At 46.2% G+C, this 235,874-nt stretch overlaps 1 protein-coding gene across 1 annotated transcript; it reads left to right on the top strand.

The window, feature by feature from the left end:
• The first annotated feature begins 13,596 nt into the window (after positions 1 to 13,596).
• Positions 13,597 to 220,165, top strand: DENND5B (DENN domain containing 5B). The gene is made up of 21 exons (XM_062195035.1): positions 13,597 to 13,723; positions 109,300 to 109,409; positions 120,638 to 121,304; positions 137,724 to 137,911; positions 145,542 to 146,075; positions 151,411 to 151,642; positions 155,458 to 155,608; positions 164,052 to 164,145; positions 170,408 to 170,539; positions 171,750 to 171,902; positions 172,712 to 172,790; positions 180,951 to 181,032; positions 197,213 to 197,341; positions 198,896 to 199,017; positions 203,849 to 203,994; positions 206,319 to 206,437; positions 207,981 to 208,168; positions 210,735 to 210,817; positions 211,026 to 211,152; positions 213,021 to 213,195; positions 215,730 to 220,165. Exons 1-21 carry the CDS (start codon positions 13,597 to 13,599, stop codon positions 215,911 to 215,913), a joined length of 3,822 nt encoding a protein of 1,273 aa, XP_062051019.1. The 3' UTR covers positions 215,914 to 220,165.
• The last annotated feature ends 15,709 nt before the right edge of the window (positions 220,166 to 235,874 follow it).

Below are 235,874 nucleotides of genomic sequence, written 5' to 3'. Positions count from 1 at the left end.
CATTATTTATTTATTTTTTTACAAAAGACATATTTAAAAATTTTGTATTTTATTTATTTGAAAGGCAGAGGGACAGGGAGACAGAGATCTCTCCCATCTGCTGGTTCAATCCACAAGTGCCCGAACTAGCTGGGGCTAGGCTGGGCTGAAGCTTGGAGCTGGGAATTCCATCTGGGTTCCCGACATGGGTGACAGGAACCTAGCCATCATCTGCTGCCTCCCAGGGTGCACAGCAGCAGGAAGCTGGAATTGGGAGAGGATGACACTTGACCCCAGGCACTGTGATGAGGGAGGGATGTTGGTGTCCCAGGTGGTATCTGGACCACTGCACCAGATGCTGCCCCCTCACTGTACCAGAGAGAGAGAGAGAGAGAGAGAGAGAGAGAGAGAGAGCGCTCCCATCCACTGGCTTATTCCCCAAATGGCCTAACGGTCAGGGCTGGGCCAGGCTGAAGCCAGGTCCCCTGAACTCTATCAGAGAGAAAACACTTGGGCTTCTTCTGCTACATTCCCAGGTGCATTCGCAGGGAGCTGGATTGGAAGAGGATCAGCCAGGACACAAACCGACACTTACAAGGGATGTGGCATAGGCAGCTGGCAGTTTAAGCTGATGTGCTACAATGCTGCCCCCTGCTCCCCTCCTCTGCTTCTTGGCTTCTTGAGTTCTTAACTCAGCTGGAGAACCTATGACTCCTTGTTAGCATTCCTGACGCTGACCGCCTGGCCAGGCGTGTGGATGTCATGCGCTTTGGATCTTTCCCGCTGTCACCTTCTGCAGCAACCACATCTTAACGACCTCCTCTGCTGACTGTGTGGACAGCATCTTTACATATGTGTAGACACCTGTGGATGCCCATTTTGACTGCCACACTCAACCTCTGTGGTCTGCACCAGCAGGGGCTCAGTGCCCCCTGTCCCACTGACTAACTAGGGCTCGGGGATGGTGTACCAATTGGACCTTTCTCCTTACAGTTGGTCGTGCCCTGCTCTGTTCTTGCTGCTCTTGTTCCTTGGTGCTACCTAAGGAACACTGGACCCCTGGTAGGACCATTCATTAGGAATTTCAAACATTCTTCACATCCAACCCCTGATGTTAGAGCCTGTCCTTTCTGTTACAAGTGAGATAATGAGATATTGTATATTAAAATACTTAGCTCCTTGCCTGCTACAAAGAAACAATGCCATGTGCCCACTGAATAGTTGCTGTGTGCCAGGACTCTGCTCAGCACCCTGTGTGGTGAGTGTTACCTCCTGTAGCTTCACAACAACTCTATCTCCATTGTACAAATAAGGAAATCAAGCTTGAGTAATGGTCAACAGGTTGCCTAGTAGGTACTGAGAAGGAGGAAGTGAGATGTGAGGCCAGGCCGTGTGACCCTGAAGCCGTTTCCTTCCCAGGGACCCAAGCTGCCTGACACAGGTTGCCTGCAAACATGAAAACTGACGAGCTTTTTGTCAGAATTTGAATCAGTTCTTGTCATCAACTAAAGTGAATAGAACCTAGAAAGTGTAAAATTTTGAAATGAGATTCAGTTAGAAATTGACCTACATTGCCACTGGTGTTGTGGCCTGGCAGGTTAAGCCACTGCTTCCAATCTTGGCATTCCATATGAGTTCTGGTTCGAGTCTGGCTGCTCCACTTGGAACCCAGCTCCCTGCTAATGTGTCTGGGAAAGTAGCAGAAGATGGCCCAAGTCCTTGGGCCCCTGCCCATGGGGGAGACCTAGATGGAGTTCCAGGCTCCCGGCTTTGGGTTGCAGCCATTTCAGAAGTGAACCAGCAGATGGAAGTGAACCAGCAGATGGAAGCTCTCCTCCTTCTTTTTCCTTGTGCCTCTCCTTCTCTCTCTATAACAGTGCCTTTTAGATAAAATAAATAAATCTTCTTTAAAAAATTGACTAACATCTTTAAACTTTCTCTTTTTAAACAGATCATATATATGTGTGTGTATATATGTATATACATATACATATATATGTATACATATATATGCATATACATACATACATATATATGTATATACATATATATACACACAATTTATGTAGATTAAAATGCACTCATTTTAAGAGCACAGCTCAGTGGGTTCTGACAAATATATGCAACTGTGCAATTGTGGTAGGCAGATGGGTAGTTAAGGAGAGGTGTGAGGTCTCTAAGCTCCAGCCAATTGCACCTGCACACCACCATTGGTGGATGTCTCCTCACAGGTGTGGATCTGTGATTGACAGCTCCAGGAGACTTATGGACTGACAGCTGTGGTGGCCACATGACAAGTCTGCTGCTGTGCACCACCCAGACTCCCTTCCCTCTCTGTGCACAACCCAAATCTCCCTTCCTGTGTACCATGCCAGCCTGCCAAGTCCCCTTTCTAAGTACTGGTAACCACAAACTCCACAGTGTTGCTCACCTGGAAGCAACACTAGCTGGAAATACCCAGCATGGTTGCAGGGTGTGGTTTCCCCTCCACCCCCATGACCTTTAGCTCATTTTAATGTCATTATAATAAAATTACCATGGCTGCACTCCCACTCCTATCATGCACCTGATATCATGACACAAAATTTTCTAAAAAGGGCATGGGAGTGGGCAGTGGCCAAGCCCTACCCCAACTCCACCCCTTTTGAATATTCAGTTGGGCTCCACCCAGGACTTTACCCCCTGTGCCTCTGCAGTGTGTCATGAGAAGGCCTGATACTGTTGAGGGGGCTTTTCCTTTGCTGACTGTTGGATGTTTTTCCTTGGCCAGGGGTTTTTCTTTGGGGCAGTTTGGGCTTTTTTCACTGTTCAGGCACTTCTTGGTTCTTAAGTTTTGCACTTTTGCTCTCAGTAAATCCTGCTTTCTTATGAATCTTTGTGCCTCCACCTTTGAATTCTTTCAGGCGTGCAGGGAACAACCTGCAAGAAGCCCACTGGGAACCCCACAGCCTACAACAGCATCACCACTACAGTCAAGAAATGGAGTGTTTTCATCCTCTAGAAATTCCCTGGTGTTGTTTGCAGTTAATCCCTGACCCTTGGCCCCAGGCAACCATTGATCTGCTTCCTGTCCATTCTAGAATTTCCTGTAAGTAGAATAATGCACCACAGACTCTTTTGTATGGGCATGTTTTGCTCAGCATATTTTTGGCAAGCTCCCTGGCTATGTGTCCCAGAAGCTCATTCCTCTTTACTGCTGAGTAGTATTCCACGGAACAAGTACTTGCACTTACGCCTGCATTCACTGATGATGGATATTTGGTTTATATCTCAGGAGAAAGAGACCAGTAATTTAAAAGTCTATATTATTTTTTGAAAGGCAGACACACACACACACACACACACAGAGATAGAGATAGAGATAGAGATAGAGAGATAGAGAGAGAGAGAAGAGATCGATCTTCCATCTACTTGTTCATTTTCCTAATGCCCTCAACAGCTAGGGCTGGGTCCAGGCTGAATCCAGGAGCCCAGAACTCCATCTGGGTCTCCCACAGGGGTGGTAGGGACCTATATTCTTGAACCCATCACCTGTTGCCTTCCAGGATTCACATTAACAGTGAAGCTAGAATTGGAAGCTGAGTGAGGCCTTGAACCCAGGCCCTCAGCTATAGGATGTGACCATCCAGGGGACATTTTAGCTGCTTGACCAAACAGCTGCCCCCAGACCAGTAATTTTAACAGAAGATTTAATATAATTGTTAGTAGAAGGTGGTTACAGACATCAAGGGGTAAAAAGGGCACTGTATGGAGCCTAGAAGTTGTAAGCAGGTTCCTGAAGGGATCAAGCATTTGGGTCCCTCACAAGGTTTTGGCTGTGACCTCCTTGAAAAGGGTGTGGTTCCCACAGGAAGGCACAGCCTGCTCACTGGTCATGGAGAAACTTTAAAAAAAAAAATTATTTATTTATTTATTTATTTATTTCCAAGTCAGAGTTACAGAGAGGCAGAGGCAGAGGCAGAGAGAGAGAGGTCTTCCATCCACTGGTTCACTCCCCAAAAGGCTGCAATGGTTGGAGCTGGGCTGACACAAAGCCAGGAGCCAGGAGCATCTTTCCTGCCTCCCACGTGTGTACAAAGGCACAAGGACTTCAGACATCTTCCACTGCTTTCCCTGGCATATTAGCAGGGAGCTAGATTGGAAGTAGAGTGGCAAGGACTAGAACTGGCGCCCATGTGGGATGCCATCACGTAGGGAGCAGCTTGACCCTCCACGCCACAGTGCCAGCCCCAGTCATGAAGGAACTGCCAGAGAACACAGGCTGGAGCTGGTCCACAGGGGATATAGGTGGCATGGAGCTGGCTTGTAGTAGCAGCCCCAGAGTGGGAAAGGCATGGTTGATATTCTTTTGTTACTATAGTTCAACACCTGGAGCACACTAACTTTATGCAGAAAAGAAGTTTGTTGAGCTCACAGTTTTAGAGGCTGAATGTTTAAGATTAGGCAATGCCACTGATCTGACTCTGGTGAGGACCCAATAGAGGACAGTGTCACCACAGGAGCTTGTGCTGGAGGATGAGGTCACATCTGGAGAAAGGAAGCCAGGGTGTGAGCCAAAGACCAGGATCAACATCATAATAACTTGCTCTTAGGAGAACTAACCAGGATCATCATCATGATAGCTTGCTCTTGGGAGAACTAACTTGGGGGCTCATAGATCTACCTTAGTCCCTTCCAAGGGCAGCGTCCCCAGGGACCTTAAGACCCCCCACCCCCACCCCAGTAGACTTCCTTCCTAAAGGTGTTACCGGCCCTTCTACTGCCACACTGGGGACAAGCCTCCAACACACAGACTCTTGAGGGGGAAACTACATCTACATCCTAGCAGGGGACTGTAGACCAGAGGGGACTGCAGAGGTGAGTGCTACTGATGCTGGCTCCCATGGCAGAAGGACTGGCGCCCAGAAGAGGGCTGTCTGCCTGCATCCGTTATCTGGCAGTGTTCCTCCAGCACCCTCCATGTGACAAAGCCGAACACTGTGCCCACAGGCAAGGGAGAGATGGGTGCGGGGTCTCGTTCTGTTGTGAGAAAGCAGGACAAGAAATCCCGAGAGAAAATAAATTCGTAATCAGCATAGATTATTCCATTTTGGGATTATTCTGAATAAAGCTGCTGTGGACATTCATGAAAGCAAGACTTTTTGTCATCACATTTTCACTTCTGCCAGAAAACAGATAGGAGTAGAATGTGTGAGAACAGGTGTTGCGTGTATGTTTCACTTTGCAGGAAATTGCCAAATTGCTTTCCAAGTTGTATCATTTTGCATCCCCACCAGCAGTACTCATGTATGTACATTTCTGCAATTGTCATTCTTTATCATTTTAGCCATTCCAATGTATACAAAGTGCTGCCTTAACCATCCCTGATTGTTTCTACATGTGCCTGTTAAAGTAGTGCTATGGACATCTTTTCTTCATTGGCCATTTGTATATTTGCTTTTTTTTAAAAAATATTTATTCATTTATTTGAAAGTCAGAGTTACAGAGAGGGAGAGGCAGAGAGATAAAGAGAGATCTTTGATCTGCTGGTTCACTCCCCACATGGCTGCAATGGCTGAAGCTGGGCTGATCTGAAGCCAGGAGCTTCTTCCTGGTCTCCCACATGGGTGCGGGGGCCCAAGCACTTGGGCCCTCTTCTACTGTTTCCCAGGCCATAGTAGAGAGAGCTGGATCAGAAGTGGAGAAGACAGGACTCAAACCAGCACCCATATGGGATGCCGGCACTGCAGACTGGTGTTTTATCCGCTGCGCCACAGCGCCAGCCCCTATATTCACTTTTATGGAGTGTTTGTTCAAATATTTGTTTCCATTTAAAGAAAATGGGTTATTTGTCATATAATTCAGTTGTTATGAGCTCTTTAAATAGTCTGAATAAAAACCTTTTGTCAGATATGTATTGAAAACAGTTTAAGATTTTGTATACAATATATAATCAACAAGAGAATAAATAAGTTTATGATATTTTAATGTAGCTTTGATATTATTTCAGTAAGTACACATGTAAGGTACAATTCTTTTGTTTTTAAGGTTTATTTATTTGAAAGTCAGAATCACAGGGAGAGAAAGAGAGTGAGGAAGAGAGATCTTCCATTCACTGGTTCACTCCCGAAATGCCCACAACAGCCAGGGTTAGGCTAAACTGAAGCCAGGAGCCAGGAGCCAAGAACTCCATCTGCATCTCCCACATGGTTGGCAAGAGCCCAAGTACTGTGTCCATCACCTGCTGCCTCCCGGGCATATTAGCAGGAAGCTGGATTGGCAGTGGAACAGTGGGGACTCAAATTGGTGTTCTGTTATGGGATGCAGGTGGCTTAACTCCCTGCACCACGACGCTACCCTGGTAGTTTATTTAAAAGTTAGTGTTCTTATATGGAGACTGTAAACACATATACAGAGTTATAATGCCTTTTGAACTCAACACTGTGTGGATATTTAGAGGTAAACTTCCTTTCAGCCAGGAGTAACCTGAGGGTTTGGCCCAGTTCTTCCTGTTGGCATCCTCCATCCTGGCCAGGGCATACCTCATACGTGGTCTTTTGGCCACAAGATCCAGAATCCCAATGTAAAGTCATTTATGCCAAAAAGCCGCATACTGTGAATGAGGAGGACACTTGCCCCTCTCTGTTCCCTGCTCTGAGCCTATTTTTCCTCTCGTGCTGACTATCTTTCTTCACATGCTAGAAACAAGACAACTGGTATTTCCTGAGTTTTCTGTTTACAGCCTGGGCCACCCGCAGAGACACTGCCTGACCCTCAGGGCCAAAAGCCACAAACCCAAAAGCCACAGAGAAGTGGCTCCTTTGCCCAGCGAGGGCACAAGCCTTTTCCAACAGTCGAACAATCAGCTTGGCTGGAGATGGGGTGTGAGAGGACAGCTGCAGGGAACGAGAGAAAGGAGGTTCCAGGAAGAAGCAGAAGGGAGCAATTAGGTGAGAGTGCACTACGGTGTTCCTGGGAACCCCAGTGTGAGGGAACAGTGCTTGAGGGTGCATAGGAGCTCCTGGTGGACATTTTAGGTCAGGTTAGCAAAGAAAAGCAGGTCTGGAAAGTTCGCTAGAGGGTGAGGGAATATTCAGATGAAACATGATAAAACAAACAGAGATGAAACAAAAATGTTGACAAACATCATAAAATGTCATGCCTAGGTGACTCCAGGATGAAAAACAAATATGGAAACACACATGGCAAAATGTTAATATAAAGTTCAGTGATATGCATGTGGGTATTTAAACACTTGTTCTATTATTTCTGTACAACTGAAAATTTTATATCACAAGAGAATAAATAGGGGCCGGTGTGGTGGGGTAGTGGGTTAAGTCACCACCTGTGATGCTAGCATCCCTGCTGTTGCTGGTTTGAGTCCCAGCTGCTCCACTTCCAAACCAGCTCTCTGCTAATACACCTTGGAAAGCAGTGGAAGATGCCCAAGTGCTTGAATCCCTGCCACCCACATGGGAGACCTGGAAGAAGCTCCTGGCTTCTGCCTGGCCCAATGCTGGCCATTGTGGCCATCTGGAGAGTAAACCAGTAGATGGAGTATCTCTCTCTCTCTCTCTCTCTCTCTCTCTATATATATATATATATATATCTGACTTTCAAAATAAATAAATTGTTTTTTAAAAGAGAAAAAACAGGGGCCAGTGTTTTGGCATAGCAGTTAACGCCGCTGCCTGCTGTGCCAGTATCCTAGATGGGTGCCCGTTAGAGTCCCGGATGCTCCACTTCCGATCCAGCTCTCTGCTATGGCCTGGGAAAGCAGTAGAAGATGGCCCAAATGCTTGGGCTCTTGTACCTGTATGGCAGACCTGGAAGAAGTTCCTGGCTCCTGGCTTCGGATTGGCCCAGCTCTGGCCATTGCGGCCATTTGGGCAGTGAACCAGGAAGACCTCTCTCTCTCTCTCTTTCTGGCTCTGCCTCTCTGTAACTCTGACTTTCAAATAAATAAATGAATCAGAGAGAGAGAGAGAGAGAGAGAGAGAGAGAGAGAGAGAGAAACAGATAATAATCAAATTCCAAAGAGGATCTAGGAAAAGAAGTCATGAAAGAGGGCTTTAAGATATTGTGGCGAGTGTTGTGGCACAGTGGGTAGGGCCACCACTTGGTATACACACATCCCACACTGGGGTGCTGCTCCATGCTTCTGACCAGCTTCCTGCTAATGTACGTAGGAGGCAGCCCATGATGGCCCAAGTACTTGGGCTCCTGCCATCCATGTGGGAGACCCAGGTGGAGTTCCTGGTTTCAGCCTGACCCATCCCTGGCTTTGTGGACATTTGGAGAGTGAACTAGAGGATGGAGGTTCTCTTTCTGTCTCTCTCCCTTTCAAATAAATATATAAATAAAACGTTTTTTTTTTTTAAAACCCTCTCCTTTTAAAAAAATAAAATAATAAAAATATAAAGTCTTTATTTAAAAACAAAGCCCATCATTCAATCATTTCCAAGGAATTATAAGAAAGTGAGTCCAACTCCCCTTGGCTGTCCTGCAAGGGTCTTCAGGCTCTGGCCCTGCATGGGACTACTGCCCAGCATGCACTGTCCAGCCATGCCCTCTCCCCTGTGTTTGGGACGTCTTCCTTCCCATCTCTGCCCTGTGCAGCTGTGGGCCTCTTGCACGACCTATCCCAAATCTCTGTTCTTTCATGCTGTATTATCTTACTGAATTCCTTAGCAAGAACGTTCTCCCTGCTCTCTGCACATCATAGCCCTGCTGGAATTTGTCATGTGGGATACACCAATCTTTACTTTTCATTCTCTTGTGGATATTTTAATTAATTTTGAGAGGTATGTTCCTTCCTACTAGACTATAAACTTATTTGGCTTCATAGTCACAAAGCATTAGCACAATGACTTATAAAGAGGAGATTATTGATAATATTGCACTTGGTATAAGGTAGCAAGAGATTTATACAAAACTATGAGGCAGTTGATTTGCTGCCGAATTTCTTTTTTTTTTTGATTCCTTTATTTATTTGAAAGTCAGAGTTACACAGAGAGAGGGAGAGACCGAGACAGGGAGAGGTCTTCCATCTGCTGGTTCACTTTCCAGTTGCTTGCAACAGCTGGGGCTGGGCCAGGCTGAAGCCAGGAGCATAGAACTGCATCCAGGTGTCCCATGTGGGTGACAGGGGCCCAAGGACTTGGACTATCTTCTGCTGCTTTCCCAGGCACATTAGTGGGGAGCTAGATTCGAAGCGGAACAGCTGGGAATCCAATGAGCACGCTGATGTGGGATGCCAGCATGATAGGCAGCAGCTTACCATGTTTTTCCACCTTGCCAGCACCAGTACCAAACTCTTACTGCCATAAACGAATGCTTTTTTTTCTGAAATTTTGATGAAGGAATAAGATGACTGATTTTCCAAACAAATAGTTGTTGTAAGATGTTCCCAGAATACTAAAACTGTGACAGAAGAATATGTCTCCCAGGATTTCCTTTTGTTGGCAGTGTGATAATAAGGGACTTGAAAATGCTCATGGGAAGTTGAAATTAAAAGGTAAATTTAGGGAGAGGCATTTGGTGGAGCAGTGACGTCGCTACTTGGGATGTTGCATCCCATATTGGAACACCTGGTTGAGTTCCAGCACCACTTCCGATTTTAGCTTCTAATAGGCATCCCAGGAGGCAGCGGATGATGAGACTCAGGTACTTTCGTACCTGAAATCCGTGTGGGAGCCCTGGGTTTGAGTACTGGGCTTCTAGTACTTTTCCAGTACTTGTACCTAGCCCACCCCTGGCTCTTGTGGGCATTTGGGGAGTGAGCTGGTGGATGTAAGATCTCCCTGGTAAAACCTCAGATGAAACACCTGGTATGCTTGGAGTAGCTGCGCCCTGCAGAGAAGTGAGGGGTTGACTGGGTCCCTTCTCTCTCCGTTGTATGTGTGGATAGTGTGGTGGTGATGCAGAAGTTGTGGACAGGGTTTTAATTTTTGAAGAGGGTGTGTTTTCTCTCCTGCTCAACAATATTTATTTATCTATGTTTTAAGATTTATTTATTTATTTGAGAGACAGAGTTGCAGACAGAGAGAGGGAGAGGCAGAGAGAGAGAGGTTTTCCATCTGCTGATTCACTCCAGATGGCTACAGTGGCCAGAGCTGGGCCTATTTGGAGCCAGGAGCCAGGAGCTTCTTCTGGGTTTCCCAAGTGAGTGCAGGGGCCTAAGCACGTAGGCCATCTTCCACTGCTTTCTCAAGCCATAGCAGAGAGCTGGATCTGAAGAGAAGCAGCTGGGACTCGAACCAGTGCTCATACGGGATGCCATCACCACAGGCAGAAGCACAAATCGCCATGCCACAGCTCTGGCCCCAACACAATTTAAATATTTTGGAAGATTTCAGTCATTTCTGTTCACATAACTTATTTATTTCCTTTGCTTTAAATTTTTTACTTTTTATTTGAGAGAGAAACAGAGAGGGAGAGACAGACAGAGCTTTGTTCCACTGATTCACCCTTCCCCTCCTAGGAAAAGGCTGAAGCTGGGAGCTGGGAACACAATCCAGATAGCCTATATTGACAGCAGGAACCCAATCACTTGGGCCAACACTGACACCTCCCAGGGTCTGCATTAGCTGGAGTCAGGAGCTAGGGCCAGGAATCAAACTCAAGTACTCCAATATGGGACAAAGGTATTTCAACTGCTAGGCTAGATACCTACCCTACTAGTTTATTTCTATGTTATTATTTTAGAGGAAAATATGTATGCACTTATACATAGCTAATTCTTGACTTTTCTTTGAAAATTATTTCATTGCAGCTTAACTTACACAGTGTCATCTGAAGTAATAATTAGGAAAGTTCTCATGTATTGTCAACTTTGATCTTGTAATGTGTGGCTTGTGTGACCTTGTTGGCTTTAGGAAAGATCTTAGAGGTTTTATATATTTTCATGAGATTTACACATTGTAATGGAATGTGCTATTTGTTGGGATTCTGTCTTTTCATCTTAAAAACATTAATACAAAGGCTACAGTTTCATAAATTACTGTTCAGATGAACCATTAGTGACATATCTCTCGGCTAGTGCAAACAATAAATTAGTTTTCTAATGTGTTTTGTTTGATTAGCCCAGAACCTAACAAACATTTTCCAAGAAGCTACCACCAAAGATGGAACACATATGTCCACACCCAGCCTGTACGTCCCTCATTTTGCACATTTCAGTACTGTCCATGCGTGGAAAAGGAAAACATTGTGTAACTGTACATTAACGGGGTTGGCGCTGTGGCTCAGAGGGTTAAAGCCCCAGCCTGCAGCACCAGCATCCCATGCGAGCATTGGTTCAAGTCCCGATTGCTCCATTTCTGATCTAGCTCCCTGCTAATGTGCCTGTGTAAAGCAGCAGAGGATGGTCCAAGTGCTTGGGCCCCTATACCCACATGGGGAACCCTGAAGAAGCTCCTGGCTTCTGGCTTCAGCCTGGCTCATTCCTGGCTGTTGCGACTGTTTGTGGTATAAACCAATGGATGGAAGCTCTCTCCTTGGTCTCTCCCCCTCTCTCTGTAACTTGGCCTTTCAAATAAATAAATCTTAAAAAATAACATGTGATAATATGTCACAGATAATTAAACTTTACTTGCTAGTAATATCAACAATCTGCTACTACCTAGCTAACTACCCTGTTTTCATTCGCTCAAATACAAACAAAAGGATCACATGGGACCAAAGTTCTGTTGGATGCTGGGAATATGAAGTCTTCAAAAAGTTCATGGAAAATGTGTATTTTGAGAAAAAAAAACATGCATTTTTTTGCAGCAAAATAAGCTTATATATATAAATATATACACATATATATAGACACACATTATGTATATATTTTTCACGAGTATTTCGGTTTATTTATTTGAGAGTGGCAGAGATATCTTTTATCTGCTGGTTCACTCCCCAAATGCCAGTAACAGCCAGGAATAGGTCAGGCACCAAGGTGGAGCCAACAACTCCATCTTTGTCATGCATGTGGGTGCAGAGACCCAAGTACTACCAGGTTAATAGGGAGCTCCGGAGGGGAGGAGCTGGACTGAAATTTACACTGATTTGGGAACCGGGCATCCCAAGCAAGGGCTTAACCTGCTTCACCACACCATCTCTGGCAACTTCTTGATGTCCCCTAGTGTAATATAATAAACCAGTTTATCTCCTGCTCTGGGATTTTACAACCCAGCTAAGACGCGATGACAGAAAAGCCATGGCCAGTGTTTTGAAGGAAAAGCGCAGGGTGCAGAGTTAATGGTCAATTACCTAGGTTCACCCTGTTTGTTTGTTTCTTTGTTTGGTCTAAAGATTGATTTATTTGAAAGGCAGAGCATCAGAAAGTGCAAAAGACACAGAGGCAGTTATTCCATTTGCTCGTTAAGCAGACAAATGCCCACAAACCGCCGGAGCCAGGAATCGAACAGGATCTCCCACGTGGGCCCAAGCATTTGGGCTATCATCTGCTGCCTCCCAGGAGGCACTGGCAAGAAGCCGGATGGGAAGCAGAGCACATGGGACTTGAACTCACACAGCTGTCCCAAGTCCACACCACCATGCCCCCACCCCGCCCCTGCTTTTAAATTTTTTTAATCACTTGAGCGAGCCAGCGAGAGAATGAATGATCTTCATTCCGGCAGGTTCACTTCCCCAATGCCCACGAAGGCCTGGCAGCCAAGAACTCCCCCCGGGCGTCCCCCAGACTCCGCCATCTTCGCGGCCGCACTCGCAGGAAGGGAGGCGGAAGCGGAGCCACAAGGACTCCAGTCCCGAGGAAGCCGAACCCCCTGCCCACGGCCAGGAGGAGCCGCAAACAGCCAAACGAGCGGGGTTCTCCGCGTCCGTCCGCGGGGACCCTCGGCCCAGCAGAGGGGGGCAGCGGCGCGGGCCGTGCGCGCAGGGCCGGGGTGGCGGCGCCCACCTCCCCAGAGAACAGAAAGGCGGGAAGGCGCGCGGAGCCGAGGTCGGGGCCGAGTGCGGCTCCCTGCGGGCCAGGCACTGGGGGGTCGGACGCCTCAGCGCGCGGCGGGCACGGAGCCGTCTCCTCAGCGCCCGGCCGTCACGTCCGGGGAGCCAGGGCGAGGGCTGACAGAACCCAACGGCTAGGGTCTTACAGCACTCGGGCGCCTCACGCGCGACGCTCCACACGGCTTCGCAGTGGCCGTCCACCTTCGCGCACGCAGCATTTCGGTACTCTCATCATTGTCGGCCACGGAGGCTGGGCAGCACCTCCCCGTCAGGAGCCAGAGCCGAGCGCGACGCCCGCCGGCGCCCGGCTCGCGCGCTCCCGGCCCGCGCGCGCGCCCCGGTGCCCCTCCGCGCGCGCGCGCCCGCCCCCGCCCCCCGCGGCCCGCGCGCCGCTCAGCTGACCCCGGGCGCCAGACGCCGCGGCTCCCGGCCCGCGAGCGCAGCTGCGGCGGCGGCGGCGGCGCGGGCCTCGCTCGGCCGAGCCCGCGGCGCCCCTCCCCCTCCGCGCCGGGATCCCGACGCGAGCGCGCGGGCCCGCGGCCGCTCCCCGGCGCCGAGCCAGGGGCCAGGCGGCGGCGGCGGCGAGGGGCGGCCGCGCGGCCATGGGCGCGCCGGCGCGGCCCTAGGGCGGGCGCGGAGAGCGCAGCCGGCGCGGCGGCCCCACAGCGAGCTGCGGCGGCCGGGATGAGCGGCGGCGGCGGCGGCGCGGCGCCCGGCCCGGGCTCCTCCCCGGCCGCCTGCCGCTTCGCGCACTACTTCGTGCTGTGTGGGATCGACGCGGACAGCGGGCTGGAGCCGGACGAGCTGGCGGGTAAGGCCGGGGCCGCGCGGGAGGCGGGGTGCGGACTGCAGACAAAGTCAGCGCCGCGGCGGCCGGCCGGGCGCTCGCTCGCTCGGCGGCGACTTAATGACATTGTTCGGTATTCCGCGTGCGGGGTGCGCGGCGGCGCCTCCCCGGCGCGGGGCCGTCAGTAACGGGCGGCCGGAGGGCATGGCCCGGCCTGGCCACGGTGCCCCGGACCCCCCGCCCGCCGCCCGGCCTTGTCCGGGGAGGGGGCGTCCGCAGGCGCTCGACCGCCCGCTGGGTGCGCGGGCGCGCGGGGGCGGCCGGCGGCTTGGACTTGGCCGTGCACCGGCCCCGGGTCACCTCTTGGCACCGCGGCGACCTGGCCGGGTCGCAGCCGCTGGCGGGGACCTTTGGACGCTCGGGACCCGGCTCGTCGCTTTGTTGGCTCTGCCGCCCGCGTCCCGGAGTCGGAGCGCTCGGAGCTGCGCGCCGCGTTGCTGCCGGGGTCTCCTGGAGGGGCTGGGGTCTCCCTCGGTGGCGTAGCGTGGGGCTGGCCGGGGGCCGGGGGATGCTGGAGGGCGAGGAGAGGCTCGGTGCGTTTCCCGTGCCTGTCTGCGGACCTACGTGGGGTCTGAGCTGGGTGTTTTCGGGAGGGTTAAATGGGTGAGACAGGTGACATCTAGCGCCTGAACTTTATCTGTGTCAGAAACACTTAGGTCATCGCCTTGCAGACCGGCTTCCTTTGGAGACAGCATTCCCTGCTGATTGCACCAATATGCATTTTTCGCTTTCTCTTTCTGGGGATTGAGGAAAATGTATTAAACACTAAACAATAGTAAATGCGACGGGTCAGCCCTCGGATACAGTACCCACCAATCCATGTCTTAGCCACGTGAATATCTTTATTAAGTTATCTTCGCAGCAAAACATATTCGACAAAAGCCGTAAATCTAGTTTTAGTCAAAATGTGGGTTTTTTGTTTTGTTTTGTTTTTGGAAAAGAGGGATAATGGAGTACCAGGATTTTCCTGTGTGCGTAATTATGTAATCATACTGTTTCCACTGAGATTTCATGTACATGTTAAGAATTTTTTTCTTTTTTTAGAAAAAATATGTGCAGAGGATTTAAAGAGATTGGTCTTGGTTTTGGTGAAGGTATTATTCTCCTAGGAGTCCTTTCTTCCTTACACATCCTGAGCGTGTGTGGTGCTGGGGTCACTTGGAAGCCTACTGTCAGTGGTGACGGGTAAAAGGAAGAAGCCTGGAGATTTTTTTCCCCCTTTTTGCCTACAGAAGCTAAAACAGCATTTTGTAAAATTGTTGACTGGGACTCTGGGCACATGCAGATGAGTTTAGCAAAACTGATTAGTAAAAAATTAAATGTTGATGCATTTTTAGAAGCAAACTATGGCTTCTCTTTTTTGCAACACTGTATAGAAGTGTGGACTGTTGGGATGTTGCTCCTCATTATACTTGGTGTTTTTAAGTAATAATGCGTTTTGCTTGATAATTTATCAGTATCGTTCTTTCCTTGGAGAGTTTTGAAAGCCTCTGTGTGTACACTGTGTTCTAGACATTGGGGCAGCTGTGAACAGAGCATCATGGAGCTTACATTTTAGTGTAAACAGACACTGGAAATGTACATTTTGCCAGATGTTAACAACTTCTATGAGAAAAAATAAAGCAGGGGAATGCCAGCAGCCTGGTGGGATGCTGGGGCTGTCATTTTAAATATCATACTAGGAGAAGGCCTTATGGAGAAGGAGACGTTTGAATCGAGCCCTGAAGCAGGCAGGGAAGATCACTGAGCGGATCCCCCTGAGGGACCAGCGCTGCAGGCAGGGCAAACAGCAGGTGCAGAGACCCTGAGCTGGGAGAGCACCTGGCACCAGCAAGGAGGCTGATGTGGCTGCAGCTGAGGGAAGGGGAGGGTAGAAGGTCGCGTCACAGAGAAAGGGTAGGTGGGAAGGCTTTTACTCTGAAATGGGAAGCAGCTGGCTGGTTTTGACGAGATCTGATGTATCTTCTAAAAAGACCCTTGGGCTGCCATGCTGCTCAGCCTACGTCAGAGGTGCGGGGAGAGCAGGCCGTTTGGAAGGCTATACATATTTGAGTGAGTCGTTGAAGGCTTGGTGAAGGCAGGAAGGAGGCAGAGGCTGCATCAATATTGCAGGTAGGTCTAATAAGACTTGCTGATGAATTGTGCGGATGTCAGTGTTGTTAACGTGGTGGCAGGCACTCAGAGAACATGACCAAAGGTGACTGCAGGATTTTGGACTTGAACAATTAATTATAAGCTCCTCTGTTTCCTGAAATAGGAGTTCAGTTTTGCTAGACTTCAAAATGGAAATGTCAGATAGTCAAGACATCGCTCGAGGGAGAAGTCCAGGCTGTACATGCAGATTTAAAGCCATGAAATTGGTGACTAAATGTAGCAGGAAAGAGAGGAGGCTCAAAGGTTGAGTTCTGGGGTGAGAGTGATGTGATCCTCATGCGAGAGGTGGAGAGATGAGGGGGACACAACCAGAGAGAGAAAGGAGTGTAGACATTGAGGAGAATATTCTCAGCGGTCTTCTTCAATGTTTCTGTGGAACTACATCTGGGGTCAGTATGCATTTGTGCCCATGTATTAGATCAGTTTCTGATGCTGTGACAGAGTACCTGAAGCTTGGTATGTTACAAAGAAGAGAGGTTTATTGAGGGATAATTCACATCCAAGTTCAGGTGACCCCATCAGTTCAGCCTGTGGTGAAGGCCTTGTGGCAAGATGGCATCACAATGGCAGGAGTGCTCACAAAAGCACACACCTAGTAGAGAAAGCCAGAGGACTTCAGGAGCTAGGCTTGCTTTTATTATTACTATTCTTTTTTTTTTTTAACTATCTATTTGAAAGTCAGAGTTAAACAGAGAGAAGGAGAGGCAGAGAGAGAAAGAGGTCTTCTATCTGATGGTTCACTCCCCAGTTGGCCTCAACCGCCAGAGCTGCACCGATCTGAAGCCAGGAGCTTCTTCCAGGTCTCCCATGGGGGTGCAGTGGCTGTAGGACTTAGGCCATCTTCTATTGCTTTCCCAGGTCATAGCAGAGAGCTGGATCACAAGTGGAGCAGCTGGGTCTTGAACCGGCGCCCATATGGGATACTGGCACTGCAAGCGGCGACAGCCTGCTATGCCACAGTGCCAGCCCCATTATTACTATTTTTTAAAACACTTTGCTTACTCTGGAACTACCCAGGATCCTTTGAGAACTGTGCATCCCTTCTGCAGGTGGGTCACTCCAGTGACCTAAGGATCTCTCCCCAGCCCCACCTTTCAAAGCTTCTCCACCTCTCAATGTCACCACATGGGGGACCAAGCTTCCAACATATGAACTTCTTGGGAGCCATGCTCAAACCACAGCACTCAGGCCAATTTTTCAGAATGCTGTTTCTGTTTTGCTGCCTTATTTCAAAGTTAATTATAGTTTCTATTTTGCTTTTTCTGGAACTGATCTATTTTTAACTCATTTTTTTTTTTAACAAGTTGTTACTCTGCTTGTAGAAGGTCTTAATGGACTTTTTCTATACATAAATTCTATCAATTGCTTTATAGACTTTTTCTTAACATGTGCATGTTCCTACAATTCATAATCTGCAGGTGGTGGTGCACTGAAATCAAATTAAGGATGCATACTGTATGGCCAAATAATAGATGCAGATTATCAAGGCTTAAGATGGATTTTAATTATTTATTCATTTTTAAATTCAGGTAGTTTTTTTTTTTTTACATTTTATTTACTTGAAAGAATGACATGAAGAGAGAGAGAAAGAGAATATCTTCCATCCCTCTGCCTCCTGGTTCACTCTTCAAAAGGCTGCAACAGCCAGGACTGAGCCAAGCCAAGGTCAGGAGCTAGAAATTCCATCTGTGTCTCTCATGTGGGATTCCGGCATCAGAAGTTGCAGTGTAACTTGCTGCATCTTAAAGCTCTCCCCTGTTTGTTTATTTATTACTATTTGAGGAAGAGAGAGGCAGACAAAGAGAGCTCCTATCTGCTGGTTCACTCTCCGATTTCTTGTGACCACCAAGGCTGGGTGAGTCTGAAGGCAGAACCAGGAACACAGTCAGGGTCTGCCATGTGGGTGGCAGGGACCCAACTCCTTGAGCCATCGTGGCTGTTGCCCAGGGTCCACATTAACAGGAGGCTGGGCCGGCGCCGTGGCTCAACAGGCTAATCCTCCGCCTTGCGGCGCCGGCACACCGGGTTCTAGTCCCGGTCGGGGCACCGATCCTGTCCCGGTTGCCCCTCTTCCAGGCCAGCTCTCTGCTGTGGCCAGGGAGTGCAGTGGAGGATGGCCCAAGTGTTTGGGCTCTGCACCCCATGGGAGACCAGGATAAGCACCTGGCTCCTGCCATCGGAACGGCGCGGTGCGCCGGCCGCAGCGCGCCAGCCGCGGCGGCCATTGGAGGGTGAACCAACGGCAAAAGGAAGACCTTTCTCTCTGTCTCTCTCTCACTGTCCACTCTGCCTGTCAAAAATAAAAAAATAAATAAATAAATAAAAAATAAAATAAAACAGGAGGCTGGAATCAGACCCTAGGACTCCATCCATTATGCAACACCGTGTCTTAATTGGCATCTTAGCTGCTAGACCAAAGGCCGGTTCCTCAGATGGGTTTTTAGATGCTCTTCTCAGCAAAATCCAGCTGTAACAATAGTGGAAAAGACTGTTATGATATCTAGTGTACTTAAATGGATCCCATAATAGTTTAAAGTAATTCAGAAATGGATGAATGAAAATATATTTAGAAATGGAGAACCTAATAATTTTACCAGGGCATAGTGATATGTTGATGTTACCTTTTTTTTTAAAATTAATTTATTTATTTGAAAGAGTTAGAGGCAGGGAGAGAGAGAGAGATATCTTCCATCCGCTGGATCACTCCCCCAGGAACTTCTTCCAGGTCTCCCTTGTGAGTTGCAGGGGCCCAAGCTCTTGGGTCATCTTCCACTGCTTTTCCTAGGCCGTTAGTAGGGAGGAGGATTGGAAGTGGAGCAGCCAGTACTCGAAGCTATGTCGCAGATAGCAGTCGCTATACCATAATGCTGGCCTCCTCCCCATTGTCTTCTCTCTACCCATCTTGGCTGTTGTGTTTCTACTCACAGTGTATTTCCAAGATGCACTTTGCTTACAAAAATGTCCTTTAAAAGTTAAAGTGCAAATGTTTAAATTTCCTTTAAATGTAAGTGAAAAGAAATTTTCAAAATTAGTTTCCTTATTTGATATAAAAGAAAGGAGGTTTATGAAATGGAAGTTAATCATGCAGTTAGTTGATGAAAAGGAAGGCAGACATAATTTAAAATTTTCTTTTATGACTCTCATTTCCTTTAAGACGTAGCTCTAGGAATATGGCTTAATTTATAGCAGTTAATCTTTAGGGCAATGGAAAAAATAAAGGCTGTCATTAGGCCTTCGTTTAAGTCACACAAATGTGCAAGCTCCCTAAGAGGAAAGGCACTCTTTCGTAGTGCACAGAATTTAATAAATGAAGGAGTGTAAGTTTACAAATAAGTCTGTCAAATGTATGATGACCAGAATATTTTTTTTAAACATTTATTTTATTTATTTGAAAGAGTTACAGCCGGTGCCGCGGCTCACTAGGCTAATCCTCCGCCTTGTGGCGCCGGCACACCGGGTTCTAATCCCGGTCGGGGCACCGATCCTGTCCCGGTTGCCCCTCTTCTAGGCCAGCTCTCTGCTGTGGCCAGGGAGGGCAGTGGAGGATGGCCCAAGTGCTTGGGCCCTGCACCCCATGGGAGACCAGGAGAAGCACCTGGCTCTTGCCATCGGATCAGCGCAGTGCGCCAGCCGCAGCGCACCTACCGCGGCGGCCATTGGAGGGTGAACCAACAGCGAAAGGAAGACCTTTCTCTCTGTCTCTCTCTCACTGTCCACTCTGCCTGTCAAAAAAAGAAAAAAAGAAAGAGTTACAGAGAGAGGTAGAGACACAGAGAGAGAGGTTTTCCATCTGGTGGTTCACTCCCCAGATGGCTGCAACGGTCAGAGCTGTGCCGATCCAAAGCCAGGAGCCAGGAGCTTCTCGCGGGTCTCCCACGTGGGTGCAGGGGCCCAGGGACTTGGGCCATCTTCTACTGCTTTCCCAGGCCACAGCAGAGAGCAGGATCAGAAGAGGAATAGCTGGGACTAGAACCAGCGCCCATATGGGATGCTGGTGCTTTAGGCCGGAGCTTTAACCTGCTGTGCCACAGTGCCGGCCCCAACCAGACTATTTTTAAAGTCTTCCCCTGCTAGTGTGGTTTCAGTCCTGCTAATTGCTGTTAAAGTCTAATGACTGAGATCTCTGCCACACGCCTTTGCGTAGACTTCTTCCTTGATGTCTTTAGCCATTTTTAGCTTGGATTGTTGGGTGTGGTTTCTCGGAGAGCTTAGAGGCAGTGGGGACCATGGTTCACATTCACATAGAAAATGTAGTTGAGACTCTCAGGGTATCATGGCATGCTAGTTCTGGGTGAGGCCTTGGACACAACTGCAGTGTAGTGGCCGGTGCCGCGGCTCACTAGGCTAATCCTCTGCCTGTGGCGCTGGCACCCCGGGTTCTAGTCCCGGTCGGGGTGCTGGATTCTGTCCTGATTGCTCCTCTTCCAGTCCAGCTCTCTGCTGGCCCCCCCGGGAAGGCAGTGGAGGATGGCCCAAGTGTTTGGGCCCTGCACTGCATGGGAGACCAGGAAGAAGCACCTGGCTCCTGGCTTCGGATTGGTGCAGCGCGCTGGCAGTAGCGGCCATTTGGGGGGTGAACCAACGGAGGGAAGACCTCTCTCTCTCTCTAACTCTGCCTGTCAAAAAACAATAAATAAAAAATAACTGCAGTGTAGTAACCATGGCAGAGAGATAAAAGGCCCCATCAGACTGTGTTTCACCAGCAGTGTTCCTGACGAGTGCCTGGTTGTTCTGATGCACTGTACCCCAGATTTATTTAATTTAAACTCAGAAAAAAGAAGAGTTGGACTTGAATTCAGCAAGCATTTCAGGCTGGCACCTTTTCCATACTGAATGTCATAGTCAAGACTGCCATCAGATATCTTTTAAAACAGTGGCCAAGGTATATACGTTTGTACATCTTGATCTGAACCACGGATGGCAGAGCCTTAGTTGGTAGCTGGTTGAACCCTTTGGCCCACGACCAGATCTGCAGAAGGAGTGTTACAAATTCAGCCTCCATTCTAATAAGGGCAGAGAAGATACGGGGTCCATTTGCTGTGGTAGAGTGACAACTGGACTTAAAAATCTACTGGAGGGGCAGGTGTTTGGTCGGCCCATTAAGGTGCCAGTTGGGATGTTTGAATTCCACATCAGTGTGTGTGGGTGTGATATCCAGCTCTGCTCCTGTTTCCAGCTAGTGCAGACCCTGAGTGACAGTTGGTGATTCCTCAAGTAGTTGGGTTCCTGGTTCCCACCTCTCATTTTGGGCCCAGTCCAGCTCCAGCTGTTGTGGCCATTTATGGAGTAAACCAGAGGGGCCGGTGCTGTGGCGTAGTGGGTAAAGCCACCATCTGCAGTGCCAGCATCCCATATGGGTGCCGATTCAAGTCCTGGCTGCTTCACTTCTGATCCAGCTCTCTGCTATGGCCTGGGAAAGCAATAGAAGATGGCCCAAGCCCTTGGGCCCCTGTACCCACGTGGGAGACCCAGAGGAGGCTCCTGGCTTTGGATCAGTGCAGTTCCAGCCATTGCAGCCAACTGGGTAGTGAACCAGCGGATGGAAGACCTCTCTCTCTCTCTGCCTCTGACTTTGAAATAAATAAATCTTTAAAAAAACAAACAAACAAACAAACAAACAAAACGGAATAAACCAGTACTGTGTTACTTGGCCTGCTAAATAAAGAAAAAAGTTTTTTTTTTTTTTTTTCAACATTTGTTATTTGAAAGGTAGAGTGACAGACATAGGGGGAAATAGACACAGGGTGCTTCCATCTGCTGGTTCATTCCCTGAATGACTGTGACACCCAGAGCGGGGCCAGGTCATAACCAGCAGCTTGGGACTTTATCTGCTTCTCCGACTTGGGTGGCAGGAGCCCAAGTACTTACCATCTTCTGTTGGCTCAGAAGCAAAGGTGCTGGGACTCCGACTGACCTGTGCTCTTATTTGTGATGCTGGCCTTGCAGGTAGTAGTTTAACTTACTGAGCTACAACACTGGCTGCAAAGAAAGATAAACTTTTAAAAATGTACTCAAAATACAGTGAAGTTGGCCCTAGTAGTGAATGCAACAAAATCCCGTGTGATAACCCCAGGCTCAGACATAGGCTGTACATTGTTAGCACAGGACACACCAGCATAGAGAACTAGACCAGAGCAGGAGGAGGTAGGCTCGTGTCTATGGGGGAGGATAAAAAGGTACGAAGAAGGGAAAGAAAAGGGAACCAGCAGAAAGAAAAAGACTGTAGGGGTGTGAGTTCTGTCTGCTACTGAGGTGGTAGACAAACTTCTGGAATTCACGAACACATCCTTTTGCTAGTGTTTCCACTGCCATCACAGTCTTCTTGAGATGAAAGTAAACATCTGAAAAAAAAAAATTTCGAACACAGTGCATTGTTTTAATTTCTGTGACCCTCCAGACAGAAGAAGACCTGCTCCTCTCCTGCAGTTTGCTGGAGGGTAGGGACAGTTTTTCTGCAAGGATCTTTAGGAAACACAGGCTATGCAGATCCTTACAGTTTTGTTTAATGATGACGTAACTTTTAGATTTGATATAGCCATAACTAACAGTAGCATTTTGGACGAATCATATTTAATGGTAAATGTTTTCCAGTGTGCTAGCTGGTGGAATGTATAGGTGACAGTATTGACAATGAAACTAATAACAAGCTAACACGTTTACACAGTGCTTTCCATTTGCGAGGCGCTATGATAAATGCTCTACAGTTATTCTTTCACTTAACCCTATCAGCAGTCTTGGGAGACAGGTTCTGTTTTCTCTGTTTCACAGATGAGGAAACAGACCAAAAGGCGTGGTACTTCAGTCGGGTTCATGTAGCGCGTGAGAGACCTGGGTTGCAGTCTGTCAGTCCTAATTCATCCATACCGACAACCACTACATTTGCTGCCCCTGAGTAGCATAAGCTGCTGTGAAATACCAGCGTGCAGTTCCCAGGGGGTAACCTGATGGTCAGATGAGATGATCTTTTAACGCCTCTCAGCTAAAGATGTTAAGAGGAATACTACTGGCCTCTTGAGTGCATGTATTCCTGTATTCCTTCCTTCCTTCATTGGAAAATTAGAAAAGAATTAGTAAAGTATGTATTTGGTCTTCCTTTCTTTTTCTCTTTCTCTCTCTCTCTCTTTCTTTCTTTCTTTTCTTATTTATTTATTTATGCAAGAGGTAGAGCTACAGAGAGAGAGAAAAGGTCTTCCATTCATTGGTTGACTCTCCAAATGGCCCTAACGGCAGGAGCCAGGCCAGTCTGAAGCCAGCAGCCTGGAGTTTCTTCCGGGTCTCCCATGTGGGTGCAGGGGCCCAAGCACATTGGTCATCTTCCACCATTTTTCCAGGCCATAAGCAGATAGCTGGATCAGAAGAGGAGCAGCTGGGGTACGAACCAGTGCCTGTATGGGATGCTGGTTCCACAGCAAAGGCTCAGCCTGCTACGCCACAGCGCCAGTTCCTCCTTCTGTTTTTTAATTAGTGGATGTTAATAAAGATGTTATTATATTCAGGGATTTGAAAAACTTCATGGAAAATGAGTATTGTGATAAAACTTTTTCAAGTGCTGTTTTAGAAATGAAAGGCTTTTATTATGCAAATAAAATATCACTTTGAACTTTAAAAATCTTTTTGCTTTTCTTACTGGGTTTTATTATTTATCATTTTTAGCATAAATTCTTGTCCTGTGCCCGTTTTTGGTTTTTAAAGGGAGTGTGGGATTGCTGTGAAGTTGCGGTGGGCAGGGCAGTAAGCGCAGGCAGGCAGGTTAGAAGCTAGTCTGTCCCTTAGGACAGTGGTAGGCATCATCGAAGTTCTTATCTGTCTTGAAAGGAGAAAAGTAAGATGAACCTCTGGGACTTGAAATTGGTGTTGAGTTTAAAAAAAACTAACAAAACCTCTAAATCGGCCTTGAAAAGAAATGACGTCTCAGTGCTGTAGGATGTGAGTACTGATACATCCTACATATTCCACAGGCAGTCTGGGTGAGTAGTCAAAATGTCAGCCACAGCAAAGGGGACGAATCTGTTATTCTGTGTAGTTCCCGTTACAGGCAAGCTACAATTTTTAATAAACTCCCTGAAATGTTAATATTGATCCATGGCCTCCTTCCCCCAAAATTATAACCTTCATGGACTCTTAGGGACCCAGGGACCCCGTGTCTGAAATCTCCAGATTATTGTTAGATTAGAAAATCTATATATAGTGTGAAAGGTACTGCCAGTTCTCCACAAAATAGGAAAGCATTCACGTAATTTTTTTCTACTTGAAGTGGCTTCCTTTGTGTTAGCTTAAGGTTCAAGCCCTTTACCCCGCTTTACAGAGCTCTTCGTGGTGGTTTCTGCTTCCCTTTCCAGTGTTCTGAGTGGACTGCCCTCTCCAGCTGTATGGATTTTCTTGCAGGTCCTTCTTGTGTCACAGCCTGTTAACTTCAGTTCTTTCCGTGCAGTCCTCTTCCCAAGGGCTGGCATTTTCCATCAGAAATACACTGTAGGACACATTTGGAATTTAAAAATTTTCCAGCAACTACGTTACAAGGTAAAAGGAAATGGATGATACTGATTTTAGTGATGCCTTTTATTTAACCGAACATATTTGGAATATTTCAACATATAATCAAAACCAATGAATTTTTAAAAAGATTTTATTTATTTATTTGAGAGGTAGGGTTACAGATAGAGAGGAGGAGGCAGAGAGAAAGGTCTCCTATCCACTAGTTCACTCCCCAAATAGCTACCACTGCCAGAGCTGTGCTGATCTGAAGCCGGGAGCCAGGAGCTTCTTCCTGGTCTCCCACGTGGGTGCAGGGGCCTAAGCACTTTGCCCATCCTTTACTGCTTTCCCAGGCCACAGCAGAGAGCTGGATCAGAAGAGGAACAGCTGGAACAGGAATTGGCACCTTCGTGGGATGCCAGCACCCAGGTGAAGGCTTAGCCTGCTATGCCACAGTGCTAGCCCACTAATGAATTTCTTATGTTTTTTTTTTTTTTCTTACTAAATCTTGAAAAATCTCCTGTGCATTTTACAGGTATAACTTGTGTCAGTTTAGACAAGGCACATTTCAAGTGTTCAGGGGCCATGTGTCAATAGGGCAGCCCTGTTGGACGGTATAGCCCTTAGTTGTTGCAGGAATGAGTTCCCTCCTTGTCCAGTCTCTGCACAAGTGCCACCTCCCCAGAGTGGCCTCTCTGGTTATACTCCACCCCTCCCCCCTTTTGCCTGTCACTTGTTAGTCACCCCACTTTGTTTCCCTTATAACACCTACTAGTACTTGGCAATATATTTTAAATCACTTGTTTACTTTTTAATGTTAGTTGTCTCCATTATATTGTTGGCTCCTAGAGAGTAGTACCATTGTCTTTCTTGTTTATCAGTATACACCCAGTGACTGAAATAGTGCCTGGCACAAAATAGGGACTCAAACAGATTGTTTGAATAAAGGAATAAAATGATTTGATCTGGACAGAAGTAAAACTTTTCCTTTTCATGCTAGCAATAAAAGCTGGTATATTTGATTCATATGTGGGTTTTTTTTTTTTTTTACTTTTTGACAGGCAGAGTGGACAGTGAGAGAGAGAGACAGAGAGAAAGGTCTTCCTTTTGCCGTTGGTTCACCCTCCAATGGCCGCCGCGGCTGGCGCGCTGCGGCCTGCGCACCACGCTGTTCCGATGGCAGGAGCCAGGCACTTATCCTGGTCTCCCATGGGGTGCAGAGCCCAAACACTTGGGCCATCCTCCACTGCACTCCCTGGCCACAGCAGAAAGCTGGCCTGGAAGAGGGGCAACCGGGACAGGATCGGTGCCCCGACCGGGACTAGAACCCGGTGTGCCGGCGCCGCAAGGCGGAGGATTAGCCTGTTGAGCCACGGCGCCGGCAATATGTGGGTTTTTTAAGCCCTAAATTGAGAGCTTTTCCTGTTTTTTTAAAGATTTTATTTATTTATTTGAGAGCTAGAATTAGGAAGAGAGATTTCACTCCCCAAATGGCTACAGTAGCCAGTGCTGGGCCAATCTGGAGCTTGGAGCCAGGAGCCAGGAGCTTCTTCCAGGTCTCCTATGTGGGTGCAGGGGCCAAGGACTTGGGCCATCTTTCACTGCTTTCCTAGGCCAAAACAGAGAGCTGGATCAGAAGAAGAGCAGCCGGGATAGGAACCGGCGCCTATATGGGATGTCAGCACTGTAGGCAGAGACTTAACCTACTATGCCACAGTGCCAGCCCCCTACTCTCTGCTTATATGAGATACATTTTTTATTGATTGTCTGGTTTAAGAGGCAGACAGACAAAGACAGACAACAAGAACCCCAGTCGGCTGACTCCCCAGATATGCAGAGTGGCTGGAACTGGGACAAGTTAAAGCCAAAAGCCAGGTGTAGGCTTAGCCTACTGTACCACAGTGCTGGCCCCAATAAATGAATCTTTAAAAAACAAATATTACCCTTTTCCTCTCCTCTTGAAATAAGTTATGACTAACCCTTTTTATCAGCTGTGTGCAAACCAGCATGCAGATACCAGCAAAGATTTTATTTTTTTAAATGAATTCTTTTTTTTTTTTTTTGACAGGCAGAGTGGACAGTGAGAGAGAGAGACAGAGAGGAAGGTCTTCCTTTTTGCCGTTGGTTTACCCTCCAATGGCCGCTGGGGCCGGCACATCGTGCTGATCCGAAGCCAGGAGCCAGGCGCTTCTCCCGGTCTCCCATGCGGGTGCAGGGCCCAAGGACTTGGGCCATCCTCCGCTGCCTTCCCGGGCCATAGCAGAGAGCTGGCCTGGAAGAGGGGCAACCGGGATAGAATCCAGCGCCCTGACCAGGACTAGAACCCGGTGTGCCGGCGCCGCAAGGTGGAGGATTAGCCTGTTAAGCCACGGGACCGGCCCACACCTCGTGTTTTTTTAAAAAGAAGATTATTTATTTGAAAGGCAGAGTTACATTGTGTGTGTGTGAGAGAGAATTCTCCCATCCACTGGTTCACTTCCCAAATGGCTGTAATAGACAGGAATGGACCAGGCGGAATCCAGGAGCCAGGAGCTCCATTCTGGTCTCCCACCTAGGTGCAGGGGCCAAGCACTTGGGCCATTTTCTGCTGCTTTCCCAGGCACACCAGTAGAGTGCTGGATTGGAAATGGAGCAGCCCGGACTCAAACCAGAGCCCACATGGAATGTGGCTGTTACAGGCGGCAGCTTAACCAGCTGTGCCACCACGCTGGCCCCCCCTCATTTTTTAAGCCAACAGTATGTCTTAATTGTTTATGAATGAGGACCACGTGATGAGCAGCAGGTAACTGGTGAGTGGTGTTCGTGGAACCTCAGTGAGTGGTTGTATTGAAGAGCAGCTTCAGTTGTGGTTTTAGAGGAATATCGTAGGAAATTCCTTCTTCACAGGCACCCACATCACCTTTGGACATGGTCAGGTAGAACCTTGCTTTTTGTTTCTATAAAGTTTAGCTCTTTATATTTTTCCCATTTATACTTTATTGTGCTTTGTAGTATGTTCTGTTCTGCCTAAGGCTTGACTTTTTAGGAGAGTGCCATATAACGTTTTCCTCCCCAGAGAATCCAGAAGTTTTCGGCACAAGACTAATTTCTGTTTGCTTTTCAAGCAAAGTGCTAGTCCTTACTCCTAGGTAAGGATTGAGAATTCCAGGCATGAAGAGTGGAAGTATCTGCCATGCTGCTTAGGTGACACATCATGAAGATAAAAGGGCACTTGGTCCTCTCTCAAAATCACATGACTTCTGCTGACTGTATTCTTGATTAACTATTGTGACTTCTTTTTTTAACCAACATGGGCTTTCTGAGTTATCTTTTACTTTTCTGGTATAAACTTGTGTACATTACCGATCACTGGTTCAAAATGCTAATTTTGAAATAATGCTTCCTTTAAATGAGTGCATTTATTAATTCAGAAGTAACCCCAGGAAATCTCCTGTACACCTTGAAGCTGTGAACACAGCTGACATTTAGTTATCAGGGATGAATTGTGCTTGGTGATTTGTAAATGTCATATTTAATTCTCACAGTAACTGGAAGGCATTACTTCTCTGGTTTTATGGATGAGGAGGCTGAGGTTCGGTGACTTGTTGCTCAAAGTCAGAGAGACAGAAAAGGCCAAGCTGGGCTTCCATCCCAAGGGCTGGCTCCCAAGTGGCTCTTTTCCACTAGGTCCTGCTGTCCTTAACTGCTGGGTGGTGGCACATTTATGGCCCTGCCATATATGAGCTGGACCACAGGTCATTATTACTAACAGTAGTAAACATACCAAGGCTGCAGATGATATCCATTTTAAAATAAGCACATTAGAGTCAAGGTCTTAGCTCTCATGATGTCATTTTCACTTGGTTCCTTTCATGTGTTATTGGATGGAACCAGCCTCATTTGCAGCATCACATTAACTGGGTATCAGTCATACATGGTGGGAACCACAGCCCCCTTTTTTGATGCTTCTACTCAGTTGCTGTTAATGAGCTGGGAATGGTTTCCACATATTTGTGAAGCCTTTTAGAAATGTCACTTCACTGCATGTGGCCAGCGCTGTGGTGCAGCAGGTTAAAGCCCTGGCCAGAAGTGCCAGCATCCCATATGGGTGCTGGTTCTAGTCCCCACTGCTCCTTTTCCGATCCAGCTCTCTTCTATGGCCTGGGATAGCAGCAGAAGATGGCCCAAAGTCCTTGGGCCCCTGCATCCACATGGGAGACCCAGAAGAAGCTCCTGGCTTCGGATTGGCGCAGCTCCAGCCATTGCTGCCATCTGGGGAGTGAACCAGCAGGTGGAAGACCTCTCTCTCTGTCTCTACCTCTCTGTAACTCTTTCAAATAAATAAAAAATCAATCTTTTAAAAAAAGAAATATCACTGCCAGAGTAGTCTGCTTCTCTGTTCTCTAGACTTTTCAGGTATTTTGTTCACTGTATGAAGAAACCCACAAGGAAGTATTTCTCAGTGCCTGCACTGATCTGGAGTTCTAGATGCCTCTCAGTTGTAAAACGTGACAGTGTTCACTGAGGGCTTTTAAGAGTTAAGGAATGTAGTAAAAAAGGAGATGGGTTCTAGTTTTTTAGGGTTGAAGAATCTTTTTTTTTTTTAAAGATTTCTTTATTTCTTATTTATTTGGAAGAGCTACTGAGAGAGAGGAGAGGCACAGAGAGATCTTCCATCTGCTGGTTCACTCCCCTAATGGCCACAACAGCTGGAGCTGATCCAGTCTGAAGCCGGGAGCCAGGAGTTTATTCTGGGTTTCTAATGTGGGTGCAGGGACCCAAGCACTTGGGCATCTTCTGCTGCTTTCCCAGGCACGTTGGCAGGGAGCTGGATTGGAAGTGGAGCAGCCGGGACGTGAACCTGCGCACAGATGGGATGCTGGCGCTGCAGATAGAGGCTTTACCCACTGTGGCGCCCTGATGGCCTCGGGTTGCGGAATCTTTTAAGTTTAATCCTGCTCTGAGGAGTATAGTGCTGGATCCTTAAATAGAGCTTTTGGGCCTTTGGATTTTTAAACTGTGAAGGTCATTTTAACAGATTGCTTTCCAGTAGTTTATTTTCTAAATACCAGAGGCCTTTTGGTGAAAATACACCTATTTTGCATTATTTTCTCCCGCCTATGCCTGGAGCATCCTGGTTTCTGCTCTAAATACCGTGCTGTCTCACCGCCCTCTTCTTCCTTCTTCTTGATACAGAACACAGGAAGGCACCCTCTGGTTTGGCGGCACACTGAGGCCCAAGGCGGAGCTATTCAGCGGGTTTCTGGTGTCTCAGCTCCTCAGCTCCTCAATGCAGCTTGGCACCAGATTGCCCATAGACCAGGCTTTTGCTCTTTCTTTTCCCAAATCCCTTCTTCAAAGGTCACTCTTACTTTTACCTTTGTCCTCATGAAGCCGCCTCCTGTTGCTATCTTATGTGTAGAAACCTGTAAAAGAAGAAGTCTCTAGGCATAAGTTTTCTGTGTTGTTAAAACCTCCTTGTGAAGACAGTCGCACATCTTTCTCGGTCCCCTTCATCGCCAGTAGAAATAGGGAGCTTCTTGGGCCCTAATTCTTTGTTTCTAGTATCACTTCAGTTTCTTTCCTTTTCTTTCTCTGTCTGAAGGGAAAATAGGCACCATCCACTAGACCAGCAGAGTTCTTCCTCTATGTTACATTCATGTCTATTTTATTTATTTATCTTTTTGTAATAGATTGAAAGAGCAAAGAGTGATTGTTTGCCCTAGGGGAGACAAATGCAGGCATCCTAGCCCCTGGTGTCATCACCGGAGCACGTGGAAGTCCTGCCTGTCATGAGAACTGGCACTGGCAGGTCAGCTGGAATTTCCTGGGAATGAGATAGAGGCTCGGGTAAGAAGAGCTGGGGCCTCTTGCAGTTTAAATTAGCTTGTGATTGGTTCACCTGGAGGACCACAGTGTTGTGTTTTATTTTCTCTACTAATTTGTCTTCATTGTAAGTTTAACCCTAACCTTTAAGGAAATTTAAATGGCTGGAGTAACAAGATAACAGAATGATTAAAAATGTTTCCCATTTCTTGTCTCAAGTATTCTATTTCTTAATAAATAAACTTTTGTGTGGGTTTCAAAATATTCTGGCTCAGCTCCAGGAAATGAGCTTTTGTACTCAACCTCGTTTGTCTTGTGCCACTGTTCGTTAGAACAATGACTCTGATTTCACAGTTTATTAAAACACAAGCATTGTTTGGTTGTTCTCACTCCTGTGGGGCAGTGCTTGTTTTTTCTCCGGCTGCACAAGCTACAAACTGAATTTAATTAAATATACGAAAGCGGTGTGTACCAGCATGTAAAATTGGCAGTGAGGCCTGCCGGTGGGTTACTGTTATCACTGGTCCCTGGAGGCAGGCCCTGGGGGAGAGAATGAAAGTAACTAGAAGGAGGTTGGGTGCTGGTAGAAACAAACAGTATACCTGTTATTCCAAAATCCTCGTTTTCTGGTCTTACTGCTATCTTGTTAACTTGTCTTCCACTGGAACACAGAATTCATGGTTAGAGTATAAGCAGTGCTACCAAGAAATCCTCACCAGTACCCAGGATCCCATAGCCCCCACAGGTTGAGCTGCCCACTGGAGAGCCATAGAGTCATTCTGTACAGTCTTCTGCACAAATGTTGGTCTTGCTTACTGAAATTGTAACAAAATTACATTCAGTCTTTCCTGCTGTGAAATCTCTAAGTAACAGTAAAAATTATGCTTTTTCTAGTGTGGACATAGGCCCCAAAGTAGACATGCCTTGTGAAGTCATTACAGGCAGGGTCTTGATGTTGACATGTGTGCACATCAGTATTTATTTCTGTATTGTATAGATCAGGTAATAGCTTTTATCTGAAAATCAGTCTCTGAGGGACAACTAAAGCACTGTCAGACTTGTGTGAGATTGCTGCTTTTCAAATGAAGGAAAAAGAACTTCTTACATTCCCTGCTCTTAAAAGTAAATTCTTTCGCCATATTCGGATTTGCCTGAGACTTACAGGATGTGTTAGTAAACACAGTTCAGTGTTTTTGAGGGTCTGTGGGATAATGAGATACAGTCTTCTCTCAGGTGTGGCAACTCTTTCGCACCCTGTTCCCTGAACTCTGCCTTTTGACCCTGCTGCTTTGTGATGAGATTATAGACTGAGCTTTTTTGGGGGTCTGCTCAGGTTTCCTTACACAGCAACATAAAGCTTTTAGCTCCTTAAAAGATACTCTTGGAATTGAACAGAACACTCCCATTTAATTTTGGACAAGAGTTTTACAAATTTTTTTCTTTGAAAAGTTTTTCCTTAATACTTTCCCGTCCAAAGTGTCTGTGTAATTATATATTCTAATAGTAACTAACTTATTTGGTATTTTTTTCTTTAGAGCAAAATGTTCGTGAAAGATTTCCTGAAGTGCAGTTGGTTGTTTAGGGAAAGGCTAGCGATTAGAGTCTTCCAGGAAAAGGGAGTCTAAGAGCGACTCTGCTGGTTGGTTGCTCACTGTTGTGTCTTTAGGTCTCAGAGGTTAAATCTGAATTCAGAGAGTACCACACATGAGCAGCAGATTGAACATTTATAAAGGCAGCTGGCACTTTAATTTTCTTACAGTAAATAAGATTGATACTTTTAGATGCCTTATCGGATTGCAAAAATAGAGAATGAGAAAAAGATGGAGTTTTTGTTAATATCTCACCTAGGAGTTTTTTGAAAGTAAAATTAGTAACAAAATAAGGATTTGTGGATTTTCTGTGTATTTAATTTTTGTTCTGCATCTTATCTTCCAAGTTTATCTGGAAAACCAGGTATTCGCTATTTCAGACAAATTTTTTTTTTAAGTTTTATTTTTATTTATTTGAAATGCAGAGGGACAGAGAAGGAGGGAGAAGAGACAGAGAGGGAAAGATATCCTCTGCCTGCTCATCAGCTTCAGGTGATTGCAGTCAGGGGCTGGACCAAGCTGATGTTGGGAGCCCAGGACTCCATCCAAGCCTCCCACATGTGTGATGGGGCCCAGGTACTGGGCCATCTTCTGCTGCTTTCCCAGGTGCATCAGCAGGGACCTGGATGAGAAGTGGACCAGCTGGGACTCAAACTCTCAGTTTTGATACGGAATGCCAGCGTTGTAGAAGCAACTTAATCCCCTTTACCACAGAGCTGGCCCGTTTCAGACATAGTTTTTTTTTTAAAGATTTATTTTATTTATTTGAAAAGTAGAATGACGGAGAGACAGAGAGCTCTTCTATCCACTGGTTCACTCCCAAAATGGCTGCAGCAGCTGGAACTCCATCCTGGTCTCCCATGTGGATAGGGCATTAGCGGGGAGCTGGATTGGAATCAGAGCAGCTGGGACCCAGCTGTTGTTACCAAATGGTGTGCCGGTGGTGGTTTTACCCACTGTGCCACATTGCCAGCCCCTGTTTCAGAAATTTTCATGACTTCCTGAGGGATGTCTGCTTCACGAAACATCAGAAAGATTTATAATAATGAAGCCTTAGAGTCCGATTTACATGGTGTTTTTTTCCTATTGAATATTTCACCAGGAATGAGGATAAATAAAATAATTGGTTTGAAATAATAGAGGCAGTGTTTGCTTTGTTTTTTAAAAAAATGGTACCTGGGATTGAGGCCCAGTTACACTTCCAGTCCAACTTCCTCCTGTGAATGTGTTTGGGAGCAGCAAATGATAACTCAAATACTGGGGTCCTCACCACCCAGATGGGAGATGGGGTTAAAGTTCCAGACAACTTGCTTCTGCCTAGCCCCCCCCGCGCGCGCAGCCCAGCTGTTGATAACATTTGGGGAATAAACCAGTGGATGGAAAACTTTTATCTGGTTCTCCCTCTCTGTCATTCTGCCTTTCAGATAAATCAATCTTTTAAAAGTAATGGTAGCTTTTATGTTATAAAAATAACATATGCTCAGTTTTAAAAACTGAAGGCTATGGAATTACATTAGAGAAAATAATGACAATTTATTCCACAGGAGCAGAGTGTAAAATAAAAATAGCAGTTCTGATTTCTGATTACTAACTAGAAGCCAGAGTGACTGTTCTATTGTGGTTAAGTAAGCTGAGCAATCGTATGAGAAACCCAGTAAGGTGTTTTTGTTTTTGTTTGGTCCAGGTCATTGGCATTAATTTAGTGTGTGTCCAGAGACCTCAGAAAGTAAGTGTTGATTGAGAGAGCAAATGGATAAATAAAAAGGGGTTGTTTGCAGGGTTTACTTTGATAGAAAATAAATCCTTAGTACTTGAAACACATTTTTTTTTAACTAAAATATTCTACACTATCAATAATTGAAGTGAAATGGGAAAATAGCTTTGACTCTCGGGAGCTAATGTTATAAGTAACCTACTTTCTAACCTTTTTCTGTTATGGAAGAGAAGAGAAAAACACTAGGGACAGATGACATGGGAAGACAGGAAGAGGCCAGGAAGCAGAATGAGCCCTTGATTCCCATCTTGCTAGAAATCCAGTTTACTTGTCACATGGCAGAAGGCAGTCTGTTTACGTGGTGTAAGAAACCTCTGATGGAAAATTGGGGTGTCTCCTGCAGGTGGCTGGGAGAGAATATTTTAGGGATGTTGGGTCCCGGAGCAGCAGCAGATCTGAGCTGTCTCTCACAGCTCCCTCCTGGCTGTCAGTCAGGGGAGTGTAAACATTTGTGATCACTGTTGACTGTGGCCCGAGAACAGGGGGAGTGCCTGCAGTTTGCCTTTCCGTGTAGCAGCATAATGAGTACAGGGACAATCTTCTGATTGTCTCGCTGTGTTGTGGCTGTGGGTGCTTTAAAAATTCCCAGGCCAGGTTGCTGAAAGGAAGTTAAGATTTTTTTTTTTTTTTTTTTTTTACAGGCAGAGTTAGTGAGAGAGAGAGAGACAGAGGGAAAGGTCTTCCTTCCGTTGGTTCACCCCCAAATGGCCACTATGGCTGGTGCGCTGCGCCGAGATCCAAAGCCAGGAGACAGGTGCTTCCCCCTGGTCTCCCATGCGGGTGCAGGGCCCAAGCACTTGGGCCATCCTCCACTGCACTCCCGGGCCACAGCAGAGAGCTGGCCTGGAAGAGGAGCAACTGGGACAGAATCTGGCGCCCCGACTGGGACTAGAACCCGGAGTGCCGGCGCCACAGGCGGAGGATTAGCCAGGTGAGCCGTGGCGCCGACCCCCCTTTTGATTTTTTTAATTCTATTTTAGGATGAGTTGAAGCAAGGTGAGTTTTTTTTTTTTTTTAACTTTTTTTTTTTTTTTTTAAATGGCAGAGTTATCGAGAGAGGGAGAGACAGAGAGAAAAGTATTTCATTCCCTGGTTCACTTTCCAAATAGCCGCTACAGACAGGCTGGGCCAAGCCAAAACCAGAACCCAGATGCTTCTTCCAGGTCTTCTTCCACATGGGTACAGGGGCCCAAGGACTTGGGCCATCCTCTGCTGCTTTTCCAGGCCGTTAGCAGGGAGCTGGATTGGAAATGGAGCAGCTGGGACTCAAATCCTGGCACCCATATGGTATGCCAGTGTCGTAGGTGGCGACTTTATCCACTGCGTCATGCCAGCTGCTCATGGTGCGTTTTGGTTGTTCCTAAGTACTGTGACCGGCAGTGGTTCTTTAAAAATCTATTGGATGATACAAAACAGTCAATAAAGACAAAATAGGAAGTAGGTGGCAGATGGAAGAGAAGAGGGGTCTGTGCATGCCCTAGTCTAAAGGCTCCCTGTTTTGTTCCCAGAGCCAGCTCTCCTCATGTATGCCACACATTTGAATGCCCTGTGTGACTAGCCTAATTCAAGCATTTGGTAAAATGGGAGATGATCTGGGAAGAAAGCTTGTGGGTCAGAGGGGACCTCGAAATAAAGGCATTTTCCTGGTTCATACAATTTAAAGTTTGGAGGGTGGTGTGGTGTGTTCAGGTGTAATTTTAAAATTTTTATTTCTTGTATTTCCTTGAGAGATCAGACAGAAAGAGTTCACATCTTCTGGTTCATTACCCAAATGTCTGCATCATTTGGGTTTGATTGGGTCAAAGCTTGGAACCAGGAACTTGATCTAGGTCTTCTTAATGTGGGTGGTAGGGACCCAACCACTTGAGCAATCACCTGTCACCTCCCAGCATGCAAATTAACAGTAAGTTGGAATCAGGAGCAAATCCAGGACTCAAACTCTGGGTGACGTGGATGTTCCAAGTGGTGTCTTAACTGCAGGGCCAGTGTCACTTCTAATGTGAACACAGCTGTGGCTTCACTTCACCACAACTCTTCATCTGTACCTTTATCAGAACTGGCTTCTTTTTCGGATGGTTTCCCTCATGGTGATAAAGAGGCTTCAGGATCTCAGGCTTCACATTTGTATCCTACTTTCCCTAGAAAAGGTTTTATTTTTATTCTCCATGTCCCGCTTCTGTAATGAAACAAAAACCTGAGTGTTTGCTGTGGTTAGACCACTTTGGGTCACACTTCCCTGAGGCCCATCATTCAAAGAATCAGTGAGGCAGATACTATGAGATTAAGCCAATTGCTTGGAGACTAGTTGGGGATGCAAACCACAGGACTGCTGCACAGTGCAGGAGAGGGACGTGGCTGCTGGGAAGCAGTCTCCGTGTTCGCTGCTGTGTTCGTGCTAGGCAGTCAGGAGGGCTGTTCTAGCCCCTGCGAGATTCTGAACAAGGGAAAGCATGGTCGGAATTGTTACAGGACTGTAACTTGGGATGCGAGAGATAAGCTAGACCATACATTGCGTTTGGGACCTGGCTTTATGTTGGGGAAAAGGGGAGATGGAAGAACATGCTGAGATGCGGCTGGGGTAGTAGGGGTGTGAGGATGGATTGTGGAGGCAGGGAGACGGTGTTGGGTGGTAAGGCCAGTTTTGATTTTGTGTTAGCGATGGTACTGGACAGCTTATTTTCTTTTATAACAGGGAGGATTAAAATCGCTTTTTCCATACTTGTTTTGATGGTAGTGGTTAAATGTGTCAGTATGCAGGAATGCAAGTGATGGAGCTAGAACTTGAATTCAAAGCTTCCAGTTCAGATTTCTGTTTTTCTGCAATGTCCACCTTCCTCCACTTTACAGATACAACCCATGTAATCTTTTTTTTTTTTTAATTTTGAGATTTTTTTTCACTTGAAGGTAACCTTGATGCTGTTAAATTCACAAATAAGCTAATTTAAATATCCAATCCCGTTTATCTAAAACACACATTGCAAACATAGAAATATCTTTTCTCTCTGCATGTCAGGGCTCATTCATATCATGGTTTGGAAATGGGGAGAGTAGATTCCTCTTAACCCACAAGTCAGTAAGTGTTTCTTTAGAGTAAACTTTAGCCAAATTCCTACAAAATAGTAATTAACAGTGATCTTCTCTACTTGTTAAGTCATAAGGAAACACCTCAAAGCTGCATTGTGTTATAGTTTCTGCACTAAAATGTAGAAAAACTGAGCTAGAAAAATATTGAAGTTAAAAATGCCCTAAATTTTTATTCCTGGTACCATTGTCACAATTTACAGGACAACATTCCTGATGTAATTAAAATAAAAAGAAAAGACAAAAAAAAAAAAAAAAAGGCCTCGAGGGTGTACATCTAATTGACACTGCATTTCATTAATCAATAGCTGTGCTTTTTGCAGACTGTGGCTATGACAGCCCTGAGCAGAAGGTTTCCTGTTATAGCTGCAGTCACTTTTCTGACTCTGGATCATTGTTCCTTCTGTGACATGTTTTTACAGTTCCTCTCATGCATTTGGGACGACTGTCTCAAAGTAGCCTGCAGCTTTCCTGACAACTCTTACTCTCCTGCTAAGAACTTCAGCCCTCTTCTGCTGTTTCTAGAACCTTCTTCTACCATATCCACCACTTCCACCTACAGATCCATAACCATCACCGTAGGGACTGCCCGAGCTGCTTCCTCCAAAGCTGCCCCCTCTCGTGGGTCCACCATTTGATTGCTGTTGTCCACTATAATTACCATATCATTGAAGTTCCTAACACCAGCATAGCTACCATCTCCAAAATTTCCTCCTTCATTGTAACCATCGTATCTTCCCGCACCATATCTGCCCCTTGGTTTCTGTATCTTGTTCCACCACCACCACAGCCTCCTCTGCTGCTGTAACCAAGGACCACCACCATGGTTGCCACCATCACCTCCTGCATAACTTGCTCTGCTGCCGCCACCTCCACCACCATAGCCTCCCCTTCCACCGAAGCTTCCGGGGTGGCCAGAGTTCCTCCAGCAATTCCAGCGTTTCCTCCGCAACCCATAAGTTGCCAGATCCCCCTCTATGGCTTCTTGGTGACCCAGCAGCAAACTGTAGTTCTTGTTTAGAAAGGGCCTTTTCTACTTCACAACTATGCGCATTAATAATCTGGTATTTCTGAACAATTTTACCAACTCTATCATGATCATCAAAAGTTAGAAAAGCAAATCGTGTTTGTTTCCCATTCTGCCTGTCTTCTATAACTTCTGTGGTTTCAGTCTTGCCATACTTTTCAAAGTAGTCTTTGATTATATTGCTCTGTATCTTCTTTAATACCATCAACAAAAATCTTCTTCACTGGTAGATGGGCACCGGCTCCACTGAATGCTAGAAGCAGTTCTTTGGTTCCACAGTGCGCCCATCAGCCTTGTGTGGTTGAACACACATTGTTGAGTCCACTTCTTCAGCACAAGAGGAAGTCAGAAAACTAAAGCCCCTGGAACGTTTTGTTTGAGGGTCTCTCATCACCACGCAGTCTGTGAGTGTGCCTCATCTCTCAGAATGTTCTCTCAGGCTGTCCTCGGTATTTGCAGAGCTCAGACCACCGATCAGCAGGTTCCTCAGCTGCTCTGGTTCCTTGGGATCATGGCCCTCCCCCTGGCAGCGGCCATGCAGCAGTTGTACTTAGATTTTGAGCAACCCATGTATTCTTTAGCCTGCCTTTCTGTCCCCCGTGCACTCCTCACTGTTTGTCTTCCTCCCACCCTCTCTTCCTTTCTTTTTTAAGGGGAATATGTGCGCATACTAATTTAAATCTGTGCTTTTCAAGATGAAATATAAAAGCATCATAATTAGAACCAGATAGCCTAGCAGCGGAGACAGATTAAATCACCTGCTTCCAGTGTTGGAGTACCTGGAGCCTGGAGACTAGTCTTTTTTTTTTTAAGATTTATTTATTTATTTATTTATTTGAAAGGCAGAGTCACAGAGAGGCAGAGAGAGAGAGAGAGAGAGAGTCAGTCTACCATCTGCTGGTTCACTCCCCAAAAGGCTGCAGTGGCTGGAGCTTGTCGATCAGAAGCCAGGAGCCTGGAGCTTCCTCTGGGTCTCCCACGTGGGTGCAGGGGCCCAAGGACTTGGGCCATTCTTCCCACCATACCTGCTCTCCCACTCCCAATCCAACCCCACCGCCTGTGCCCTCTCCCATTCCGAGTCCCATTCTCCATTAAGAAAAAACAAAAAATAAAAACTGTTACTCGACACTCAAGACAAGAGCTGTTAAATCATTGCTTCTCAAAGTGTTAATTTCGTTTCTACAGATTTCCTTTTAGGTGCTCTATTAGTTATCACAGATCAGGGAGAACGGATGGTATTTGTCCCTGGCTTATTTCACTATGTATGATGTTTTTCAGATTCATCCATTTTGTTGCAAATGACCGGATTTCATTTTTATTTTATGACTGTGTAGTATTCCACAGAGGCTATATCCCATAATTTCTTTATCCAGTCTTCAGTTGATGGGCATTTAGGTTGATTTCATGTCTTAGCTATCGTGAATTGTGTTACAGTAAACATGAGGGTGCAGACAGCTCTTTTATTTGCTGATTTCATTTCCCTTGGGTAAATTCCCCAGAGTGAGGTGGCTGGATCATATGGTGGGTCTGTATTCAGGATTCTCAGGTATCTCCAAACTCACTTCCACAGTGGCTGTGCCAGTTTACATTCCCACCAACAGTGGATTAGGGTACCTTTTATACCACATCCTTGCCAGCATTTGTTGTTTGTTGGTTTCTGTATGAAAGCCATTCTTACAGGTTGAGGTGGAACCTCATTGTGGTTTTGATTTGCATTTCTCTGACAGCTAGTGATCCTGAGCATTTTTTCATGTGTCTGTTGACCATTTGGATTTCCTGTTTTGAAAAATGTCTGTTTAAGTTCTTTTCCCATTTGTTCATTGGATTGTTTGTTTTGCTGTTGTGGAGTTTCTTGATCTCTTTATATATTGTTTTTGAATGTCTAAAGAATTCCAGGATGGACCGGCACTGTGGCATAGCGGGTTATAGCCCTGGTCTGTAGTGCCAGCATCCCATATGGGCTCTGGTTCTAGTCTTAGCTGCTCCACTTCCAGTCCAGCTCTCTGCCATGACCTGGGAAAGCAGTATTAGATGGCCCAAGTCCTTAGACCCCTACACTCAAGTGGGAGACCCAGAGGAAGCTCCAGGTTCCTGGCTTTGGATCAGCACAGCTCTGGCCATTGCGGCCGTTTGGGGAGTGAACCAGCAAGTGGAAGACCTCTCTCACTCTCTCTGTCTGCCTTTCAAATAAATAAATAAATCTTTAAAAAAAAATTCCTGGGATTATATTCTTTTTTTAAACTGACAGCTGAATAGCTGAATTTTTAAAATTACTTTTAAAGACAATAACACATTCATGTGATACCCTCATAGGATCTCAAAAGATTGTGAAAAGATTGTGTCAATGTATATCTCATCCCTCACCAGTCACTGAGTTCTTTTTTCCATACACAACTGTAGATACCACTTTCTTGTGTGGTTTTCAGAGGTATTCTCTGTTATGTGACATGGTTCTTATTAGAGGTTCTTATTAGCTTCTTCCAGGTCTCCCAAATGGGTGCAGGGGCCCAAGCACTTGGGCCATCTTCTACTGCTTTCGCAGACCATAGCAGAGAGTTGGATTGGAAGAGGAACAGCCGGGACTGGAATCGGTGCCCATATGGGATGCTGGCGCTCTAGGCCAGGGCATTAACCCACTGCGCCACAGTGGCGGCCCTGTTTTTAATGTTTCTAAAGTTAGGTTGGGGACTGGCGCTGTGGTGTGTCAGGTGGGGCACCGCCTGCAGTGCTGGCATCCCATGTGGGCACCAGTTCGAGTTCTGGCTGTTCCACTAATGATCCAGCTCTCTGCTGTGGCCTTGAAAGGCAGTGGAGGATGGCCAGGTCCTTGGACCCCTACACCCACGTGGGAGACCCTTAGGAGGCTCCTGGCTCCTGGCTTCGGATCAGCGTAGCTCTGGCCGTTTCGATCAACTGGGGAGTGGACCAGCGGATGGAGGACCTCTCTCTGCTTCTGCCTCTCCTTTCTCTGTGTAGCTCTGACTTTCAAGTAAATGAATAAATCTTTAAAAAAAAACACAACAGATTGACAGGATGGGTTTTGAGGAAGCAACCCATTACTGACTGTACTAATGTTATTCCTCTTTAATTTAGAAATATTAGGATGTAATTTATTTTAACACCTTTGTTATAAACTTGTCAATAAAGCTGCTTGATTATCGTAGTTGAATGTTGCATTAGAACAAATTACCATAAAAGTTAATGTTCATAAGAACCAGTATTTATTTTATTATTTTTTAAAGATTTATTTATTTATTTGAGAGGCAGAGTTACAGAGAAGCAGAGGCACAGAAAGAGCGAAGTCTTCCATCATTCCCCACATGGCTGCAACGGCCGGAGTGGTGCCGTTTTGAAGCCGGAGCCAGGAGCTTCTTCCAGGTCTCTCATGAGGTTGCAGGGGCCCACGCACTTAGACCATCTTCCACTGCTTTCCAAGGCTGTAAGCAGAGAGATGGGACTGGAAGGGGAGCAGTCGGGACACGAACTGATGCCCATATGGGATGCTGTTGCTGCAGGTGGATGCTTTACCTGCAGTGCCGTATTGCTGGCCCCATAACCAGCATTTATTATCTCACACAGTTCCTGAGGCTCAGGATTGGAGGATAGCTTGGCTTGGTGGTTCTGACTCATAGTCTCTCACGAGGCTCTCACCATCCCAGCTTACAGGCTTACTTGAGTCATTGTTCGGGGCCTCTGTCCTCACCACTTAGGCCTTAATAGGCTGCTTGCGTGGATAATGACAAGCTAGCTGCTGGCTTCCTCCAGAGCAGGTGAGTACCAGCCCAACTTCAGAGGCAGCATGCCTGCATTTATTCCATGTGGTGTTGGTCACTCAGACCACCCTGGCTCACTGTGAGAAGGCACTGGACAAGCAGTGGACACCAGGGAGCCAGAAGCACTGGAAGTCCTCTTGGATGCTGGCTACTGCACTGATTTTGACAGTGTTAGAGCTTTTCAACCTCTGTTTTAGTACTTAGAATATTCAGCACTGCTTTTAAGTAGAGGACACCAAACTATAGTAGTATACTGGATTTTGTGGTGATCCGTATTTGAAAGTAGCATTGTAACACAGTGGATTTTACAATGTGGGTTTTGGAACCAGGGCGCCCTGTGCAAGTAACTTAAAGTATTTACCTGGCATAGATGTTGTTATGCAGCAAGTTAAACTGCCACTTGGCATGCTTGCATCCCATATAAGACTCAGGATGGAGTCCTGCCTCCACCTCTGATACAGTTTTCTGCTAATGCTCACCCTGGAAGACAGCAGATCATGACCCAAGTACTTGGGTCCCTGCCAGCCACGTGGGAGACCCTAATGGGAGTTTCTGGCTCCTGGCTTCCACCTGACCTGGGGAATAAATCAGCTGATGGAATCAATCTGTCTCTCCCTTTATGCTCTTCTTTCTCCCCTCTTCCTCTGCTGCTCTGCCTTTCAAATAAATAAAAACAAGTTTAAAAAAGCTTCTTTGTCTAATGTATTTGTACCCTACCTCCTCTTAGAATTGTTGTTAAGCAGCAAACCTTGTCAGACATGTGTGCTAGGTGCAGTGCCTGGCACATAGGAAGTACTCAACTATTACTTGTTACTCTTTTTATTGTTGAGCACTGAAGAATGTTTTTCTCTCTGCTGTAGGGTCAACTATAGGCTGGAGAGGCAGGTAGGGACCACTGTTTTCTGGGAGGGTAAGCTGTCACCTCTGGATGCTGAGAAGACTTAATTTGTGTTCATACTGTGCTAACCCTTGGCAGTTAGTGTTTATTTTAAACTGCTTTGTTTAAAGAAGAAGGCTTAAGCCCTTGCAGCACTTCCTTTGTCTATTTTTGCTTCAGTTAACAACACCTGGATCTCGTGATGCACACTGAGCAGTGCCGGGCATACAGGTGTTTTTCTCTTTTCTTTTATAAGGGTCCCAGGTGAAAGAAGTGATGGTGACATTACTTTTTAGAAATGAAAAAAGAATGAAAAGAGAAGGGTGGTAGTTGAAGGGAACTGAAAAGTACATGATAAATAATGTAAGGAAGCGTTTGGGTTTGGTCAGAAATTTAGTTGTTAACCAACTGAATGTGAACCCATCTGGCACACTTTTCCATTCTTCTTCTGAAGTATTCATGGGCTCCAAAAGTACCTGCCTTGTTTCTATTGGATCCTCACATATTTTCTCTCGGGCCTATCTGGAGCTGTAGTGGGTTGCCCTTGCTGCGAGGGATGTAATCGATGAAGAGCAAGACATTCTGGGCAGAGTTTGTGCCTGGACAGATTCTCATGCAAAATAAGCTGTGTAGCAAATAAAATAATGTGGTGTTTTAGAAAGCACAATGGCTAAAATAATTAATAGAGTTTATTATGCTTTAATGTATCTCTAATGCTTGATACATTTGAATTATGACTTTCTGATCACTAGTTTGTTCACTTTTATTAAAGAAATTTTTTGGTATGTCATGATTAAAAGTAAACTTGAAGGTGCTGGCGCTCTGGCATCAGGTCAACCTGTGGCATCAGGTTAAGCCTCTGTATAGTGCCAACATCCCGTATAGGTGCCGGTTTGAGTCCCAGTTGCTCCACTTCTAATTCAGCTCCCTTCTAATTTACCTAGGAAAGCAGTGGAAGATGACCCAGGCGCTTGGGCCCCTCACCCACGAGGGAGACCTGGAAGAAGCTCCTGGCTTCTGCCTGGCTTAGCCCGGGCCATCTGTTGCAGCCATTTGGGGAGTGAACTAGTGGTAGAAAAAATTCTCTGTCTCTCTCTCTCTCTCTGTCTCTTCTCTGTAACTCTGGCTTTCAAATAAATAAATAAAATCTTTTAAAAAGTGAACTTGAAATTTGTTACTTACGACAGACCTTTGCATGATTCTTAATTTCTTAGAAATCTCTTGAAATTATGTAGGATGTAGATAAAGAGATCATAAATAATCCCTTTATTTTTTAAAGTTGACTTCTCTGGCTTCAGCCCAGTGATACTGGCTTATCTAGCATTCGGAAAATGTTTCGAGGATTCGTTTTACAGATGCCTTTCGAAGCTGTGAGACTGCTTTTTGTGCTGAATGGTAACTTGAGATTCACCTACTTAATCCTAATTCTGTTTTCAGAAGAAACTTTGCCACTCTGTCTTCAAAGTTAAAATATGATTTTCTTCCTGTTTCACATGGAAGGGAGCCTTCAGATGTAGTTTTGTTTTGTTTTGTTTTGTTTTTTCCCTTTAAGAGGGCTAGCAGTTGAGTTCATACTAACTGCTGAGATTTTACCTAGTTAATGATAAAGATTTTAGAAAAAGAGGGGGTCAGTCTTTTCATTTTTGTAGGTTAACAAAAATGGACTGTTTGTCACAATTGTGTGATGTGGATTTTGGTGTTTTAAGTCTAATCTTCTATGGCTTTTATTAGTTTAGCTTTGGCTCCTTTGTCTGTCCTGACCTTGTAAGATGCAGAAATGTTGTGGCTTTGTTGGGGTCAGTGCTTGCCCAAAATTTGGCTGACCGTGGCAGTCAGTAGGATCCTTTGGCACCTTTTAAAGAAAGGCTTTGAAGGTGCTGCAGACTGTTTTGCCAAACCTCCTGGTGCAGTTGAAGTGCAAGAAGTTTTATTAGGGGCAACAGGAAGCTTTTCTGCATAAGTGTTTGAAATCATTAAAATAAAGTTTCTAGATAAACAGTTAAAATCGGATTTCATTTTGTACTGTATTGCAAGTCATTTGATTTTGTTCCCATAGGTTAGGAAGAAACTAGTTGGACAGGATTAGAAGTCTTGTCACTGAAGTAATTAAATCAAAGTTACTACTTATTTAGAGTGTGAAGGAAGTAACCAAAAATTAAGACACTAGTTGGTTTCATTCTTTCTTTCTTTCTTTTTTTTTTTTTTTTTTTTTAAAGATTTGTTTATTTGAAAGAGTAACACAGAGAGAGAAAGAGGTCTTCCATCCATTGGTTTGCTCCCTAGTTGACTGCAACGGCTGGAGCTGGGCCGATCTGAAGCCGGGAGTTTCTAACAGGTCTCCCACATGGGTGCAGGGTTCCAAGGGCTTGGGCCATCTTCTGCTTTCTCGGAAGTGGAGCAGCCGGGATTTGAACTGGCGCCCATGTGGCTTTACCAGACGGTGGCTTTACCTACTACGTCACATTGCCGGCCACCTCTTGTTTTAATTTGTTTTATTTTTCTTTTGAGATTGCTGTCATTACACAGATCAGATAGAACTTTTTTTTTTCTTTAAAGATTTATTTATTTATTTGGAAGTCAGAGTTACACAGAGAGAGAGAGAGAGAGAGAGAGAGAGAGAGTCTTCCATCCACTGGTTCACTCCCCAGATGACCACAACAGCTGGAGCTGTGCTGATCCGAAGCCAGGAGCCAGGAGTTTCTTCTAGGTCTCCACGTGGGTGCAGGGGCCCAAGGACTTGGGCCATCTTCCACTGCTTTCCCAGGCCATAGCAGGAGCTGGAGCAGAAGTGGAGCAGCCGGGACTTGAACCGGCTTGCTGCAGGCAGCGGCTTTACACACTATGCCACAGCACTGGCCCCTATTTATTTAAAATAAAATTTACCCCTTAGGGAGCAATTCTGTAGTGTGTAATATATGTAGTATTTAATCTGTGGTCACTTACTTTGCAGTTATTATTTGTCAGGTAGACTTTGGGGCAATAATCAGGTAGGGTTGGCCATGTATATTAATCTTCTTTCTGAATATGTAATTTCTGCCTTCTGGATGTGAGGCACTGTGTAATATCTTAGTTAAGAGCATGGGTACTGGAGATAAAAATGCCAGAGATTAAATCCCTGTTCTGCCATCTGCTAGTTTTGTGTTCTAAATTTATGAAACCTTCGTTTATCATCTCTTCAAGAGGGAAACAAGCTGTGGTTGTGGTATTGCAGGGTTATCCACTGCTTATGACTCTGGCATCTCATGTTGGAGTGTCAGTTTAAGTCCCCGTTGCTCCACATCTGATCTGCCTCCCTTCTCATATTCCTTGGAAAGCAGCAGAAGATGGGTCAAGTCCTTGTGGCCCTGCCACCCACTTGAGAGATGTGGATAGACTTACAGGCTCCTTGCTTCTGTCTGATGCAGCCAAGCCTGCTTGTTGTGGCCCTGTGAGGAGTGAACCAGCAATTGAAGATAGGTCTCTTTGTCTTTTTGTCTCTGTCTCTCTCTCTTGTTCTGCCTTTCAGTTAATTAATTAATTAAAAAATAAAGCATGGAGACATTTAAATCATAACATTGTTGCATTGGGATTAGCATTGTAGCACAGTGGTTAACATGCCACTAAGCTAACTGAGTTGTATATCAGAGTGTCCAGGTTCAGATTCTTGCTCTGGTTCTGATTCCAGCTTCCTAGTAATGTTTACCCTAGAAGGCAGCAGGTGATTACTCAAGTGCATGGGAGATGTGGATCAAATTCTGGGCTCCTGGCTTTAGCCTGACCCAGTCCTTGCTGCTGTAGGCATTTGAGGAGTGAACCATCTGGTGGAAAATCTCTCTCTCTCTCTCTCTCTCTCTCCTCCCCCTCTTCTCTCCCCCCCCTTCCTTTCTGTGTCTTTCAAATAAATAAATACATAAAGCCTTAAAAAAGTTAAGTTGCTGGGTTGATGAACGAGATCATGCAGCTTCTGGGGTGCGTGGGAAGTACTTAGAGTAACTTGGAACTCATATTTGCAGCCCCTTAACACCTGCATCTAAACAGCACCACACATGTACTGCATATCTGTTTAGTAAATGATGTGGCTAAAACTTAATGGAGCATGCTTCTGAACACTTTGCCATTGTCAATATAATTGATAAATGTATTGCCAAGGGAGAAGATGCTCACGTGTTTGATAGTTGTACCTCCCTTGACTGTAGTCACTGCATGGTGCAGGTCAGATGGCTCTGGTAACAGCCTGGCAGAGAGCAGGCACTCAGTACATGTCGCGTTAAATGGTTGGTTTTACCTTCCTCCTTGAAATGGCACAGTTTTGTCACTTTCTGTCATACTGAACAGATTGTTTTAGGTGTCTTTTTTGAAAGCTGAAACTGAGTTCTGGTGGTTAGATATTGGCTAACAAAAATGCTTAGGGTTTCTTTTTTTAAAGTATAGCATCAAGTCTCAGGTAAGCCCCTTTTCTTAGCTTCAAACTGTTTAGAAGCATGAGAAGCAGAAATTATTATTTATTTGTACTGGATATATTTCCTTTGTTTCTTTTTTCTCGTATGTGAATAAGGAAATACCTTGCTTAGAATTGAAGTGTGCGTTTTTTCCTCATGATACTGTTGCATGACTGTGCCACAGCTGTGTAGCTATGACTCAGATACGGCCTTTCTGGCAACTGCTTTTCTTCATTCCTTGCATGTGTTTCCCTAAACAGAACTAGAGTCTTGACAGAAGGTTCTAGCTTATCTCCCATTCCATTTTCTCATGGCAATACTACTTCTGATTCTAGTAGCTTCTTCCATTGTCTTAGCTAGGTGAGATTAATTCACTAAGGGTGGTTTACTCCCCCCCCCCCCCCAAGGAAAGGGGACTGGTTGGGTGTTAAACAGGGTGGTTATCATAGGCCTTACCAAGAGGTTATCTTTTAACAAAGACTTGAAGGAAGAGAGGTAGTTAGCCATGTGATTTGGGGTAAGTATCCCACAGAGAACATTGAGAACAGAGGCCCTTGGGGCTGAGGGGGTGCTGTGGTGGCTTTTTGGTGAATTCAGAGGACCTGAAGGAGCCTGGAGGAGTAAGCAGTGGAAAAAAAATAATAGGGGAAATTGGAAGAATCATAGGAGGGCAGATCACGAGGGGCCTTGTATTGTGGAAAGTACTTTGGTTTTTACTTGAAGAAAGATGGGAACTGTTTCAGGCTTTGAACAGAGTAGAAACTTCTGAGTAAGGTTAAAAGGATCATTCTGGCAACTTCAGTAAGGCTAATTTGTAGGGATACAGGGTAAAATCAGGGAGATCTGCTAGGACGCTTTGGACAATACAGGTGATGGTGGCGGCTCAGACCATGTGGTCCGCATGAAAGTGGTGATATGTAGTTAGTTTCTATATGTAGTTGGAAGATTGAAGCAATAACCATTTCACTACTAAATGGTGGGGTGTAAGAGAAAGAGGAATCAAAGATGACTTCAAAGGTTTTGAACTTGACAAAGTTGAAATTTAGAATCGCCATCACCTTAATTAGGAAAGCCTGGCTTTGCGTGGCTTGGAGAAGAAGTACCACCGACTGTGAACTCATTCTCAAATATCCTGAGTTGAGTATGAGTCTGGAGGTAAGAGAAAAGACTGAGTTAAAATTATAAAATCTGGTATGTTTATTTATTTATTTATTTTAATTTGTATTGATTTATTTACTTTCACTCAAGAGACAGACACCGACAGACAGATCTTCCCTCTGCTGGTTCACTCTCCAAATGCCTGCAACAGTCAGAGCTGGGCCAGACTGAAGCCAGGAGCCTGGAACTCAATCCAGGTATCCCATGTGGGTGGGTGGCGGGGACCCAAGTACTTGAGCCATCACCTACCACCTACTGGAATGTATATCTGCAGGAAGATCTGAGACTCAACCCCAGGCACTCTGATACGGATGCAGGTCTTGCAGACGGCGTCCTAACTGCTGTGCCAATAGCCTGTCCATATGACGTATTCAGGAAATACAGGTGGGAATCACCAAGGGAGACTATAGGTTGAAAAGAGGAAGAGGGCTAATAATGATGGTTCATAGAAGTTTGTAGAAGATAACATTAAGACTGTGAGCAGTTAGTAGATTTAAAGCATTCTAGAAAAAAAGTATTTTTTTAAAGGAATGGAAAATAGAATGATAAGGAAACATGGCAGCAGCACTCACAGTATTTTATTTTTTTTCCGTTTTCCTCCTCCTTTATTTCTTAAACATTTTTATTGGCCAGTAAGCCTAAGGTTGCAGTGAACACACAACTGGCCCTTTTTTTCTGGTGTGTTACTGTCATGATTATGTTCCTTGCCCTATTTCATCAAGCTCAAATCCTTGATTAAACTTCAAATACAGTTGCCACACAGATATTAATAAATGCTGTCAGGTCCTTACTTATGCTTTTGTCGAACTGAACAGTAGACCTGATAGTGATAGAACTTAAGAGATAGTATCTTTCTTTCTTCTTCCATTCTGTGTTCCTAGTTATTACTGTCTTTGAATTTGATTTGTTAAAGAAAAATAACGTGTGGAGAGAGCTTGATTCACCATCATTTCATTTCTTCTACTAATGAAAGGCTTCAGCTAAAACAGAGGACTAGATTATTGTCTAGTACTCTTGTATTAAGGATTACCTGTCAATACTAGAATGGTAGCAAGTATGTTTTTCATTTTTCATCTGGGATTAAAACTTATGTTCCAAGTGACATATTTACCATTGGGTTAAGATACATTGGATTGCATTACCTATATTGGAGGGGACAATTTTTATATATATATATATATATATTCTTTATATGTTCTTTTTTTGTATTGAGTAGCTAGATGGCAGTTAGAAGGGTCTTCAATCACCCCTAACGAGGGAGGTGAAATGGTATTATTTCCTTCTGTTCATAAAAATCAGTATCTGGCTGTATTCATGAAGTTTCCAATTTAAAAAAACACAATTTAAAAAAACAATTTAAAAGTTTCAAATTTAAAAGTTTCCAATTTAAAAAAACACTTTCCGTTTCTTCATGGATACCTGGTCAGCTCTTATTCATATTGGCTGATGTTGTGGTTCTAGTGCCGTGTTTCAGCCATTCTTTCAGGAATTCCTTCTCCTCGTGGAATAATGGGTTCTTCCATAAAGGTGTTCTTGTACTACTCATGGAGTAATGGGTTCAGCAAAGTTTTTAATAAAATACCTAAGTTTATTTTCATAGATTAAAATAAACATTGTAGGTAAGTTTGTGATACTTGGACTCAAACTAAAAGACTAGGAATGGGAGTTATTTAGATCTTACATCTAGATGTTAGGAGTCCTAGATGTATTTTTTGTTGAACCTTGGAGGCGTGCAAATTTCTGTAGCTCAAGGAATCAGTTTCCTTATTTTACTGTTGTTTTGATTGCATTGCAGTAATCTTTGATGGGAAAACTGTGAACTCATGTCACTGTGTGGAGTCACCAGTGCAGCTGCTTCTTGTTCCAGACCCACAAAAAAGAGAAGGAGTAATCCATATTGGTGAATCACATGTAACAAAATTTAGATCTTCCCTCTGTGAGGAATTGATGAACAGAACAACAAAACTCTGGTTTGCAGGAGGAAGCACCTGGCTCCTGGTGTTGGATTGGCGCAGCGCGCCAGCCGCAACGCACTGGCCGTAGCGGCCATTTAGGGGGTGAACCAACGGATAGGAAGACCTTTCTTTGTCTCTCTCTCTCTCACTGTCTAACTCTTCCTGTAAAAAAAAATAAAAGAAAAGAACTCTGGTCTGTGATACTTCTGTACTGCTTTAGAATGGGCTCAGTGTCTATATAAGGCTAAAGCCAAGTTATCAGGAACAGGACTCTCCAAGGCTAGTCTTGGTGGTGGGTTTTGATTTGGGGGTTGGGAGACATAAGAGCGATTTCCCCCCCGCCCTGCTTTTCTTTTTCCTTTTTTTTTTAAAAAAAGATTTATTTATTTATTTATTTGAAAGTCAGAGTTACCCAGAGAGAAGGAAAGGCAGAGAAAGAGAGAGACAGAGAGGTCTTCCATCTGCAGGCTCACTCCCCAAATGGCTGCAATGACTGGAGCTGAGCCAATCTGAAGCCAGGAGCCAGGAGCTTCCTGTAGGTCACCCATGTGCATGCAGGGACCCAAGGACCTGGGCCGTCTTCTGCTCTCATAGCAGAGAGCTGGATCAGAAGAGCAGCAGCCGGGACTAGAACCGGTGCCCATTTGGAATGCTGGTGCTGCAGGCGGCGGCTTTACCCACTACACCACAGTGCTGACCCCCCTGCTTTTGATAAGGCTCAAGTAATGAACATTTATCTGATTTTAACAGGTTGTAGATTTTTCCTGTACTCTCAGCCTGTTCTTTCCGTCTGTTTTTTTTCTCTACTTGCCAAAAAACCTGCAGTGTAGTGGTTAAGTGTATATATATATATATGTATTTTATTGCTAAGGTTTTCTTTATTTACCCTGTGACTTGAATGTATTATTCTACTTTTTGCCTTTAAAAAAGGAATACAGGAGCCAGTGTTGTGCAGTAGCTTAAACTGCCACTTGCGACACCAACACTCCGTATCCAAGTGCCAGTATGAGTCCTGAGTGCTCTGCTTGCAGTCCAGCTCCCTGCTAATGTGCCAGGGAAAGCAGCAGAAGATATGAGTGCTTCGGTTCTGGCCACCTACATGGGAGACCAGAATGGAGTTCCTGCTTCTGGCTGTTGTAATAATTTGGGTAATGAACCAGCAGATGGAAGACCTCTTTCTCATTGTCTCCTCCTCTCTCTCTGTCATTCTTTCAAATAAATAAAATAAACCAATTAAAAAAATAAAAATGAATATATTTCAAAACTGTGAAAGATATCATATACATGATTTTGTAGAAAATTCAAGCAGTAAAGGGAAATATAAAGAAAAAAATGAACTGCAGCTCAACCATTTGGAGATAATTGCTGATACATTTTAGTGGACATCTGTCTCTACACATGAAGAAAAAAACAGCATTTTGTAAGTGATTTATAGGGGCCGACGCTGTGGCATAGCAAGTAAGACTACCGCCTGTAGTTCCAGCATCCCATATGGGCGCCAGTTCAAGCCCTGGCTCCTGCTCTTCTGATCTGGCTCTCTGCAAAGGCCTGGGGAAGCAATAGAAGATGTCCCAAGTGCTTGGGCTCCTGCAGCCATGTGGGAGGCCTGGAGGAGGCTCCTGGCTTCGGATTGGCGCAGCTCTGGCTGTTGCGGCCATCTGTGGAGTGAACCAGTGGATGGAAGACCTCTCTTTCTCTCTCTGCTTCTCCTTTGCTCTCCTGTAACTCTGACTTTCAAATAAATAAATAAATCTTTTTTAAAAAATGATTTATATTTAATATATGTGATTTTATATTCATATATTAAATATGATTTAAAGACTTATACTTAATGTATTGAAGTATTGTTTAAATAGTTATATATTTAAACATGTGATTTGCATATAAATATTTAAATATTTATATTTTTTAAAAAGATTTATTTATTTGAAAGGCACAAACAGAGAATTGGTGAGAGAGAGAAAGAGACAGAGACAGAGAAAGAGATTGGTTCTATCCACTAGTTTACTCCCCAAATGGCCACAATGGCCAGGGCTGGGCCATCCAAAGCCAGGAGCCAGGAGCTTTTTCCAGGTCTCCCAGAAGGATGTAGGGCCCCAAATATTTGGGCCATCTTCCACTGCTTTCCCAGATGCATTAGCAGGGAGCTGGAATGGAAGTGTAGCAGCTGGGACTTGAAACAGTGCCTATATGGGATGCCAGCACTGCAGGCAGAGGCTTAAACTTCTATGCCACAGTGCTGCTCCCAATATTTTTTTTTTTATAAGATTTATTTATTTGCTTGAAAGGCAGTTTACAGAGACAGATATAGAGAGAAAGAGAGATCTTCCATCTGCTGGTTCACTCCCCAAATGGCCGAAACAACTAGGGCTGGGGCCAGGCTGAAGCCAGGAGCCAGGAGCTTCTAGGTCTACCCCATGGGTGCAGGGGCCAAGGTAGTTGGGCCATCCTCTGTTGCTTTCCCAGGAACATTAGCAGGAAGCTGGAGTGGAACTAGAGCAGCCGGAATGCAGCTGGGATGCAAACCATTGCCCCTTGCAGTGCTCATGTAGGAGGGAGTGGCTTAACCTGCTACACCACAATTCCTGCCCCAGTATTTATGGTGTTTTTTTTTTTTAAGATTTATTTATTTATTTATTTATTTCAAAGTCAGAGTTACAGAGAAAGAGGAGAGGCAGAGAGAGAAAGAGGTCTTCCATCTGATGGTTCACTCCCCATTTGGCCACATCAGCTGGAATTGCACCAATCCCGGAACTGCGCCAATCCGAAGCCAGGAGCCAGGAGCTTCCTCCCGGTCTCCCACGTGGGTGCAGGAGCCCAGTGACTTGGGCCATCTTCTACTGCTTTCCCAGGCCAAAGCAGAGAGCTGGATTGGAAGTGGAGCAGCCGGGTCTTGAACCAGCGCTCATATGGGATGCCGGCGCTTCAGGCCAGGGCATTAACCTGCTGTGCCACAGCACTGGCCCCAGTATTTATGTTTTAATTTATGAAAACATATGGTTTAAATATTTGTATTTAATGTCTCAATGATTGTAGTGAAATTGTATTATAAATGGCATGTTAACTCTTTAAACCCAGTAAGGTAGTGTGCAAATGATTCCATTTTAGACCTACACTGTCCTTGTTAATGATAGACCCATAAACTTCATGGATGCATACACCCTTAATTCTAGGTTCTTTCACGTAAGGTTTTTAGGCTGTTTCACATTTCTTATTATTAGAGTATAATGAAGGAATTGTTAGTGGACAGTCTTTGTAGCTGTGTTGAGTGGTTTCTTTAGGTCACATTTCTGGGGGGACTGCTAGCATGCATAATCTGGTTTTTTTAAGATTTATTTTATTTATTTGAAAGAGTTATAGAGAGAGGTAGGGGTCTTCCATCTGATGATTCACTCCCCAGATGGCCACAACGGCCAGAGCTGTACCAATCTGAAGCCAGGAGCTTCTTCTGGGTCTCCCACTCAAGTGCAGGGGCCCAAGGACTTCGGCCATCTTCTACTGCTTTCCCAGGCCATCGCAGAGAGCTGGAACGGAAGTGGAGCAGCCGGGACAGGAACCGGTACCCATATGGGATGCTGGCACTTCAGGCCAGGGCTTTAACCTGTTGCGCCACAGCACTGGCCCCGCGTAGTCTGTTTTTTGATGCAGTTTGCCAGTTTACTCTTCTGATATTCTTAAAGGAATGATAATGGCTTTGACTTTTTTTGTTTTACTCCTCACTGTGTATTCTGTTAAGAAAACCCCCCAATGAAAGATGCAAATCTCCTTTTTGGATAAGCAGTATTTTGTTTGTTTGTTTGTTTGTTTGTTTTTGTATTTTTAAAAATTTTTATTTAACAAATATAAATTTCCATAGTACAGCTTATGGATTACAGTGGCTTTTTCCCCCGATAACTTCCCTCCCACCCACAACCCTCCCATCTCCCAATCACTCTCCCATTCCATTCACATCAAGATTCATTTTCAGTTATCTTTATATACAGAAGATCAATTTAGTATATATTATGTAAAGATTTCAACAGTTTGCATCCACACAGAAACACAAAGTGTAAAGTACTGTTTGAGTACTAGTTATAGCATGAATTCACATTGTACAACACATTAAAGACAGAGATCCTACATGAGGAGTAAGTGCACAGTGACTCCTGTTGTTGACTTAACAATTTGACACTCTTGTTTATGGCATCAGTAATCACCCTAGGCTCTTGTCATGAGTTGCCAAGGCTATCTATGTAGGCCTTTTGAGTTCGCGGACTCCTATCTTATTTAGACAAGGTCATAGTCGAAGTGGAAGTTCTCTCCTCCCTTCAGAGAAAGGTACCTCCTTCTTTGATAACCTGTTATTTCCACTGGGATATCACTCACAGAGATCTTTCATTTAGGTCTTTTTTTATTTTTTATTTTTAACTTTCATTTAGTAAATATAATTTTCCAAAGTACAGTTTATAGATTACAATGGCTTCCCCCCCATAACTTCCCTCCCACTCACACCCCTCCCATCTCCCGCTCCCTCTCCCATTCCATTCACATCAAGATTCATTTTCAGTATATCTTTATATATAGAAGATCAATTTAGTATATATTATGTAAAGATTTCATCAGTTTGCACCCACACGGAAACACAGAGTATAAAATACTGTTTCAGTACTAGTTATAGCATGAATTCACATTGGACAACACATTAAGGACAGATCCCACATGAGGAGTAAGTACACAGTGACTCCTGTTGTTGATTTAACAATTTGATACTCTTGTTTATGGCATCAGTAATCTCCCTAGGCTCCAGTCATGAGTTGCCAAGGCTATGGAAGCCTTTTGAGTTCGCCGACTTCGATCTTATTCCGACAGGGTCATAGTCAAAGTGGAAGTTCTTTCTTCCCTTCAGAGAAAGGTACCTCCTTCTTCGATGGCCACGTTCTTTCTACTGGGATCTCACTCGCAGAGATCTTTCATCTAGGTCTTCTTGTTCTTCTTCTTCTTCTTCTTGTTCTTCTTCTTGTTCTTCTTCTTCTTCTTCTTGTTCTTCTTCTTGTTCTTCTTCTTCTTCTTCTTGTTCTTCTTCTTGTTCTTCTTCTTCTTCTTCTTGTTCTTCTTCTTGTTCTTCTTCTTGTTCTTCTTCTTCTTCTTCTTCTTCTTCTTGTTCTTCTTCTTGTTCTTCTTCTTGTTCTTCTTCTTCTTCTTCTTCTTCTTCTTCTTCTTCTTCTTCTTCTTCTTCTTCTTCTTCTCCTTCTTCTCCTTCTTCTCCTTCTTCTCCTTCTTCTCCTTCTTCTCCTTCTTCTCCTTCTTCTCCTTCTCCTCCTTCTCCTCCTTCTCCTCCTTCTCCTTCTCCTCCTTCTCCTTCTCCTTCTCCTTCTCCTTCTCCTTCTCCTTCTCCTCCTTCTCCTCCTTCTCCTTCTCCTTCTCCTTCTCCTCCTTCTCCTCCTTCTCCTCCTTCTCCTCCTTCTCCTCCTTCTCCTCCTTCTCCTCCTTCTCCTCCTTCTCCTCCTCCTCCTCCTCCTCCTCCTCCTCCTCCTCCTCCTCCCTCCCTCCTCCTCCCTCCTCCTCCCTCCTCCTCCCTCCTCCTCCCTCCTCCTCCCTCCTCCTCCCTCCTCCTCCCTCCTCCTCCCTCCTCCTCCCTCCTCCTTCCTCCTCCTTCCTCCTTCTCTCAAATGGGCTCTTCAGCCAGATCCGAATGCCTTAAGGGCTGATTCTGAGGCCAGAGTGCTATTTAGGACATCTGCCATTCTATGAGTCTGCTGTGTATCCCACTTCCTATGTTGGATTGTTCTCTCCCTTTTTTATTCTATCAGTATTCACAGACACTAGTCTTGTTTGTGTGATCCCTTTGACTCTTAGGCCTATCAGTGTGATCAATTGTGAACTGAAATTGATCACTTGGACTAGTGAGATGGCATTGGTACATGCCACCTTGATGGGATTGTATTGGAATCCCCTGGCACATTTCTAACTCCACCATTTGGGGCAAGTCTGATTGAGCATGTCCCAAACTGTACATCTCCTCCCTCTCTTATTCCCACTCTTATATTTAACAGGGATCACTTTTGGATAAGCAGTATGTTTCTTAATATTGTTCAACAAAGCTTTTAGAATTCTCAAGCATCATAAAATTTTCTTTAGAAAATTAAGACTATCTTATGGAAATCTATATGATCAAAAGAAATAATTTTTTGAAGAATATATTTGCCTTTTAAAATAATTTTTAAAATTGTAGTCTGAAGTTTTATTCAGAAGTTTTCTTTAAGAAGTTGTGAATGGGCCGGCGCCATGGCTCAACAGGCTAATCCTCCGCCTAGGGGCGCCGGCACACCGGGTTCTAGTCCCGGTCGGGGCGTTGGATTTTGTCCCGGTTGCCCTTCTTCCAGGCCAGCTCTCTGCTATGGCCCGGGAGTGCAGTGGAGGATGGCCCAAGTGCTTGGGCCCTGCACCCCATGGGAGACCAGGAGAAGCCCCTGGGTCCTGCCATTGGATCAGCGCGGTGCGCCAGCTGCGGTGGCCGTTGGTTGGAGGGTGAACCAACGGCAAAGGAGGACCTTTCTCTCTGTCTCTCTCTCACTATCCACTCTGCCTGTCAAAAAAAAAAAAAAAAAGAAGAAGTTGTGAATGGGCCAGCACCACGGCTCACTAGGCTGATCCTCCGCCTGCGGCGCCGGCACCCCAGGTTCTAGTCCCGGTTGGGGCGCCGGATTCTGTCCCGGCTGCTGCTCTTCCAGTCCAGCTCTCTGCTGTGGCCCGGGAGTGCAGTGGAGGATGGCCCAAGTGCTTGGGCCCTGCACCCACATGGGAGACCAGGAGGAAGCACATGGCTCCTGGCTTCAGATCTGCACAGTGCACCAGCCGTAGCGGCCATTTGGGGGGTGAACCAACAGAAGGAAGACCTTTCTGTCTCTCTCACTGTCTAACTCTGCCTGCCAATAAAAAGAAAAAAAAAAGTTGTGGATCAGGAGCTGGAGTTGACACAGCAGGTTTAGCAGTCACCTGCATCCCATATCTGCACGGTATTGTGTCCCAGCTGCTCCACTTCCCATCCAGCTCCCTGATAATAGCCTGGGAGAATCTGTGGAAAATGGCTCAGATGTTTCAGGCCCTGTACTAATGGAAGACCCAGATGATGCTCCTGTCTCCTGGCTTTGGCCTGGTCCAGCCCTGGTCATTGTGGGGAGTAACTAGTGGATGGAGGAAGAGTCTCTCTCTCTCTCTCTCTCTCTCTGTCTCCCTTCTTTTTCTGTAACTGTTTCAAATAAATAACTCTTTAACAAAAAAATTATTAATCTTTTTCTTACAATTAGGATAACAGGAAGACTTATTAATGGGTTTATCATTGATGTTATCTTGTATATCCATATTTCAGAAGCATTATCTTTATGGAAGCAGTTGGTACTTTTTATATCTCATTTCTGAACTTTCTTACTGATGAAGTTAAACCAAAGTCGCAGGTAGAAAGTGAGCTTGGGGGCCGGCACTGTGGCATAGCGGGTAAAGCCGCCTCCTATAGTATGGGCATCCCATGTGGGCGCTGGTTTGAGTCTCAGCTGCTCCACTTCCAATCCAGCTCTCTGGTATGGCCTGGGAAAACAGTAGAAGATTGCCCAAGTGGTTGGGCCCCTGCACCTGTGTGGGCGACCTGGAAGAAGCTCCTGGCTCCTGGCTTCGGATCGGTTCAGCTCCAGCCATTGCAGCCATCTGGAGAGTGAACCAGTGGATGGAAGACCTCTCTCTGCCTCTGCCTCTGCCTCTGCCTGTAACTCTGCCTTTCAAGTAAATAAATAAATCTTTAAAAAAAAAAATCTTGATTTTCAGTAGTGTGCTTATTGGTACTATGCTAAAATGCCCAACTTTTAGGTTTCATCTGTTGTATTGTGTGCATCAGAACTGCAGCCTGGACCTTTGAAAACACACATAGCTATTAAATAAAGTGGCTCCTTTGTAGGCATGTTTGCTGAGAAGGTCTGTTTTCTACATAAAGAAGAGATTTGATCATCTGTGCGTTCTGTTCTAGCATATAATATAGTATTTGAGAAGATGTCAGGCTGTCAGGAGTTTAAGGAAGTTACTGTATGGGGAATTCATTTACTTGTTAATTGAACTAGTTTCCAAAAGGATGTGAAACTTCAGGAGGTCTTGTGATAAAGTTGAGGTTTTCACAGGGCAGTAGTGTGTCAGGTGAGGAAAAAATCCTATTTCAGAATCAGATACTTGGTTATGCTTTTGGTGAGAGGGTCACTTAACCTCTCAGTTGAGCTGAGTAGACTCAGTGGGAGATTTGCCATCTTCTCTGAGCCTTCCAGTCACTTCTGGGTCTTGTGAAGCTCTGGAGACTGGCTCAGAAGGGCTGAGCCTCAGATTCTCACCAGCTCCTGGGTGATGGCAGTGCTGCTGGTCCAAGTATCGCAGTTTGAATAGCAGTGAGTTAGATGTTGTCTGTGTTTGCTTCTAGCTCTAAAATCTGATTGTAACTTGAACTATGCTAGAAACTAAGTTTATTAACTGAAAAATTATAAATATTTTCAACATCTTATGTTTTTTAAAAAGATTTATTTATTTATTTGAAAGTCAGAGTTACATAGAGTAGAGAGAGAAGGAGAGGCAGAGAGAGAGAGAGGGAGTGGTCTTTTATCTGCTGGTTCACTCCCCAACTGGCTGTAATGGCTGGAGCTGATCTGATCTGAAGCCAGGAGCCTGGACCTTCATCTGGGTCTCCCACGTGGGTGCAGGGGCCCAAGGATTTGGGGCCATCTTCCGCTGCCTTACCAGGCCACAGCAGGGAGTTGGATCGGAAGTGGAGCAGCCAGGACTAGAACATCTTAAGTACTTTTTAAAGCTCATTTTATTTAAAAAAAAAAATGTTTATTTGAAGGGCAGAGAGAGAGGGAGGAGGCAGACGGAGATCTTCCATTCTTTTGTCGAGAGCCTGGAACTATATCTGTATCTCCCTTGTGAATGGAGGGACCCAAGTCATTTAGGGCATAATTCACATCCTGCCCAGGCGTTACTAGCAGGAAGCTGGATCAAAGTCAGAGCATCTGGGTCTTGCACTGACCCTCTGACGTGGAATACCTTTCTCCCCAGTGGCAGCTTACTGCTGTGGTACAGTGCCTGCCCCAATATCTTAAGTCTTATGTGAAAGAAAACAATTGTCTTCATAACTTTTTAGTTTACTAGTCAAAAAGTGTTATCTTGTCTAAGATTTGTTTTAAAATGCTTAAGTGCCTGCTTCCTCCCTTAAAAAGTTGGAAGGGCAGCCGGCGCAGCGGCTTAGTAGGCTAATCCTCCGCCTTGCGGCGCCGGCACACCGGGTTCTAGTCCCGGTCAGGGCACCGATCCTGTCCCGGTTGCCCCTCTTCCAGGCCAGCTCTCTGCTGTGGCCAGGGAGTGCAGTGGAGGATGGCCCAAGTTCTTGGGCCCTGCACCCCATGGGAGACCAGGAAAAGCACCTGGCCCCTGCCATCGGATCAGCGCGGTGCGCCAGCCGCAGCGCGCCTACCGCGGCGGCCATTGGAGGGTGAACCAACGGCAAAAAGGAAGACCTTTCTCTCTGTCTCTCTCTCTCTCTCTGTCCACTCTGCCTGTCAAAAAAAAAAAATAAATAAAAAAAAAAAAAGTTGGAAGGGCATAGATACAAGAATAGGAAAGTATTGTTAATTATTGAAGTGAATGACAGGTACAAAGGGGTTTAGTATGCTTGTCTTTTATTCTCTGTCCTTAGGTGTATGATTTAAATATACAATATACAACAAAAGTAAAACACAAACAAAAATGAATCATCCAGGGAGGTGCTGGAGGAAGAGGCCTAGTGGCCCGTGAAGCCATCCGCTGTGCAGGTCTGGGCTGCTTGTTTCAGTTAAACACTGAAAACTTGTCTGTGCCTACCAAGCCTGAATATTAATGCGCTATTTTTGGAACTGTACTTTGTAAATGATAAGCTTAACTTTGATTTTGGTTATTATTGTTGAATGTATCCAGCAAATATTACCATATTTTTATAGCTCAAGGATACTTAAAATAGTGCACAGCAAGTTACACATAAACAAATGTTTTTCACTATCCTATGGGTCTTTTAGATGTGAGGTTATACTATTGCTTTTAAATACAGAGTGATTTCATACTCTGAAATAAAAACTTGATTCCACTAAATATGCTTTTTGGGGGGAGGAGTTCAAAACTTGAGAAAGAATATAGCTGAGGAAGCTCGTTTGGGTAAGGATTTGGGAAAGTCACTAGAAAATGATTATAGAATGATATCCTGTTTGGGAAATAACATTTTTAAAAATTACTAATTTGAAAGAGCAGCAGAAAGAGTAAGAGATCCAGGGAAGAAACTTTGAATACACTAATTCATTCCCCAAATGGCCACAACAGCGGTGGCTGGGCCAGATGGAAGCCAGGACCTAGAAACTCCCATCCTGTTCTCCCACATGGGCCATCTTCTGTTGCATGAGCAAGAAAGTGGATCAGAAGCAGAGTAGCCAAGATTTGAACTAGCATTCTGATACAGGACGCCAAGGTTGCAGGCGCGGCTTCACTCATTTGCCACAATGCTGGCCACTTCCTTTCGATTTGTAATGTACTTTTGTGCAGTTTTCCTCTTACATGTCCTTTTATCCGGATTTTTTTTACGAAACATTGTAAAATATACATTCCATTATTACTATTCTTTTCATTATTCTAAGCATTTTAAAGGCTACTCTATAAGATTATGTTTTAATTTGCTCAATTATTCTTTTGTCACTTCTAGTTTATTGTTAAAAATTGTGTTGAAGTGAACATCTTTTTGTATGTCAATTTTTTAGTTACTGGGTCTGTTTTCATAGTTTAGAATTCTGGGGACATCAGACTGTGATAAAGGACTTTTTATTTTATTCTGAATGTACTGAGAAGCCTTTGTGTGTGTTGAGGGAGTGGAAGGGGGTTATCTCAGCACTGGCTGCTTATAGTTACTGACCTGATAAAGATCCAGACAGCTGTCCTCCCTCCTTTTATGCTTTTGTGTTTTTTAAAAAACCAGGTTATTTGCCATGGAGAATATTCCATATTTTGGATTTTCCTTTGTATTGTCTCTTGGTAATTAACAGACTTATCTCCTTAACTTGTTATCAGCTTTCCTCTATAGGCCTAATTACATTTGCATTCAGCATTTTTGGAAGGAGGCAGGAGTACTGAGTGAATGGCACTAGTGGAATGTGCGTCCTGGTGAGAAGTGTAGATACCCGACTGTCTCAGCTGCAGATACTCTCCCCAGGGTTTCCTCTGCCTTTCAGCTTTCCATCGTTTTCTTTTTGATGCACAGAAGGTTAAAATCTTTTTAATTGAATTAATATTTTTCTTTTTTTTTGACAGGCAGAGTGGATAGTGAGAGAGAGAGAGAGAGAGAGAGAGAGAGAGAGAGAAAGGTCTTCCTTTTTGCCATTGGTTCACCCTCCAATGGCCGCTGCGGCCAGCGCGTCGCGCTGATCCGAAGCCAGGAGCCAGGTGCTTCTCCTGATCTCCCATGCGGGTGCAGGGCCCAAGCACTTGGGCCATCCTCCACTGCCTTCCCCGGGCCATAGCAGAGAGCTGGCCTGGAAGAGGGGCAACCGGGATAGAATCCGGCGCCCGACCAGGACTAGAACCCGGTGTGCCAGCGCCGCAAGGCGGAGGATTAGCCTGTTAAGCCAAGGCGCCGGCCAATATTTTTCTTTTACTGCTGTTTCATTCACCAGCCTGCAAAGTTATTGGTAATACTTTTTAAAGTTCTTCGGTTTGACTTTTAAAATAGATTTTTATATATTAAAGCTACTTAAATGATAGATATTTATAGATTATTTTTATGCTACTTATATCTTACCTATAGAGAGTAGAGTTATGAGATACCTGGAATTTGTTTTGGTATAAAGTGAGCATCTGAGTAGATATTTTTTGTCAGACATCAGCTACAATCACTACTTCTACTGAACATTTTTCTCACTATTTTGTGATATTCCTTTTAGTACATGCTGACTGCTTACACATGCTAGTGTCTATCTGTGGGCCTTCTTTCCACCGATTTATTTCTGTGTTGGTTCCATATAGGACTTCTTTTTAATCATTGTAACTATAATACAGTATCTGATAGGATTAATTTCTTACTAGTTTTTCACCTTTTTAAAAATTGTCCGTTAGCACAGTGTTTTTGATCTTAAATTCCCTTAGGGATTTTTTTAGATAAAATTTTATAAACCACATACTTTGATGAACTTTGAACAGATCTCGATACCAGGGGCAGGCATTTACCTGCGTCCTCTGTCGAAGTGCCTGTTTTCAAGTCCAGGCTCTGTTCCTGGTTCCAGCTTCCTGCTAATGTGCGCCCTGAGGAGCAGTAGGTGATGGCTTAAATAGTTGGGTCCCTGCCACTCATGTGGGAGAACTGGACTAGGTTCCCAGTTCCTGACTTTGGCCTGGCCCAGGCCTGGCTAATTTCAGCCTTTGGGCTGTGAACCAGCAAATGGGAAATACCTTTCTGTGCCTTTCAAATAAGTAAAAATTTCAAAAAGAAAATATATCATTGCCAGAAGCAGAGGACATAAATTCTTTTATGTAGTGTTAGATCTTAGTTACAGCTATTGTGAAAGAAGCAAGCTAATGATCTGTCTAGGAAGTAATGCCTCCCACTTCATCATCTGACTCTTCTCTGTAGCATGTTTGGAAACTTTATCTAACAGTTTAACATCTTTATGAACTACAATTTGTGTTGAATCATTGAAGTGTTGTATACTAAAATATATTTTTGCCCACAGAAAATTTTTTTCATTCTTTTATTAAAAAATTTTATTTATTTGAAAGGCGGAGAGAGAGAAAAAGAGTATGTGTTAGAAGGAAAGAGATCTTTCATCTTCTGGTTTACTCCCAAATTCCCATAACAGCTGGGGCTGGGCCAGGCCAAAACCAGGTGGCTGGAATCTGTCCAGGTCTCCGCAGTAGGTGGTAGGCAGGGCCTCAGGTACTTGGGGCATCACCTTTGCCTCCCAGGCACATTAATAGGATGCTGAATCAGAAGTTGGTCCACCAACATAGAATGTTGGTGTTCTAAGTGGTGGCTCAGACTGCTATGCCGTAATACCTACCTGACCCTTAGTGCTTTTTGGACGTAGTCGTACCTATATCTAGAATGAATCTGGGTATCTTGTCAGAGAAAAGCAAAAGAAGGACAAATCCAAACATACATGTAATCACTTCTGTGAACTTACTTAGATGTCATTTCCTTACTCGGGTCATATGGTGATTTTCCAATAATTGGATGCCCCACAGCCCAGGGCCTTAGGAAAGAACTCTGGAGATGATGTGGCCAAGCCAGTAAATTAACCTCAGAAACCGGTTGCCCAAAGGCACAGTGACTTGTGACAGACATGAATGCCATTTGTACCTGCAGAGCCAGAGCTCAATCCCACAGCCTCTGGTCACACAGTAACCTTTTCTCTCCTTATGTAAAATAATTTTAATTGAGGGAAATTATTCTGAACATGTGTAAGATGGAATATGCTCTCTTTTTCCTTCAGACCAGATTCTCATTCAGTGTACTCTTAATAAATTAGTACCACAATCCTGCTAGTTGCTAACACCAGAAACCAGAAGTCAAAGTGAATACCTTATTCTTCCCCAACCCCCATATCTAATTTTATCCTCATTGTCCCCCAGTGCCCCCAACCCCATTTTATCTCCCATTTAGATCTCAATCCATCTACTTCCCTGTAGCATTTCCCTACCTCCTGACTTCAGTACTGTGTAACCCATCATTGCCTACCCATCTTCCCTGGCCAACTTCCAGTCTCTTTGCTACCATGCAGCCAGAAGAATCTTTCCAAAATTCAAACATTTTTGACTTTTTGCCTAGTGTCTTCTCCCCTTCTTAAAATCATCTCAGTGACTTCCCATTGTGGATTGAAATCTGTTGCCCCCAGTGTGGCTAGCAAGCCCGGGCCACCCTATGGGGGAATGCCAGAGAGAAGTGAGTGCTTTCATGGGGTGCTTGAAGTGCAGTCTTGGTTCTGCAGCTGAAGGATTCTGGACCTGCCGTTGGATTCACTGTGTATAAATTGAGGGGAAGCAGAAAATCGTCCAAGACCTGTCAGTATTTTGGGCTTCTTTCCATGGATATAGTTTGCTTGAAGAGATGCTGGGTCCATGAGTTTTAGGATGACTGGGATGTTAAGATTTTCTCTAGTCCCTGTCTGCCCTTGTGTCAGGCGTCTTGTGATTTTTATGGGTTGTTCTCATGATCTTCTCCTTGGTTATTTTACCCAGCATCGTGACTTCACAACTATCCAGTGTCAACACACTTGCGAGGAACCCTAAATCTGTGTCTCTAGCCCAGACTTTTCTTCTGAAATCCAGACTTAAATATCTGGCCTCCTGCACTCCCTCCTCCTCTCAAATGGCCGCAGTGGCCAGGGCTGAGGCAAGCGAAGTGGCAGGGCACCAAGCAGCTGGACCATCTTCTGCTACCATCTCAGGTACTAGATCCCCTTCTGTTTTTCCTTTTTAAGATTTATTTATTTACTTGAGAGGCAGAGTTTCAGATGGAGAGAGGGATGGACAGAGAGAGAAGTCTTTCATCTGCTGATTCACTCCCCAAATGGCCACAGTGCCTGGTCCTGGGCTGATCCGATCCCAGGAGTCTGGAGCCAGGAGCTTCTTTTGGATCTTCCCCTTGGATGCAGGAGCCCAGGCACTTGTTCCGTCTTCTATTGCTTTCCCAGGCTGTTAGCAGGGAGCTGTATCGGAAGTGGAGCAGCTGGGACTTGAACCGGTGCCCACAGCGCTGGTCCTCCAGTTCCCTTCCTAACATCTCCATCCTGGGCATGTACAAATGGCCAACAGACATATGAAAAGATGCTCAGGATCACTGGTCATCAGGGAAATGCAAATAAAACCACAATGAAGTATTACCTCGCCCCAGTTAGGGTAGCTGTCATCCAAAAAAATAAAAATAAAAAAATAACAAATTCTGTTGAGGATGTGGGGGGAAAGCTTCCCTAATACACTGTTGTGGGATGTAAACTAGTACAACTATTATGGAAGACAGGATGGAGATTCCTCAGAAATCTCAGAATTGTTCTGCTGTGTGACCCATCCATCCCGCTCCGGGGAATTCACCCAAAGAAAATTAAAGCAGCATTATGAAAGTTATCTGTACCCCCATGTTTGTAGTAACTCAATTCACAGTAGCTAAGATACAGAATCAACCCACATGTTCATCAGCTCATGACTAGATAAGGAAAATGTAGTAAATGTACATGATGGAATACTAATCAGCCATAAAAAGAATGAAATCCTGTCTTTGACAACAAAATGGATTCAACTGGAGATCATTATGCTTAGTGAAATAAGCAAGTCCCAAAAAGACAAGTGTCATATATTTTCTTTACTTTGTGGATAATACAGAGTACAAAAAAATGTAATATATGAGTGAAATTGTCATCTTGAGATTTGATTATTATTTATAGCCCTTGTCTTTACTCCTGTGGAACAGAGGTCTTTCTACTTTCTGCTTACTGAATTTTTTATTTAGTGGACAATTAAGCTTATGACTATACAGTGAATTGAAAGTATGTTATTGTAAAAATTAAAAGAAGAAAGAGGAGGAAGGAAAAGAATGGGAGAGGGAGAGAAGAGGAGGAGAAGGGGTAGGAAGAGGAGGTGGGTGAGAGGGGGAGGAGGGGGAGGAGGTGGAGGAAGTGGGTGCAGGAGCCCAAGGACTTGGGCCATCTTCTACTGCTTTCCCAGGCCATGGCAGAGGGCTGGATTGAAAGTGGAGCAGCTGTTAGTCGAACCAGAGCCCATATGGGATGCAGGCGCTGCAGGTGGTGGCTTTACTCGTTATACCACAGTGCTGGCTCCAGGACATCACAGTAATCTAGTGAACACCCAGCACTCCTCTGCCTCAGAGACCCTAAGCCATCACCACATGCCAGACTTCCACCTAAGACCCCTTGTGCTGCCTTCTGTGTTCCAAGCCCATGTCTCGAGGAAAACTTTCCCACTTACTACCATACTAGCGCTTGCTTCTGTGGAGGGACCTCTCCTTCCCCACCTGCTTCATGTACCATACTGCTGTTAAGATGTTAACAATAAGAAACACTGAGGGCTGGTTTCTCTCTCTCTCTCTCTCTCTCTCTCTCTCTCTCTATATATATATATATACATATATATACACATATATACATATATATATATTCTGTGTATATATATATGAAATGCATGAATGCTGTTCTCTATATAAATGCAATTTTTTTAAATGTCCACTTTTAAAAAAATGACTGGGGCTGGCACCATCATTTACTGCCTTCCCAGGCACATTAGCAGAAAATTGGATCAGAAGTGAGATATCCAAGACTGACCAAGGCACTCTTATATGGGATATGGACATCTCAAATAGCAGCTTACCTGCTGTAGTCTTCATTATTCCATGTTTAGCCTACCAGTAATTGTTGCCTCAACTTTCAAAATAATATCCATGATCCAGCTGTCTGTCTCTCCTGCTAACATGTTAGTCAAAGCTCTTACTTGTGTTATAAAATAGGAGGTCCCAATTTCTAGAGCTGTGTTACCTGCTTTGGAAAAAATATCCTGGCAGATAGGATTAGGTGAAAGATATTGATATGGGAGATTGTACTGGTTGGCTGTAAATGCTGTCACATGTTTCCTTGTAAAAAGGAGTCAGCTGGAGATGTTACATACACAGGAAGGAGGAGGGGATGTGCGGAGGCATAGAGAGAAATGATACAGCCACAAGCCAAGGCATGTCAGCAGCATTTATTTTTGCATGTATCAGTTAGTAAAGACGTCAGTTGTTTAAACTTTTTGGTTGTTATGAATAATGCTGCCATATACACTCATGTATGAGATTTTGCATGGGCAAGTTTTGAATAATCTTGGCTAATACCTAGGAATGGATTTTTATTAAAGGTTTATTTATTTGAACAGAGAGTAGTAGGAAACAGAGAAAGTTAGAGGAAAATCTTCTATCCCCTAGTTCATTCCCCAAACTGCTGCAGCAACTAGGGCTGTGCCAGGTATAAGCCTGAAGTCTGGGACTCTATCTGGGTCTCCCACATGGGTGGCAGTGGTCCAAGTACTTGGGCCATCTTTCACTGCTTTCCCAGGTGTATTATCAGGGAGCTGGATTGAAAGTGGAGTGGCTGGCCGGCGCTGTGGCTCAATAGGCTAATCCTCTGCCTTGCAGCGCCGGCACACTGGGTTCTAGTCCCGGTCGGGGCGCTGGATTCTGTCCCAGTTGCCCCTCTTCCAGGCCAGCTTTCTGCTGTGGCCAGGGAGTGCAGTGGAGGATGGCCCAAGTGCTTGGGCCCTGCACCCCATGGGAGACCAGGAGAAGCACCTGGCTCCTACCATCGTATCAGCGCAGTGCGCCGGCCGCAGCGGCCATTGGAGGGTGAACCAACAGAAAAGGAAGACCTTTCTGTCTGTCTGTCTCTCTCTCACTATCCATTCTGTCAAAAAAAAAAAAAAAAAAAAAAAGAAAGAAAGAAAAAAAAGAAAAAAAAAAAGAAAAGAAAGTGGAGTGGCTGGGACTTGAAGTGGGACTCATTTTAGATGCTGGCATTGTAGGCGGTAGCTTAACCCACTGTGCCACAATGCCGACCCCCTTAGAAGTGAAATTGTTCAATAATATGGTAGCTTCATGTTTAATCGTTTGCAGAATTATCAGACTATTTTCCTGGACAGCTGTACCATTTTACATTCCATCAGCAGCACATATGGATTCTAATTTCTCTACATCCTAGCCAACATGTGTTAATGTCTGTCTCTTGTTTTAGCAGAGCTAGTGGGTGTGGAGTGATCTGGATTTGCCTCGTGAGTGGTGATGCAGAGCGTTTTTCCATGGGCTTATTGACCATTTGTGTATCTGGAGGCAGAGAATTTTAGCTGATGGAGAAAGGGAAAGGGAAGGGAGCGAGGGAATGGGGAACAAGGTCAGAGGGATGGCAGAGAAATGGTACAGCTGGAGTTTGGGTTTTGAGAGGAAGGGCTAAGAGGACCACGTGAGTGTAGCTCTCGATGTGTCAGGTCATACTGTCCTCTGCTTGTCTTATCCTTAGCTCAGATTCCCAGGTACTCCTTCATTTGTAAATGGCAGGGTGTCATGGCCAGCTCTGTGGATCCACTCAACCTTAAATAATGATGGAGGACCTACTTCTCACTCGTTCTGGTGAGACAGAGGCTGTGTCTCTTTTATTCACTACTATGTTTTATTCACTACTTTATAGATAGAGTTTTATTCACTACTCTTATCTCCAGGACCTGCAATATAAAATATTAATGACTGGCAGACAGTAGGTGCTTAGTGATAATTTTTTTAAGTGAATGATTTTCAGGAATTAAAATAAGTTAGGGAAAGTTCTTTACAGTTTCTTGACAAACAGTAAGATGTATGTAATGTGCTTCCCTAGAAGCAGAAATTAGTGAATCTGTCAAGCAGTTTTGAAAATGTGAGGCATCGTCACTCTGTTCTGGTGAATGAACATACCACGGTTTGCCTGTTGATGGACATTTGGGATGTTTCCAGTGTTTCGCTTATTCAAAAATAAAGCTGTCCTTCCTGTACATATGCTTTGTGAATATATGCTTTTCTAGTAGTGGAATTTTAAAGTGTATGGGTAGACACATATTTAACTTTATTATTATTATTATTATTATTGGTGGTAGAGATTTATGTATTTGAAAGGTAAAGCAACCGGGAGGTCTTCTGTCTGCTGGTTTATTCTCCAAATGGCCACATCAGTAAGGGCTGAGCAGCCAGGCTGAAACCAGGAGCCAGAAACTTCCATCCTGATTTCTCCCACACTGGTGGCAGAGGCCCAAGTGCTTGGGCCATCATCTGCTGCCTTCCCAAGTTGTATTTGCAGGGAGCTGGATTGGAAGTAGAGCAGCCGGGACTTGAACTGGCTTCATGCACGGCAGTTTAACCTGCTGTGCCACAACAGCAGCCCCTACATGTTTAACTTACTGAGAAATTGCCCAGCAGGTTTCTAAAGTGCTTATACTATTTTATGCTTCTGTCAACAATGGAGGAGTTTTATTTGGCCCACATCCTCACCAACAATTGGTATTCTAAGTCTTCTTAATTTAAAGAAAAATTTGATTTATTTGAATGGCAGAGACAGACAGCTCTTCTGTCTGGTGTTTTATTTTCCATATGCCTACAACAGACAGAGCTGGGCCAGGCTGAAGCCAGGATCCTACAACTCAATTCAGATTACCCGTGTGGGTGACAGAGACACAAGTACTTGAGCCATCATCTGCTGCTTCCCAGGGTGCCCATTAGGAGTAAGCTGGAATAAAACATGAGGCCCGTATGCACACAGGCACTCTGATGTGGGCGTGGATGTCTCAGGCAGTGTCTTAATTCTGATGACAAACACCCGCCTCCTGTATTTTTGATTTTGACTGTTCTGGTGGGTATAATAAGGTGATTTCATTGTGGTTTTAATTTGTATTTTACCTGATGACTAAAATTTTTATTTGCTAATTGGCTGTTTGTGTGTGTGTGTTTGTTTGTGTGTGTGTGTGTATGCATATATATAAATTTTCTTGTTCTGATTTTTCACCCATTTTGCTTAAAGTGGATTGTCTTTTTTGTTAGTCACAGAAATTCTTCAAATATTCTGAAGACAAATGCTTTGTCATACATAAGAATCTTTGATTTTTAAAAGTTAGTAAAATGTTCAGTTTGAAGTTTTTAAGAAGTGTTTTGGAGACAAGAATGATCAGTTTATTACTGGCAGAAATATATTTCCAGTTTTCAATCTAGGGTTCCAGAAAAAAATTGGCTAGAATGTGGAGGGATGGATTTGTTACCTGTTGCTGTGTGACTGACCGCCCTGGACATCGTGGCCTAAATCTCCAGTAACAGAGATAGAGGCAGAGATCTTCCATCCACAATTCACTCCCCAAGTAATTGCAGCAGCTGGGACTGGTCTAGCGCAAAGCCAGGAGCCCAGGTCTCCGATGTGTGAGGCCAGGCCCAGGTGCTTGGACCATCTTCCACTGCCTTCCTGGCCGGTTTAGCAGGGAACTGAGTCAGAAGGAGAACAGCTGGGATTTGAATCGTGGCTCCCCTGTGGAATGCCAGCATCACAAGTGGCAGCTGCACCTGCTCTGCCACAGTGCTGGCCGTGAGGTGTTGTTTCTGAGCTCTGCATCGTCCAGGCAGTCTTCTGCACACAGGGCTGGCCGTGAGGTGTTGTTTCTGAGCTCTGTGTCGTCTAGGCAGTCTTCTGCTGCACACAGTGCTGACTGGGGTCCCTAGGATAGCTGGATGTTCAGAATGGCTTCTGGCACTTGCAGCAATGGCTGGGGCATCTGAGTCTTTTCTCATTCCCTGCGTTGTGTCTCATTATTCAGTGGTTTAACTCAAGTATCCCCTCCTACCCTCACTCCATTTTATTTGAAAGGCACAGAGAGATGGAGATAATTGGTCTGTTGGTTCTCTTCCCAAAAGCCCACAACCATCAGGGTTGGTCTAGGCCAAAGGGAGGAGCCTGTAACTCCATCCATGCCTCCGAAGTGAGTGGCTGGGACCCAGGTATTGAGTTTGCTGCCTCCCAGGTTTAGCACTGTCAGGAAACAGGGCTGGAAACAGAGGAACTGGAACTTGAACAGGGCACTTCAATCTAGAACATGGGTGTCCTCAGCAGCAACTTGACGGCTATGCCAAATGCCTGCTCCAGGCCAAACATCTTTACATGGTGGTGGATTCTAAGATGCAAACAGCAGGAGCTTCCAAAACTCAAGAGAATAGTTTGGTGCTGTGGTGCAGCGGGTTAAAGCCCCAGCCTGCCAGCATCCCATATGGGCACTGGTTCTAGTCACAGCTGCTCCACTTCCAGCCCAGCTCTCTGCTATGGCCTGGGATAGCAGTAGAAGAAGGCCCAAGTCGTTGGGCCCCTGTACCCACGTGGGAGACCCGGAAGAAGCTCCTGGCTTTGGATGGGCACAGCTCTGGCCATTGCAGCCATCTGTGGAGTGAGTCAACGGTTGGAAGACCTCTCTCTCTTTCTCTGCCCTCTCTCTCTAACTCTTCCAAATAAATAAAATAAATCTTAAAACAACAACCACAACAACAAAAATAACAACTAAAGAGAGCTGGGCCTAGGATTCTCCCAGGGACTTTTTTTTTGCCGCATTCTGCCGACTAAAGCAAGTCACAAGGCCAACCCAGATTCAGTGGGAGAGATGTAGATTCTTTGTCTTGATGGAGGACGTAGCATATAGGGAAGGGAAGAGTGGTGGTGGCTGTTTTTAAAGACATTTTACCTCAGGGGAATAGACTGTTAGGGTTGCCTAATGAAAGATAATTTCATTAAGAATATGATGGTTTGTAAATTATTCTTGTGTTTGCTGCAAGCATCCTTGCAGCTTATTTTTTAAATTCAGTGCATTAATTAATGCCTTACTGTAGATTTTGTTACCAGTATTTTAAGACATGAGCCACATTGTTCAGATTTTTAAAAATCTCAGTAGTTTTTTTATCTTTTTTTTTTTTTTTGACAGGCAGAGTGGATAGTGAGAGAGAGAGAGACAGAGAGAAAGGTCTTCCTTTTTGCCATTGGTTCACCCTCCAATGGCCGCTGCGGCCGGCGCATCGCGCTGATCCGAAGCCAGGAGCCAGGTGCTTCTCCTGATCTCCCATGCGGGTGCAGGGCCCAAGGACCTGGGCCATCCTCCACTGCCTTCCTGGGCCATAGCAGAGAGCTGGCCTGGAAGAGGGGAAACCGGGATAGAATCCGGCGCCCCAACCGGGACTAGAACCCGGTGTGCTGGCGCTGCAAGGCGGAGGATTAGCCTGTTAAGGCACGGCACCGGCCTAAAAAATCTCAGTAGTTTTCACTTAAAAGATGACAAGGAGACTCACTGAGTTACTACAGATATTAATTAGGATTCACTTCAATATGCTAGAAAAAATATTGTAATAGTGCTTCACTGGTTAACAGTGGGCTTAATCGTATCCTAGGAGTTGAGTTTTCTGACCTGTAATCTCTTCTATCAGAGCTTTCAAAGCAGCCTTAGGATTCAAGGTCTCATTGTGGATAGTGTCGTAGAACTGAGTGTGTTATGGCTACACAGATGAAGGAAAATGCAGTGACCTTGGCTGTCCTGCAATATTTCACTTGTCGAAGATTCCTAATTTTCATTTTTTTTTAAAGATATATGTATTTATTTAAAAGTCGGAGTTACACAGAAAAAGAAGGAGAGGCAGAGAGAGAGACAGAGAGACAGAGAGAGAGAGAGAGAGAGAGAGGTTTCACCTGCTGGTTTACTCCCCAATTGGCCGCAACAGCCAGAGCTGTGGTGATGGGAAGCCAGGAGCCAGGATCTTCTTCCTGGCCTCCCATGTGGGTGCTGGGGCCCAAGGACTTGGTGCATCTTCTACTGCTTTCCCAGGCCATAGCAGAGAGCTGGATTGTAAGTGGAGCAGCCGGGTCTTGAACCAGTGCCCATATGGGATGCCAGCACTGCAGGTGGCAGCTTTACCTGCCTTACCACAGCACTGACCCCCTTAATTTTCATTTTAAAAGACTGAGTCAAAATTCACATGACATAGCTCTTGTAAAATGTATAATTTAGTGGTAATTAGTGTATTCATTGTGTGTGCAACTGATTTTTTTTAATGGAAGGTTTGTTTTTAGGAAAATGAAGAACAATAAATGTATGACAAACAGACTAATCAGAGGGCTAAGCATTCTTAGTAGTAGCATTGTCACGTAAGTGCCAGTGTTGGGTGAGCAGGATGGCTTAAACAAACCCTTCTCTCTAAATCTTCCAAAATTGCAAAACAGATCAATTTTCTCTTATCTTCCTTCGTCTTTTAGGGGTGGGGGAGCATCCTCAAGTAATCTCTGACATTGATTCCCTAATTCAAGACCTGGGAGTTTCCTAGAAGGCCTCAAAGCAGAGAACAGCACTCAAGTCATCCTGAGGACCAACCTTTGTACAGGCAGATCTCAGCCTGCACGTGAGCGCTGGCCACTCTCCCAGGAAGGAAAGATGCTTCTTTTTAATTATTGATTTATTTTTCTAAAAGGCACAGAGACAGAGGTCTCTTGTTGTCAGGTTTGCTCCCCAAATGTTCATAAAGGCAGTGCTAGGCCAGGCCAAAACCTGGAGCCATGAACTCAGTGCAAGTGTCTCACATTCATGGCAGAGAACCGAGTGCTTAATCTGTCACCTGCTGCCTCCCAGAATGCCCATCATCAAGAGGAAGCTGGAATCAAGAGCGGAGGGGCTGGCACTGTGGCACAGCAGGTTAAAGCACTGGCCTGAAGCGCCAGCATCCCATATGTGCATTGGTTCCTATCCCGGCTGCTCCTCTTCCGATCCAGCTCTCTGCTATGGCCTGGGGAAACAGTAGAAGATGGCCCAAGTCCTTGGACCCTTGCACCTGCGTAGGAGAACCGGAAGAAGCTCCTGGCTTTGAACCAGCGCAGCTCCTGCCATCCTGGCCATCTGGGGGAGTGAACCAGCGGATGGAAGACCTCTCTTTCTGTCTCTCTCTCTCTCTCTGTAACTCTGTCTTTCAAATAAATAAAATAAATCTTAGGGGAAAAAAAGAGCAGAGCTGGGACTTGAACTCAGGCTTACCTATATGGCATGTAAGCTTTTCAAAAAGGATTGATTTGTCCTTCCTTTTATACCTGTACCTACACCATTCCAGAGTGAACTGCTGTCTCTTTTGTCCTGAAACAGGTGAAGAGGAAGAAGGAGGAGATATCTGTGAGAAGGAAGTGTCTGTTGGGAAGAACCGACTATCCTTCCAACACATGTCTTAGAGATGAGAGTAGGGTAGAATGGATAGAAGCTGGGAAGTTAAGGATAAAATAACTCTCTTAGGTAATAGTATCCTAGGGATTTTTTTCTGTAAACAAAATGGCAGAAAAACAGTTCTAGCGATTAAGGAATATAGCAGAAATGTTAGCTATCTTACCAGCTTTAACATTGAACTAGTGAGTCTCTATGATGTTTCCCTCATCCGTGAAATAAAAGCCTTCCCAGCTCCCAGAGGAAGGTGTGTGCACAGGACTGCACCATGCAGCAGGTTTCATTCTCTCGTGTGGCCATGCTTGGAACGAGATCTGCAGTGGATATAGTCACTGGGCCTCACACTTAGTGTCTCACTACAGGTTTCATACATTGATTACGTGTTGAAGCAGTTGTTTTGGGTACACTTAATTAAATAAAATATGCATAGAATTGTTCTTGTTTGTTTTTGCTGCTTTCAAAATGTAGCTACTGAGAGTTTTAAATTATATATATGGCCCACATTATATTTAGCTGGTTTTCTTTGCTGATTAAACTTATTTCAGCTCAATTATTGGCTAACTTTTATGCTAGCTGTTTGATTCACAGGTGTTTCATTTTTATTTAAGTGACTGGCCACTGCAATATGGAATTATTTGCTGTATTTTGGAAACAGGTTTAAAAGGTTCTGTAGATTCTTGCAGTTGATTTTATTGAGAACCTCAACATAGAATATTGCTGGATACTAGTTTTGTAGATGATGTTATAATTCACTTTGAAATCCATTAGTTGGATTATCTCTGTTTACTCCTTTACAAATAAATTATTTCTTCAATGCAAAGTTCCCAAACTGATATATGGATAAGATTAGACTGTAGAAAAAAAAAAAAACTGTGAAAAATACTTTTTTAGACTTTTTACAAGTTTTCTAAACATTATAGGGGGTGGCGCTGTGGCTCAGTGGGTTAATGCGCTGGCCTGAAGTGCCGGCATCCCACATGGGCACTGGCTCGAGACCTGGCTGCTCCACTGCCAATACAGCTCTCTGCTATGGCCTGGGAAAGCAGTGGAGGATGGCCTGAGTCTTTGGGCTCCTGCACCCATGTGGGAGACCTGGAAGAAGCTCCTGGCTTCGGGTTGGCTGTTGCAGCCATCTGGAGAGTGAACCAGTGGATGGAAGACCTCTCTCTCTTTCTCTGCCTCTCTTCTCTCTGTGTAACTTTGATTTCTGAATAAATAAATAAATCTTTAAAAATATCTATAAACATTATAAAATTTTTTTCCATGTTTCCATTGACAAAGGCTGGGAAAGGACTGGTGCTATGTAGTAGTAGGCTAAACCTCTGCGTATGGCACCGGCATATCCCACATGGTTGCCGGTTTGTGTCCCTGCTGCTCCCCTTCTGATCCAGCTCTTTGGTTATGGCCTGGAAAAGCAGTAGGATATGGCCAAAGTGCTTGGGCCCCTGTACCCACATGGGAGATCCGGAGGAAGCTCCTGGCTTCAGATTTTCCCAGCTTTGGCTGTTGCAGCCATTTAGGGAATGAACCAGTAGATGGAAGACCTTTCTCTCTGTCTCTGTCTGTAACTCTGCCTCTCAAATAAGTAAAATAATTATAATAAGTAAGAGGCCAGGAAATACATGTGCAGGTACTAAACATGCCTAGCACACAAGGATGGCTGCCATGTCAGACGTCTACTAATAGGTATGGAGTTTCTCTTGGAAGTGATGAAAATGTTGTTGTTGTTTTTAAGATTTATTCACTTACTTGAAAGTCAGAGTTACACAGAGGGAGAAGGAGAGGCAAAGAGAGAGGCCGGTGGCGCCGCAGCTCAATAGGCTAATCCTCCGCTTGCGGCGCCTGCACACTGGGTTCTAGTCATGGTTGGAACCCCGGATTCTGTCCCTGTTGCCCCTCTTCCAGGCCAGCTCTCTGCTATGGCCCTGGAGGGCAGTGGAGGATGGCCCAAGTGCTTGGGCCCTGCACCTGCATGGAAGACCAGGAGAAGCACCTGGCTCTTGGCTTGGGATCGGTGCAGCGTGCCGGCCCTGGCAGACATTTGAACCAACGGAAGGAAGACCTTTCTCTCTCTCTCTCTCTCACTCACTCACTTTCTAACTCTGCCTGTCAAAGCAAAGGAAAAAAAAAGAGAGAGAGAGAGATCTTCCTTCTGCTGGTTCATTCCCCAACTGGCTGCAGCAGTCGGAGCTGCGCGAATCCGGAGCCACAAGCTTCTTCCGAGCCTCCCACATGAGTGCAGGGGCCCAAGGACTTGGGCCATCTTCCACTGCTTTCCAGGCCATAGCAGGGAGCTGGATTGGAAGCAGAGCAGCCGGGTCTCGAACTGGCGTCCATATAGGATGCCAGCACTGCAGGCGACAGCTTTACCTGCTAAGCCACAGCATTGGCCCCAAAAGTGTTTTAAAATTAAACAGTGGTGATGATCATACAGCTCTGTGAGTATACTAAAAATCACTGAATTGTTTGTTTCCAAAGGGTGAGTGTTATGGTATGTAAAATGTATCTCAGTAAAGCTGTTACCAAAAAAAAAAAAAAAAAATCTATACATGCACATCTGTTGCAGTTTCTAACTTACTAGTTATTTAATGGAAATTGTATGAGCAGGCACACATAAAGCAGCCGTATGTTCAGGAATTGCTGGGCTTAGGCAAATATGGACTATCCCTTTTTTGGTTTCTGTCCCAGCTCCACAGAGCTGATGATATTTAGGGTAGCATAGTGGCCTTCTTTGGTGGGTACTTGGGAATATGAAACAGTATCCATCTAGCTAATGGTGTTGAAAGATTGAATGCTTCAGTTTCGTTCAAGTTCTAGTATAAGATGATTGTGATACACTGGAAAGTGTAGACTAAATCCAGCAGGTGAGTAAGAGAGAAACACTGCAGTATTGATTTCCTGATGTTAAGGAAGTAATCCTTTCAGTCAGTTTTTAGACAGCAGTTGATTCGATTTCTGGTCCCTCAAGTTCATCCTACAGAAACTCCAGCTAACAGGGAGACCCAGAGGAAAGTCAGGCAGTGTTTCAGCTTCTGAGAATACTGGTGCATGTAAACTTACTGCTTCCCGTTTGCTGCAGTCTGAAGTTAGTAACATTTCAGTCTCTGACCAGGCACTGATAAAGAAATAGATACAGCAAATCTGACACATCTCTTTTTTTCCCAGCATCCCCTCTCCAAGACATTTCCACAAGATCAGTGCCAAAGCACATTGGGCCCCCGTTCTGTCATGAGCTAAACGTCACATAATTTTTACACAGTTGCTGCATTTGTCTTCATCCCTTTCCTGAGCAGTAGTGTTGCCATGGCCTTACCCTGTGGCTGCTTTCAGCAGCCTTTGTGACACAGGTTTAGTGCTCATTGGTCTCCAGACAAGTCCAGGGCAGGGCCCCCTGCCAGGATAAAGAATGAACAAAATTGGTTTGCATACAGGCCAGCTTCAGGTACTGCAGCTAGAGTCTGTCAGATGAGGATCTTTTTCTTGTTTGCCAGGATGAGGTTAAATTAGCACAGCATGAAGCCATAAGGGTTTAAAAAGCAAACAAACATAACTAACCCTACTAGTTGAATATGATTCAGTGAGTGTGGAATTCAAGTGATTTTTAAGTTAGAAATGGGAAGGTACTATACTGTAGAGAAAGACTTGCTTGCTGGCAATCCTGATAAAAGTGATAAATTTGAATAGTGCTTCAAAGCTCACTGATGACATTTGAAAACCGTTTGTATTGTGCTCAGCCTTGGGCCTTGCTCAAGGATGCAGGGGTGGACGTTTGATTTAGGAGGACACTGCCTGTGGGGTTTCTGGCCATGACTCTGCAGTCAGTCCTGGCCTTAGGCAAACCATGTAGCTGAGCAGTCAGGCTTCCTAAGGAAGGGATACAATGCATACTCACTTTAAGATGATCCATGTTCGACATTTTGTGAACTGTTCATTTATGCAGTTATTTTCTGCAATGTTGTAATCAGATTTTATCTGTTGGTAGAGTGATCTCTGGAAGAGAAAGTAGGAAGAAGCATGGACTTGGAGAACTGGACAGTGTTTCTGGTGTACAAAGTTCCCTGCCTCTTTTCTGTCTGACCTTGAACCTTTCTTGGGAACACCTCCTCCCATCCTGTCTCCTGTTCCTCAGATCCACAGTCCCCCACATCCTGCAGTGCCTGGTGCTTCACCTCTCAGCCCTTCATCAACTTGGGATTCAAGGGCTTATGTGTGTGGGACTCTGCCTCTGTCTCTTCTCTGGTCTTCCAGTTCCCTGTCTTGGGTTGTTAAACAGCACCTCTACTAGGTTAGGCATCAAAAATGATTCTTCTACAGTCCAACCTCTCAATACAAGCATTAGTAGAACTAAGCCTGTGTGGTACAGAGATACTCCTTCTGTCACCTCCTGTTTCTGTGTGTGCTTCTTCAGGACTGTGCCGCACTTGTCTGAGCACTACCTGGGCTGCATGTAGGCACAGCCAACACAGAATAAGGACACAGAGCAGCATGGGCAGAGTGCGGTGAATCGTAGCCCACTTGAAGCCAGGCCGGACTAAATCATCTCAGAACTGAAGGTCTGCCTGTGTGAGGTGATCAGGTGTGTGGAGCTTAGGTAAAAGAGAAGTCTGCGCTGTAGTGCGACAGCTGGGAGTTACGCCAAGTCCTGAGATACCTATGGGCAGAGGGAAAGCAGGCTGGCGTTCGGAGCTCTAGGTTTACTGGATTCAGCAAGGTACACAAAAGGAACTTTGATTTTCTCTCTCAAGTTTTATTTCTACTTTTAAAAAGTATACCATGTGGCTGGCGCCATGGCTCAATAGGCTAATCCTCCACCTGCAGCGCCGGCACACCGGGTTCTAGTCACGGTCAGGGCGCTGGATTCTATCCCGGTTGCCCCTCTTCCAGGCCAGCTCTCTGCTGTGGCCCGGGAGTGCAGTGGAGGATGGCCCAAGTGCTTGGGCCCTGCACCTGCATGGGAGACCAGGAGAGGCACCTGGCTCCTGCCTTGGGAGCACCGGCCGCAGCGCACCGGCCGCGGCGGCCATTGGAGGGTGAACCAACGGCAAAAGGAAGACCTTTCTCTCTGACTCTCTCTCTGTCTCTCTCACTATCCACTCTGCCTGTCAAAAAATTTTAAAAAATAAATAAAAAGTATTCCGTGCACATTTGGTACAGCAGTTAAGACACCACTCGAGACTCCCACGTCCCTTATTAGAGTGCCTGGATTTGAGTCCTGGCTCTCTGCTTCTGATTTCAACTTACTGCTAATGTGCATCTAGAGAGGCAGCAGGTGATGGCTTAAGTACGTGGGTCCCTGCCACGCACGCAAGGGACCTACAGGGAGTTCATGGGTTTCCACTGAAGCCTGGCCCAGCCTCAGCTGTTGAGGGCATTTGGGAAGTGAACCAAAGGATGGAAGATCTTGATCTCCATCTCAATCCAACTCTGTCTCTCTACCTTTCAAATAAATAAAAATTAAATAAAAGTCTTAGAGTATGAAGGAAATAGAACAATATTTTTTCATTTATTGAATTTAGGCCATTGATATCTACAGTTAGGAATTCAAATGTTTCTGTTCTGCTTTTCTATATGTGTGAAACATTTTTTAGTTATAAAAAAGGAAAATAAATTACCTTAAAACTGAGCAGCTTAAGAGGCAAAGGAGGGGCCAGTGCTGTGACGCAGTAGGTAAATCCTCCACCTCCCCTCCCATATGGGCACCGGTTCTAGTCCCCGCTGCTGCTCTTCCAATCCAGCTCTCTGCTGTGGCCTGGGAGAGCAGTAGAAGGTGGCCCAAGTCCTTGGGCCCCTGCACCCGCGTGGGAGACTAAGAAGAAGCCCTTGGTTCCAGGCTTCGGATTGCAGCAGTTCCAGCCATTGCGGCCATTTGGGGAGTGAACCAACGGAAGGAAGACCTTTCTCTCTGCCTCTCCCTCTCACTGTCTGTAACTCTACCTCTCAAATAAAATAAATGAAATCTTTTAAAAACAGAGGCAAAGGAAAGAACTTAAATAATAACTGATAGACTAAAGCTTCTTTATGGTATGGACTTAGCTTCTTCTAGGCATGAGATATATGAACACAGAGAATATGCTGTACATCATAAGAGGAAATGGATATAAATAAATGACACAGTTCAGTTGCTGTCATCAAGAACAAGTTCAAGAATACTGTACAAGAAATAAGGGTAACCTATATGGGTGGTTTCCACACTGGTAAATCTACATCAAAAAAAGTATAAGTGTATTTTCTGAGAAAGGAGCTTTATTTGGATTCCTTAAAAATATACTGTGAAGTCTATTATTATGTAGTTGTCTGTTCAAAAGGTGAATTTTTCCCTACTCAAGAATTTCTTTTGCAAGCACTGAGGGAAGAGTCATTACTAACACGCTCGGTTAAGCTCACAGTAGGAAGTGAAGTATTCATTGGTTAGCAGTACAGAATTTTGAATATTTTTTCAGTACCAGAAATATTATGGTGCTAGTGAATATGCAAGAGTAATCTTAGTGCAGAAAGTATTTCTCTGTAACATAGTTTTATAAAATAACAGTCTACTGGGCACAGATATTTGGTGCTGTGACTAAGATGCCACTTGCGACTCATTTATCCCAGACTGGAGTGCCTGGTTTGAGTCTGGCTCCCTGCTGCCATCGAGCTTCTTGCTACCATGCACCCTGAGAGACAGGAGGTGCCACCCACATGGAACTCCTAGATTGGGTTCGGTGCTCCTGGCTTCAGCCTGACCAAACCTGGAATGTTGGAGGCATTTGGAAAATGAACCCATGGCTGGAAGATCTCTCTGTGTTTCAGATAGAATGAAAACAAGTAAAATAACAACCTAGTGATTACTTGTATGTAATTGAAGAAAGCTGAAATTTGTTTGGTTATTTTGCTCATTCATTCATATAAAATGGAAAGTTCTTTAGAACCTATTGTAAGTGAGTTTGACTTTCTGTATTCTCTATTTAATAAATAAATTGTGGCAATAAAGTTTATATATGTATGGCTACATGCTTACAGCTATCTGGAATGGTTTTCCAGGAGTACAAATCTGCAGTACAGATTGATTCCTTACCTATTTCTGTGTTATATCTTGAAAAAATATTACTATATTAGTAACTGATAATTTAAGTATAATTACAATCTCAATTCTGAAGTTCTTAATTAAGTGACTTTTCTGGTTTTACAAAACCGTTGTTATAGATTTTGTACAAACAAGATAAACATCTTTACACAAAATCTGTAGCAATCCCATATTCTTTCAGCTAGTCCAGGTCCAGTTGTTTATTTACTTAGTAACTGGTCCTTTAGTTCATACTACACGTGGCGTTCAGTAGTGAACAGGATAGAGTGTTTTCCAGATGAAATGACTGTAAGCCTACATCTGAAGAGTGGCCCGGATTCTTCATGTAAGATGGAGGGAGGGTACAGTACTAGAAGTAATACCTGTAGTAGGTAGAATAGCAAAAAGGCAGGTGTTTGTTGTACGACTTGAGTACAGATTCAGAAGAAGATGGAAAAGTCTGCAGGAAGAATCAAGTCAGAAGCATATCCAGATTATGAAAACTTTGGAAGCCACGTAAAGGAGTGTGAGACCCATTCTTATGGTAATTGAGCGCTTCTGTATTGGAGGAACATCGTATTTGTGTCTAGAGAGACTTGTTGGCTGCGTTACGGAGGAGGGACTCCTGGGGAGCAGGTCTCTGGACATGGACAGAACAGTGATGATGTGGTAACTCAGGAGAGGTGCTTGTGGTGGACTGGAGCAGTAGCAGTAGGAATGCAGAGTAGGGCAGTTTTAAGAAAAATGATGACTAGTTACATTAGTATGGTGAAGTAATTCATCAGATGCTTCCGAGTTTCTTGCAAGAGCCCCTCAGTGTGTGAATGGGCTGTGCAATTCCTTAAGCTGGGGCAGTTATCAGTTAGAGATTTGGAAGTAACTCCCTTTTTAATCATTAAGAATCTATATATTTATAAGCCCAAGATTTTGTGATTCTTGAGTAAGGAACCTCGTTCCGTATCTTGTAGACCATTGTATAGACTGTTGGTAACCGCTGCTGTGTCAAAGTGAAAAGTGTCTTTCCTGAGATGTCCCTATCCCTGGTTACTCACAGAATTTAATAGTTAAGATTCACTGTTAGAGCTCATTGGTTTATTTGCTAAAGTTGAGAGAATATTGTTATTTATAAGCAGTATATCATTTTTGCTAGCTTAGATGTAACTAAATTATACATATAAATGTGATGTGTTTGGTAACTCATAAAGGAGCTGTAATGATGACAACCATTGTCGTGAAGGATGACAGTATAAACTTACCATGTAAATAAATGACTGCTCAGGACCACTGCTGTGGCATGGTGGACTAAGCTTCCGCCTGCGGCACTAGCATGCCATATAGATGCCAGTTCAAGTCCCAGCTGCTTCACTTCTGATCCAACTCTCTGCTTTGGCCTGGGAAAGCAGTAGAAGATGGCCCAAGTCCTTGGGCCCCTGCACCTGCGGTGGGAAACCCAGAAGAAGATCCTGGCTCTTGGCTTCAGATCAGCTCAGATCCAGCTATTGCAGCCATTTGGGGAGTGAACCAGTGGATGGAAAACTTGTCTCTCTCTCTGTCTCTGCCTCTCTGTAACTCTGCCTTTCAAACAAATAAATCTTTGAAAATAAATAAATAAATAACTGCTAAAAGCAAGCAGTCATCTGCTTCTTCCTGATCTCCCAGTGGTTCAGGGGCGCTTGGGCAATATTCTGCTGCCTTCCCAGGCACGTTAGTAGGGAACTGAATGAAAAGTGGAGCATCTGGGACTTAAAGTGGCGTCCATATGGGATGCTGGTACTGCAGGCTGAGGCTCAACCTGCTACACCACAGTGTTGGCCCCTTTTCTTTATTTTTTAATGTGAGAGATCGAGAGACAGAGACAGAGGACTCGTGTCTGCTCGTTCATTCCCCAGATGCCCACAATAGCTGGTGGTGGGCCAGGCCGAAACTGGGAGCTAGGAACTCCATCCAGGTCTCCCATGTGGGTTTGCCTCCCCTTGCAAAGCCAACACTGGCATCCCATATATGGGTGCCGGTTCATGTCCCAGCAGCTGCACTTCTGATCCAGCTCTCTGCTAATGGGCATAGGAAGGTAGCAGAAGATGGCGCAAATCCTTGGGCCCCTGCACTCCCATGGGAAACTGGGAAGAATCTCTTGATTCCTGACTTCTGTCTGGCTCAGTGCTGGCTGTTGTGACCATTTGGGGAGTAAACCAGCGGCTAGATGGACGATCTCTCCTTATCTGCCTTTCCTTCTCTGTCTCTGGCACTCTGCATCTCAAATAAATAAAAAGGAATTTTTTAAAAATTGTTTAAGATCTATTTAAAAAAAAAAAGGAGTTGGCAGAAGATGAATGATTTCCTTTTGAGAATGGGCAACTGAATTTTCTCACCTCCAGAGATCTCACCAGTCATCGCTGCCGCCCCTGTAATGGTCTAGGGGGTACTGTTCCCCCTGCCACATTGACCTCTCAATTCTTACAGCCAGAATAGTAAGAATTCCTACACTACTTAGAGAATACAGAAAGAAGTAAATGGAAAGTAACATGACTGGCACCATGGCTCACCAGGTTAATCCTCTGCATGCGGCGCTGGCACCCTGGGTTCTAGTCCCATTTGGGGCGCCGGTCTTATCCCGGTTGCTCCTCTTCCAGTCCAGCTCTTTGCTGTGGCCTGGGAGTGCAGTGGAGGATGGCCCAGGTCCTTGGGCCCTGCACCTGCATAGGAGACCAGGATAAGCACCTGGCTCCTGGCTTCGGATCAGCGCGGTGCGCCGGCCGCGGCGGCCATTGGAGGGTGAACCAGTGGTAAAGGAAGACCTCTCTCTCTGTCTCTCTCACTGTCTAACTCTGCCTGTCAAAAAAAAAAAAAAAAAAAAAAAAAGTAACATGATTAGGAAATATCCATGGACTGCTTTCCTTGCTCATCGACTCACTAGTCCTTCAGTTCTCTGCAGATTGAGAATTGCCTCTGCTGGAACCAGGGTCTACCCCCACACAGCAGACAATCCTTTGCTCACACAGAGAGGAAAGCCATTAAGTGTATCTGGACTACTTGTAGTTGAGGCTCAAGGGACTGAGGTTCAGAGAGAAAGAAGAGTTTCCTGTTTATATTCGTTAATCTAAACTGCATCTGTTGTTTTCTTTGCATGTTTTTTCCCAAGATGATTAACAATGGGATGTTCTCCTTTGGGGAGCACGTCCTCTGTGGGCCCAGGTGGGCAACATCTCAGAATGTGTTTGCCCCAAAGGAGTAAGACAAGCACATGCTTCTGCAGAGAGGTTTGTTGTTGTTGTTGTTGATCATTCAGAGAAAAGAACCCAGAGGACCTGGTGTCACAGAATATAAGGGAATGAGGAGAGTTAAGTGTCAAACACTACGAAAAACCCAAGTAGACTGAGAGCTGAATATAAATTTTACATCTTTAAATTAAATTGAGAAGTCATTGACAGAAAGAAATCAAAGGTAAATGCCTGACCTGGTTGTGGGGGCTGTGGGGAAGGGGGCATGCAGTTGGCACAGCGTTTAAGTTGCTACTTGGGACACGCTTGTCCCACATCAGAATGCCTGGTTGAGCTCTTGCCACTCTGCTTCAGGTCCAGCTCCCTGCTGACGTGCACTCTGGGAGGCAGCGGGTGATGGCCCAAGTACCTGGGCCCCTGCCACCCACGTGGGAAACTCAGGAGAGTTTCAGGTTCCTGGCTGCAGCCTGGCCCAACCCCAGCTGTCGTGAGTAGCAGATGCAAGATCATTTGTGCTCTTACTCTCCATTGTAGGGAGTGGGTCAGCGGATGGAAGATCTCTGTCTCTTCCTCTCTCTATAACTCTGCCTTTCAAATAAATAAATCTTAAAAAAAAAAAAAAAAAAGGCAGCCTATCAAAGACCCAGAGGGCGTGGAGGGTACATGTCATTGAAAAGATGCAAACCGCAAGTCGCATGCAGGATGTGAGGGGAGAACAGAAGCGAATCTCCGAAGTCAAGAATGGGGGCCAGCGTTGTGGCAAAAAGGGTTAAGCCACCATCTACAATGCCAGAGTCCCAGATTGGTTCAAGCCCCAGCTGCTGCCCCACTTCCAATCCAGTTCCCTGCTAATGCGCCTGGGCAAGCAGTGGAAGATGGCCCAAGGGGTTTGGCTCTTGCATCCACATGGAAGGTCACAGTGAAGCTCCAGGCTCCTGGCTTTGGCGTGGCCCAGCACTGGCTGTTGAGGCCATTTGGGGAGTGAACCAGCGGGTATAAGATCTCTGTCTCTCCCTCTCTCTCTGTGTAACTCAGCATTTCATATAAATAAAATAAATCTTAAAAAACGAACAAAAAGAAGTCAAGACTGGGGCTGGCACTGTGGCACAGTAAGTTAAGCCTCGGCCTGTTAATGCTGACATCCAATGTGAGCGCCAGCTCGAATCCCGGCTGCTTCACTTCTGTTCGGGCTCCCTGCTAATCGCCTGGGAAAGCGGCAGAAGATGGCCCAAGTGCATTTGTCCCTGTACCCATATGGGAAACCTGGAAGAAGCTCCTGCCTCCTGGCACCTGGCTCCAGATTGGTCCGGCACCAGCCTTTGCAGCCATTTGGGGAGTGAACCAGCAGATGGAAGACCTCGCTCTGTCTCTCCCTCTCTCTGTTTCTAACTGTGCCTCTTAAATAAATAAATAAAAATCTTAAAAAACAAAACAAGTAAAGACTGGGAAAGTAGATCAGGGCCAGATCATGGTGGTCCTCAGATGCCACCTAAGGAGTCTGGGTTTTGGGTTGATGGGACTGAATTTAGGAGTTGGGTTTCCTGAGGAGGGAGGGTCATTGTCCTTGACTTGAGGCCGGTGTGGACCAGCCTGTTGAGTGTTGCAGCCTTGTTCCTTCCCACAGGCACTGTCCTGCCCTTGTATCCTCTCCCACACACTGTATCATTTTGTCTGTCTGCTCTTAGCATGGACACCCCCTGAGGGCAGGGATTATCTTGCCTTTTTTGTTCACTGTGTTTTCCAATTATGAAGCAGCTTAAAAAGAATAAAAGCAGTTTTTTACTCACAGCTCCTCAGTCTGAGCAGAGAATGGTGGGGATGGTTTATCTCTGCTGATGTCAGCTGGAGGCTTTCTCCTATGATGGGCAAGTGGTTGCCTGTTGTTGACTGGGAGCTGAGCCAGGGTGTGCAATGGGGGCCTCAGCTCCTCTCCTTATGAACTTCTTGGGGGACTGCTTAGGCTTTCTGACAGCCTTTTGTATTTTTCTATATACGCCTATTTATTTGAAATAAACAGAGAAAGGGAGAGAGAGAGCTTTAATCTGCTGCTTCACTCTCCATCTGGCTGCAAGCCAGGCTGAAACCAGAAGCCTAAATTCCATCCAGGTCTTCTACTTGGTTGGCAGGGCCCCAAGCACGTAGACCATCTTTCACTGCTTTCCCAGGTGCATTAGCAGGGAGCTGGATTGGAAGTAGAGCAGCTGGGGTTTGAACCGGTGCTCATATGTGATGTCAGCATTGCAAGTGGTGCCTTAACTCACTACACTACAATACTGGCCCCTTTCTCACAGCTTAGCCTGAGTTCTGGGAGCATCCGTCCCAGGAGAACAAGTGGAATGTGTGGCATTTTCTGTTTCCCAGCCCTGTGAACCCCGTCCCATTGCTCCTTCTGTAGTCTTTCGTTTGAGGTAGTTAGACCCTTCCAGGCACAAGGGAAGAGGGCACCCTCAGCATTGATCCTGCTGTGGGCATTTACAACAGCAAGAGCAACAGGAGGTAGTGCTTTAGTGTCTGTCAGAGATAAAACTGCTGTTGTGTTTTATCCCGGGAGCCCAGAGCTCTGCCTCTGAAGCTGTGCCAGTGAGTTCTGTGAATGAGTGAATGAGTGGGACTGGATAGAGTGAGTGGCCGGGAAGAGGGAGCAGGGTGTGGCCGGAAGACCAGTTAGGAGACTGTAGCAACCTTCAGCGCCTGACTTGAGGGGCAGAATTCACAAAGTACAGTGAAAATGGAAACAAAGACTGATTTGGAGAGATACTAAAGGAATACAAATTACAACATTTAGTGCCTGTTTTGCTATGGGAGGAAATAAGAAGGACCTCGGTGAGGGAAGGGGAGAGATTTAGATTGACTTACTGGGAGTTCTTCTAGACTTACAGATATGCTAGATGACACTGTAAGTGCTAGAACAAAACCATGACTATGAGTCCCTCCTGCAGAGTTATTTTTATAATTGTCCGCTCTTCAGGGATGAACAAAGGCTGCATGAATAGGGAAAGCTTTGAGCGAGAAAGTAGGCTAAGGTTTGGACATGTGGAAGTTGAGGCTTTTAGTGCTAAAACAGTTGTTGGAGGTTCTTGGTGGGCAGTGAGAATCCTGAGTTGAAACTCCGGGCTAGAGAATTTTGGGTATTTTTGTTTGTGTTTTTCTGATGGAAAAGACTTTTCCTCATTCAGAAGAGGAAAATTCTCCCCTCATCCCATTTGTATCCTTCCTGGTTGTTTCCGGTTTAATTTTTTTTTTTTTTTAAAGATTTACTTATTCGGGGACTAGCGCCCTGGCTCACTTGGTTAATCCTCCACCTGCGACACTGGCATCCCATATGGGCGCCGGGTTCTAGTCCCGATTGCTCCTCTTCCAGTCCAGCTCTCTGCTATGGCCCAGGAGTACAGTGGAGGATGGCCCAAGTGCTGGGGCCCTGCACCCGCATGGGAGACTGGGGGGAGGCACCTGGCTCCTGGCTTCGGATTGGCGCGGTGCACCGGCCATGTCGGCCATTTGGGGATTGAGCCAACAGAGGGAAGACCTTTCTCTCTGTCTCTCTCTCACACTGTCTAACTCTGCCTGTCAAAAAAAAAAAAAAAAAAGAAAAAGAAAAAAAAAGATTTACTTATCTATTTGTAAGGCAGAGTTACAGAGAGAAACAGAGATCTCTTCTATCCCCTGTTTCACTCCCTAAATGGCCGTAACACACAGGTCTTCCAGGCTGAAGCCAGGAACCAAGAACTCCATCTGAGACCCATGTGAACAGGCACCTAAGTACTTGGGCTGTCACTGCTTCCTGGGTGTGTTGGCAGAGAGCTAGATTGGAAACCAGGTAGCTGGAGCTTGAACTACCACTTAGTACCAGTTGCTCATGTCGCCAGTGGTGGCTTAGCCCACTGTACCACCGTGCTGACTCCCAAGTTTATTTTAAAACTTCAGAAAGTGGCTAAAATGGCTTTCTTCCCCAATCAAAGGTGAATGGACTTCTCTCTTTTGATACGGTGGCTTTGGGAACCACAGTTGTGGAAGTGGGAAGGCCTCAGTCACATCAGTCACTTGTCCCCTCACCCTGTGTGAGAAGTGTGATTTCACAGTCTGGGCAGTTCCATACTGAAAGCTGGATCTTTTCCCAAACACCGACCATATTAAGGGAAGACCTTGAAGGCCTTTATGTGAAAGAACACTCTGGTGTGAAGGAATTCGGAGACCATTCTTCTCAGCAGAAGCACGTCAGCTGAACTACCGGCTACCAAGAAAAATGCTTCTGTTTGATTCTTAGGTGAACATTGTTTCCCAGTGAATCTTAATACTAGCATTTTTTTTTTTTTTGCCTATTTGTACCTGTTAAAAAATTTAATAGATCAGGATGAAGGGTATAAGGGCATGTTTTCTGTTAGTAAAACAAATGTAGCCCTTTCCTGTCTTTTTATTTTTATCTTTCCTTTGGAGAACTTCATTGGCTCCTACTAAGTAGGATTTTTTTTTTTTTTTTTAATGAGGGCAAGAGAAAATAGTACTCTTGTTTAAGTCAGTTGATAACCATACAGACACTAAACTTAGTGACTTGTGTCTTTGGCTCCTTCTGAAGTTTTTCAAGAGGGAAAGCTAGCAGCAGAGTGGTGGATGGGCATGGAGGGGGAGGTCTCCCTTAGCTCTGAGCAAATGACTGCAGCTTGTAGTGGGCAGCTGGAAGGAGTCAGGTGGAATCATCTGAGAACTCGAGCTGTGCAGTGTACTCGTCAGGCATAAATATTTCAGTGCTGAGTGACTTTCTTTTGTTCCAGAAGGCAAAGGCCGACTCTCCTGATATCTCTGTGGCAGAGAATACCTTTAGCAGGGGGACAATCCATCTGTTGTATGAAAAAATACAACGTGAGTGATGACATTAATATGCTCTCCCATAAGTATATTGAATAAATGATTCTCATAAAAGGATGATACCTAATAATAGAAATGATAGTTATTATAGTAATAAAATAATCTGTCTTTATACATGAAGAAACCTTGGCTCAAAGAATTTGTGCTTTGCACTAGGCTACTAGACTAGTATGAAAGTTCTTCAAATAATTCATGAAAAATGTGCATTATTGAGACTGGTGTGGTGCAGCAGGTTAAGCAGCAGCCTGTGATACTAGTATCCTGTATCAAAGTACCAGTTGAGTCCTGACTCCTTTGCTTCTGATCAGCTCCCTTCTAATGTGTCTGGGAAGATGGTCTAAGTACTTGGGCCCCTGCCGCCCACGTGGGAGACCCAGATGGAGTTCTAACCTTGAGGCTTCTACCTGAACAAGCCCCAGCCATTTCAGCGATTTGGGGAGTGAACCAATGGATTTAAAAATCTCTCTCTGTCCCTCTCTCCCTCCATCCCCTCCACCTCTGTGTCTCTTAAAAGAAAAATAGAGAAGAAAAAAAGAAAAAGCTCAATGATCATAAATGTCTGGATTTTTTTTTTAAAGGAAACTTATCTTTTGACTCCACTTCGCTGAGACCTTTCTTATATTCAGCTAGATCTAGAACCCTGCTTTCAAGGCTGTAATAATTACTTGAAATTCTTGAAATTTACTTAGCTATTCCTCAGAATAATAAACATTTGTTTACTAAGCCCTGCTGAACACATACCACTTATTTGATTAGTAGCCTAAAAACTATACATACTTTTTTTTTTTTTTTTTTTGACAGTTAGTGAGAGAGAAAAAGGTCTTCCTTCTGTTGGTTCACCCCCCCAAATGGCCGCTACGGCCTGCGCTGCTGCGGCCGGCACACTGCGCCGATCCGAAGCCAGAAGCCAGGTGCTTCCTCCTGGTCTCCCATGCGGGTGCAGGGCCCAAGCACCCAGGCCATCCTCCACTGCCTTCCCCAGGCCACAGCAGAGAGCTGGACTGGAAGAGGAGCAACCGGGACAGAATCCGGCACCCCAACCGGGACTAGAACCCAGCGCCCATATGGGATCCCAGTGCCACAGGTGCAGGATTAACCAAGTGAGCCACGGTGCCGGCCCCATGTACATACATTCTTGATTCCAATTATAATTTATGACTTTAAAGGTCTTTATTTTTCTGGTCTCTGGTGTTATTAGAAAGGGGGTATATGGTAAGCATGGGTTAGCAACAAAGACTTTGTGTCTCATTCTCAGAGACCTCTAGATCCTGGGTTCCTCTCTCAAGTTGTCTTTACCAGTATGTAATCCTCGTTTGTGTTCTGTGCTTGGCGGCATGCTGCAGTTTGCCTGATGTAGCTGTTGTGCAATGAAGAATCTGTCTGGTCTTTTGGGTTCTTGGCACTGAGCATCTAAAACCGTGAGAATTTCCTGGGTGACTGATGGTTGGCCCCCAGATAGCCCAGAGCTATCTCCAGAAGGACCTCCCATGTGGTTGGAGGGTTGGGATTTTGAACCATTCTGGGCTCTGGGGTGGATGCGAGGGTGGAAATTAGTTCAGTCTTGTCACAAGAAGTTTGAGCAGTCAGGTTTCTGTCATGAAGCCCTGACATAAACCTCCTGACACTGGCGCTTAATAGAGCATCTGGGTTGTTGGACACAGTGGTGTGTGTGTGTCTGGCCGAGGCTAGCAGATGTGGTGGTGGTGTGGTGTGTGTGTGTCTGGCCGAGGCTAGCGGATGTGGTGGTGTGGTGTGTGTGTGACTGGCCGAGGCTAGCGGATGTGGTGGTGGTGTGGTGTGTGTGTGTGTCTGGCCGAGGCTAGCGGGTGTGGTGGTGTGGTGTGTGTGTGTGTCTGGCCGAGGCTAGCGGGTGTGGTGGTGGTGTGGTGTGTGTGTGTCTGGCCGAGGCTAGCGGATATGGTGGTGTGGTGTGGTGTGTGTGTGTCTGGCCGAGGCTAGCGGATGTGGTGGTGGTGTGGTGTGTGTGTGTCTGGCCGAGGCTAGCGGATGTGGTGGTGGTGGTGTGTGTGTGTCTGGCCGAGGCTAGCGGATGTGGTGGTGGTGGTGTGTGTGTGTCTGGCCGAGGCTAGCGGATGTGGCAGTGGTGTGTGTGTCTGGCCGAGGCTAGCGGATATGGTGGTGTGGTGTGGTGTGTGTCTGGCCGAGGCTAGCGGATGTGGCAGTGGTGTGTGTGTGTCTGGCCGAGGCTAGCGGGTGTGGTGGTGTGGTGTGTGTGTGTCTGGCCGAGGCTAGCGGGTGTGGTGTGGTGTGTGTGTGTGTCTGGCCGAGGCTAGTGGGTGTGGTGGTGTGGTGTGTGTGTCTGGCCGAGGCTAGCGGATGTGGCGGTGGTGTGTGTGTGTGTGTGTCTGGCCGAGGCTAGCGGGTGTGGTGGTGTGGTGTGTGTGTGTGTCTGGCCGAGGCTAGCGGGTGTGGTGGTGGTGTGGTGTGTGTGTGTGTGTCTGGCCGAGGCTAGTGGGTGTGGTGGTGTGGTGTGTGTGTGTCTGGCCGAGGCTAGCGGATGTGGTGGTGGTGGTGGTGGGGACGCACTCTGGTCCCACAGGGAAGCTCTGCATCTCCTCTACACCTTGCTTACTTTGTCTCTTCAGTTACCTGGTCTTTCTCCGAATATGTGTAAAAAAGCTGTAATCTAAGTTTTCCTGAGGTCTGTGAATTTTGTAGTGAATTGTTGAGCCTCAGGGCCTTTAGCCAGTCTCTTAGCAGTCAATTAGTTTTTAGGGACCCCCGAAGTGTGACAGTCTGAAGTAAGAACAGTCTTGTTGGGGACCCTGCTCTTTCAGTTGCAGGGTCTGGCCTGTGAGAGAAGTGGAACTGCAGAACCCTGGTCTGATTGAAGCACAGTAATGGTGTTAGGTGCTCTTGGTTTTCAGTGAATAAATTGCACCAATTGAAGTGTATTTAGAGTTAGCTAAATTTAGTTTTGCTCTTTAATTTTGACGTAATGGGGAGAATGTTGTGTGGCAGGTTAAGCCTCTACCTGTGCAACAGCTGGCATCCCCTGTGGCTGCTGATTCAAGTCCCAGCTGTTCTACTTCCAGTCCCGCTCCCTGCTAATGTGACTGGGAAACCAGCAGAAGATGGCCTAGGTGCCTGAAGCCCTGCACTCACATGGGGACCAGAAGAAGCTCCAGGCTCCCGGCTTTGTCCTGGCCCAACCCGTACCGTTGTAGCCCTTTGGGGAGTGAACCAGTAAATGGAAGATGTTTCTCTGTCTCTCCTTCTCCCCCTGCCGTGCCCCACTCTCTCCTCCTCTCTCTGTAACTCTTTAAAACAATTTTTTTTGGATGTAATGAAAAATAAAGGTATTCTGAATCTCTTAAAAATGCAAAGCTGAGGCCAGCGGTGTGGTGGAGTGGTAAATTGCCCCCTTCAGCGCCGGCATACCTTAAAAGTGTCAGCTTAAGTCCTGGCTATACTCTACTTCTGATCCAGCTCCCTGCTAATATTTCTGGGAAAGCATCAGAAGATGGCCCAAGTGTTTGGGTCTCTGTACCCACATGAGAGACCTGGATGAAGCTCCTGGCTCCTGACTTTGGCCTGGCCTAGCCCTGGCCGTTGTGCCCATTTGGAGAGTGAACCAGTAAATGGAAGGCTTCTCTTCTCTTTCTGCCTCTGCCTCTCCCTCTCTGTAACTCTGACTTTCAAATAAAATAGACAAATCTTAAAAAATTCAAAACTTTCTGGACTTTTATGTTCATTAAAATCTTGGTTAAAACAAACTTTTAAGATGGCTTGAATTGTTTTCTTAATTATTGACTATTCCTCAATAGGATCAGATGCCCTGGTTCAGTAGCTCTGTTCCCTACACGGCCCGCAGCCTAGAGCTGAGAGATCCCTGGCCTTCGTGCTGTGAGTTTGGAATGACTCGTAGGCCCTTTGTGGGTGGGAACCTGTAGTTTGATTAGTGGCTTCTTCTGTGAGAAATGGAGAGGACATTTATTAAAACTGGGTAAATGCTGGCCTGGATTTGAAGAGCTAAATACCTTGTAGTGTTGAACACAGTGACAAGCAGTGTGGAGGATTACCACGGAGCAGATGGCATGATGTGGTAAGGGGTCAGTATTGGAGCAAGAGGTCAAAATGTAAATGCAGAAACACATGAATAGCTGACTGCTGTAATAACAGCCCCAACCATCAGCGGCTGAAGACTGGAATGAAAGTTTATTTCTTATTCACCTTTAGTTTAATGTGGACAAAGGGGCTGTGCTTTGCAGAGCCATTCAGTAACCCAGTCTCACTCCGTTTTTGACCTTCCCATCTCATTTGCATTTAGCTGATGGATGGCAGAGGCAGGACAGAGTGTGTGCCTCGATCTGGAGGTGACAGGTGTCACTTCTGCTCATTTCATCAGGGATAACTAGTCATTTGGACCCCACCCAGAAATGAGGTTGCTGGGAAGGAGACGACAGCATCGGTGAGAGGATCCCCAAGGCCTGTGTTGCATACGTGTAATCCGTGAGGGTTTTGCATTGGTGCTGAGGTCATGGGGAGGCCCATCCAAGTGGTTTGGGGCAGTTTAAAGGGATGCCATAGGCAGAAAAGTCACAGTAGAGAGAATGAGAGAATGAAGTTTCTGAGGGGTTCAAGGTCATGTAAAAAGGCTTTTGCGGATAGAAGAGGTGATTTTTATTCCAAGGAGAAGAAGTACAGCCTGTGGTCTGCTTAGCATAGCATGGAGTAAACAGTCACCTCTCTGCCAGACAGCCAGGAAGGAAAGGGAGGAGGGGCTATCCTGTGCTGATGATGTCCTGAGCACCGGTCACTCTGCTGGCTCAGTGGAGACACACTGACGTGCTCCTTGAATGTGTTATCTCCTGAATTTAAAAATAAATTCAGAGAGCAAGAATAGTCTCTTTAACAATCGTGCTGAGTAAACTGGATCTCCATGTGCAGAAGTATGAAACTAGACCACTCCCTTACACATTACACAAAAATCCACTCAAAATAGATCAAATCTGTGACCTGATACCACTAAATCATTAGAGAACATTGGGGAAACTTTACAAGACATTGGCACAGGCAAAGACTTCTTGGAAAAGACCCCAAAAGCACAAGCAATTAAAGCCAAAATTGACAAATGGAATTACAGCAAAAAGAGAAGCTTCTGCACTGCAAAACACTAAGCAAAGTGAAGAGACAACTGACAGAACGGGAGAAAATATTTGCAAATTATGCAATTGATAAGGATTAACATCCAGAATATATAAAGAGCTCAAGAAATTCAACAACACAAAATAAACAATCCAGTGAAGAAATGGGCAGAAGACTTAAACAAGCATTTTTCAAGAGAGGACATTCAGATGGCCAACAGACACTTGTGAAAATGCTCAGGATCACTAGCCACTGGGGAAATGCATGTCAAAACCACGAGGTTTCACCTCACTCCAGTTAGAACGGTTCACATACAAAAATCAACAAGCTACAAATGTTGGTGAGGATGTGAGGAAAGGGTATCCTGGTCCACTGTTGGGAATGTGAACTGGTGCAACCACTACGGAGGACAATATAGAGATACCTCAGAAATCTGAGTATAGGCCTACCATATGGCCCAGCCATCCCACTCCTGGGAATTTACCCAAACCAAAAGAAATCACCACATGAAAGAGTTATCTGTACCCCCATGTTCATTGCAGCACACTTCACAATAAAGGTATGGAATCAACCCAGATATCCATCAACTGTTGACTAGATAAAGAAATTACGGTATGTATACATTATGGAGTACTACTCATGCAGTACTACTACTTAAAAAAAAAAAAAAAGAAAAGAAAAGAAATCCTGTCTTTTGCAACAAGATGATTACAACTGAAAACCCATTATAATTAGTGAAATAAGCCGGTCCCAAAAAGACAGATATATAATGTTTTCCCTAATTCGAGGTTAACTAATCGAACCTGAAATACAATGTATTGGAGTGAAATAGACATTTTGGGAATAGATGCTTGTGTATAGCCCTTGTCTTTTCCATTGAGGAACAGTGTTTTGTTTCTCTTCGCACTGATTGTTGAACTCCTTTACTTAGAGTAGGGTTAACTGTATGATCATTAAGTATACTGAAAATAGATCATTGTAAAAATTAAGAATGGGAATCTGAGAGGGAGGGGAAAGAAGGGTTAGAGCGTGGGCAGGAAGGAGGATGGGGAGGGAGATCCCACTATGTTCCTAAATCTGTATATATGAAATATATGAAACTTGTATAACTCAAATAACATTTTTTTTCGGACAGGCAGTGAGAGAGAGAGAGAGAAAGGTCTTCCTTCCGTTGGTTCACCCCCCAAATGGCCACTACGGCCGGCGCACTACACTGACCCGAAGCCAGGAGCCAGGTGCTTCCTCCTGGTCTCCCATTTGGGTGCAGGGCCCAAGCATTTGAGCCATCCTCCACTGCCTTCCCGGGCCACAGCAGAGAGCTGGACTGAAAGAGGAGCAGTCAGGACAGAACCGGTGCCCCAACTGGGACTAGAACCCGGGATGCCGGTGCCGCAGGCAGAGGATTAGCCTAGTGGGCCGCGGTGCCAGCCTGAAATAACATTTTTAAAAATGCAAAACAGAAACCCTTCTCTGCCATGCATTTTCCTCCAGTAATATGCATTTCTCTCATCTTTTGTTTTTAATTTATTTTTTATTTATTTGAAACAGTTACAGAGAGAGGTAGAGACAGAGAGACAGAGGTCTTCCAATCAGTGAGTCACTCCCCAAATGGACGCAATGGTCGAAGCTGAGCCGATCCAAAGCCAGGAGCTTCTTCCAGGTGTCCCATGTGGGTGCAGGGGCCCAAGCACTTGGACCCTCCTCTGTTGCTTTCCCAGGAACATTAGCAGGGAGCTGGATTGGAATTCAAACTGTGCGCATATGGGCTGCTGGTGGCATAGGCAGGGGCCTTGATCCACTGCTGCACAGTGCCAGCCCCTCTCTGACATCTTCACAGGTAGCTGTGCCGCAGTTACTTAACTCTGCCCCTCCTTGCTGCCTCTCCATTCTTTCCTGGAAGGACTGTGGGCGCACTTTGAACCCTGCCACTCTGCAGAAGTTCCTCTTGTCCAGGTCACAACTGACTTCCGTGCAGTCAAGTCCCTGTTCTCTGAAACACTTCCCTCACTTGGTTTTCCTGATGCCAGCACTCTGGTTTTCTTTCCTCTTACCTTGAAAGCTGCTTTCTCTGTGGCTTTTTTTTTTTTTTTTTTTTTGTTACTTAGCATCTCTCGCCCTCTGGATTTTGTAGGTCCTCTATACCTCTCACTCCTGCCTTCCTCTCTTCGTCTGGGTCCTGGGTTGGTTTAGCCATCTATTTAATATTGACCCCAAATTTCTAAATGTTCAAAAATTTCACTTGCATATTTATTTGTATGTAATTATTTGAGGGGAGAGAGAGAAACAAAAGAGCTTTCATCCTTTGGTTCACTCTCAGATGCCCACAGAGGCCTGGATTGGCCCCTCCAGAACTGCAGACCAGGAACTTGATTCAGGTCTCCCACACGGGTCGCAGGGATCCACCTGCTTGAGCCATCATCATTGCTTCCCAGGGTGCACATTAGCAGGAAGCTGGAATCTGTGCTGGAGCTGGAGCCAAGTATGGAACCTAGGCCCTTTGATGTGGTCTGTGGTGTCTTAACCTGTGTCCAAACGCTGAGTGCTTCCTGCCACTTGGAGTGTGACTAGGCGTGTCAGCCCTGACATTCACAACTCTGAGCTCCTTAGTCCGGCTTTCCCTTCCCTTCAGTAAAGCCCTCTCCTCTGTTGTTTGATTCATTAAATAGCTACACTGGTCATCCAGGTGTCCAGGCCAAAAACCGTGCTATAATGACCCCTCCCTCTGAAGTACTCCTGGCTCTCACATCTCCTCTGGTAGCAAATTATATCTCTTGTGCTATTAATATGTATTCAGAAGCCTATCTTTTTTTTTTTTGGCTGTAAAATAATTTACTAAAGGCACATTGTTAAACATCAAAACTAATAATTTGTTACCAAATGGTACATCACTGTAAACTTAACAAAGTGATTTTCTGAGATACATGGCTAGTAGGCAAACAGTACAGGTGTTTTTGTTTGTTTGTTTGTTTTCCTTTTATGATAGCTTTCGATTTTACAAGATCTTAGCCCTTCCAGCCATTCCGGGACAGAGTGATGCCACTGCTCCCAAGAGTTACCTGGGAAGGGAGCCTGGAGCTCATAATTACATTTGAGGTCATCACTGCTGAAGCGGTCTTCAGCTGGAGGGCCCAAGCTTTAGTCTCTCTCCAGGCATGAATCAGTGAGCTCTGCCAGTAGCACACATCACAAAAAAAGGAGAAATTATTCAAAGGCAGCTATTGAAGAGTACCACCATAATAAACAGCCTGTATAGCTAAAAAGTAGATTGTTTTACCCAACAGATAACACTCATTTACAGCTCTATGGGAAAGAGCAGCTTTTCAGCTAACAAATAATGATCTAGGTATACAAGTCATGGGTTTCTTCTCTTAAAAGAAAAATGTTAAACCAGAGACAAACTAAACAGCATCCGTGTAGCAATGAAATCTTAGTGCTGAAGCTGTGCAGATTAGGGCTTGTCCTTGGTACATAACAATTTAAAAATAATGTTGGCGGGGCCGGTACTGTGTCTCACTAGGTTAATCCTCCACCTGCAGCGCCATAATCCCATATGGGCGCCGGGTTCTAGTCCCAGTTGCTCCTCTTCCAGTCCAGCTCTCTGCTGTGGCCTGGGAGGGCAGTGGAGGATGGCCCAAGTGCTTGGGCCCCTGGAGACCAGGAAGAAGCACCTGGCTCCTGGCTTCAGATCGGCGCAGCGCTAGCTGTGGTGGCCATTTGGGGGGTGAACCAACGGAAGGAAGACCTTTCTCTGTCTCTCTCTCTGTGTCTATATAACTCTACCTGTCCAAAAAAAAAAAAAAAAAAGTTTGAACATTCCCAACGTGTTAGTTGCACATATAAAGTGGTTAGGTGCATATTGAAGTATTAAAGAATTGGTAATGAGACACAATTCAAACAAGAACCCTAGGCATCCTTACATTCCAGTTGACACGCTTAGCTGCTATAGGGAAGACAGCTGTAAGCTCGCTTCCATTTGGCTCTTTGGAAAAAGCTTAATTTCAGTTTAACCTTTCTAGCTAGAACAATACCTCAACAGGGAAATTCTCCTGTTTTTCCTAGCTTCTGTGGTCTAAATGCCCTTTCAGTTTTTGTTTTGTTTTGTTTTGTTTTTGCAGTTTTCAAGGTTTTATTTAAACACAAATAAAATGCGCACCCGAGCCGCCTACTCATTTTCTTCACTGCACAGCCTGGCGTTGGGGTTGGTGACCCTGATGGCCAGCTGGGCCGCTCTCTCCACAATGGCTTTGCGGTTCTTGGAGGAGACGTGAGCAATCTCTGCACAGTAGGATTTGTTGCACATCAGCAGCACCTCCAGCTCCTTGACTTTGTGGACCAGGAACTTCCGGAAGGTTTTTTTTTTTTTTTTTTTTTAGTAAGCTGGATATATTCCTGATAAAATCTACCTCGGGATAAAGGATCTAAATGTTGAGAGTTTTACCATGTGAGGGTTTTGAGTTGGTGCAGAGTTCTTATTTAATGTTTCAGTTAATGCATCCTTCCACGGGGGGAGAACAACTTGATCTCTTCTCACCACCCTGTTTCCCTAGTCTGCTTTTACCTTCTTGCCTTCAGTCCTGCTAAGCCTCCTAACTGGTCTCTGGAGTTTCACTTCTACCTGCCACAGTGTTCTCAGATGCTAGGGTGATATTTTTAAACAAAGTGAGGTCAAGTCCCTTCTCTGTTTAAAATTCTCCAGTTACTCCCCCATGATACCTGATGTACAATGGAAAGTTCTCGCGGTGGCCTGCAAGGCTTGAGTCATCTGGCTTCTGTTGCTCTTTGACCTAGTCTTGCATCCATGATGTGGGCAGGCACACCGCTGGCCTCCCTGCCAGTCTCTCCAGGTCCGCTCTCGTCTGCCATCCATGATGTGGGTGGGGCAGGCACACCGCTGGCCTCCCTGCCAGTCTCTCCAGGTCCGCTCACGTCTGCCATCCATGATGTGGGTGGGGCAGGCACACCGCTGGCCTCCCTGCCAGTCTCTCCAGGTCCGCTCTCGTCTGCCATCCATGATGTGGGCAGGCACACTGCTGGCCTCCCTGCCAGTCTCTCCAGGTCCGCTCACATCTGCCGGGGGCTTCTTTGCTTATTGTTTCCCTGCCTGAAATCCTCTTTCCTGAGGTGATCTCACACGTACAGACTGCTTGGATTTGAGTCTCCTGGTTGTCTGACCTTGGGCGAGTGAGCCTTTTTTGCCTTGCTTTCTGTATCTGTAAAGTGAGAATAATGACAGCACCTACTTGGCAGGGTGCTTCGGTGATGAAGGGAGTGAATGTGTGTAGAGTTGTCAGAGCAGCACCTGTCTTAGAGTCAGCACCATGTAAGTTCTAACTGTGATGGTGACTTATTTCAGCAGGTCTCCACTGAGACGTCACCTGCTCCGAGGTGGAATGAGTAGTGGTAGAATCATCAGAAGGCATGCACAAGCTTCCGGGCTCTCTGCGTCCGTGGAGACGGTCTCTGTGGTATGCAGACAGCCCACCCTCCACACGAAGCAAATACTCCCCTGGAGAGTCACGGGGACCCTTCATCTTAGCTGCCAGGCTGTCAGGTGCCCCGTCCCTTTCCCCAGTTTGTCTCTGATCAGACCCCCTGCTGCCCTGGTCCGTTCAGTCTCAACTCCAGCCCTGGTCCGTTCAGTCTCAACTCCAGCCCAGGTCTGTTCAGTCTCAACTCCAGCCCTGGTCCGTTCAGGCCGGGCCGCAGAGGCAGTTCTCACGCCGCTGCACTGCCCCTTCCTGCCTCAGGCTCCGTGTTCGCTATGGATTTCAGTGAGAGTTTTCCACTTCTATTTCCTCCTCTCTGTTCCACACTGGGAGAAATCTACAGACTCTGAAGTTTCTATCACTTGTTACCTCTGTGTGTGTGTGTTGGTTTTTTTGTCTTTCCATTTAGAGAGAAAAGAAACAAATTAAGGGAGCAGAAGAAATTCCTTTTTTCTTGCCATTGTTTAAATTGCTTCCATCAGCAAAATTTCTTTTACTTCCGCAGTTATCTGTGAGGGACAGGAAGATCAGTAAATACTGTTGAGACTTGGCCTCATTTTGTAGAGAAGGCCCCTGGACGGAGACAGGCTGTGTGGTGGGAGTGGAGGGTGAGGACAGCCATGCCGTGGGGCCCAGGAGTAGAAAAGTTTGGTCAGGGTCTGTGGTGTGAGGAGATGTGTATCAGCCTCACTTAGCCTGACAGGAACTGCCCGCTTCACAAAGTTCACAAATCCCTCCCCTCTTGCAGCCCCACAGACAGGCTATAGAAATCTCTACCAGTAGAGGCCAGCGCTATGGCGCAGTGGCTTACCACCCTGGCCTGAAGCGTAGGCATCTCATATGGACACCTGTTCTAGTCCCGGCTGTTCCTCTTCCTGTCCAGCTCTCTGCTGTGGCCCTGGAGGGCAGTGGAGGATGGCCCAAGTCCTTGGGCCTCTGCACCCGCGTGGTAGACCTGGAAGAAGCTCCTGGTTCCTGGTTTTTGATTGGCACAGCTCTGGCCGTTGCGGCCATCTGGGGAGTAAACCATCGGACGGAAAACTTCTCTCTCTCTCTGCCTTTCCTCTCTCTGTGTAACTCTGACTTTCAAATAAATAAATAAATCTTTAAAAAAAAAAATCTCTACCAGTGACTTTGGAGTTGGAATATGGTCTCTATGCAGTACCAATTGAGAAGCAGCATGGAGCCCCCAAAAGGCCAGATCCACTGTTGCCGACATAGCAAGGAGAGAGCTGTTGTTGATTCTCATGTCCTCTACAAACTTAGTAGCAGGTTCTTTTTACTGTGACATTTTTCAAATACTTGATGGAGCTCAGGAAAATTTTGGAGCTCGTGCTTTTCATGTACATGTTAGTATGCTAAACAGTTATTCATGGTTTTTTTTTTAATTTATACATTATCTCTTTTTTTATGTATTTATTTACATGAGAGGCAGAGTTGCAGAGAGAAAGAGAGGCCTTTCATCAGCTGGTTCATTCTCCAAATGGCTGCAATGGCCGGAGCCAAGCTGATCCAAAGCCAGGAGCCAGGAGCTTCTTTCAGGTCTCCAACATCAAACACTTGAGCCACTTTCTGTTACTTTCTCAGGCTCATTAGCATGGAGCAGGCGGGATTCAAACCAGCGCCCATATGGGATGCTGGTACCACAGGCAGATACTTAACCCACTAAGACACAGCACTGGCCCCTACATTAGCTTTTTAAATGTGTGTGCTCTGAAGTAAACTTTGAAATTAAATTTTATCTGATTATGAGTCACATTATAGCTTTCTTTGATGCATTATTATATGCACTACTTTTGTTGGAAATTATCTGAGTTATTTAAACCATCGTTAATTGGGCTTTGGTAATCTGGAGGCAAGGATAAAATAATTGAGCAACTAAATCAGTTAAAATGATTTTTACTTATATACAATTCACAGCACAACTAGTTAGTGTAAATTGAGTTGGGAGAACTTTTGTATTCATGTTTCATTTCTCTCTGACAAGACCCAAAGCTAAGACTCTGTGGAGCAGTGGGAACTACTGGTAAGTAATCCTAGTGATAACCTCAGTGTAGATCAGAGTTCGCACGTTAACCCAGGCAAACACAGGCTTGAGCTAGGAGTTGAGCAGAGTTGGCAGACTTGTTAATGGGTTAATTTCCATACTTGGTGTCTCATTTTTGTGAGAGTGATTTTCAGTGAGGACTGTGAGGTTCATGCTTGCTTCTCTAAATGGGGGGTATTTGGGGCCATGGAAAACAACTCTTCTATTCTAATGAGTAATTGTGGAGGGATTGTGGAGGGAAATGAGTATTTCTTGCGGATGAGAAGGAGAAAGACTATCTGGTACATATTTTATGAATGAGGCCTGCCTCTGGAATTCATTCCCGCTGGTCCCAGCTATAACAGTTGTTTGCCTTGCTGAAGTGTGCAGTGGCCTGCTTCACATCCCTGAGGGAGGGTGCTGGCTTGTGCCTGCTGCGGCACCCTTGTCCAGATCCTTGGCACAGTGGGTGCACGGTTGTTCAGAGATCTGTTCTGAGTCATCTGCCTATGACAGTGAGTGTCAGATTGTACTGGCTGTCCCTAGGGATCCAAGTAACTTCCTCATCCATTTCAATCAGTTCCTTTATTCCTCCAGTTTGGGAGGTTACAGACACCTTCTCCAGCCCTTTGCTTCTGTTGTTGCTTTTCTGGAGAGAGAGCCTGAAAAGTTTCTACAAGTCTTGTTCGGGATGTAGACTTTTTTTTTTTTAACTTTTATTTAATGAATATAAATTTCCAGTGTACAGCTTATGGATTACAATGGCTTTCCCCTCCCATAACTTCCCTCCCACCCGCAACCCTCCCCTCTCCCGTTCCCTCTCCCCTTCCATTTGCATCAAGATTCATTTTCGATTCTCTTTATATACAGAAGATCAATTTAGTATAAAGATTTCAACAGTTTGCACCCACATAGAAACACAAAGTGAAACATACTGTTTGAGTACTAGTTATAGCATTAAATCACAATGTACAGCACATTAAGGACAGAGATCCCACATGAGGAGCAAGTGCACAGTGGCTCTTGTTGTTGACCCAACAAATTGACACTCTAGTTTATGGCGCCAGTAACCATCCTAGGCTGTCGTCATGAGTTGCCAAGGCTATGGAAGCCTTCCAAGTTTGTCGACTCTGATCATATTTAGAGAAGGTCATAAAAGACCTTAAGGTCATAAAAGACTCTTAAGTTGTCTTAGAGTAGAAGCTTTGTCTTTGCTGTTGTCCTGGGATCATTCAGGCCTTGGGGTATGGATAGGAAGATTTTCTGACATTGACACATTAGTTTTTTTTTTTTTTTTTTTTCTTTTTCGTGACACAGACATACAGTTTTCATCCCCTAGTTCACTCCCCAAATGCCCGCAGTGGCTTAGGGTCCAGAGCTGACAGCCAGGAACTCAGTATGGATCTCCCACGTGCAGGGCAGGTTCCATGCTGCTTGAGTCCAGGACCCACAGCCAGTACTTGAACCCCTGTACTCCAGTGTAGGATGCAGGAATCCTAACCAACATCTTAACTACTAGGCCAGATGCTTGCTCCTGTATCCTACTCTGTAAGACCTGACATCTCTTTAGAGATTTGTAAAAGCGTAGACATTTTAAGAATTTTCAGCACCCCTCGGAGCTGCTAACTTAAAGTCCTCTCATGTGCATTCATGACTGGCTGTATCCTCAGAGTACTAAACATCCCTCCAAGAGTCCACCCCCCATGGTTAGTAATGCTTAAGATAGTTGATTAAATGAGACCTTGGTACAGAGCAAGTTTCATCCTAGGTTTGCCTGACTGATTTATAAAAGGTTGATTATTTTTAAGTTTGGATATAAGCTTGTCTTTACTTTAGATATTGGAATTTTTTATTTTTTACTTATTTTTTTTAAAGTTTTATTTATTTTATTTGAAAGTCACAGTTACACAGAGAGAGGAGAGGCGGGGAGGGGGGGGGGAGTATTCCATCCACTGGTTCACTCCCCAGATGGCTGCAATGGCCAGAGATGCGCCAATCTGAAGCCAGGAGCCAGGAGCTTCTTCCAGGTGTCTCACGTGAATGCAGGGGCCCAAGGACTTGGACCATCTTGTACTGCTTTCCCAGGCCATAGCAGGGAGCTGGATCGGAAGTGGTGCAGCCAGGTCTCAAACTGGGATGCCAGCACCGAAGGTAGCAGCTTTTACCCACTACGCCACAGCGCCAGCCCCAGATACTGGAAATTTTAAAAAATATATTTGTTATTCTAGAGCACTTTCAGCTTTACAAACTTTGAGAAGATAATAGAGGTTTCTTTTTTTTTTTTTTAAGATTTATTTATTTATTTGAAAGAGTTACACAGAGAGAGAGGAGAGGCAGGGGTGGGGAGGTGCTCTTCCATCTGCTGGTTCACTCCCCAGTTGGCTGCAACGGCCAGAGTTGTGCCGATCCAAAGCCAGGAGCCAAGAGCTTCCTCTGGGTCTCCCAGGCAAGTGCAGGGGCACTAGGACTTGGGCCATCTTTTCTGCTTTCCCAGGCCATAGCAGAGAGCTGGGTTGGAAGTGGAGCAGCTGGGACTGGAACTGGGGCCCATATGAGATGCCAGCACCGCAGGCAGCAGCTTTTTACCCACTATGCCACAGCACTGGCCCTGAGTTTTTCTTACTTTTTTTTTTTTTTTTAATTTTTATTTTTGACAGGCAGAGTTAGTGAGAGAGAGAGACAGAGAATGGTCTTCCTTCCGTTGGTTCACTCCCAAATGGCTGCTACGGCCGGTACGCTGCGCCAATCTGAAGCCAGGAGCCAGGTGCTTCTTCCTGGTTTCCCATGCAGGTGCAGGGCCCAAGCACTTGGGCCATCCTCCACTGCCTTCCTGAGCCACAGCAGAGAGCTGGACTGGAAGAGGAGCAACTGGGACAGAATCCGGTGCCCCAGCTGGGACTAGAACCCCGGGTGCTGGCGCCGCAGGCGGAGGATTAGCCTAGGGAGCCATGGTGCCGGCCAAGTTTTTCTTATTGTTAACATCTGACAGTAGTATGGTGCATGAAGCTTATATACTGATCAGAGTTCCATAGTTTTTACTTGATGTCCCTTTTCTGTTAGAGGATCCATCTAGTCTACCTTGTTATATTCATTGCAACATCTACTAGGCTCCTCTTGGCTATTGGCAGCTTCTAGGGCTTTCATTGTTTCTGACAGTTTTGATGAGTATTTATCAGGTATTTGATAGACTGTTCCTCTTGGAATTTGTCTGATGTTCTCATGATGAGACTGAGGTTAGGGGATTATGAGGTAAAATTGTGTTTAATCTTGTAAGAACCTGCCCAACTGCCATTTTGCAGTCTCACCAGCAGTGAATGAGAGTTTCTGTCACTTCACATTCTCGTCAGCGTTTGGTGTAGTCAGTTTGTTGGACACGAGCCACTGTGAGAGGTGTGCAGTGGTTGGGACGTGATTTTAAAAGCTGTCTTTCATAGTCTTACTGTCATACTTTATTACATCTGACTATACAAGTATTACTTCCTCTTGATATTTATTACTCTGGAAATTAATGTTGAAAGAATATGTGTGCTTTTTCTCATACAGATAACTTTATAGATGTTTAAGTGACATTTTGTTAACATTGCCAATTCTTTGTGCTTTCTTACTACTAATAGCTTATAAGCTGTATTCCATTGGTGTTAAGCTATACTCTGTTGATATTAATGTCTCACGTTAAATTGCTTTTGTTTAATCTTTTGTCCTCATTTTCCATTCTTCAGAGTCATTTTTGCTTTTTGGTTTGATTTTATTTCTTTGTTCATAAAGCTTTTTTGTTTCTGTTACATCATGTAGTTTTGTACCAATGGCTAGAAGCCGATCGTCATGGCAAGAGCCAAGATGCTGCAAATGCGACTTCAGGTAAAAGTTAAAAAAAGAAGAAGAAGAAGGGGATTGGGTGTTAGAAATGTTTATCTTAATTTACCCCAAGCTCATTAGAATAAATATGTCTTTATTCAGTTTTGCTTGAACATCCTGAGTAGGTATTATTTTGTATTTCTGTTCTCTCATCTTCATCTTAATTTTCATAAAGACCTCATTTGCTTCCAGCCTTGAAAAAAGTATCACCACTCTTCAAGCTCTCTTGGCAGATACTCCTATTTCCTTAGGAAGAAAGGCTTAATTGTGGCTTAAATTTAGTAGGGTACTTGGCAGTCTTACTTGGAATTAAATCTATATGTAGCTATAGCATGGGTATTAATAGTTTGTGCAAATTTGTAATCCTTGTATTTTTCAGTATATTTAAAAGGTAAATTTTAACTTAAGTAAGAGATGTTCATGTGTAATTTGCATTTCTTAAGAATCCAAGTTTTTGGACTTTGTCATTGTTTTCTGCAGGAGATTCTCAGTTTAAAGGTTTATAAATGTGCGTTCAAGTGAGAAGAGTGGGTTGTTCCCCAGCCCCTAGCCCAAAAACATATTTCTTTGGTTTAGGAATGGTCGCATCCACTCATTTCTAAATGCTTCACAGCAATGTCAGAAGTCCCAGAGTTGATTCTTCCCCTAATTTCCTTCAGAATACTATTTGCCAAGACAGCTTTACACACGTGTGTGGCAGTGGGCATTCCCGGTGTCCCCTTGCTGCAGTGCAATGAGAGCTGGTGGCGGTGGTGTTGGTGACTTTCTTTTTCTTCTGTATTTCTATTTTGTGGGGTTTTTTTGTGAAATTAATTCTGTCTGGAGGTGATTCCCTTCTCTCCCATTGATTGATTCCGCCTGGAGTATGTGTTATTCCTTATTAACAGAACAATTCTATATCGAATGGCACTGTCGTTCTTCTGATTTATCTGCTGTCCAGTTAATAACTTGATATCTGAATGAAAATGATGTTGCTATGTTAACCATACACGGTCAGAACTCATTAAAAGGTAAGTGTTGCGAGGAGTTCTGTCTCTGATGTCTTCTGAATCTTAGTCCTGCAGGTGTTCGCATTTGGCAGTCGTTCATGGTGGTTGTTGACGGTGGAGACGAGGGGTCTGGTATCCTGTAGCTATCTCAGTAGCAGTCAGCAAAAGATGCATTTAGAAACGAGGAGGGAATTTGTGTTTTCATGTTTCTGGTGAAGTGATAAGTAACCTTTTTTTGCTTTTTTGAAGCAATGAATAAACATACTTAGTGTTCACATGAAAACCTAGTAATTGCTTAAAGACATTATTTCCCATGAAATCACCTATTCTGAGCCCTACTCTTTTCTTCAGCCACCTTGATTAGTTAATTTTTGGTGCTTGCACAACCTAGGAACAAGGCACAAAAATTGATAGACTTTGTTTTATGAAGCCTTTTTAATTTTTTTTTATTTTATTTTTTTTATTTGACAGGTAGAGTTAGAGACAGAGAGACAAGTCTTCCTTCTATTGGTTCACTTCCCAAATGACCACCTCGGCTGGTGCTGAGCTGATCTGAAGCCAGGAGCCAGGTGCTTCCTCCTGGTCTCCCATCGGGTGCAAGGGCCCAAGCACCTGGGCCATCCTCCATTGCCCTCCCAGGCCACAGCAAAGAGCTGGACTGGAAGAGGAGCAACCAGGACTAGAACCCAGAGCCCATATGGGATTATGGCACTGCAGGTGGAGGATTAACCAAGTGAGCCACGGCGCCAGCCCCTTTTGAAGCCTTTGATAGTTTCTGTTTCAGAGGTGAAAGTTTTTAGCTATTAGAAGATGAAAGTACAGGGTAGAAAGAAATAGAGATGTAGATGGTTCTTGCCAAGGAGTCCCACGGGGAACAATCATTAGCCAGGATCACAGCTAAGGCAATAGTTTAGTTGCCTCAGTAATGTATTTAAATTATGTGCCCTTATTCCAAAAAAGTGTTTGTGTATTTGTTGCAAGATTTTAGAGTGCGACTTTTCCCTCCTTCTGTGATCTGTTAAGTTTTGCACTCAGAAGTCTTTTAATATCTGTCTTGGCATATTTTTACCCAAAGTAGAGACTGAGTCTACCATGATGTCAAAGTATGACTCATCAGATTGCTTTATCATATTTTTAATTGTGTGTGTAATCAGCATTTCTCTTTAGCTGTAACAGTTAATGTTTTGCCCTTCATTAGAGCCTTAAAAGTAGAGACAGAATGAAATTGCTCTAAGGTTATCTTGCTGCACCAGTAAGATGTTATGCGGAGAACTCAAGATCTACCACTTTAAAATATTTTATGAATCTGAGGTATTTAGGGATAATGGGTCTTTATGGGAATTAATTTGGTCAAAGAGATAAAGAACTTATCTGACACCTATTATTGAATTTTTCTTAAATATAATAAAGTACAGTCTACTTTTCATTATTCCAGAATTTTGACAGGTGATGCATTTGGTTTAATGTGTTTAAGAGGTTAGTGTGTTTCATGTGTTCTGTTATGGTAGACAGCTCATCAGTGACATTTCTAATTTTTTTTTAAAGATTTATTTATTTATTCAAAAGTCAGAGTTAAAAAGAGAGAAGAAAGGCAGAGAGAAAGAGAGGTCTTCCATCTGATGACACACTCTCCAATTGACTGCAACAGCTGGAGCTGTGCTGATCTGAAGCCAGGATCTTCTTTGGGGTCTCTCACATGGGTGCAGGGACCCAAGGACTTTGGGCCATCTTCTTCTGCTTTTCCAGGCCACAGCAGAGAGCTGGATTGGAAGTAGAACAGCCGGGGCTTGAACCGGCACCCATATGGGATGCCGGCACTTCAGGCTAGGGCATTGACCCGCTGCGCCACAGCGCCAGCCCCTCTAATTCTGTTAATTCTGTTGATTAACAGCTTTTGTATGTAGTCACATTTATCAGAGATTTTTGTGGAAACTCAAGCACAGTTGACACCTCTGAGCATGGAACATTGAGTCTTTATATAAAATTTCACGGACACAAGACTGATCAACTCAAGTCAAGATGTTTCTTTAGTGAATTAAGTGTTTTTATATGAAGTGGGTTTTTGTTGTTGTTGTTGTTTAAATATCTATTTATTTATTTGAAAGACAGAGTTATAGACAGGGAGAGGGAGAGGGAGAGAGAGAGATGGATCTTCCATCAGGTGGTTCACTTCCAAAATGGCTGAAATGGCTGGAGTTGGGCTGATCCAAAGCCAGGAGCTTCTTCTGGGTCTCCCATGCTGGTGCAGGGGCCCAAGCACTTGGGCCATCTTTTGCTGCTTTCCTAGGCATATTAGCAGAGAGCTGGATCAGAAGTGGACCAACTGGAACTTGAACCAGCACCCATATGGGATGCTGGTACTGCAGGCAGCAGCTTTACCTTCTATGCTACAGCACCAGCTCTTCCATATGAAGTTTTTTAAATTGCTGGATAATTAAAGGAGGACAGTAATTAAGTTACAGTGATGATTATATTAGCATAGCTTGATTTTTTTTGGTGTCAGCTAGGATTTTAAAATCAGACTGTGAAGTTGTGTGTGTTTTTTTTTTTTTTTTAAAGATTTATTTACTTGAAAGAGTTAAAGGGAGGTAGAGGCACAGAGGGAGAGAGAGGGAAAGAGGGAAAACTCTTTCACCTGCTGGTTCACTCTCCAGATGACTGCAACGGCCAGAGCTGGGCCAGTCCAAAGCCAGGAGCCAGAACCTTCTTCTGGGTCTCCCACACGGGTACAGAGGCCCAAGCACTTGGGCCATCTTCCACTGCTTTCCCAGGCCATAGTGGAGAATTAGATTGGAAGTGGAGCATCTGGGACTCGAACTGGCACCCATATGGGATGCCGGCACTGCAGGCGACGGCTTTATCATCTATACCACAACACCAGCCCTGTGACTCTGAAATTCTAAATGCAGACCTCCTGTGAACAGTTTCTAGTTGTCCACTGGAGATTTTACAGCTCAGACTGTTAGAGGTGGAAACTAATTTCAGCATTATCAGTAAATGTATCTATCAGAGGAGTGTAACACTATGGCATGTTTTTGAAAAAGAGATATAGATGTTAACAAATTATTATTTGTTATAGGTGAAAACTTTGACCAAAGTCCTTTGAGAAGAACATTCAAATCCAAAGTTCTGGCCCACTATCCTCAGAACATAGAGTGGAACCCTTTTGATCAAGATGCAGTCAACATGGTATGTATTTTTCTTTTCCCTCTCCATTCCCTTTTTAGCCTTCTTTTTATTTTATTGATGAAGTTAGATGATAGACTATATGTTGAATGTCTCCATTATTTCACTTAACGTAACCTTTAAATAATTCTGTAAGAAATGGAATACCATCCACATTTTACAGACGTGGAAAGGGAAACTCAGAGAAGTTTTTTGCTCAAGGTTCCAACAGCTATTAGATCCATACCATGAACCATAAAGACCATTTACTTTCTTACTGTTAAGCTGTATTGTGGGCTGGTTCATCCCTCAAATGCCTGCAACAGTCAGAGCTGGGCCAAACCGAAACTTGTGTCTCCCAGACGGTGGCAGGGACTCAAGTACCTGAGCTGTCATCTGTTGCCTCCCAGGCACGTTAGCAGGAAGCTGCATTGGAAACATCGTCAGAACTTGATTGCAGGCCCTCCAGTGTGAGATGCAGGTGTTCAAAGTAGCATTTTAACCTGCTGCCCCCCCCCCCCGTTTTCATATTTTAAAGAATATTATGGGGTGGCTTGCAATTCATCATTTTCATAGACAGCATAAAGATGAAAAGAACTTATTAAATGCATTCTTTAGACATTAATAGGAATTTGGTAATAAGGAATCTGGATCAGTGCAGTAAATTACCAGTGGTGAAAGTCTCCTTTAGAGATTCTTAGAAATAAAGGAGATCATACTTTTCATATAATTTGCAAATGATTCTTCTTAGAAGCTGGATAACATTTTGGACCTTCATCAACTCTGATTATATAACTCGGGGCAGCAAACCCAACACATAAGAAATCAAGCATGATAGGCACACAGATAAATTAATGGTGGACTGAGCCATGGCAATAGGTGTGGTTCTTTTTGAGTTACTTAAAGGTAGAATCAAGACACAAAAGACTGCATTATGACCGGATATTCTGTAGGAAGAAATCTGTCTTTGTGGATGCTGCGAAATATTTCATGTATGTTATTGAGGCTGTGTTTCCATGTACCCAGTGAGAATTCTTAGTCGTGTTTCAGAGCCTGAGTAACCTATCCAGAACTTTACAATGAAGTTTAGAGGCTGGACCCGGAGCATTCCTAGTCTCTGGCTCTCTCTTCTTCTCACCTGCTGTGCTGTCTCCCCCAAAGGAAAACTGTGTAACTTAGTTTGGATCTGCGCCAGAAGAGATAGAAGTCACACTGGGCCCGCCATAGTATTTCTTTTTTTATTATTATTAGGTTTTTTTTTTTTTTTTTTTGACAGGCAGAGTGGGCAGTGAGAGAGAGAGAGAGAGAGAGAAAGGTCTTCCTTTTTCCATTGGTTCATCCCCCCAATGGCCACTGCGGCTGGTGTACCGTGGTGATCCGAAGCCCGGAGCCAGGTGCTTCCTCCTGGTCTCCCATGCGGGTGCAGGGCCCAAGCACTTGGGCCATCCTCCACTGCACTCCTGGGCCACAGCAGAGAAAGCTGGACTGGAAGAGGAGCAACCAGGACAGAATCTAGCACCCCGACCGGGACTGGAACCCGGTGTGCCAGTGCCGAAAGCGGAGGATTAGCCTAGTGAGCTGGCCCTCCATAGTATTTCTGTAAATTCCTTCCAGCTGGGCTTGCTCTAGGGAAGGGCCAGCATGGTGCATTTTGTAGGGACAAATGCTCAAGAACTTGGTACTTCAACTTTGATTCTTTATGGAGAACAATGTGGTTATGTTCCTAAGTTGTTAGCCAATACTGAAATAACCAGAGATGCCGTTTTGCTAGGAGTTGATCCTGTGGATTGCTAGCATCACCCCTGGTGAAGACAGTCCTGTAGATAATGGGCGAAACACAACTGTTTGTTGTCGTTATGAGAGTAAGAGGAGCCCAAACAAGCTTCTGACTGAAAGAGTCAAGAAACAGCAGTGACAGAAATAGAGTGTCTAGCTGGCGCCGTGGCTTAACAGGCTAATCCTCCACCTTGCTGCGCCGGCACACCGGGTTCTAGTCCCGGTTGGGATGCCGGATTCTATCCCGGTTTCCCCTCTTCCAGGCCAGCTCTCTGCTATGGCCCAGGAAGGCAGTGGAGGATGGCCCAGGTCCTTGGGCCCTGCACCCGCATGGGAGATCAGGAGAAGCATCTGGCTCCTGGCTTTGGATCAGCGCGATGCGCCGGCCACAGCGGCCACACTAGAAGTATTTTCTTTATTTTAGTGAATTAATGTTGAGAAAGAATTAAAAGTGAGATTTCCATGCTAGCTTTTCCCTTTTTCTGCAAAATATTGATCTTTAAAGCAGTTATCAGCCTCCTTGATCTGTCTTTGATATTTTCTTTACTTCTTGCCTCCAGGGGTATCTTATTTTAGCAGGCTCAGGTTTTCCTCTGAGGCACCCATGTTGTGGCGCAAAGGGTTAATCTGCTTGCAGAGCCGGCATCCCATTTCAGCAACTGTTCTAGTCCTGGCTACTTCACTTCCCTTTCTGCTCCCTGCTAATGAGCCTGGTAAAAGCAACAGAACATCCAAGCACTTGTGGGAGAGCAGCAGAAATTGACCCAGGTATTTTGGCCCCAACCATCTATTTGCCTGGCCTAGCCCCAGCCATTGCTACCATTTGGGGAGTGAGCCAGTGTTGAAGGATCTCTCTCGCACTCTCTCTCTCTGTCTCTGTCTCTCTTTCTCCCTCTCTCTATAACTCTGCCTTTGAAAATACATACATAAATGAATCTTTTAAGAAAAAAAGTTTGTCGCTGAAGAATAAACACAAAAACTTACAGTTTGATGGTTAAATACTATACAGCATTTTGGTTTTTGCTATACATCTAGAAGGATTTGCTGGCACTCCTTGAAAAGCATCCCGTTAAACTATTTTTCATTTAGGTTATAGGTTTACTACCCTTAATTTCTTCTTTGATTTATTACTAACTGTATTTGTATGAAACTATGATTTATTCCCACCAAGAAGTACAAAGCTTTGTCTTGCTTTTAGCAAAGTCCCACTCCAAGTCATCACCTTTTGTGTTATCAGTCATTCCTCCAACAGTCACAGTGATGGTTTGAATAGAGGTCATTAGTTTTACACATAAATTAAGTACACAGAACAGTGAACTTTGTTAAAAATTCCATTTGTATATGTGCAGTGTAAGTATAATATAGAAAATATAAATGACAGGTGAAATTATTTCTGAATTCTTTTTTATGTCATGGTTGCTAATTCAGAGATTTTTATGAAAAAAAAAAAAAGAAGAAATTATTAAACAATCATGTACCCACTACCCAGAACTAACGTATGTCAGCACTGACATGTTCACATCAGATCTGTACCTTTCATCCTGAGTGACACCCAGCACTGTAGACAGAGCTGAACTTCCCCACTCCAGGGTGGCCATCGTATTTGGGGCATCTGTGACTGTGCATATCATGTTCTAGTCGATAGCTGTTATCTGTGAGAATGTATTGTACTTAGTTCTGCTTTTCTTTAAAAAAAAAGAAAATTAGACATACAAGCAGAGGGAGAAGGCTCCCATCTACTGGTTCACTCCCCAAATGCCTGCCATACGTGGAGCAGGGCCCAAGCCAAAACTGGGAACCAAGATCTCAGTCTTGGTCTCCCACATGGGTGGCAGGAACCCACTTACTTAAGCCTTCACCACTACCTCCCAAGATCTGCATTAGCTGGACAGAGGTAGGTATCAAACCCAGGCACTTGGATATGGTTCACAGGCATTTTAACTGCGAGGCAAATGTGTTACTTGTGTCTGTGAATTTTTTGTGAAGACGTCTGGTCATCACCTTACCTTTTAAGTAAGTTATATGAAATACAAGGATTCTGTTTTGTCTGTCCAAAATGGAACATATATACAAAAAAAAAAAACAAAAAAAAACAATCCGGTAAATGTTATTCAGGAAATTGAAAGAGTAGTAACTGACCAGCTGGCATTGTGGTGCAGCAGGTGAAGCCACCACCTGCAGTGCCGGCATTCCATGTGAGCGCTTATTCAAGTCCCAGCTGCTTCACTTCTAATCCATCTCCTTGCTAATGTGTCTGGGAAAGCAATGGAAGATGGCCCAAGTACTTGCTTTGAGTTCCTGGCTCCTGACTTCATCCTGGCCCAGACCTGGCCTTCAGACCACTTGAGGAATGAACCAGTGGATGGAAGCTCTCTCTCTCTGTCTCACTCTCTTGCTCTCTCTCTAACTCTGCCTTTCAAATAAATAACTCTTTTTTTAAAAGTAGTACCTGAACTTTGAAAGTTCTTTGTGACCTACAAAATCCTAATTTTACAGTTTGCTGTTTACTTTGAGCACAAAGAAGGATAGAATGGAGTGATGAGCAGAGTGAAGGGTGAAAGGTTGGTTATTCAGGTGCCCATCTTAAAAGATTCAGAAGAAAAAGGGCTGTGAAATGCGCAACTCTGAATTGCATTCTAAGCTTGACATCAGAGTGAACGTAAGCCCTCATTTGATCCATGTTGTGGTTCATGTCTGACAGTGTAATCAGGGATGGGATGTGATCCAGCTGTGTCTCGGGGACCCACTTATCTCCTTCACATGGCCACTGGCATATTTCACTGGCATCTCAAGTTGAACATCGCTTGATTCATGATCCTTTCCCATGTCTTCTCAGTAACTGGTGCAGCCGTCCACCTAGTTGCCTCAGCCAGGAATCTGTAGTCGTCTTCTCTGTCCACAAACCCGCCTTTGTGTAAAGCACCTAGATTTCATACCTGGACTCCTTACTCACTGCCCAGCTGGCCTTGTCCTGCAGGTTCCATTCGCCCTGCTCTCCTGCTTATGCTGTTGTTTCTCTTTGGAAGGTTCTTCTACTGCACACAGTGAATTCCTATTTATCCTGCGGATTTCACTTCAAACATGGCTTCCTCAGAGAAGTGCTCCCTGCCCGCCTCCTCCCACCGCCTTGTACCTTTTGTAGCACCTATCCCAGTTGCAATTAAATCATTTTATAGCTGGCGATCAGCTCTGTACCTCCTGCTGTCATGTCAGCACTGTGAGGACACAACAGTTTCTCTCACTTCTTGCTGTAACCCTGCCTTTGCACATGGCAGATGCTCGGGTTGTTAAATAGTTGAAGGAATACTTACCGGCTTACAATACACTTCCTTTCCCGGACCTTCTCTTTTCAGGGTCTGCATCCAGTGCAAACCCATCCCTTACGTCAGAGCAACCAGCTGGGCACTCCCTCCTCTCTCCCTGTAACATCTGGAGCACGTGCCATGGCAACACCAAACCCATCATTTGGAGACCGTGGTGGTTTATAGGTCTGTCTTTCCTGCCAGACTGTGGGCTCCGTAAAGGAAGGGATTACTCTGTGCTCTGAGTCAGCCAGATCTAATGAAGGAAGGCAGGCAGGCAAGTGACCAGCCCTTGAGTTTTCTGAGGGATTTTTCTTTTATTTGTGTAATGAGAAATAATGGGAGCCTTATAAAACAATAGAATATGGAAAAAGGGTTGCTAAAATCCTAGCTGCACTACCTGAAAGGGAGATTCAGACTTGCAGAAATACAGAGGGCTTCCTGAGCTTGCCTTGGTCACCAGCAGCTGCTCCAGTTTTTGTTTTGTTGAGTTGTGGGAGGGTGGGATGAGGAATGGATATTGTTAGTTAGTACCAATATTGTAGAATAACATGAGATTGTTGAAAACTGTGGTAAACAAATCTTGATTTGTAACTTGGGCTTTCTGAGACATAAGGTACGTTTTAGTTTAACTGTTCATCTAGTAAGGTAGGCACTTGGCCTAGAAGTTAAAACGCTGCTTGGGATGCCTGCGTTCGGTATCAGAGTAGGTTCAAGTCCTGGCTGTATTCCCCGTTGCAGCTTCCTACTAATGTGCATCCTGCGAAGAGTGATAATCAGTGATAACGTGTTGAGTCCCTGCCACCCACATGGGGGACCGGAATTGAGTTTCCAGTTCCTCACTTGGGATTGGCTTAGCCCTGGCTGTTGTGGGCATTTTGGGAGTGAACCAGCAGATGGGAGATACTCTTTCTCTGTCTTTCTCTTCCTTTCAAGTAAGTAAAAATTGTATTAAAAAATTGAAAAAGCGGGGGCCAGCGCCGTGACTCACTTGGTTAATCCTCTGCCTGCGGCACCAGCATCCCATATGGGCACTGGGTTCTAGTCCCAGTTGCTCCTCTTCTAGTCCAGCTCTTTCTGCTGTGGCCCAGGAAGGCAGTGAGGATGGACCAAGTGCTTGAGCCCTGCACCCGCATGGGAGACCAGGAGGAAGCACCTGCTCCTGGCTTCAGATCGGTGCAATGCCAGCTGTGGCGTGCATTTGGGGAGTGAACCAACAGAAGGGAGACCTTTCTCTCTATGTCTCTCTCAGTGTCTATAGCTCTACCTGTCAAATTAAAAAAAAAAAAATTGAAACAGGAGTAGCATTTTCTAATTTATGGTTTCCAGATTAGAAATTGAATTCTGACTACTGACTTGTAGGAAGAGCATTTAAGAAACATTCTAGCATCCGCTGTGGGTAGCATGCAGAGCTCATCTTCACTTTTAGAGCACCATGCCTGGCAGAACTCTCCCTGTACTGTTTGAGTGTGTACTCAACAAAACTACAGATCCGGGGCCGTACTTGGCAGCTGTTCAAAACCAGTTTGAATTTTGACTTCTTGTCATTTATGATGCCGAAGAGCCTATCTATTAAATTGAGTTTTATGTTGATTTTGAAGGTCATTGTGTTTCTGTATCGCCTACTTGATGAAAAAGAGGACTTCAGGCTGCCTCGAGAGATGAATTATATCTAGTCTTGATTCCAGCTGTTGTTTTTGTTTGTTTTCTTGTTCATTTGTTTATTCATTCAACAAGTATTTGTATGTCATGCCATCATGCCCTGTGATAAACAAGTTTGAGTTTAGCCTGGAGCAAGAGTGATTCAGATCATCCTTTCTTTCTTCAGTCTTTGTTAACTAATATAAATGTATCAAACAAATTTCAGTCATATGATCAGCAGGGGAATTCATTGATCTCGTGTTACCTTGAGAGCAGCCTTCATTTGAAGGTAGAATTATGAAAAGACTGTCAGGTAGAGTCTTTTCTTACTCAAGTATTCCCAAGACTAGGCATAGGCACTTGTTTTCCCCTGGCAAATCTTGAGTGTGGATTTTATGTAAGTTTTTTTGTTTTCATTTTATTTGAAAGACAGAGACAGACATACATGCCAGAAAGAAAAAGATCTTTGATCTGCTGATTAACTTCCCAGTTGCTGGTTTACTTCCTAAATGTCTGCAACAGCCAAAGTAGCCAGGTCTCAAACCAGCCACCCTGATGCGAGATGTGGGTATATTGAGCAGCAACTTAACTGCTGAGCCAAATGCCCACACCTAGGCCACTGTCTTAGTAACTTAATTCTTGCTAGCATATATAAGAGAATTAAGTAAATCTACCTGTGAGTTCTTTCCTAGTGTAATTTTCAGTGAAGTGAAATATATCAACATTTCCCCTGGTGGAGTAATGCATTTAATGCTAACCTAAACCTCACTGTATTCTCTTTTTGTCTTTGTTGTCTGTTACCATTTATTTTGGGCCCAAACGGTTGAGTGTTGCAGTTGTGATCCTCTTGAATATGTTAGGTTGTGGAAGTACAGTCCCAACCCTTGAGTAGTTTACCTGTGTACATTGTGCATGTGTATATATTAGTACAGGGCTTCAATTGCTTCCCCATGCAGTAATGACATTTCAGGGACGTGACAGTCGCTTTCTGATGGCGTTTAAAGGATAAGAAGGATGGGGCTGGCACTGTGGTGCAGCGGGTTAAAGCCCTGGCCTGAAGCACCAGCATCCTGCATGGGTGCCAGTTCGAGACCCAGCTGCTGCTCTTCCGATCCAGCTCTCTGCTATGGCCTGGGAGAGCAGTAAAAGATGGCCCAAGTCCTTGGGCCCCTGCACTCATGTGGGAGACCAGAGGAAGCTCCTAGCTCCTGGCTTCAGATCAGCCCAGCTCCAGCTGTTGCAGCCATATGGGGAGTGAACCAGTGGATAGAAGACCTCTCTGTCTGTCTCTACCTCTCTCTGTAACTCTGTCTTTCAAATAAATAAAATAAATCTTTTAAAAAAAATAAAGGATAAGAAGGAGACTGCTTTGTATAGAAAGGTAAAGGCCTGGATAAGATCATGTTTATGTAGACTCGGAGGAAGTGAGGCGATGTTCTGGTTACCTCCTGCTGCTTAACAAACTCTCCCTGTACTGCTTGAAACAGGAGTTGGCATTTTTCTCCATAAACCCCAGATGGGAGATAGTGGAGATGTCAGAACCATCATGGCTGCTCTGCTGCTGTTTTGAAAGCATGCGCAGACAGTGCCCAGGCGGCTGTGTTCCGGCGAGACTTCCTTTACAAATGCTGGCAGCAGATTGAATCTGAATGAGGGCCTTGACTTAAATCAACAAAATCAGTCAGTACTGAGCTTACAAACTGGGTATCTGATGGGTTTTGTCAGGTTGGGCTAAGGACTGAGGTCATCTGTGAGATCTTTTCCTCACAGCTCTTAGTCCTGGGTTGGAACATTCCTGTCTCTGGGGTCTCCCTGTTGGATCTTGCCAGCTTGGCAGCTTCAGGGTTTCCAGGCTTTGTGGCCAGAGGGAGTGGACTGGAGCCATGAGGCCTTTTTTAGCCTTGCTTGAAAGTCAGTTGGTATCACTTGTCAGTGCTATCACATTTTACTTGACTGGGTGAGGGCTGGGCAGACATGGCTCCTAAGCTAAATCCATCCAGCTGTCTGTCTTTATAAATAAAAATGTATTAGAACACAGCCACACCCATTCCTGTGTGTTGTCAGTGACTGTCACGTGCTACAGCTGTAGAATTAGGTAACTGTGACAAAGGCCATGTGGCCTGCTGAACCTAAAGTATTTATCTGTCTCTTTACCAAGAAAGTATTTCAGTCTGGACGTGGGCCCTTTCAGCAGCTCACCTGTGTTCAGGAAGAGGAGAGGGTGGAGGGATGGCAAGGTTCTGGAAGAGCAAGTGCAACTAGAGATTTTGTGGGAGCCATTTTAGAAAGTGCATTCTGGGACAGGTGATTGGTGCAACAGGTGAGGTGGCACAGTGGGGAGTGAGGTGCACAGCCTTGGGCTTTCAGTGTAGTCAGACGGGCGTCCACAGGAGAGTTCTGAGATGAGTGACAAGATCTGGCTCACAGTTTTGAAGGACCATGTCAGCTGCTGTAAGGGCAGTAGATCGTGGGGAGCAAGTGCAGAGGAGGGGAGACTGTTCAGCAGGATATTAGTTACCAAGAGAACAGAATGGTTTAGATCAGAGTGGTAGGAGTAAAGATAAAAGCGTTTCTGAATATGATTTTGAAGGTAGAACTGCTAATATTTGCTGAAAGATTAGGTTATAAGGTGAGAGAAAAAGAAGTCAGAGCTGACCCCAAGGTTTTTGTCCTGGGTAAATGGGGTTGATGGACTGAAGAGGGGAGATGCATGGGGAGAAACAGGTTTTGAAAGAAATCAGGACTTCGTTTTTGGACGTGGTACGTTTGAAATGCCTATTGGATGTATGATGGGAATGCGAGTGCTTAGTCAAGTCAGGTTCATGAGGCAGGAAATGCGGAAGTTGACAGAGTGTATTTAAAATGGTAGAAGTTGTTTGGGAAGTGAGCTTGGATGGGAGAGCCAAGCGTGCAGGTGTCATCTGAAAACATGGACTTCAGAAAGAGGGTTCTTCAGAAGGAAGGCAGTGGTCTGAGCTGGCCGCAGGCAGCAGTCTGGATACCCACTCATCTCCATGTGCAGTGAGGATTTTCTTGCCCCACCATCACCATCACCATCACCATCTTGTTTGTTTTTAAGCACTGGAAACCTAGAAATCTTAACGTGAAATCTACAGAAGATTGCAAATGGAACATGCATGTGGAAGTTGGGAGCATTGGCATTCACTCCTTCCCCAGTCCCTGAGGCTTTGTGACTGTCTACTTGGAGCCTCTCTGAAAACCACTGCCCCTAAGTGTGGGAAAAGTGAATTGCTAAGAGATGTCTCATTCTGCCCCACTCCTGCTAAAAGCCCTCCTCAGACAGGGCTTCCCAGGGTCTGCCAGCACCTAGCCCCTGCTCCACTCCTGTCTTGCATTCTGAGCCCCCCCCCAGGCTGACCCTGTTTCAGGTCCTCACGCCCATGGTCCTTTTTCTGTGCCTTTGCACATTGGTCTCTTCCTGACACCTGTACTGGTCTTCAGGTCTCAGTTTGGGCTGGTCTTCTCCTGGTAGCTCCTTGATTTCTAATTTATGCCCTCCTGTTTTTTTTTTCATGGCTGCATGTACATTACCCTATCGTGGCATTTCCCGTACTTGATGTTTTTAATCATCTGTCTTAAACATGGAAAAAGTAGAAAATTATACTAAGGTATGGTAAAATTACTCTTACGCAAGACTGAAAATGGAAATACATAAAACTGAGTAACAACTATTTTACAATGATTGAACTACAGGTCTGCTTTCTTTAATATGTTTCAAGTGTTTTGTAATTTGTTTATTTGATTTTAAATGTCTTAATTCTAATGTTTTTCTTCATTTTCAATGCCTGAAATATAGCACCATTAGATCCTTAGTGGTTTTGCTCCAAAACTAGACTCAATCTAGAGTAGTTCCCAAGATCCAGAGCAACGTAGTTTTTACTGGGAATAACCTAAAGTGCCTTGTTTCTGCCCTACTGTTTCAGTAACTCAAAAAGCTTTCCATTTTCAAAATTTATTTCTCTAAGATAAAACATCAGACAAAATAGCAATGATGATATTGTTGCCTTCTTTTTTATTTTACGTTTTTCTATTTACCAAGTGAGCCTTCACTGTTTTCCCCATCCTTTGAGGCATTATCATCATTGCTACAAAAATAGTGCTTAAGTATTCAATATTTGTTAAGTTCTGTGTACTGTGCCTTCCAGTCATAGATATGACAACTGTTGTAGCTAAAGTAACGGAGGTCCAGAGAACTTAGGTGACCTCTGAAGGACACAAGCTCAGTTAGAGACTTACTGGGATAAAGTCAAAGCCACTGCTCTTAGTGAAGCCCCTGCACATAATACTGCAGAGTAAAGACTTTTTTCCTTGCTTGTGAATTCATCTCAAGAATAATTTGATCTGTGTATAAATGAGGAGTTTTTAGTGTATTTGTAATTTATGATCATCACTCCATGTTGAGTCTGGATAAAACCTGTCCTTTGCAGTCCTGTTGCATAGAACAATACATAATTTTTTGTGGTTTGAAGTTGTTTGTGTACTGGACTCTGATGCTTTTCCCTCCCTCCACAGCTGTGCATGCCCAAAGGGCTATCATTCAGGACACAAACTGACAATAAAGACCCTCAGTTCCACTCATTTATAATTACCCGGGAAGATGGTTCTCGCACCTACGGTTTTGTCCTCACTTTTTATGAAGAAGTTACAAGTAAGCAGATCTGCACAGCGATGCAGACACTGTACCAGATGCACAATGCGGAGCATCCCAGTAGCGTGCATGCTTCCTCCTCCTGCAGCATGGACTCCCTCGCCAGCAGCTTCGAGGAGGGCGACACAACCTCCCTCCTGAAACTCCAGCGGTACAACTCCTACGACATCAACAGAGACACCCTGTATGTTTCCAAAAGCATTTGCCTCATCACCCCGCTCCCCTTCATGCAAGCCTGCAAGAAATTCCTGCTCCAGCTTTACCAGGCAGTTACCTCCCAGCAGCCACCACCCTTGCCACTTGAGAGCTACATCCACAATATTCTCTATGAGGTGCCCCTTCCACCTCCGGGGAGGTCACTAAAATTTTATGGCGTGTACGAACCTGTCATCTGCCAGAGACCTGGGCCCAATGAACTCCCGCTCTCCGATTACCCTCTGCGAGAGGCCTTTGAGCTCCTGGGACTGGAGAACCTGGTGCAGGTGTTCACCTGTGTTCTTCTGGAGATGCAGATCCTTCTCTATTCACAAGGTGGGTCTTCTCTGGAGTCCGAGTTTTCCAGAACCAAGTGTTTGCCACTTTCTCAACTGTGTTTCCTGTAGAGTAATGATTGCAGGCTCTTTGTGTTAGGTGTAGAAGCAGCACATACGGTGGGAGCAGAGGCTGAGAGGTTGCTTCTCTCTGAGGTGGCAGTGGCTGTGGAAACAGGAATGAAGTTGGCTAATTTGTTGTTGTTGTTTTTTTCTTAATGGAAATACCCACTTTTTCCTAATAACATAAACTGATCAGAAAAGAAACATCTGTTCTTTTCACCGTGAGACTAGGGCAGATCCTGCTACTACCCAGGAGGATATGGACTTCCCATTCTTTGCAGATTAGTAAAGGTTGAGTTCAGAACATCTCTGATAATGGAAGGAAATAAGTGAAACTTGACTGGGCAAGTTCGTGAGACAGTCAACTCTGGATCCTTGCCTGTGGGAGTGCTTCCCATGAGTGAGAGATGACAGCAATGTGGCTTTCCCAGTTTGCCAGGGTGTGTGTGGAGGGAGAGAGACAGACAGATAGACAGAGAGAGAAAGAGAGAGAGAGAATTGTTTTTGTTTTTATTTAATCCTAGATGAAATTATCTTTGTGATATCTTTTCCTCAAAGTTTTCCCAGGACCTAGTTGAGAAACAGCCCATCACTGAGCAACGTGTTTGCGCTGAGTACTGTGGCGCCTGGACTGGAGTCACTTTCCATGGAGGAAATGGAGGTGTCGTGTCCTAAGGGACAGTGGGTGGAAGGCAGTCAGGAAGTGGTAGCTCTGCGGTGCCGGATCCTGTGCAGAGCGTGGCACCAATATTTGGGTGGCATCCTGCCAGCTTGTGTTTCGGCTGGCAGAAGAGCAGCGCCGTCTCCTGACTGCTGCTCTCACGCTCGTTTTACCACTTGGCTTTTTTTATTTTTCTATTTTAGATTATAAGTGAAACTGAGCCAAGTAGACTATATTCGTACTTCCCCATCTTGTGTGTATGTTGACACTATTTGTGTGTTGACAGCCGTTCACGAGGCTCTATTTTCTTGTTTATCCTACATGGTATTCTTGGATAATGTGTCCTGGGTCTCAGTTTGTGTTGTCAGGAGGTTCCTCTCAAATGGTTGATCTGGATTCTTGATTTTTTTCTTGATCTCATTTTCTTAGTGCTCGGTACCTGTAAGTCATCTGTTTTGTATCTGAAAGATTAAACTTAAGTAATTCTCTTGCTTTCTTACTTTTGTCCCTGAAAGGGTTAGGGAGTAGAACGTGGCAAAGGCATGAAGCTTAATACCCTTAGGTGTGTTGGCCCAACAGAAAAATAATTTGATTCTAGATTTACAAGGGATCTTGAAGGCTATGTGCTTTATTTTCTTTTTAAAGCCTGAGACAGATACTCTGCCTTTTATTTTTTAATGACTTCTTTATTCATTTATTTGAAAGAGTTACAGAGAGGGTGGGAGGTAGAGAAAGACTGATCTTTTATCCTCTGATTCACTCGCCAAATAGCTGCAAAGGCGGATGCTGAGCCAGGCAGAAGCCAGGAGCCAGGAGCTTCTTCTGGGTCTCCTACTTGGTTTGGGGACCCAAACACTGGGGCTTTCCCAGGAGGCTGCTTTCGCAGGCCACTAGCAGGGAGCTGGATCTGAAGTAGAAGAGCTGGGACTTGAACCAGCGCCCATATGGGATGCCGGCATTGCAGGTGGTAGCTGAACCCACTGTGCCACAGCACCAGCTCCAGGACCATTTACTGTACTTTCCTAATACTCTACCAGCAGGAGCAGTTCGGGTGGAAACAGTATGACGTTTTGGGATCATAATAATCCTCGGTCCAAGTCTTCGCCTTGTCCCTTACTGACTGTGACCATGGTCATGTTAGAAAACCTTCTGGAGCTGGTCAGTTTTCTCATTCCTTGGGGGATAACAGTGTTGGGATTCCTCCCTCTGTTTTATTGTGAAGGTTGAATAAGAAAAATTGTGTAAAATAATTAGGATATAATTGACACTGCCCAAAGGATTGCTCATGTAGGTGTAATTATTATTTTATTAGTCATATAGAAACCTCTATAAATTGTGAAGATACAATATATTACTACACTTATTTGTTTATTTTAATCTATTCAGGAGGCGGAGAGATAAACAGAGACTGAATCAGGGAGAGAAAGACAGGCAGGCAAGAATTTCCATCCTTTTGTTCACAACCCAGATACCCACAATGGCCAGGACTTGGCCAAGGGGAAGCCAGGAGCCAGGGACTCAATCCAGGTCTCCCTTACAGGTGACACAGACCTGACTACTTGAGCCATCACCTGCTGTCTCCCAAGGAGTCTGCACTGGCAGTATGAAATCAGGAGCAGGAGCTGGGAATTGAACTGTTGTGTGGGAAACAAGCAACTTTTTCTTTTTTCTTCAAAAAGATTTATGTATTTGAAAGGCAAGGTGATAGAGAGGGAAAGATGGAGACATCTTGCATCTACTTGTTCATTTTCCACATGGCTATGAGGGCCAGGTCTGGGACAGGCCAAAGCCAGGAATTTCAAACACCATCCTGGTGTCCCAGAGAGGCCAGGTGCTCAAGTTCTTGGGCCATCTTCTGCTATCTTCCCAGTCACATTAGTGAGAAGCTGGATCAGAAGTAGAGTAGCTGAGACTTGAGCTGGTACTCCAGTATAGGAGGCCAGCATCATAAGTGATGGCTTAACCACTGTACTACCCCAGTCCTGGAAACAGGCATGCAAACTGACATCTTACCCACTAGGTGAAGCACCTGCCCCGTTGCTACTTTTTTTTTTTTTTTCCCACAGGCAGATTTAGACAATGAGAGAGGGACAGAGAGAAAGGTCTTCCTTCCGTTGGTTCACCCCCCAAATGGCTGCTACGGCCGGCGCACTGCGCCAATCCGAAGCCAGGAGCCAGGTGCTTCCTCCTGGTCTCCCATGCAGGTGCAAGGCCCAAGCACTTGGGCCATCCTCCACTGCCCTCCCGGGCCACAGCAGAGAGCTGGACCGGAAGAGGAGCAACCAGGACAGAACCGGTGCCCCAACCGGGACTAGAATCCGGGATGCCAGGGCTGCAGGCGCAGGTGCCATAAACAGATTAAGCCACTGCTATGATGCTGGCACTACATAAGGGTACTGGTTTGATTGCCGGCCCCCTGTTGGTACTTTTAAAATACAACGCTGTTACTTTAAAAAGTCAAGATGTTGGCCGGCGCCGCTGTTCACTAGGCTAATCCTCCGCCTTGCGGCGCCGGCACACTGGGTTCTAGTCCCGGTCGGGGCACCGGATTCTGTCCCGGTTGCCCCTCTTCCAGTCCAGCTCTCTGCTGTGGCCAGGGAGTACAGTGGAGGATGGCCCAAGTGCTTGGGCCCTACACCCCATGGGAGATCAGGATAAGCACCTGGCTCCTGCCATCGGATCAGCGCGGTGCGCTGGTCGCAGCGCGCCAACCGCGGCGGCCATTGGAGGGTGAACCAACGGCAAAAAGGAAGACCTTTCTCTCTCTCTCTCTCTCACTGTTCACTCTGCCTGTCAAAAAATAAAAAAATAAATAAAATAAATTTTAAAAAAAAGTCAAGATGTTTGCTCCAGGGTTGAGAATTTAATGAATGTTCTTTTGTAATATATGCCATGCTTTTTTTAGAAAAAGAAAAAGCTTTGCATTATCACATTTCTTTTTTATTTATTTATTTATTTTTTTTTCTTTTTTTTTTTTTTTTTTTGACAGCAGAGTGGACAGTGAGAGAGAGAGACAGAGAGAAAGGTCTTCCTTTTGCCGTTGGTTCACCCTCCAATGGCCGCCGCGGTAGCGCGCTGCGGCCGGCGCACCGCGCTGTTCCGATGGCAGGAGCCAGGTGCTTCTCCTGGTCTCCCATGGGGTGCAGGGCCCAAGCACTTGGGCCATCCTCCACTGCACTCCCTGGCCACAGCAGAGAGCTGGCCTGGAAGAGGGGCAACCGGGACAGGATCGGTGCCCCAACCGGGACTAGAACCCGGTGTGCCGGCGCCGCAAGGCGGAGAATTAGCCTGTTGAGCCACGGCGCCGGCCTATCACATTTCTTTTAAATAACACTTCACGTCTCTGTGCTTGTGGTGTATGCTGAACCCTTGTCTGTTTGATTAACTTGTCCCCTCTGGTTTCTGGAGACTTCATTGAAAATTTTCATTGATGAATATTTACTGATTGCAGTGTCAGTTGAAGGGGTATTTACAAACATATTTTCGTACTCTGAATAGTTTTTGGTAATGTGATCTTATGGTGAGAACAGTAGAGTGAATTTTGAGGTTACAGAACTAGATTTTTTTCTAAACTAAAATACAAAAAATAAAAAATGTGCCATTGTGTAAGTTTGTAACCATTTGCTAAAATCATTCCATGTCAGGATTATCCTTCAGAAATGGACTGTGTTTTTTGGGTTTTCCGCCTACATTTAATCCTCTCAGCAGTGAGTGCTGCTGTCCGTGTCTTATCCGGGAAGAGGTCAGGGTGCAGAGGAGCTAAGTGCTCTGTGCTGGTCTACAGCAAATTAGGTGGCTCTGAGAACCAGGCTTGCCTCAGTCTTTCCCCAGAGTTCACTGATTCAGTCACTGCTCTTACCTTTCGTTATCTGTCTCAACATTTATTTTTAAATTATTAACTCACTCTATAGGTCTATTAAAAGGTATCATGGTAAATAATTTTAGAGAATAAAATGAGAGTGCTGTGTAAATGCAGATTTTAACATTGACATTGTCTCTCCCATTAGAGGAAGACATTTCATTTTAATGAGTGAAATAAAAGAGCCATTATGTTGATTTGTACTCTAGTGCCCTCCTTCACTCTTCCTGACTATGTTAAAGAGGTTTTAGTAACACCTGATACCTCCTTTATTTCACAAGCAAAGCTATGTCATAAAATTAAAAAATGCTGCAAGTCCTGAACAATTACCATAAAAGCCGAAAGTGAATCCAAGTAGATGGATTTCAGTGATGAGAATGTCCTTGTAGACTGATTTCGAATTCTGGACCACAGCCCACTTTAACAGATGCAATCTGTTATTTGGAGTGTGCACATCACAGTCACTTTGCAGTGGTAACCAGCGAGACATTTTAAATAGAGGGTGAACCAGGAGGAACCCTCTAGGTCCACACTTCAGAAAAGAGCACTTTTCCTACAGTCTGGACTTATCTGGAGCAGAATAGAGTGATGATTAGAATTATAGTTCCTTTTCAAAGGATTCAAACATGGAGAATTTTAAATGCCAATATCTGAACTTTTGATAGAAGAAAAAACATTGTGTTGGCTGGCACCACGGCTCAATAGGCTAATCCTCTGCCTGTGGCGCCGGTACCCTGGGTTCTAGTCCCGGTCGGGGCGCCAGCTTCTATCCCAGTTGCTTCTCTTCCAGTCCAGCTCTCTGCTGTGGCTCGGGAAGGCAGTGGAGGATGGCTCAAATGCTTGGGCCCTGCACCCGCATGGGAGACCAGGAGAAGCACCTGGCTCCTGGCTTCGGATCAGCGTGGTGCGCCGGCTGCAGCGGCCACTTGAGGGGTGAACCAACTGCAAAGGAAGACCTTTCTCTCTGTCTCTCTCTCTCTCTCTCTCTCTCACTGTCCACTCTGCCTGTCAAAAAAAAAAAAAAGAAAAGAAAAGAAAGAAAGAAAAAAGAAAAAACATTGTGGGGCCTTGTTATCTCCTTTGATTCTTCCCAATCGAAGTGAGAGTTGCACACACCCAGACTGCACTGCAAGCCTGGGCCGCTGCAGGGCTCCTCGGCCCTCTTTAGGGGTCTCCCTCCCTCTTGTAAACTATGCATGAGTCATTCTTCTCTGAAAGTGGAGCCTACTTGAAATTTTCTTGAAAGATTTGGCAGCCTTCTAGTCATAAATTGTCAGTCATGCTCCAGTGGCCTTCATTTCATAACCTTTTTTTAAAGACTTATTTATTTATTTTTGAAAATCTTCTACCCACTGGTTCACTCCCCAAATGGCCAAAATCACCAGGGCTGGGCCAGGCCCAAGCCAGGAACCAGGAGCTGCTTCCAGGTCTCCCACATGAGTGCCGGGTCCCAGAGGCTTGGGCCGTGTTCCATGGCTTTCCCAGGTGCATTAGCAGAGAGCTGAATCGGAAATTGAGCTGCCAGGACTTGAACCAGTGCCCATATGAAATGCCGGCACTGCAGGTGGAAAGTAATGGAAGATTCAAGTGCTTGGGCCCCTGCACCCATGTGGAAGACCTGAATGAAGCTGCAGGCTCCTGGCTTGGGCCTGGCCCACCCCTGGCTATTGTGGCCATTTAGAGAATGAACCCACAGATGGAAGATACCTCTCTCTTCAATCTTCTCTCTCTCCCTTTTTCTCTCTCTCTTTTCCTCCCTTCCTTCCTCTCTCTCCTTCTCCCTCTCCCTCCCTGTAATTCTGACTTTCAAATAAATGAATAGATCTTTTTTATTTTTTTTATTTTTTAAATTTTTTTTTGACAGGCAGAGTGGACAGTGAGAGAGAGACAGAGAGAAAGGTCTTTCTTTGCAGTTGGTTCACCCTCCAATGGCCGCCGTGGCCGGCGTGCTGCGGCCAGCGCACCAGGCTGATCCGAAGCCAGGAGCCAGGTGCTTCTCCTGGTCTCCCATGCAGGTGCAGGCCCCAAGCACTTGGGCCATCCTCCACTGCCCTCCCGGGCCACAGCAGAGAGCTGACCTGGAAGAGGGGCCACCGGGACAGAATCCGGTGCCCCGACCGGGACTAGAACCCGGTGTGCCGGCGCCGCAAGGCGGAGGATTAGCCTATTGAGCCGCAGCGCCGGCCTAAATAGATCTTTACCAACCAAAAAAGATGGCTTTTAGCCAGTCTGCAGGAGTAGCCCTTACTTCAGGAACAGCCAGTATGTCTGGATCACACATGGGCACCTGCGATTGTCCCATGGTGAGCTGTGTTTCGTGCATACGCCAAGCATGTTCTTCCACTCTGCAGCATTTGAAACCAGACCCTGCTCCCACTTAGTCCCTCTCCCGAGGTTTCTTGAGGAAGCTTCTGGTACTGATCCATATAGTGAGACAGCTTCACTCGCTGTCCCCTCGTGTCAGTAGTTTCTTGCTTTGCCCTTCTCCCCAGTGACTGGAAGCCTCGGAAGTTGTTTGACATGTTTCCATTTGGGGATGGCGTTGAGGCAGATGGTCAAGCTCACACTAACTAAAATAGGAGCTTGGTCCAGTATCAAGGCCTGACCCAGCACTCTTAATTTCATTTTGGCTGTTACAGATAGCAATAACTGAGGAATTTTATGTTTATCTTTTTTCTTACTTGTTTGCATTTCCTTAAGAGCCCATGAACCAACTCCCTGGAGTTGGAGCCACCTGTAAATTCCACTGTTAGCTTTGAACTTTAATGACCGATTCCATTGCAGCTGCTGCTCGGTGCCACCGATAACCACATAGCCACCCAGGGATCCTTCCATTCTTTCTTTTTCCAAAGCCTCAGCCCTTCTAGCAAGTGCTGCATTTTCTGACACCAAATGGGAGATTCTTCCTCCTGACACCTTCCAATTTAGACACTGACTGGGAGCCAGCAATTCAATATAGTTCTGATGCTAAGTACCCAAAATTAACATCTGGCTCCACAGGTTTCAGGGTTCAGCCCCTCACTCTGATGCCAGAGTCAAATGGAGTGCCACTTCTACCTACATTTCTTTCCGGGTTACACATGCAAAGATTCTCTGACACACCCCACCCTCAGTTTCTATAAATTGCTGGAATGACTCACTGAACTCAGGAAAGCACTTCACTGGGGCAGGCATTGGCCTAGCTGTTAAGCTGCCAGTTGGGATGCCCACATTCCACATCATTCTGCCTGGGTTTTATGCCCACTGTGCCTCTAGATGCCCGCTTCCTGCTAATGAAGTCCTGGGGGGCAGCGGTCATGGATTAGGCAGTCCACTCCTGACCATTGAGTATTTGGGGCGTAAAGGAGTAAACCAGCACACGAGAGTGCAGTTGCTTTCTCCACCCCCACCCCCCATCTCTCTCTAACTCTTACTTTCAGATAAGTAAGTAAATCTAAAAGGAAAAAAAAATTTATTTCTTTGAAAGGCAGAGTTAAAGAGAGAGAAAGAGATAGTTCTTCCATCCACTTGTTCACTCCTCAAATGACCACAACAGTGGCGCATTGGCTGGGACGAAGCCAGGAGCCTCAAGTTTCATCTGGGTCTGCACATGAGTCGCAGGGGCCCAAGCACTTGCACCATCTTCCAGCACTTTTCCAGGTGCATTAGCAAGGAGCTGGATTGTAAGTAGAGTAGCTGGCAATCGAACCAGCACCCATATGTGGTGCCAGCATTATAGCAGTGGCTTAATCTGTTATGGCATACACAAGCCCCGCGGCCGGCGCCGCAGCTCACTTGGCTAATCCTCCACCTGCGGTGCCGGCACCCTGGGTTCTAGTCCCGGTCAGGGCACCGGATTCTGTCCTGGTTGTTCCTCTTCCAGTCCAGCTCTCTGCTGTGTCCCGGGAGTGCAGTGGAGGATGGCCCAAGTGCTTGGGCCCTGCACCTGGCTCCTGGCTTCATATTGGTGCAGCGCGCTGGCCGTAGCAGCCATTTGGGGAATGAACCAACGGAAAGAAGACCTTTCTCTCTGTCTCTCTCTCACTGTCTAAATCTGCCTGTCAAAAATAATAATAATAATAATAACACTAGTCCTGCATTATGTATTTTAAGAGTAACTTCCAGTGCCAGAAGCATCCTATATACTTCATCACCTGGAGTACTATTGAGAAACATTTTCTAAAATATTTAAATTTTGGTGCCATAGTTGTGGCATAGCAGGTTAAGCCACAACCTGCAGCACCAGCAACCCATGTGGATGCCGGTTCTAGTCCCAGCTGCTCTACTTCTGATCCCACTCCTTAATAATATGCCTGGGAAAGCAATGAAAAATGGCCCAAGTGCTTGGGCCCCAGCACCAACGTGGGAGACCCAGATGAAGCTCCTGGCTCCTGGCTCCTTGCTTCAATCTAGCCCAGCCCTGGCTGTTGTTGCCATTTGGGGAGTGAAGCAACTGGTCGAAGACTTCTCTCTCTGCCTCTGCCTCTCCTTCTCTGTAACTCTGCCTTTCAAGTAAATAAATAAATCTTTTTTAGAAAAATAAAGAATAATAGCTTCCTGTATACTTCATCACTTGGAGTACCAAATGATAAACATTTTTAAAAATATGTAAGTGTTGGTGCCTTAGTTGTGGTGCAACAAGTTAAGCTGCTGCCTGCAATACTGGCATCCCGTATAAGAGCACCAGTTTGAGACCTGGATTCTCTGCTTCCAATCCAGGTCCCTGCTGCTCACTATGGCCATCTGAGGAGTAAACCAATGGATGGAAGAGCTGTTTGTTCTCCGTCTCTTCCTATCACTGCTTTTCAAATAAATAAATAAATATTTTAAGCATGTTTTAAAAACATATTTTAAAAATTTACATTTAAAAAATGTTATATCTTGATTCCATTAAAAAGAATTGTCTTTTTTCCCTATATAATTGGATACTTTAAACATGTGTAATATTTCAGCCAATCTTGAAGAGAATATAGAACTGAAAAGAATAGGCATAGGCTGTGAGACAGGGTGGGGTTAGGGTAAAGTTGTGAGTCATTGTCTAATAGAAGTAGAGGAAATGTGTAATTTATTTTCATCTCCCATAGTGGTATTGTCCATAATCTTAAGTTTCTAGAATGTTGAACCCACCAACAGTAATTTAAATACCAAGACAATAGGGACTTGATTTAACTGCTTAAAATCCTGTGCCTTTCAACCTAGGTCCAACCTAGAGACAGAGAATCCCAGAGTAATTTAAACCCAGTCATGTAATATGTAGCATCATTAAGCTATAATGGACAAGACTTGGTGGGGGATAGCCATATCCCTAAGCTAGGGTTAAGACCCTCTTGAACAAATGTTGGTTGCAAGGTTGGTTGCTTGCCTGCAGCCAGAGCTGGCTTCCAGGCACCAAGCAGGCAACACCATCAAGGCACGGGTGAGTCGTGGCTGGAGAGCAGGCCCACCCAGGTCAGACAAACTGGTTGTGACCTTGCATGTTCCAGGTCTGTGTTGAGAGGGCCGTGGGAAGGTGACTGAGGAACAGACCATCGGGTGTGTTGCTAGGGCAGTGTTGCACCAGATGTACATGCAAATCCTCCCCAGGGACCATCCATACCACACTGAGAACAAAGCTTTGCCCATTGCCAACTGGAACCAGACGCCCCTTCCTCTTGCGGTGTCTCGCTAGTGCCCTCTACTGGCAGAGCCTAACTTGGTACTCCCTGTTAAAAAAAAGAAAAAAGAAAAAACACTCCAAGCATCTTGTTAATCACAGCATGTACGGAGCTGATTTGGAGCTGAGAAGCAATCAACTGGCACAGATTTGTCTGCTCAGGATCCTGAGCTTTTCACCTGGGTCTGGCTCCTAACTGAAGGAAATGGAAAAGCCAACTTGAAGTCTGGAACCTGATGTGGTGCTCACAGCCAGGCCTCATGGTCACTACAAACTGGTCTGATGTAAGCCACCTCACAGAACCACAAGCCAGGTTATTGCAGCCTACAGAAAACCAGACCTTTTCATTAAATTAGTAACAGCTGCCTCCTAACCCATGACAGCTGTCTACTCACTTGTACTCTGCCCTCCCGTGGATCAGAGGCGTCACTCCTGGAACTGCCGATTTCTGATAGCTCCCAACGCAAAGCAAATCTCCATTTCCTTAGACCCACCCCAAATTATCCAGCCAGAGCACAAATGATACCACTGGTCTTTTTTCAGGAAAGCATCCCCCAGCTCCCCACGTGTGCTCGCTCCCTCTGTGCCACAAGTTAGCACAGGCATTTGTTGAAGTACAGAGGAGTTTCTGGGGTTTCTGTGGGCGGGCGCTGGCACAGAGAGTCAGAGGCCTTTCCCAGTCTGGTGTGTCCTCTCCCTTCTGATGTTGGATAAAAACAATTTTTTTAAAACCTATATTTTGGTTCCAGAGTTTTGTGTATGCGCATGTCTGTGTATGTGGTGTGAATGTTAATTATAGGTGAATGTGTTATTCTTTTTAATAATTGTGTTTTAAAAAGAAATTGAGTTAGAAACATTGACTTTTTAAAGAAGCAATTATCTTAGAAAAGCTAATCTTTAATTAACAGTACCAAAAAACTTTCTGATAGTGGTTTATTTATATAACTATTTTTACAACGATAAAACTCCATCATAAAAACTCTAACAATTGCCGGCGCCGCGGCTCACTAGGCTAATCCTCCGCCTTGCGGCGCCGGCACACCGGGTTCTAGTCCCAGTCGGGGCACCGATCCTGTCCCGGTTGCCCCTCTTCCAGGCCAGCTCTCTGCTGTGGCCAGGGAGTGCAGTGGAGGATGGCCCAAGTGCTTGGGCCCTGCACCCCATGGGAGACCAGGAGAAGCACCTGGCTCCTGCCATCGGATCAGCGCGGTACGCCGGCCGCAGCGCGCCTACCGCGGCGGCCATTGGAGGGTGAACCAACGGCAAAAGGAAGACCTTTCTCTCTGTCTCTCTCTCTCACTGTCCACTCTGCCTGTCAAAAAAAAAAAAAAAAAAAAAAAAAAACTCTAACAATTTTAAAAGGTTAGCAATTAGAGACATGAATAGTCTAATTGTTTTTGTAATAGCTCATCCACATGGGACATACTGTATGTTTTTAAGATGATCAGAAGATGAAACATGTAAGTGAAGTGAGTTGTCAGTGGGCTCAGACTCCAGGAGGAACCTGGGGAATATGCCTTCCTGGTGTCCCAACACCAGGCGTTTTCATCTCTAGTCACTCCCAGAAAGCTGTGAAAGGTTCTGAGAGTCCTTTCTCATTCTGAAGGGCCTTGGGAGACCTGAATTGTATTTCACTGTTAAAATACTTAGATTTTTAATATGGAAGGGTTAAAATATTGAAATGTATTTCTGTTTCGAAACACAGTTCTGATCCCTGTAAGATCTACTTACGTGTAGTAGGAATGAGTCACTTAGTAACAGTTCTCAGCATGAGGAACAATAACCATGGTTTAGTACATGTATTTGGATTTTCCGTGTAATGTGTCTGGACATGCACATAGTTAACTGAATAATATGAATATCCCAAGAATTGTGATTATTTTCAATCAACAGTTTCTTACCTCATTTTCTCTTACACAAACATTAGTAGTTCTTTAATTTTACGTGGACAAAGTGTAAGCTAGTATCTAAATTCTGGATACCAGCAAAACTATATGTTCTTATTCTACTGATTCATTTATTTATCCAAAAATCTGTTTGAGTCTTCATTATATGCTAGACGCTGAGGTTACCGGAAAAAAAAATGCCCCAATCCTTGATTGAGGTGAATGGCCATGTGGTGGGTATTTGGCTCAGCAGTTAAGGTCTTCCTTGGCATTTCCTTGTTGCGTCCCAGTATTGGGATGCCGAGATTTGAGTTCCAGCTTTGTTTTGGTACAGCAGCTTCCTGCTGACGTACACCCTGGGAGGTGATGGCTCAAGTACCTGGGTCCCTGTCACCCACATGGAACACCTAGATTGAGCTTCTGGCTCCTGGCTTCAGCTGTTGGCAGGCATTTGAGGAGTGAACTAGCAGATGGAAAATTCTCTCTCTCTCTCTTGCTCTGCCTTTCAAATTAAATAGTAAATAAATATAAAATGTTTTTGTACTTCATAAATATAAAAAGTAAAAAGAAGAAATGGATGGCCATAGAACTGAATTTAAGGACTTTTTTTCTGGATTTGATCTTTTTGTAGTTAGTTATGGGCCTGTCTTTGTACTAATGATTTTTTTGTTCTGTGTCACATAAAAGTATTCCAGTTAGAAGCATCAATAAGTTTAGTCAGCACTGGCTATAGACTAAGCTCTGTTTTGTGGTGCAGTGAGATAAAAACAGCTGTCCCTGTGCCCTTAGGAAGTGCCAGCAAGGAAGACAAACCATGGGGCAGGTGATGTCATGTAGCGTGGTGCTGTGCAGAGCAGTACTTAGCTCTGAGCTGAGCACTGCTGAACCTGGGGCAGCCAGCAGACTCTGGTTTGAGGTCAGCCTCCCTCCCCTGCTCTCAAGCTTCCTCCATCTGCCAGTGACAGCTGTGAAGAGTGACAGTGGAGAGTGTCAGTGTCTCCTCTTCTTAGACCCCTCCCTTCCCCTCCCCTTCACAGAGGACCTGCTTCTCCTGGGTGCCTCAGCTGATCCTCTCTGTGAGTGCATGTGTGCCTCTGCGTGTGAATTTTGTGAGCGTGTTTGTGTGCTTCTGTGTGTGCACATATCCACCCCAGGCCTTTGGGTGGGTCAGCTTTTTGTGCTCAGCTGACTGACCCCTGTCCACCTGCTGCTTGTTTCAGAAGTATCCGTGTAAACGAGATTCACTTAAAATTTGAGTTCTTAATGAATCACATAAGGAAAACTTTAAGATCCCTTGGATTATGGGTAGTGGATGATTCATTACCAAAATTCTGTTGCAGACTTAAAATACTAAAGATGATCCTTTAAAATTACAATATGGGGCTGGCTCTGTGGTGCAGTAGGTTAACGCCCTGACCTGGGGTGCCTGCATCCCATATGGGCGCCAGTTCGAGACCTGGCTGCTCCACTTCTGATCCAGCTCTCTGGTGTGGCCTGGGAAAGCAGTGGAGGATGGCCCAAGTCCTTGGGCTCCTGCACCCACGTGGGAGACCCAGAAGAAGTTCCTGGCTCCTGGCTTCGGATCGACACAGCTCCAGCCATTGCAGCCAATTGCAGATGGAAGACCTCTCTCTCTCTCTTTTTGCCTCCTCTCTCTGTGTAACTCTGACTTTCAAATAAATGAATAAATATATCTTTAAAAAAAAAATTACAATGTTTGTCAGGCATTTTGGCACAGCAGGTTAAGCCACTGCTTGGAATGCTCACATCCCCTTTCAGAGCACCAGTTCAAGTCCTTGCTGCTCTGCTTCAGATTCTAGCTCTCTGCTAATGCATCCGGGAGGCACCTGATGGTGGCCTAAGTGCTTGTGTCCCCGCCATCCTCATGGGAGACCTGAATGGAGTTCTTGACTCCTGGCTTCAGCCTGGCTGAGCCCTGGCTGTTTCAGCCATTTCTGTGTTACTCTGCCTTTCAAATAAATAAATCATGAAAGAAAGAGAGGGAGGGAGGGAGGAATCTTGTTGGAAATCACACACGAGATTGGTACATAGATTTGACCTGAAATGGACTGCTTCTCTTACATAGGGCTGACAGCGCTGACCCACAGCAGAGTAGGTGTTTTTGTGGACATAGTCTGCTGTGTAGTAACAGTACACGTATTATAAAATGTACTTTCTGGGTGGGCATTGTGGCACAGTGGGTTAAGCTGCCTCTGGGTGCTGCATTCCACATTGGAGCGCCCATTCAAGTCTCAGCTCCTCCGTGCTTCTGATCAGCTTCTTGCTAATAAGCCTGAGAGGCAGCAGATGGTGGCCCAAGTGCTTGGGTTCTTGCCACCGGTGTGGGAGACGTGATTTTTGTGGCCTCCGGGCTTCGGCCCAGTCAGCCCCAGCTGTTACAGGCATTTGGTGAGTGAACCAGCAGATGAAAGATCTCTCACCCTCACTGTCACTCTTGCTCTCTCTGTCACTCTGCCTTGCAAATAAAAACAAATAAATCTTTTAAAGAAATAAAAATTGCAACATGGCATTAAAGTTTTTAATGGGGAATACTCTGTTTTATGCAGAAACGTTCTGAGTTGATGTGAACCAAGTAGCAGCTCATCGTTTCCTTAACCTCTTGTAGAAACATTTACCCCAACACTTCCTGCTCCAGATTGTACTGTTAGCGTGCATTGTGTTCTGTGAGAGGATTCTTACAAATCCACATACCTTGTCTTCCTTTCTCAAATCCAAAAAATTCTGAAAACCAAGCGTTCTTTTTGTAACTTATTTATCAGCAAAAAACAAAACAAAAAAAACCAGACCTGACCTGAAGTGACTGTTTATGTTCTTTGATTTTCTGCACGACTGGGTCACCTGTACAAATTGCTGTGCAAACACGGATTTATTTGATTGCAGGGTTCTGCCCTTGATAATTTATATATATGATATATGTACCATATTACTCTTTCAAATTTATTTTTTAAAAAACTGGATTCTAATATATCTGCCTTAACGGTTTAAATAGGAGTTGTAGGCATGCACATGTGTAAAAACATCCATGGCAGAATGGTTTAAAAGAGCACTGTAATGTTGTGGACAGCTTTCTGTTTTAATGACTTAGTTCATGTAAACAAGGTAGAACAACAACAACAAAAGCAACTGTAACTCCTTGATAGCTGTCTTTATCCTGAGGTGTCACACTGTGTAGTAAGGCCTAAATATCCTAAGGTGGCTGATTGTACCTATCTCCTGATTTCTTGCGCCCACAAAATGATGGCTAAAGTAAGCATGATTCTGCCAGGTATTTAGCCTAGTGATTAAGATGCTGTGTTGAGATTGCCTGGCTTCGATTCTAATTCCACTCCCAATTCCAGCTTTCTGTACACCCTGGGAAGCAGCAGTGGTAGCCCAAGTACTTGGGTCCCTGCTGTCCTTGTGGGAGAAGCAGATTGAATTCCCAGCTCTTGGCTTTGGCTAGCCCAACCCCAGCTGTTGCAAGCATTTGGGGAGTAAATCACAAATTGAGAGATTTCTGTCTCTCTGGCTTCCAAATAAATAATTAAAATTATATATATACATGATCACTTTACCCAAGGCTATAGACATGGTCATATATGCAAGAATAAACAGCTGCGGAGTTGGGGGCTGTGTATGTAAGTATACACATATACAAAAAGTGATCAGTAGCTGTATACTGTGTTGTACACATTTTTGGTGGGCCAAGTGCCCAAGTAGTTTTAATAGCTTTTGATTCCTTCACACTTAAAGGGGATGTGAGTTCACATGCTACTGATTTTAAGGAGCAGAGTGTCGGCCAGCGGCGCCGGCACACCGGGTTCTAGTCCTGGTTGGGGCGCCGGATTCTGTCCCAGTTGCCCCTCTTCCAGGCCAGCTCTCTGCTATGGCTCGGGAGTGCAGTGGAGGATGGCCCAAGTGCTTGGGCCCATGCACCCGCATGGGAGACCAGGAGAAGCACCTGGCTCCTGCCTTCAGATCAGCGTAGTGCGCCGGCCGCGGCAGCCATTGGAGGTGAACCAACGGTAAAGGAAGACCTTTCTGTCTGTCTCTCTCACTGTCCACTCTGCCTGTCAAAAAAACAAACAAACAAAACAGAGTGTGGTGACATTTCCCACATACCCATGTTCCTTGAAAACCATAAAGTGAAACTTTAATTATGGTTGAATAAACTGACCAAGGTTTTGCGTGGTCATGAAGAAATGTCTTGTTTATTTTTAAGGCAGAATTTTTTTCCCTTGAAATAGGTATTTTCGAGCTTACTGCAGCGATTACCTTTTTACTCGGATTCTTCCCCTCTGTTCTCTTACTCTGTGCAGATTATCAGCGCCTGATGACGGTGGCAGAAGGCATCACCACACTTCTGTTCCCGTTTCAGTGGCAGCACGTGTATGTGCCCATTCTCCCTGCGTCTCTCCTGCATTTCCTTGACGCCCCTGTCCCGTATCTGATGGGCCTTCAGTCGAAAGAAGGAACTGACCGTTCTAAACTAGAGCTGCCTCAAGAGGTAAACGTGCATTGAATGATGAAGTCTTGAAGCAGGTGCTGTTTGTTGGCTTTGGTCATGTCTCCGTTTGTTGGGTAGCGTTATCTTTGTCCAAACTGCATCTCTGTGACTTGACCCAGTCTCCCAAGTATGATGGAGGACAGGATGCACCACAGAATGCGCATTGGGGGTCCTGATGGTTACTGTTATGAGGTCATTAATGAAACGTGGTTGAAAACAAGACCATTCAGCACTGGGAAGCCCACACATTCTACATCACAGTATCTGAATTTATTTCCAGCTCCTGACTCTAGCTTCCAACCAGTGCAGACTCTGGGAGGCGTAAGTGATGGCTTAAGTGGTGGGGTCGCGCCACCGGCATTGGCTGCCTGTATTGAGTTGCCAGCTTTGGATCCCCTCCCCCACCCTCTTGGGCATTTGGGGAATGAGGCAACAGGTGGGAGTTCTCTGCCTCTGAAGTAAATGGGGGGAGGGGGCAGCCACAGTAGGACAGTGGCAGATTTGCACAGCTATACATTTGAAAGACAGAGCAGTAATGGCATGATCTCAGTGGTTGTTGTGCTAATGATGTTTCATTTCTTCTCCACATCCACGTTGTAAGTTTTGTTTTTAAACGATATGGCCCAGGTTCTAATATCTTTTAAAAGTCGGTTGTTCATTGCGGTGAATTTGATGTTTGTCCTCCATCCAATGAGAAGTAATACCTTCCAGCAAGCTAGGGACAAATGGAAACATCAAATGCAGTAGTAGTCCCTGGTTGCCAGTTCTCAGCCTGTTCAAAAGGACAGCTTGGCTTGGTGGTTGAGATAAAAGTGTTAACCTCTGGCTTTTATGCCGCCTTAATGTTTTCTGTATGTTTTGTTTTCATGTGTTTAAGAAAATAAACAAGAATTCTTATAAACATTTTGAATCTGATTTTCAGCTGCTATTAACGGTACTCAAATTGCAATGTAAAGCTTTTGAAATGAAATATTGATGAGCATCCCTGGCCTATTAAAAACATAAAATGGTTAATTACATTTTATTATTATCTACTTAATTGGCACTTTCTTTATTGAGATCCCTCCTGCTGAGCCTCAGTTTTATTTGTTCTTATTTTAATAAGTGAATTTAAAGTAACACATTGTGCTATAGCCATTCTATTCAGTAATGATCCAATAATCTTCTATTTTTTGCTTTTATTCTGATGAACCTTTCCCTACTGATATCGGAAATGACCCCCTGAAATCTATACGAAAATGTGGCCCCTTAAAATTCCCCATAAGTGCCAGCGAGGTGGCTCAATAGGCCTGGTTGGGGCGCTAGATTCTGTCCCGATTGCTCCTCTTCCAGGCCAGCTCTCTGCTGTGGCCCGGGAGTTTAGTGGAGGATGGCCCAAGTCCTTGGGCCCTGCACCCCATGGAAGACCAGGAGAAGCACCTGGCTCCTGGCTTCGATTCGGCGCAGCACATCGGCTGCAGCGGCCAATGGGGGGTGAAACCAATCGAAAAGGAAGACCTTTCTCTATCTCTCTCTCTGACTGTCCACTCTGCCTGTCAAAAAACTCCCCAGAAGCGCCATCTGGGGTGCCATATATGTTACCGGAATTTGGGGTGCCATTCGATATCACCAAATGCTTATTAAGAATCTCCAATATTAATAAGCCCGAAAGGGTTCTTGCCTAATATTTAGAGAAGAATTCTAAATGCTAGCATAAATAAATGAGGCAGCATGGTACATTTTAAGCTTTTATTTAGTGTGAAAGATGCATAGGAGAGTGAGAGCTTTATCTAAGAGGGGTAAATCTGGGTTCATACCGAGCACCAAGAACCAGCCACGTGGAGGAGCATTTACACCAGGAAGCCTAGGACGGGTGGCTTCCCTGGAGGTGCAGGGCTACAGCCGGCTGGCTAGAGGCCAGGGCAAAGAAGAGAGGGGCGGGATACACCATGTCCTAGGCTTTTAACCCACTTCCATAGGGGAGTGGTTAATTAACCTGATTGGCTGGTGGGCACCCAGGTGTGGCCAGGTAGGGGCATGAGGACACACAAGGGCGTGGCAAAGGTATCAGGGCGTGAGGTCGCACAGGGGCATGGTGAAGGCATAGTCTTCCAGCTCACAAACCTAATCAATTTTAACCTGTGTGCCTGCTTACTTCACTACCAAATTAGCATTTCTGTTGAGAGGAAAATAGCTTGATATGGGTCATATGAAATACATAGGCAGGGGCTTCATTGTAACACAGTGGATTAAGCTTCCTCTTGCAATTCCAATGTCCCAGTGTCCTGTATGAGCAGTAGTTTGTGTCCTGGCTACTCTCATTTGATCCAGCTCCCTATTGAGGAAAATAGTGTTGCTGGCCCAAGAACTTGGGCCCCGTGTTGTAGAGAGAGAGGCCCCTCCCCATTTATCAGGCTTCTTATGAACTTAGAAAAGGTGTGTGGTTACAAAGTACTGCCTCCAGGTAAGGGGAGGTGTATCCTGGGGAAGAGGTCATGTGAGTGGATAGGATTACATGGGGCAGGGGAGGTGTGGCTTCCAGATCGTGATCCCAATCTAGCTATCCCATATCACCTGTACCCACATGGAAGGCGCAAATGCAGTTCCAGGCTCATCTGGGGAGTGAACCAGCAGATGGAAGATCACTCTGTCTCCCTGACTGTATAACTCTGCCTTTCAAATAATTAAATAAATCTTAAAAAAAAAAAGAAGAAGAAGACATGCAAACTGTTCTTTGGACCTAGATATATTTTTTGCTTTTTGCTATTTTACCTCTTTTCTCAATTCCCTGGTTTTTCTTTCTTTTTTTTTTTTTTAAAGATTTTTATTTATTTATTTGACAAATAGAGTTACAGACAGTGAGAGAGACAGAGAGAAAGGTCTTCCTTCCATTGGTTCACTCCCCAAATGGCCGCAACAACCAGATCTACGTTGATCTGAAGCCAAGAGCCAGGTGCTTCTTCCTGGTCTCCCATGTGGGTGCAGGGGCCCAAGGACTTGGGCCATCTTCTACTGGTTTCCCAGGCCACAGCAGATAGCTGGACTGGAAGAGGAGCAGCCGGGACTAGAACCAGCGCCCATATGGGATGTCAGCACCATAGGCGGAGGATTAACCTAGTGTGCTACGGCGCCAGCCCCCCTGGTTTTTCTTTTTTTCCTCTTTGATTAAATTAATGTAGTGTCGTGCTGATTTGAAGAAGTAAATCCTTTAAATTTTGAAGGAAATTAAGATAAACTAGTCAGTTGCATTTTTAACAAAATATCTATTTATTTGAAAGGCACAGTGACAGAGAGGGAGAGACAGATACCTCCCATCTGCTGGTTTAGTGCCCAAATGGCCATAAAGGCCAGGTCTGGGCCAGGAACCTGAAACTCCATCTGAATCTCCCATGTAGGTGCAGAGGCCCAAAGATTTGAACCATCTTCCACTGCTTTCTCAGAGCATTGGCAGGGAGCTGGATCGGAAATAAAGCGGCTGGGACGTGAACTGGCGTCTGTACGGGAGCCAGCATTACAGGTGACAGTTTAACCTGCTGCACCATGATGCCAGCCACTCAGTTGCATTTTATTTTAAAGTGTTAATAGTGGGGGGCCGGTGTTTTAAAGTGTTAATAATTGGGGCGGTGACAGAGCAGGTAAAGCTGCTGGAAACGACGCCCGCGTCCCATATGGGTGCTGGTTTGTGCTCTGGCTGCTCCACTTTCTATCCAAGTCCCTGCTAACGCTCCTGGAAAAGCAGTGAAGGATGGCATAGGTGCTTGAGTCCCTGCACCCACATAGGAGACCTGGGTGCTCCTGGCTCCTGGCTTCCTTCTGGCCCAGTCCAGTTGCGACTGTCCGCAGGGAGTGAACCAGGGGATAGAAGATCTCTCTTTGTCTCTGTCTCTCCCTCTCTCTCTGTAACTCTGATGTTCAAATAAATAAATAAATTTTTTTTAAAAAGTGGTAACAGTGACGTTTTAGTTTGAGTGTCTGATCTATTTTGTATGTTAAGTAATAAAAGACTGTTTAGATGTATAAATACGATGTTTCCATTTTGCATAGGTAATAATTGGCAAGCAATTTTTAAATGTCACCTGATTCACTGGGAGTTGGGAAGCGTTTCTGACTTAGATCAGTGTGTGTGCTCTGGTTCTGAAGAGAAGCTGGAAATACTGAAAGCCTTGCAGTGATGCCTGCACTTTGCTATTTTTTCCAGTCATGAGATCACCATTTAATGAATACATATGCCCGTCTATTCATAGAGTAAGAGAATAGGCAGTGGCCTGAGTCACCTGTGAAAATACCAGTGCTCATCTATGGAAGTATAAATTAACACATCATTGTTGTAGAAGAAAAGGCTACCAGTGCATTGCTTTGCTCTGGGATCATTTTACAATGAGGTGGGATAATCTGCTTCCTATAATTTTGGGGAGGAAGTTGGTGTAAAAGTCGCCCTTTTTAAAAAGTGACTTAAATGCACTCCCTAGTAATGCTTCTCCCTGTCCCTGAAATCTCTCAAGTAAGATTACGACTAAAAATGGTGACAGAGCTGCTGAGATAGTTGCAAAGAAGAACAAGTGTACACAATGATTATTTTAGGAAGGCATGAGTGTGGCTGTTAGGTAGCTAACGTACCTAGGCGCCCACTCCCTTTCTCCCTGATTCCACACTGCTCGGTCAAGCAGCGGTTCCTCGTTGTTTAGGGAATGTGCTGAGGAGGACAGCTGCAGGGACAGAGCCCTGAGGAGGACTGCGCAGCTCTCTGCCGACCTTGCCACCTTCATGGCTGCAGCCCACAGACATTCCCGAGGAAAACCCAACGGAACTGTTGATGCTGCTTGTTTTTTGTCATCTCTTGCCCCAAGACCTGAGGGAATGTTTTAAATGTTCTCCTCTGGCCTGCCCTCATGATAACTCAGCTTGAGACCCTTGGAAGCTCAGTCGCTGCCTAAACAAATGTGGAGAACGCCGTCCCCTCACCGACCCCCAACTCACATTCCTGGGGCCTTCCTGCTCCGGCCAGAGTGGTTGCAGTTCTCCAAAGTGGTCATCTCCTTAGGCTCATTAGGGAGGCATCAGGATAAAGAAGAGGTGTTTTCTGCTTTCCAAAAAGGAAATAAAACATTCGCAGTTAAATAATGATTCAGGTTTAAAAAAGAAAAAATGAGAGAACTAAAAATATACAGAGAAAATCAGAATGTTTCTAAGGTAGTGACATAGGAAGACTTCATGGTGGAAGAGATAACTAACCTTCAACCCTTTGCTCAAGTAACACAAGTTACTTTTAGGCAACTTTTTTTTTTTTTTTTTAAGATTTGTTTATTTGAAAGTCTGAGTTACAGGGGGGAGGGGAGAGACAGAGAGAAAGAGATCTCCCATCTGCTGGTTCACTCCCCAAATGGCCTAGTCTGGGCCACACAGCCAAGAGCCAGGAGCTTCTTCCAGGTCTTCCGTGTGGGTGTAGGGGCCCAAGTATTTGGGCTGTCTTACGCTGCTTTCCCAGGCACATTAGCAAGGAGCTGGATTGGAACTGGCAGCCATACAAGATGCAGATTGTGCCACAGTGCTAGCCCCAGTAATTTTCATTTTTAGTTGGAGGTACTTGGATTTTTTTAAAAAAGATTTATTTATTTATTTATTTATTTGAAAGTTAGAGTTACACAGAGAGAGAAGGAGAAGCAGAGAGAGAGAGAGGTCTTCCATCTGCTAGTTCACTCTCCAATTGGCCACAATGGCCAGAGCTGGGCCATTCCAAAGCCAGGAGCCAGGAGCTTCTTCTGGGTTTGCCACACAGGTGCAGGGGCCCAAGGACTTGGGCCATCTTCTACTGCTCTCCTAGGCCGTAGCAGAGAGCTGGATTGGAAATAGAGCAGCTAGGACTCGAACGGGGTCTCCACATGGGATGTTAGCACTACAGGTAGCCGCTTTACCTGCTATGCCACAGTGCCAGCCCCGAGCCTGGGTTTCTTTGCAGAATTAAAGGGTTCAGTTCAAAGGGTATTTTAAGATCCAGGACTTATTGTTGCTTATCTAACGTAGAATCCAGAGTAATCTTGAGTTTCTGTTGACCTTGATGTAGGACTTCACTGGTTGTTCATTGTCCCCAGCTGTTTGCACTTCCCGTCCACAGGATCTTAACTTTCAGAAGCAGAGGACAGTGTATGTATTGACTGCCACCCGCTTGCTGTTTGTTTAGCCATTAACGACTTTGGGAGCAGGTTTATGTGATGGACTACACGTTTGGTGCTCCCCTGCCCCAGATCAGAGGCACAGTCTTGCACTGCCACCTTTGTATTAAGTAAGAGGGGATGGACATGAAAGGTTAAATTCTGTTTGAAGTCTACTGCAGTCAGGTTCCTGAGGGATAACTAGGCTGTGATACACGCACCTGACCTCTTGGATTTTCCATATCTGCCTGAAAAATATTTACAAGGCTTTTTGTTCCAAATAAATTCCAAAACTACAGTCAAAAAACATTTCCTGTGATTTCTGTCACCTTTTTTATCAGCTCAAAATTATCTTGATGGACTCTTCCAGGTTTGTGGTCATCTGTAGTTGACTGACCCTCACCCTCTCCCCCACTCTGCTGCCTGCTCTTTGTCTTATGGCTTGTCTCTCAGGAGTTTTAGCTGATTTGGAGGTGAAGTGGAAGTGTGTGGGTTATCTGTGAATTGGGTTGATCTTTGCCAGCTTCCTCCCCTTTTAGGGTACTACAGTTGCTTATTTTGAGCATTTATCATCAGTTCTAACTTAATATAGGTATTGTTGTAGCAGTGGACAGTTGGTGGAGACAGTTCCTGCTTGTTCAGTGAACAGGTTCCCCAGTGTTGTCTGTTTGTAAGGTCCTGTGAGAACAGGCACCTTTACCCATTCAGGAATGCCTAATGGCTGGCAAACATTAGAAAATCTTGTCTACCTTATAATCAACTGCTGAAACCCAGAGAAAAGTATTCATATATGAGTATATAAAAGTATAAGAATATTAACATAGGGAAATGTGGCAAAGAGGCTTTTTTTAAGAAAAGTATTTTTAATTTGGGAGGCAGAGAGAAAGAGTGATTATGTGGGACTTCACTGCTTGCCCATTGTTCTCTAACATGAACCAGAGAGGTTTCCTTCCATTGGTTCACACCACAGATGCACACAGCAGACGGGGCTGGGCCAAGCCAAGGCCAAGTGCCAGGCATTCATTGAGGTCTCCCACGTGGATGACAGGAAACCAGGTACTCAGGCCCACATCTGCTGCCTCCCAGGTACATTAACAGGAATCTGGGTCAGAAGTGGAGTTCGGGGCTTGGTGCTGTGACATAGTAGCTTAAGCCTCTGCCTGTCATGCCAGCAGCCCATATGGGCACTGTCTCTTGTCCTGGCTGCTCTATTTCCGATCCAGCTCCCTGTTAATAGGCCTTGTAAAGCAGTGGACGACCGTTCAAGTTCTTGGGCCCCTGCTCCTGGCTCCTGGCTCCTGGCTCCTGACTTTGGATTGGCTCAGCTCCAGCTGTTGCGGCCTTCTGTGGAGTGAACCAGTGGATGGAGGACCTCTCTGTCTCTCACTCTGCCTCTGCCTCTCTTTAACTCTGCCTTTCAGATAAATGGATAAATCTTTTAAAAAATGTTTTAGAACGTAAACTTTATTTTTAAATTTCTCTGTTTCTTTTTTTACTTTTAGGCGAATTTGTGCTTTGTGGATATTGACAACCATTTTATAGAGTTGCCTGAAGAATTTCCACAGTTCCCCAATAAAGTAGATTTTATCCAAGAACTCTCTGAAGTTCTTCTTCAATTTGGGATCCCTCCGGAGGGCAGCCTGCATGGCAGTGAGAGCGCCACCAGACTGAAGAACCTGGTCCTGAAAGACCTGGTCAACGACAAGAAGAACGGCAATGTCTCCACTAATAACATCAGCATGTACGAGTTCCTGAGGGGCAACGAAACCATGGCCCGCCTGCAGGCTCTGGCCAAGCGGACCGGCGTGGCTGTGGAGAAGGTGGACCTCTCTTCGCTGGGGGAGAAGGAGAAGGATTCCAAACTGCAGTGTGAAGACGCAGAGCTGAGGGACTACCAGCTGAACGTGCAGCTCCGGGAGGTCTTCGCCAACCGCTTCACCCAGATGTTCGCAGATTATGAAGCCTTTGTCATTCAGACTGCCCAGGACATGGAGTCCTGGCTCACCAACCGGGAGCAGATGCAGAACTTTGACAAAGTAACAGGAACCACACTTTCGCTTCTTACGGTTGTTAGTGGGCTGTGTTACTGATTGTGTGTACATTTTTCTTAAGATTTATTTATTTATTTGAAAAGTAGAGTTACAGAGAGAGAAGGGTCTTCCATCTGCTGGTTCACTCGCCAAATGGCTGTAATGCCAAGGGATGTACTGGACTGAAGTCAGGAGCCAGGAGCTTTTTCCAGGTCTCCCGCATGGGTGGTAGGGACCCAAGCACTTGGGCCATCCTCTGCTGTTTTCCCAGGCTATTAGCAGGGAGCTGGATTGACAGTGAAACAACTGGGACTTGAACCGTTGCCCTTATGAGATGCTGGCATCAAGGTGGTGGCTTTGTCTGCTGTGCTGTAATGACAGCCCCATGTATACATTTTTTAAACACAATTTTTTCCTCTCTTACATACCATTAAGAATTTTATTTACTGACACTTCAGATGCAGAACTTTCGCAGATCAACCAGTTCATTAAGCTAGTCATTGTATTGAATATTAAATTGTCACCATCATATCATTTTAAAATTTTCTGTACTTTGGAACGATTTAAATGAGGGTGACACTGTGGCGTAGCAGGTAAAGCCACCAGCTGCAGTGCTGGCACACTATATGGATTCTGGTTCGAGTCCCAGCTGCTCCTCTTCCAGTCCAGCTTGTCTGGGAAAACAGTAGAAGTTGACCCAAGTCCTTGGGCCCCTATACGCATGTGAGAGACCTGGAAGAAGCTCCAGGCTCCTGGTTTTGAATTGGCCCAGATCTGGCCGTTGGCAGCCATTTGGGGAGTGAACCAGTGAATGGAAGACTGACTCACTCTCTCTCACTCTCTCTTGCTCTCTGTGCCTCTGCCTCTCTGTTACTCTGCCTTTAAATAAATAAATCCTCAAAAAAAAAAAAAAGCTTAAATGATAGAAACTGTTATATTTCATAGGTTTTTTTTTAAAGTGGTGACATTATCTGATCTTGCAAAGGTTTTATTTAATCTTATGATGAAGTCATGTTGAAGGAGGCCTATTCCTTTTCTAAGAAATCCTAACTCTTTCAAACATTCATTTATTTGAAAGGCATAGTGAGGGAGAGAGAGGGAGAGCTAGAGAGCTAGAGATCTGTCCACTAGTTCACACCCCCACTGGCCACAACAGCCAGAGTTCTTCCACGCCAGAGCCAGGAGCCTGGAGCTTCTTCTGAGTCTCTCATGTAGATGCAGGGGCCCAAAGACTAGAGCCATCTTACCTGCTTTCCCAGGTGCATTAGCGAGGAGCTGGATTGGAAGTGGAGCTACTGGGACTTGAACCAATGCCCATATTGAATGCCAGCATTGGAGGCATAGCCTTTGCCTATAATGCCGAAACACTAGCCCCAGAAATCCTTATTCTTACATTCAGTCTTGTTGTTTTTTATTTATTTATTTATTTTTTATTTTTTATTTTTTAATTTTTTGACAGGCAGAGTAGATATATATATAGAGAGAGACAGAGAGAAAAGTCTTCCTTTTTGCCGTTGGTTCACCCTCCAATGGCCACCGCGGCCGGTGCACCGCGCTGATCCGAAGCCAGGAGCCAGGTGCTTCTCCTGGTCTCCCATGCGGGTGCAGGGCCCAAGGACTTGGGCCATCCTCCATTGTACTCCCGGGCCATAGCAGAGAGCTGGCCTGGAAGAGGGGCAGCCAGGATAGAATCCAGCGCCCCAACCGGGACTAGAACCTGGTGTGCCGGTGCCGCAAGGCGGAAGATTAGCCTGTTGAGCCACGGCGCTGGCCTACATTCAGTCTTAATCTAGTAATGAAGTTATAACTTAATCCATGTCAGTAAAGGTCACAAGTTAATTTGAGAAGCCAGATTTTGATCTCATTTTAGGATTAAAAGAGAGAAAAGATGGCCACATTAGGTTTGATGACGAAAGCTTTAGACTTTACCCACATTTTTGGAAGACAGAAAATGGCACCAGTGTTAGATTGTCCCACTGATGCTGGAGCCTCTTCTGAAGTTCACTGTCAGCTCTGCCAGGTTTTCGTCACTGATGCATAGAACTCCCCCATCCTCCACCATATGAAAGCAGTTAGGGGTGTGTTTTAATTGTTTTAGGTCACAGGAAAAGCTCAGGCTCCTGCCTCTGCTACTACTGTTAGAATGAATTTTGGATTTCCCTAAAGTGACATCTCTGTATCATGTAAGACCTCCTGGGAGGCTGATATCCTCCCAAGAGGCCAATCTACAGTCTGGGAGCATCTGACAAATAAGCATCAGCTAGCTGGCGCAACCGTAGCTCACTAGGCTAATCCTCCGCCTGCGGCGCCAGCACACCGGGTTCTAGTCCCGGTCAGGGCGCCAGGTTCTGTCCCGGTCGCCCCTCTTCCAGGCCAGCTCTCTGCTGTGGCCCGGGAGTGTAGTGGAGGATGGCCCAAGTGTTTGGGCCCTGCACCCCATGGGAGATCAGGAGAAGCACCTGGCTCCTGCCTTCGGATCAGCATGGTGCGCCGGCCGCAGTGGCATTGGAGGGTGAACCAACGGCAAAAGAAGACCTTTCTTTCTCTCTCTCTCTCTCACTGTCCACTCTGCCTGTCAAAAATAAATAAATAAATAAATAAGCATTAGCTAAAAGTTAATATAAAGGTGGGTAATGTAAAAAAATGGTTTTCTAGTTTCATCAGCTGACTTTTCTGAAGAGGAGAATATATCATGTTGGACCATTAATTTCTGATGTTACTTATGTTTGAGAAAACTTCTTTAAGGGTAAGAAGTCCTTCACTTCTCCAAACATAGTCCTGCTCCTGAGTTTCTTTCTCATTTAGCTTAACCATTTTTCATACTTTGTCCTATTTAGCTCAGAATTTGTTGTATACATTCATGATTATCCTTGGGGAAATCAGATTCTTTACTAAATCGGGTCCCATTGCTTTCTTCCTTCTTCTTTTTTTTTTTTTTTTCTTAACATTTATTTATTTGAAAGACCAAGTTAGAAACAGGCAGAGGCAGAGAGAGAGAGATCTTCCATCCGCTGGTTCACTCCCTGCATGGCCGTAATGGCCAGAACTGAGCTGTTTCGAAGCCAGGAGCTTCTTCTGGGTCTCAGACCATGTGGGTGCAGGGGCCCAACTTGGGCCATCTTCTACTGCTTTCCCAGGCCATAGCAGAGAACTGGATCAGAAGTAGAGCAACCAAGACTTGAACCAATGCCCATATAGGATGCCAGCACTGCAGGTGCCAGCTTTACCTGCTGCACCACAGCACCAGCCCCTACTTTTCTTTCTTCTTAATCTTTGTGTAGCTTCAAAGTATAAATGGAATTTTTTTCATATAACCCCTGAAGAAATGAACATTTATTTTGTGTTGGATTACGGAAGTCTTAGAATCGAAAAATTCTTAGTCTTTTTCACTAGCAAAAGTTACAGAACCTTCTAGTCCTCTGAGCTAAGGCTTTGTTGACTTTAAATATTGTAGCCCCTGGAGATCTGAACATCAAAAGCTAGAAAATTGACCCAGTTTTTTTTTTTTTTTAAGATGTATTTATTTATTTGAAAAGCAGTTACAGAGAGGCAGAGTCAGAGAAAGAGAGATAGAGAAGGTCCTCCATCCACTGGTTCACTCCCCAAGAAGCCGCAACAGCCGGAGCTGAGCCAATCCAAAGTCAGGAGCCAGGAGCTTCTTCTGTGTCTCCTACATGGACGCAAAGGTCCAAGGACTTGTGCCATCTTCTACTGCTTTCCCAGGCCATGACAGAGAGCTGGAGCAGCTGGGACTCAAACCTTTGTCCAAGGGATGCCAGCACTGCAGGTGGCAACTTTACCCACTACGCTACAGCACCAGCCCCTGCCCCAGTATTTAAAAGGGCTATTGCTGGCCTGCGCCATGGCTCAACAGGCTAATCCTCCGCCTTGCGGCACCAGCACACCGGGTTCTAGTCCCAGTCGGGGCGCCGGATTCTATCCTGGTTGCCCCTCTTCCAGGCCAGCTCTCTGCTATGGCCCAGGAGTGCAGTGGAGGATGGCCCAAGTCCTTGGGCCCTGCACCTGCATGGGAGACCAGGAGAAGCACCTGGCTCCTGGCTTTGGATCAGCACGATGCGCTGGCCGCAGCGGCCATTGGAGGGTGAACCAACAGCAAAAAGGAAGACCTTTCTCTGTCTCTCTCTCTCTCTCTCTCTCTCACTGTCCACTCTGCCTGTCAAAAAAAAAAAAAAAAAAAAAAGGGCTATTGCTGTATAAAAAGTAAGATTGATGTTTATCCATAAAAGGCCTTTTGAGGAGCCTTTCTCTGACTATTTGGATTTATGGAAATACATCTAATTAGGAAGTGTTTAAACTGAATAAGTAGAGTTCCATAAGGAAGTTTATTAAAAGACCTCCTGAATTTCAGAATGAAAAATAATTATGCTAGGAAGAAGCTATGAGTATTAATAAAAAGTAACCTTCTGTCAGAACTTACCCTTCCATCTGTCCGCTTTTGGCTTCTGCCATACTGCATCCTCTCAAAAAAACGAAAAGCAAAGCTGACTGTGCAACCAGAATAGTAATTCACTTCTAAATTTAAGCTGGGGCCAAACTGGAACTAGAATTCCTAGACATTCAAGGACTTAATGAACAACAGAAAAAATGATTTTTGATTTCGAACAGATTACCATTTACTGAACCATTCTGTGCATCAGACAAGCTAGTAACAGGAAGGTTTGGGTTACTGTGCATTATCCAGAGGCTTACATCTTACAGATTTTTTCAAACAGTGCTTTCTGTGCTTGTTTGGGTCAGCACAGGTCTGAAAGGAGTGTGATTTTGAGCTAGCCCCCATCTGTCACTCTGTAACGGAGTTAGAACTTAGCAAAACCTCAGTTTGAAGAACAGAAAGATTTCCCCTCTAAGCACAGATTCCATGCTGTCATTGCTTAAGGTTATTGCTACCATTGTATGTATCTTCATTGCATCAGTTAATCATCCTACTGCCTTGTGGTGTGGAGGTACATTGCACAGAATAGGAATGGAGAACAGACAAAAGTATGGCTCACTGGGAAAGCAAAGTGAATGACTGACAATGGGATGGCAAGTTATTCCCAATCTCTGATTAATGGTGCCCTCTTTTCTACATGATGGTCATGAGGATCAGAATGTAAATCAGTTTTGAAAGATAGGATCAATGCTAATAACCTAAGTGACTTAAATTCTTTTAATTTGGGAGAAAAGAAGGCAAAGTGGATTTTGGAAGGTATTTTAAATGAGCTTTTTTGTATTCTAAGATTAAAAGAGAGTGAGCTTAGCAGCAGCCAACTTTCAGGTTTATGGTGTGGTGTTGAGATAGCCTCTTTGCACTAATAATTTGCTGATTATCTCATTACAGGCTTCCTTTCTATGTGACCAACCTGAGCCTTACCTGCCATTTCTTTCACGCTTTATTGAAACTCAGATGTTTGCCACCTTTATTGATAATAAAATTATGTCTCAGTGGGAAGAGAAAGATTCTTTGCTTCGGGTCTTTGACTCTCGGATCGAGAAGATAAGACTGTATAATGTAAGGGCGCCCACCTTGCGGACATCCATGTATCAGAAATGCAGCACTTTAAAAGAAGCAGGTACATTTGTTACGCCTTTTGAAATTGGAGTCGGTGGTGGATTATTTCTTTTTTCTTGTATTCATTTGAGAGATGGAGAGGGCTCCCACATACTGGTTCACTCCCCAGATGCCTACAGAGTTGGGCCGGGCCGGAGCCAGAGCCAGAAACCAGGAGTTCTATCCAGGTCTCCCACATGGCGGCAGAGACCCAGTTAGGGTCTGCCTTAGTCAGGAGCCAGAGGGGGAAACCCAGACACTGAAGTATGGAACATGACTGTCTTAACTGTCTTAACCACTAGGCCAAATGTCCTCTCCAGTGGTCTTTTCTGTTTACATATTACTGGCCATGTATACCACAAAATAAGTTTTCAGTTTAACCTCATGGCTAATCCAGGCACTGCATCAAGATGTGCTCTCTATAGTTTGTTTCTGTTCCTGTGAATAAAATAAGTATTCATTTAAAATAGTAAATTGAGATGCTGCCTAATTTATTAACTGAAACAATATATTTGCTTTAGTGATATTGTTCATTATAACAGCTTAATTTCTTAAAATTAAATCTCTGAATTTTTGTATTCAAATTGGAGATTTCCTAAACCCTGATACCAGTTTTTCCTGTAGTCAGAGAATTATGAGTCTTGGCCAGTCTTGTCTGGCGGTCTAATATGTGAAGTAAGTAATCTAGTTACTACCCAGATACTCTCCTGAGTGCCAGTCATTATGCCAAGTGTTTTGCATATATTTTTACATTTGATAGTAGCAGAAGTGGGTATAGACAGACTTGTTTTGTTGCTGTCCTGATTTTACAGCTGAGAAAACTGAGAGGTTAAGTAACTTGCCTATGTGTGCACAGCTAGTGATTAATGGAGCCTTGATTTGAACCCAGATTGGATTGATTCTAGCACCTGCAGCCTTGATACCATGTTAACTGTTGCATTTGATTTTTTAAAATTGTGTAAAATGTACCACTCCGTACAGTTTTATAGATTTATGCCTGACTGCTGACTTATTCTTTGCCTAATAAACCTGTTAGCTGAGTGCCTCCATTTATTTCCCTTCAAGTGTGGGAACTATTTGATAGCTTTGTTTCCCTCCCTAAAGAAAGGAGGGGGCACATGTGGCGGTTCTTCACTGGGCTGCTGTTGCTTGCTTGCCTGTCCCACAGTCTGTGAAGCAGTGGTGTGGTCATTTTGGCATATTTAAGAAAGAAGTAGTAGATGATGATTTTTATGTAGCTGTAGAGGTCTGTGACACCTTACCCTGTGTACTCTCATTACGAGGGTAGATCCTTGGAGCCCTTTAGAAAGTGGCGGCCACTTCTGTGTTTCTGAAAACTGGGGAGATAGCATGAATGAAGTTGCCCATGCCTGATCAAAGATACAACTTCTGGTGTTTCATTGGACATATGAATATGCCAGTGTCTTGTGGAGCACATTTCATGCCTGTCTTCCTGAGGAGTTTTGCGGCAGGGCTAAGAACTGATTCCTTGATTCATGTGGTTCCAGAGAGTCTTTCCAATTAGAATAGGTTTTTGTTCAGCCTTCCAGAAATACTGAGAGTGACGATGCTGATATCATCACAGAAAGTATATGATATTCTTGAAAAGGTGCCTGTTATGATTGACACATTCAGAGAGTTGAGGCTAATGTGCTAGTTTTGGAGGAGTTTAATTAGCCAAAAACTTTTTTAAAAGATAAAAGGAGGTAGCTGGCTGTGACTGTGCCTACCCCTCCTAAATGAGGCAGTGATTTCATTTAGCCGGTAAAACTCTACTCTCCGCTCCCCCATCCTGAAAGAAAACTAGAGAGTTATTGTTGTTGATGCTGAATTTTTGTTGTGTATTGTTTTTCTTTTCTTGTGTTGTTTGCTTTTGCTTTTGTTTTGCCTCTAACCAAAAAGAATTTTAATTTGCAGGTGAACTCCTTAGGCACAGGCTGTCTGCTGCTGACATTGTGGCCCCAGAACCTCATAATTTCTGTACAGAAAGACAACCAGTTGATAGTAATATGGCTTTCTGTTTCCTCACCAGTCACAGCACATGAATGTTGGCACAAACCTTAGAAGTCTAACAGTAGACCCCTGACCTCCCAAAGCAGGCATTTAATAACCTCTGAGTGTTCATTGTTCACTGGTGGCACATTCACTGAACAGCCTTGGGTTGCATTCCCTGTGGCCATTTAAAATATAAACCCGCGGGTGATTCTTTGTGAGTCATGGTTTTTATTTTAAAAAAATGTCCCAAGTAAAAGAGAACAACATGCTATCAGTTGGATGTCTCTCTCATTTTAAATCCAGTGGAAAAACTGCATCTACTCCCCTTCCCCCTTTCATGAGGACAAAAATACTCACTGAAATTTTGTAGTATTTTGTCAAATATGAACTTGGCAGGGACTTCAGAGGATGCCATGCTATGAATCTAGGCACCATTTTGCCCAAACCATCCACTAACTGTGTTTTACAGATACTAAGACACGTAGAGAACATTGACAGGGTTCTGGAGAGCCAGGGAGTAATGCTGAAAAATAAATAGCGTTTCATATTAAAGCACAGCAGCCTTTTGTCCTGCATAGAATGTATGGACAGACCATCTTTCAAGAGAGGCTCTAGGTTACATGTTAAAAATATAATGGAATTCAGAAGGATAGTGGATAAATTGGGTTGTGAGAGAAGATGCGGGAATCTTAAAGCACACATGTAGCACTTCGAAGTCTCGGTGGTGAAGGGCAGTGGAAACTTCCTGGGACCATCTGTAGTCCTGCCATCAAACACCGACAGCTGTTGTGGGTGGGTCCTTTTTGTGATCTGACACAAAATGACATTTGTTCTTTTGACAGAAGTGGAGAGTGGCAGGGGTAGACCCCTCTCAGCCCACCCCTAGGAAAGCTGTCGAATGTGTTTGGGGTAGCCAGCAGGACGCAGTCAGTGTTAAAGAGGAGCACAATGAACTGCCTTCTGTGGAGGCTGCCTTTTGCTTCCCCCTATCCCCAGGGTGGGCAGCACACCCACAATTACGGCTTCTCCTTTGTAGGACCGGAGGCCCACACGGGCTTCTCAATAGTGCGTTTTCCCTTGAAAGTTCAGTTATGGAAACACATAAGATAAGATTTTTTTTTTTTTTTTTTTTTACCAGAGAAATATATCACTGTTTCTTGGGTTAGGACACATCCTCTAACATTTCTAAAAACAGAGTGTTTGAGTAACTCCCATCTCGTCAACTATTATATCTTTAACAAGGCCAGTTTCTTATCCTCTGGATATCTTTGTAATGCCTGCTTGTTTGACTTGTTCTCTGCGTTCCCTCTTGATCTAACACTCTTAAATGACTCCCACTGATGAGAATGTGACTGCTGCCAGAAGTGAGGTAATAAATGTCACACCATTCCTTGTTTTTACAGATGGAGAACCATGCATATTCAATGGCCTTAATGGCACAAAAAAATAATAAGGCTGCTGTGCTTGCTGCTTCTTTCCCTTGACATTGTCTTGCAGCTCCAGAAAAGTATTTTCTTTGCCCTTATTTTCTTTAACTGTTGTACTTCAGATCATGCTTTCGTTAAGAATATTGAATTCCCACTTAAGAGGAATTGTTTCAATGCCAAATTACAGAATTTTCAACCCTGCTGTCCTTTTGACAAAAGCAGAAAATACCTGAAAATTAATTATCCAATATTTACTTAAGATTAATCTCTTTAAATTTACATTACACTCATTGTAAAAAATCTATCTCAGAATGTCGAAATTAATGGTTCTCTGTAGGTGCATGAGTGGAGTAAGCATTATTTTTAAAGGTTTAGCCATGAAATGTGTCTAATTTATTATAAATTTAATTTATAGCCCAGTCAATTGAGCAGAGACTGATGAAAATGGATCACACTGCAATCCACCCACATCTGCTTGATATGAAAATTGGTCAAGGCAAATACGAGCAAGGATTCTTCCCAAAGTTACAGTCCGACGTCTTGTCCACAGGACCCACCAGTAACAAGTAAGCCCATTCTTCCCTGGAGTGGCTGCCTGGAGAAAGGGAGGGTGCGTGCTCCGCAGCCACTGGGCTTGGGGTTTGCTAGATTGCTTTTATCCAGACCACGTAGCCTCGTCAAGTACAGAGTGATGCTGCAGGAGCACTTGACTTTTACATCAGTCATGTAAAAAAAAAGTCCAGAAACTTAGCGGTTTTTGGTGTTTTTTCTCCCCCTCAAGAAAAGTGCGCTTGGAAATGGCCGCATGGAGCTGGCCGCCTTACTGTAATGGTCATCCTGTCAGTAGCATTTAGAAAGCTGCAGTTTCACTATCTTCAGTAGTGTTTATGGCTGCGCTGACAAGTACTGCAAACTCGTTGGCTTAAAACAACAAAAATTCTTTTTTCACGGCTATAGAAGCTAGAAGTTCAAAACTGTGCTCCCTCCAAGGCCTCAAGGGCATGGTCGTTCTCCACCTGATTCAGCTCCTGGGACCCCAGTAGTTCTTGTCTTGCAGGAGCAAGAATCTTGCTTCTGCCTTGGTGCTCGCATTGCCATCTCTGTGTCTATATTGAAATATTCCTCTTCTTATAAAGACATCAGTGCCGTGGTATTGGGGCCCCCCCACTCTAATGACCTCATCTGCAAAGACCTTATTTTCACATTCACAGATAGCAAATACATCTGACTGCTCAGTAGTGCATTTTCCCTTGAACATGTAACACCATGTATTATTTGTTTATTTTTACTAGAGAAATAGGTCACCGCTTCTTGAGTCTAGGGGTCCCAGTTGTGCCTATAGGGGACACAGTTCTACCCATTCACCATCTTTGCACTTACAAGTATTAGAATCAAGGACAAAAAACTATAAGAACGGCCAGCGCCGTTTCAGTAACGGGAATTTGCTAGTGAAGATAAACATGTTAAAATTATGTGTTTCCAAGGAGAAGCACCTGGCTCCTGGCTTCGGATCAGTGCGATGCGCCGGCCGCAGCGGCCATTGGAGGGTGAACCAACGGCAAAAAGGAAGACCTTTCTCTCTGTCTCTCTCTCACTATCCACTCTGCCTGTCAAAAAATAAAATAAAATAAAAAATCTAAAAAAAAATAAAAATAAAAAATAATAAAATAAAAAAATAAAAAAAAAGAAAAACTTTAAAAAAAAAAATTATGTGTTTCAGCTGGCGCCACAGCTCACTAGGCTAATCCTCCACCTGTGGTGCTGGTACTCCGGGTTCTAGTCCCAGTCGGGGTGCCGGTTCTGTCCCGGTTGCTCCTCTTTCAGTCCAGCTCTCTGCTGTGGCCTGGGAAGGCAGTGGAGGATGGCCCAAGTGCTTGGGCCCTGCACCTGCATGGGAGACCAGGAGAAGCACCGGCTCCTGGCTTTGGATCGGCAGCGCGCCGGCCATAGCAGCCTTTTGGGGGGTGAACCAATGGAAGGAAGACCTTTTACTCTATCTCTCTCACTATCCGGAAAAAAAAAAAAAAAAAAGAACTATAAGAACTACAGTGACGATAAACCCCATCATTCTTTATGACAGGTGATTCTGTTCCATCTTCTGAATATGGTTAGAATTGAAAAATAATTACTTGGGATTAGGAGAGTGCTTGATTTTAAATGAGTACAAGTGTTTCATTAAAGAAATGGTTTACAGCAAAGGAAGCCAAAGTAAGTGCAAATGAGGAATATGCTAAGTAAGGAAGAGCAAGCTTCAAACTGGGGAAAGTAGCAGTTCTAGAAGTTGGCTCGCTCTTAACACCAATCTGTGTAGGAACCTTGCACAAGTGAGAGTCACTTGCCTCTTTGCTCATCTGAAACTATTCTAACATCCTAGTATATCTGTGGTTCCCTCTCTTATTTTTTAAAATTTATTTATTTGAAAGGCAGAGGAACATAGAGAGATCTTCTATCCACTGATTGACTCTCCAAGTGGCCAAGCAGCCAGCTGGGCCAGGCTAGAACTAGGAGCTGGGAACTCCATCCTGCTGTCCCACACGGGTGGCAGGAACTCAAGTAATTGATCCGTCAGGTGCTGCTTCTCTGGCTCATTAGCAGCGACCTGGATTAGGAGAAGAGCAGCTGGGGTTGTGAACTGCACACTCAATATGGGATGCAGGTGTGCCAAGCCACTGCTTAACCTGTGCCATAGTGCCCTTCCTTGTGATTCCTGATTAAAGAATTGTAGAGAAGAATGTGAAAAGGAGCCAGGCCAGTGGCAAATAAAGGAGCTGGAAGACTGAAGTCAAAGACAGGTACACAAAAGGAAAACGGCAGCTGGGCGCCTACGTGTCAGAATCGGGTCAGTGGGGGAGCAAGCAAGAGTGGAAGGCCGTGTTTTTGAATCTGAATGTCCCAAACTGAATAAGTAACAGGAACCTTCCTAAAAGATGGCTTACAAGTGTGATGTCTCCACCTTTGGTGTGATCTGCTGCACCATGTCATAGAACGCTTGATACCTCCGGTAACTTCTCAAGGAGCCCCTCAGGATTCTCTGTGTCAGCTGTTTTAATGTGATGCAAACTCAGCACTGAGTTAGACAGTGTGTACAGGATTTCTTGAGATTTGTATCTGGGTGGTAATATTTGTGTATTCTAATGTTCAAGTTTGTGCTGTTTGTGTCATAGTTTTAATAACCCGAAAGGAATGAAACCCTGCTCTTTTCCTGGCAGACCTGCCTAGGGTGTTTGTGTAAATGTGTTTCTGAAATGTGGCAGAGTTATCGATTCAATATCATCCAAATAGGAGAAAGCAAGTACATCAGAAGAAAAAAATGGTGTGTAAGAATTAAGGAAAAGACAGCACTCAAGACGCCACTCTTTCTTTTCCCTTCAGCATCTTAATTACCAGTGTCCACCTTTTACAGTTCGGTCAAAAAGATTGGACGTGTTCACCACTGCTTTCTTTGAAGTAATGACTACCCTTCATTCCAGCCCATTTTTTTTCCTATTCCAGATACACCTTTCCTGCCAGTGGCGCCTTCCCTGTGCCAGGACCAGAGGGCAGTGGAGGTGATGCTGCTGCTAGCAGGAGAGCCGGCCGTTGAGCTGGCTGTGCAGCAGCTCCCCTGCTGACTGCTTCCGCGGCCTTGCCCTTGCTCTTGTTAGGAGCATCTCCCAATATGTACCTATTTGTATTGTTTTACCCATGTTATAAGTGAAGTTCAGGAGCTGGCACAGTGGCATAGCGGGTTAAACCACAGCCTGCAGCAATGCAGTTCCATATGGGCACCAGTTCAAGTTCAGGCTGTTCTGACTTCTGATCCAGCTCACTGCTAATGTACCTGGGAAAGCAGTGGCAGATGGCCTAAGTGCTTGGGCCTCAGCACTCATGTGGGAGACCCAGAAGAAGCTGCTGGCTCTGGCTTTGGCCTGGCCCAGCCCTTGTCATTGTCGCCGTTTGGGGAGTGACCCAGCACATGGAAGTGACCCAGCACTCTCTGTGTCTCACTCTCTTTGTAACTCTTTCAAATAATTAAATAAATCTTAAAAACAATTAGAAAAAGTAGGTGAAGTTAGAAAGATTCAACAGCTCACATCGAGATCCAGTAGCCAGAAACTAGGGTGATTTAAACCCCATTGTGCTTGTGCAGGAGCCCAAGCACTACATACATGGCATGACTCTGTCCCTCTAATAAAGAGGTGAGTGTGCCTATTTTATTTTCAGTGTTGGAAACCATGCTACCATTAATGGCCCTAAGAAATTGTGAAGAACTGGGACCGGTGCTGTGGTGTAGCGGGTAAAGCCCTGGTCTGCAGTGCGGGCATACCATATGGTTGCCGGTTCAAGACCTGGCTGCTCCACATCCAATCCAGCTCTCTGCTATACCTGGGAAAGCAGTAGAAGATGGCCCAAGTCTTTGGGCCCCTGTACCCGCATGGGAGACCAGAGGAAGCGCCTGGCTCCTGGCTTCAGATCAGTGCAGCCCTGGCCGTTGCAGCCAGCTGGGGAGTGAACCAGCCAATGGAAGACCTCTTTCTCTGCCTCTCCTCTCTATATATAGCTCTGACTTTCAAATAAATAAATAAATCTTTAAAAAAAATTTTTTTGAAGAATTTAAAATAGTGAACATATGGGACTTTAGCAGTATGCCCAATCTGTGAGATCCCTCCAGAATCAAAGAGCCCTCAGATGTCTCACCTCTGGCCTAAACTGGACTCTCTGAAGAGGAGTGGACCCAATGGAGACAGGGCAATACTTTTGAAACAAGATAGATGCTTAGACACCATCTTTATTCTTCTTTTAAAATTATTAATGGTAGTAGTAATACTATTTAATTGTGTTAGAATTTGGAGATATGGTGTTTAATTACAGAAATATGGAACATGCCCTCAGAGTTTGTATTTTTTAAATTTTACTAAGTTATACAAGTTTCATGTATTTCATATGTACAAATTTAGGAACATAGTGATGCTTCCCACCCTACCCTCCCTCCCAGCCATGCTCCAACCCTTCCTTCTCCTCTCTCTCCCATTCCCACTCTTGATTTTTACAAAGATCTACTTTCAGTTTACTTAAAGAACGTAAAGTTAACCCTACACTAAGTAAAAGAGTTCAACAAATAGTATGAAGGAAAAAACAAAACAAAACAAAACACTGTTCCTCTGCAGAAGAGACAAGGGCTGTAAACAATCATTGAATCTCAAAAAGCCCATTTGACTCCAGTACGTTACGTTTCAGGTACTCTGTTAGTTACCTTGGATCAGGGAAAACATATGGTATTGGTATTTGTCTTTTTGGGACTGGCTTATTTCATTAAGTATAATGGTTTCCATTTGCATCCATTTTGTTGCAAAAGACAGGATTTCATTAGCGCAGAGTTAGAGTTAGAACCCAGATCTCCTTACTCCCTGCACCCATGAATGTTGTCCCATCCACAAAGATGATTTGGTGGTCTAGAAAACCTTCAGTACCAATTTTTTAAAAATATTTGGGCAAGGAGTGCTATTCTGTCAAGTAAAAGAATTGTGGGTTCATGGTACTTAAACCTAACCACTGAGGGTAAAGAGGGAGACCAGCATGTCTGTGAGCTGGAAGGACTTCATGGAGAAAGAAATGTTGGTGATACAGCAGGGAGTGCGTGATGGAGCATGTTGAAAAAGGTGGGAGAGAATTGTTCAGGGACATGAGTGAGAGAAATAGTCTTGAGCCATGGTGCATAGATTTTATACTTTGCAATCTGTGTCTGTGTATGCACGGATGGAAGGCAGGAAAAGGAGCAAGGTGGCTCTTCAGTTGAGTGGGACACTTGAGGCCCAGGGGAAAGTTTATAATGGTCTCAAACGATAAAGGCAGATGAAGGAAATCAAGAACTAGTCCTCATGGGAATGTGGGAATAGGGAAATGAGGGTGTGTGTATCCTGAGGGGGAAGGAGAGGTCCCTCCACAGCAGCAGGTGCTAGTATGGCAGTAAGTGGGACAATTTTCGTCGAGACGTGGGCTCAGAACACAGGAGGCAGCACAAGGGGTTTTATGTGGAAGTCCAGCATGTGGTGATGGCTTAGGGTCTCTGAGGCAGAGGAGTGCTGGGTGGCCACTAGATTAGTGTGATGTCCTGGGACCGGCACTGTGATGTATTGACTAAAGCCACTGTCTGCAGTGCCTGCATCCCATTTGGGCACCAGTTCGAGTCCTGGCTGCTCCACTTCCGTTCTAGCTCTCTGCTACAGCCTGGGAAAGCAGTAGAAGGTGGCCCAAGTCCTTGGGCCCCTGCAACTGCGTGGGAGACCCAGAAAAAGATCCTGGCTCCTGGCTTCAGCTGGGCCCAGTTCCCGCTATTGCAGTCATTTGGGGAGTGAACCAGTGGATGGAAGACCTCTCTCTTTCTCTCTCTCTGCCTCTCCTTCTCTCTCTCTGTAACTCTCACTTTCAAATAAATAAACAAATCTTTAAAAAAAAATGTGATGTACCTGATGTGGCTGAAGTAAAGGGATTTTGCTTTAGGGAAGAAAACTGATTCTAAACTGAATGATGAAAACAGACACAAAGGAGTGATTATGGGTGTTAAGAGATAAATGGTTTAGGTTCTGTACTTTGATCTGGCAGTTGTAGGTGGCTAGCTAGGCCGGCCACAGAAGCACCTTTAAATAAGGGAAATACGATTAAATGTCTTTCAGCCCCTTGTATCACCCAGGGCAAGTCCCTCGGCCTTGGGCATATTTATTGTTGAACCATTTAAAAAAAGCAAAAGCAACAGAGGCCAAGTCTTAGAATGGCAGGGCAACATAGCTGCTACCAGATCAGTAGCAGAGAAAACTTAGAGAGTTATCACGGGTCTTATTATAAATCACTTTGAAGCAGACTGAGGTCACTGTGCTCGGACACAGTCAGTTAGCAGAAATGTGGTGCGAGGTCAGGTCTGAGAAACCAGCGCGGGCCTGGCTATTTAGAGCTCATGGGCCATGAAGAGTTCGCATTTTATGAAACTCATTTTTCCTGTGTGTTTTGGTACTGAGGTTGTATAATTAGTGTTTTTCCAGAACAGCTGATAAATGCAGGCTCTTATCCCATAGAAACAGGGTCACACAGTTACAGACCTGAGAGGAACCACAGGGGCCAGCAAGTTCAGCCGTGTGCCTTACACATGAGGGGTTTCTCTTACTGGTTTGGATCTGAAGTTTAGAAAACCACTCCTAGGAGCCGACGCTGTGGTGTAGTGAGTTTTGCTGCCGTCTGCAGTGCTGGCATCCCTGTGGGTGCCGATTCAAGTCCCAGCTGCTCCACTTCTGATCCAGCTCTCTGCTATTGCTCCTGGGGAAGCAGTGGAAGACGGCCCAAGTTGTTGGTTCTCTGTACCCACATGGGAGACACAGAAGCGGCTTCTGCCTTCAGATCGGCCCAGCTTCCACTGTTGTGGACATTTGGGGAGTGAACCAGCAGATGGAAGACGTGTGTGTGTGTGTGTATCTCTGTCTCTGGCTCTGGCTCTCCCTCTCCCTCCCTCCCTCCCTGTCTCTCCCTTTCTCTCTCTCTCTTTCTCTAATTCTGCCTTTCTAATAAATAAATCAATCTTTTTTTTTAAAAAAAAAGATGTTTTTTAAAAAGCTGTTCCTAAAAATAGAAAATTCATAAATTTTATTCTTTTAGACATTAGAATTAAATGCTAAATTATGTATGTTGTGTTAAAAAAATTCATATATAATATTTACTTTGAGCAAGTCAAGACATCCCTACTACATTTCTAATGTAATGCAGAAGTAGCTCGGTTAAGATCTGATTTGCTAGTATATTTACAAATATCCTGCCTAGTTTAAAATACTGTTTATTTGGGAAAAAAGGAGAGAGAGAGAGAGGGGTCATAGAACTCCTTTCTGCTCGTTCATTTCCCAGTTGTTCACAGTGGCCAGGCTGGGTCAGTTATTCCTAGAGTCAGGCCCTGGGAATTCGGTCCCGGTCTCCCGTGTGTGTGGCAGGAACCCAGCTGCTTGCCTCCCGGGGTCTGCAGCAACAGAAAGCTGGAGTCAGGAGCTGGACCCGCAGTCCGAATCCTGGGACCCTGCTGTGGGACATGGACGTCCTAACCAGCATCTTACCTGCTAGGCCAAGCAACCACCCCTCTCAGCCTTTGTAATCCTGGCTTTTTAAAGGCATTAATTGCAGTTATGGGTGCATGTATAACTGGTGTGTTATGATTCCAGTGGGCGAATTGTATGGATTGTAATTGGATCTCAGTAAAGTTGTCATATAGCAACAGGCGTTTGGTGCAGCGGTTAAGACAGCATGTGAGACACTCAAATCAGAGTGCCTGGCTTTGAGTCCTCATTTTGCGTCTGACTCCACCTTCCTGTTTACAGCAGGGGCCCAGATACTTGAACAGATGCTGAACATGGGGACCTGGATTGAGTTCCAAGGTCCTGGCTTCAGCCTAGCCTTAGCTGTTACTGGCCTTTAGGGACTGCACCAGTGGCTGTAAGACCTTTGCGTGTGTCTGTCTCTCTCTCTCTGCCTTTTAAATAATTAAATAAAAATAAATTTTAAATTAGTCTTTAAAACTGTTATGAGGCAGGTATTGTGGCACAGTTTGGGGTTAGCTGTTACTTGGGACATCCACCACGGGTATCAGAATGTGTGATTTGATTCCTGGCTGCTCTGTGCTTTCCGTTGTACTTCCTTCTGATGGGCTTGGGAAGGCAATGGGTGATGGTCCAAGTGTTTGGGTCCCTGCCAGACCTACCTGGGGACCCATATGAAATTCTGGACTCTTGGGCTACCACCCTCCCCACCCACAGCTGTTACAGGCATTTGGGGAGTGAACCAGTTAAGATCTTGCTCTTGCTCTCACTCTAGTTCTGCCTTTCAAATAAAATTAATAAAAAAATTATTTAAAAAAAAAGAAAGCTGTTACATATTTTTTAAGAAGTTGATCATAAAGTAGATATTGTCAGTCTTTTGTGTTCATTTTTCCTACTTTAAGGTCTACCTGTTTTTCTTGAATGTTTAAGCCCTCACACCCTTGGCTTGGTTCTTTTTCAGCCGCTGGGTGAGTCGCAGCGCTGCCACGCAGCGCAGGAAGGAACGTCTTCGCCAGCACTCGGAGCACATCGGGCTGGACAGCGACTTGCGGGAGGTACGTGGGCCGCCTGCCCGGCTGCCTCCAGGCAGGAGCCGTGACCTGGGTGGGCTTGCTCAGCCCAGCAGGTGTCACTGTGCAGGTTTTTTGTGTTCTTTTACAAAATGGCTGTTACATGTTTAAATATTAATTCTTTTGTACTAATGTAGCAAAAAGTATCTTTGTTCCATTTTTGTAATTTCAATAAAGTTTAAAAAAAGGCTTTGTGTAAAACATGAGGTAAAGGCTAAGTTTAGGATAAATTTTCAGGTAGCGTATTTGCTGTAGGCATACAAATTTGCAAGAAGATTAGACATTTATCAGTTCCAAGCAGAATATAAACTTAGAAAATGTAGGTGTATTTGCCTGTGCTTTGTCTTTTCTGACATTTTTAAAAGTTTTCAAGCTGTTATAAAATTAACATCCTTATGTTTTATTTGAAGTCTTTGAGAATAAATAATAATTATGCATTTGAATAATTATAAGTAGGTTTTGATTATTTCTTATGATCAAAGGAAAATGCAGTCAGGAGACGTTGTCTCTTCTAAACTCAAACGTGTAGAAATAAAGCAGAAATCATCAAACCTCTATTATTTCTGTTAGTGTGCTCATTCATCTGTGATTTTCAACATTTTCTTACGAGCTGAAGCATGGTCAGTGTTGTGCTTTTCTTTTGCTTCTGTATTTTCTCCCCTTGCCCCATTTTGCTGTGACTTGATCATATGCATGCTTGTTTTGTTTGTCTCTCTCCCTGTACTTCTCTTTTTTGCTTTCTGTTGTTGGCACTCCTCCATCCTCTTAGCCTTCCGGGGAACTTGTGGTCTGTCAGAACTCCATGGCATTCTGGGAGTGGGACCAGGGCCCACCTCCTCCTGCACGACTTCCTAAAAAATCCTTCTCTGAGTGCTGCCTGGTATGTTCCCTGCGGGAGCTTGTCTTGAATGCCCCTGAGTGACCCACGCGTGCGTGCACATAGCTGTAGAAGGCCTGGCCTCACCTCAGGTGTGAACTCTCAGCTTCTCTATGCCTTCTGCTTCCTCTCGTGTCTGGTGTCTTGTGCTGGTGTGTGCTCCCATGAGTCATTGCATGTTGTTGACTAATAAAGCTGAGCACTAGGACCCTTAAACAGGGGGACTCGGGTCGGGTGAGAGTAGGGGGGAGTACAGGATAGCAAAGTGCTTTTCTTCTGAAGGGGAAATGTGTTAAAATGCAAACTCCTCTTCATGTCAGCATTTTGCAAAAGTGAATCAGTTCCATTTCAAACAGCTTTTCTTTTTGCAGTGTTACATCCACAGTGCTGTCACTTTCCTTCCTTTTCTGTATTCTGTGTGGTCAGAAAATCCAGTTAGCAGTAGAGAATCTCAGTGCTGAGAAGTGCTGTTCATCCTCTTGTCCAGGGCATGGTGATTTAACTGCAGTCCAGGAGGCTTGCCAGAATCGCGCACACAAGCCAGTAGAGCTGGCCGCCAGTTTCCAGCCAGCGCCTGTCCTGACTGCTGTCCACCTGAGGGCACCAGTACTGGAGACCCTTGTTTGTATTTTCCCCCCATTTTGTCATTAGCTCAGATTGACTTAATTCTTCAGTGGTCTTCTGCTCAGAAGTCTAGCCCCAGATAAAGCAGCAGTGTTCAACACTAGAACGCTCAGAGAGCGCCTGTGTGGAAGAGCAGTTGGTCAGTGTGTATTGAATCATAGGAGATATTTTCTTTTCATTTAATGAACTCATCCTTTAGTTCCCTTTTCCACAGACTTTTTGAAGTCTCCTCCTAGTTTTGTTTTGTTTTTGTTTTTTTTAAGATTTATTTATTTGAAAGGAGAATGAGAGCAAGAGGGAGAGAGAGAGGTCTTCCATATGCTGGTTCACTGCCCATATGGCTCCAACAGGAGCAGGAATTGCATCCTTGTCTCCACATGGATGACAGAGGCCCAAGCACTTGGGCCATTTCCACTGCCTTCCCTGGAGCATTAGCAGGAAGCCGGATCAGAGGTGGGGCAGCCAGGACTCCAGCATTGGATGCCGACGTCACAAGTGCTGGCTTAACCTGCTGTGCCACAGTACCAGCACCAGGTTATATTTTCATAGATAGCTCCTAGTGGTTTTTTGCTTTTGTCTTCAACAGAAATAAAGAGTGTAGTAGAAATCTCAGAAGAAGTTGAGGCTCATAAAACATTCTTGTGGGTGTGGGTTTTTTTGACATCTTGGGACAGTCGCATCCCATGTTAGAGTGCCTTGTTTGAATCCTGGCTCTTCTGCATTTTTTTAAAGATTTATTTATTTGTTTATTTATTTGAAAGGCAGAATTACAGAGAGGCAGAAAGAGAGGTCTTCCATCCACTAAGGTTCACTCCCTAAATGGCTGCAGTGGCTGGAGCTGGGCCAATCCGAAGCCAGGAGCAAGGAGCTTCTTCCAGGTCTCTCATGCAGGTACAGGGCTCAAGCACTTGGGCCATCTTCTGCTTTCCCAAGCCTTAGCAGGGAGCTGGATCGGAAGTGGAGCAGCCAGGACTTGAACTGACACCCATATGGGATACTGGCACTGCAGGCAGCAGCTTTACCTGCTAAGCCACAATGCCAGCCCCTCTTGTGCTTCTAATGCAGCTTCCTGCTGGTAGGTAAATGATACCCACATGGGAGAGCCAGATGGAGTTCCAGGCTCCTGGCTTCAGCCTGGCCTAGCCCTGGCTATTGTGGGCCTTTGGGGAAGTGAATCAGTAGAGGGTATCTCTCTCGCTCCCTCCTCCCTCCTCCCTCCTCCCTCCTCCCTCCTCCCTCCTCCCTCCTCCCTCCTTCCTCTCCCTCTCCCTCTCCGTCTCTTTCTCTCTCTCTCTCTCTCTCATTGACTCTGTTTCTCTCTCCCTGCCTTTCATCTAAAGGATTCTGCTTCCCGCTACCATTTCTTTCATCCCTTGTTTACTTTAAAGGCCTGGCCCTATTTCTATGCTATGCAGAGGCAACCTCACTGCTTGTGCTGAGGAAAGACCTCTTCCTTGCCACACACACAGCCCTGTGTTCTTTCTCTGCAAGTCCTGGGACTGTTGCTTATGCTGTGGTCCCAGCAGAGATGCTGGGAAGAAGACTTCACACATGGCCCTGTGGGGTGCAGTTTTTGGCCAGTAAGTGTTCCTGCCCCACATATACTGGGGGCTTGGTAAATAGGGTCACTCAAAGGATAGCCCCATCTGGCTCAATTTCATTTTATCAAAAAGCCAGTAAACTCTATAAACAGTGCTGGGCAGGCCTTTATCTTAAGAGTTAAGATACCCCCGTCGTGGGTCAGAGCACCTCAGTTCTGTTCCCAGCTCCTGACTCTAGCATGCTGTTAGGCAGACCCTGAGAAGCGGCAGTAATGGCTCACGTCATTGGGTTCCTGCCACCCATGTGGGAGACCTGGATTGAGTTCCTGGATCTGTTTTGGCTTCAGCTGAGCCCCAGCTGTTACAAGCAATTGGGGAGTGAACCACTGAATGGCAATTCTTACTGTTTGTCTGTCTGTCTCCCTTTCTCTCTCTCTGTTGCTCTGCCTTTTGAGCAGATGCAAGTGAATAAACTTCTTAAAAATCTTAATTTTTAATCCAATTTATGGCTTTTAAAAAATTATTCAGTTCCCTATTCGTGTCCCAGCTCCTCTACTTCCAATATAGCTTCCTACTTATGCCTGCTCTGGGCATTATTTGATGTCTCAAATACTTGGGTGCCTGTCACTCCTGTGGGAGACCTGGATGGGCATGTTCCAGGTTATTGCTGCAGTCTGATGCAGCCTTGGCATTTGAGAGTATTTGAGGAGGGGACCAGCAGATGGGAGATTTTTGTCTCTCTTCCTCTCTGCTTTTCAAGTCCACATTTTTAAAGTTTATTCATGTATTTCTGAAGAAAGAGAAGTACCTAAGGCCCCTTCCTGGCCTCTTGCCTGAACATGTTTCTCACTGTTTTCTTCTGTTTGAATCTCCTTTTGAGAATTGAGTGTTGTGCCAAATCTCTGTGCATTTGCCTACATCCTAAAGATGGAGAAGTTTGAGGCTAGGGGGAACAAAGGACCTGTAAACATTTAACTGTCTTCATTTGTTCTCTCTCTGATTTTTGTCTTTTTTTTTTTTTTTTTTTTTTGACAGGCAGAGTGGACAGTGAGAGAGAGAGAGACAGAGAGAAAGGTCTTCCTTTGCCGTTGGTTCACCCTCTAATGGCCGCCGCGGTAGCGCGCTGTTCCGATGGCAGGAGCCAGGTGCTTATCCTGGTCTCCCATGGGGTGCAGAGCCCAGACACTTGAGCCATCCTCCACTGCACTCCCTGGCCACAGCAGAGAGCTGGCCTGGAAGAGGGGCAACCGGGACAGGATCGGTGCCCCGACCGGAACTAGAACCCGGTGTGCCGGCGCCGCAAGGCGGAGGATTAGCCTGTTGAGCCACGGCGCCGGCTCTCTCTGATTTTTGATAGGCAGATTGCAGTAGTGTCACCTGAAGCAGTCAGAAATGCAGATGTTACAGTTATGTACGATCCCTACCCTGAATTTCAGGTTGATTTTTCATTCATTTCCTTACTTGAAAACTCATTTTCAGAATGTTGCCAGCGCCCGGCTCACTAGGCTAATCCTCCGCCTTGCGGCGCCGGCACACCAGGTTCTAGCCCGGGTCAGGGCACCGATCCTGTCCCGGTTGCCCCTCTTCCAGGCCAGCTCTCTGCTGTGGCCAGGGAGTGCAGTGGAGGATGGCCCAAGTGCTTGGGCCCTGTACCCCATGGGAGACCAGGAGAAGCACCTGGCTCATGCCATCGGATCAGCGCGGCGGCCATTGGAGGGTGAACCAACGGCATAGGAAGACCTTTCTCTCTCTCTCTCTCTCTCTCTCTCTCACTCTCACTGTCCACTCTGCCTGTCCAAAAAAAAAAAAAAAAAAAAAAGAAGAAGAAGAAGAAAGAAAAAAGAATGTCTCCTTTAGACCTTTTTACATTTAACTTGCCTACTGGTGCTAGTTGTCTTGCATTTCTCAGTTTTCCTGTCTTTCCTTGAGCCTCTAAAAATAATAGCAGTAGAAAGAAGCGTGGGAAGTACATGTCTGCAGAGTTCATTTGATTTTTGAATTGCTACTTAAAATGATTGAGCTGGAAAAGAAACATCGTTTGTTAACATTGTCTTCAGTGCAAAGGCTGGGAAGTGGCAGGAACACTGACCGCTGAGTCCCTAACAGGATTTTTAAGTGTTTTTACTAGAATTAGCAGATTACTTTTATTCCAAAGGGGAAATATATGAAATGTCCAAATGCCCTTTTATTTAAAGGATACAAGGGATTTTACACATCTGAATTTCCCATAAGTACCCATGGGAGGATATACTGGCTCACCCTGCCAACTGCTAGTTTTATTTTATAATTTAGAGCATTACTCTCCAAATATGGTCCTAAAACACTTGGATGTTTCAGAAATTCTGCCCTTTATTCTGATGCAAGCATAAGGTATCTGGATAAGCTTTTCCAGGTAGCTTAGAAAGAAGAGAGAACCCAAGTCTATGCTAAGTCTGTGTAGCGGTATATCAAATGGAAATCTTCCCCAAACCAAAAGTCAGCAGCAAGGCACCAGAGGTGCCTCTGACCTTGAGTGCTGCAGTCTCACTTTTCTTGACCTTGGAATAAAGCAAGGGAGGGCTTTCACAAACACTTGAGAGAGGAGAGGCCTCCCACACACATCCTGCTTCTCAGGCCGTCTGATGCTTTCCTGAGGTTGCTGGCCGTGTTTCGTGTCCATTCACCTTGTCAGCTGAGATGTGCACACATCAGTTGATGAACCTGAGGCCGTGGAGTTCATTGCAGCAGCAGTCCAGTGGTCTTGGTTTTCTATTTGTACCTGACTAAAGCAGAAGACAGGCTGGAGAGCTGCCCCCCAGGCCCGGGGCCCCCGGGGTAGAGGAGTGGAGGAAGCAGCCATCTGAGAGCCACTCATCGCCTGCACAGCCTCCCTTTGGAGTTAGAATACAGGCAGCAGCCATGATCTTGACTAATGACATTGTGGGTGTTCCCAGTAAAAAGACTAAACTAATGAAACTGCATCTCATTTAGAGTGAGTTTTAGCTTCATGGAGTTTCTGTCACCCTGCTTTTCATGGGAGTTACAGGATGGGGAGGCAGATCTGAGTGCCCTCAGCCTTTAGACGCACTAAAACCTCCGTTGCTGTTGCACATGTACCCTTAGGGCTTTATGGCATTGTGTTTGTTCCTGCACTTGTTTGTGTAATGTTAAATAGCTCAGAGGAATTTCTGATTTTCATGCATTAAAAATGCTCTTTAATTTTTAGAAATATATGCAAGAGGCACGAAGTTTAGGAAAAAACATGAGGCAGCCCAAGCTGTCAGACCTCTCTCCGGCAGTGATTGCACAGACTAACTGGAAGTTCGTAGAAGGCTTGTTAAAAGAATGTCGGATGAAGGTACGTCTTGTTCACTCATGCCAAACAGTGTGTATTTGTGTCTGCACCACGTGTGAAGCTGAGATGACCTAAGGGGACTCCACTTGAGTTGGGAGCTTTCCTGGAAGAAAACTTTGACTGTGGCTCAGACCCCATGTGGTTTTTGCTGAGGTCTTGGGCCTGCACAGACTCTCAGTGACCCAGAAGCCTCTGCATTTCACACATTACTGTTCTCCTCACTGATGAGAACAGATGTGGAGCCCCTCGGGGGTTGCATCAGGAATGTCATCCGCTTAGGTTAAAGACAGCACATTTTTTATGTTTGTACACACCTGGGAACACTTTAGCTGTGCCCATACCTGCATCCACATACCCATAGGATAACACCTTGGTTGTGTTTGTACACATTGCACAGCAGCCTCCTCTCAGGTGTCTGTTGTCAGAAGTAGTAACACAGAATGACAAGACCCAGAACATCATGCTGGCTGATAATTTCGTTTGTTTGACAGTTGTTTCTTGACTGTCGTCCCTGCGTGTTCAGTAAATGTACTGTTTTCAGTCTCAATGTATGGTGGTGAATCAGACAGACATGGTCACCACCCAGAAGGACCAGATTCTCCCTCGCTCTGTGCTCTGTGAGAGCTGCAAGATGGGTGCCAGTTGATTACACCTAGACTGACTTCTCTTTCCTTTCCATTTTCTGGTGTATACTCATGAGCCGTGACAAGCTGAAAGACAGAAGGAGGCGTGAAAAAGCGCCCTGGTTCACCCAGACGTTAGAGTTCTCCAGAAACTGAGAGCTGCCTGAGTGCAGTTAACAGCAAATGCAGCTCCCTGAGTGTGCTGGGGCGCAGGGCACAAAACGTGGTGCCACACTGGGTGCCACACTGGGACAGTACCTCCTCTGTGGCGCCGTGATTGCCCAGCTTCACAGAGGTGCACAGTGCGGCACTGTTGGACGTAGAGCATGTTTTCACCAAGAGGATGCTTCACGAATGCTATCTCATTCTCTCTTTATCGACCTGCATCTCTCCGACACAGTAGGAAAACCAGGTGATACCACTTGCATTAGTTGACCACAGAGATGAAGACGTTTTCCTGATGGTGAATGTACAAACCGGCCTTGAGGTGCACGGCGAAGAAAAGCCAGTCTGCTGATGCAGTCACAGGCTGCTGTTTGGATTTCTGGCTTCGCTGCTGGGGTAACTCGTGGCTGCATTTGGTGTTTCAGACAAAACGCATGTTGGTGGAGAAAATGGGCCACGAAGCTGTGGAGCTGGGCCACGGAGAAGCAAACCTCACCGGCTTGGAGGAGAACACCCTGATTGCCAGCCTCTGTGACCTGCTAGAGCGAATATGGAGCCACGGCCTGCAGGTCAAGCAGGTAAGGCTCTTGAAGTGGGACCAGGGCAAGAAGGGGCCTGGGGGAGGGGGAAAGTGCTGGTTCCTTTGTCACAAGATCACCACACAGGTGCCACAGTGTTTCAGCCCCGTCCCTGCAAAGGAGATGTAACCCGTGATGACAAGGGGGTCTGGGAAACCTTCCCTGGAACTGGAAGGGGTAGCACAGCATGCTCACCGCTGAGGCCGCGCTCCCTGTCAGTTCCTTGAGATGTCGCCTTCTGTCACTGTGCAGGGAAGACCAAGCCAGATTGAACAGTGCCTGACCGTTTTACGCTATCTAGTAATTCAGGGTGGGAAAATCCCAGCAGTCTCTCTGCTTTCACATCTGACTTTTCTGATGTGTGCATATTTCTTTCTTCCTCTCCTATTTTCGTTCTCTGCTCTCTGGTTTTCTGCCATCATTGCCACTCCATATGGCCAGACATATATATGACGCACAAGATGCTTTCTGTACTGCTGGAGCCTTTTGGCTCCCTGGTTACTAGTGTGGCCAAGGAAGACAGCTCTAATCCCAGTCAGTCAGTAGCAGCTGAGCTGATGTCAGAAACCCCTGTGCCTGCCCTCCTGCCATTTCCTGAGTGGAAGACCCTTTCCTTTGCCAGGCTTTGCCAGTCTTCTCGGTAGGCAAAGGATGACCCTGCACACACAGGCAGTGAGAATAGCAGAATCTGGCACAGCTGAGGATGAATGAGATTGGGTCACCAAACTTCTGACTGGCCATCATTGTCAGAAAGGTTTGTTGTTGACTTATTTCTAAAATGACTATTTTTGTTTGCCCTCTACTTTCAGGGGAAGTCAGCTTTGTGGTCGCATTTAATTCAGTTTCAGGATAGAGAAGAGAAACAGGAGCACCTTGCAGAATCACCAGGTGAGAGGTACTTGGTTTGACTTTTGCTTCAGATCCATCAGCATTGGACCGTGAGAAGAGTCATTGTCCTATGCGCTTTATCTGTCTCTTTCACTCTCATAAGCTAAATAATCATTGTTAATAATCTTGCCACTAGCAGGAGAAATGTGAGTGCTGTTGACTAGCTGTGAGACCTGGGAAAATCATTTGACCTCTTTGATTTTCTGTGTTTTCAGCTATAGGATAGAAAAAGGATATTAGCTATGCTAAGGCTGTTCCAATTCTCATATAATGTCCTCACCCTGTATTTTAGCTTCTTTTGTCTGAAACCATGTCATTTCCTACATTTGATTATTTGTAAACGAACCTTTAGATTGTTTTCCACAGAACTCGTTACATTTAACCTCACACTTTCTCTAACTGCAAGGCAGGGCATGTAAACATGTCAGCAATATGAGCGAACTGTAGAGGACCATACACATAACTTGACTCATGCTGGTATTAGAGTATAGTGGGTACTGATTTTGTTTTATGATTTATTTTATTTATTTGAAAGGGAGAGTTACAGAGAGAGAGTGAGAGGCAGAGAGGTTTTCCATCCACTTGATTACTCCCCAAATGGCTGCAACGGCCAGAGCTGGGCCAGGCCAAAGCCAGGAGCCAAGAAGCTTCCTCTTGGCTGGTGCCATGGCTCACTAGGCTAATCCTCCGCCTGCAGCGCCAGCACCCTGGATTCTAGTCCCGGCTGGGGAGCCAGTTCTGTCCCAGTTGCCCCTCTTCCAGTCTAGCTCTCTGTTGTGGCCCGGGAGTGCAGTGGAGGATGGCCCAAGTGCTTGGGGCCTGCACCCGCATGGGAGACCAGGAGGAAGCACCTGGCTCCGGATTGGTGCAGCGTGCTGGCCGCAACGCGCTGGCCATAGCGGCCACTTGGGGAGTGAACCAATGGAAAAAGGAAGACCTTTCTCTCTTTCTCTAACTCTGCCTGTCCAAAAAAAAAAAAAAAACGAAGCTTCTTCCAGGTCTCCAGTGAGAGTGTAGGGACCTAAGTACTTGAGTCATCCTGTGCTACTTTCCCAGGCACATTAGCAGGGAGCTGGATTGGAAGTAGAGCGGCCCGGATACAAACTGGTGCCTATTTGGGATGTCAGTGCTGCAGGCTGTGGCTTTAACCCACTGCACCACGTTGCCAGCCCCTGATTTTTTTCTTAAAGAAAAGTTTTATAGCCATCATTAATAATCTTTGATATAAAAAATATGCATACATGTCTCAACAATCTTAGGCGCCAGTTTTTTTTTTTTTTTTTTTTAAGAGAAAGCGTTTATTGGGGGAAACCCAACAGATGAGAGGGAAGAGACTAAGAAGGAAAAGAGAGAGCAGGAGAGCGCAAGAGAGAGACAGAGAGAGCCATGTGTTCAGAACTGGTCCTCTTAAAACTTTGCCGGGGGCGGGCAGGGAAGCAGGAGCAGCGAATCCCATTAGGGTGGGGGTAGAGCTGACACCAGCGCTTGAGCTTCCAGCAATGGTAGCGGGGGCTAGAGCCTAGGATGGTGTCCAGAGGTGTAGATTGCGCCATAGGTAGAACTGTACCTTTTTACTGACATTCCCAAGGTGTCAATTCTTTTTCAGCTTAGAGGAGATATTACATACTGGCTGTGTCATAGTTGTTTAGCTAATTAGAGTTATACAGGCTTTCCTAAGATAATATTCTTTTTTTTTCCCCCAAGAGTTACTTACTTACTTGAGAGGCAGAGTGTCAGAGAGAGAGAGAGAGAGAGAGAGAGAGACCTTCCATCTGGTGGTCTACTCCCCAGATGGCTGCAATGGCTGAAGCTGGGCCAGGCTGCAGCCAGGATCCAGGAACTCCGTCAGTCTCTCCCACATGGCAGGGCCCAAGTACTCGGGCCATCTTCACCTGCCTTCCTGAGCACACTAGGCAGGTGGCTGGATCAGAAGCAGAGCAGCAGGGACAGTGTGCGATGCCAGCATCACAAGCACAGCACGAGCACCCACTGTGCTGCAACGCCAGCCCCAGCATTTGCATTTACTGATCCTAATTAAGATTAACAAAGCCATAGTTTTTAATTAATAAGGCCATATAGCTTTTGAAATCAGTTTATTGTTTAGAGGGGTAGATTTTATAAATATTGCTCCAACACTTATGGTGATTCAGCCAAGGAAATTGGTAGTTAAAAATATGAAACTGTGAGGCCAGCGCCATGGCTCACTTGGTTAATCCTCCGCCTGCGGCGCTGGCATCTCACATGGGTCCTGGATTCTGTCCCACTTACTCTTCTTCCAGTCTAGCTCTCTGCTGTGGCCCGGGAGGGCAGTGGAGGATGGGCCAAGTGCTTGGGCCCCTGCACCCGCCTGGGAGACCAGGAGGAAGCAACTGGCTCCTGGTTTCGGATCAGCACAGCGCACTGGCTGTAGTGGCCATTTCTGGGGTGAACCAACAGAAGGAAGACCTTTCTTGCTGTCTCTCTCTTTCACTGTCTATAACTCTATCTGTCAAAAAAAAAAAAAAGAAAAAGAAACTGAAATGTGTACCAAGACCTAAGTCTACAAATGAAATATTTTGTTCTTGAAAAACAATAGAATATTCCAACTATGTAAAAATGAGCAACTTTAAATCTGGGTTTTTGTTTTGTTTTTCCCAAAGAAACTGATTGAGTACAAATTTCGTAAGTACAGCTTTAGGAATATAGTGATTCTTCCCATCATACCTGCCCTCCCACACCATCTCCTCCTCCCTCTCCCATTCCCAGTCCCATTCTCCATGAAGGGAAAAAAAAAAAAAACAAAACTGTTCTTCAACAGTCAAGACAAGGGCTATTCAAGTTATTGCTTCTCAAAGTGTCAATTTCACTTCTACAGCTTTCCTTTTAGGTGCTCTATAAGTTACCACAGATAAGGGAGAAAGTATGGTATTTGTTCCTTTGTGACTGGGTTGTCTCACTAAATATGATGTTTTGTGCATTCATCTATTTTGTTGCAAAATGCAGGATTTCCATTTTTTACCACTCTGTAGTATTCCGTAGAGTACATGTACCATAATTTCTTTATCCAGTCTTCAGTTGATGGGCATTTATGTTGATTCTAGGGCTTAGCTGTTGTAAACTGAGCAACAATAAGTATGGGGGTACAGATAACTTTTATTTGCTGATTTTGTTTCCCTTCGGTAAATTCCCAGGAGTGGGATGGCTGGGCCATTCGGTAGGTCTATATTCAGATTTCTGAAATATCTCCATACTGTTCTCCACAATAATTGGCTGTGCTTAATTTACATTCCCACCAACAGTGGATTAGGATACCTTTTTCCCCCTCATCCTCGACAGCATTTGTTGTTTGTTGATTTTTGTATGAAAGTCATTCTAACCACGGAGAGGTGAAACCTCATTGTGGTTTTGATTTGCATTTCCCTGATGGCTAGTCATCCTGAACATTTTTTCATGTGTCTGTTGGCCATTTGGATTTCCTCTTTTGAAGGATGCCTGTTTAAGTCCTTTGTCCATTTCTTAACTGAGTTGTCTGTTTTGTTGTTGTGGAGTTTCTTGATCTCCTTATATATTCTGGTTATTAATCCTTTATCAAACTGGGTCGTTTGCAAATAATTTCTCCCATTCTGTCGGTTGCCTCTTCACTTGGCTGATCATTACTTTTGCAGAACAGAAGCTTCTCAGTTTGATGTAATCTCATTTGTTAATTTTGACTTTGGCTGCCTGTGCTTCTGGGGTCTTTTCTAAGGAAAGACCAGTGTTCTCTAATAATTTGATGGTGTTGGGTCATAGATTTAGGTCTTTGATCCATTTTGAATGGATTTTTGTCTAAGGTGTAAGGTAGGAGTCCTGCTTCATACTCCAAGGTGTGGAAATCCAGTTTTCCCAGTCATGGGTTAAAGAGACTGTCCTTGCCCCAGGGATTGGTTTTAGCTCCTCTGTCAAAGGTAAGTTGGTTGTAGATGCTTGGATTTATTTATGGCGATTCTATTCTGTTCCATTGGACTATCCATCTGTTCTTATACCAGTACCAGATGTTTTGATTATCACTGCCTTGTAGTATGTCTTGTGTCTTCAAATCTGGTATTGTGATACCTCCAGCTTTGGTTTGTTATATAAGATTGCTTTAGCTATTTGAGGTCTCCTGTGTTTCCATAGGAATTTCACCATCATTTTTTCTAGATATGAGAAGAATGTCTTTGGTATTTTGATTGTTATCGCATTGAATCTGTAGATTGTTTTTGGAAGAATGGACATTTTTATGATATTGGTTCTTACAATCCATGAACATGCAAGATTTTTCCATTTTTTGTATCTTCTATTTCTTTATTTAATATTTTGTAATTCTGATTGTAGAGATCTTTGACATCCTTGGTTAAATTTATTCCAAGGTATTTCTGTTTTTTTGTTTTTTTGTTTTGCAGCTATTTTGAATGTGATTGATCTTAGAAGTTCTTTTTCGGCCATGGTATTGTCTGTGTATACAAAGGCTATTAATTTTTGTGTTTTGATTTTATATCCTGCTACTTTACCAAACTCTTCTATGAGTTCCAGTAGTCTCTTGGTGGAGTTTTTTGGATCCCCTATATATAGAATCATGACGTCTGCAAATAGGGATAGTTTGACTTCCTCATTCCCAAATTGAATCCCTTTGATTTTTTTTTTTTTTTTTTTTTTTTTTTTTTTGTCTAATGGCTGTGCCTAAAACTTCCAGGACTATACTGAATAGCAGTGGTGAGAATGGGCATCTTTGTCTGGCTCTGGATCTCTGTGCAAATGCTTCCAACTTTTCTTCATTCAGTAAAATGCTGGCCGTGGGGTTGTCATAAATTGCCTTGATTGTGTTGAATGTTCCTTTTATGCACAGTTTGCTTAAGGTTTTCATCATGAAAGGGTATTGTATTTTGTGAAATGCTTTCTCTGCATCTATTGAGATAAACATATGGTTTTTGTTCTTCAGTTTGTTAGTGTGATGAATCACATTGATTGATTTGCGAATGTTGAACCATACCTGCATGCCAGGGATAAATCCCACTTGGTCTGGGTAAATGATCTTTTTGATGTGTTGTTGGATTCGATTGCCCAAAATATTGTTGAGGATTTTTGTGTTTATATTCTTCATGGAAGTTGGTCTATTTTCTCTTAAATCTTGGATTTTTTACCCCACTAAAATACTTATGGTTTTCCAGTTGTCAATTTTCCTAATTAATGATGGTGAACAGTCTGCATTCATTGTCATGTTAAATAAAGGTCCTCAGAGTCTTTAGATTCACAGTGGGTTTGAGCTCTGCTGCTGCTATGGTTGAGTCCAGAAGAGGCCAGACAATGGGCCATCAGCATTCTTTTCAGGAAGCACTGCTAAGCCAGAGTCGGCAGAATGGCAGGGGTCTGTCCCGTGTCCTAGCAGGAACCTGTGTGTAGGCTGTGTTAATGCTGACCAGGTGATCCCACCTTAAGTACATTAAGTCTTGTTTCGGAGAAAGTCTCAGAATGCAGTTGATCCTGTAACAGGGACTCTGTGTTACAAACCCCCTGAGGTTTCTCTCTAAAAACGTTGGCCAGGGGTGGCTGTTTGCTGCAGCAGTTCAGACACTACTTGGAAACCTGCATCCTGTGTTGGAGTGCCTGAGTTCAAGTCCCAGCTCTGCTCTCCGTTTCAGCTTCCTGCTCGTGCAGTCCCTGGGAGGCAGTGGTGATTGCACAAGTCGCTGGGTTCCTGCCACCTACTTGGGAGACCCAGATGGAGTTTCCAGCACGTGGCTTTGGCCTGACCCAGCCGTCGCTGTTTCAGGCATTTGGGGAGTGAACCAGCGGATGGAAAATCTCTATCTATTTCTATGCCTCTTAAAATAGATAATGATTAAATGCAGTAGTGCCACCCCGGTCTGTGCCCTACCCTTACACCTTGCCAAGGAACTTAAAAATCCATTTCAATTCAGTAGGACTTTGTCTGGGAGTACAGAGTTTAAGAATAACATACAGATCTCTCTTAACCAGTAGTCAATCAAAACACTGTCCCTGAAATACTGCATTTAAATGGTTTTTCTGGATCCAGCTCAAGTGTTCTCAGTCAGTCTAGAATCATCCTACCTTCAACAAGTTTTCTGTTAATTGCTCACTTGCCTGTAGACTGTACCTGGTTCTGTAGAATTGTGTCTGATCTCTGTCCTCTACACACTTGCTGTCTATGCAGGCTGCCTGCAGTAATTTAGGTAGAATTCCCATGGCCAAATATTAAATCTCTGAATCTTCATATTGAAGGAAAAAGTGGCCTATTGCCTTCAAGTACTTCGCACTAAGAAATAGTAATGAGGGGCCGGCGCCATGGCTCACTTGGTTAATCCTCCACCTGTGGCACCGGCATCCCATATGGTTGCCGGTTCTAGTCCTTGTTGCTCCTCTTCCAGTCTAGCTCTCTGCTGTGGCCCAGGAGGGCAGTGGAGGATGGGCCAAGTGCTTGGGCCCTGCACCAGCATGGGAGACCAGGAGGAAGCACCAGGCTCCTGGCTTCGGATTGGCACAGTGCCAGCTGTGGCAGCCACTGGGGAGTGAACCATTGGAAGGAAGACCTTTCTCTCTATCTCTCTTGCTCACTGTCTATAACTCTACCTGTAAAATAAAAAAAAAAAAAAAGAAAAAGAAAAAAGCAATAGTAATGAAAGTGAACACTGAAATAGTTTATAATTTTATCTCCTGGCTGGAGTAGACATCAAGGAAACCTTAGATTTTAACTCTGGATGGAAAGTGTGACTTCATACCTTAACCCCTTGTCTGCCTTCATCTCTCAGGCTTCTGAACTCTTCCTCCCAAGTTATTAATAAGCTGCAGGGAAGTACTTTGGAAAGGTAATGAAAAACAGAATTACAAGGTTAGGGGCAGATGTTTGGCCTAGTAGTTAAGACAGCCATATCAACCCCATGTTGGAGTGTCTAGGTTTGAGTACCAGCTCTGGTTCCTGCAGATGAGATCTCTCTCTCGATCTCTCTCTCTCTCTCTCTCTAATAAATAAAAACTTTAAGGTAGAAATATATCATACTGAAGAGTTCAAACTCTTAGGTATTTTTAATATACTCTTCCAGAGTTTAAACTGTATGATCTCAGTTCATGAGCACAGGCATGATTCATACACACAGTAGCTTAATTTATACACAGTTATTTGAAGGGATTACCCAGAGCTATTATGAATGTCTAGATTTAGAAAATGATGGCACTTGGGGCTGGCGCTGTGTGTAGTAGGCTAAGCCTCCACCTGCAATGCTGGCATCGCATTTTAGGTGCTGGTTAGTGTCCTGGCTACCCCTCTTCAAATCCAGCTTTCTGCTTGTGGCCTGGGAAGGCAGTGGAAGATGGCCCAAGTGCTTCAGCCCCTGCACCTGCATGGGAGACCTGAAAAAAGCTACTGACTCCGGATCAGCCTAGCTCTGTACATTGTGGCTACTTGGGGGTTGAACCAGCGATGGAAGAGCTCTGTCTCCCTCTCTCTGTCTGTAACTCTGACTCTCAAATAAATAAATAAAATCTTAAGTGGAAAGAAAATACTGGCATACTGGCACTTATGGCCAAAAGTTATATATTGCGGCCGGCACTGTGACTCAATAAGCTAATCCTCCGCCTGCGGTGCTAGCACACCGGGTTCTAGTCCCGGTCGGGGCGCCAGATTCTGTCCCGGTTGCCCCTCTTCCAGGCCAGCTCTCTGCTGTGGCTAGGGAGTGCAGTGGAGGATTGCCCAAGTCCTTGGGCCCTGCACCCCATGGGAGATCAGGAGAAGCACCTGGCTCCTGCCTTCGGATCAGCACGGTGCACCAGCCGCAGCGCGCCGGCCGCGGTGGCCATTGGGGGGTGAACCAACAGCAAAGGAAGACCTTTCTCTCTGTCTCTCTCACTGTCCACTCTGCCTGTCAAAAAATTAAAAAATAATAAAATAAAAAGTTACATATTGCAGTATTCTGCAAGGTGGACCTGAAAAATAACATTTGAATTTCAAATCCAACCTCAGATTAGCTACAAGGAAGATAACTGGTTGGCTATGTTGAGTGGAACAGAATCTGAGCTTCTCTGTTGCCTTTCAAATTTGTTCTTAAGAAAGCAGTTTCAGAGTATTTATTCACAGAATGTGAACAAGTCTAGTTTTTTTTAAGTCTTTGCTGATATTTTCTAATACTTTGTTGATATTTTTCCACATAGTTGCCCTGGGACCAGAAAGAAGAAAGTCTGACTCGGGGGTCATGCTCCCCACACTCAGGGTCTCACTGATCCAGGACATGAGGTATTTTTCACATGTGTCAACCTAAATTGTTCAAGTAATTATGGCTATGTGCAATTTTTGGTTTTGTGTTTTGAAGAAAGTGTTTTTACCATTTGTTTACTTTCACCGCTTACTTTTGCTTTTTACATAAACATTAAATTCAAAGGGAAGAGGTAGCTGAGAAGAATTTTAAAGCACCTAAATTATTTTCTGATTTATTGTGTTCAGTTTTTAAAAACTCTGTAAAATACTTGTGACATGTAGATACGGACTGGCAGATTACGTGGCAGAAAAGTTGCTGTCAGATAGATTTAGTATGAAGCACAAATAGGCCTGAGAATTATCACTTCCAGTTACTGATGTTTGAAATCTTAAGAAGGTACCAAGATGTTTGAAACAGATTTATTGAATGAGGAAGGCCGAAATTTTTTTATTCAGATGTTTTAGGCGGGTTATGTAGTTCCCAAAATTGAGTTTAAAATGAATGCTGCATCATTGAGAGCATTTGTGACTTTTATTCATGCTGCTCGTCATGGGGCAGCAGGTCCGATAGAGCTCCTCAGGGCCAGCCTGGGGAGCTCAGGGGCCGAGCGGGATGATGAGTGTCGGTGACAAAGGAACCACACCAGAGCCACACCAGAGCCGGGAGATCAGTCAACGCGCAGGGCGCAGCCAGGTTCTCGACTTTATTGGGAGGGGAAGAGCTTTTATAGACACAGAAAGGGGGCTGTCCAGGGCACAAGGAACTGAGCCAACCAGCTGAAAGGTAAGGCAGGACACAAGCCGGGCACGCCCTCAAGGACCAGTCACAGCCGAGGACACATACTGTCCACGAATACGGAAGTCTCCTGTCAGGCTAGGTACCTCCCCCGGGGGCCATCTTGGATTGTTGGAAACGCTGAGTCACTGAGATGCAGAAGTGTGCAAACTCGAGCAAAGGCTTAGAGGCCTTGTGGAGCAAAGGCTTAGCAACCTTGTTTCCTTTTCGGTTGGAGCCCCCCCCTCCCCATATTCACACTGTTTACTGATATTTATTTGATTGTTGGTTATTTCAAGAGCATAACTTTTAGGAGCAGCAGCACAGGGTAATGGTGATGCTTCCTTCACTTCACCTGCTGGCTGTATGACCTTTGGCAACTTTCCTAACCTCCTGTGCCTCCGTTTTCTCCCTCTCAGAGTTAGAAATAGCACCTATCTCATAGGATTGTTGCAGAAATGAAATGAGTTCCTAGAGACATACTTGGCTCATTGTAAGACTTTGCTAAATATTGGTTGAATCTGAATCAATTTGTGTCATTGTCTTAAATGTTATTATTCCTAGATAGGTGATTTGTAGGTGTCTTTATGTGGTTCAGGATTCCTTTGGATAGCCTAAGAGGAATACTTGTAATTATGAGGAGAAAATGATCCCAGCCCTCCTAATGAACACCTGGCACCACAGATGCTCTGCCGCCATCGCGCCGTCCTAGGGTGACATCCTCGAAGGCTTAGCAGCTGTGCCCTCCAGCCAGACTTCTGAAACCTGTTTAGGAAGGAGATGGCTGCAGCACAGCAGGCTGTCCAGCTGCTTCCAACTCCTGCTCCTGTACTTGTAGCTACTTCAGGTTGGTTTGGGGGGTTCAGGGAGGAGACTTGCTGAGCTTTACTGTGGCCTCTTTGAAAGGGGCAGTGTAGTGTTAAGACCTGGTTAAGACAGCAGACTCTAGAACTAGTTAGTGAGTGGCTTTCAGTTCTGCCACTCACTAACTCTGTAGCCTGGGGCAATTCCTTAGGCTGTCACTTTTCTGTTGAATGGGGATAATGATAGTGCTTCTCTCAAAATGTTGGTGTAAAGATTCCATGAGCTAATATACACATACAGTAGGCCTGGAAATACAAGTATACTAACTCCTATACATGGCATAAGTTACACAGACACCCATTTCTGGTTTTGTCCCTCCCCCCCCCAAAGATAGATAGATAGATAGATAGATTTAAAAGGCAGATTGACAGGCAGAGGGACAGAAAGAGAGAGGAATCCTTCCATCTGCTGGTTCACTATTTAAATGGCTGCAGTGGCCAGGGCTGGACCAGGCGAAAGCCAGGAACCAAGAACTCCATCCTGGTTTCCCCTGTGGATGGCAGGGATCTAAGTACTAGAATCTGCCTCCCAGATACATTAGCAAGAAATTGAGTTGGAAACACAGAGTAGCTAAGACTCACTGTGCCACAACACTTGACTCAGATTTACCATTTTTTAGTGTACTGTTTGGTGACATTAAGTCCGTTCACATTGTCATACAGCCATCACCTGCACCCATTTGTAGAGCTTTTTCATCCTTCTGTGCTGAAACTCCTGCCACCTGAGCCCCTGGTAGCCTCTGATCTCCCTTCTTTGTGAATTTGACCACTATAGGTACCACCTGTAAGTGGAATTACATCTTCATGTCTGGTTTATTTCACTAAGTATAATGTCTTCAAGGCTCATTGATGGTATAGCATGTATCAGGAATTTTTAACAGTGAATAGCGTTCCATAGTCTGTATATGCCACATATGTTCATGCATTCATCTATTAATGAACACCTGGGTTGTTTCCACCTTGTAACGATTGTGAATAATGTTGCTGTGATCATTGGCATACAGGTGTATTTATGAGTTTCTGCCTTCGTTTCTTTTGGGGAAATAACCGGAAGTAGATAATTATTGCTAGATCATATGGTAATTCTATGTTTGATTTTTTTTTTTTTTTTTTGAGGACCCAACATACTGTTTTCCACAGTGACCGTACTGTTTTACATTCCCACCAGCAACGTGCGAGGGTGTCTACATCCTTGCCAACACGTATTATTTTCTTGTTTTGATAATGGCTTATACAATAGCATGTATAAGCAGCTACCTTCTAGGTCTTTTCTTCGTTTTTTGTTGTTATTCTTGTTTTTAGAGATATTTATTTACTTACTTGAAAGGTATGATGACAGAGAGAGATCCTGTACCTGCTGGTTCACTCCCCAAATGGTGCAACAGCTGAGACTGGTCCAGGTCAAAACTAGGAGCCCAGAATTCAATCCTGGTCTCCCACATGGGTAGCAGAGGCCCAGGTATTTGGGCTATCTTCCACTGCTTTCCCAGGTGCATTATCAGGTAGCTGGATCAGATGCAGAGCAGCCAAGACTAGAACTGGCGCCTGTGTCACAACTAGAAGGCTTTACAGACCTGTGCTAAGGTCTCCAGCTTTCTAAGCTCAGAAACCACCATCCTTAGTAAAGCAGAAGGTAATCTCACTCTCAGGTACTGAATCTGATAACCAAGAGTCACACTTCACATACTTCAGATGTTTTTCCTTCTTTGGAAAAATGATGGACTGGGCTTGGGTCTGATTCTGATCTAGTCATCTATGATTTGGTAAGGACAGGGTCTCAGGAAGCCAGTGAAACCAGGCTATGATTTCCCTTCACAGATGACTTGGTGTTCCTTTCACTAGTGCTGGCTGGGATCAGAAATCTATTTGCTGCCCGCTGAGTCAGAGCTAGGGCAGCCCATTCACCTAGCTCTGTGCCAGGATCCTGGCCTGCCTGGGACATTGCTGGCCCAGGGCAGCCTGGAGGAGCAGTGCTGTGTCCGTGTCTGCCAGTGTGCCTCTCTGAGATGACCTTTTGTAATTACTCTTCACACTCATGCTTCCTTTATAATTTAATTCTGAGGTGCAGACTGGTCTCTCTGTTTGTGAGTTCTTGGCAAGTCCCGCATTGTAGTTCCTCATTACTACCAGGATATTTGATGAACATGTTTCTCCTTAAAGAAAAACAGCTAGCAGCTGGTGCTGTGGGTTAGTGGGTAAAGCTGCCACCTGCAGTGCTGGCATCCCATATGGGCTCCGGTTTGAATCCCGGCTACAGTTCTAATCCAGCTCTCTGCTATGGTCTGGGAAAGCGGTAGAATCTGGCCCAGGTCCTTGGGCCCCTGCAGCCACATGGGAGACCCAGAAGAAGCTCTAGGCTCCTGGCTTTGGATCAGCCCAGCTTCAGCCATTGCTGCCATCTGGGGAGTGAACCAGCAGATGGAAGACCTCTCTTTCTCTCTCTCTGCCTCTGCCTCTCAGTAACTCTGCCTTCAAATAAATAAATATATCTTTAAAAAAAAAAAAATAAAGAAAAACAGCCAAGTAATAGTCTAAACTTACTCAGTTTTTTTCAACCTGGGCAATTAAAGGTTAAGTTACCTGCATCTCTGAGCCACGCTCTCTGTTGGGCACATAATTCTTTTTTTTTTTTTAATTTTTTAAAAGATTTGTTTATTTACGAGGCAGAGAGAGAGAGGTCCTCCATCCACTGCTTCACTCCCCAAATGGCTGCCACGGCTGGAGTTGGGCCAATCCAAAGCCAGGAGCCAGAAGCTTCTTCCAGATCTCCCATGCAGATGCAGGGGCTCAAGGACTTTGCATATCTTCCACTGGTTTCCCGGGCCACAGCAGAAAGCTGGATTGGAAATGGAGCAGCCAGGACTCAAACTGGTGCCCATATGGTATGTTGGCACCATAGGCGTCAGATTTACCCGCTATATCACAGGACTCCCATAATTCTCTTGGCATCTCCTGTCTTCCCAAGTGTCCTCAGGCTAAGACACTAGAAGCTTAGAGACTTTGAGTCCTCATGGTGGTTGAGTCTTGCCATCAGCCTACCTCAAAGCTGGTGCAAGTCCACGACAGATAGGTCAAAAGCCAAGCCCTCTGTTTTTTTGTTTTTTGTTGTTGTTGTTGTTGTTGTTTTGACAGGCAGAGTGGACAGTGAGAGAGAGAGACAGAGAGAAAGGTCTTCCTTTTCCGTTAGTTCACCCCCAATGGCCGCTGTGGCCAGCGTGCTGCAGCCGACACACCGTGCCGATCCGAAGCCAGGAGCCAGATGCTTCTCCCAATCTCCCATGGGGTGCAGGGCCCAAGGACTTGGGCCATCCTCCACAGCACTCCTGGGCCACAGCAGAGAGCTGGCCTGGAAGAGGAGCAACCGGGACAGAATCCGGCGCCCCGACCAGACTAGAACCCTGTGTGCCAGCACCACAGGCAGATGATTAGCCTATTGAGCCATGGCGCTGGCCCAAGACCTCTGTTTTAACACCTCACTCCCTTAGGCCTTTATAGATACGAAGTACTAGCAAACCGTCAGGTACATTCATCTCCTCTGAGGAGCAGAGGTGAGCATGAGACTATGCCAACAAAAAAGAATAAACCTCCTCTCTGATTAATTTTATTTGGCAGCAGAGTTAGACAAGAAGAGAGAGAGACAGAGAGAAAGGTCTCCCTTCCATTGGTTCACCCCCCCATATGGCTGCTGCGGCCAGCGCACTGCAACGATGCAAAGCCAGGAGCCAGATGCTTCCTCCTGGTCTCCCATGCAGGTGCAGGCACTTGGGCCATCCTCCACTGCCTTCCCGAGCCACAGCAGAGAACTGGACTAGAAGAAGAGCAACTGGGACTACAACCCGGGGCCCATATGAGATACCAGTGCTGCAGGCGGAGGATTAACCAAGTGAGCCATCCCCTCTGATTAAAAAGAAAATAGAGATTTACCACACCCAACTTGGGTGTCACCTTGGACACTTCCCTCACCCTGGAGCACTGAACAGAGCTCCCTGACCACACCTAGCACATGCTTCTGGGTATTCACTGAAAGAGTGGACACTCCACTAAGACACAGAGGCCTAGTCCAAAGATGAAAACCATCATGGGGGAAAAAAGTATCACCACAAATACCTAAAAATAGACACAGCAATTCAAGAAACAAGAACAAGGAAGACAACATGGCGCCCCTAAAAGAACACTTCAGTAGTAGAATGTGAAGATGAAGAGATTAATGAAATGCCAGAAACGGAATTAAAAAAATTGATTGTAGGATTACTTAAAAGTAATCAGAAGCAAATTCATGAACTAAAATCGGTTCATGACATGAATGAAAAATGTTTCCATGGAATTTAGATTTTAAATGGAAATCAAAATGAAATATTAGAAATGAATTCAGTAAAACAAATTAAAAATGCATACAGACTTGATGAGGAAGGACAAAGAATATCCAAGTTAGAAGACAAATCTCTGGAAATTCTATAAAAAACTAGAATTAAGAAAACTAAAAAACAGTGTTGGAGATTTATGAGATACTGTCAAATGACCCAGAATATGGATCTGGTGAGTTTTTGAAGGTGTGGAAAGAGAGAATGGTTTAGAAGGCCTTTTTATTGAAATAACTATAGAAAAATTCCCTAATTTGGAGAAAGAAAGGGACGTTCAAGTACAGGAATAATATAGAATTCCTAATAGATATTACCAGAAAATGTCTTCACCACAACACATTGTAGTCAAACTCTAAGAAAAGACTCTAAAGAAGAAAAGACTCTAAAATATGCAGAAGAGAAATGCCAGATTACTTTGAGATGATCTCCAATTAAACACACAGCGGACTTCTCAGGCTAGAAGAGAATGGCAAAACATATTCCAAATCTTAAGAGAAAAAAACTGTCAACCCAGAATACTGTACCCTACAAAGTTCTCATTTAAAATAGAGGTGAAATAAAGACCTTCCATAACAAACAAAAATTGAAGGAATTTGTGAACACTGGTCAAGCCTGACAAAAGATACTTAAGGATGTGCTACACACAGAAACAGGGTCATCACTATGAAAGAAGGAGAAGGCAGAAACTCTCCCAGTAAAAGTACAAAGTAAATCCAAAGTAAACAATAGGAATATTTATGGAAAAACGACATGGCTGTTGAATGTAAATAACCTCAACCCTCAGCTCCTGGCTCCTGGCTTTGGGTCAGCTCAGCTCCAGGCATTGGGCCATCTGGGGAGTGAATTAGCAGATGGAAAACCTCTCCCTCTCTCTCTCTCTCTTTCTCTCTCTCTCTCTCTCTCCCCGCCTCTCCTTCTCTCTCTGTGTAAATCTGACTTTCAAGTAAATAATAAATCTTTAAAAAAAATAAAGAAATGTTAATGGATCTAAAAGAAGACAGACTGCAATACAATAGTACTGGGGGACTTTAGTACTCCACTTTCAGCAACGGACAGATCAGTCAGACAGAAAATCCGCAAGGAAACAACAGAGTTAATTGACACTATAGACCAAATGAACCTAATCAATATCTACAGCACTTTCCATCCGACAGTTGCAGAACATACATTCCTTTCACTATGGCATGAAACTTTCTCTAGGACTGACCGCATACTAGGCCGTAAAGCAAGTCTCAACAAATTCAAAAAAATCAAAATCATGCCATGCATCTTCTCTGACCACAATGGAATGAAGCAGAAAATCAACAATTCAAGAATCTCTAGAACACATGCAAACACATGGAGACTGAACAACATGTTCCTGAATAGAGAAATCATGACATTTCTGGAAATAAATGAAGACCACAGTACAACATATCAGAACTTATGGGATACAGCAAAAGCACTGTTAAGAGGAAAGTGTAGCAATTGGTGCCTACATCAAGAAATTGGAAAAGCACCAAATAAATTAGCTATCAAGGTGTCTCAAGGACCTAGAAAAACAACAGCAAACCAAACCCAAAACTAGTAGGAGAAAAGAAATAACTAAAACTAGAGAAGAAGTAAAAAGGATGAAGCCGAAAAATAATGCAAATGATCAGTGAAATGAAGAGTTGGTTTTTTGAAAATAAAAACAAAATTGACACACCATTGGCTCAACTAACAAAAAAAAAAAAAAAAAAAAAGGAAGACCAAAACCAATAAAAAAGGAAATGTAACAACACATACCACAGATAAAAAGAATCCTCAGAAATTACTGCAAAGAGCTGTATGCCAACAAATAGGGAAACCTAGAAGAAATGGATAGATTCTTTTTTTTTTTTTCTGACAGGCAGAGTGGACAGTGAGAGAGACAGAGAGAAAGGTCTTCCTTTGCCGTTGGTTCACCCTCCAATGGCCGCTGCGGCCGGCGCACCGCGCTGATCCCAAGGGAGGAGCCAGGTGCTTCTCCTGGTCTCCCATGGGGTGCAGGGCCCAAGCACTTGGGCCATCCTCCACTGCCTTCCCGGGCCGTAGCAGAGAGAGCTGGCCTGGAAGAGGGGCAACCGGGACAGAATCCGGTGCCCCAACCAGGACTAGAACCTGGTGTGCCGGCGCCGCAAGGCGGAGGATTAGCCTGTTGAGCCATGGTGCCGGCCCATGGATAGATTCTTGGACACATACAACCTACCCAGATTGAGCCATGAAGACATAGAAAACCCATAACCAAGATGGACATTGAATCAGTAATGAAGACCCTCCCAGCAGAGAAAAGCCCAGGACTGGATGGCTTCATTGCTGAATTCTACCAGCCATTTAAAGAAGAACTAACTCCAATTCTTCTCAAGCTATTCAAAACAATTGAAAGGGAGGGAATCTTTCCAAACTCCTTCTATGAAGCCAGCATCAACTTAATTCCTAAACCTGAGAAAAATACAACAGAGAAAGAGAACTACAGACCAGTTTCTCTGATGAACATAGACGCAAAAAGCCTCAACAAAATTCTAGGCAATCTAATCCAACAACACATCAGAAAGATCATTCAGCCAGACAAGTGGGATTTATCCCAGATATGCAGGGATGGTTCAACATTCGCAAATCAATCAATGTGATATGTCACATTAACAAATTGAAGAACAGAAACCATATGATTATCTCAATAGATGCAGAGAAAGCATTTGATAAAATATAACACCCTTTCACAATGAAAACCTTAGTTAAATTGGGTAGAGAAAGAACATTCCTCAACACAATCAAGGCAATTTTTGGCAAACCAATTGACAGTGTCCTGTTGAATGGGGAAAAGTTGTAAGCATTCCTACTGAGATCCAGAACCAGATAAGAAGCCCACTCTAACCATTACTGTTCAGTATAGTCCTGGAAGTTTTAGCCAGAGCCATCAGGCAAGAAAAAGAAATCAGGCCGGCGCCGCGGCTCACTACGCTAATCCTCCGCCTTGCGGCGCCGGCACACCGGGTTCTAGTCCCGGTCGGGGCACCGAGCCTGTCCCGGTTGCCCCTCTTCCAGGCCAGCTCTCTGCTGTGGCCAGGGAGTGCAGTGGAGGATGGCCCAAGTGCTTGGGTCCTGCACCCCATGGGAGACCAGGAGAAGCACCTGGCTCCTCCCTTGGGATCAGCGCGGTGCGCCGGCCGCAGCGCGCTACCGCGGCGGCCATTGGAGGGTGAACCAACGGCAAAAGGAAGACCATTCTCTCTGTCTCTCTCTCACTGTCCACTCTGCCTGTCAAAAATAAAATAAAAATAAAAAAAAAGAAAAAGAAAAAGAAATCAAAGGGATACAAATTTGGAAGAAGGAAGTCAAATTATCCCTATATGCAGGTCACATTCTATATATAGTGGATCCAAAAGACTTCAATAAGAGACTATTGGAATTATAGAATAGTTTGGTAAAGTGGCAGGATATAAAATCAAAACACAAAAATCAATAACCTTTGTAACATAGACAATGCCACAGCTGAGAAGGAACTTCTAAGGTCAACCCCAAACACAATAGCTGAAAAAATAAATAAATAAAATATTTTGGAATGAATTTAATATCATCAAAATGTCCATACTACTGAAAGCAATTTACTGTTTCAGTTTGATACCAATCGAAATACCAAGGGTATCCTTCTCAGATATGGAAAAAATGATGCTGAAATTCATATGGAAACCTAGGAAACCCCAACTAACTTAAACATTCTTATACAAGAAAAATGAAGCTGGAGGTATCACAATACCAGATTTCAAGAGAAGCTACAGGGATTTATAATCAAAACAGCCTGGTACTGGTATAAAAACAGATGGATAGACCAATGGAACAGAATAGAAATGACAGAATTCAATCCAAGCATCTACAACCAATTTACCTTTGACAGAGGAGCTAAAATCAATCTCTGGAGCAAGGACAGTCTCTTCAACAGATGGTGCTGGGAAAACTGGATGTCCACATGCAGAAGTGTGAAGCAGGACCCCTACATTATACCTTACATGAAAACCCATTCAAAATGGATCAAAGACCAAAATCTATGACCCAACACTATCAAATTATTAGAGAACATTGGGGAAGCCCTGCAAGACATTGACCTAGGCAAAAACTTCTTAGAAAAGACCCCAGAGGTACAGGCAGCCAAAGTCAAAATTAACAAATGAGATTACATCAAACTGAGAAGCTTCTGTTCTGCAAAAGTAATGATCAGCCAAGTGAAGAGGCAACCGACAGAATGGGAGAAATTATTTGCAAACGACCCAGTTTGATAAAGGATTAATAACCAGAATATATAAGGAGATCAAGAAACTCCACAACAACAAAACAGACAACTCAGTTAAGAAATGGACAAAGGACTTAAACAGGCATCCTTCAAAAGAGGAAATCCAAATGGCCAACAGACACATGAAAAAATGTTCAGGATGACTAGCCATCAGGGAAATGCAAATCAAAACCACAATGAGGTTTTACCTCTCCGAGGTTAGAATGACTTTCATACAAAAATCAGCAAACAGCAAATGCTGGCGAAGATGTGTGGAAAAAGGCACCCTAATCCACTGTTGGTGGGAATGTAAATTAGCACAGCCAATTATTGTGGAGAACAGTATGGAGATATCTCAGAAATCTGAATATAGACCCACCATATGACCCAGCCATCCCACTCCTGGGAGTTTACCCAGGGGAAATGAAATCAATAAATGAAAGCATTATTTGTCCCCATGTTTATTGCAGCTCAATTCACAATAGCTGAGATATGAAATCTACCCAAATATCCATTAACTGAAGACTGGATGAAGAAATTATGGGATACGTACACCATGGAGTACTACACAGGGATTTAAAAAATGAAATCCTGTTGTTTGCAACAAATTGGATAAATGTGGAAAACATCATACTTAGTCAAATAAGTTGGTCCCAAAAGGCCAAATACTATATGTTCTCTCTGATCTGTAATAACCAATAGAGCACCTGAAAGGTAATCTATAGAAGGGAAATTAACACTTAGAGATGCACTGACTTTGAACAGCCCTTGTCTTGACTGTTGGGAAACATTTTTTTTTCGTAGAATTTGTTGAATTCTTTACTTAGTGTAGAGTTAATTATATGTTATAAAGTTAATTGAAAATAAATCTTAGTAAAAAATAAGAATGAGAATAGGAAGGAGAGTGAGGACAAAGAGGGATAGGAGTATGGGGTGGGGCAGGTACAGTGGGAAGAACCACTATGTCCCAAAAGTTGTGTTTATGAAATGCAGAAAGGTTGTATTCCTTTAATAAAAAGTTTCTGGGGGGAAAAATTTTAAAAAAGAAAAACCTTTCTCCAAACCGGTAAACAGGGAAATTAAAAATAAGAAATAAGCCGGCGCCGCAGCTCACTAGGCTAATCCTCCGCCTTGCGGCGCCGGCACACTGGGTTCTAGTCCCGGTCGGGGCACCGATCCTGTCCCGGTTGCCCCTCTTCCAGGCCAGCTCTCTGCTGTGGCCAGGGAGTGCAGTGGAGGATGGCCCAAGTGCTTGGGTCCTGCACCCCATGGGAGACCAGGAGAAGCACCTGGCTCCTGCCATCGGATCGGCGTGATGCACCGGCCGCAGCGCGCCTACCGCGGCGGCCGTTGGAGGGTGAACCAATGGCAAAAGGAAGACCATTCTCTCTGTCTCTCTCTCACTGTCCACTCTGCCTGTCAAAAAAAAAAAAAAAAAAAAAAAAAAGCTCCAGTTTTGTACTCAGGGAATGTGAATGAAACTCAGGTGCTGCCATTCTCTTAATAATCATTTGCCCTGGCCGGGGCCATGGCTCAGTTAGCTAATCCTCTACCTGCGGTGCCGGCACCCCAGGTTCTAGTCCTGGCTGCTCCTCTTCCAGTCCAGTTCTCTGCTGTGGCCTGGGAAGGCAGTAGAGGATGGCCCAAGTGCTTGGGCCCTGCACCCGCATGGGAGACCAGGAGGAAGCACCTGGCTCCTGGCTTCAGATTGGCACAGTGCTGGCCATAGTGGCCATTAGAGGGGTGAACCAATGGAAGAAGACCTTTCTCTCTGTCTCTCTCTTTCACTGTCTATAACCCTCTCTCTGTCTCTCTTTCACTGTCTAACTCTGCCTGTCAAAAAGAAAAAATAATAATAATCTTTTGCCCTTAGGAAACAGATGCCCGTTTGAACCACCTTCAGTAAAGAAAGAGGTTTTTTGGAAATATGTAAGGATCTGCTAGAATCTAGAAAAGGGATCTGGAGTAGACTGAAACAGCCTTGTCATAGACTGCACTCTGTCTGCGTCTCCCTTCCCGTCCTTTCCAGCTTTGCTGTGCCGGTGGTTTCCCAAGGCCTAGCTTTAATTCCTTTCTACTTTAAGCATTCAACAAAACCTAACTTGGTTTTACAATGTACTGAGTCCCGATTTGTGAGAGATGTAGTGGGTTCAGTAATCAGGCAGGTGCAGCTTTTCCAGTGGGTCCCGGCTGTGAGGAGCCCCTTGGAACGTGAACCCCGGGAAATGGGGTTGGCAGAAGAAACACGGCATCTCTGGAGTGATCGCTGTTAATATCTGTAAACTTCAGTGAGCCTCAGTTCCCTCCCTTTATTTATGTTAATTTTAAAGAGGAAGAGAGAGACTGGTCTCCCATCCACTGGTTTACTCCTCAAATTCCTTTAACACCCACGGCTGGTGAAACCAGGAGCGTGGAACTCAATCCAGGTTTCCAACCGGGATGGCAGGGACTCAAGTTCATGGGGCATTGCCTGCTCCCTCCCAGAACACACATTAGCAGGAAGCATGAATTGGAAGCAGAGCCAGGACTCAAACCGAGGCACTTTGGTATGGAATGCAGTCCTCCCAAGTAGCATCGTAATCACTGTGCCAGATGCTCAGTCCATCTCATGTGTGTGAAATAACGGTGGTGTCTCCCGTCAGTTATGGTGACAATCAAATGAGACAAACTTCGTAAGTTTTTTTCTTTTATTTTTATTTTTTAATTTATTTTTTATTTATTTTTTAATTTTTGACAGGCAGAGTGGACAGCGAGAGAGAGAGAGAGAGAGACAGAGAGAAAGGTCTTCCTTTGCCATTGATTCACCCTCCAATGGCCCCCATGGCCTGCGCGCTGCGGCCAGCGCACTGCGCTGATCCGAAGCCAGGAGCCAGGTGCTTCTCCTGGTCTCCTATGGGGTGCAGGGCCCAAGCACTTGGGCCATCCTCCACTGCACTCCTGGGCCATAGCAGAGAGCTGGCCTGGAAGAGGGGCAGCCGGGACAGAATCCGATGCCCCGACCGGGACTAGAACCCGGTGTGCCGGCACCGCAAGGCAGAGGATTAGCCTGTTGAGCCACGGCGCCGGCTGTAGTTTTTTTTCTTAGAAAGTTTTGCACCATGGTTAGAGACAAATCAAGTAAAGAAGTTATTTAAACATCATATGTGGCATCATACATGATGTTTTGTGAATTAACAGGATCTGTTTTTGGAAGAAGTATCTGAATAATATTGTGCTCAATGCCATGATAATTACATATAATGAATTATTCCAGTTAAAAACAATTTTAAGTAGTATAACCATACAACATAACACAACATATTTAAATTGCTCCAAGTGTAAAATTAGGAAGAGGTTGACAAAGCAGCGGTTGTTTGAGCTCCTGTTATGTGTTAGGCCATCCAGGGTGTAAAAGAAAGGTGCCTGGGACTCGGAAGTGTTGGTCTTCTTGTCCGTGCCGAGCTTCTGTCAGACTAAGAAAGCATGGCAGAGGAAATGGTGGGAGGAATCAGTAGTGCAGGGAAGGTGGCAAGGAATTGGTAGCCTGGCGATAAATAAAGATAAATGAGAGGTGTGGTGGGCTCTTCCTGGAAAGGGTGCTTTCTGGAAGAAGTTGGGATCTCAGAGGTGGATGGAATCGAGCAGGCAGCCGGGAGAGAGTAAGTGCTTCAGGCACTGCCAGGCAAAGCCTTGAGAGGCAGGTGGAAGATGGTGTTGAGAAGAGACGTTAAGACCAAGGGTGGTAGGCTTTGAATGCCAGCCTGAGCAGGTCAGGCTATATTCTCTGGAGCTTTTGCAGGTCCTGGAGCTAAGGAATTTGGGAGGCAACATTTTCGGCAGATTAATTTCCCCAGTGCCTGTGAACAAAGCGGGCTTGAGAAGAGCCCAGTGACCTCCCCTCCCACCTCCTGTGTCTCCTTCCAGAGACACTGGAGAAACACTTGTGATGGGAGTGCCTCTTGCCACCAACAAGAGATTTCACTAAACATTGATGCTTTAATATTATAGTTGTTTTCTACTTTGTCTTTCTCCACCTGCCACATCAAATACATAAAAGCAGTGGCCTTTGATGTTGTAGCCCCTCCCCCATTTTTTTCTTTTAAATATTTATTTATTTATTTGCAAGGCAGAGCTACAGAGAGGTTGAGGCAGAGAGAGAAAGGTCTTCCATCTGCTGGTTCACTCACCAATGGCCACAGTGGCCGGAGCTGAGCTGGTCCTAAACTGGGAGCCAGGAGCTTCTTCCGAGTCCCCTACGTGGGTATAGGGGTCCAAGAACTTGGCCCATCTTGCACTGCTTTTCCAGGCTATAGCAGAGAGCTGGATTGGAAGTGGAGCAGCCAGGACTCAAGCAGCACCCATACAGAATGCCGGCGCTGCAGGCAGTGGCTTTATCCACTATGCCATAGCGCCAGCCCCCCCCAACTTGTTTTTAAGCCACTCCTTTAGTGGGCCTGTGTAATGTAACATAATGCTTTGCATATTATCAGGAGTGATTATTTGGGCCAGCACTTTGGCCCCTGCACCCACATGGGAAACCCAAAGGAAGCTCCAGGCTCCTGACGCCAGTCACCCAAGTTCTGGCCGTTGTGACCATTTGGGGAGTGAACCAGTGAATGGAAGACTTTTCTCTCTTTCTACCTCTGCCTCTGTGTAACTCTGCCTTCCAAATAGATAAATAAATCTTTTTTAAAAAGATTTTTATATTTGAAAGACAGAGTTACAGAGAGAGGTAGAGACAGAGTTTTCCAAAAATGCGCTGGTTCACTCCCCAGAGGGCTGCAGTGGCCAGAGCTGCGCCGATCCAAAGCCAGGATCCAGGAGCTTCTTTTGGGTCTCCCAAATGTTTGCAGGGGCCAAGGACTTGGGTCATCTTCTCCTGCTTCCCCAGGCCATAGCAGAGAGCTAGATCAGAAGAGGTGTAGCTGGGACTAGAACTGGCGCCCATATGGGATGCTTGCGCTTCAGACCAGGGCTTTAACTCACTGTGCCACAGCACCGGCCCTAATAAGTGAATCTTTAAAAAAAATTTATCCTTTGTTAGTACTGGTCATTGAGGACTCGTGTCTTCAGTGAGAGAGAGAGAGGAAGGGAAGGAGCAGTAAGCAAGGAAGAATGTGTGTGTGTGTGTTGTGTGTGTGCGTTGTGTGTGCGTTGTGTGTGTTGTGTGTATGCTACCAGGAGGGTGTTTCCTATTCTGAATGATGACGGTCAGCAGCAGTGGGATCTGTTGCAGTGTTTGTTACAGCTAGGATGAGTTGTTCTGGAGATACAGTTGAAGGAGTAGTGGGTCCCAGGAGCAGAGTGTCTGTGCCTCACTGCAGCGGTTTACACTTACCCAGCTCAGGCTTCCCCTTGGTAGGAAAATCGTTTAGGAAGATCAGTGCAGCCCTGAGTGCTTATGTGCACCCACGCCCTGCTGAGCTGAAGTCTGGCCACAGTGTCCAGCTTGTAGATTTTTCTGGTTGCAGTGCAGTATATTTGGTCTTCTCAATGCCATGGAAAGTAAGGTTTCCTGTTTTCCATATATTGTCTTGGGAAGCTTGGAAAATAATTCATTATGAATTAAAGTTGTAGAGGATATTAATTAAACTGCAGAATAATTATTCTGGATAAAAACTTGAATTTACATCTGTTTTGTTTTATTTACTGAGGGTCAGGAACATCCAAGTGACTGTTTACAGGTACCTGTGAGATTGAAACACGCACACAGTAAAGTCTGCCTTAGTGAATGAGCTCGGATGCTCTGTGGTAACTTGCTGCTTGTGTGCTGGGGTTGTAATCGCAGCCATTGAGGGGACCTCGCTTCCTGATTCAGAGGGCAGCTTTGAAGCATTGGTCAGCGTGGATCCTGTGTTACCATTGCTCCTCCAGAACAGAAGAACCTTGCTGTGCCTGCCTCTGGTAACTGTGGTTTTTTTCCAGGTCACAGTTGTTTCAGAGTCTGCAGCCTTGCTTTTCTTCTCTTCCTCAGGCATATTCAGAACATGAGTGAGATTAAGACTGACGTTGGCCGGGCTCGGGCGTGGATAAGGCTGTCTCTAGAGAAGAAGCTCCTGTCACAGCATCTCAAGCAGTTACTCTCTAACCAGCCCCTCACCAAGTAAGACACGGCCTTCTAAGGCCTCCTGTTGTCCTGAACTGTGTAGTTACACAGCAGATCACTGCACGGATGTGGCTTCTCGGCCGTGAACTGACATGCCTGTGTGCTCGCATCCTTCTTGTCTTAATAGCACACGCTTCAGAAACTCCTCCTTGACAGAATGCTTGCTCGTTTCTGGGAGAAGACACCAAATTTCACTGCCTTCTAAGTAGAGGAAAGGCTAACTGGTCCATCCAAGTTGTCCATCATATGCAAAAGAAATATATAAACCTCAGAGTGCAAAACTCATAGCAAAACCTAGAGTGGAAGAAGAAGAGCAGAGGCAGCTCCAGAGTAAAGGTCTTCTTCCGAGAGAGCAGTGAAGGGTGTGTCCGCTAGCTGTTGGCTTTTCTAGTGGTTTCCCTTTCCTCTGCTGAGGAGCCATCTTGGATGAAATCCATTGTCCAGGTTGCATAATCAGATCTAACGTGAAGACGGAAGATGTTCAGCTGAGAATTCAGCACAGGCATCAGACATGACAGTTTGTTGGAATCCTGGCATGATAACCCAATGCTTTTTGTACCTCTGGCCCTGGGGCATTTGAGAATGAGTCTAACGTCCACAGAGTAGTTTTGATAAAGAATGAGTGTGACAGAGACCCTGACCTGGTTCTCAGTGTCTGACTTCTCTTCTGATTATGAAAGTCATCCATGCCCATCGTGGCTATGGACAGAGGAGAAAGTCAAGGTCACTTGTAATTCTGCTTCATAAAAAAGAATACCAAGTATCTCCTATGCTAAATTGGCAATTCAGCATTGAGAAACGTTTCACTGTACCACAGGAGTTGAATCTCTGACATCTGGAAACCTGTGTTCGAATTTTGCCTTTACTCTTTATTGTTTGAATGGCTTTACAGAGGATACCTGGTTTGTCTGTGTCTCTGTTTTCCTTATCCCTAAAATGAGGATGCTAAAATAATTACCTCATAGGATAGTCATGAGAAGTGTGTGTGCCTCAAAACACTTGGGAAAGCACTTAAATGTCAGTGTTCAATAAAATCTCTGTATTGTTTCTAGTAGTAGCAGTTTTTCTGTTGTCAAAGCTTTCTAGATGATGGCACAAACAGTCCCAGCATTTGCAAACATCATGGTATCCTCACTGGGTAAATCCCACATGTGTGAGTAAATCCCACATTGTACACTGAATCCTTACACTGAATTCAAAAAGTAAACTTGATGAGATTGGGGCTATGACTGATTTAAAAGGTTGATTGCCTGAGTTTTCCGTCCCACAATGGTGAGAATGGCTGTACCCTGTGCCTTTGTTTGCATTCCTGTATCCTTATTAGTTTGATCACCAAAGTGGATCCAAGGGGGTTTCTTCCTTTAACGATAAGTTAGATTAAAAGTGTTTTTATTAACCATGGAGTGTTCGTCTGTGAATTTTTGGTTCTTTGAAGAATAAAGTTTCTTACCATTGTTTGTCTAAGTGGAGGTGTTTGCTTTTAATCAAGACACAATGGAAAGCATGAAAAATGCCTCATACCATTGTTTTGTGCTTGTCTGACCCTTCTAGGAAGCTTTACAAACGTTACGCTTTTCTGCGTTGTGAGGAAGAGCGCGAGCAGTTTCTCTACCATCTTCTGTCCCTCAATGCCGTGGACTATTTCTGCTTTACCAGCGTGTTCACCACTATCAGTAAGTCTGGAGAACTGCCTGTCGCGGGAAGAGGCACCAAATGACTAATGGAATAAACACATTTGAGCTTTAAAAGGGACATATATCCCAGTACAGTGAGTGCACCCCAGATCTCCATTTAGGGTAGAAGGATATTGCCCAGCTAGGAATGCTGCCCGTGAAGCCTCAGCTGTCAGCCTGCGTGGGGAGAGCACCTCGCTCAAGCATTCACTTCCACCAGCATCCGAGGACTGACCCCAGGGCTGTCCCTGATCTCCATTGGGCCCCCTCATTGAGACCACAATGTGACCAGCAAGCGTCTCCCTCACCCCATCCTGCTTGCTTTCTCACGTGCAGGTCTAGGAGTAGCATTGCTTGCCAATTTCTTCCTTTCTTTAAAGTTTGTTACAGTTACAGTTATTTTTATTTTTTTACAAATGAGAGTAGGGCAGATATTGTGGTGCACCAAGTTGTACCTTTGCTTAGGACGCCGTCATCCAGCATTGGTATGCCAGTTCCAGTTCCAGATACTCCCAAGTTTGCTTTTTTTTTTTTTTAATAAAGATTTATTTATTTATTTGAAAGAGTTAAACAGAGAGAGAAGGAGAAGCAGAGAGAGAGAGAGAGATATCTTCCATCTGCTGGTTCACTCCCCTGTTGGCCACAACGGCTGGAGCTGTGCCGATCCGAAGCCAGCAGCCAGGAGCTAGGAGCTTCCTCTGGGTCTCCCACACAGGTGCAAGGACCCAAGAACTTGGACCGTCTTCTACTGCTTTCCCAGGCCACAGCAGAGAGCTGGGTTGGAAGAGGAGCAGCTAGGACTTGAACCGGTGCCCATGTGGTATTTTGGCACTGCAGGTGGCAGCTTTACCCACTGCACTACAACACCAACCCCACTCCCAAGTTTCTGATCCAGCTTCCTGCTAATGTTCCTGGGAGGCAGCTTCAGTTTGTACCACACATTTTGGGAGATCTGGATGGAGTTCCTAGCTCCTGACTTTGACCTGGCCTAGCACTGCCTCTCATTGGCATTTGAGTTGTGAACCAGTAGTAGATGAAAGATTTCTTTCACTATTACTCTGACTTTCAAATAAAATAACTATTTCAGAAAACGAAAAAAAAGGAACAGAGAAAGAGGAGTATGTTCACTCTCCAAATGCCCACAATAGCCAGGGCTGGGCCAGACCAAAGCCAGGAGCTGGGAACTACATTCAGGTCTCCCACATGGATGGCAGGGACCCCAAGTACTTGAGCCGTCATCTGCTGCCTGCTGAGTACACCAGCAGGAAGCTGGGTCAGGAGCAGAGGTGCTGGGACTAACTGGCTCTCAGAGGCAGAACGTGGGCGTCCTAAGCAGCAGCTCAGCTACTGCACCGCATGGCCTGCCCTGTGCTTGCCGGTTTCTAACTCTGTCGGTGTTCCAGGAAACCCAGTTGATGGGAAATGTCACCTAGGATGGCTGTAAAGAAATGTTGTATTGAGTAAATATGCCAATATCATATCTAAAACCTCTACATTCAAAGAATCAGTTTCTAATAGGGGCTAGTGCTGTGGCGTAGCAGGTGTAGCACCTGCAGCTCTGGTATCTTTGTGGGTGCCGGTTCAATTCCCAGCTGCTCCGTTTCTGATCCAGCTCCCTGCTAATGCACCCGGGAAAGCAGCAAAGGATAGCCCAAGTGCTTGGGCCCCTGCACCTACATGGGAGACCCGGAAGAAGCTCCTGGCTCCTGGCTTCATCCTGGCCCAGCCCTGGCCATTGGAAACATTTGGAGAGTGAACCAGTGGATGGAAAAGCTCTCTGTCATTCCCTCTCTCTGTCTTTCCCTCTCTCTGTGTCTCTTTATAACTCTGCCTTTCAAATAAACGAATAGATATTAAAAAAAAAAAAAAAAAAAAACTTACGTGACTGAATGTCCCTGAGCTTTGATGATTCAGGAAGACTTCAGGAGGAGATGCTGATGGAAAGCTGGATTACAACATCTATTCTTTATACCATCTCTAATCCTCACTTGCAGGAGGAGGCCCCTTCCCTCCTCTGGAGGACTTTTCCTTGCATCACTTAGGAATTGTGTTCAACTACAGGGATCAGAAACTTGAAAAGCAGTGGTTGAAGCCACTGATTTTTCTTGCATAAGAAGTCTCAAGGCGGGCAGCTTGCTGTGCTGCCCTGACTCCACCCCGTCCCTTTCTCTTCAGCACCCTCTGTGTGTGCTGGTTGCCTCATGGTCACAGGGTGGTCCTTAGCACAGCTTGCAGCAGGAAGGAGGGTGGGGGGCAGGATCTGTGCCAGAAAAACAATTTTCTCAAAAAGATCCCACTAGCATCACTGTCAGGTCAGTGGCCAGAACTGTGTGGATCTTGGCTTGATAGTCTCTGCTGGAGGCAGGCAAGGAAAAGGGGAGCTGGAGTGGCTCCTGGGCCAGCCTCTGATACCTGCCGAGACACTGTCTATTAGGCGACTGTGCAGCAGGCGTCTGAGATGTTCTACAGTTTTAACAGAGAGGAAGTAGCTGCAGGCTTCCTGCACCTGAACAGCTGTGTCAGTTGGAGGACTTGAGACTCTTCATGGAAGAAGTCACATAAGTTCGTAACAGTGCTTTCTTGTACTGAAACTGAAATCCCCTTGGGCTCTTCGCAGCCACAGAACTGCTGGCCCTAAGCCGGCGTTGTTCTGCAGCTTTCATAGTCCTGGCACTGGAAGGAACGAGAGAGGTCTAGGGCACCAGGAATGAAGCCTTACACTGACCTCTGCCGATGCCAGTTTCAAAACCCTCTTGATTCTGATGGTTATAAACCATGACAAGTGTGGTCTTCCCTATGACACTTTCCCTCCTTCAGCTAAATACATGGACAGAAAGGGAGGTTATCTACCTAACATAAATCAAGTCATTTATGTAAAATCAGGGAAACGAACTGTCTGTCCCCTCCTTTCCCTCACCTGTGAATGCTGGCCATGAGCTCCTAGAGTGAGGCTGGGCCTGGGTCCCTGATCCAGGAAATGTCTTTTCATCCCATGCGTTGACCTTGCAAGGGGCGGGGGGTGGGCTCTGACATGCCCTCCTATGGCCAGAGAAACAGAAGTCCCCAGGACACCAGCAGAAAAGACTAATTCCAACCTATTTCTTAAAAAAGAAAACTTTTGGCTCTGAAGGACAGAAATTTGCTAATGGGCCTGCACCACCCCTTTTTTTTGAAGGGATGGGATTGTGGCACAGCGGGGTTAAGATACACTGGCACTTGAGATGCCTGCATCCCTTATCTGAGTGCCAAGTCCCATGTCCACTTCAGATCCAGCTTCCTGCTAATGCACCCGGGAGGCAGCAGGTGATGGCTCAAGTTCTTGGGTTCCTGCTGCCCACCTGAGACCCAGAGGGAGTTTCTGGCTCCTAGATTCACAGTCTGGTCCAGCCCCAGCTGTTGCGGGCTTGTGGGTAGTGAACCAGTGGGTGAAAGATCTCTTTGCATCTCTGCCTTTTAAATAAATAAATCTTGTAAAGAGAGAAGAGAGAGTCTGTAGTATCTTTCTTGTTCCACTTTTGAGCCAAGGGCTGTGGTGGGATGGTGCCACCTAGTGGGTGTCTGGGGAAGAGTCCGTGGAAAGGAGAGCATCTCACGTGTTTATTGAACGTCCCAGGCTCCTCTTACAGGAATGAAGTTCCCCTGAATGCTTGTCAGGTTGTGGTTTGTAGACTTTATAGTATGTCCAGGGTAGAGCTGCCATCATTTGTTATTCATGGCGTTGAATACCATGCTGTAAACTTGGGATGGGAAAGTTACAAAGCACAGAGCAGTAAAGCCCTGCCCAAGGAAATTGGTTATGAGATGCTGGCCAAGAAGTCACCTGCCCCTCTTTTCATATGAAACTGTGTTGGTAGCCACTTTACCAACTCAGTTTGCACTCAGTTGATTTTAAAACACACTAACCTGTGAAACTAATACAGAGCAACCCCAAAAGCCATAGAGGAGTTGCTAGAAAACCCCAGACGAGTCCGCTTGCCCAGCGCACACAGTAAGCCGGTCACTGGCAGTCAGGCTAGTGGGGCAAAGTAGGTGTGCACTGCAGTGCACAGCACTAGGAGCAGGGCAGCTGCCCCTCAGTTCCCAGACTCCCCGAGGGGGTCAGTGCAGGAAATCTCACAGTGGAAAGCTGAGGCTGGGGAGTGCAGGTTCAGCACGCGTCCAGGTTCTCTCTTGGTCAATGGTGCTTGTGGCCTCCCTCGGATTCGCCTGCAATACTGTGTTCTTTATGTGGAAAAGCGGGCCCAGACAGTGTGCGGCTGCCTGCAGGTGCTAGTTACTTCCTTCCCTGGGCCTGGAACACGCCTCTCCCCCCCACCAGAGGAACCCCTCGAGACAACAGTGACCATTACCGGAGAGTGTTGCAGGGCCAGTCACAACACTCTCCCAGCAGCCATAGAGAAAGGGTGAGGATACTTTAAGCTGAGGGTGGGAAACTAGGAGGCTGCGAATTGCTGATATCGTGTATCTGCCTTCGAAACACTTGTATCAGGGTTTGATTTCAAAACACCGTACGGTGCAGCATTGATATCCTCAGGTGTTCAGGTTGTTTATAAATTTCCAGGGCTGCACATCCCATGCTTATAGGCCACAGTCAGTGCCATCAGTCCAGGGTGATGTGCGTGCGTGGAGTCCACCACAACAAGTACTGGGACCTAGATCTCATCGTCCTAGCCTGGGGGAGGTTGTGATCGCATCTTTTTATGAAAGTATATTTTTAAGATAGAGCAAGATGAGCCATTTGTCTGTGAAAGCCAGCGGAGTTCTTAATACATCTTTGTGAACAGGAGGACTTCATTCCAATTTTGCACTGATGTCTGTGTTTCCCTTCCAGTGATCCCTTATAGGTCTGTGATCATCCCCATCAAAAAGCTGAGCAATGCCATCATCACCTCAAACCCCTGGATCTGTGTGTCCGGAGAACTGGGGGACACAGGAGTCATGCAGATCCCCAAAACTCTTCTGGAGATGACCTTTGAGGTAGGCTGGCGGACAGCCGTTCTAGTGGAAAGTGTCCTTGTGGTTCTATGGAAGCGTCCTGATTCTGCTGTTCCAGTCGTCCTGGAATCACATAAAGTAAAGGAACATGCAAGTGTGCAGGGGCATTTCTGTGGTGATGTTGTCTAAGCAGCGTACACCAGTTTGTTTTGTATTCACCTTGTTTGTTGTTAAGCTCCTCTTTGCTCCATGTGCTGGGCTTGACCAGGCCCTACTGCGTGATGCCCGGTTCTTGCCCAGGACCAGGCCAGTAGGGAACAGCACGGTGAGTTCATTCCTCACTGGCTGAACCTCGCCATCCTGGGGCAGGAGGAACAGGAGGGCTGACTCCCGGACTTTTGGCCTCCAGACCACATGATGACACGTACAGGGTAATTTCAGAAAACACCTCCAGACATAATGGTCAGTGTTGAGGTGTCGGCAGTGAAGTATTTTGTGTGTTTGAGCGCACTTGCAGGCTGACAGCCAGCCAGCTGCTGTTGATTCAGGAGGAAGTTGTAGCGACTGCACATACAGTTCTCCTGTTCATTGGGATGTTGGAACAGCAGTTTCTACCAGCAGTCATAATACCCATCAAAGGACCCATTTTGGCCATATGTCACAGGCCCACGGTTGTCTGTATATAAAATGTTAAAACCCATGGCTTTTCCTTGCCTACCAGTTGTAGAGCAGAGACTACATTGCAAGGACACAAACTGCTTTATAAGGACCATTGTTGCTCTTTTCAAACTCCCTCTCTTCTCTTTTTTTAAGGGTTATTTATTTTTTTGAAAGAGTAACAGCGAGAGTGAGAGAGAGAGATCTTCCATCTGCTGGTTGTCTCTCCAAGTGCCTGCAACAGCCAGCGCTGGGCCAGGCCAAAGCCAGGGACCAGGAACTCCATCCAGGTCTCCCGTGTGTGGCAGAACCCCAGTACTTAAGCCATTATTGTGAACCTTCCCAGGCGCATGAGCAGGAAGCTGAATTGGAAGTGGAGTAGCCAGGACTCAGAATGGCACTGCAGTATGGGCTGCATGTGTCCCAGACAGCAGTTTGGCCCGCTGCAGCTCAGCAGCTGCCCTCCGTTTACCTGCTTTCCCTGGAAGATGCTGCCCTCTGAGTTGAGAGTCTCAGCTGAGACGCTGTGATGCCGTCTCACTGTGACACAAGGAGAGCAAGCACTTTAAGAACTCAGAGCTCTCGTGTTCCCGCAGCACAGAGTTGGTTGTAGTCTATGATCTTTCCATTATCAGATTTTAAAAGTCAAACTTAATCAGCATCCATTTTTACGATTCCTGTTATCACTACTTTATGTTACACTTGTCCACAAAAGGCCAGATAGGACATTGATAACTACAGTAGTAGTTTCAGTTACGTGGGTCAACCACAGTCAGAACATATGGCATGGAAAGTTCCAGAAATAAGCAATTTGTAAGTTTAAATTGTGTGCCACCCTGACTGGTGTGATGAAATCTTACGCTGCCTGGCCCAGGATGTGAATCCTTCCTTTGTTCCGTATATTTGCTCTCCAGCCGTAGGTCGCTTAGTAGCCACCTATGTTACTAGATCCACTGTTAGTAATATAGTATAGCGTTTCTGTGGATAACCTTAGTTTGCTTAACAATGGGCCCCAAGCACAAAAGCCGTGATACAGAGGAGGCCCTGGGCATACAGCATGAAAGGACAGATGCGCTTGGTCCTGCGTGGCAGCACGGAGGGGCACGGGAGAAGACGTGGTGTTACGTAGTTTGGTGCAGTGGAGCTTCGGGCCCCCACCGGGTCTTGGGACATGTCCCTGAGGATGGGGGGCCTGCGGTATACCTCCTTCTGTACAGCAGCTTCATGGCCTCCCAATAGATGCCATTTGAGGACATTTCTGCCTTAGTGTTGTATGGAAAACAGAAAGGTGGCCATGTGGTGAGATTTTTAGTTCAGTGGTTGTTCTTGCAGCCTATCTGGAAGTGGGTTTAAATACTGTCCTTTTCTACTCTGCAGTCCCTCCCATTCCTCACTGCATCACCATCTCCGCACTCCTTCTGGGTTCCCCAAGGAGAATCTCCTTTCCTTCGCTGGGGTTCTTAAGCACTTGCTGTGTCTCTGGCCTAGCACCTGTGCAGCCCACCTCATGTGGTAGTCCATAGCCTCGTGTTTCCTGTTGTGTTGCGCAGGGGCTCCCTGAGTGCGGGGACAAGCAAATGTGTGTGTAGCTGAGCACATTGTACAGGATGGGTCACTGCAGTTAAGCTATGCAAAGCCCATGTGCTGTGGCCACAGCTGAGGGGGAGGTGGGTGGAAACAGGTGAATAACCAGCGTCGTGTTCCTACAGTGCCAGAACCTGGGGAAGCTGACCACTGTCCAGATCGGTCACGACAACTCAGGGCTGTTAGCCAAATGGCTGGTGGACTGTGTCATGGTCAGAAATGAGATCACAGGACATACGTACAGGTGAGTAAGTGGCCTTGGGAGCTGTGAATTCTTTGTTTTGTGACTCTAGGCAAGAAAAGGTTTAAAATTGTTTTCAAAGTGTCCTCGCTGTCTACTGAATTTTAGTTTTATTTTGGGCTTTTATTTTGTTATGTTTTCTCTTTGTTTATATAATACAGAACTGTCCCCAAAAATACTTTTCTAAAAAACAGATTGCATTTGTTGTTCTTGCTTAGTCCACAAATGTTGAAAAGATTGGTTTAACTCTGAGAAAAAAAGAACAACAAAGCTCAAAATAATTTCAGTAAGAGGAAAAGATCTCTTGGACTCCATTAGTTACAGCCAGCACAACTCTGTGGGTGCATGTTCCTGTGTTGTCCTGTGACCGAACTCTCAGATTAATTTGCAGTTTGAAAATATTCATTCATGAATAGTTAGCATAGCAGTTAAGATGCTTGTGACTTGTATCATGGTAACCAGGATTCGGTTCCCAGCTGCCACCTCTGGCTCCCGACTCCAGCTTCCTGCAGGCCCTGGGAGGCAGCAGCGATGGCTTGAGTCATTGGGTTCCTGTTACCCACCTGAGAGACCTGGATTGCATTCTTCATTGCAGGCTTCAGCCCCAGACTAGGCCTGGCCATTGTGGACATACAGGGAGAGAACCGGCAGATGGGCGTTGTATTATCTTTTTCTTTTTCTGCCTCTCAAATAATAAAATTAAAACTTTATACATTCTTTCCAAAACTAAGTGGAGAGTTTTGATATAGACTAGGTAAAAGAAAATAAGGAACTCTTTTGATATTGGAGGATGTTGATGACAATTTGTAACACAATAGGAAAATGTCATTTTTAAACCTTTTTTAAAGATTTATTTATTTATTTGAAAAGCAGAATGGTAGAGGGAGAGAGAAAGAGAGAGAGAGATTCCATCTGCTGGTTCACTCTTCTAATGCTCACAACTAAGACTGGACCAGGCCAAAACCAGAAGCGAGGAATTCCATCCAGGTCTCCATCATGTGCTGCCTCCCAAGTACATTCACAGGAAGCTGGATTGGAAGCAGTGCAGTGGGGACTTGCAGCAGGGACTCCGGTGGGTTGCAGGAGGCCCAGGTGGCAGCTTAATCAGTGTGCTACAGCACCTGCCCCTGTCATCCTGTTTCGGAGACTCATACTGAAGTGTTTTTAGGAATGAAATGTCCTAAAGTCACTGTTTACTTTAAAATACCTCAACAAAAAATGAAAGTGAAACATGATAAAATGCAAGTCTAGGTGGAAAGAATATGCGTATCTGACAGGACAGGGGTCTTCAGAACGTTGTTGGAAAATGCATGTTATTTATGAAAAAACCACGCATAGATGTCGAAAAAATTTTGTACCAAAACAAACTTACCTTTTCATTGTGTTTGACCATGAACTTTTTAAAGTATCTTTATGCTCTTCTCTGCTTTTCTAATTTTTGAAAGATTTCTTAATTAGATAACAACCCAGCCCCTAGGCTGTAGAAGGATGGGCATCATGCCAGTGCCGCTTTTTAAAGACTGGCCATTTCTTTGTGACTTCTCAGATTCCCCTGTGGGCGGTGGCTGGGGAAAGGCATTGATGACGGGAGCCTGGAGAGAATCCTCATTGGAGAACTGATGACGTCGGCCTCTGACGAGGACCTGGTCAAGCAGTGTCGGACTCCACCCCAGCAGAAGTCTCCCACCGCGGCACGGAGACTGAGCATCACTTCCCTGACGGGAAAACCTGCCAGTGAGTTACATTTTAATTGTCCAGTGTGCCTTGGATGTCACAAGCTCCGTGTGGCCATTTGGGGTGGGCGTTGTGGTGCAGCAGTTTAAGTCACATCCCGTAGCACAGTGCTGACTCATGTACTGGCTACTCTGCTTCCAGTCCAGCGTCCTGCCAGTGCGTCTGGGAGGCCAGTGGCTGATGACCAAGTAACCGGGTTCCTCATCCATGTAGGAGATCTGGATGGAATTCCTGGCTCCTGGCTTTGGTTTGGCCCAGCCCCAGCTGTTGTGACATTTGTCACGTGAACCAGTGGATAGAAAATTTCTCTGTCTCTTCCTCTCTTTCTGTCACTCTACTTTTTCAAGTAAATAAATAAATAAATCTTTAAAAAAAAAAAAAAAAAAAAGGCGGAAAGCCTGGTTAAAGAAATTACTAGGAGGCAGGCCATGGTGTCAGTGCTTCAACCATAAGAGGTTTCCCTTTCAGCCATTTTTATGCATTGGTTTAGAAAAAACTGGTGGCCAGTATTGTGGCTTAGCAAGTAGAACCACTGCCTGCAACGCTAGCATTCCATATGGATGCCGGTTCGAGTCCCAGCTGCTTCACTTCAAATCCAGCTCCCTGTTAATGTGCCTGGGAAGGCAGCAGAGGATGGCTCAAGTGCTTGGGCACCTGAACTCACATGGGAGACCTGGATGGAGTTCCGAGCTCCTGGCTTTAGCCTGGCCTAGCCCTAGCTATTGCAGCTATTTGAGGAGTGAACCGGTGGATGGAAAATCTCTGTCTCTCCTCTCTCTCTGTAACTCTGCCTTTCAAATAAATAAATAAATAAATCTTTAAAAAAAAGAAAGAAAGAAAAGTAAAAATAGAGGGGCCGGTGCTGTGGTGTAGCAGGTAAAGCCACCACCTGCAGTGCTGCTATTCCATATGGGTGCCAGTTTGAGTCCCAGGTGCTCCACTTTGGATCCAGCTCTCTGCTATGGTCTGGAAAGACAGTAAAAGATGGCCAAAGTCCTTGAACCCCTGAACCCACATGGGAGACCCGGAAGAAGCTCCTGGCTCCTGGCTTTGGATCAGCGCAGCTCTGGCTGTTACAACCACTTGGGATATGAACCAGTGGATGGAAGACTTCTCTGTCTCTTTGCCTCGGCCTCTCTGTAACTGCCTTTCAAATAAATAAATATTACAAAGAAGAAAAAGAGGGGCTGGCACTGTGGCGCAGTGGGTAAAGCTGCCACCTGCAGTGCCAGCATCCCTTATGGGTGCTGGTTGTAGTCCCAGCTGCTCCACTTTCAATCCAGCTCCCTGCTTATGTGCCTGGGAAGGCAACAGAAGATGGCCCAAGTCCCTGGGCCTCTGCACCCACGTTAGAGATCCAGAAGAAATTTCTTGCCCCTGGCTTTGGACTGGGCCAGCCCTAGTCATTGTAGCCATTTGTGGAGTGAACCAGCAATTCAAAGATCCATCCTTCTGTCTCTACTTCTCTTATCTGTAATTGTCTAATAAATAAATAAATCTTTTAAAAATATATAAATAAATGATACTGTTTTTAAAAAAGAGAAGCAGAACTGAGACTCGGGCCAGACACTTCAGTGTGGGTTGCAGGTGTTCAGCGTGACATCTTAACCAGGACGCCAGACGCTGACCCCACTTCTGTCTTTTCCTAACTCTTGGAGCATGGTGGGCCGTGGCAGGTTAGGTGTCACGTAGCCAGCACACCAGCTCCCTGGGGGAGGGCGGCTGAGAGGAGCAAGCTTGAAGCAGAAACACATGCCAGCCAGGAAGGGACCAAGTCCCACAGGGTGCCTGCCCCTTCCTGTAATGACAGCAGCAAGACTCCTAACTCCAGGTCTGCCATCCAGAGCTTCAGAAGCCACGGTGCGTGCCCCAGAGGGCCTCAGAGGCAGGGGCGTGAAGGAGCATCCAGGCAGCCACGCTGGAGTCTGGGGCTTCCCCCACCTCACTCCCCCTGGTAGCGCATTCCGTGTTCCCCATGAGATGTGTGTTGTCCCTACTTTAAGTTAAGGAAACAGGAAGTGAGACCTCGGTGAGGGTTACCTAGTAGGAGTGGAAAGGGTGGCTTTTTTTTTTTTTTTTTAAGATTTATTTTATTTATTTTTAAAGTCAGAGGCAGAGTTAGAAGGAAAGAGGGAAAGCTAGAGAGAGAAAGATCTTCCATCCACTGGTTCATTCCCCAAATGACTGCAATGGCCAGGACAGGGCCAGGCTGAAGCCAGGAGCTTCTTCCAATTCTACGTTGTGGATACAGGGGCGCAAGTACTCGGGCCCTCCTCTGCTGCTTTCCCAGGCACATTAGCAAGGAGCTGGATCAGAAGCAGAGAAGCTGGGAATAGAACTGGTGCCCATAGGGGATGCTGGCACTGCAGGTGGCAGTTTAACCCACTGCACCCCAGTGCCAGCTCCAAGGGTGGCATTTGTACCCAGGCATCTCCGACTACTTTTCACTGTGGGTGGCCCTGCCAGTGGCCGGACTGCCTGTACGAGTGCCGTGTTTCTGCACAGGTGGACACAGCTGGTTCTTCTGTCTCACCCGAGAATGCAGCACCTGTTCGTTATTTTACAGAACCCAGTGCTGGGCAGATCCAAGAAGGAATTGGAGAAGCCGTGAACAATATCGTGAAACATTTTCACAAACCTGAAAAAGAGGTATTGGGGCCATAACGTTTAGAATGGTGGGACTTCAAAAGCCACTTTATACCTGACGGGGCAACGCACGGGGCCGCACTCTTCCCTATAAGCTTCCCATCGCAGGCTGCAAACGAGCACGTCCAGTCGCTCCCCCGGGCCCTCATTGCGCTGGCACTGTTCAGACAGACGCAGCAGATTTTCCTGGACTCTGTGTTCTCCTCCACAGAGAGGAAGCCTCACGGTCCTGCTGTGCGGGGAAAATGGCCTGGTGGCCGCTCTCGAGCAGGTGTTCCACCATGGATTCAAGTCTGCCCGCATCTTTCACAAGAACGTCTTCATCTGGGACTTCATAGGTAACTGAAGGCGATGTGTGTTGTCAGGCTTCTTAGGAAAATTCAGCAACCCCAGAATTTGAGTGAATAAAGGTTCGTGTTAAGGGAGTATGTTCTTAGAAACAAATACCCAGTAAGCACTGTTTTTCATTCACTCAACAAATGATTTTAGTGCACAATATCCCAGACACTACTCTGGATGCTCGAGACACGCACCAGTAAACAAAACAGAAATCCCTAAGGCTGACAAACTTGCATTCAGATGGGTGTAGGGGAGCAGACAGCACACAAAAGCAGAACAAGGAGGAGCTGATTGAGTGTGGCAGCAGTCAGTCATCTGGAAGAAACAGCGCGGAGTGAGCAAGTGGAGTGAGAGTGCTCCTGTAATGGGTGGCTGTGGGCCCAGGCGGAGGAGGGGGCAGGGAGCCGTGTGGGAGCAGGGTGAGAGGACTGCCCACCCACAGGCCCCTGGAAAGTGTGTCCTGCCCAGTGGGCTGAGCCGAGTGAGGAGAAGATCAGAGATCCTGAGGACTTGGCCTTTATCCTGAATGAAATGGAAGCCTCTGGAAGGCTTTGAGCTGAGAAGCAACATCATCTATTTGTTAAAGGACTTTTTAGCCCTTAGCCAGTAGGGGAACCACTAGCCACACATGACTTTAAATCCAAGTCGATTTATCTTGGGCTGTATTGAACATTGGTTTCCCTAGCCCTACTGCCATGTCCCACTGCTTAGGAGCCTCTTGTTCCTGGTGGCTGCCCAACTGGGCCTTGCAAGGTGGAGACATTTGTCTCAGAGCGCTCCCTGGGGCTGCTGGAGCCCAGAAGCTGTGCCAGCCTGCCGGGCTTGGTGATCTTTGGTTGGTATGCCGCTCTTCTGGAATCCCCAGTTTCACTAATGGGGCGATCAATCACTCTGTGTTTTAGAAGTCAGGCCTAAGCCGGCGCCGTGGCTCAATAGGCTAATCCTCTGCCTTGCAGCGCCGGCACACTGGGTTCTAGTCCCGGTCGGGGCACCGATCCTGTCCCGGTTGCCCCTCTTCCAGGCCAGCTCTCTGCTGTGGCCCGGGAGTGCAGTGGAGGATGGCCCAAGTACTTGGGCCCTGTACCCCATGGGAGACCAGGAGAAGCACCTGGCTCCTGCCATCGGATCAGCGCGGTGCGCTGGCTGCAGCGCGCCTACCGCGGCAGCCATTGGAGGGTGAACCAATGGCAAAAAGGAAGACCTTTCTCTCTGTCTGTCTCTCTCACTGTCCACTCTGCCTGTCAAAAATAAATAAATAAATAAAATTAAATTAAAAAAAAAAAAAAAGAAGAAGAAGTCAGGCCTAAGTGGGGTGGGTGATTTCATCTAACACACATGTTTTAGACAAAGAAGAGTTGACAGAGCAGGGACCCAGGAGTGGTTTTTGTTTTGTTTTTCGTGGAACGTCTAGGCCCTTGGCGCCCCTGCCTCGGGTGTGTGTAGCATCCTCTCTTCCCACGTGGCTTACTCAGATGCAGAGTGTTAGCCGGGCACTCTCTTTCCAGAACAGAGAAGACTGTCTTAGTGGCTACGGCATCACTTCTAGTTACTCCTAGAAGGTTCCAGTCTGAGAATATTCTGCGTTTCTTTTTTTCTTTTTTGCCACTTCATGAAGGCATTTGAAAAAAAGTAAACTTTCCAACATTCTGGAACGCAGTTCGGATTAGAAACTGAGTTCTTGTGAGCGTGTTCCGCCATGAGGCATTACCTCTGGGCCTTGCTCTGAAGCCAGTGATGAGTAGTGCCATAGGCTTCAGGGTCCGCAGTTTCACAGAGCGTCATCAGCATTTCCGGAGCACACTGCTGAGTGTCTGTGTGTGTGTGGTGCCGGCGTGTGTCGTGATGGGATTCTGGTTTCCTTCCCCAGAGAAAGCGGTTGCTTACTTTGAAGCCACTGACCAGATTCTGGACAATGAAGATGATGTGCTTACTCAGAACTCATCCTGCAGGACCTTCTGCCACTACGTGACCGCCATCAACACCGCACCCAGGAGCATCGGGAAGGATGGCAAATTCCAGATTCTCGTTTGCCTTGGAACACGGTATTAAGCTGGTTTTTTCCTTCGCTGTCTCCGCTGCCTGTTGAACAAGATCCAGGAGGGTGTTTGCCCAGCATGACCCCTTCAAAGCCCTCCCTTGGGTTTTTCTGATTGTGAGATGGCCGTTTTCTGGGTACCCTCCGTCACTTCACCACTACCACACGAAGTAGCAAGCAGCCTTCCCATTGAATAGACACTTAAGACACAGACACACTGGCAGACTTTCCCAAGGTCAACAGCAAGAAAGGGAGCCAAGATTCACACCCAGCCCCAAAAGTCCTAGAGAGGTAATGGCTGGGAGCAGGGATGACCGGACATACCTGCACACACATGTGTGAACTCACTGTGTAGACACTGCATGGTGTCATACGCTACTGTTTTGCTTTTAGTTTAATAACATTGTGGGTGGGCTTCTTGCTATATAAATGTCAGCTCTTTAAGACTGTTCCTACCCCTTTATTATTTTTTGAACTTTTATTTATCTTTATTTTATTTGAAATGCAGAGAGGGGCTGGTGCTATGCCGTAATAGGCTAAACCTCTGCCTGCGGTGCTGGTATCCCATATGGGTGCTGGTTCGTGTCCCAGCTGCCCTTTTGCCTATTCAGCTCTCCACTGATGGCCTGGGAAAGCAGTGAAATAAGGCCCGAATACTTGGGCCCCTGCACCTGTGTCAGAGACCCGAAAGAAGCTCCTGGCTTTGAATCAGCCCAGCATTTGCTGTTGCGGCCATTTGAGGAGTGTACCAGCAGATGGAAGACGTTGCTCTCTGTCTCTCCCTCTCTCTTTTTGTAACTTTACCTCTAAAATAAATAAATAAAATCTTCTTAAATAATGGAAAAAAGGAAATGCAGAGAGACAAAGGGAGATGTTGTATGTATTGGTTCACACCCAAAATGCCCACAACAGCCAGGGCTGTGCCATGCTGAAGCCAAGAGCCAAGAACTCCATCTAGGTCTCCCACACAGGTGGCAGAGGCCCAGGTGCTTGAGGCATTACCTGCTGGCCCTGAGGGTGCACGATAGGAAGAAGCCGGAATTAGAAGCAGAGCCAGGACTTGGGTGGAGGCGCTCTGATAAGGAATCCCAGTCAGCGTCATCACTGCTGTGCCTAACACCTTCCCCCTTTAGTTTTCGAAAATAGCACCTACAATTAATTTTTAAAAATGTGTACATATTCATTGCTTTATCTGAGAGAGAGAGAGAGAGATATGCATCTGTTGGTTCATACCACATACCTACAGTGGCCTGAGCTAGTCCAGGGCCAGAGCGAGAAGGCAGGAACAGTCGTGGCCTCTGCAGTGGGCACAAACCCAGTTCCTTGCTGCCACCGTGTCACGGGGTGCACATCCGCAGGGAGCTGGAGCCCAGGCACTTCAGCGTGCGACACAGACATCCCAGCCAGCATCTGAACCAGCAGGCCCTGTGCCTGCCCACATCCCTTAGTTCTAAAACAGCTCTCCGGTTGTAGGCAGTGGAACACACAGACCCTTAGTTTTTGTTGTTTTTAGGCTACTTGAGATTCAGAATGATCTGGTTCTGGTTACGCTGGTCACGAGAGGCACAGAGGAGGGTGCTGAGTGAGGACCTCCCAGGACTTCGCAGCGGGGTGCAGTGCCCAGTGTGACCAGGAAACATTGAGGGGTGAGATTTTGTCCTCAGACAAAACAGCTAAGTTCTGTGTTTCCTCTGAGGAAGAGGGACCCGGTTACAGCTGTGCTTTTCTGGCTCTTTCTGAGCGTGATCTTATCTCCTCTTATCGCTTACTGTTACCATTTATTAGGCCACAGCTTGTAAAGTCTCCTAATGTTTGTCTGCTTTGCCTTTGTTCCTTACCTTGTGATGAAGGGGGAAATGGAATTCTCTGCTCTTTTTATTGTTGTTGCTGAAGATTTGTTTATTTGACAGAGTGACAGAGACAGAGAGCTCTTTCATCACTTGGTTCATTCCCCAAATGCCCAGAGAAACCAGATCTAGGTCTAAGCAAAGCCAGGAGACAGGAAACACCATCCTGGTGCTTGACTTGGGTGGCAGGGGTTCAAGGACCTGGGCTGTTATCTGTGCCTTCTCAGGCACATTAGCAGGGAGCTGAATTAGAAGCGAAGCAGCTGGGACTTGGACTGGCACTGCAGGTTGGGATGCAGGTGTTGGTCAGCCACAGCTTAGTGTGCTGCACGCAGTCCTGGCCCCAGTCCCTGCTAGTTAATGTGGTCTTCAACAGCAAGTATCGCATCTGTAACACAGACATAGAAATGCCATTTTGCCTCTTTGTCAAGTTGGTAAGATCAGAATAGAGAATTTCTTTAATGCACGACTTTCTCATCGACTTTTGGAATCCACTGGGTTTCGGTTCACCTTCCATGTTTGCACTGGCAGGTACCCAGCTTCCTGCTTGGATTTCCTCTCTGCTCACCCTAAGGCTTGGCTGGATTCTACACCAGGCTCCCCGACACCTTCCCGCTTGAGAGAGCCAGGATGTGTGTTGTTGGACCGGAAGTGAGGTCCCTTTGCTCACGTCTGTTTCTGTTTGGGTCTGCAGGGACCACCTGCTCCCACAGTGGATCCCGCTGTTGGCCGAGTGTCCTGCCATCACCAGGATGTACGAGGAGAGCGCGCTCCTGCGGGACCGCATGACCGTCAACTCGCTCATCCGGATCCTGCACACCATTCAGGACTTCAGCATAGTCCTAGAAGGCTCACTCATCAAAGGCGTAGATGTGTAGCCCCGCGGCTGGAAACTGTCCTGACCCCAGCTCCTGAGCCCGCCCCAGCCTCGGGGACCCACCGGAGCTTGTCTGGCTAAGTGAGTCCCTACAAGGGCAGCACACCACACGCCCCAACCTGAACAGTCCTCACTCTGCGGACAAGGCAAAATGCTGTATCGTAGTTCACTTGAACCTGAAATTAGTATAAAATAGAGTATTTTCATGTGTTAGATGTGTGTAAATATGCTATCTTCTTTAAGAAATTATATTACTCTACTAAAATACTTTTCTTAGACTGAATATTCCTGTGACTTCAAATAAGTAGCTTAAAGATGCTGGGGGTGGGGGGAGGCTTGCTGTGGTCAGGGGGAAGCCACAGAGCTGTGACGGCAGGTGTGCGTTCTCCAGGACTGTGGAGGAGGCAGAGTGCGTCCTGTGTCCCAGCTGTCCATCCTGGTGTCTGGTGTCTGTCCCTTTGTGCTGTGAGTGTCCACAGCTTTACCTACTGTACCCCAAGTCCTCACTTGTGTCTTTTAAGTTACAGACCGTTTTGTACATTTGAACTGTCAGTCACTTTTCCAGTCTTTTGGAAATGTTTTCCAGTTGGCACAAGACTAAGGCAGAACTCCAGTATTTTAAATAGTAGCCCCTGGAGCGCGGCTGCTCTGCAGAGAACACAGAAAGCCCTTAGGCCCACTTTGGAATTGGGAGCCTGGACCAGCCTCATCCTTGGCGTCGTCAGGCCTGCTCTTGGAGGTGCTCTGGGGAGATGTGAGTTTGTGTGAGTTGCCCTGAGGTGGCCATGTCTCCGTGGTGGTCCTGGACCTCTCAGAGATCACCCTTGCAGGCCCACCCCCCAGCAGTGGGAGGAGGCGGGCTCTAGGAGGAGTATTTGTTGCCCATGATAATGCAAGTAACAGAAGCAGAGAACAGCCCATCCTGGGTCCCAGGACAAACTTTGCATTCCTTTGTGAGACTTGTCCTCACAAGCAGCTGGCCCTGGGGGAGCGGCAGCCACTGACAGTGGAGGCAGGAGGAGCAGGAGTTGAGAGTGGCTTTCCGGTGTGATATTTCACAGAGACCTTCAGGAATTGACACCCTTTGTGTGGGCCCTGTGACTCCTGTCAGGCACTGACTGGTCCCAGGTGTGGACAGAGCCACCCAGAGCCTCCCAGGATCCTTTTTTTTTTTTTTTTTTTTTTAAAGACTTATTTATTTATTTATTTACTTGAAAGGCAAAGTGACAGTGACTGGCTCCCCAAATGCTTGTAACAGCTGAGTCTGGGCCAGGCTGAAGCCAGGAGCCAGGAACTCCACCTGGATTTCCTCCACGGGTGGAGGAGACTGAAGTGCTTGGTGTTAACAGGAAGCTGCAGTGGAAGCTGTTTGGTCAGGCGCGTATCAGGCAGACATGGGATGCCACCATCGCAGGCGGGGGCTTCACCCACTGCACCGTAATGGCTGCCCCTGCCTCCCAGGGCCCTGGCGTAGTCGGAGGCCCAGGGCTCGAGCCATCTGTGTAACTTACCTTATTTGCTGAAAGAAGAAACTCACCAAGTCAGTGCCTCCTTCCCTTTGTCAAGCACTGGAGTAGATTAGGCGGGCAGCACCCCTGTGGCGGCTGCTGGCTGCGCTCAGATACCTGTGAGGAGGCCTGAAGAGGGCGTGGCCGGCCAGGACAAACCACACATCTGTTGACTGAAGCGGTGTGGCCCTTCTCTGTTGTGGAGCCATCCTGAACATCCATCCGCTGGGTGGTGATCAGAGTGAAGGGCTCTGTAAGGTGTGCTTCTGACACAGCTGGGCAGCCAGGGAGACGACCTGGGAGAGTGTTGTGGACCCCAGCCCTGTGGCCCGCCCCAGGTTCCACAGATGGGAAGGCTTGAGGACCAGAGGGTAAATTCTTACCCTTACCCCAGCTTGTCAGCGACAACACAGGGAGTAAAATTCACGGGATTAGGTCACAGCAGCCTGCATGAGACCGGCATTCAGGGCGTTCGCAGTGATGGTTTCTCTCCTATTGGCTCTTTCCCATCTACCTGCACAGGTAGGAGATGATGGCTGACGTTCACCCATGAGGATTAATATTCATTTTAACATGCTCCTCTTAAGCTAGAAGGAATTACATCTGCTGTGAAAAGCTGGAGCAACGTTGGATTTGGGGCCTGTGAGTTGAGCTTCTACTCTGAAAAGTAATAACTTGAGGAAAGGCCCCACCTAGAGTTCCCCCCAGTTTGTGTAGTTCGGTTGCAGCAGCGCGGCGACACGCGCACACGGAAGAACTGGCACCCACTCTGCTGCGCGGGGCCCCCTGGTCACCCTGGAGCCCGTGTGCTGGCTGCCCACAGCCTGTGCCTGAGAACCTTCCCAGTGGCAGTGCATCCTGATGTCTCAGAATCAGTTTAATATTTGGAAATGGCGTGAAGTGCTCAGGATCCACAGTGAATGAGTACAGCAGTGTGTAAGCTGCGTTTGGGGCCATCCAAGCAGTGCGGTGGTAAGTTTTTGTTCTTCCGTGGCTTTTACCTGAGTCAGTAAAGAAAGGTTCTGAGCACGGCGGTAGCAGAATCCTTAGAATAAGGATGAAGCCTTCCAGCTTCAAGCTGACTCTAGGGGGAGGACCATTCCCTACCTTTAGAAATATCCTTTCTGCCATATTTGAAATTAATGTGTTGCTTTATAATTCTATCTCAAACTTAAGTAAAAGTCAGTTTTATAATTGCCTTTTTTTCCTTGCAAATAAAATCTGAAGCCTGGGACCACAATGAGTATTTCCACATAATAATAGCTTGAGAAGGAACTATTTTAAAATTAAGCTGCCAAAAATACTACACCTGGAAAACTTTGCTTCCCAAGCTTTGTTTGTTTGTTTTTTGTTAATGTGAAACCCCTGAGCCTTTATGACACAGTGGCATTCCTGCAGTGTTGGCGTTTCGTGTGAGGTCCTGTATCTGTCCTAGCTGGGCCACCTTAAAAGTGAGGGCAGCTTGGTTTGAAGGAGCAGGAAGCGCCCTGTAGGTGGGAGAAAAAGCGTGCTTCAAAAACCGGGAGTAAGGCCACTGCACTCCCGCTCCAGCTCAGATCTTCACAGAGGGCGCCTGGACTTGTGTAAGTCTGGATTTCCCTCTAAACTCTCTCTCAGATGTCCCGCGCATTCTTGTACCTCGTGTAACCCCGTGGTGTTTGCGCAACGTGACTGAGAAGCCATAGTGAGCCTCTGTCCCGCGCTGTGAAGGATGCCGGGAAGCACTGCGCGGCCCCAGTTCCTTTTTTGGCAGCAAAGCTCTGCAGTGTGTGAATGTAGGTGAAAAGGGAAGCTTAGGACTGCCAGACGCTGGTGTGTCCTGGGAGGGGGGAGCCAGTTAGGATTTCCAGCAGATCTTCCTTTAGGGAACTGCATTTTCTGTGAGGTTTACAGAAGTGTCCCTGTCACTCTGCCGAGGGACGGTCTGCCCTTGAGCTGCGTATTTCTCAGTAGCAGCACCTTCTCTGGTTGGGAGCAGTCTGAGCCCTGCTCCACTTTTCATCAAGCAGCTCCTGTTCCCAAGTCCTCTCTCTCTGGAATCTCTGTTCGTTAAGTGTTTATTAAATTCCCACTCAGCATAAACAGGAGATGTGGAACAAGTGCAAACTTCTGGGCTCTTCGTTCCTGTTAAAGACACTTCCGAGTCTGTGGAGTCAAGCGGGGTTCCTAGCTTTCTGAAGAGATAGCTGGTGTGTCCCCAAGAGGACCGGTTAGAGCCGCCGGCCCTCTGAGGGGCCGCGTGAAGACTGGCTTCGGAAAGCCACCGATGCGCGTGAGAAAAACTCTCCAAGTGTGATTCTCCTCCTTGAAGGGAACTGGCGTCTCTGGGTTACGCAGGAGGGACACTTTCTTGGTCAGTTGTCTGCGTAGACGCGGGTGTGAACCCAGTCTGTTCTCAGCACGGTGGAGGTGCACAGTGCGTTCCATTGTCAGTTGTGAGGGTGTGAGCCTTCAGAAGTCCGTGTGACTCTTAAACCATATGTAAATGTTCCCTGTGTGTCTTTTTTTTCTAAATTACAGTGTGTCTGCATTTAAATTATATTGTTCTCCTTTGTATCGTTAACACATCAGAACTGGATTTTTTTCCCTCATCTGAACGTAGTACAAAACTTAAAGAGTATTGTGATATGAAGCACTTTAACATACATATCAGACAAACTGACGTGGGTTTTTCAGGTTTTGGAGTACATTTAAATATGACTTTTCATGCTTTGTTCTTTACAAATAAAACTGGGGTTGATACTTTGTTTTGCTTCGTTATTGTGTCGTAACACTGTCTAACAGGTAAGCGACTTGAGGAGGCAGGAAGGTGAAAGCCATTACGTAATAAAAATGCGGCCTGCTGGGCAGCCGCCATCCAGAACCCTACCTCACGTCATCCAGAAAAACCAATTCCTGGTGGCTTAAAATGCATACAAAAGTCCTGCTGTGTCAGTGTGCACTGTAATGTGGGAGTCACAGATAAACATGACCGTCTGTGTAGTGGCTGGGTGGTGATGGGAGGACAGGGGCTTGCGGCAGAATTGGGGCTGCTGCAATGAATGAACTCGCAGCCAGGGTCTCGCTGACAGGGGGGTTCCTTGTCACCCACTGGGGAAGACAGGAAAAGCAAGCCAGTGGGAGGAACACCGGCTCCCTGTGGACGCGGTGAGTGTGAGATCAGACGTCAAGGGGAGAGCTCAGGGTCAGTGCAGGGCAGGGCTCTCTGGCTCCAGCTGAACAGGGGTTTCTTGGAAAGAACTATGTGTTAGAGAAACAGAACCAACAGATGTGGACATAGGAAGAAAGAAAGGGGCCGGTGCTGCGGGGCAGCAAGTGAAGCCACTGCCAGCACCACCCGCATCCTGGATGAGCACCAGTTCAAGTCCCGGCTGTTCCACTCCTCATCCTGCTCCCTGCTCGTATTCTTGGGAAAGCAACAAGAGATGGCCCAAGTCCTCGGGCCCCTGCCACCAGCGTGAGAGACCTGAGTGGAGCTGCTGAGTCCATCTGCAGCGGTGTGGGGAGTGAACCAGCAGGTGGAGGATCTTTATATGTCTCCCTGCCTCTTCCCCGTCTTTCAAATAATTAAATAATTTTTTAAAATAAGGGAGGGGCCGGTGTTATGGAGTAGTGGGTAAAGCTGCCTGCTGCCTGCAGTGTCGGCATCCCATATGGGCGCCGGTTCAAGTCCCAACTGTTCCCACTTCTGACCCAACTCTCTGCTATGGCCTGGGAAAGCAGTAGAAGATGGCCTGAGTCCTTGGGGCCCTGCCCTGACATGGGAAGACCCAGAAGAAGCTCCTGGCTCCTGGCTTCGGATCGGTACAGCTCCAGCCGATGTGGCCAATTGGGGAGTGAACCAGCAGATGAAAGACCTCTCTGTGTGTTACTCTTGACTTTCAAATAAATAAATCTTTGAAAAAAAATGAGGCTAAAAGCCCACCCCACAATCACCTTTATTACCTTCACCATACGATTGAGAGCACACAGCCTTTCTGTGCCTGACTTATTTCACTTAATGTCCTCCAATCCCATCCATAAGTGGCAGAATTTCATTCTTTTTTGTGGTTAATCAATGCTCCATTGTTCATGTCTTTGTTAATTTTAAGATTTATTTATTTATTTTTAAAGGTAGACCAACAGACAGAGGGGGAAGATAGATCTTCCTTGTGCTGGTTCACTCCCCAGATGCCTGCAGCATCCAGGGCTGAGATAGGCCGAAGCCAGGAGCCATGAACTCCTTCAGAGTCTCTAATACGAGTGGTAGGGGCCCAGGAATCCGGGCAGTCTTCTGCCTTTCCAAGTACCACATCAGCAAGAAAGTGGACCAGAAGTGAAAACAGCCAGGGCTTGAACTGTGCTCTGATGTGGGATGCTGGCGTCAAGTGGCAGCTTAACCCACTGTGCCACGCCAGCCTCCGCATTTTCCTTATCCACGCATCTCCGTGAACACCTCAGCTGATCCCAGTCTTGACTGTGGTGAACAGTACCACACTAAACACAGTGGTGGGATGCCACACGGGGTGGCTTTACCCCTGGTTCTCTAGGAACCTCACTGCTCTTTTCCATAGGGGCTGTGCTGAGGTCCCTCGCAGGGGCTGGCCATATTTTGAAGCGAGAGCCAGAGATTGCAGGATTGAGTGCGTAACAGGAGCAAAAGAAGAGTCAGGGCCGGCGCCACGGCTCAATAGGCTAATCCTCCGCCTTGCGGCGCCGGCACACCGGGTTCTAGTCCCGGTCAGGGCACCGGATTCTATCCTGGTTGCTCCTCTTACAGGCCAGCTCTCTGCTGTGGCCAGGGAAGGCAGTGGAGGATGGCCCAAGTGCTTGGGCCCTGCACCCCATGGGAGACCAGGAGAAGCACCTGGCTTCTGCCTTCGGATCAGCGAGGTGCGCTGGCCGCAGCTCGCCAGCCGCGGCAGCCATTGGAGGGTGAACCAACGGCAAAAGGAAGACCTTTCTCTCTGTCTCTCTCTCACTGTCCACTCTGCCTGTCAAAAAAAAAAAAAAAAAGAGGCCAGCACCGCGGCTAACTAGGCTAATCCTCTGCCTTGCAGCACCGGCACACCAGGTTCTAGTCCCGGTCGGGGCACCGATCCTGTCCCGGTTGCCCCTCTTCCAGGCCAGCTCTCTGCTGTGGCCAGGGAGTGCAGTGGAGGATGGCCCAAGTGCTTGGGTCCTGCACCCCATGGGAGACCAGGATAAGCACCTGGCTCCTGCCATCGGATCAGCGCGGTGTGCTGGTCGCAGCGCGCCAGCCGCGGCAGCCATTGGAGGGTGAACCAACGGCAAAGGAAGACCTTTCTCTCTGTCTCTCTCTCTCACTGTCCACTCTGCCTGTCAAAAAAAAAGTCAGTTAGACCCTGAGGATTCAGGCCTGAACAGCCAGGAGGGTGCAGCTGGAGTGCCGTTTACCGAGAATGGTGAGGCTTTGGGGAGAACAGGTTTTGCAGATCGGCTATGTTGAATTTCAAATTTTGATTAGATATCTAAGCAGAGTGGTGAGGGCCAGCGTTGTGATGGGGGGTAAGCCGCTACCTGCAGTGCCAGCAGCCCTCCCGAATGAGGGCCGCTTTCAGTCCTGGCTGCTCCACTTCTATCCAGCCACCTGATACGGCACCAGGGAAGACAGCATAAGATGGTCCAGGTCCTTGAGCCCCTGTCCTCTACGTGGGAGACCCGGGCAGAGTTCCAGGCTCCTGGCTTTGCCCTGCTCCAGCCCCAGCCTTTGTAGCCCTTTGGGGAGAGAACCAGCAGATGCATGACCTTTCTCTCTCTCTCTCTTCTCCCCCCCCCCAACTCATTCAAAAGGTTAAACAAACATTTTAAAATCAAAAGAAAGCAGGAGCTGGTGCTGTGGCACAGCGGGTTATTGCCATGGCCTGAAGCGCCAGCATCCCATGTGGGCGCCGGTTCTAGTCCCGGCCACTCCACTTCTGATCCAGCTCTCTGCTATGGCCTGGGAAAGCAGTAGAAGATGGCCCAGGTCCTTGGGCCCCTGCTCCCATGTGGGAAACCCAGAAGAAGCTCCTGGCTTCAGATCAGTGCAGCTCTGGCCACTGCAGCCAATTGGAGAGTGAACCAGCGGATGGAAGATCTCTCTCTCTTCTCTCCGCCTCTTCTCTCTCTGTGTAACTCTGACTTTCAAATAAATAAATAAATCTTAAATAAAAAGACCAGACCCCCCCAAAAAAAAAAATCAAATGGAGGTGGTGAACAGTAAACAACGCCTGAGTCTGGACTTCAGGCTTACCTTTGGGAGTTGCCAACATACGTAAATATGGATAGAATTTAATGTCATGGAACTGCCATCAAATCATATGTTCATGAGAACACAAACATTGGGTTATTAATTAATCTGAAACGTTAATTTTGTGATTGGTGGTGTGGTGTAACATGTTAAGCCACCACCTGCAGTGTCGGCATCCCATATGGCTACCTGATCATGTCCCTGCTGCTCCACTTCCCATCCGGCTCCCTGCTAATGTGCCTGGGAAAGAAAGGAGGATGGCCCCAGTGCTTGGGCCCCTGTACCATATGGGAGACCTGGATGAAGCTCCTGGCTTTGGCTTGGCCCAGCTCTGGCCATTGTGACCATCTAGAGAGTGAATCAATGGATAGAAAATTCTCTCTCTCTCTTTCTCTCTCTATGTATGTGGCCTCTGTAACTCTGCCTTTCAAATAAATAAATCTTTAATAAAACTTTAATTTTAATTTTAAATCTGCGATATGGATGTGGTGTGATTTACTGTTTGACATTAGATTAACCCCGTTTCTCACTGCTCTAAACAACACAGGCATAAAAGACATCTAACCAGCCCCCAGCATTTCCCTGTACCAAACAAACAAGTGTAACAAAACATCTTTGCTTTGCAAAAACTGTTGTTTTTGTAGCTCAAATACAAATGTAGACAACTCCATGGGATTCAACCTAATCTTTTAAATAATTATTTGAAAAGCTGAGCAACAAACAGAGGGAGAGACAGAGAGGTGTTCATCTGCGGGCTCGCTCTCCAAATGGCTGCGACAGCCGGGTCTGGGCCAGGCTGAGGCCACAAGCCAGGAACTCCATCCTGGTCTCCCACGTGGGTGACAGGGGCCCAGACTTAGCTGCCTTCTGCTGCCTTCCCAGGTGCATTAGCAGGGAGCTGGATCAGAAGCCGAGGTGGGACTTGATCCCGGGCACTGTGATATAGGATGCGGGATCCGGAGGAGGGGCTTAACCCACTGTGCCACAATACCCACACCATTTTTTGTGACATGCACTTTGATTAAAATAGTTGCTGTAACCTAGATGAAGCAATTAATCTGGGCTGTGAAACCTAAAAATAAGTCATTCTAATTAGAGCCAGCATATGGGCTATCCTCCAATGAATATAATCCTGAAGTCTGTCATTCACTTACCCATAACCTACGTTATGTTCTTGAATGCCTATGAATTTTTGCTAGATTTCTCACATCCTATTCAAAAATAAGATGCAAAATAGATGGGGAATGAAAAGCACCTGGTGGGAAACAGACACCTGCTTAACCAGGGTGGGATATCTCGGTATCCCTTTCTCGATTATTGCTAAATAGACAAAAAGTGGAGACGGAGAAGATTGGCGCAACACAGTCGAATAATGCCCTACTTGACATTTAGTCACCTCCTGTTGTACTTGTCGGCCTTGGGGACCCCCAGGTCCAGCTTCCAGCTGACGCGCATCCTGAGAGGCAGGAAAGGATGTCAGGTAGCCCGGCTCCAGGCACCCGTGTGGGGGCTGAGTTAGGTCCCCGGTTTCCAGCTTTGGGTTAGCCCAGTCCTAGCCACTGTGGGCACTTGAGGAGTGAACCAGCAGTTGGGAGTGCTCTCTGTCTCTCCCTCTCCCTCTTCCTACACGGGTGGCTGGACCTCTGATAGGGCACTGAGACTCCGCACCACACCAGTCCAGCTCTTCCCTCCCCTGCTGGGAGACATGACTGTGTGACAGGAGACTCAGGGAGCCGGTGTCCACCCGGTAGAACGCATTGCCCCTCTGGGTGATGTTTGCCATCTCCTCATTTTAATATCTTTGGTTTTATTCTTCATCTGCTCTTACCCAATATAAACATCTTCTCATTTTCAGTTATTTCAATTCGTGCTTCATCCCTGCTCCCGCCCCCCATGGTAATCAGATCGCTGAGAAAATGGGTTCTGGTGCTACAGGGCCTGGGATTCAACTCTGCCTGCTCTCAGCGTCTGCCTCTCCCACCGCCTTGTCCCGGCTCTGGGAACCACGCCTGGCACACAGCGCGTGCTCGGCAACCAGTTACTCAATGAACAGTACAAAGCCAGGAGCATCACCTGTTGATCTTGTTGTGAGATGGGGCCCTCAGCTGGATTTACCCCAAGTTCCGGTCTCCGTGGGAGAGATGAATTCAGAGGCCAGGCGTCGGAAAGGTGAAGAGCGGATTTCTTTAAAGAGAGTGAAGAGACAGTCCACACTCGGGAGTGACCCGGGGCACCTGCTGCAGACGTTCGCGGGGTAGGAGCAGTGCCCTGAGTGGCTACACAAACCGCCTGGGGTTTGGGCAGGGCTCAGGGCCCGTGCGGATCTCGGGGGAGGTTCGGAAGTGGGGTCTACTTTTTACTCCAGGTCCTTGCTTTCTACCTAGAGAAACACTCTAAGCACAAGCGGATGTGCGGTGCACAAAGTGATAGTTTAAAAGGTGAGGGCGCACGCACGCACACACGCACAGGCGAAGAGGCCATGGGCGCACAGGGGTGGAGGAGGGGAAGGAGCGTGAGCGCCCAGCACTTCCTCCGGCCCGGGTCTGCAGAAAGAACAGAAGGCGCCCCTCCCCTCCCCTCGGCCTGCCTCTAGGACCGGGTCGGAAGGGGCGTGGCTACTCGGCGCCTCCCCCAGGTCCCAGGTGAAGGAAAACGCATTCCCGGAAGGGGGCGGTTTGATTGACAAGTAGGTGGGTAGAATGATGTGGGGCGGGCTGGGCAGTGGGCGTGCTGAGCCTGCAGCCACGATGGGCCGGCACAAAAGCGGACTGGGGTTTTGTCGGGGCAGGGCGCGCAAGCAGATGCCTGGCGTCTCCCGGCCCAGCCCATCAACCGATGCACTGCGTGCATCTTAGTGTGGGTTGCAGTGGGATACACAGGTAGCTGAGGTCTGCTGAGCTGGCCCTCCTGTGAAAGTCTGTCCTCCTACCTGTCAGTCAAACGCCCCTGTCCCGGGATGCAGCTGCTCCAAAGGGGACCTGCGTGGTGGGGGAGACGCCTTGACCGTGTGGACACTGAACTCCAGGTGGGGCTTGTGGAGGTGCATAGAATTCCCAGGTCTGCAGAGAACCCATCTCCTACCTCCTAAGGAGGCCAGCAGCTGGGCGCGGCTGGCCGCTTACTGCGCTCTCCTTCTCTGCCCGCCTGGAGATGCTGCTCGGGTGGCTTTTCCCTCTTCCTCCCCCGTCCCTCCTTGGGGGCAGACTTCTGGCCCCAATCCCTGGTTCACGCTCAGGGGTGTGTGTCCACTCTTAGAAAACTGGCGCAGTTTTAGCCAGGTGGCTGCATGGCCCAGCTACCTGAGCCAGGCTCCACCCCCATCCTAATGGGATTCGCAGCTCTGCTTCCCTGCCCGCCCTCGGGCAAAGTTTTAAAAGGGCCTGTTCCTGAACACGCGCTCTCTTGGTTCTTTAGCCTCCTCCTCTGGTCTCGGCTCCTGTCTGCTCTCTCCACTCTCTCTCGGCTCCTCTCATCTCTCTTCTCTCTCTTCACTCCTTGCTGGCTTCTCTCCTCTCTGTTTCTTTCTTATACTTTCTCTTTTTCCTTCGCCGCCCCTTCACTCCGGTCTGTTGGGTGTTCCCCAATAAACCCTTTCCCTTACTCCGGTGTTCAGTGTGTTCAGTGTTTCTCAGCTTCTGGGCCAGTGCTATCATTTTGTGCACCTTAAATGTGTCCGCACTTAGAATGTTTGTCTAGGTGCCAGGCAAGAGCTGGAGTAGAAGGTACACACCCCATGGCCACCTAACAACAATGCCTGGCACACAGAATGAGTGCAGGAAACTGCAGCCGTTGTGATGCAGTGGGTTTAAGCTGCTGCTTGGGATGCCTTCAAGTCCTGGCTGCTCCGCTTCCTGTCCGGCTCCCTGCGAATGCACCTGGGAAGGCAGCTGACGCTGGCCCAGGTGCGTGGGTCCCTGCACCCATGTAGATAAACCTGGATGGAGTCCCAGGCTCCTGACTTCCTCCCGGTCCAGCTCTAGCCATTGTGGCCATCTGGGGAGCAAACAGGTGGATGGAAGAGCTCTGCCTTTCAAATAAATTATAAATTAAGAGGAAAAAAAAAATCTTGCCTCCCCTAAAGCCGGATCTAAAACCTCCCCTCTGCCCCTCCCCCAAGAGCCACACCATTGTTCGCCCTTTATCAGTCGCTGCTCAGGCTGGTTAACCTTTGGGCCACTCAGTCCCTTAGAGAAAGCGAGGAAAGCTAGGACGTGCTCCCTAGAAATACGTCCCTGTGCACCCACGCACAGGCACTTGGGTGCCACTGCAGGCAGCTCACGGAGCCCCGACTAACCTGCCCCTTCCAACTCCGGCGTTACTAGGACACCAGTGTCGCGGAGTCCCTAGGGCCTGCGAGCAGCAACCCTCAACAGGTCCCAGGAAAGCCCCAGAGCAGGCCTTTCCGGGCAAGGGTCAGAGTCCACACTGGGCGTCGCCGAGCTGAGCTCCTCTGAGATGCAAATTACATCTCCGGGGAGGGGGGAGGGGACGCTATTGTTCCTCGGGGTCTGTGCTTCCGGAGGTCACCCCTCCCCCAGCGGGGGCAGGGCGCCGAGGGTCGGGGACCAGAGGGCCGAGGGGGCCGAGGGGCTGGGGCGCCGGGGGCCGAGGGGGGACAGGGCACCGAGGGGCCGGGGCGCCGGGGGGTCGAGGGGGGGCAGGGCACCGGGGGGTCGAGGGGCCGGGGGGCCGAGGGGCCGGGGCGCCGGGGGCCGAGGGGGGACAGGGCACCGAGGGGCCGGGGCGCGGGGGGTCGAAGGGGGGCAGGGCGCCGGGGGCCGACGGCTGCGGCCTATTCCAGTCGCTCCCGCGCTCCGCAGCCCTGCTCGCCCACAGGGCGTGATTCATTTATCTTATCTCAGCCTCCCAGTTGTGATCGACAAGCCCTCACTCCCATGGTGACCCGGAGTCCTGTTCCGCAGCCGCAGAGACGTAAAATGGCAGGCGGTCTCTCGGAAGAGCGGCCGCTGCCTACGTGCACCTGCGAGTTCGGCGAGCTGCCGAGCCGCGCGGACACACGCGAGGGGCCCGGAGCGAGCCCGCGAGGCCTCGACCTCCCGAGCAGCCACTCACTGCTGGCGCTGCCGGGTTTTATTCCCCCATAGGCAGAGGTTTGCACGGAGGTATAACATCGCTGGCTCACTCCCCCAGAGGTCCCCAACACAAGGCCGGGGCGGGTGCAAGCCGGGAGCCCGCCACTCCCTCGGGGTCTTCCACGTGGGTGGCAGCGGCCCCCAGTCCTGGAGCCGTCCCCTGCTGATTCCCAGCGTGCAAACGTGCAGGAAGCGATCGGGACGCGGGACGCAGGCGACCACGTGGCGACCTCGCCCGTGCCTGCCCCCGCCACCTCCTCACCGGAGGCAGCAGCTTCAGGCACGGCCGGCCGCAGCCTGGGGTCGGCCTCCCGGCGCCCCCGCCTTGCAGGCCTGCCGGCCAGGCCGGTCTCGGGGTCCCCGGGAGACCCCCCCAGGTACACGCAGGGCCGTCCCCCGGACAGAAGGGACCGCCCAGCCGGCTCGCTCACCGAGCGCATTGGAAACAGTCCCGGGCGCCGTGATTGGCTGAAAGTCAGGCGCTTCCTGGAACCGTGGGCCAATCCGCAGGCGCCTCCGCCGGCGCTCCTTCCGCCGGGGTCCGGTTACCGCGGCGCCCCGGAAGGGGGCCGTGCCGGGGGCCGGGAGGTCGGGGAGGCCGCGCATCGCCTGCCCCCACCCGCCGGTGTGCGCGGGCCGAGAGCGCTTCGCGAGACGGGAGTCCGGGGTGGCGGGGCCTTGTCGCTGGGCTGTGGACGCAGCCACGTGTCCGGCGCGGGGTGTCCCCTGGTGTCCCCTGCGGGCGGCCGGCCGGGCGGCCCGGTGGAGCCGAGCCCCCAGGGACGCGCGGGGGGCCTGGCTTTGGTTGCCAGTCGCGGCGCGGCGGTGCTGGGCGTCTGTTCACGGCCCCTGGCTGCATCCCCGGAGGGTTTCCATGGCGCGGTGTCCTGGGAAGGGCAGCCTGGCTGGAAGGGCGTGCACCGTGCACCTGTTGGCGGCTGTTGCTGAGAACCCCCGGGTGGTGCCTGCCCCTGGCCCAAGCTGGCTGTATTTATTTATTTATGTATTTATTTATTTATTTTGCCTTCTTGGTAGAACAAAAATGATATCTCACTTGCATCTCTTCGGGGACTAGTTAAATTGCGACTGGTCCCATTTTAAAGAAACACTCCGAGGAGTCCAGAGGAGAAGCCCAGTGGCGCCGGCGGGGCCAGCCCCAGGGGCAGCTGCAGGTCGCTGCGATTTAGCCCGAAGTGGCGAAGTGGCGGCCTGGGAGGAAGGCAGGGGAGCTGAGACCTCCTGCTTTTGCTGCCTTCTGTTGGAGAGTAGATCTATGCGCTGTCATCTTTGACAAGGGGCTCAGTCCCAGAGAGCTGCTGCAGAGCGTGGAGGCCGTTCCCTGGGGACGGGAGGGGTCCCGGGCTCTGCTGTTTGGCTGGACAGCTCTCGGGGCTGGGGTCCCCGAGGATCGGCAAGGACTTCCATGGACTTCTGAGGACCCAGGTTAATGCCAGGAACAACCAGGAGTGGTGAGGAAGGGTGCGGAGGGGCAGCCCAGGCTGGCGAACTGCCCTAGGAGCCGCCTTCTCCTAGGGGCTGCTGGGGAGCCGGCAGCAGTGAGCGCGTCCCACCCACTCCGTGCCGTATTTCTCCACTGGACTGTTCCAGAGCCGCACCCCAGCAGATAACCGGCTTAGAAGTGTGTTTTTAGACCGTTTTGTGTACTGATCTGGCTCTGATTTACTCTTTTTTTTTTTTTTTTTTTTTTTTTTTGGACAGGCAGAGTGGATAGTGAGAGAGAGAGACAGAGAGAAAGGTCTTCCTTTTTGCCGTTGGTTCACCCTCCAATGGCCGCCACAGCCAGCGCACCGCGCTGATCCGAAGCCAGGAGCCAGGTGCTTCTCCTGGTCTCCCATGTGGGTGCAGGGCCCAAGGACTTGGGCCATCCTCCACTGCCTTCCCGGGCCATAGCAGAGAGCTGGCCTGGAAGAGGGGCAACCGGGACAGAATCCGGCGCCCCAACCAGGACTAGAACCCGGTGTGCCGGCGCCACAAGATGGAGGATTAGCCTGTTGACTGATTTACTCTTAAAACTATAGTTTTAGGGGCCAGCATTGTGGCCCAGCAGGTTAAGCCACTGCTCCTGATGCCAGCGTCCCCTATCAGAGTGCTGGTCCATCCAGCTCCCTGCTAATACCCCTGGGAAAGCAGCAGCCGATGATCCGAGTGCTTGGGCCCCTGCCACCCAGGTGGGAGAACCAGATGGAGTTCCAGTTTGTTGGGTTCAGCAGCCCTGGCTGCTGCAGCCATTTGGGAAGTAAGCCAGCAGATGGAAGTATCCCTCTATTTCTCTGCCTTTCAAATAAATAAAATGAATCTTTAAAGAAATTTACAGGGGCTGGCACTGTGGCTCAGTAAGTTAACCTGCCGCATGTGCGCGTGTTGGAGTCCCGGCTGCTCCACTTCCGATCCAGCTCTCTGCTGTGGCCTGGGAAAGCAGCAGAAGATGGCCCAAGTCCTTGGCCTCTGCAGCCACCTGGGAGACCTGGAAGAAAGCTCCTGGCTCCTGGCTTTGCCTGGCTCAGCCCTGGCTGTTAGAACCATCCAGGGAGTGAACCAGCAGAGGAATCTCTCTCCCTATCTCAAATAAATAAATAAATAAATATTCTTTTAGAAATTTTTTAAAATTGTAGTCTTGGCCAGCACCGCAGCTCACTAGGCTAATCCTCCACCTGCGGCGCTGCACCCGAGGTTCTAGTCCCGGTTGGGGCTCCGGATTCTGTCCCGGTTGCTCCTCTTCCAGTCCAGCTCTCTGCTATGGCCTGGGAGTGCAGTGGAGGATGGCCCAAGTGCTTGGGCCCTGCACCACATGGGAGACCAGGAGAAGCACCTGGCTCCTGGCTTTGGATCGGCACAGTGCGCCGGCCGTAGCAGCCATTTGGGGGGTGAACCAACGGAGGGAAGACCTTTCTGTCTCTCTCTGTCTAACTCTGCCTGTCAAAAAACAAAAATTGTAATCTCATAGTCATCAATACTTTCTAGCTAGTCAGTATACAGGATGTGTGGTCCATAGTTGTTTCTCTTTTTTTAACTCAAGGGAGTTTATTTTCTGGATTGCTTTAAATTTCCCATTAATCCTTAAATATATCCTTAGAACAGTTTAGCACTCCATGAGGGTTTTTTTCCCCCACTGTATTTCTACTACAATGACTTGAGGCAGATATGAGCCAGTAAATGAATGACTTAAAAACCTAGTCACATCTCAGAATCACTTGGCGGTTTTGAAAACACAGCGTCCCTTGCCTTATCCTTGAGAGACTAGTTTTGTAGGGCTGGGGGATATCCGGAATATGTCTTTAGAAGGTCTCCCAGGGACAGCCATTTGGCCTGGTGGGTAGAATGCCTGTGTCTCCCATCAGAGTGCCTGGGTGTGACGCCCCACCCCCACTTCCTGCCGAGGTGCAGCCTGGGGGGCAGTAGGTGATGCCGAGTCCTGGGGGCCCTGTCCCGCAGGCTTGGACTTGGCCCTGCCTTGGCTGTTGGGGCCATCTGAGGAGTGAACCAGCAGATGCGGGCTCTCTTCCTGTCTCTAGAATCAAGGAATTAATAAGCAATTTTTTTTTAAAAAGTCAGCTGATTAAACACTGCTAGGAAGTCCCCCTTTTGGGGTTTTGAGGTCCTCCCTGGTCCTTACCTAACACGGGCTCCACGTTCTCCTCCTGCTCCCCCTCACCTGGTTCCCCCTCACCTCTCTGGCAGCAAACGTGGGGCTTCCTCTTGTCGATGACCTGGGCAGGCCTTTCTCCTTTGCTGTCTGCTGAGCAGGTGCTGCTGCTGTTCCGGGAAGCCCGGACGCCCACACGCCAGCTTGGCTTCTGCGTGCCAGTGACTCCCAGGTCTGTGGCTCTGGACACTTCCCGAGAAGCCCTCCCTCCTACTCTGGACGGCCACAAAGGCTGACCCAGACGGCCACTTCCTGCCCGTGTCTGTCCCCTGGGTTGCTTATCTCACAGAGCGGCTCCACCCAGTCACCCAGGCCAGAAACCCATTCATTCATTTAAAGTCATGGGAAACGCAGAGACTACAAACCCCGAATTCCTGCCCCCTTGGGCTTGGATTCTAGGGGGAAGCAGGCATTAAGCAGTCAGTTCCTGAGGCGGATGGACCCAGCCCCTGCAGCCACTGCTTGGTTCCCAACCTCCCCTCCCCTGGCTGGCCTCCCTCCAATACCTTCTTCCCACAGTGGCACCTTCTTCCCACAGTGGCACCATCTTTCCAAAGCGCAGTCTTACATTTTGGCCTCCAGGATAAAGTCCGCCTTTATGAACCTGGCTTAAAAAGCCTCACAGCCTCTGGCTCCTGCTGGCCTCTGCTCTACACACCTCCACCCAGATGCGCCTCTCTACGCTCAGTCATACTGAATCACAGACACAGGTGCTGCACCTGCCACCCTCCAACCCTCCCTCCCCTCTCCAGCCTCTCTCCTGTCACCCTTCACGGTGCAGCTTGGCTGCTGTGACAGGGGGCCTCTGAGAAGCCCCCAATGAGCCCTGCCTCCTGGCACTCCCCCGTGTAGGCCCCTGTAAAATCCTCTTCCCTCGAGTGAGCAGTGATGGGCGTCACTCTGGGATCAGGGTCTGTAAGGACTGTGGCTTCCTGCCTGGGGCCCTACCACACATGATGGCCCTGCACGGAGGCCTCCAGCCAGCAGCGAGCAAGGGAGCTTGGGATCAGGGGCTCCAAGCAGGAGCTGTCAGATCAACTGGAGTTGTCCCTATCAGCCACCCCAGGGAAAAGAAAGACGGGGAGAAAGTCATTTTTCTTTATTTATCATGAGAATACGGTTTACTGCCGAAACAAGCAGTGTTTCCTAGAGAAGGCAATGGAATGTCTCTCCAGTGAGAATGCTCCAAGTGTCAAGGTCACTTCTCACTGCTCTTCCACCCTCTGCGGGGCCCGCAGCGGCCTGCCCTGTGCCTGCGTCTCCGGACACGGCTACACCTGTACACACGCAAAATGTCAGCGCGCGTGGTAGGAAGGACACGGGCAAGCCAGGGAGGGGTTCAAGCCGGCTGCAGCCAAGCCCCTGCGCCCTCACAGCCACGGACGCGCACACGCGAGAGCCCTCGGGCACTCAGGCACGCGCACGCTCACGCTGACGCCCGCGAGGGCGCGCACGCAGGCCCACGGGTTCCCTTTGCTCCGGAAGAGGTGGGTGGGGTCTGCACGCCTTTCCAGGGTGAGTTGGGAGGGTGGCGTGGGGTTGGGGGTGCAGCGCCTGGCCGGGTCCCTGCACCTTTCTCGCCAGCGATGGCGGCGGCAGTGGGGGGAGAGCCTTGCCCCCAGAGTCTCTCGCCCTCCTCCGTGGCCGCAGGGCCCCGCACAGGCCAGCCCGAGACTCCAGGCCCAGGGGCGGCAGAGCGCCCGAGTTCCAGGCCTGCCCTTGGCCGGCTTTGGCCCTGGCCTGTTAGTGACCACCCTCTGCCTCTCGGCGCTGGGTGGGCTAAGCAGCCACCCCAGGGTGGCTCGCAGACTGAATGCAACCACAGTGGCTTGTAGCCCTGCACAGTCAATGCCTCGTGTGTGTGTTGAAAGGACCTGACACCCCTGGGAATTTTCCATTGGAAATGGATGAAGGCAAGAATTTTGATGTCTGGTGGGCAGAGTGCCGCATGGGATTTCTGGCTAGTGTCTGGGTGGAGCGGGAGGTGGCTGTGTGACCGGGTTTGGATCCGAGTCCTCCAGCCTGGCTGCTCTGGGTCTCTGCGGTGCACACCAGCTGCTCAGACGGGGGTGAGGGGTGCCCCCGGGCCTGCCCCTGATTACCCATCATCTTCAGGTCGTCTGCCTCTGCCGGGCCCTACACAGAGGGAGAGAATTGCCCAGTTCCTGGGAGCACACAAAATGGCCACTGTGATATTACGCTGGACCATGAAAACCTTTTTGTTGTTGCATTTTCACTTTATTGGAAAGAGAGACGGAGATGGAGATTTGCTAGTGTACTCCCCAGATGTCCACAGCCAGCCAGGGCTGGACCAGGCTGTAGCCAACAGCCAGGTCTCGCACAGGGGTGGCAGGGACCCCGCTACAACCGTGAGCCATTGTTCGCTGCCTCCCAGGGAGCCGGATCGAGCAGAAACAGGACTCAGATCCAAGCACTGTCACGTGGAAATGGCAGCTTCGCCCCACATTTGCTGCCATCAGCAGGTGTACGGATTCTTAGGGCCCCTGTGTCTCTGTTTCCGCAACTACAAATGCTGTCTTCATCCATTACGTGCCTCCACGTTTCTTTCTATTGCCAGGGGAGACCCAGTGGGTGGGATACCACCTCACAGAGTGGAGTGGCCTTTTCCAGTCAGTCGGTCGATCCAGGGGTACTATTGCCAGGGGAGACCCAGTGGGTGGGATACCACCTCACAGAGTGGAGTGGTCTTTGCAGTCAGTCGATCCAGGGGTACTATTGCCTGGGCCTAAGTTTAATCAGAAGAGGAGCCATATACTGAATGTTGAGATTTTTAGGTATTTAAATCACCTGGAGTAGTTTCTCTATCCACAGAAAATCCATCGTTAGAGTATTTGAACTTTCTTCTCAACAATGTGGGAAACTGCCGTAGTTCTGTAAACCAAGGCTTAATTAAGAGCAGCTCAGAGTTGGAGTTTGAGGTCCACCTGCTGACTCCCTGGCAAAGGCAATAGGAAGAAGCGGCAAAGGGTATTTTGACAGTGGGAGGTCACTAAAGTTAGTGCTTCGCATAGCACACCAGAGGGCCGGCTGCGTCAGCCCGCCTCCAGCAGTGATGTCTGGCCTTGCCCTCCACCCCAGCCGTGTGCACTTGCTGCCATGCAAAGTGAGAAATTCTGGTTGTCACTTAAAATAATGGCCGTGGCACTTAGAGAAAGCCAAGATGGCAGAGAAGCCAAGATGACTGGATCTGATGGGTTGCTAGCACAGGATTGCATTTCCTTATTCACAATGCCAGGTTCTCTGCGCGGGAGATCCTGGGACACCCTGTTCTGCTGGGGCAGCTGAGGCAGTCACTCAGGCTTACGGTGGTGACTAACAATAACTGAACTGCTAAGAGACTGATGTGCAAGCCAGCTGCCAAACTGTAGTTCTCAGGAAAAAAAAATAGTATCAAGAGGACCAGGTGGTGAACACTGTCTCCCTGAGGGGAATACAGAGGTTCTT

Source organism: Lepus europaeus, chromosome 6 (genome assembly GCF_033115175.1).
Source record: "Lepus europaeus isolate LE1 chromosome 6, mLepTim1.pri, whole genome shotgun sequence".
Lineage (NCBI taxonomy): Eukaryota > Metazoa > Chordata > Mammalia > Lagomorpha > Leporidae > Lepus > Lepus europaeus.
Note: the sequence above shows the minus strand (reverse complement) of the source record. Positions and strands in the feature narration are given on the sequence as shown.

Bases quoted from the DNA above. Each gene is read 5' to 3' on its own strand.
- DENND5B (XM_062195035.1), top strand. From the start codon at position 13,597: ATGAGCGGCGGCGGCGGCGGCGCGGCGCCCGGCCCGGGCTCCTCCCCG. The intron at 181,033-197,212 runs GTATTTTTCACA...TCTCTTCCTCAG, and splicing joins TCACTGATCCAGGACATGAG to GCATATTCAGAACATGAGTG. The intron at 210,818-211,025 runs GTATTGGGGCCA...TCTCCTCCACAG, and splicing joins TTCACAAACCTGAAAAAGAG to AGAGGAAGCCTCACGGTCCT.